Here is a 288358-nt window from a genome sequence, read left to right as displayed (position 1 = left end):
CTGTGGAGCGCTGTGGGGGACAAGCCCTTCACAGATGGACATGTGCTGACGTCAGACCCAGGCCCCATCTCTAAGCAAACATTCGGACGTGCTGTTGGGTCTAAATATATCCTTTTAAGAAAAGAGCTTAGGCCTTTCCTTGGCAAGTAGATGTTGGCCTATATTTTTAATCCATGTGGGGGTGTGTATAGATCACATTTAGGCAGTCATTTTCTCGCTTACAGTGAACCTGCTGGCAGGGAGACTCTGCCCAATGTAAATGCAGAATCTGCCGTGTCCCTTGGCCTGTTGCACACGGAGTTTTGAGCGTGCTCTCATACGGGCAATGGTGGCTGGGATCTCATGGCATGTGTGGGCACAAACTACGCCCTCTGAGATCGAATTTGTGGCTTTCAATCAATTTCTGCCTGCTAGTATCTCACTTACTCACAGAGTATGATGAAAGAGAATACAGATACTACCCACGGGATGAGATGAGGATGACTTTCCTGGAGGGAATGATAAATTGTACTATGTCCTACAAGATTCGTGAATGGGCTTAAAGATTTATTGACTGAATGTTGGATGTAGTCACACAGGTCCTCACACGGCAAACCTGGGAAGAAGAAATAGCTAGTCCTGGCTTTGTAGGTGGGAGAACTCAAGCTCGGTAAAGCTACACGCCTTGCTCAGTCATCCACAGCGTACTTGGCATAGCTGGGATTTAAACCCTGGATTCCAAATCTGCTAATCCCATTCTTACCACTCCTGGTCATCAATGAATGCACAGTCCCAGCCACATAGTGGTCCCAGATCTTTAGCCGGTAAGGAGAAACACAAGCCAAGGTCAGACATGGGGAAAGCAAGGGTCATTGGCTGGAGGAAACCAACTAAGGTAACTGGTAAATCCCCTTTCCTTAAGAAGAAATCAGCAGTCCCTTACACTGAGTCCTGTTTAGGTCCTCAAAATGTGCAAGGTGGCTGGCACAGAGGGCAGTGTGAGGACTTCTAGACAGTGGTGGTTCTCCAAAACAAGAGGGTTCTGGATCATCTGCCAGGCAGTCAAGTCAAGCTGAACACAAAAGAGAGCAGAAGTCAAGGAAAGCTCCGGGAAAGGGTATGTAAGAACAATATTAGAGGGTGGGCTTCCTAGTCGGGGCTGGGATGCACACCAGTGTACCTCCCCAAGGGAAGGCAAAGGAAGAACAAGTCTTCATTGAATTAAGCCCAGGGTCTGAATTTGAGCGTGCTGTCACTCAGGCAGCAGTGACTGGGCTCTCATGGAATATATGGGCCCAAATAGGTCACTTTGAGAATGACTTCATGAGTTTCAGTCCATCCCTGCTTGCAAGTAGCTCACCTGTTCACAGGGAATGATGAAGAGAGAATGTGTTCTTCCCAGGCCTATCCAAACTCCCCTGTGACCCGAAGAAGCAGCCAACAACAGGACCAGCTCCAGGCAACTGTTCCTGATGACACCCTAGAACATCTCAGCCACTGCTCCCTGCATTTCCCCCTGAATTCCCAACTCAGTTGGCTTCCTTGGACCCCTTTACTCCAGAGCCCAGTGGACTTGCCTCTTCTACTTCTTGGACCTTAGATTTCCCAACCTGATTTCTTGCTGCCCTCTAGCTCCTGACCTCTGCCTCCTGTTGTAATTGTCCTTTTTCAAGCTGGTATCATTTGGAAACAAAAATGGGAAAGAGGGAAATTATTCTTTCAGCCTGCTGAAAATATTACTAAAACTGCAGCCAGTGGGAATATCTGTGGTCCCGTGTCCACTGGGAAATTCACTGGAATTGTCTGCTGGGATTTGGTAGTTATTATGAGAGTTCTTCTAATAGGTTTAAATGTTTAAGAGGATGAAGTTAGGTATTAGAACTTACAATGCATGTTCTAACTTCAGGGACAAAGCAAAAGTGATGTGGTGGGTATATTCGTATAGTGAGTTTAATCAAATTTGATTTAATGAAGTTTGAGGCAAAAGAGCAAGGTGTTACACATTAATCAATTGGTTCAAAATGAGTTATTTCAATGTATGATTGCCTAGTGTTTTCCATTGTTCATTCTGACTCCTTGTGTTGAGACCTGCAGTAAGTCAATGGAGCCAGATATATCAAAGAAAGCTGAAGACATCCTTGTCAAGACTGGGATGGTCTTATTTACAGATACTCCTGGGCAAGAAGCCTGGCAGAGCTGCAGAAGTCAACAGACCCTCTTGAAGACATCCCAGAGAACCAAGGTACAGAATCTCCCTCCCCAAGAGATGCTGCTCTAGAAGGCTCTATAAGGAGGCCACGGTCAAGGAAACAATAAACAGAAGCAGTACAATGGGGGGACAGATATTGTCAGATGAGCCAATGGAGACGGACCTTGTGAACTCCAGGTGCATCCTGTCCAGGTCCCAGACTGTGAATGTTCCATCACAATAGCCATGTCAGTGCCAAACTCTGAAAGGCCATTCATAAGCCTACCTTGTCAATGCTGAGCTCTCACTGCTTTCTGGAATATAAGACCAGTCAGAGATTTATTAGTCCTGGGACTTTCTGCCTGTCGTGCTATCTTCAAGCACCCGCCCCTCTACAGAACCCAGCTGGCATGGGGCGCTGAGCCATGCTGTGTGTGAGACACCACTTGGACAGAAAGACGAAGAGACAGGATGTTACCTGCAGGAAACTCATAGTTTATTTTTCCAGAACTTTCTTTTATAGACTGTTCCACCCAGAATCATTTCACATTTCCCCCAGTAATACCGTGAGGATTTCAGTTGACTTTATAGTTAAGTCTACATTATTTTGGGCAGAAGGGCAACTGTACAATATGCAGCTGTTCTTTGTTCCACCTAGGAACAAGGCACCTGGCCACAACTTCTTAAGTTGTCTTTGATCTTTTGTAAAGTATGTCATGTTTCTTCATATAGGGTACACACATTTCTCTAAAGAGAGATTCTTCTAAGTAATATTCTGTTTTGTTCATTCTTTAATTCATTCAAGAGTATTATGCAAGGCACTAAGGCTAGTAGTGAGAAGACCTCCTCTATCCTACCTTCAGGATACAGTCTAGTAGAAAAGACACTTGAGCAATAATTGGTAATTCTACTGACTAAAGTAAGCATGGAGTGCTCTGAAAACACACTACAGGGGGTGCCTCATCAGTCTAGAGGATCTGGGAAGCCCTTCCTGAGGACATAATGTCTACAGTTACAGCTGGTCAATAGGTAGGAGGAGCCTGACTAAATCCCATAGAGAAGGAAGCTTGTTCCAAGTCAACACTTTTTTGTTTGCCTCTTGTATTTTTCTGACTGAATATTCCAAGTAATGCAGGAATGTTACTGATCTCTTCTTTTAACTGAGCTTTAAATGAAATTGTTTTGTTTTAATAGATTTTTAGTTCATTTCCTTGGGTTTTCCTGGCAAACGATTGTACTATATGCAAATCTAATCTTTTAAAGGCTACTTACAACTTTAATTTTTTCCACCTCTTGGGATAAGGAATTTTGAAAGTTGATTTTCTGCTGGATAATGTGGTATTTCCTTCTATTTGTCCTAAGTGTAGAAACCTCTCTTGTTACCCATTAGTTCTGGTACTCTCAAATGTGGTGAGCAGGCTCATGTTCGTCCTACTTCTACCTTTCATGAAATAAGCAATTCATTCACAGACCAAAAGCACCACTACAGGCAGTGAAACCCTCCCCCCTCTTTCATCAGGGGAATCCAAAAGAATATAATCCGAGCTGGTGCCGTCCCTCCTGGGTACCACAGAGAGAGCCATTTTATTGTCAGTGTGTGGCCCTTGTAATGTAATACAATAGCAGATTCAAGAAAAAAGCCAAATGCTTTTGAGTGCAATAATGGCAGGGCTAATGTTATGGAAAGGCCAAGAACAAAGCTTTCCTAATAGGAGCAATGCTTGTCCTTCACACAAGTGAAGATTGTGTAGTCTCCAAGCAAGTTAAATTTGGCCTGGGTGAGCTGTGCTTACCTCTCAGGAGCACTAGAGAGGAAGTAGGGAATTAGGATCAACACATCTCCGCTGTCACACACAGCTGGGATACTAGAAGCCCGTCTCTCCACTGGTGTGGCCAGCAAGACATAGGAATGGGTGAGAGCGAAACCTCTTGTTCTACAAGAAGTCACAGGCTCTTCCAGAGAAGTGAAGCTAGTGGACCAAAGGACTTGAAGAGGGGACTTCAAGTGCAAGGGGTTATCAAAGAGCAAGAGAGACTGGTTGGGAAGGAATATCACCGTAGACCTCCTTTTCCCAAGAGTTGGGTCTGGAAGGACTTATGTTGGACAAGGGTGTTGACCAAGTTGATGAGGGTTCCAACTACTGACCCTCACACTGTTTACTAATCTGAGAACTTCCTGACTCTTCAGGAGAGAACTTCTTTTACCTCCTTGGTATTTCTGCCTATCTGGTCTTGTGGGATGATGAGGCATGGTGGCTCCAAGATAGCATGGGCTTCACCTGCATTGTTCTTCCTGTGAAATGTGAAACAGATTCAATACCGGAATCAGAATAAGCCCAGAAAGCACCATTTGTTAGCTGGAGACACCCTTTACAATGGAAAACAAGGACATCTGTCCATACTGCAGTTACATGATTCATAAACATCTTAGAAAAAGTAAAAGCTAGATTACAGGAGGCCCACCTAGAGGACTGGCCTAGGCCAGCCATATGTCTGGTGGGAGAATTCCAGCACAAAATTCCATCGTTAGTGGAAGCCTGAGTCTCTGGCCTCTGGGGACTGAATGGGAAGCACACTCATACCTACCAACCAGCTTCCTCTGGAGAAGTTGTCAGCTCCCTATCCTGCTGACACTCTGTCCACAACAGAAAGGTTGGGAATGAACACTTATTATTCATCTCTTTGAATCCCCACAACAGGAATATTAAGGTAGGTGTTTATGAACGAGTTTTACAGATGAAGAAATAGGCGCAAAGACATTGTAGCAGGTACTATTGGTTGCCAACCCAACTCACCCATCATCCTCCTTTCGGAGAGGGTCCTGGTTTTGCTTAGGCATCCAGACTTTCTGTACAGCCAGATGCTCCAGGGATCCCATTATCAGCCTTGGAGGGAGGAGAAGGTAACTATAATTTCTCTGAGCTAATCATAATTATTCCATACCCTCAGCCAGTGATTGGTTCAGAGGTGGGCACATGACACATTCCTGGCCAATAGGATGTGACGCTGGGTCTACTGGAGAGCTTCCAGGAGCAGCTTTCTTTCTGATAAAAGAGACAGACCTGCTGCTACTCTACTTGTCGGGTCAGTGTGGGATTCTCAGAACTGAAGCTGCCATTTTACAATCCCAAATCTGGGTTAGGCACCAGGGCCAGTCCACTGAAGATGGCAAAGGGCAATACTGGAAAGAATCTGACCTCTTCATTTACATTGGTGAGCTGCTGAATTCAGTATCCCTGGAGTTACCTTAAACCAGAACTTCTTATTCTAGGATATTAAACATTTTCTGTAATTATGGAGTCATTTTGGGCTGGGATTTTTCTTGTTTGCAGTCAAAAGCTCCCTGCCAGGTATGGAAAGTAAGTGACTTTCTGAAGTCCCACAGCTAGTAAGCCAGAGGGCTCAGATCAAGTTCCGGGTACGGGAGATTACAAATAGCACACACTTTTTACGCTGTGAAGGTGAAGAATAATTTCATAGGATTCATTAGAATCCTTCCCCACACAAGGATCTTTCTGTTAGTCGGGGATCTGTCAGCTATCTACACTAAAAAAAGTCTCCATGAAAATGATTTTTTTTTTTTTAAACATACAAAACAAACCTCCTTCCCTCTCCTCACAGTGTTTTTCCTTTCGGAAGCATCACATTGCTTCTTATTCTGCCCATAGTGTCAAGATAACAGGATTTAATTACCGAATTTATACACCAGCAGCATGGCATAAATGCATTAGCCTAAACTAAAATGAATGCAGTTATGAAAAAAAAAGAAAGAAAGAAAAGAAAAGAAACACTGCATCAATACAGTGACAGCAGACCCAGAGACGACAGTTTTATTTACTTTATCTCCTGGCAGGAAGCAGTTAAGCCATTTCAAAGAGATTATTGGGTTTTAATGATCTAAGACATTAAAAGAAATTTCTTCCAGCAACATTGACACTGCACCTCAGGTAAAGGAGGCAATAAATTCAAGAAATAATGACCTGTTTTGGCAGCCCCTCTTGACTCATGCGTGATGGACCCCATGGCAGCCATTCTCCAGTTAGCGTGGGCCACTGTCTGGGAATGTCACTGAAGAATGTGGTTTAGTGTCCTCTCAGTAGGCCTGGGAGAGCTCTCTAGATGAAGACTTAGCAGCAGCTTTAGGCTCCACAGTGAAAACCACAACTGGTGCTGGGCCCTGCCTCCGGAAACCAGGAGGAGAAGGAGAAAAGGAGCATGGGTGGGTGGGAGAAAAGGTGAGAAGGAGGCAAGGAGAGAGGCCACCAAGCATGGCACCCCAAAATTCTATCAGCTCTCCAGCTCCCTCCCCTGTGTAGGGGGACGTCAAATTATATGGACTAAGTTCAGGTTCCAAGAACCAAAATCACCTTTGGCTCCCCTGGGCCTGACAAGCATCTAGAGAACAAGTAGGGAGTGGTTTCCAAACTGACCTGTCCTACAGCAATAGGGACCCCCACCCCCTCCCAGAGAATTCAGCAAAGCAGGCGGACTTTTCCCTTGTCTTATACTTTGGACTTTCAAACAAGGGTTTTGGGTTTTGTTTTGTTTTTCAAAGAGAAACAACCACAATTTTAGAAGTTTGGATACTGAGGCTCTAGGCCAACCTCGGCCATTCTAGGCAAGTCTATTCTGCAGAGACTAAGGACCATGAGAGGAAGTTAAACTCTGGAGGCACTTGAACAGAGAAAAAGAGCTGGAACAAGGTCTCCTTAATTCCCAGGCTGCTCCCAGATCCCTCCTCATGGGATATGGTTGGCACATGAAGGGGTGACTTTTGAACTTCTAATCTTCCCACCAGAAAATCCACTAGCCAGGAGCTATGCTCTATCTAGGGAAATAAGAATGTGAATAAGTAGCCTCCTCTTCCCAGGTGCTCTCTCTTGGATTTACAAAATAAAACTTCAGTCACTCACTGGATATTCCCATAGAGGCGAAATCTGCCCAGCCTCCTAGTACTCCACAGGCTCCTGAAGTTGTCAATGAAAACCCTATTCCAGAGCTGTTTTCTTGAAAATGTAAAGAACATAACAACTTTATTAGCCATTTCCTTAATGATAGCCCCCCACCCTAATCATGCTGGTGCATGGCTGGGTTTTATAGAGATTTCTGGACTTTTCTGCTGAGGTTAACAAGAATACAACATTTAGATGCAGTTTCCAATAAGGTCATGGTTACCAGAGGTTATTTCCAAGTTTCAGTGGGCCCTTGGCTCTTTGTCCTGGGGGAAACTCACAGACCACCTAGCCTAGAAAGACCTCCAGAAACTGTTTTTTCTGAGAAGTCAGGACCCCAGCATCTGGGCCGCTGAAAGTGCTCAGCCCACGATGGTCTTGAGAGGAGCATGTGTGAACAGGTTACATGATTATAATGTAGAGGGAGGAAGAGAAATCTGGGTTGGAGCTTGCAACTGAGAAGAACTTGGTGCCCTTGTCACAGAGATACCAAGTCGCCTGGGGGAAAGGGGACACTGAGGGAATCAGCAGAAAAGAGAGGCCAGATTAGGCATCCCTACGGATAAGGGACCCCCAAGGACAATTCAAGGCCTCAGATCTATAAGGGAAGCCAAAAGAAACAGAGACCATTGCTTGCTACATACCCCATTGCTTACAGTGCAAATATGGAGACAAGCAGATTCTATAAGGATTCATATGTTGTGTCATTCACCTCTAACAGAAGAAAAAGAAAAGAAAATCCAGTTGTGAGAAAAAGACTTCTGGGGAGCCAGCCCAGGAGCAGATGGGAGCTGGAGGCTGGAGCCAGTCAGCCAGTGTAGGGGAACCAGGCTCCCCAGTGAAAAAGCTGAGCCATTTGAGGCAAACTCTTCAGCATCTCTAAGCCTCGGTTGTCACAGCTGTGAAATGGGGATACCAATGGCATCTACCTCTTGGAGCAATTGTAAGGGCTAAGAGAGAGCAAGGTGCTAGAAAACTCCCAAGAGGGCTCTTTCCAACTAATCAGAGGCCCACAGAGACCACTCTCGGGGGCCACCATGCTCTGGGGCAACATCAAGTTCTAAGAAGCTTGGGAAGAAGAGGCGTAGGAAGAGAGCCAACCTGAAATTGCTCACAGGCTCTCAGACAGAAGAGGAATTACAGGCTGCGCTGCTCCAGAAAACAGACTTGAGTCCACTCATTGGACAGAGCCAGGAGGCAGCACAAGGAAGCCTTTCCTCATAATGAGAGCTGATCAAGAACAGAAGGTGCTGCCTGGAAAGGCTCTGAGCTCCATTCTCCCAAGTTCCTTTAATGTGGTTATAATGGGTGTGGCCTAAACAACCCTCAGAAGAACAGAACTGGTGAGATTTTGCCTCAGGAAGTGTTTGAGCAGAAGCTGGACGACCCAGTGGTGACGTGGGGCACCCTGCATGGTACTGTGACCAGGGGACCCATACCTTGGGGCCCAAAGATCTACAGCTAACCTGCGTGGAGCCCCATCTCCATGCCAAGCAAGCACTATGCCTGACTCCCATTTTCCAGAAGAGAACCTGAGGCACCTGGATAGTAAGTTACTTGTCCAAGTTGCACAGTTTCTAGAATACGGAGCCAGGATCTCAATCGAGGCACACAGTCAGTCTCAGAGCCTGTGGTGTTCCAACTGAGATGGGGGTGAGGGTGGGGGTCTCCCATCCCCCCACTCCATCTGCAAGCTGCCTGTTGCAGGGGCCACTGGTGAGGAGGAGGATGGAAGTAGAGAAACCTGGGCAGTGGGAGGGGCCAGGGCAGGCCGACCAGAGGTCAGTGTCAGCAGTTACTGACACTGACCTCTGGCCTGGCTTGGGACCCAGACCATAGATCCCTACACTACAGAGCAAAAAAAGACAGACCTTGCCTGGGGCTGGGAGGACCGGGGAATTTCCTCTAGCCACAAGGACTGGACTGTGGCTTTATATGTATATTGTTTCTGCGCGTAGGAGCTACCTGATCCCCCACACCTGCCAGCCCCCTTCTGTGTTCTCCTCCCCGGAGGCCCCTGGCAGAGGTATGGTGGCCCCCATGCTGGGGCTGCCCTTTTTCCACCCTGGTCCCCCACTTCTCCTCCCTGGCCACCTGGAGATCATGGTCATTAACAACCAGGGGGCAAGAAGAAACAGAGGAGCCAGAATGGAGATATAAAAACCCGAAGGACGATAACAATTAATATTTAACTTGAACATTGCCTGGAAGCAGAAAGTGTAGGTTATTCATGTGCAAATCACATGCAAATCATATGCAAACAGTCTCCACACCCGGGCCCCTATCATTATCCTGTAAACCTGCCTGGCCAGCTCCAAGGGGTAGCTTGAGCCCACTGTGCAACCCCCCAGTTCTGCTCCAGCTGCGTAGCTCCCTATGCCAGGGGTGGGGGGATCTCTAGGTGACAGTGGTTTCCCCCACCCCGCCCCGACTCCAGCTTGCCCAGGACCCCTCAGGTCAACCTCCCTTCCAACTCTGAAGTCCTGCTGCTCAGCTAGAGAGAACTCCCAGCCAGACACCTTAGCTGCTCTCACACTCCCCTGAAGTGCCTTCTTGGAGGTTGTCTGGGCCTCCGGGTGCCTCAGCTCCATCATCCATGTCCAGGCCCTCCCTGGCACTGTTGATGCCTGAACCAGCTTCTCTATGACACTGCCCATCCCCCAACCTCTTCCCTTCACTCTGGCTACCCTTCTCTGGCCCTGGTGGGATTAACTCCAGGATAGGGGGAGCCTGAGCAGGTCCCTTGTCCACCCTTCTCAGCCCCTCTCAGCTAGGAGATGGGCAAGACTGGGTCACTCTTGAGGCTATGAGATGGGGCTGGGCCCTGCCTGAGCTTCCATTGTTCTCTATGTGGCCAGAAAACAATTCAGCCTCCCCTCTGTCCCCAGGTCAGCCAGGGCCAGCCTACCCTGGAGCATCAGGGTCACCAGCCGGGTCAGGTAACCGAGGCCTTCAGGACCTGAGACCACAGGCTGGAGACAGACCTGTGAGGAGGTACCTTTCCCTTTTCCCTCACAGTTGGAAGCTCTGGAGCAGTAAGCAGCCCCTCAGGCCTGAGCTTACCATCGCCCATGGCTCTGAAAGGGCATCTCTCCAACTGCAGCAAAGATGGGCAAGGAGGGGAGTTTCAGGCAAAGGATGAGGGGGCTGAGCAGTTCCAGCCCGCCCCACCCCTGCAGGAGAACACTCCACAGGCACATTTGCTTCCACATCTGGCGGCTTCCCTCGCTCTGATGTCTCGGGTTCTAGGAGGGTCTGGTCTGTGGTGTATCCCCGAGGCCAGAATCATGACTGTCACCATGTTCAGAGCAGGATGTAAAAAGCAGATGATGGGGGAATGAGCTCCCAGACCATGTGCCCTGCTGCACCACCAAGAAAAGTTACCAAGTGGCCCCAAAAAGAAACTGATGGTCCACCTGGTGAGCTCCACAATGACTAGCCATTCCTGAGTGGGGCAGTGAGGGGATGGAGGCAGGAGTGATGTTAATGCATTGAAGGGTGGGTTTCTTAAAGAAAGCCCTCAGAGGATAGGGGCGCCTGGGTGGCTCAGTTGGCCTTGATTGACCAGCAGCTCTGAGAGGAAAAAAATAAGACGTTTAGCACCATCCAGGAAGCTCGAGCGAAAAGAATCCAGAGTGACATAATAACATTTAAAAGCAAGATACACATCCAAGTCCTTCAGGAACTGTGCCGGGCGCTGGAATGTCACTGGAAAAGGCAGTAGCCACCTTCTCTAAGATGCCGCTCCCCAGCCTCTGTCTCACTGTGTGTTTGCCTCACGCGCCTTTCTCTGCCCAGTACTAGAAGTCTCTGTTCTGGCTGGCTGGGGCTCTGACCTTTGTTCATTCCAAATTTCTGGGGAGAACTTCAGTCGGGTCAGGGCAATATCTTGGATATTGGGTTTGACAGCTGCAGCAGGGAGATCCCAAAAGGACCGTCGCCTTAAACCAAAAGGTGCATTTCTCTCATGAAAGGCTATGAGGTCATGGCTGCTCTTCCCTGCCCAATTGTAAGAGCTCAAGGCTCTTCCCATCTTGCTGCTCTGCCATTCCCAGGGTGACAACTTTGCCCACAGAATCCAAGAAGGCTCACCACCAGGCCCAGGACAGGACAGACGGAAGGCTTAGCACTGCACACGTCCCCTCCATTCCTAAGGCCAGGATTTGCCTGCGTAACTAAGCCTTGCTTTAAGGTTGCCTAGGAAATAGCTCCATGCTAGGTAGTCACGCAGCTCCCTGGGACAGTGGTAGAGAAGATTCTTTGAGATAAAGTATATAAAACACAGGGGTGTGTCAGGCATATAGTAAAGAAAAACGGGGAAGTATTTTTAGGTTTGAGGGTCCAGAAGTGAGAGCCCAGATCCTCTGTAAACTACTTAGTCCAGATGCTCAGGCATTCTTACTTCCCCTTTCCTGGCTCTTTGGCACCCCAGTTCTGGGGTGCATATTTAAGATTTCGGTAGGCTTTGGGTGGCCCCAGGAATCTGCATTTTCATGCCAGAAAATTCAGGACAGGCAGCTGAAGGACTGAACCTGGAGAAATTCCCTTTGTAGTCTTGCACAATGACCCACGACACAGTGCTCTCAGCTCCTCTGGCCACTTTTCGGGTGGCATTCCTGAGCCTGGGGGATAGATGGGGGTTTGGGGAAAGAGCCAAGCAATGACAAAGGCTTATGTGGGGCCTCCACAGCCCCAAAATGGCCTCTGCCTCAAATCTCCATGAGAAAACTAACACTGGGGCAGCGTCCGTGGTTGGGGCATCGTCTGTGGTTGTCCAGGAACCAGAATGTGCCGACGGATTGTGAGGCCAAGCTCAGGAAATGCAAAATGCTTCTTTGGGGAGCTGACAAATCCTTTGAGAGCCCAAGACACCTCAGACTTGAACTGAGTCCTCTTGGCTAACACCTCAGCTGTGACCTCTGGTGCCCTGGCTGGGGCGGGGCCTGGCCACAGCTGAGCCAAGCGCAGCCCTCCCTGAGGTCACGCCTTCTCGAACACCAGACACAAAGCAGGCTGTCAGTTCTCTACAATATAAAATGTATTGCATTTTTTTTTCTCTGATGACAGAAGAAATAAGCAATTATCATAAGAAGTGTTTTTGGAGATACAGAAAGGCACAAAAGAAAAATAACAGCTACCTGTAATCCTATCATCCAGAAATAACCATTAACATTTCAGAGTAACACACTACTAGTTTTTCCTATGCATACATTTGCATAAAATTGCATACATCAAATTCGGATTTTTTTTTTTTTTTTTTTTTTACTAACTCCCCTGCTCTGTAACCTTCTTGCTTCACTTAACCATATATAATAATTTCTCACATCATCAAATGTTCTCTGACCATCTCATTTTTAATAGCTCATCATATTCTAGCATATGGGTGCATGGCAATTTAATTTAGACATTTGGGGGTTTGGGTTGTTTTTTTGTTTGTTTGTTTTTTGGTTTGGGGGTGGTTTTTTTTTTTTTGCTATTATACATTTTATTGCATGTCAGGTATGTTTTTCTTAGGATTTATTATGAGAAACTAAATTTTTAGATCAATTTTTTTTTCCTTTTAAGTTGGAGATACATACCACCAAACTAGATATTCAAGCAACGCTTCAAGAAGGCATGATGAAGGCCAGGACCCACATCGGGCTTTGGGGTGTGGAAGAGGCAGAGCCAACTGAGGACTGTCTAACCCCAGCTCAATTTCTGACACCACAGAGGGGCATTTGGTCAAGCCTGGAATGTTCAGAGGATTCCCCCTCCTTTAGCTCCCATCAAAGAACCCCCTAAGAGTCCCTTAATGGTCTACAAGAAGATTTCTCTTCTATGATTACACTCAACCCATTTTAGGGATTCTGTGCAAATCTTGATCTGGCCTACAGCAATTATTTCTGAAAACCAGACTTCTGACAGAAGTACACTTAACTTTTTAAAAATAGCATTTTTTAGTGCATGCTATTATGATCGTTACTTACTCAAATGTGTTGATGGGGGAGTAGGTGGAAGGGTGATGCTTGCATTGGCATAGCAACCAGTGACTAACCGAGGCCCCTTCGCAGCCCATGATGGCTTCTTTGACTTACCCAGGGCTAGATTTGGAGGGTTTTTTCCCTCATATGTCATTGGCTTATGGTTGAGAAAAGGTTACTCATTCATGATCTAACCGTTTTCTATTCTATTTATATTTTCATCTTGTGCCACTTTTGGGGCTAATATAAGTGTAGCGAGTTTACTTCCCACCCTGTGAAGTAAGCTTTTCTTTGATCTATAGTTACCTCTTTCAGGTGGTACAACATGCTCCCTAACTATTATAATAACTAATATTTATTGACTCTTTACTATGGTACCAAGCGTATTACAAAATGTTTCTTTTAAACCTTAAAGAAACCCTATGATGTGGGGACTACTATTGTCATTCTTTCTTATACTGGTGAGAAGCCGAGTGGTCAGATGGCACACCGAAGGATATGGAGCTCACAAGGTCTTGAACCTGAAAAGGTGAACTCCAGAGGCTGAGGTTCCACCCTGGCCACCTAGGGTAGAGGGGGGTCTCCATCTGTTTTTGGGATCTGAGATTAGAAGAACCTGTCCATGGTCAATCACAAGCTTTTCTTTCATGTTATAGTCCTTGAAGTTATTCTTTCTCAGATTTTCTGGGCTATAAACACAGCAGTTTCTCCTTAAGTAAAAATTCATTCTTTTTTTTTCCTGGTCTAAACAAACTCTAGAAACAAACCAAGATTTTGCTCTCCTTTCTTTGGGTCAAACAATTAGTCCCGGAAGCTTGTAAACTCTCATTGTCTTCTTCCCTAGAAAATGTAAAAGCTAAGAGCTGGCTCATGAGGATTGTGAAGATGACAAGAGAGGACTTTGGCAAAAACCCCTCATGCAGCATGCAGTAGGTGCTCAATCATGCAGTAGGCACTCCGTAAGGCTGACTTCTCTCCATCCTTTGTTGGACCATGAGGGGTAGTCCGTCTCCACTGTTAAGCCTCTCAATTATAGCCATTTCCAACATCTCCGTGCTCCCCCTGAGCAGACCTGACACTCCTCATTTGAGGGCTCCCACTCAGGCCCCATTGGGACCCATGGTGGTTTGTGTCCTGGCCTGGTTCTCTGGTGAGTCACCTTGCCGGAGTTGCCAGGCAGACAGACGGGAGCCTGGGCTCTGGAAAGCAATGGAGGCAGGGCCTGAGTCAGCAAGAGCAACTCTATAACTCATGGGCAAGGCTCTATCAGTGGCTGGCTTGGATTTTAGGCATCAAAACAAAGAACATTAGTGACAAAGCCCTGGTGAAAGTCTCGCGGAAGACTATACAAACAAGGACAGGAAATGATTAGATGAGAACAGTTAAGAGTAATAGGAAGCTAAGAGTTCTAGAAGAAATACAAGCTGGATGTGTGCCCCATGCCACTCTATCAGAACTGGGGGCTACATGGAACAGGAAGGATATATACCCACATTTTGAAGTAGCTTCCTCTGGGTGTTTAGATTATGGGTTGGTTCTTATTTTTGTGTTTGCAATAAAATTTTCTGCAATAAACATTTTCTTATTTTGTAATCAGGAAAAAAAATAAGCATACTTGGTAAAGATTACCATCATTTTGCTGGGATGGTAAAGCTGGAGAGATCATTTTTTTCACTTGAGTTCGTAAATTAGGTTCTGTCAAGAATACTGGGCTATCTTTTTATTCAGCAGATTCACTGATCACTTGTCAGGCACTGTTCCTGGCCCAGTTCTGGACTCTGCGGTAGGAGGGACATGAACAAGTTGTGAAAGTTCAAGGGCAGTAGCGTCCCTGGAGAAGCAAAGAAGGTTTATCGATCTAGGTGGACCAGGTCAGTGTGACTCAGCGCAGCTTTCAGATGAGTCGTATCAACACAGCCAGTTAGAGAAGCAAATTCTTACATCCTACCCCACAAGGACTGAAGTAGAGTCTCTGGGGCAGGGCCTGGAAACTGGCGTGTTAAGCTCTTCAGATGATCCTGAAGCAAGCTAGAGTCTGAGAAGTACTGCCCTGGGTTACCATACAGTAAGAGTCCTCTACTACCTCAGACTCATAGTGACACAGATTGCTTTCTTACTCATAGTCCATGCCCACTGTGGGCTGGCTGTGCTCTCCTCCAGGACCCAGGCTGACCCACCCAGCCACCTCCATCTAGAACATTGCCACTCATCCTGGCAGAGGGCAATGAGAACATGGAAAACTGTGACCTGGCTCTTAAGGCTTCTGCTCAGCATTGTCATTGCTCATTTCATTGGCCAACATCCGCCATTGATAGAGTTGGGAAATACACATTTTTCTCAGAACAGGGCAATAGATGTCTTTAAATCATTTTATGTTAATTATCGAAGCACACGCATTATAAAAAATAATGCAAAGAGAGTCAGTGTACCCTTCATCCAATTTCCCCCAATGGTAACGTCTTGCACAATCATAGACCAATACCCCAACCAGGAAATTGCCATTGGTAGAATCTGTCAGACTTATTCTGATCTCACCAGTGTTATGCACACTCATTTGCATGTATGTCTGTGTTTAGAGCTAAGCAATTTATTTAACACACAGAAAACATTTTTGAAGACTAATCCAGTTAACCACACCAGGTAAAGGGCTGGGACGGATTAATGAGGGAGGTAAGGCTAGTCTCACCTCTTAAAAGGATTCGTATCTTTGAAAAATTAGTTTATGGAGAATAATATGACTAACTGGGAGAAAACAAGAGTTTTAAGATTTATCCTAAGGGGACTGTGAATGTAGTGGGCATTGTATATTTTATTTGGTCCACCATTTGGTCCAGCCTACTTCTGGGGACTGAACTCATATTTAGCTTTAGGAAACCATCACCACCCTATTTTCAGACCACGTGTGCTGGTGGGTCAACCCAGTTCTGAGTTTTGAAAATGGGCACCTGGTTCAGGCCTGGCCTTGTCACATGTTCTCTCCTCCTGGCTATAGTCTCTGGTTCAGAGACAGACACATGAACCAACTGGCCCCAGGGCTTTTCACTAAACCTGTTGATAAAGAGATAAGCTGGTTGTTATAAGCTCAGATCTTCTAGGGATGAGATAAAGAAAGTCTGGCTGAGAACCAAACCCAAAACTAAGAGATAGAGAAAGGAGACCAAATTTTGATGACACCTTGTGATTCCCTGGATCTAGCCATTCCTGAAGCTTCACTACTTTTGGACTCTCAAGATAAATGAGCTAAAGGAATCTTTTTTTTTAATTGTTGCTTAAACTGATTTGAGTTGGGTTTCCTGACACTTGTTCCTAAGTCTTCGAGTCCAGACTTACCTCAGTTCCCAGTGTTAGAACAACCAAAAAGAGGATTGGTAGTTCTCCTCTTCCTGAAGGTTTGCATAAAAATAAGTACTAGATAGAGAGGGACACATGCACATACATATATTTTTCCCCATCTACCTGTTCAGAAACTGCCTACCTAACAATGTTTTATTAAGCCCCAGAAAAGGGAATAAATTCTCTTCTTGCCCTCTTCTTTGTTTGGGGTTTTCCATATTCGAGGAAATGTCCAGTGCTTTAAAAAAAAAAAAAAAAAAAAAATTTGTGGAAACTCTTCATTGCTGAATGCTTATGTTGTAAGACTTGTTTTACCAGGTCAATTTTGAGCTTAGTAACTAGGAAAGCTGTAGAGAAAGCTGTAAAAAGAACACTATTTTCAGGGGTTCACAATATTATTTTGATCTCCAGGGGGTTCTAAGCCCTTCTCAGTGTCCACATGGTCATGCAGGCAAATGTCAGCAATTTGATGCATTTCCCTTCTTGAAAGAAAACCGTGAATAAACAAAATATTTTTAAAAACGGGGCAGGGCTTGGGGAGGGCACCTGGGTGGCTCAGATGGTTAAGCATCTGCCTTGGCTCCGGTCAATCTCCAGGTCCTAGGATCAAGCCCCAAGTTGGGCTCCCTGCTCAGTGGGGCGTCTGCTTCTCCCTCTCCCTGTGCCTCTCCCCTTGCTGGTGCTCTCTCTGTCTCTTTCTCAAACGAACAAATAAAACGTTGGGAAAAAAAGAAAACACGTGTGTGTGTGTGAGATCAATAAAACATGCAAATGAAGGCTGAAACATCAGAGCACAAAAATGTGGATATTTTCATTTCCCTAGATACAGACACATACAGCCACAAGATGTTTCTCTGGAAGTTCTGTCATGTGCCGTTTACAGAAAGTGGTAAGTTGTGCAGCCATTAGTCAAGGAGAGGGAAGCATTATCCCCCAGCCTGTGAAGAGCTCTCGGCACAGTTCAGAGTGGCCATAAAGTACCAGAAGGTGTGAGTACCAGCCACCCCCCAAATGCACAGATCTTCCAGGAAAACTACTTGAAAACTGTAAAAAGTGAGTTCTAAATTGTGAAATGACACTTTGTTCTTCTGCTTGCTCCAAAGAGCCATCATTTGGCTGCTATTGTGTTTTTGAAACTCACTGTAAGGAACATTTATGCCACCGGAAACTTAATTGTGGCCTGTTTTGAAGACCAGTCTTTTTGTGGAAAATTACAGTTGAGTTTTCTGAGCCCTGTTTTCCATGGTCCATCCCTTCCACTGGGCCTTCCTCCCCAAGTGAGCCACTGGAGCCAAGGCAGCTGGGCTGCCTCGGTCATAGTGAGAGTCCAGGCATCCAAGGACACCTGCACCCAGCTTGGCTCTGCCATTCATTCATATATATATATATATATATATATATATATATATATCTGTGTATAATCATGACCCATTGCATATCCTTTCTGAACCTTGGTTTTCTTATGTGTAAAAAATAATACTAATATCTATTTCATAGATTTGTGATTAAAAACAAGTCATAGATTCACGATCCCTTTGTAAACAAAAAAAGCACCCTAGACATACAGGATATGATTCTGCAGACTCTATAGTCCTTTTTAGAAGACACACACACACGCACACACACACACACACACACACACACACCATAAAAACCAGCCATATGTGGGAAGAATGTGATTTTCTGCAATGGAATAGGTTTAGTAAAAATACAATGGGTAAGCTTGAATTCTTTGGGGCTTAGCCACTGAAAACAATCAGAAGGGATCCAATTTGGAAGTAGAGTAAGGAGGCAAAAGATTTTAAGTCCCTCAAAATGCTGAAAAGGACAAGAAAGTTCCTGGACCTTGGTAGTGGGTAAGCATAGAATAAGAGCGAGCACATGAATTTTGGAGTGAAAACAAGCAGAGTTGGACTCAGTGCCTATGTGGCCTCATGCACATTTCCTCCCTTGGTGCCTCTGAGCCATCTTCTCATCTGTTACCCTGGAATTCAAATACATCCCAGAGAAAGCTAGCATGAGGATCAAACAAGATTACGAAGGGAAGGCTTGTAGCCCCATGCCTGGTGAGAAGTGAACGCCAAGAATGGTTATTATTTGAGCAAAGTTGGGATTCCAGGAGAGTTAAAGAAAAGTATTTTTTTTTTCTAAGGCAGGGCAGAAAATAGAGACATAAAAACTATTCAAGGTTTGTCAGCAGATTAGGCTCTCTCTTTTCTGCTTTCCAGGTACTGACGATTTTCTCTTTCATTGTCACCTCAACTGTGTGTTGCTCTGATTTTCTAAAAACCCTGGATCCCAACAGGGAAACCCTGTGGAAATGAAACACTTAATGATATTTCCAACTTTTGGAAAGATTTCAGTAAGGGCAGCCGTTCTCTAGGTGATGTTTTGCGTTAATCCAATGAATGAAGCGTCTATTTGCAACATTGAGATGGTTAGAGGAAAAGTTTGAACAGAGAGACAGGCAAGGGAAACTGGATGGATTCCCAGACCCAACCGAGTCAAGTCTTTCCAGTTCTGCTTCATCATGTTGTTTGAAATAAATTCCCAGAACATAAGATTCCGCCGTATTCAAAGAAAAGCTCCACAGCCCCATGTAGATGTTATTTGGGCTGATCAACTTCTTGAACATGGTCAAAGCTGTTTTCCTCACCATCAGTACAAATAATCAAGAGCTAACACGGGCTAAATGGGGGGATATTTTAGAAATACCATATGTAGCATTTCTGGTATTCTATCGTACCTCATCTTCGGATGGCCAACTACCACCTCACCTGCTTTCTTTCTCACTCCAAGTATGCGTTATAATTCATAGTTACATAGGAAAATAATGGATCTCCTCATCAGTTTGAAGGAGAGGTGAGGACTCTGCCTTATTCAACTCTGTGGGCACCCAGCGCAGTTGCTGAAATGGACAATGATCAGTACAAGCAGATACACGTAAGACATGTTGAGAGAATGGGTTTTGACTTCAACGAAAGTACTAACGAGTTAGAAAGAGTCATGCACAGGTAAGCCCATGGAGATGACTAGTGGGAGAATGCTCAGCCTCCATAAACAGTTACTGAGAGCCCACGACGTGCTGTGCACTGTGCTCAGGGCCGGGGTGGAGGGCAGGGAGGCAAAGACAAACATGGGACAGTTTCTGACTTCACAGGCTGCAGTCTGATTGGGAAAAGGCAGGTACGGGTCACAGTTCTTGGCTGCAGACGATAGGATCCACTCTAGCTAGTTTAAACTGAAAGGAGTTAATTAAGTTTACAGAACCATTGGGGAGAAACAGGTTCTAGGCTGGGCTTCCAGGACTCCACCAAAATAGTCTGCCAAGAGACAGGTGGGCATGGCCACACACAGGCATGTGTGGATGAGGTGGCCACTGTCCCCTCCGCTGGCTCCAGACATAACCACACCACAGAGGCCACTACCAAAGCCAGCAGTGGACACCAACGGCCCAAGCCCGGCTTCTTTTCCCATGAAACTTACATGTGCACCCATGGCCTGCCTGAGTGTATATAAATCCGCATCTGCGCTCCAGCACCAGAGGCTGGGAACGGTTAGCATTCTTGGATGGGAATTTGAGATTTATATCGTGGGGAACTATCGGGATATGCAGAAACTATTCAAAAGATTTCAGGCTGCTGGAAATGGCGATTGTTCGCTGCCAAGCTTAACTGAATAGCTACAGTATGAGGTTAGGGTGCTGGGACGGAAGCAGACCCAGAATGCTCCGGAAGTTAATCTCCGGGTTGGGCCCTTGCCTGAGTAGGATTTAGCCAGCCAAGGGAGTGCAGGGAGAAAATATTTCAGCGACATTCAGTATTCCAAAAACTATTCAAATTCATGTGAACCAACTGACTTTGTCTTCTGTACTGAAGAGACAAGACAGTTGTGAGCAAAAAGACCCCGTTTCTTGCCCTGATGGAACGAATAGTTCAGGGCAGCAGGAGAAAAGCTGCAAGCATTTTCTACAGGCAGATTGTCCCTGACTAGTACTTGGTATGGTGCTGGGCTTCAGGGAGATGCCCCAGGTGGTCTTTCTTCTGTCCTCAGCCATGGGCCTCTGAGTTGGCACAGAGCAACACCTTTCCCAAACAGACGATGGTGACCAGCGGCTAAAACCTGGTTCTCTTTCTATGGATTGAATTGAGAGCATGGGGGCTGGGGCAGGGTGGAAGGTGGGGGGTGTAGGTTGAGATAATTCATTCGCTGATGAATGGAACCAGAAGCAGAGAAGACTCACCTGCACCTCACACAGCAGAAGCTAAACAGGCCCAGGGCAAACCCAAGTTACATGGAAATAGAAGACACAGAATCTACGAGATACAGGAGTGGTGTCCTGGCCAGAGGAGGTAGGAGCTCGTTGGAAAGGCAGGAAGGAGAAGTCGAGGCAGATTGGGGCTGGGCCTCAGTAATGGCGGAAGATCAATAAGCTCTTTCCTAGGAAGACCCATTTCCAAGAGCTGTGCTCTTAGATCCTTCCATTTCCTGGACCCTGCTTCAATCTTTGTGAGGTGGGCTATGTGCCTGGCCCTCTGCTCCTGGGAAGTCCTGCCTTTTTCATCCCCACCTGCAGCCTCCCCCGGCCATCCTGTGAGCTAGCTTCCCAGCATGCCTGTTCCTTGCATCAGCAACCACAGTGGAAGTTGAAAGGTCTGGAACTGGGCCCAACCAACGTGGAAACACCAAAATATTTTTCTCCAAATGAACAAGAAAACCAGAGTCTAACAGTCATTGATAACCATTTAAATTTAGACGTAATTATATTTATACCTCTGTGCTTCATTTCTTACTAAAATGCTATATCATTTATTGACTTGAGGTGCTATGAAATATATGAAAATGTTATGAACATCAAGTAAAATAACATGTGCTGTGATCACCTCTTCCCACGCCAATATCCTCTGACCTCCTGGCTCCCTTCCTGGAGATGGAGTTGGAGAGTGTAAGGGGCCTGGGTCGCCAGTAAAGCAAAAAACAGGAATGCATGGCTTATTTTATCATTGTAAAGGAAACCTACTTGATATTCAAAGCAAGGCAGTCCTTCTTTCTTGGCCCAGCATGTAGTAAAATGCTAAACACCTATCTGGTACTCTTAAATGCACATTGATTGATAATGCTTAAAATCAAAGGACGTTCAAATAAAAGTTTTTGCTCCTGTATGAAGTTAGATTGGAGAAAGAAAGGCTCTAGGTTACCATCCTAAACAGGGCAGCCGTATCTCATTGCTGGAACTTTTCCCTTAGCAGAGGGAGTTTTATTGGTCGCCTGCACAGCGAGCCTCAGCTTCCACTGTTCCTGCTGAGGGAGGGGTGGGCAGCTCCAGGTGGGAGGCTGGGGATGTGGCTGGGCAACCAGGAGAGAAGAGACCTTTGTCCCGGAGGACCCAGAGTCCCAGAGACAGGCGAGAGCCACATCAAGTAGTGGACCAGCAGAAGTTGGAGATACAGATGTGGAAATACGACTAGAACTGGACCAACGTCCTTTTGGCATGTATGCATTCATTCATTCATTCAGCAAATATTTATTGAGAGTAAAGATACAAACCTAGAAGACACAGTCCCTGTTACAAGCCAGGAGTCCCACCCTCAGGGTGATCTAGATGTGATACTCGGGTGCTTAGGGGAAAAGTCCAGCCTCCAGAAACCGTCTGGGATGACTCCCCAGTGGGAGCTGGGTTCCCGTATGGGCTTCAATGCCATCCAGTGGGAGCCTGCTAGGTGACAGCAAACAACAGCAAAACACAGGTTCCAGGGATCCCAGCAGAAGGTCAATTAGGAAGTCTGCTATAGTCATTATAATTATTAGCCAAGCACTATCTTTTATTGGGTGCTTATTAAGTTCCAGACACAATGCTAAGCACTCTCCCTCCTTCTCTTCTTCAATCCTCACAACCTCCCTCTGAGGTGAGGATTTTCCAGGAGAGGCTACACTGGGCCATGTGCAGCTCAGCTCCGGTCACACAGCTGGGCAGGGCCAGGGCAGCTCAGCTCCTGTCCACAGCTGGGCAGGGCCAGGGCAGCTCAGCTCCTGTCCACAGCTGGGCAGGGCTAAGACAGGGATCCAGTCCACGATGGCTCTCACTGGCCGTTCTCACAGATCCCAGGGCTCTGCTCACATCTTGGTGCATGGGCATCTAGGAGCATAGTTGGTCCTGACCCCACTTGCTCCAGTGGAAATGACTGGAATTTGAATGGCTGTTTTCACACAGCTTAAGGACAAAGGCAGCTGTGACTGGGCTGAGATGGGAAGAAGGGGCTCGTTCTCCCATCTGGAGAAAGAGAGGTGAAGAGGTCTCGCTTCCTACCAATAGTCCGTGCAAGATGTTATGGACATTTGGGTGTTGAACTAAGTTCAGTGGATCGACACAAAACGGGGGTGGGGGGGGGGGGTGAGGCAGAAGCTAGAAGAACAAACGTCGTTCTAGATTCCCGGGATCCAGAGTTTGCCTTTCAGCAGTTACGTTCCTGAAATGCGAGGTGCAAACGTCAGAGAAGGCTGGGGAGAGGAGGGTGAACCTTGCCCGAAAGGAGCATGGTCAGGTGGTAGAAAATTAAAGAGCTCATGGTTAATCACACAAACGATCAACCCAGGCCAGCAGCAAAAAGGAACATAGGGATGGGTGGACGTCTTTGAGATGAGAGAAGTAAGTCTTGCAGAGATAGTTTTATGGACGCAGTTAGTTTTACCTTTAGTGATTTCCCATCTTCATTGAGACTTTATTCTTTTTCTCCTAGTATTCTGTTCCATGGGGACATTTTACTGAATGCCCACTATGAAGAAATAGGCTCATTTAAATAAAATTTAACATTAATGTGATAATCAATCTTTAAACTGGAAACGAGGGGGCCAATTTATCTTGGTCGATCATGTCACCATTTAGATGCTGATTTATTTCTGTGGCTTTTCATCCTCCTTCACTCAGAGTCCTCCCCACCACTCTTCGCTGTGATTTCTTACTCACTGCTCATGGCAGGCTCAGGGGGTTCTCCTTCCTTCTGGAGGAGGCATTAGGGGGATGACAGAGGGAACTGCCACTCAGAGCTTGCTGTCCTGAAGCTCCAAGGCCTTCAGCATCATTTGGACAGAATGCCATGGGAGTTCAGTCAAGGAAGCAAGGCTTTCCATGGGGGAGAACCAAGGTAGGCTTCATGGAGGGGGTGGCTAGTCCCTGAAAGGAGGCATTCTTTAGTGTGGAGGGGACATCTAAGGGCAAGGAAAGAAAATTTAAGGGTGGGAAGAGAGGGATGGGAGTGAGGGTGGGGAACTGGGAGAGAGGGGGATGGAGCAAGAGCAGGGGGAAGGCTGAGTTTGTGTTAGGAAGGTGAGCTCCTAAAGCTGCCACCCGCCCTCCACTGTATTCTGATTGTACACTTGGGTCCCTGCTGGTGTGAGCAAGGTCTTTCTCCCGAGCCTTCCTAAAACGAAGCTCCATCAGAATGGGCTTTGCTTGTAGCCCCTCATGGTCACCCCTCCACAGGTGTGGTCTAAACAATGGCCTTGTTGGTCTTGGGGGGGAAGGGAGTCCGTAACTTGATGTCTGTTCAGCTGATCCTGCCATCTGGGACCATGCTTCAGGAACCGCCATTCTAAAGTATTCTCAAGGGACACAAAGGACCAGTAAAGGGTCTGAGAAGAAACCACCTTTGTTTTTGTCAGGGTAACACCTTTATTGTCCTTTTTAAAGCCATCTTATCCAATTAGATGAGCCAACTGCTGTTCTAGAACCCCCTCCAAAGATCTTCTGGACTTTCCAGCGACTGAGTTCCACCCACTGTTGGCAGGACTCCTTGGGCCATGTGGGGTCAGGAAGTGGGGTGCCCTGGTCTACAGCAGTTCTTCATTGTCCACAATGCCTGGGGCTCCCCCATCTGTCCAGAGGGCATCCTCAGTAAACTCGCACTTAACTACCTCGGTGGCCAGGCAAGGAAAGCTAAGAAGCTACCAGAATACATGCTGCATCTGGGTTCCAAGCGTCAGGGAACTGGGCAGCAAATCAGGCCTCCTGAGGCCATCTAGAAACTTCCCTTCATGCTTCCGGCAGAGGGGGGACCCCTCACTGTCTGCTCCTGTTTGCCTCCCATTCTGCCAGCAACCGCTCAGCCTCGGGACTAACACAGCTGGGATCTTATTTCCCATTTATGATTGTTAAAGAACAGAAAGAAAGACTCTCTTTCACAATAACTTCCTCGAAGCTTAGGAAGCCAGGGCCATCTGACAGGTCATATTTGTACAAAAGAAAAATTTTTGAAGTGTGTGGTGAGGTAGTAATTTCCTTCATGCTCATCACAGGGAATGTCTAAAGCAGTAAGCTCGCTCTCTCTCTCCAATAAACTTCTGAGTCTGTGGCGCCCCATTTATTTGGAGCAACTGGGAAAAGGAGAGGTCTGGGGAGGACTTGGGAAGAAGATTCCTTCAGAAATCACGTTTTGAAAAGATTATGTATCTGTCCATGCCAAGGAAAACTACTAGATGGTGGAATATCATGTTAACAGTCATTCCTCTGGTGGTAGAAGCAGTTTGTATTTATTCTCTGTTTTTGTGTGGATTTTGCAGTTGGGAAAAACAAAAAGCACGCATTTTTAAAAATCAGTCTTAGGTCCCATTGCCTTCGGGGTATGGTGCGTGTACAGGACCCAAGAGCCACAGGCACAGGCTGATGAAAGAGAAAGTATAAAACACGAGAAGAGGTTTGCAGGCCAGCCAGAGAAGTCCAGGAAAGGTGGGGGTTGGCTCGTCCCTGTGGGATCTGTTCTGCAGGCTAAAGACGAAAAACAAACAAACAAAACCCATTTAATTTTATTCCCCAAACGAGAGAACCAGCATTTAATCTAAAGAAGCATTCTCAGGCGGTGACTGGGTGGTTCAGTTGGTTAAGCATCTGTCTTCACCTTGGGTCATGATCCCAGGGTCCTGGGATCCAGCCCCAGTTTGGGCTCCCTGCTTGGTGGGGAGACAGCTTCTCCCTCAGCCTGCTGATCCCCCTGATTGTACTCACACATGTGATCTCTCTCTCAAATAAATAAATAAAAATCTAAGAAAAAAAAAGCAGCAGCAGCAGCAGCAGCAGCATCCTCGGTTCTGGGTAGGCAAGGCAGCCCCATTCCAGGGCACGAAGCCCTCCCCTTCCTCCAGAACACCTCTGAGATGGGGTGAAGAGCCTCAACAACCAGTCTAACAACTTGGCTGAAGCAAGTCCTGGCTGGCATCTTCTCCGCCTTCCCCCCACTCCACTCCCCAACTGGAAAGGATCTGAGTTTCTTTTCCTTCTCCTCTTTCTCCTCCCATGTCTCCCTGGAAAGAGGAATTTACCTGATGCTGCTGGGTCTTGTAAAGCACCTCCCCACCCCCGCCTCTGCACCCTGCTCTTTTCTCTTAGGTGCTTTCCTTCCACATCCCAGGCTGGACTCCAGACCCCTGGGAGACCACGCACCTGCCTGCCTCCCTGACTCCCCCTCTCAGCCCACAGGGTGCCCCGCACCACCACTACCACCGGCCCTTCCTGAGCAAGTACTCTTCAACAGCTGTTTGCACATGTGACATGGGACATCTGCTCTTTTCCACGCTACTACCCTGGCCCAGAGGGCTGTGGTCTAGAAGATTAAGACAAAGATCAGCTTTCCCCAAACACGATTTTTTTTTTCTTTCTAACTATAGGTGAAAGAGACCCCAAACCCAACAGGCAAAGGTATGTAGTCAGCTAATAACCCAAAGTCAGGGCTGGACTCAGTTGAGAAACCACCATTGAATGGTGACATTCAATAATGTCACCAAGGACCAGTTTCTTTCTGGGGCAGCTATTTATCTCTCTCCCCATGGTTTTCCTTGTGAATGGCCTCTGAGTTGGTCACTGACGGGGATCATTGCCTTTTTTTTTAACCCTGTACAAAGTCTCTCGTTTCATGATCCCCCCAGGTGGGGGAGGGTACAGAGGCTTTCTTCTCTTTGCTCCAGGGAGCCAGTGGCACACCTGGGTTTATTTTCACTGTACAGCAGCACCAATTCCATCTTTACCATGCATCTTCTGGAGGAGAAGAGAGAAAATGTTTGGTAGTTTTTGTGCAAGCTCTAGAATCAGTGCTCTCCTTTGTCCAAGTTCTATCATGGGACCCTCCCTGACCCAGGGAATTCAAAGGGACGGTGCCTCAGTTGGCTAGAGCCAGGTCATGAGAAGTGGAAGAAGGAATTCACACAGAAAGAGAACCCAGGCAATAAATATGGGAGATCTTAAATAAAGTTACTCAGATCCTTCCCAGCTTCTAATATGCTAATGTACACTGTAAACCACCAAAAAAGAGGTGCGAAGAGGAAGGATATAATATATAGCATAGAGCACACTTTAGAAAATGCTAGAATAAATTGAAGGAATATTGGTGGCCTCTAAGTGGAGTGACTATGCATCCTAGTCTGTCTGGAATAGTCTCGGTTTATACCTTGGTTGTTCCAGCTTAACTACAATTAGCCTTCATGTCACTCTCAAAAAAGTCAGTTTGAATGACAAAGTATACAGTCACTTCCATTGACCTGGACTGAGGATTCCATGGTGCTCCATGTTGGATGTGAATCACTGACCCAGTCAGATCTTTTCTTCCAAGTTTGTAAATTTAAGACTTAGAAAAAGAGAGACATCAGAAAGAAATCAAAAAAGACCCTCAGATACAGTAACAACATAGACAGAGAAAGGCTAAGTCTTGAGTCTGGTGGGTCTCCAGAGTAGTAGCAGCATGGGAATGCTTCTCCAAGAATGGCAACAGTAGGAGGGGAGGGGCAAGCTTGAGGGAGATCTGACAAAGGAGGGTTTAGGATATTAAGACTGTCAGAACACCTATACTCCCTGCCACAGGCTTTTGCTGTATAAGAAAAAATATTTCAAAAAGTTTTGAAACTCATTTTCAAAAAACTGATTTAAAAACTGATTTGCTCTAGATGATGAGACTACAGCATGTTTTAATATCGTTTCTTTTTGTTGTCATATATTTTTAAAAACTTCTTCAGTGAACAAATATATATTCACAACAAGAAATAATAGTTATTAAAACACAAGAGGGGCGCCGCCTGGGTGGCTCAGTGGGTTGAGCCTCTGCCTTCAGCTCAGGTCATGATCTCAGGGTCCTGGGATTGATTCCCGCATCGGGCTCTCTGCTCAGCGGAGAGCCTGCTTCCCCCTCTCTCTCTGCCTGCCCCTCTGCCTACTTGTGAACTCGCTCTCTCTGTCAAATAAATTTAAAAAAAAAAAGAAAAACAAACAAAAAAAAAACAAGGAAGTAGAAATAAACCCTTACACTTATGGTCAGTTGGTCATCAACAAGCCTGGCAAGGTAATTCAATAGGAAAAAGATTAGTTCTTTCAACCAATGATGCTGAGACAACTAGATATTTACATACAAATGGATGAATTTCAATCCCTACCTCACATCATACAAAAAATGGCAGGAACTAAAACTATAAAACTCTTAGTAGAATACATAAGATTAAATCTTTATGACCTTGAGTTAAGCATGGTTTCTTAGATATAACACCAATAGCATGAGGTCAAAATAAATAAATGGATCTCATCGAAATGAAAAACTTTTACTCTTCAAAGTAGACCATTTAAAGAGTGGAAAAAAAAAAAAACCATAGAAGAACTACAGAATTGTAAAGGATATTTGTAAATTGTATATCTGATAAGTACCTATATCCAGAATACATCAAGAACTCTTATAACTCAACAATAAAAAAGCAAAAAAATCCAATTTTAAAAATGAAAAAGGATTTCATAGACATTTCTAAAAGGAAGATATACAAATAGCCAGTAAATACATGAAAAGGTGCTTAATATCTGGCATTATGGATATGTTAATTAGCTTGATTGTGGTGATTATTTCATATATATACACACATCAAAACATCAATCTGTATACCTTAAATATAAAGAACTTTTGTTTTTCAACTACACTACAATAAACCTGGGAAAATAAGAGAAAATGTGCTCAATATTACTAGTTATTACGGAAACGCATATCAATATCACAATTGGGACACCTGACTTCACACACACTAGGATGTCTACAGTTAAAAAAAAGACAAACAACAAGAAGTGCTGGCGAGGAGAAATTGGAACGTTAATACATTCTTGGTGGGATTAGAAAATGGTGTATCATTTGGAAAATAGTTTGGCAGTTCCTCAAAAAGTTAAACACAGAGTTACCATATGACCCAAAAATTCCACTCCTAGGTATCTACCCAAGAGAAAAAAATATGTCCACACAAAACTTGTACATTAATGCTCATAGTAACATTATTTATAATAATTCCAAAATGGGAACAACCTGAATGTTCATCAACTGATGAATGAATACACAAAATGTGGTATATCCATACAATGGGAAATTGTTTGGCCATAAAAAGGAATGGAGTACTGATACATAATACAACATGAGTGCATCTTGAAAACTTTTTATTAAGTGAAAGAAGCCAGTCACAAAAAATCATATAATGTGTCAGTTTGTGTATATGAAATGTTCAGAATAGTCAAATCCCTAGAGCCAGAAAATAGATTAATAGTTGCCCAAGAGTTGGGGTTGAAGGGAGTGACTGCTAACAGGTATGGGATTTCTTTTGGGAGTGATGAAAATGTTTTGGAATTAGATAGTGGTGATGGTTGTACCACTCTATGAGTACATTATATACAACGGACTAGCACATTTTATAAGTAGACTTTTTGGTATGTGAATTATATCACTATAAAGCTGTTATTAAAAAACAAACCAAAAGTCACTTTCCCTCCTGGGGCGCCTCGGTGGCTCAGTAAGTTAAGTGTCTGACTCTCTGACTCTTGATCTCAGCTCAGGTCTTGATCTGAGGGCCATGAGTTTGAACTCCTTACTGAGCTCCGTGTTTGGTGTGGGGCCTACTTAAAAACAACAAGGATCAAGTAAGTCAGTGGTAGGATTGTGGGAGGGAACCAAGGGCATTTCCAGAGGTCTGAGGTTGGAAGTGTGGGAAGAGCTGGAAATGAATGAAAATGAGTGGAGGTGAGAGGGTGGGGGTCCCCATCCTGCCTCATTTGGTCCGCTGGTCCACTGATCTGAATTCCTTTAACTGTCATAGTGTTCTGGGACATATTTTAAAATCAAAATATAATCAAGAGGGCAATTTTGTCTTGCTAATGTATTTGTTCCTATTTTTTAAAAATACACTTTATTTTTTTGGAGCCTAAAATCATGGAACTAGTACAGTGAGTTCCAACATAGCCCACACCCAGTTTCCTCTATTAGCAACATTTTATGTCAGTATCATATAGTACAGTATGGTACATTTGCCACACTCCATTCAGGTTTCCTTACCTAATGTCATATTTCAGTTCCAGAATCCCATCCAAGATACCATGTTTCGATTAGTCATCAAGTCTCCTGACGCTCCTCTGGGCTGGGACAGTTTCACTGACTTTTCTTGGTTTCCATGACCTTGATGGTTTTGAAGAGCACGGGTCTTCATTTTGAAGAATGGCCTTCTATGGAGACTTGTCTGGTAGCTTTCTCATAATTAGACTGTAGTTATAGGAATTTGGGGGAAGATCACAGAGGTTAAGTGGCATTTCTATCATATATCAAAGCAACATGTTATCAACATGATTTCCCACTGTTGATGTTGACCTTGATCACCAACAGGAAGAAGTAATATTTGCCAGGTTTCTCCACTTGTAGGGGTACTCCATCCCCCTCCTTTCCCATTGTCTTTGGAAGGAAATCCACACTGGGCACAACACACACTGTTACATTCCACCTCCTTGGGGTAGAGTATACATAAACACAAATTATTTGGAATTCTTCTGCACAGAAGATTTACCTCCTCTCCCCAATTTTCTGATTTATACAATCATTCTTTAATATCAATATATACTTAACAAATGTTTATTTTATACCTCCGGCTATATTTCATGCTATTTTTGTTGTTATTGTTGTTTAAATGGGTCCAACTTTGGCCATTGAGAGGTCTTTCATTTGGGTCTGCTCCCATAATCTTGGGTTTTTTTATTTGTTTTGTTTGGTTTTGTTTGGTTTTTGAGTCCTTCTTTACTTTCTACAGTAGGAGATCCCATATTTTTTTAATTACAAAAATATCTCATTAAAACAGAAAAGTAAAGAGAATAGAATAAACTTCATATACTCATGAGATTTAACAACTCAGATTTAACTCAGATTTAACTGATTTAACTAATTTAACTAATTTTACCTTATTTAAATGTAATCAATTTAGCTCAGATTTAACAACTGTTGCATTTTTTGACATATCTACCTCGTTTTTTGCTTTTGTTTTTGTTTTTATGTCTAACAGATACTTTACAAACATAGCCATAGTATCATTATCACACCCAATGAAATGAATGCCACTGCCTGCACATCACCTGTCACAAGCCATCACTCAATTCTCCCTACTCAAAAAGAGCCATTTTCACAGTTGGTTAGTTCAAATCAGGTTTCCATTGGATTTGGCTAATTGTTATCCTCATGGTGCCGTATCAGATATTCATCAATCATCAAAATATTTCTTATAAATAAGAGTTACACCTAGGAGCTTGATCATAGTGCCCCCAAAGTTAAGAATATCCAATAAGGCAGCCTACACCAGGGCTCGAACTTCCAATTTAGACAGCACTTATCTCCAGGGGAAGCAAGGCCCTTGGAGACCCACGTTTAGAAGGAGAAGGGGGGAGGTGAAGGCTGTGAAGAATTCACAGCCAGTGATGCCAAGTGCAAATACCAGGAGACATATAACCAGGCTCCTGTTTTATTAGGGTTGTGATTGTTTTTGCTAGTGCTCTGGTTACCAAGTTCCACAGATTTTTATGGACTGTCCTGGCTCTATTTTTCCCATAAGCCCTATTATTTTTTAGCATGCTATTGTAGAACTCAGACTTTTTAGCAATGTGTATGTGACGTTAGAGCAGAAATGAATGGAAAAGAATGATAGGAAGTCAGGACAGTCCTGGAAATCTCAGAACGGTTGATATCTGGATGTCTTGGGGCCCTGTTTCTAGCTCTGCAAGCTCCTACCCATCATCTTGAGGGGACTACTGGGTCAGATGGCTTCCTTGGTGTCCCCCAGGAGGGCTCCAGGCTGGAGACTTACCTTGAGTCCTTTGTGGTGCTGGGGAGGAGGGGGGGGCTTGCTTCTGTTCTTGGCCTCTGTTGATGCTCCTGGGGCTGCCCTGTTACTCCACAGGTCCCAGATCCTTCACAAAAGCAGCGAAACTGTTTCTTTACAGAGTATCAGAGATCAGCACCTGATGGCCCAGACAGCATACCAAACGCCCTCAACTGTCCCCATGGAAGGGCCTTCTGGAACTGGTCACCGATGAGGAGGAGGCCAACCACTGGCAGACCAAGCCCAGGAAATGCCTGTGCATGGCAGGTATTGCTGTTCCCAAGCAGACCTGGGACTGCTTGGGGAATTTTTTAATGATTCATTTACAGCACTGGCAGAAAGGACTTTATTAATTTTTTAATTTATTTTTTATTATTTTTTAATTTAATTCAATTTTTTTTCAGTGTTCCAAGATTCATTGTTTATACACCACAGCCAGTGCTCCATGCAATACGTGCCCTCCTTAATACCCATCACCAGGCTCACCCAACCCCCCACCCCACTCCCCTCCAAAACCCTCAGTTTGTTTCTCAGAGTCCACAGTCTCTCATGGTTTGTCTCCCCCTCCAATTTCCCCCAACTCATTTCTCCTCTCCATCTCTCAATGTCCTCTGTCTTATTCCTTATACTCCACCAGTAAATGAAACCATATGATAATTGACTTTCTTTGCTTCACTTATTTTACTCAGCATAATCTCCTCCAGTCCTGACTATGTTAATACAAAAGTTGGGTATTCATCCTTTCTGATGGAGGCATAATACTCCATTGTATATATGGACCATATCTTCTTTATCCATTCATCTGTTGAAGGGCATCTCAGCTCTTTCCACAGTTTGGTAACTGTGGCCATTGCTGCTATGAACATTGGGGTACAGATGGCCCTTCTTTTTTAAAAAATTTTCTCTATCTCCCTCTTGCATTCCTTCTCCCTCTCCCCACCAATGGCTCAACAAATGAGGGTCTAAAGTCTTGGTGCATGTATCTTAAAAGCCATTTAAAAAATTAAATTTAAAATGTACACCTTATAACACAAACAACGCACTACGATGTTCTCAGGAAGAAGGCACTGGGTGAAAGACAGATGTGAAATCAAACTTCCATTAGCTGACAGAGCTCGAGAAAGAAGAGATTTGTGTGATCTGGATTTAGGGGCCCAATCTCTCCCTCTTCCAAAGGCCAGTGAGGCCCCACCAGCAGCCTCCTTTGGAACAGGGATTTAATTAAACAGAGACTGGGTGTCAAGACTGCTCCCTCCACTCTGAGTGTCCCCAAGAAGTGTTCTGAGCTATCCTCTGGGCAGGGAAAACTGGGGATTGGGGTGTCAGGTTGCAACTGGGGTTTTGTCACTTGGTCAGTAGTTGCCCCATATTCCATGATGGGAAGGACTCTCTGGAGTGGTCTGTCCCTCGGGTTCCAGGCTGGCTATGGTTCCCACACTCAAAGTTCCAGGAAGTTTCCAAGGTTCTTTTTAAAGATTTTTATTTATTCATTTGACAGACAGAGATCACAAGTAGGCAGAGAGGTAGGCAGAGAGAGAGAGAGAGGAGGAAGCAGGCTCCCCGCCAAGCAGAGAGCCCAATGCGGGGCTCGATCCCAGGACCCTGGGATCATGACCTGAGCTGAAGGCAGAGGCTTTAACCCACTGAGCCACCCAGGTGCCCCAGTTTCCAAGGTTCTTGACACAAAGAAAATGGGGATAGAAGTGGAGAACCTCGCTGCTCACTGCCCAAAACTTATGGCCACGATCTCCCTTCTGTTCCTAACACGCTCTCTCCTTGGGACTCTTTTTTCTTTTCATTTCTCCCCTGTTCTCCCATATCTCCACTTCTTCCATTTTTTTAGGACATGCCACTCCCTCCCTCAGAAAGAACACCCCACGTTTCTTCTTGTGTCTTACACATTTCCCAGCTTCTAGAATGTTCTGGAGGGCAGAGAGGGAGGCCAGCTCTAGTTTCCCGAGGGGAGGCTAATCTCCAATCTCCACCACCATCTGTTTAGGTGACTTTGGGCAAATGGCAGACACGCACTTAGCTTCTGATTGCTCATTGGTAAAACAGAGATAAAATTCATCCACTTCACAGACTCACTAAAAATGGGCTCTCTGGGAGGTAGCTATTATTATTGTCATTATTTAGCTTCCGAAGCAGTGTTCCCAGCCCACTGAGCTACAATAGCAGCTTTGCTGCAAAGCCAGACCTCCCAGCTGCAGATATAGGAAAGGCTGGGTGTAACACACCTACTGAGCACCAGCCTCCCAGATAGCTGTTGGGTTTCTCCTCAGCACCCCCAGGAAGCCACCATGTTGCCTCTCCTCATCAAGGATCCATCTGACTTCTTGTTGCATCCACTGCTTTTCCCTTTGGGCCAGACCCAAGGGGGCCTTTGCCCAGAGAATTGGGGTTCCAGTCAACAGCCTTCCCACCGACCTTGATGGTGGTCTACCATTGTCCTCCAGATCCAGGGAGGGTCTCTGCCAAGCACTTTCCAAGTTGGCCCCAACTTCCAAATCACAATGTCTACAGAGGGATTGCCAGAGGGCACACGGTGTAGGGCATGTGGCAGTTCTAGAATTCAAAGATGCTTCCTCAGTATTTCTAGTTCAGCTGTCCATCAGTAAAGTGTGACAGGGTGGGGGAGGGAGGACTTGCATCCCATTTCTCCTCTTGGAGCTGCAGGATTAGTGCAACAATACACCTCATGGATTTATCTTGCTGTGGGAGCTCAATTCCTTTGTCTGTCTCCCTAAAGTTGGGCCTAGAAGCCAGGCCTGGTCAGGCAGCCCCCAGGGTATCAGAACCTGACAGAACCACATAACTTCAGGGCAGTCGGATTTGGGGGACAGGGAGCAGTGTTTTGTTGTTGTTGTTGTTGTTTTCCTCCAAATCAGTTTCTCTGTAAATGGTGTGCCCTCCTATCCGCTCAGCTCCCTGAAAGCTTCCATCACGTGTGGTGGCCCAGCGGCCATTTAATAAGGATAGCTTTTTTATTTATTGACTGACAAAATACTCTATTTACCAAACCATTCTGGGTTCCTCTAAAGAGAAAATGGAGGTAAACCCAAAAGGAAAATTAACACTTAAGTGCCGTCTTACAGACTTCTGCTTCATTTCATTGGAAATCGAGTGGGATAAAACCCAGCACTGGCAGCCTGCGTAAAGCAGCTGTATAATTTCCTTTCGTGCAAGGAACTAATTCTCAAGCATAAGACTTCTCACCTAAGAGAAGTCTAACGATGGTGGATGGCTAATTATGTCTTCCTTTATATCTTTGGCTTGAACTCTAATTTGCTTATAGTTTAATGAACATCAGTTCTTGCTGCGAAATATCTAAGTACCTGGGAGATTGAATCCTTAGGCAGTCAAACGTGCTCACTCTCAACACTCATCTCCAAACCTTCTGCATTCTGAACCAACTTCCAAAGGAGAGTGGCTCTTTAAAGGCTTGTGAATCCCTTTTTGAGCAGTAACTGTGCACTTAAATTAAAAGCCATGATGTGGCAGGAGACTCAGCTTGTGCTGAAAATAATAATAATAGTAATTTTTATAAAAAGGTTTTTCTGGTTTCAGTACTGGGCACGACTTGCCAGCTTCCATCATGGCCTGATGTGAAAGCTGCATGTTTTATGGCCGTTTGTTTCCCTGACTTTGGTTTCCCCAGTGGTTTCCCCAGAAAGTCTCTGACTTTCTTCAGGTGTTTTCTCTTCATCTCTGAGAATTTGGGAAATGAGCAACAGTGGAGACGAGGGAGGGGTTTCCAACCCTGGCCCTGCAGCTCATTTCCAAGGTACCCACCCACACTACCTTTTAACCCTTTACTCCCAGAACAGTGATGCTGAATTTAACTTGAATAGATAATCTCAACTGATAAAATTACAACTAATAAACCATCATGTGTTCTCTTTACTATGGCTTCTGCAACATCAGTATTTATAACAATGGACCATGCAGGTGAATGACCTGGAGGACAAAACAGATTTGTTTTGGCAAGTCTGGGATGGTACCTGGGAATCTGCATTTCAGAGAAGGCTGCCCACCAGGTTGGTCCAAGGACCACACTTTGAGCTGCTTTCCCTGGATTATCTGATTTTGCTCCCAATACAATCTATGAGGTAGATACCCTTTTCCAGATGAGGCCTTTGAAGGGCAAGGGTCGTAAATAACACACCTGAAGTCACCTGCTATAAGGAGCAGAGTCTGACTATGTAACCTCAACCCATGACTTCCTCTGCCCTGTCCAGCAGGTGCTCTTGTGATAAGTAGATACAAAATGAATTTAATACATGTATCTTAATCTAGGGAGTTCTGTGGTTAGTCTGGACGAAGCTAATGAGCCATCTCTTCATTTATCCATGTTGTCAGAGTTTGCATCCATCCAGGCATGGCTGTGTCACCATGAGGAGAGCCCATCTTCCGTGAGCACTGGTTGGGGGCCTCACCCAGGCAAGCCCAGAGCTCCTGACGAGACAATGGGAGAGTCAGCCTGACAGAGATCTCTGGCCACAGCCTATCACACTTCTAGGAGCCTCCACAGGAACCAATATTGTTTCCAACTCCTTGGAAGTGAGGGCAGGCAGAAGAGGTAACATTGACCCCTCACTTAAAGATGTCTAATGGCAAAATATACCTTTTGGTGTTGCCTCGCCAGTCTGTGAATTAACCCACTGTCCCCTAACACTATGCCCAAAGGGACCCAACAGGAGAAAACAACAGCATCTCATAGGTAAGTGTATGGACTCTGGAGCCAGACTGCCTGGGTTCGAATTCTGACTTATCTAGTTATTAGGGGTTTTGGCAATTCACATAAACTCTGTGCCTCAGTTTCCTCCCTTGTAAAAGATGACAAAAATGAAAACATCTGCCTTGTAGGCTTAGAGAGAAAATTACACGAATGGATTTGTGTGAGGTGCTTGCCATGGAATAATCCCCCAAAAGATAGAAACTACAATTTTTAACAGGCAGCTGAAACAGCCTTGCTGAGGGTATCCCTTAAAAATGTAGGTGACTTTTTTTTCTGTATTTAAGGCCAAGTAGCTGATTTGACTGTTCCTCCCAAAGGAGAATAATAAGAAAAGATCGGTCACTTGACACTCTCTGGTCCACATCATCTGGAAAGAACTGACAACAGAAATCGTCCAAAGCAGAGAGAGAGAATAAGGTATAGGTGGATGTCAGCACTTTAATGAATTATGCTTCTGTTTATACACCGAGTCTTGAGCTATTTAAATCCCTTCTTTGATTATAGCTGTGTGTATGGGAGGTGTTTGCTGGACCCAGTTCCTGTGGTATCAAAGCAGGACTGAAAAGCAAACATACTTGTGAAGTGGAAACACACTTTCATTTCCTAAGGGTCCCATCATCAAGGCAAAAGCTATTACTTGATCACATAATTAACCTAAGGAAGAGAAGTGTAAACAGCACAATTCATGAATTTGTTAATTGGTCTTCCTGCTACTGGTATTAGCCCAAGTTGATCTGTTGTTCTTCTCTGTTGATCATCGTAAATAGGAAGTTTTCCAATTTGGATTTCTCCTGGGTCAACAAGGGAAAAGAGGGAAGGAAGAGCTTTTTTAACAATTCAAGAATACGCTGTAGGTAAGTGTTTTTTTCTTAGGGGAGGACACAACTTGCTCTGTGGACTGATTAACCAGATTGCTGGTGACTGATGTGGGAGCCCCCCACCACCCCCACCAGGCAGCAGAGACATAAAACAACTAGTAATGCTTATCGGCAGTCACGCTCCCAGAACTGTGAAGCTCAGTCTAATTTAGTTCTAATTTATTTCCCCCATTGCATTGACTCCTTAGCTGAGGGGAAATGAACAGAAACCCTTGATGGGTGTAGGCTCAGGCCCTGCAAACAGAGGGGGCTGTGTGGTCAGGGCCAGGAAGGCCCTGGGAGACAAGGGCCAGAGTCCCTCTCCTAGGAGTCTTAAAGAACTCTACTCCCCAAAGCTGGAGAATTGCATTCTAAGAGAAGAGGAAACGTCCCAGCATTTCTCTCCTTCCAACATGGCACACCTGGGTGGGAATTCAGGCTGATTTCCGGAAGCAGCAAATCAATACTCAAGAGAGTCTTCTATTGGAGCCTTGGTTATGAAGCAGAATAGTTTAATTAAATTAGATCCTGAGCCTCTGATGGTTGCTTTAATTAAAAAAAAAAAGAAAAGAAAAGAAAACAAATGCCCTGAGGTGGGGTGATTCTAGGCCTGATCTGTTCACACCAACTTAAAACTTGAGAATACGTCTTATGAACAGTCACTGAGGACCAGCAAATGAAGAAACCATCCACTTCAACAGAGAGCTGATTCTGTTTGATAAAGATGGTTCAATAGCTCTCAAGAAACACTTGCTAACAGCCTCCCCCGTTGCTTCGAAACCTTCAGGAATCCCACTGAGTTAGAGTCTGGACTGCCAACCAAAGCCACAGTGGAATGAGTAGTCCACACTTCTGAACACCACAAACTGCCAAGGGCAGACGCAGAATGTCTGAGGTCTGGGGGCTTCCTGGCAACCTAGAAGGTGTTCGAAAGGATCAGGTAGCTGCAGTCGGTCTGTCGTTTCGACCTTAAGAGTCAGCCTGGACAACTGAGCTGATTGTGGCAAGCCCCCTCCAATCACCCAGTCCTCCTGAGCCTGTGGGCTCCCAGGCTCCCCCCGGTTCTAGAGCCTTTGAAGAGAGCCACCAGGGCACATGGTGATGTTGGTTCTAGGAAGGCTTGGAAGGTCAGGAGTAACCCACAGTGACAGCACATCCCGTCATGGCCACTCCAGGTACCAAGAGGCACTGCAAGCTTCCCAGGTATGACAAACCCTTTGGCATCCAGGGAATCACGCTCACACCCTCGGGATTCCATTTAGCAGGACCTCACGCAGCACAAAGAATGTTTTTCCGACTCATTGCTCCTATTCTTCCACTTGCCCTACTCTGGCCTTTTTGAGATTTTGGTCTAGAATTTCAAGGGAAATACTGTTTCCAAAAGAGCTATCCTGAACATCACTTTATAAAAACTTCAGTGATTTTCATTAGCTGAGAGGTATTTCTAAGTAAAGCAAATGCTTCAAGTATCTGGTGGGAGAAACTGGAAGTAAAACCCAGCACCAGTTAGAAAGCCATGCTGAAAAGGCAGGTTGGGGAGGGGATGGGGGCTCTATCCTCGGGGCTCCAGAGGGGCTCCTGCCCTTGTTCCTGCATACACAGGGCTACAACTCAGTCTGTCCATCTCCACATGCTCCCATCAGAACCTGAAGTCAAGAGCTCTGGATCCTGGTAGTTCCAGATCTTAGTGTAAATTGTCTTCACTCTGGGACTGAGGGATGGTGGTAAAAATAAAGTACCCTTTATTAAGAACTCATTAGCCAGAGATGGTGCTAAGCATATATGGCTCATCTATTCAGTCCTCCAATGGCCTAATGAGGAGGGATTGCTATCAGACGCTTTTACAGATGAAAAAAAAAAAAAAGCAAAAAACAAAGACAAGGAGAACCCAGTAAGTTGCCCCCACACAGCTATCATCTGTGCCTCCACTTAGCTGTGGAACCCTTCTAGAAGGAGTGCCCCTGAGCCCCTCTTGGTGCCATAAGACTCAGTAACTTCTGGTGACTAGCTAGACTGGAACCTTGTCAAGAAGGATGCTAACTGGCCTGGGCAAAGAGATGTCATTATTTCTGAAATCTCCCACACCGACTTTTTTATCTTGCTTTAAAAATAAAGTTTTAGCCCAGGAATGCAAAGAAGGAAAGCATATCAAATGCTGCATCCTCTCCTTTGCCCAGCTACAGAGGCAAACATTTGTTACTAACTAATTTGTCCATGTGTCTATCTTTCTATAAAATGTGCTTATCCTCTATTTTGATTTCTTTTTCATTTTAGACATTGATAACTTCTAATTATGGTAGATGAGGATTTAACTCTCTTTCCCTCCACCCCACTTCCCTCCCTTCCCCAGCCGCATACATTTTAGCAAAATCATTCATCAGTATTTATGTTTTTATGGCTAGATGAACATGGTTTACTGCAGGGCTAAATAGTACGCTATACTTATGTCTTTTCACATACTATTTTGAATTAATAATGGTTTCATTTTTATCTGTTGCATTGCTTTTAATATACTGAAACTTAAAAAAATATTTCTAACTTTATCATCAGATGTCCTGAATACTGAGGTGTTTTTTAAAATGATCTATCATGATAATGAGATGGTGTTTATCACTTTCTTTTATATTCCTGGGGAACTTTCTCATAAGGCTCTCCCCGCTCACAGCTCAACTAGTAGTTCCCGAATCCCAGTGCTTATTATCATCCTAGAAACCCTCTCCTGCACTGAAACCCTTATCTTCTGCCATGTTTTCCTCTTTCATGGCATTTTTCATTGTTTTGTTGGACCGTATTTTCTACAAGCTTCTTAAGACCAAGTTTGTGAGAGGTAATGTTTGCTATCCTTGTATGTCTGGAAATATCTTTATTCTGCCTCTCACTTGATCAATAATTTGGCTGGGTGTGCAATCCTAACTTGAGCATAATTTGCCTGTAGCATTTTGCAGAACTTGGTCTTCTAGCAGCAGATGTTGCTGCCGAGAAGTCTAAAATTGCAATTCTCATTTTTCTCCCCTGAGTTTTCTTTCCACAAGTTTTGAGGGGTTTTTTAGCCCAAGTGTTCCAAAATTTTGTAATGATGAATCATTATAGTTTTTTTTTTCACTCATTTATTCAAAGAACACTGAGCAGGTCCTTTCAATCCAGGAGTTTTCTGTCTTTCAATTCTGTTAATTTTTCCTGTATTTATTTTTGAATAATTTACTCTATGCTATTTTATTTGAAACTGCTATTATGTAGAAGTTACAGGTCCCAGACCAATCCTCTATTTTTTTTTTCTCTACGTTTTCTCTAATAATTTCCATCTCTTTTAACTTTTGTTTGATTTCCCCAATTTTTATTTTCCATTGAAGGTTTTTCTTTTACTTTTAAAATTTCCACATTTAGGTTTCTATGGAGCCTATTAAAAATTGTATCCCATTCCTGTATTATAAAAAATAATATTTTATCTTTCTGAGGTTGTCATTATAGTTCTTTTCCAAAGTTTATTCCACGGATTTTTTTTTTTTTTTTTTTTTTTTTGCTTATTCAACTTGGAGATCTTTCTCAGATACTTGGTGACTCTTGACTGTTCATATTAAGAAGTAGACACTGAAAAGTGGATAGAAAGCTCTCCATTTGTGGCTGCAGCTCATTGAGTGAGGCATCTCTCCTTTGATTGGGTGGGGAGCCAAATTTCACTGGAGCCAAGTTTCATTTGCCTCTCTGCCCAATGCCAGTAAATGGAGACTTTTTTTTTCTCAGGTTGTTCACTTCACTGGGGAGGAATCCTCTGGTAGATGCCACACTGTTGGCATTCTGGAAGAGGGTAGACTGTAGAGAGAACTGCAGACTGTAGTTTAATCTCCATAATCATTTCTGAGTCTTACCCCTGCTCCCTTCTATGGCTGAATACTTAGTTTGGATCACATCCCCTTCATAGTTCTTGTAAATGGCATGTGTGAGGGGAGTTTGGGGGGGCTCACAAGGTAGTCTGCTATATGCAAGAAGTTGAGGAAGGGAGGTAGGCTTCTGTGTGCTCTTACTTCAACCATCTTCCTAGTTCTTACCCCCACGTCATGCCCTTGCCTTCTGCAAAAAGAGGTATTCGTTCACTTCTCATTGTTATTGCCCTCTCCATGGACACTTTAGATGATAGTTTCTCTAATCTACTCATCTAAAGACAACTTCTTCACCTGCTTTACTTCATCTAAAGCTGTTGAAATCGTTTATCTACTTGATTCCCCTTGTTTTTCTTCTCTTTTGGGGTTATGCCTTTTTAATTTCCCTACTATTATCTAAGTAGGTCTTTGGAGACAAAACTGTAATTTGTCATTATAAACTGGATTGCATATTACTTTCTAACAGGGGAGATTGTTCTCAGGTTCCTGCCACATTTCGGAAGGTGGTTTGGGCATTGTGTCCTGAAAGTCTTATAGATCTCCTCTTCCGGATTAAGTTTGAAATGATAGCCTGAGACATGGTCACCAATACTATCATTGGTGGTAGCAACAGTACTAAAGATGGCTACCATTCATTGAGTAGGTAATCAGCAAACCAGCACTGTACCAGATGCTTCACGTTATTTCATGGGACATTTACAAGATACTTTCTCTTTTACAGATGATGAAATAGGTTGAGAAAGATTTTTATACTCTCCTAGTCACACAAATGCCTGAGATAAAATTTGACCACAACTGTCTTTCTCATTGCTGCTGCTGCTACCAGCTGATTAACACTTTCTGAGGATTTACTGTGTATTTGTCTAACTTCTGCAAGGCCCTGCTTCTCCTCATGGCTGTAATAAAATGCAAAGTGTACTCCTTATTAGCCTATTGTCTGAGACACAAGTGCATCAATGGTGACTTAAAAAGAAAAGAATTGAGGTGGTGGCACTTGGGTGGTTCAATTGGCTAAGCATCTGACTCCTGGTTTCAGCTCAAGTCATGATCTCAGGGTCTTGAGTTCAAGCTGGGTCTATGCTCAGTGCAGAGTATACTTGAGATTTTCTCTCTTCCTCTCCCTCTTCTCCTTGTCCCGCTCACATGCATGCCCGCTCTCTAAATGGATAAATAAAATATTTAAAAAAGAAAAAGTTTTTCTTACATAACTAAAATAGCCTCTTTTTTTTTTTTTTTTTTTTTTTTTTTTAGAAATAGCATATTTTCACCCCTGAATAATCTGGAAACCACCTTTTTTTTTTTTTTTTAATAATACATTATTTTACCCACCTTGCCTATATTCTCATTACTATGTGAACCTCTTACAGTAAGTCCTCTCTCTATAGGTAACTCACCCACTTTTGACTCTGCAATTGGAAAAAGTGAGAGGGGATTCAGTGCAGCCGAGCCCTGCCCAGAATTGTTACACACATGTTCTTCAAGCATCCATAGCTGAAATCCAGGACCTGGTCTCATTTATGGCTCTGTGGTAGCTCCCATGTTGACAGGTTCGGACTGAGGGCTATATCACTTTCTGCTATGACCCAAGAGACACTACACGTTCCCACGCTTGCAAGGCAGTTGTGAGTCTATAATGTCATTTAGTACTTAAGAGCCGGGGCTCTGGAGTCATAATGCCTAGGCCTGAATCCCCATTTTTCCAAGTTTTTCCCCCCTTAACTGTGTGGCCTTGAGCAAGTTCCTTGACATCTCTGGATCTATTTCTTCATCTGTAAAATGGGATTAATAATAATACATCATGAGACAGTTGAGATTAAATGAATAAGACATGATTTTAAAATACTTATTACCATAGGGATGTCTAGGGATGCTCAGTCCATTGAATCTCCAATTCTTGATCTTGACTCAGGTCTTGATCTTAGGGTCATGAGTTCAAGCCCTGCACTGGAGCCTACTTAAGTAAATAAATAAAAATAAAATGCTTATAACCATGCTGGGTTTTAGGAAGTGCACTTAAATGTACAATGGCAGCTAGCTACCACATTTCATTACTGGTAATAACCACAAACCTTTAGTGAATACTTACTACATACCAGGCACTCTGTTAAGTGCTTGACATACAACATCTCATGGAATCCCCATAACATATTAGCCCATTTACAGATGAGGGAATTGAAACTGTACAAAGGTACATTCTGAGTCCTTTCAGTTTCTGGTGTTCCCTTTCCCTGAAGAACCTTTGCTTCTGCTGCAACAGAAGCACTGCTCTTAAATAATTCTGGCAATTGCCTAAAGAGATCGCAGAAAGGAGGAATCTGCAGTATCATGGCTCCTGAAATTTGTTATAATCTTTATTATTCTAAACGCTCACTTTTGGATCTAATTACATGGGGTCTTTTCTTTATGAGGGTCCTTAAGTTTATAAGCTTTAGTTCCCCCAAACCCACATCTGTCTCTTACCAGAAGATGTGCATATGACTTTACTTTTAACCTCTATACTTTACTGTGTCCTTGCTGGATTTATTTAAGCTGGTCACACTTCACAGAGATAGAAAGCATTCTCAAATTGAAAGGCCTGTGGTAGCAGGAGATTATACTGTCTTGCTGATTGCATTTAGCAAGGCATAAGGGTTCGGTAAAGTCTTAATAGACTTCATCAATATAAGTTTAACATGTCTGGCAAGTAACCTACCTTTGATGGTGAGTAGTGGTTTGATGTCTATTTTATAAACCCTGAACCTCCTAGAAAAAGGGTAAATTGGTAATATATGTTTGTGGTCTATTATATTTGAACCTTTGATTTGCAAGTGTGATTTCAACATATTTTTTTCTTTTACAGACCATAACTGCTAAAGCAAAACAAAACCCAAAGATAACCAGCTTTCATAGGTTTCTACCACGATAGATTTTTCAAAGCAAGGAATGGAACGTCAAAATGTCCACTCAGTGGTTCCTTGTCCTTAAAAATCCTGGGGAGAATCAGATCATCTGAAATAGAAACTCTGCTATTTTTATACCCAATTGCAAATCGGGACGTTGCCAGGCTTTCGTCTCAGCAACGAGTCTTCCTAGGAACTGGATCTAGAATTTATTTATACTTTACACTTTAGGGAAAGGTACATTCTGAATCCTTTCAGTTTCTGGTGTTCCCTTTCCCTGAAGAACCTTTGAAATTACCTTTTATATTTTTTGGTCTCCTCTATCCAGAAAGAGAAGGTGGTGGAAGGACGAAGCTGGAGAGACCCTCACTTATTTGGGCACCACTAGTATTAACCAAATGGATAATGAAACACGTTGCCTTGTGAATGATGCCATGTTATTTCTGTTTGCAATTCAAATCAATGACTAGGCACTCCCAAGGAAAGGGGGCCGGGTGCGGCCACTTTGAATCTAACTCAAAATCCATCTCATGGGGCAGGAGAAAATGTCCATATGAAAAATTAGGCATCAACTTTTCAAATTACCATACAGTTGCTTAATGGAAGACTCCCGGAACATTGTGTGAACACACACAGATCCTCTTCAGCCACTGATCTATCCTGGAAAAAACTTGGGAACTCTCCTCTTGGCTACCAACACCTTCCCTTTATATGGCCTATTCTTTTTTTTATAGATGAAAAGGGAAAAGGCTTGTGGGAAGTGATGTTATTATGACTGAGAACATGTGGTCTATTCAGTGTTTCCAGTATATTCGTGTGTGTGTGTGTGTGTGTGTGTGTGTGTGTGTGTGAGAGAGAGAGAGAGAGAGAGAGAGAGATGAGAGATCTTCAAAATGCAGTAAGGCAGAGAACATGAAACCACCTGTGCCATAAGCATTTATTCAAATTAATTCATCAGCAACGCTAAACTCCTTTTACCATCAGTAGAATCGCTCTACAAACAGGAGGTTCTCCTAGAGCTGCTGAAGGCACAAGGCTGAATCCTTTAGTGGTTGATGAATCTGATGGACTATAGGTTATAATCCTGACCAATTTTTATCAGGGGCAGAGGACGGGTAATAGAAGGAAAATGAATAAAGCTGTGTCAGAGAGGATTCAGGAAAAGATGTCATGTGAACCACAAATGCCACACAGACCTGTTGGTACCTGGTTTAAAAGTCTGGAATGGGAGGAGTTACAGGGGGCAGGATGGGGTCAGGCAGGCTCCTTCCAGGTGTCTGCTCTCCTCTGCCTCTGTCTCACCAAGTGCAGTGAGCGTGTCAGGGACAAGCGTGCTAAAAGCAAGACACAGCCTGGGTCTGGGGAGGCTGCCCTTGATTTCCTGTTTCACTCGGGGAGGAGAAAAGCAATCGTTTTTGGTGTTTGATTGTAGCTTCCGATCAACTCAGATAAATAGAAGGAGACTTGAAAACAGACTAGCTCAAAAGACAGAAAAAGTGTCTTAAAAACAGTACATAAAATTGAACGTCAATTACTTTTTGAAATTAAACAAATAGGTGAGCTGGAACATTTACTTAACCATTTGGTATGCACTGGTTGTTGTTGATTGATGAAATAGCTGTGGTTACTGAGTATCAGGAAGGGAGTTTCAAAGCATCAAAATTATAAACAATTCCAATAATAATAATTTGAAAAAAGACAGTAAGTTGCCTTTGCTCAATTCAACGAGTATTTACTGAGCATCTGTTATGGGCCTTTATGGGTTACTTCTGTGTCCTAATTTTAGCTTTAGTTTCAGGCAGTGTTTCATCTTTAGGAACTTGTAACACCTAAATGTGGGAACTGCCGGTATTCTGGTGTGAAGATTTAAAACTTCAGTTACATAAGGTGATGAACTTCTCCACTGAGGAAGCCACAAAGCAGGGTTCCCTTCATGACCTTTTTTACCACACTGACAATAATTTAATTCCTATAGAACTAGCTTAACATATTCCCTTTCAGGAACAAATCCACTACAAGAAAAGATTATTCTTTTACTCATAAAATAGTATTTGGTGAACACCGAAGTGTGTACAAAATCACTAGGTGCCCCATACCAGTCTACCTCAAGGGTTTCTGTAGGCCTCAAGTGAGAAGTCTGGGACTCCACTTAAAAAAATGTAAATTGCGATACAGAGAGAAACGCTATTTTTATGACATACCTGAATGAATCATGAAGACATTCTTTGTTCCCAAATATAGAAAGTTACAGTTATCTGGGTCTCTTTTCCTAAAGTGTTAGTGGTAGCTACCATGTATTGAGCTTGAAGTGCCACCAGATGTCACATACTTTGTATCAATTCTTTTCATCCCTCCAATAACCTTAGCAGGTGGGTATTGTCTACATACTAAAAGATGGGGGAAGAGGAGGTCAAGAAATCTGGTGAAATTCCTGTAACTAGACAGTATTACAAAACTGGGATTTGAATTTCCACCTATTTGTCTGCAAATCCTGTAAGCCCAATTCTACTCTATAGTGTACATTTATTGCTGAAGATGATGTTCTCCTTTCATTGTAGTACAAGTAAGCCACATTTGTATTATGAAAAATCAAGCAGTTTCAAGATTACCGAATAGAATTACAACTTCTTGATCATTCGGGGTTGTTGACGTGAATAGTAGTAATGGCTCTGGGCTACGCCCTGGTTTATTCTAAAGCAGGCAGGGCCACTTGTCCCTCACTCAAGACCTAATGTAATTTCTGCCTGTTTAGCCATGTGGTTTTTCTGCCATTTCCTTTAACCTGTCACTTCTCCCTGATGGTCCTGTGCCTGTTAACGTGCTGGGGACTAATTAACCAAATGGGCAATGGTAGGGATCTGAGGCAGCAGTTCTAAGCTGTGAACATGACTCACTGGGCGAACTAGTTTAAATGCAGATTCTTGGGCCCCATTCCCTGATGTTCGGCTTTAGTAGCTCTGGGAACTTGAGGCCCAAGAATTGCTGCTCTAGGAGTAAAGAACACACGTTATGATTTTGAGAACTGTATTCTCTAAGCAGCATCTGTTGTTATTAAGTTTTCGATTTTCATCTATGGCCTGGGGACTAAATGTAGGGATTAAATAAACTGTTAAAAATACAGACAAGGTGAGTGGGAAACAGAACCTGCTATCTGAGAGGCTACATAATTTGAATAATTCAACTTCATCTTTTCACTCATATTATAAAATATTGGATTTATTGACTAAAACAGCAAAAGAAGAGCCTGAAAGTACCACCAGAAGGATTTATTTTTTTTCCAAAACTCTGCTCTTGGAAAATCTGTCAAAATTCTAGGTCTCTTTCTCCTTAAAGAGCACGGGTGTGAATACTGGCTCTCAGCGAGTGATCTGACTGCGGACAAATCACCTAACCAGTCTGAGCCAGTTCCGCTCTCACCTTTCAAGGAGAGAACAGTACCTACTTCCCAGGGAGGGTGGGCCTTCAGAGATACCTCGGGGAACATTCCTGGTAAGTACTCAATATGTGATCACATTTTTTAAAAATGAGCTTTTTTTAAAAATAGGAATTCTAGTTGTAACCATCACAAAAGTTTTGTGACTCTTTGAGGAACCCATATTTTGTATTTATACATCCAGTGTTATCCAGAGTAATGGACAGTGCAGTGTCCACCTTTATAGTCTAAGGCGATGAACCCAATTTACATTCTAGGCACATTATTCTAACTTTAGCTGTATGAAACAGGCCTGAAAGTATTGATATCTATGTCACACTACAGGGAATGCAAAGAAACTAAGACTTTGAAATCTTAAAGATTAGAGACAAACCCTAAATATTTATAATAAAGTATTATTTACTTCAGTGGAAGAAACAGGCATACTAACATGAAAAAACACATTTTATTGCACTTAAGTTATAAGAAAATAAAATTTCTAAGTGAATCAAACCATAGACACAATCCCTTTAAAGGTTGTTTTCCTCCATCATGTCAGGTTGTTACATAACTAAAATTAACCAACTTGAATCTGATTGTTTTAAATCAGACTATAAATAAAACAAACAAAAAAAAAATAAACAGGAGGAGGAAAAAAAGATCACCTAGGATACAGTGTTAAACCACTTTCACAGTTCAGCTTGAGTTGTGGCTCTTGGAGAATGAGGCAAACCATTTGACTTTTTCATTCATTTCGTTTGTTTGCATGTGACGCCTTTACTACAAAAACTGTATAGTTTCTGCTTTGTCAGTTTCTCAGAGCAATAAAACTGTAACAGTTGTTTTCCCAAATACTGTAAAACACTAAGACTGACCAGCAACTTTATTTGTTTTATATATTTTTAAAATATTTTGTCAGTTTTATTATGTACGTTCATCCATTCACCACAGCCCTCAAAAAGAAAAGTTTCTCCACAGAACAGGCAGCAACAGCTCTGTTCCAAGGAATGTGTTTTAATTTTTGCCCAGATAAAAGAAAATAAGCTTTGCACACACTCTCAATTCTTTACTTGCAGGCAAACTTCACTCTTTATTATCTGAAACTCTCCCATTCTCAGCCTCTTAGAGGCACAGATGGTTCAAGTTTCAGTGGCAAAAAGTCTTTTTTCTGTAACCAAACTAGAGCAAATTTGGAATTCAGTCTGGGACTAAAACGTCACAGCAGAAAAAAAATAAAAAAAAATAATTTGCTTTTTTCTTTCTTTCATTTAGCAGCATAAATAAGTTTGGCCACTGGGAGTACAGTACAGGGGTGGGACAACAATCCCATATTTGAAGACCTACTTCTAGCACCAGCATCAAGAATTAAATCCATCTCAGGACTCACGGAACCCAGGACAACTTGCCACCTTTGAGCAACATATGCGTTGAAGAGTATATGTGGAAGCGACAGTAAATAGATTAACAGAGGCTAATACTGTGATTGATTGACATTGGCAATGGTTGGCAAAAAAAAAAAAAAAAAAAAAAAAAAGCTTTTCATGATAACTGTACAAAAACAATTCACAGTAATTTTTTTTTTTTTTAGCTTTTCCACTCCAGAAAAATGACTTTTTGTTGCAGATGCTCTCTATTGAGAAAGTCAGCCAGTCCTCGTTTGGGTGTTATTGTAGCCCCTTCCTAGGTCTCAGTGGTAAAAGGACAGGCTAACAGAATCTGTAACGAAGCTTCAGCGTTAACGCTGCCCAGTGACCACTGGAGAAGAAAATAAAGAAATAATTGCACCTGGTTTGATTTAGAAAGTCTCATTTTGCAAAGCTGCCCTCAGTCAAAAGTGAAGCCTTTTATGTGATGAGACAGCAGACGCCTCTCTTGTCAGTTACGGTTTGTCATGTCTTCCTCTTTTCCTTCTTAGTCTGTAGATCTTTTCACTCTGTTGCCCCAAGCCAACATCCTGCACCACTGAGAACAAGGGATTTTTTTTTTCTTTTTCTTTTTTCTTTCTTTTTTTTTTCTTTTTTCTTCTGTTGTTTTGTTTTGTTTTGTTTTGTTTTCTGTTTTTTGTTTGTTTTTCAGGGGGAAGGGCAGGGAGTATATTGTCTACACATCTGGACAAATTTGTCTTTTCTGCTCTTCACTTCATGTCCACATCAAAGTCCAGCACCAGCAGCTTGGTTTCCTCAGTTCCATTCCGACTTCCAACTGCACACACCAGCTTTGTATTTGAGGCTCTGATCCGCCACACAACTCCCCCACTCCCCCCACTCTCCAATGTGACTAGGTTTCGAATAAATTCACCCGTTTTCAAGTCCCATAGTTTTACAGTTCCATCATCTGAGCTGGTAATTACAAAGTTCTTGTTGAACTGTAAACAGGTCACAGCACTCTGATGCTTGTTAGGACCTAGGCAAAACCAAAGGAATTAAATTACTGGTTAGAAATCATGGGTATGGGTAAGTTACACTGTAATTGTAGCCTACTACATTAGAACATACAATAAATGAAATATTTAAAATGCTGCATATTTAGAAACTGTGAGTATTTTAGGATCAGCGGGGTTGCAAAAAAATCTGGTAGCTATTTGTAACTGAAGCATTAACTTTCAAGAGTTCTGTCTTCCAGGAAGCTTGGTTAGCTACCAGGCACGCATTTTGTTTTCTGTCTGTGTAAATAAGAGCTTTCTTAGTGGTGATGGAGACAGATCAGTTTCACAGATTCTGCTGATGGATGAATGGGCAGGAAATCTACCACCCTCACCACTTGGAACTGACCACTCAAAGGCAAAGGCTGAATGACCACAATTCCAAAACTCTGAGGAACAGACACAACCAATGACTAAAAAGTTGCAGTGCAGGCCCACCAGATGGCCTCACTGAAAAAAAAAAAAAAAAACCACTTTTCAGGGCTATGACCAATAAAAAGAAGTTAATCATGATATAAAATGTTAACACTATTGTGCCTCATTTAGTATTAGTGGTTTTCACATGTTTCTTTCTTCATTTTACTGGGTGCTATTATTCCTTCCATCCTAGTTAGGCAGATGGTTAAAGGATCTAAGTTGAGGCCTAAGCAATTTTCTATCAGATTAGAGATGCTCCCCCGCGGCCCCCAACCCGCCCCAGATAGGGTAGTGCTTTAATTTAAAATTGGACTACAAATTAAAAAAAAAAAAAAAATCACTGAAAAAGAAAAAAAAAGAGTCTGTTGCTTTTATGATATAGCCTAGATCTTTCTTCACATTGTTCTTTAAGGTTAGGTAGAGTTAACTGTACATGTAGGAAGTATTAAAGTATTAAAAACATAATTTAAAACAATTTCTCAAGGGTAACCTAGTTCTGTCATGTCACAGTGAAAATGCTCAGAAACTTATCCAAAATAAGCATTTTTATTTTGTATGAGGTTAATTCTTTTTGTGACATAAAAGCTCCGTATTTCTCTTCTAACAATCCCATTTTTGATGAACATAACTAAAGCTGAGTAGCCAAGACTTACCTTGCAATGTTTGTAAACACTGTCCTGTTTTGATATCCCAGATTTTAACTGTAGAATCTGCATTCCCAGAGACAAGAATATTGTCTTTGAGTTCCATTCCACTTGTTAACGACTGGTGTCCTGTTAACGTGTGAATGCAATTCCCCGTCTCCACATCCCACACTCGGATTGATGTGTCAAGAGATCCACTGACCACATGGATGCCATCAAACTACAATAGACACAGCTTATTAGACTAGAAGTGCGATATTCTTGATATTATTTATTGACCTTAATCCTACAGGGAAGAAAAATAAAGCAGGGAAACAGATAATGCCAGGAACAAAATGGAGTAACAAGGTAAAGTACAGGTAATCAAGCAAACCTACAGTTTATGTTCTCAGAAGCTTCTATCAGAATTGTTAATTTTTTTAAAAAAGATTTATTTATGTATTTTCGAGAGGCATGGGAGGGACAGAGGGATAGGAGAGAGAGAATCTCCTCTGAGACTCCCCTCTGAGCATGGAGCCCAAGGCAGGGCTCGATTCTATGACCCTGAGATCAAGACTAGAGCAGAAATCAAGAGTCAGAAGCTCAACTGACTGAGCCATGCAGGTGCCCTGAGAATTGCTAATTTTTTTATGGCCAGTGGCTTCAAACTAGATGCAGGAACAATTAAAAGAAAACAAAACATGTAAAATGAGCATGTTACTTTCAGATCATCTGGCCACAGATGAACAGCTAAATATCATGGATCATTCAATAAGGATTACCATTGGAGTCTTACTTCCCAACAGAAAGTTGAAACTACTGACAGCCCATGATAAATGCTGTGTTTGTTAATAAACCTATGGCATGAAAAGACTAGAGATAACCCTCAGGATGTTTAGAAGTGAGCTCCATTAAAACTGTATGTAAAATAAAAATTTCACTTACAAGAACCAAATATTAATTAGGAAATGCACCAACAGGTAATTACATCTGGAATTACAAGAAGTGGCATTTTGATAACAAAAGCAAGCTATATAGCCTCTCTTCTCCAGGAGTCAATAAATATCAATTCCTAGAAGGTCTGGAATAATACTGCTACCTCTTCTCAATCTATTGGTTTACTTAAATGAGATTATATTCATTAAGGTACTGAATATATCACAAAACATAAAAACAACTTCAGTCAATTCCCTTTCCTCCAAATTCGTAACCTTTTCTAAGTTAATATACCTTTATTATATATTGATATTTTGTGACACAGACACAGTATTCCATGAATTAAGAAACAAATATTCCAAGAACAGAGAACTGTCAGCACTGTGACTATGTACTAATCTTGCTGATCACTAATAGGTAGTAACTAGTAAATAAATTACATAAGTAATAGAAAAATTGAAAATGCTGTCTTTCAGAAAATAAAACAAGACCCATTTTCTAAATTTGCTCTTAATCTATTTCAAAATACAATTCATTCCAAAATATCATGTTCAAATGTAAAAAATAAAAAATCAGTTTAGTCAAATTTACTTCCTATGACTACAGATCAGTAGCTCTTTGATGGTAAAGGAGCCTGATGCAGAAAGCTCCACTTCCACTTCGAATGGGAATGGGTCACAATACATGGTCCATCGACTTTCAGCTATCAAGGCAAAGGGGCAGCTTTTGGCCAAATTAATTCTCTGCTAAGAAGTTTATTAAAATCCAGGTTATTTTCCTATGAGACTATCTACCCACTAATTAATATAGTAAAACTTAGAGCTCCAAAGTTTCAGGTTCCAAGACTAATGTTTATATTTTAGAGGAAAAACAGATCACAGAAAAAAATGAAACAAATTATTTCAATAAGTTTATGCTTTTTCCAAGCCAATTTAAAAGCATATGTAAACAACAGGATAATGTGATTTGTCTTTTTGGGATTGTATTGAATCAGCAATTTGACAGTGATTATCTGAGTAAAACAATCTCATAATTCATCAGGAAAGCATCTAAGGGGTAGGAGAGATACGACCTCTTACCTGTAATGAATAGACTCTATTAGTATGCCCCTGCAACGTGTGTAGACAGGTCTCCGTCTCTGGATCCCACACCTTCACCATAAAATCATATGCTCCACTAACAACCCTCCTGCCATCATATTGAACACAGCGGACTGCTGCTACATGACCCATCAAAACATGTAAACACTGGCCTGTCTCGATATCCCAAACCCTAAGAGTGGCATCTCGAGAACCGCTAACAACTCTGTAGGGGGAAAACAAACGAAAAAAAAAGGATTAAAGTTTTTAACAGTATGAGAAAACGTGACATATAAAGTTACTGGTTACTGAACTTTTTCTTTTCTTAAGCAGGAACACCCGTTTTCAAAGAAATCCTATATAAAATTTTGATATATAAACATCCAAAAGTCAAGTCATCCTGGCTGGGATGGGAAGTTGGGAAGCCCAGAATTCCACCTGCTTGGTTCCCACATTTATAAGCGGCCGTGTAGCACCCGGGGTTCTATGGGACAGTTTGAAGACTGTTGTATTGCATCTGAAGCAGAAGCAATGGCAGCAACAGCAGCAGCTGCCGGCTCAAATACATACAAGAGATCTTGATTTTAGAAATAAAAAGCTAATGTGGGCAACATATCTAAAACGTTAATGGGAGAACTCTGGTGGGAGTATTTTGAAAAATTCTGTATTTCTTCTTTATTCTTTCTGCCATTTCCCAAAATTTTAGTGATAAACATACATCCTCTTTGTGACTAGGAAAAAAATTTAATAAATGTTATTCAACAAAATAAATCTGAAATTGGAATTTAAATAGGTAAAGATATGTGCTTTATACCATTATATACCATTATATGGCCTTATACCATTATAATTTTCGTAACAAACTAATTTTAGAATATCTTCAAACAAAGGCTGCTTATGCTTATAATTATAGTCAATAGGTTATGGAGGTATTAAGATATGCAAATTTTGGAGAAGATACACATGGGGAGGCAATAGAAATCCCTTAAAAATCTGGGCCAACATTATTAAAGCTATGCTCTTCTGAAGACTGGAGTGATACAAACATCGCAATCACCTTTGGATTACGAAGGAGAGCTGAAAACTCAGGTATCTGCATGTCATTCTTAAGAGATAAAGACAGGCCACAGTTTTTACATTTGGAAGAGTAGAAAAGAACATCGAGAGATTTAAGGCAGAATATAATGGAAGCTGAAATACAAGGTCTCTTAATATCAACTCCCCCAAATTTTAATAGTAAAGCACACTGTTTAAAGTAGATTCAAATTACAAATGAAAAGGTATTTTTATTCACATATTACAAATCTAGCGTGAAATCTACTTAATGTAATGGTTCTCACAAAGATGATGTTGTGGACAGAATTAAAGGTAAGGACTGTAGCAGATTCATGGTAAGGACTGCCAGAGAGATCTTTTTTGACAAATGAAGTCGAAATCACATTTGTTTAACAAGGTACTCTGAAGACATGCCAATAGAAGATCGAAAAGGCTTTAATAGAAGGGCTTTGTAGGAGGAGATCAAAGCAACAGCAAAGGCAATGAAAAGAAAAAAAGGCAAGCAGTCTGGGTTGGCTGCAACTATTTTGAAAACTGGATTGAGGATTTCTTCCTTGATCTGACAGACAACAGAAGGCTCTCAAAAGGCAGTGATCATAATTAGAAAAGGATTCTCTGTCAGTTGTGTAACAGGTGAGAAAACCAAGTGTGAAAGCTATGTCACTAGTTCAGGTGATCAGTAATGAGAGACTCAACAAAACCCCACAGACCTCAGCTTTTGTCTCGATATAAGGGGACAGGATGGAGTTGGGATAGGGTTGGGTGGGTAATTAAGACTCAGAAGCTTGAAGCCTGAATAATTGAATGGTCCCGCTAGCAGAGATATATATATTAAAGAGAGAGAGGGAGAGAAAGAGAGAGAGTGCGTGCGCGAGAGAGAAAGATTTTTTTTGGAGATGATGAGTCATCAAAGATACAGAACAAAATAGTGCCACCCAAGAGTAGAGAAGAGAGTTTCAAGCAGGAAGCCAACAATGCCATTAAATGAAGAAGGAAATTTAAAGATAATCCCCCAATTTTAAGGCAATACACTACTGCTTTGTTAGTATAGAAACATCTTAAGTCTAATAATTAAAGTCTAATTTAAGAGCGCACTATCACTATCTCTCTAATAAACACTGTATTATACAACACAAAAAAACCTCAAATTCAGAAGTAGAGGAAGAATTCCCAACCATCAAAGGATTTTCCCTTACCTTTTTTCATGAAGATGCATACAGCGGACAGTGGAAGTATGTCCATATAAGGTATGTATACATTCTCCGGTCTCTGCATTCCACACTTTTAGAGTCCGATCTGTAGATCCACTAATGATGATATTGTCTCTCATCTGTGATGACCATACTCCACCTGTGTGTCCCACTAATGTTCTCAGACACTGGAAAAACACTTAAGATGATTACTTTCGGGTAGAAAGAAAAACGATATACATAATATTTCAGTAGCTCATTAAAATCTGGGGTAAAGTTATTCACAGAATTTGTCTGGCACATCAGAAAACAATTTTTCACATCAATATAACATGATACCATCACTGTTGATCGCTTTGCTTATTCAGTAGCATTATATATTAAACACGGATACAACTGACAACAAGTATGTAGAAAGTAAAACACTTCTCATTAAAGGATGACAGCCCCAACCTGGTCTCTCTGACGAAATAATGCTAAAATTGCAATTTGGCTTCTTCCATAGGAATGGATTTAATGAAAGAATGCCAACCGTGTTAGGTGTGGCTACATACCACATTTCATCTGAATCTGCCCCAAGGCAATAGTTAGAGGAGCCAGGCAAGGTACTTCTAGACAAGTAAAGACAGATATTAAAACTCTGAAATAAGTCCAAAACTAATATTACACTACGGAAATATGAAGCTGCCTTAAAAAAATGTTAACATCTGACTTGGAATATTTAGAAGGTTCTTGCCCAAGAATCAGCATGCTGTAAGACATTTTAAAGACAGGTTTTCTCCCCTTCACATTTTCCTGTTTTTTTAGCTGGTCAATTACTTAATTTTTGAAAACATTCTCCAGTGGACAGATAAAAATAAGTATTCACCACAGAACCATTAGGATGTAATATTGCATGCAGTGAAACTGATTGCTTGGACTGCTTTTTTTCTTCAAACTCCTACTTAAATACTGTATCTGCTTTACTTTTCATCTCACCAGGCTTAAGATAGTCTAAATTAACATGATTATTTAACTTCTAAACTATAGGTAAGTTATCAACAAAGCAGTCTACAAAGAAAAACAATTACCCCTCAATCATAGTTTTGAAAAAGTTTAAAAAGGATAATATAACTGAGGTGGTTAGTAAAAGTATGAAAAATAAAGCCAAGAAAAAGATAAAGCACGTCTGTAAAAATCATACAATAATGAAGTCACAAAGATAGACAGACTATTTACAGGAAGAAACTAATGACATCCCTATCCTGAGGAACATTATCTTTGTTGCCAGGCAAAAAACTAAATTAGAAGCTCTGATATTTGTTATCGAAATAAGCTGAGGTCAAAAATGAACCCATGTTTTCCCTGGTTGATCTTTGCAAAGACATATACAAACAGTGAAGTGTAGAGAGAAGTAAGCTTACTTTGCCTGTGACTGCTGACCAGACTTTTAAAGTGTTGTCATCAGAACCACTAACTATTCGGTTACCACAAAACTGCAAGCATGTGATCACATGATCATCATGTCCTTTCAGAACCTACAAGATAAATGTACAGATTCGAAATCTTATTAAAAAATGTTCTTTAAAATACTAGTGAAAAGAAAAGCAATAAATAGGAAAGGCAATCTACAGTCTATTTCTAAAATTATAATTTATATAAAACACAAAGTATCATCCTTCCCGAATGATGAATCAAGTATTAAACATGTCATTTTTTCCAATTCTATGATTTATATGAGAGATATCAACTATTAAAATTGAGTGAGTCAAGACATCATAAAGATGGTTCAAACACAAATGTATAATAATTTATCTGTTCAAACAAAAAAAAATGCATCTCCGTTTTGCAATTTTCACACACAAAAACAGAAGCACCTACAACCTAGAAAGACAAGAGTAACAATAATTATCAACTTATTCAAATTAAAACACAAAAGGCCTGGGACTCCTGGATGGCTCAGTCAGTTAAGGGTCTGACTCTTGATTTCCGCTCAGGTAATGCTCTCAGGGTCATGTGATTGAGCCCCCAGTAGGGCTCCATGCTGGGTATGGACCCTCCTTGAGATTCTCTCTTTCTCCCTCTGCCCTTCTCCCCTCACCCACTTGTACCCGCTCACTCTCTCAAAAAACAACACTTGTCATAATCTATACATAGTTACACATTAACAGTATCTTCCCTAATTGCTTTTTTCCAGTTGTATAAATACATCTAAGAATTTCAAGCATTTTACCACTATTTATATACTTACAGTGAGACAGAAAATCAGTGATATGCTTAAATTTATAAAAATAAAACTCACAAGAAACACCCAAAACAAATAGGCACTCCTCAAAAAATCATGTTCTAACTGCATGGTCACAGGTAAACGTATATGACACAAAATTCAACAGGATATTCAGAAATTTTCATTTACCTACGGTAGAATGACAAGCACTTCAACTCATCTTTTATTCAAGTACAGTCCATTGTCAGACTGGAGAAGTTAGCAATAGAGAACTATCATCCATTACACGTTCAGTTATTTAAAAATACACTGTTTTCTTTCTACAGTATATAGATGTCAAGTTACACTGCTGGCCAAGAAGAGCATACTAGGTACCAAAACTGATCAGTGGTTGCTGCTATTGTTGTGCAAGAGTTCAGTTACCTTAGGAGATTTGAGTTCTCCTCGCCTCCAGTTAGTATCAATTCTGTGCTGCCTGATGTATGCACTTTTCCATGGACTGTGTATGAAACCTGGTTTTATTACTTTTCTTCTCTTGATGTGCAATGGTTCATCGATACCTAAAGTTTTAAAGAGTGAGAGTATAACTGCTGTCGCCAATAAAAATTACACATTTTATAATGTATCTAATTTCCTCCCATGCTCAAAACCACTTAAATACAGGATGCTCTCCAATTTCTAAGAGTTATTATAAAACAATAATATAAAGTTTGCATTCTCTACGGCATGTTTTCATACTGACTTTTTTATTTCTTTTTCTAAATAATCCTATGAAATGCTGGTGAGGATGTGCAGAAATTTGAGCCCTTATGCAAAGTTTGTGGGAATATAAAATCGTATAGCAGCTATGAAAAATAGTATGGTGGTTCATCAGAAAAATTAAACATAGAATTATCATATCATCCAGCAATTCTAATTCTGGATATACACCCTAAAGAATTAAAAGCAGAGACTTGAACAGATATCTGTAGACCCATGTTCAGAGCTGCAATCATTCATAAAGCCGAAAGGTAGAAGAAACCCAAGCGCCCATCAATGGATGAATGAAGAGGCAAAGTGTGTGTGTACAATGGAATATTTATTCAGAATTAAATAGAAGGGAATTCTGACACATGCCACCACATGGATAAACCTTCAAGACAAGTATGCAAAGTGAAATAAGCCAGTCACAAAAAAACAAATACCAAATGATTCCACTTTATATGAGGCATCTAGAGTAGTCAAACTCATAGAGACAGAAAACAGAATGGTGGTCTCCAGGTGCTGCAGGGAGGAGGACGAAGGAGTTACTATTAAATTGGGATGGACTTTCAGTCAATACAAATAAAAAAGTTCTGGAGATGGACTGTGTAACAACACAAAGGTACTTAATGCTACTGAACTGTACACTTAAAAATGGTTAGAAGAAATTCGGTCTTAGGCATATGTTAGCATGATATTTTTAAAGTCATCAAAATAATGATTCTATGAGAGAAGGTAAGGGAGGGATGATTAATCCCATTTCGTACAATATAGATTCTTGAGAAGAGCCTTCTCTTCACTAATTAGTCCAAGTTACGGACAGGGCAGAGGCAGGATTAGAAACCAACTGTCTTAGATCTTGACCTTTCACTCACTTGTAACTTCCTTGAAGGGGAGGATAACCTACAGAGTATCTGTCTCATGCTCTATGACTGTTTCTAAAAATTTCTGCTTATCAGAGATAAATCATATCTTTACATTTTTTTTCAAAAATATAATTTTTCTATATGCCTGCTGGAAAAAAAAGATTCTTTCTTTAGTTAATATGGATGATACCTTCTACTAAGAAAGGAGGTTTTTTTTCTTTTTTTTTCCCACAGTTTTCAAGAACATAAGCTCCATGATGGGAAGAAAATGGGAGTTCACTATTATATCCCCAGCATTTAAGAATGTCTAGCCCATAGGAGGTGTTCAATAAATATTTACGGAAGGAACGAATATAATATGGAATATTTGACTACTGTCAATATAATTTTAGGGTTTCCCTTATTCTATTCTATTCTATTCTATTTTGTGAGTGCGTGAGTGAAAAGTCACTCATTCCTGTGGATTCCAGTCAGTGAGTATGTCTCCCAAGGACAGCTGCAATTATAACCTTTATCTCAATTGTAAATATTGGAGAGGCAGGACACCTTTCTCATCCATAAAATCACTGGTAGAAATTGATAAATATCTTATTTTAAGCAAAAGTTTATATTTAGGTCTTTTGTCTTTTAATTGAGGTATAACTGATATACTATATTAATAGGTGTACAGCATAGTGATTCGATATTTATATACATTGCAAAATGGTCACCATAATGAATCTAGTTATCCTCTGTCAACTCACAAAGTTACTACAATATTATTGACTATATTTCCCATGCTTTCGTTTATCTCCATGACATACTTATTTCATAATTGGAAGTTGGTAGTTCTTAATCCCCTTACATCATTTTGCCACCCTCCCTCCTCCGCCCCAGCAACCCTTCCCTCGGGCAACCATCAATTTGCTTTCTGTATCTATGGGTCTGTGTTTTGTTTTTCAGGTTTCCCTTAAATCATCCTCATCTTGATCTTTTCATTGGTTATTAATTATACTAGAGACTGGGAAGCAAATCAGACCTATTTCCTATTAATTATTAGTGCTCATTAAAGGGGTTAGCTCTAAGATTTGGCTCATCTGAATGTGTAGAATAACCTGTGGATTTTATATAAGAAGGTGAATACAAATGAAGACTCATTCTTGATTCTTTGATAGGCTGCCAAAGTTCTTTTCTCAATTATCCACTACTTTAGTCTACATGCACATAAAACTTCTAATTTTTACTTTTTCTATTTGCTTTCTGAATCACTTTGCTTTTTCACAGTATAAAGATCTTCTCTCTGTGATTTTGAACCTTACCCTCTTCTTTGCATTTCTCTCTCCAGAGAAGGTTGTCTTCAGCCAAAATTCTCCAGTAGCGACACGTCTGAGCCGCTTGTAGCAGGTCTTTGGGTTCCAGGAATGAAAGCACATAAAGTGCCAGCTATGGAAAGGAAAAAGCAAAATATACCCATGTTTTAAATATATATGTGTGTGCGTGTATATATATATATTTAACATATAAATAATTAACTTATCTAGAACAATCTTCTATAGAATGAAGTACTTCTAGATAAACGTAATATAATTCTACATTCTATTTTCTTTAACTACAAAAGGGAGTACTTTCTAATAGTCAATCTTAAATATATACCAGACTTAAAAAACTTACTGTATTGGTTTTTATGAACTTCACTCCATCAGCTTCACCTCTTCAAGGAATACTTATTAAGCCTCTCTGTCTCTGCTTTTGCCTTTGTTCTGTGAGCCCCAACTCGAGAATTCTACCATTTATGTATATAGGTATACTTTACTAGTTGTTTAGGTTCTGTGCTTTTCTCTCCCCATGACCAAGTAAATTCACTCAAGACAGGACTTAAATTAAGAAATGAGATTTCGGGGCACCTAGGTGGCTCAATGGGTTAAAGCCTCTGTCTTCAGCTCGGGTCATGGTTTCAGCATCCTGGGATTGAGCCCCACATCGAGCTCTCTGCTCGGTGGGAAACCTGCTTCCTCCCTCTCTCTCTGCCTGCCTCTGCCTACTTGTGATCTTTGTCTGTCAAATAAATAGATAAAATCTTTAAAAGAAATGAGATTTCTAGATATTCTGTGTGATACGATTTCAGATCACTCCTGACAGATATAATTAATAGTTCTTTACCACAAAAAGTATTTATTATCACAATGATGAACTTTTCAAACATTTATACCCTTTACCAACAATTAATAAACTGCTCCACAGGCATATAAAAGTAATTAGGTTCTAATTACTTTACATTGTTTATGGGGATTTTCTTGATGGGCCAGATAGATTTTTGTAGGTTTGTACTAGCTCTTCAGTATATCACTGATTTTAAATTTTGTTTCCAATATTTCCAAACCATCAACTTTTTTTTTCAGTATGTATACTCTATTAAAGTAAATAAGGGCAGAAGAAAGAAGAAAGAAGGGAATAGTAGCTTCTGAGTATGCTTATCCAATTAGCCTCACTAATCACATAAAAATTTAAGTTATGATATTAGAATCAAAATGAACTAAACACAGCAATAAAGTTTAGTTTTCACAGAAATTAAATTAAAGTATTAAAACAAACTATCATTCAAATGGCTAAAGGCCGTATGGGGAGTAAAAGCACAGTTTGAATTGTTTTCTGATACTAAACAGTAATTACATGACATAAATTGTGCTTACCCAAGAACTTTGCATATAGAGAGTTCATCATTAATCACATATTTATTGAGTACATTTCATATAGAAAGTACTCCAACCAGTCAGTATTCAATTTAATACTACTACTACTATTGGACAGTAAAAATATTTCTGTGGAATGATCAGTTTTGGTCTATCAGAGAAGCCCATTTAGTCGGAGACATTTTAAATAAAAAGGCATAACTATATATTCAACAAGCTACGTATATGTGTGTATGTATACACATATACAAATACACAAACACATATATATCTCAACACTGTACTTCTTTAGAGGATACTCCATAAGTCACTTAATTTGGAAATTATTCAATCTATCAAAGCCCGGAAAAGTTTCCTCAGTGTCAGTATATCAGTAATGGGATAACACCATATTCTTTTTCTTCTACGTGAAATTGATATTTAACATAAAAATTATCAGGCACAAAGTTATACTGGTGGAAAAGATGCTATTTAGTGCCCAAGATATTTAATATGGTCACATGAAAAAGGCTCTTCTTTGCTTAGTTATCCAGCTGAAGTAGAAATCACGTAATTCACAGAAACAGTCACTGGATCTTAAAGGTTAGAAAACAAATCCAGAGCACCTTAGATTTCAAAGGTACACCCAAACCATCAGTTACAACATCCTTCAATACCAGTGACTGTGAGATCCCCTAGTCTAGGGTATGCCTGCTTTAAAGAGTAAAGAAACACTCAGGCGCTAAGAATGTTGAAGTGCTAACCCCACAGTAACTGGCACACTTTCCTTTAAAATAGCAAAGACCCTAATTCAACCATGAACTTCAACTTATTCTATTTAAATCTAATCAGTTCTATTCAAAACATCTAAGTATTTCAGAAAACACACACAGCAAAATAAAAAATATGAATAAGAAAATCAGAACCAGTAAAAATATAAATCAGAAAAGAAGGTTTAAACCAGGGGAAAGTAGAATACAAATATATTGGCAACAGCATCTTATATGGTTTTTTAATTAAACTGCCAAGCAAAAAGGGAATGGCAATCAGTTACACAATTCTTAGTGCTTATTATGGAAGAAGTATACCAAGTCCTCAAAGGAAGCAAGGTTTTGTCAAACAGGGTTCCTTACAGGGGCCAGAGAGTGGGCACTGTCCTGAGCTACATCCTTAGAAAACCAAAGCAGGGAATTACAGGTTTCTTACAGCCAACTAAAATGGTCTGGCTAATGCAGTTTTCTATTCATTTGTCCTAAAGGTAAAATCTAGAGAGTAATTCCTCCTAAGGACTTCCACAAGACAGAAGCTCTTAAGTTGAAAATCTGTTTTATAAAATTAACTTTTCTTTGGCCAAACTTGAAATTTCAGCGTGAGTCGCTCTTTTTTGTTCTTCTCTTATGTAACCTACATGAGAGACAACCATGTTATACTTGAAAGTTAGATAATACTTTCCCAGAACTGCTATATTTCCATGGGTTGAACTAAGTTGAAAGAGGGAGGGAAAAGAATAAAGAAAATGTTGGCTGATCCTATGTTAAGAATTTAAGTTTTACTCTAGGCCATTTACTATATCACTATGCTTTTCTTGGTATTCACTTACAAAATAAGGATAATGCTGTTTATCACAAGCCTCCCATGTGAGACTAGTGAGATTTTTTTCAAGGGTTTTGAGATTTAATAATGTGTTGGTAAAGAGCTCTGAGATCTGTTGAAAGGAATTATATGAAAATTATTTTAACTCCATTTCCTGACATGAAGGTAATGATGTTTTAAATAATAATAGTACATAGTCTCTAATAAGATAATAGTTTCCTTAAAGATTTAGACCTATACCATTATTTCGCCACATATAAAAAGAAGCATTTTTTTTTTCCCAAAATAGGAAATGCTTCCTACTAGTTGAAAAAAAGGAAAACACAGATGATCTGCAGAGTCAGAGCCCTTGCTCATTCTTCTATCTATGCTTCCTTCTATTTCCTCACGCAATCTTTAAAAGGAGAGTTAATCCAAGAAAATCTTTATTGCATTTACATCAGTTATCAATAATTTGTGCTTAATTCTTAGACTCTTAAAAATATTTCATATTCTCCTGACTTTGAATCATATTTTTGAGTGTTCTAAAGTTACTATGCAAATACAAATAAAGTAAAACAAAATAATCACCACTCATAGAGATAAGGGGACAAACGAGACTAAGCAGAAGTCTGTATATTAAAAAAATACTACCTTCTAAAATAAGGGGGACAGCCAAGGAAACCATGATGTATATACCATAATAATATCAGAGGTGATTAACTTGACTTTCAGTCAAATACTTATGAAAGTGCTACCTACTACGAATGTTCTTCTGGAAGCAAAGAGAGTTTGTATCATTTCCTAAGCCAATTCCATTCAAAGGGTTCAGTTTTAGAATGAGCCAGCAAAAATAAAAAAATTCTTTCTAGGACTATGCAACTTTTTTTTAACCATTTAAAAAAATCATTTCAAAGCAGTAGCATCTTAGTTTGTTTTTTCTTGGAGTAATGCTTAGTTTCATACATTAAATATGATAAAACTATTTACTCATATCCGATGTGAAATTATTTTTGAGACGATGTTTAATATCCATAGGATATTTAGAATGGATAAAAGAGTTGACTCTTTTCATATTTGAAGTTTCCAGATCATTTTCACTGATATATTACTGTTTAATATATTGTCTTCTTAGCTGATATGTAATTAGTGGCACATATATAATTTGTGAAAATATAAACCATGGTGACATTGATTATTTAATTTTACATTATTTGTTTGCAGACAGAAATGAAACTGTGACGCATATAACAGCAGTAAAAGAACTACATCTAAGCTATAAAAACAAATGAGCATAAATGATTCCAAAAGAAATGTTATAAGGATATAATCAATGCAGGAAATCTATGATTGTATGTATGTGTGTGAGAGAGAGAAAGATGGGGGCAAGAAGAGGAATGATCAGTAGAAAAAGATATACATGTGAAATTCCATATTTTTCAAAACAATTACACAATGTAAGTTAACAGAACTATAATTTATAGAATCACAAAATGTTAAGGACTATTTGGGACTTTGGATAAATAAACAACAAAATAAGAAAAAAAACACTGCTGTTTTAATAAAATCAGAATTTCTAAAAAAATCTACTACTATATATAATAAATGTACCATGACAAGGCTGGACTTTAAATAAGCTGGGGGAAAAAATCAAAATAAAAAAATAATCAAATTAATGGAACTCAATAGCTTATTCTTATGTATGACTTACTGCAGTGGTGGAAAGAAATCACCTAATAAGTCCATAAATATACTTGATCTGAAAATGATATTATTAAGTCATGGCAGCTTATCATTTACAACTCTCTTTAACACTAATTAAGAGTGTTAAGCCGACAATACTGAATACCATAATTAGCATGACCATGTTTAAAGATGGTTGTTATTGAGCTATATTTTCAAATAGCACCCAATGAAGAACATAATTGATAACCCTTACCTCTTTAGGAAGCAAGGAAATGAAGTCTCGTTGAAACTGGGGTTCTATCACTTGCATCATATGTTTTACTTGGGTTGGTTCACAACTATCAATAAGCTCATCTAAAGCAAGCAATTTCTCTGGTCCACTCCAGCTCTATGAAAAGGGAAGCAGAGATTTTTATTATTTGAATAGATATCTCAAATTACAAGCTCATAAAGGAAAACCACATTTACAAATAACATAAAAGGTGGCTACTTATAGCGAAATTTTCTCCATAGGTCATTGATGTGATAATCAATGTCTCATCAAATTTACTAGCTACCTTTATTTTTTTAATTTAAAAAAGCCATGGTTTTGACAAATATTTTTGCACTACATTATTTATTACAAATATTATATGTTCATGTACCATCAAGATATTGGCTGAGAAATCAAAGTTTTATCTGGAAACATCAATTTGGCTACTGAGTAAATAGGGTATTTTGAAAGATGATCTTCCTTTCTCTGTATTCTTTCTAGTGGGCACCATAAAATTTTTGATGGTGTTAATAAGGCACTCATCTAAGAGTTAAGAAACTGGCAGCATCATTTAGAAAAAAATTAATAACTGGATATACTGCATATCTGACAAGTGCCTTCCACAAAATAAAAGAGCTTTGATTTATTATGTGAAAATAATTTCAGATAAAAAGTAGCAAAAATATAAAACAGTAACTTAGTAATAAAATTAGAGTATGAACAAAAGGATCAGAAACAAAGCACTACATTATGGAAAAACAAAAACACATCATAATACTTTTAAAAATATGAGCTACTTTAAACTAGACTAGGAATATTTAAAACATCTTTTTTTTTTTTTTTTTTTTTTTTTTTGCCAGTGAGGATCATCTGCACAGAAGAGCCATGATTCTTAAGAGGAAAAATTAAAAAGCTATGTGAAAAATTTAAAATGTTAGAATTCCCCCCACACAATAATCATGTAAAACATTTACTTTATTCTTCTTTAAAAGTTGTATTTATTTTCCAGAAAGAGAGAGAGAGTACGCACAAGCAGGGGGAGCGGCAGGCAGAGGGAGAAGCAGACTCCCTGCTCAGCAGGGAGACCAATGTGGGGCTCAATCCCAGGACCCTGGAATCATGACCTGAGCTGAAGGCAGATGCTTAACTGACTGAGCCACCCAGGCGCCTCCACATAAAACATTTATATAGCCTTGTGATATTTAAGTGAAGGAACATCCTTGAGTAGGATGATTTAGGTACATTTGTGAATTATTATGCCCATTTTGGAAGCAGGTGAAGAGAGAATAGATGGGGTTTGGAGCTAGAAGGATCTGGATTTTAACATTCCATTTCTTGCTCAAATTAGGCACCTGGATCTTATAACATGTGAAACAGGTAACAACTGAAAACTGAGATATACTGAGGAGACGAGAAGCCTTATTTAGAATACTTTTTAAAGTATGTAAAAAATGTTTTACCCCCTTAATATCTACAATGAATTTCATTTCTTCTTTCCTATCATAAAGTGTAGATTATGTTAATACTATCAAACATTTCAGCCGTATTCCTCCCATAGTACTTACCACAAATATTACCTTATTTAATCAAAAAACCCTGGGAAACATTCGCATTTTACCCCCAAATATAAGGAAACCCAGGCTCTAAAAAATCATATTCTTTCATTTCTACATATACATGCACCTAGAACATTCACCCTTTTTAGTTAGGGTGAGGACTGACACACAGATACTCATATGCATGTATCTGCATACACATGACCCATTAAAAGCAGTTAAAGTTTGATGGTCTTGTTCAGTTTTCCTCACACAGCTTCAAATCCTGGTTCAAAATTTATCTCTTTGATAAAACTTACACTGATCTATCTCCACTCATCTCTGATCATTTAGTATTAATACTATAAACTCTGATTTACTGATTTACATTCCTCTCAGGACTGAAGGTGGGCTTTTATAACATGTTGTGCCTCTGCATCTATATAAGGATTCATGGACACTACTATACGGACATGCCAATGTGGGTGATGGACAACTTATGCTAACTAGATTAAAATGCAGCTTTAAGTAACTCTGTAGCATAATCATTTTTTAAAGATTTCATTTACTTATTTGAGACAGAGCAAGAGAGAGAAAAAGCAGGAGCGGGGTGGTCAGAAGGAGAAGCTGACTCCCAGCTGAGCAGGGAGCCTGATATGGGAGACTTGATCCGGGGACTCTGGGATCATGACCTGAGCTGAAGGCATATGCTTAACTGACTCAGCCATCCAGAAGCCCCTTATTGCAAACTTTTTAAACCCCTTTGCAAATATGAATGCCTGTCCTAGAAATAGTTTTTGGAAGTGTTTATGGTTAAATTTTGATATGAAAATAAGGATATCATAGGTAATCTTTTACAGTGAAAAGTGAAAATCTTTCGACATATTACTACTCTATATACTTTACATAGATTAATAACATTAATATCTACTATGAATATTTCTACTTTAAGGTAATATACATATTTGATGTTTCCTTTTTTCAATTAATGTATTGTTACTGTTTTCTTAAGAAAAAAAGGAATAGAAAAACATTATCAATATATGATATATAAGTGCGTCTTTCATCAAGGATTTTAGGAGATAGGGTGTAGAATGAAAAAAGACAGAACAGAAGACAAATAGCTGATTCCTACCTTAAACATTAAAAACTGTGTCAGAAATTTCTATATATTTAAGGAAAAGTCCATGACAAAAACTGTGCCTGCATAAATTATTTTTTTAAAGATTTTATTTATTTATTTGAGAGAGAGCGAGAGAGCACGCAACAAGCAGGTAAGTCACTGGGGGAGAAGGATAAACAGGCTCCCCGCTGATCAGGGAGCTTGATGTGGGGCTTGATTCTAGAACCCTGAAATCCCAACCTGAGCTGAAGGCAGATACTTAATTAACTAAGCCATCCAGGTACCCCAACAACGTTTTTGTTTTAAACACTATTTGGGGGCACATGAGTGACTCAGTCGGTTAAGAGGTTGCCTTCAGCTCAGGTCATGATCCCAGGGTCCTGGGATCAAAGCACCGCATGGGGCTCCCTGCTCAGCAGAGAGCCTGCTTCTCCCTCTCCCTAGGCCGGCTGCTCTGCCTACTTGTGTTCTCTACCTGTCAAGTAAATTAAAAAAAAAAAAAAAAAAACTTTAAAAAATAAAAATAAACACTAGTTGGGGTTTAACAAGTCAAATAAAAAGCATACCTTGATTTAAATTATATACACATTCAGCAGAGGGTACTTTGTGACATTTTATTGAAAAGTACATCACAGACAAGGATTAGCAACATAGGCTGTAAACTAGATGGTAAATGAGACTGTTTCCACAAGCACACATATTCAACAGTCTCATTGCTCATTAAAATCACATCTCTTGGATGGTTCAAACAAGGGTATGAGCCATACAGATACTTTGCTCTCTCTAGCCTGGATTTCTTCCTTAACTCCAGACCACTACATAAAATTGCTTACTCGATATGTATTCTAAGATATGTAATAGAAACAGCATTTCCACGATCCTTCTCTTCAAATATGTACATCCACAATCCTTCCTATTTCAGTAAAGTGTAACTCCATTCTATTAGTTGCTCAGGCCAAAATCACTGGAGTCATCCCTGACTCTCCCATTCTCACCACTGTTAGATGGTACTGGTCTATCAACAAATTTAAGTCTTTTTTTTTTTTTTTTAAGATTTTATTTAACAATTTAAAAGTCTTAAACTTCAAAATATATCAGAATCTGACCATTAACTACATTCGTCTAGTTTCTTTTATTTCTCACCTGGATTATTCCTATAACCTCTTACTCAATCTCTCAGCTTCCCACCTTTGCCCTCCTCATTCTGTTCTCCACAAAACAGTGATATTCTACTTAAAACCCTCTAGTGGCTTCCCACTTCAAAGCAAAAACCAAAATCTTTAGGTTGGCCTATACAAGGTTCTAATTTCCTACTCCTACCCCTCTTGTTTCCTCCCTTTAGCCATAAACACAACAAGCATTCTCTGCTTCAGAGCCTTTTCACGTGCTACTCCTGCAACATTCTTGCCCTTGATATCCACATGGCTTGCTTCCTTCCTTCCTTCTGAGACCTGTTCTAGACAACCTTTCTAAAATTGCAAACCAGTTCCAACACTCCCCTCCCCATTCCACTCCCCTTCTGACTATAAGTTCAGGGTTTGGGTCTGTCTTGTTTACTACTATGTCCCAAATCCAAAGTAGAACCTAGCACCTGACAGCAGCTCAGTAATGATTTGCTGAATAAATAAATGAATCCCCAAAGAATCAGGAAATACCACACCACCACAATCTCAAAATTCTCTCCAGAAAGTATTTCTAGTATTTATATTTGACAGTATTACTAGAACTTACTTGTTTAGTCTGGTTCCAAGACTGGTTCCAAATGTTGTATACATACATGATTTACCAGCAAAAAGTATATATTAACTTGAAAACCTAGCATTTAATGACTATATTAAAACAAGTAACAACAACCCACACAAACCTTTAATGAGGAATAGTGGAAAGAGCACTGAATTGGGGCTCAGAAAACCCAACTTCTGGAGAACATACTGCCACTTATTAGATTACAGTTTAACCTCTGTGGGCCTTAGTTTCTTTATCTGCAAAAGTGCTGCGTAATTCTGATAATGTTTTTATTTCTGTTCTAAAAAACAGTTGTCCTGGATAAAAGCATCTACCTTTGGTTTTTCATAGTAAAGTTATCTGAGAACATATTTAAGGGGATAGGAAAAACATTCCAAATTCAAAGAGGATCAAGAGAAACAAAGCTTGCTTTGTGGACAAAATTGCAAATGCAAACTTGAAAATTCTCCATGTAAGTGCTATTTTATTTCAGATAATTAGAAAATACAGGTAGGAGCAAAGAATATAAGGAGCACTGAACTGTAATCAGAAGCTTGGGTTTCACCAGTAAATTCACTATGCAACCATATGAAAGTCCCTTAATCTCAGAGACCCCACCTGTTTAATAAGGGGCTTGGTCAAGGCTTTGGCCACTCCCCAAATGCTGGTTGGGGAGTGTTAAAGATCAGAGTCCTATGACTCGCCATTAGAGAATCTGATTCAGAAGTCAAGGTGGGGCTGAGGACATTTTATGTTTTAAATAAACAACTCATCCAGTACTGATGCAAGTGATTAATAAACCAGTAGTGGTTACTACTTTGGACTATCCCTATAACCCATTCACACAAACATTTTATGACTTTGGGCAGTACTGTGCCTGAATTTCACATAGTCAAGAACTCAGTTCTTAAGACTTTTTAAAACTCTTCCTCATACAAGGTTTCTTGCTCATACTGCCTCAAATACAATTGCAAAGTAATACTAAATTCATTTTTTTTTTGCATTATCCTGTTTTAATATTTTGTTGACCAGCAAATAAAAAAGACCAAAATAAAATAAGCTAGAGAATATGTACAATTTCTAAGCGTTAACATGAAACTTAATTAAATCTTTCAAGAGAGTATTTTTATTTTACTTTTAATTTCAAAACACATGAGTATTTTTTCTACTTTATCATTTAAAAAATATTTTGGGTGCAAGTATTTTCAAAGTACTTTCACAGTTTTAATGCAATGCAAATTTGTTTTGATTAAAATAATGTTAATAATGTTAAGCTAGTAACATTTGTATGAAGCTGTTTTTAAAAGCCCCTTTTTATTTTTTTTTATTGTTTTTTTTTTTATAAAAGATTTTATTTATTTATTTGACAGAGAGAGAGATCACAAATAGGTAGAGAGACAGACAGAGAGAGAGATGAGGAGAAGCAGGCTCCCTGCTGAGCAGAGAGCCCTATGTGGGACTTGATCCCAGGCCCCTGGGATCATGACCTGAGCCGAAGGTAGAGGCTTAACCCACTGAGCCACCCAGGCGCCCCTAAAAGCCCCTTTTTAGACCTCAGAAAAACTAAGGCTTGCAAAATCTATTTCTTGACCAAGAGAGGAAACTAATATTTATTGAATCTCCACTATCCTTCCAAATGTAGCTTTAAGTACATTTATATGTTGTCTCCTGTTTGACAACTTTTTAGTGTAATACCTGTTTTACGGAGGATTAAAATAAGGCAAGAGTGGTTATATAATACCAACAAAATTCCCTAGTATTAGGAGGCAAAGCTAAAATTTTTACTAAGATCTTTTTCTTCTAAGTCATATGTGTTTCTCATAATAGGATACCTCTAAATATAAATTTCAACATAAGATAATGCTAATGTTATTGGTGCCTTTACTTACTCTAAAATTTTCAAGTAACAAACCCATATATTAACACCCAAATGCACAAGCAAACAAATGACTAATCTTCTGCCCTGAAATGAACAACCTGAACATCAATCTGGCTGCCAAAAAAGGCAGAATCAATGCCTACTAAATATTTCAACAGTACAAAATTTCTGTTTTTTTGTTTTGTTTTGAATTTCCACTTCTATATTGCAGCGGTATTTTGTTTCAACTTCCCATTATCCAAAATGGCGTATCATTTATTCTCATTCAATTTATAAATTGAGTACAGAGTACTTTGTCAGAATAGATGGAGCTAGACCAAAACAATGCTGTATCACTGCCTTAGGAGCAATAGCAGAACAGCAAGGGGACAAGTGCTCCCATTTTGCTTGTTATGCAATGGAAAAGTCCTCATTAAATACCCCCACAGCACTTCTGTAGAAATCATGCCAGTTTAATTATCCCTCAACATAGCACATAGGTCAACTCATGACTCCCTCACTTTACTATGAAATTATATCTCTCTACATGTTAGGCATGAAAGCATTGTAAGCTCTGAGGCAGGTGATTCAACTCTAGTTCCTTTGGTGCCAGCCCTGAAAATAAAGGGCAATGCCCAACAATGAGGCCCTGGGTCACAGATGGATATAGTACTCAAAGGATTAAGGTCCTGATATACCTGTCTAGTTGGCCTTTTGTTGTTAGTAGATTTCTTTGCTGCAGAATATTTACCTGAAAAAATACATATAGTACTACACCTGCAGGGATAATTCTACCTATTATTCCTATTAGCTAAGAACAAGTTGTCTTCACTGCATCTACTTGTCACATGAAAAGCAATCAAATGGGTTTTTAAAACAGAACAAAAGCTAATCTAATATTCTTTAGTTTAATGAATCTTAGTAATTCTAAGAAATAATTTTTTTTAAACAAAAACATTTCTGAAGATAGAATGTTTCTAAAAAACCTATGGTCTCTCAGACTTGAGACACAGAGTATGTGGGAACATGTGGACATTTCATCAAGAAAAGTATGAGTTAGGGGTGCCTGAATGGCTCAGTTGGTTAAGCATCTGCTTTCAGCTCAGGTCATGATCCAAGGTCCTGGGGTCAAGCCCTTCATCAGACTCCCTGCTTGATGGAAAGCCTGTTTCTTCTTCTCCCTCTGCCATTGCCACTTCTTGTGCTCTCTCTTGCTCTCAAATAAATAAATAAATAAATAAAATCTTTGGGGGGAAAAAAAAGAAAAGAAAGAAAAAGCATGAGCTAGCTAAATAGGCAAGCATTATACAAAGACCTTCCTAAAATATCCTCACTGCAAAATAAAGCACAAAGGGTCCTGGAATCAAGCCTTGAGTCTGAGTCTAGGTTCCCTGCTCAGCAAGGGGCCTGACTTTGACTCTCCCTCTGCCCCTCTCCTGCGCATGCTCTAAATAAAGTCTTTAAAAAATGCTATGAAATCAGCTTCTGCATTACTCTCAAGTGCTGTGCTGCTCTCACTGTATGCATGTGCAAGCATGACAACACACATCTACATTTCCATCTCCTTGGCTTAATCAAAGATGATAAAAATCTTTAAAGTATTTCTTTAAAAGTGTGAATGTCTGAGTCCTATTTTAACCTCTTACTGATGGATAAATTTCGTATCAAAAGGATATGGTAAAAACAAACAAACAAACAAACAAAACTTTAAATTGAGTGCATGCATAGAAAAAAATTAATTAAAAGTTTTTAAAAATCAGGAACCTAAGGCAAAGGAACTAGGAGGAGGAGAGGGAATTATCCTTGGGGAAAGGTAAGTTTAGTCATTTTGTAACTATGAAAACAGAAAAAAAATTCTTTGTAATTTTAGTTGTTCATAACATCACAATAAGAATAATACACAAACTTTCATTCCTCTAACCCACAGATTCTCAGTCTCACACTGGTGACATTTTGGGCCCAAGAACAGTTTGCTACAAGAGACTGTCCTTTACATTGCCCCTACCCACTAGATGCCGGCAGTGTCCTGCCCTCCACCCCATCAGTTGTAATAACCAGAAATGTTTCCACAGAGGAAAAAATCTGCCCCCTGTTGAGAACCACTGCTCTAACCTTTCAGTTACCAACTGAAAAAAAAGGTTACCTTAGTTTCTCTGAAATCACCTGAAGGGCAGAAAACAATTTTAAAAACCCATTTAAAAGCAACATTGATTCAAGTGAGTTTTCTAGCTATAGAAGAAAAAGATTAGGACATTTATTTAGTTTTTGCCCAGGAATTTAATATATAAGGATTTACACAATGGACACCTTAAAAATCTGAAATACCAAATAAAGTATCTTCTTTTTCCCTTATGCATTTTTATTCCCTTATACATTCATAAAATACCACCAATCAAGCAGCTGGAGGTAAAAAAATATACTCATTTTTACATTAGTGCCATCTAATATCAGAGATAGCTTCACTTTACATAATTTATATTATTTAGTATTTACAAAGAATAAGCAAATGCTTAATCTAGGTCAACAATTTTGCTAAATACTTGATTTATATGCATTATCTCATTGGAAGAAGAAACAAATTAATTTACTATCACTATCATGAGTTCTAAAATTCCTAACAGAGGTTTGGTTGTAACCAATCTTCCCGGTAAACTTTCATAGACTTTATATGCCAGTAAAATACAGTAATCAGAAGTTTAACACAATAAGCCACACACAAGCATGGCACAGATGAAAAGAAGCTGTATCAACTCTTGAACACTACTAGGGTAACAGTGATGGGTAAGTCACCACCTGTGACTACTAATTAGCAGAGTTCCTACATTACTCCTAAAAGTCTAATTTCCAAGCACTACATTTTATTTATTTTTAAAAACATTTATTTATTTGAGAAAGTGTGTCTGTGCACACATGAGTGATGGGAGGGGCCAAGGGAGAAGGAGACAGAATCCTCAAGCAGACTCCCTGCTGAGCATGGAGACTGACAAGGTGCCCAATCCCAGGCCCTGAGATCATGAGCTGAGCGGAAACCAAAGATTGGCTGCTTAACGAACTGAGCCACTTGGGCAACCCCCAAGCAATAAATTTTAGAAAACAAGTACATTCAGCAACCCCAGAAACCCAAACATAAAGGAGAAAAGGAAGGAAAGTCTTATTATCTAAAAAGCCGTAAAAAATGCAAATGCACACTAATACAAAACAAGCACTGGATTCTCTCAGTTGATAAACTTAAAAATTAAAATGAGCTCCCTTATTTTCAATAGCATTTTTTATTGACAAACACTTCACATAACATAAAACTCACCATTTAAAATGTACACTTAAATGATTTCCAGCGCACACCTATCTTGCTGGGCAACCATCATCACTAATGACTCCAGAATAGTTCCATCACCCCCAAAAGAGATCCTGTACTTAATAGCAGTGAGTCCCAATATCCCCTCACCAATCTCATTGCAACTACTAGTCTATGTTCTGTCTTTATGGATTTGCCTGTTCTGGATATTTCATGTAAATATAATAATGCAATATGTGGCCTTTCGTGTCTGGCTTCTTTCACTTAACATAATGCTTTCAAGGTTCATCCATAGTGTAGCATGTAACAGTTCCTTTTCATGGCTGATGAATAAATCCCTTATTTTTTGCAGCAATTAAGTGAAGCATTTCAAGTACTGTGTTTAGACATGTCACCTGAAACATTTTCAGCCATTCCTGGAGGCCTGTAGGTGGTTGGACAGATGTAATTCGGCGTCGTTGTTGCCCTTGGCCATTGGCTGCTCTCAGGTCTCCAAAAGTTGTTGGTGTTGCTGAACATGGTACAAGTCCAGTGGTACTACAAAAAAAAAAAAAAGAAAGAAAAAGAAAGAAAGAAAGAAAAAAAAAAACCCACAAGAGAGGAAACAAAGATAGGCATTTATTAACAATAATGGGCTTTAATTTAATAAGAATATGATCTGGCATATTTCGAACATCAATAAAATCATTACTTTTATTTGCTTATTCCCAGAGAGCAAGAATACACAAAATCTAGTCTGCTATTCTTAGAGTAGGTTTCCTGCCTCCTACGTAGCCACCTGTTATTATCCCAACCAAATGACAGAATCTCTATGGCAAAACTGCAACTTGTTGATACATATAAATACATAAAATACATATAAATAATAATGTATCCTTAGAAGATACAGTTCCCACCTCTCTTATGACCACTCCTTAGTGACTTAATTAAAGGAAAGTTTAAGTTTTCCTAATAAAAAGACCTATAAAGCTTATTAATGTTTTTAAAAATTCATACATAGAAGCAGTATACTTAAATACTTTGGACATTTCACTAGATATGTTCTAAATTATTTATAATATTTATTTCTCTCCAACTTCCCACTGTTGTTCATAAAGCTTAGCCTAGATGACATTTGACAGGAACAAGCCTTGATTAGACATAGATTTACTCAAAACAGTTAAATATTGAAAACTTACTATGTTATATGTAAAAATAAATAAAATGAGATGATCTAAATACTTTAATAATTTAAACTCTGAGACATTAAAGAAAAAAAACCCTGAAATTGAATTCTGCCACTAGTAAAATGAAAGAGTTAAGACTAGATGATCTATCTCTAAATCTGTCCAACTTTCCTAAAAATGACTAATAGCAGAACAAATATAGTTATAACCAAGTTATTAATATCTTAAGCTTTACTTTCTAATTTCAATAATATTTAAATCATTTAATCTTCAGGTAAATACGGAGTATCTCTATTTTAGAAACATTTGGAAAAAAAGTGTAGGAAGATTCATAATTACATTTGTAAAATAATCTTCAATATGAGCTATGATAATAAAGTGTTTTAAATCCAAAGAACATACAAATTGTATCCTAATAGCTCAGAATTTGGCCCTGATAAGTTACTAATGAAACAACTCCCCAATTCTTTACTATCCAACATATCTCATTATTTTGTTTAAAAAAATCTACCTTAGTAATCAGATTTTACAGAAAAATCTACAGATCTTTCCACATTTAAATTTTTTAACATTATCCATCTATGATAATCTCTAAAATACAACAATTAAATCTATCTTCCTGTCTATCAAATTTCAAAGGTAAGCTCATTTTCATCTCCAAAATGAAACACAATGTGATCATAACTTAAATTTTCTAATAAAAGTAGATGGAAAATCAGTTTCATTCTTATTATTAGAAAATCTGTCAAAAAAAATTTAAAAACACCAGACATACACTGACAAAGTCTCCAAAAAGACATTGAAACCAATATGCTATTTGGTTTGCTTTGATAGGATTATGTTAAAAGTGTTAAAAGGCTGAAAACAGAACTTGCACCTTTTTAGGTGCTTTCTCAATATACAAAATAAGCAACTAAAGGCAAAATTTTATTAAAATGTGTTCTCTAGTAAAAATTCAGTATTTATTTACAAGTGGCCTTAAAAACAACTGAAAATTTTAATACCTTTGTCCCGGTATCAGCCATATTAATAAAAGGCCAAAATGATACGGCTGACTGGAATCTACACATTAAAAATAGCACATTTTTAACATTAAACTCAACTTTCTCATCTAAGAAATACTTATCAAGACTAGAAGAAAAAAGCAAAAATGAAGTGAAGAGTTTCACTTGTCTCTCTTATCACTCCACACCCTCTGGTGGAGGTGCCCAAACACAATGAAACTGTCAAAAGGCAAAGGGCAAGTAAGAGAGAGGGGGACGGGACAAGCCAACATGGGGAAATCACACAGAAAGCATTTCTTGAATAAACAGGAGATAGTTTTATTTTTTTCTTTGTATCATGTCTGCATTTTTTGTATATAAAACTAATTATTATGATTTCTACATTTCACAGAAGAGCATTTGAAAAAAATCTGTCTACAATTGAATGAAATAAAAATATAAACTCTTTGGGGAAAAAAAGAGATGCAATCTCTAACAATGCCCAATCACAGAAACTTAAGTCTGAGGAGTGTTAATTTTTGCATCTTATATAATAATAAGCATAACTTTAAACCAAAATATTTAGGGGAAAAAATGTCACCATCACGAAGTTCTTATTGCTTCTAGCTCTAACTTTTATTAAGTAATTTGAAGTGACAATTATCCAAAGAAAAGCAAAAAAAGCTCTGAAGATACTTTTGTCATTTAAATTTTAAAATACCACATTCTGAATGACATCCAAAGCCATTTTTAATTGGCTGGGTAATAGATATTGTGCTTAAGTTAGCCTAATTAGCATGAGAGAGGGTAAAGTTTTATATTGATGCAAAATCCAAAAATGATGGAAGGTGCACAAAACAAGACTACAGTTGTATGTAGTTGTTATGGAAACTATTTTACTGTTGTGGAAATGTATGTGTTAAAAACATAAGATCTACCAAGCAAATAAAAGGGGATTTCTAACACAGTAAGATTTATTTAGTAACTGTGAGGTTTATTTCCCTGCTAATAAATGTAACTTCAACTTTGCATATATAAATATCTATCCTAGAATAGCTGTTGCTATAGTAACAAGATATATTTGCTCATATTCACATTTTAGAATTTACTTTTCAGAATTCCTTAAAATTTGTGATTTAAAAATTTTGTTCATAACAGAAATTCCGCTTGTGTCTTATTTCAAAGTATTAGTAAGAAAACACAGGCTATAGTGATAGTCATTCTTCTTACTTAAAATTATGTATTTCTCGATTTTTAGTGATCTCAAAATGTGTTGAGTCAACAGTACTAGTGACATTATAATTCTTTGAGAATAAACTGAAAGAAATGTTTTTGGAATCATCACCTCTTTAAAGAAACAAAAATCATGAGAGAATCAATTATTATACTTAATATTACCTTGTATATTCTGAGACTTTGCATGGTTTCTTTCCCAAAGAAAAAGAGCGGACCTCAGAACCATGGTCTAATTTTCTTTTCATCTATAAGGTAAAGCAAATGAGACAGATTTAAGAAAAAAATCACCTGTCCCAACTATCAAATCTTAACATTTGCACTGGCAATAGTGAAAAAAATTCTTAAATTTTCATATGCCTAAATTTTCATTATTTAGGCATAGTTAATGTATGTAGAAAATAAATACTTCATGGTTTCTTCTACTAGTTCTACTTTGTTTTACTCTTTAAAGATTAGAAAGGTGAATTTCCCCCTCTCCAATACTTTATCCAGAAGAATAGCATATGCTGATTTAAAAATTGATATTCATCATACATATTCCTTGAGAGTGATATGCCTTTCACATTTTCCAGTTTAAGAAACAACATGGGGGAAAATGTCATGTTAATACACATATTACAGAACCATATTTACCATGTCTCTCTTATTGATCATCATTTTCCTTTAAAAACATATTTTCAAGACAAAAGGGACAACAAAATTCAAAATTTCAAAACCTGAATGAAAGTAACAGTAATTGAATTTAAAACACACAGGTTATTACAAAAGTGTAAAGTGAACGATGTAAATAAAACGATCTTGAAAAGTAAGTATATAAGGCAAAAGCAATGAATATGGGTAATGAGGGGAGTAAAAAAGTAAATCTACAACAGGAGAGAAGTGTGGAGTTGGTATAATAAAGGTGGGAAAAAAGCCATCAATTGATATTTACAGAGAATATAACTTCACTGACAGATGCTCACTCAGGACAAAATATTCTAACTTGAAAAGCAACAAGAAGATTTTAAAAGAATGAGTTAAATATCTTCGTAAGGTATATCCAACATCTACAGCTTTTAAGTATTATGCTATGTATGTGTAATACTGTAAATACATTCAGAATTACATTTTGTCAACATCAAAATTGAAATATTTATTTTTTATATTTCACCATCTGTTAACTGAGGTCATCTAACTATAGATCTGTTATAAAACTAGAAAATAAGATCAGTTAAGATTCAACTTTTTCTACTTCAATAACCCCCTCAAGATTTGTGTCCTCTAATTAATTACTGTACCACTGAAAATTATGGGGGGGGGTAGACCCAATGCATGATAGACAGCTATCCTCATTTTTTAATAATAATGTGAAAACCCTTGCTTTGCAGCAGACTTCTTTTCTTACCTACTGCCTCACCTGGGAACATCATAACACAGCATGCTACATTATAAATACTAAAAATTACCAACGAGACTCAAAAAATTTTTGAACCATACTCTGGATAATAAAGACTATGTTTTTATCATCATGAAAAAGTCTTCCAAAATACAGGGACCATCTTATGGTATCAGGGGCTACAGTAAGGGTACAACAAGCTCATCCACAATTTTTACCTTAGTTCAAGAAATACCTACTGGAAAGAAATGGAATTGGTCTTACTTCAACCCTTCGGAAGTTTCTGTACTCATTACATTGTTTTAAAGTGATTTCTCTCAAAAACAATTATTTTCTTTCTCCAAATGGTTTTAGTAAAAAGGAAAAATAAATATATAAGCTTTATTATATAGATAGCCACGTGCTTCCATGTATATAAATTATAGACACGTACACATACACGCAAATGTATCTATCAGGAAGGTCAGTCAGTACAGATCACCTTAAAAATCTAGTTTTTTCCATAACTTCCACAGATTCTTATTTTCAAAATTAACACGAGAAACTTTGATATTCATTCTAATTAAGTTGTAATACTGGCTTTCAGAACTTCCCTGGGTATCTTGTAAATACACATTGGTGCAAATGGTATTTGCCACCAAAAGCAAACTTTATTTCCATCTTAGAAACCCTTCAATGAATAAAAATGCCCAAAAGACATATTAAGGGAACCATTTAGAAAGGACTTTTTATCTTCAGAATATATTACTAAATAAAGACTTTCTGTAGGACTACAGAAGTCTCTTAAATATTATATTGTTTACTGAAAATCCTGACTTTAGAACCAAAAATTAATTCTGCAATTTTTAAGGGGCATAGAAAGTAAATACGACCTTTTAAAATATAAGTTCTAAATATTCTAGTGATTCTAGACTTTAAAAGAGTCAGCTAAAGAAAAAAGAAAAGAAATATATATGTATATAAGGTATAGAAAAATTAAAGGCAGAAGATTCACTAAAAGCTAACTAAGGGTAGAGTATTTCCAGGTCAGCATTTAACGGAGCCACATTTCCAAAGTCTAAATATATTTTTAGTGAAAAATTTCCAGATAAAATATTCATTTTACTTTAAATTTAAAGCTGTTTACAGCTTACGTTGTCTTTGCATTATTTGCTTACATTCACGTTATAAAACAGAATACCAGCCATCCAGCCACCCACCAAAATTAGAGGATACTGCAGCCATCTCTGATGATACAGATTTTCCTTCTCAGGCAGGCACACACACACACAATCACACAACACAGAAAGAAAACAGATTACTTACTTTGTAAAAAATCATTTTTAGTGTGCCGTAGAAACCCATATTTTCTGTATTTTTCCCCTTCAGTGATTCTGTGCCCCCGTGTGTCCGGCTGCTTGGCAGTCTCTGACAATATAAACCTTTTTCAGGTAGGTATGTCACAGATTCTAATGTGGACATGCTCAGGCACGTCAGAAAGGGAAGATTAGGGAGCAGAACTGGCAACAAAACTCCACAGTAAAGGCAAATGCAGCTCAGTATCAAACAGCTTCTCGGGACACACATACATACATGCAGCTTGACTGAGAAGAACTCGAGGGAATAATGAGAGAGAACCGAGAAGATTATTGGAGGAGACTATGCCCTGTCAAAGCCTTGACTGAACAGATTCCTCCCTCAGCAGCAGAGGGATCAGATTACATCTTCCCTTGAACACAGAATGGTGCAGTCCAGGATTCAGCAATGCAGACTGCACATCAATTATATGGTGATCCGCTCCAGGGAACCCGTAAGCACACAACGCACTGAACAGAGGGAGGATGTGGGCAGCGAATGAGACCGCCCCCACACAACAACCCCCTTCCCCTTGCGAACTTTCAGGAGATTATTTTGTATTTTGGAAAACCTGCATTTCGGCAGAGTTTTAAATGGCAAGCCTTCTTTTTACAAATAAGTGCTTTCAGAAACATTCTGAAAATGGAATATATTTTCCATACAGTCTTCCCAACAGAAGCAAAGCAGGCTATTTCCACTAACTGTTATCCTATTGCAGTCCTGGCACAGACTGATCACATTTTTCAAGTAGCTTAGATGATAGAAAATGAGCAATCCCAAAGGGAGAAATTAAATAGTCTTTGGGGGGATTTACAATAAAGTAGACCAGTTTGGAGCACACAACATTTGCAGAAATTATGTAATAAGTTATATTTCAACTTGCGTATTTCTTATATTAACATTTAATGAAAATATTCCCTATGTTTTTCCATTTCACTCATTTAAAAACATATCAAAATTACCACACACTTCATCAATTCTTAGTAATCATGACAATTTATTTTTAGGACTATCAGGTTGGTATTAAGTGTATAAAGTTTGGCCAAAAGGTTCCATTTCTCCAAAGAAGCAAAAACTGGGCTCATTGGAGAGTCTTAACCTTATTTGTGAATTAAATCTTGAGTAAACAAGCAGCACTGGACTTCTACCTCCAAAATTATTTTGAGAGGAAGGTAGATTGCTATCCTTAAAAAGGCATTTTACATAATAATAAAAAAATACCAAAGTTTGCCTGAAGGCAACCTTTTTCTCAGAACAACTACTTCACAAATCTAGATATTTTATCTCGCAACTTGCTACACAACTAGCTTCAGAGGCAATTATAAGATTCCTTGGACTAGAAAGACCCATTATTAAGGGTCTAGTTAATTAACTCCTACCCTCCGCATTAGCATTCTTTATTACAAGTAAACTGTGTGCCTATAGTTATTTAAGTACTTAAAAAGTTTGCTCAGAAAAAAAGAAATACTATTTGGACTTACTACAGATTACTACTCTCTGCTATGGTTAACGAATGACTTTCATTAGGTAAATGATTTTAAATGCTGTATAAAGTAGTTATCATAATTTTAAAAATAAATATGTTTACCTTTATAACTAAGATATTAAGTCAGTGTAATGTCTTTTACTTTAAAACATAAATGAAATAAGATAATCTAAAATTTTATGAAAATATATACCTTGGATCTTCTGGAAATTACATTCTCTGTATAATCTTTCTAAAAAATCTGACTCTTAAATTCTTACCCTCAGAAACCGTATGTACATGTACCCAGCAAAAAGTTAGTTTTCTAAATAAACAATAAGCTTATTTCAAAGGAAAGTTCTTTTTAGAAAAAAAAAAAATCCAACTGTTAGGAATGGACCCATAAACCCTTTTGTTAGAAGATTCAGAAAACTCAAAGATTTAAAAAATAATAATAATGCAAAGTTTAAAAAAAAAAGTAATTTCCCATTCACCACCTGCCTCAATTCTGGGCTTTATCAAGAAACTAATTATAAAATGAACACCTGAAATTTTCTCTAAAATTTTGCAGTGGTAACTAGCTTATTAGAGGACAATGTAGATCTTGACTTCAATTGAAATCATGTCCTCTCTCTAAATGAAGTAACTTTTCCAAATTAAGTCCACTCAATTGAGGACAAAGACAAACTTTAATAAACCATGGTCACTCTAAAAATCTAGGATATTTAAAGAAGAAGATAACTTAATTTTGTATATTCAAAGGAATGTTCTTTTGGTTACAAAGTTCCTTTTATGGGATGAAGTTATGGGAAAACCTGATGCTCACAAATGTATATTTTTATGTAGGTATATATATTCATGTTTTATTTTTGAATAGGCAAAATATTTACATGATTCAAACTGGAAATGATAATCAAAAAGTATATACTGAAAAGACTTTCTACCACCTGACATCCCCATCTTCTGTGAGTCCCATTTGATAATAATCTCTATTAGTTTGTCCTTTAAGTGAGAATGTGTATGTTTATAAGTACTCATGAAGACTTTATTTTCCCAAATATTTCAACAACTCTCCCTACTATTTTGTTTACAATGTTAATTTGAACTGTGAAGAATTTGGCAAGCAAAACTAGTCAACCAAACTTCTAACCAGATTTCAAAAAACTGAATAAAAATAATTTTCAATATTCTCTGAAGTACTATTAACCAAAGTTGTGATCTATTAATTTCATCATAATCTATACATGAACAAAGCAAATGAAACCATTCTCCATTTCTATTTCTGAGAGTCTTGGCTAAAATACAGATGTTTAAAACTTTATTCAAAGATTTAAGTTTTTTAGTAGTACTAATGAAAAGGCCTTTCTGTATGTTAGCTATAGCTATCTCTTTTTTGTCCTTGGGGTACTCAGAAGCATTTCAAAATTGACATCAGTCCATAATCTATGTCAATAAGTTTCAGGGAAAAAAGTATTTTACGCTCTATGCTCGAATGTTAACTATAAGTTCAATGAAAAAAAAATCAGATAGTCAACTATTATAGTTAGACAATACCTGTGTTTGTCACTCAAATTTTTAGAATCACTATCTCAATGTATTAAGTATATTTTCAATATAATAAAGTACATTTTCATATAATTTTAGCTAAGCAATAAATTTCCCATCCTATAAGCCTTACTGGAATCTATTAGTAAGGGGAGTGACTGCTAATTCAGACCCAATGCTCACCTCTATCACAACTCCGTTCAACTAGATACATGAGAAGAATGGCAGTTACTTAAGAAACAAAGAAAGATATGAAGATATACTGCCCCAGAGTCTAGGACTCTGGGAAATAAGGCAGTAGAATGATTAACCTGTGAACTAGCATAAAAGAAATGGCCCCTCTGAAAAATTAGTTGGGATGACTAAGTTTTTAGAAGGGCATGTTGTAGTTATGGGCATAAACCAAAACTAATCTACATGTGAATAGTGAGAAAAATATAAATAGTAAAGCAGTCTTCACTGAATCATGTATCTTCAGAGATGTATCTTTATACATGGTGTCAACAGGGGAAGCAGTAATAATTTTCCCACCTTGACTCTGAATTCATTATTTCCATTTTAAATAATTATTTTATTATTATGCTTATCATACCTCATTGTTATTGATTTAATACATCTTTTTCCACTACCATCTACTCCAAGAAGATTCCCATCTTATTCTAAGCCACAGTAGAAAAATGATACATAATAAATAATGTTTTTGAATAACTGGACATATTAGCAAACAGTAGCAACCATATAAGCAAAAGTAGCAACCATGGCATCATTTATCTAAAGCATAAATATGTTATAGTTAGTACTAAAAAGTCTATCTATTGTATTAGAATTGATATTATAATATTATTGGTTCTTTTCATTATCTTGCTAACATTTTCTTTTAAGTAGGCTTCACACCCAGCACAGAGCCCAAGGTGGGGCTTGAACTCACAACCCGGAAATCAAGACCTGAGCTGAGATCAAGAGAAGGATGCTTAACTGACTGAACCACTCAGGTACCCTTATATTGCTAATATTTAAAGACTTACTTTCATTTTATAATAAAAGAATGTGTTTATAGTCTTATGTCAGTGATTTTATTATTATCACAACAACATTCTTTACTCTGATATTACACTAGAAAAACTACCTACCATAATTAGCTGTCTTGCCCCAGCATAGAATATAGATTAGAGACAGCTCAAAACTTCAACATCAAAGAAAGGAATGTCAAGCATGCTAAGGCTGGAAAAGCTTTTTAAAATCTCACTAACCCACTGTCATTAACTTTCTGGGATGTGAGTTCTTTTTATTTTATTTTTTTAAGATTTTATTTATTTATTTGAGAGAGAGAGAGAGAAAGCACAGAGGGAGAGTAAGAGGGAGAAGCAGACTCCCCACTGAGCAGGGAGCAATGCATTGGGACTTGGTCCCAGGACCCTGGGATCATGACCTGAGCTGAAGGCAGAGGCTCAACTGAATGAGCCACCCAGGCGCCCCTGGGATATGAGTTATTAAAAGGTTCACAACTGAAATTGAAAAGTTAATAGCCTATCCTATCACAGGTATTATGAATTAAAATAGCATGTATGCCCAGCATCTACATTTTCCCTAGGCAAGCAGGTGGCAGTATTGATCAATGAGCTATTTCCCACTCTTAACTCATTAATTAAGCATTTATTTAGCATCTAGGATTTGTCAGGCACAAGACAGTATATAATTAAGAAAAACTTTTTTTTTCATCCATTGAATTTATGACACAGAATAGGGTCATCTATACACATCTGACTTTTAGAACTCAAACTGAATTAGTTTCTTGAGAATATGTAAAATAAAACAAGGTGAGCCAGATTTAGTTTGAAATTACCATCCAGGTAAACAAATACAGAGATATTACTGCATTAGAAAAAAAATCACAAACTAAGCTAAAAAAAAAAAAAAAAAAATCAGACATTGCTAAAGAGGGGAAAAAATTACATTTTGCAAACAGCAATTACATATGCAAACTATAACTAAATCTTGGTTATTCAGTTCATGGAATAATTATCTGGGTCCATATGACTATGCTTCTGCTACATGTGAGAAATCTGAAGCAAAGACATGGTAGCGATTGAGGAAAAGGTGACAGAACCTGAAAGATTTAATTTAAAAATAATTAAGAAATAACCACCTATATCCCAATATCTGTAAAATCCTACTGAGGACAAATAAAAACATTACAGTAATAACCTTTCTCTCCCCAAGATACTTAAAATCCAGCTTGTAAGACAAGAAACTAATAGAAAACAGTATCTATCAAGTGCCAAATTGGATAGTTTAGGAGGTCAGAAAATAAAAAATAATTCCAACAGTCTGAAAATATCTCATATAAAATGCTTTTGTTTCTAAGCTTAAAAAACAGAAATTTGGTAGATGTTGAGGAGAAAAAAGGAAACCATCCCTTGTGGGCCAAAGATATATGTGGAACTACCACTGTCATTAGCTTGAAGAATTAACATCATCTGTAAGTCTTCTAGTAGTCAGTCTCACAAGGTTCATCAGAGCATAACCTATTTAGTAATATATCTCCATATACAAACATAAAATATTATAATTAAAATATTCTTTAACTTACTAGTAATGGTTTCTTCAAAAGTACTTTCTGCCATGACTCATTCTCCCATTTTAGGTATAATATGTGTCTTTCTGTACAAGAAGAACTTTACTGTGTGGGTGTAAAGACTGTTGACTTTTTATTTAGTTATAAACACTGACTAATAGGGGGTCCTTCTGTTTCAATAGGCACTTATACAAGATCATACACACAAGCAGCTTGTACTCAAGGGGGGACTGGTGCAGAAAGAAGAGATTTCTTAAATAAATACTCATTCAAACCTTATAATCTCTCCCAAACTTGATGAAAAAAAATAATAAAAAATGTAATTCAGGGCAGTAGGGTACATAATTCATTGACTTTCACCAAAATGTTGGAAAAGGACATCTGATGTTAAGAAAAAAAAAATGCATAACTTGCTTGGAAAATTAAACATCTTGTTTTACATTCAGCCCTTTCTCTTCATGACCTGCCCCTCTAGCCCCCAAACTCAAAGCCTCCTTTTAAGGAAAATTCTTCATTGTAAAAAATTTTCAAGTCATAGAAACTGTTCATCATGTCAGAACTAGGAAAAGGGCTACTGTAAAGTAGAAGGTATGTAAGATTCAAACACATGATATAAAGTATGGTACTTTATAGAATAAATATGCAAATATTAAGTATATGTGTATGTATGCCTAGAGAAAAGCCTATGTAAATACATAAATATATTCACAGTGGTCATCTAAGTGCCTTAATAAGAAGACCTTTTTCCTCTTTTTTCTTACCTGCCAATAAACAAATTTACTTGCATAACCTTTGAGCACCTACTCTGCTAATAACTGTTCTAGGCTCTAGGTATAAGATGGCAAACAATGCAGATGAGCTTTCTGCTCTCACATAGTTTACATTCTAGGAGAAGGGGAAGACAAATAATAAGTAGACAATACATGAGTAAGATAATTTCATATAATGCTTAATTTTAAGAGATAAATAAAACAGGGTGCTATGAAAGATGTAGGTACTAAGGGTAGTAGAGAAGTATGGCTAATTTTGAATGGCAACACCCAGGAAACAACTGTTAAGTCAAAATGAAAGAGTAGCAGCACCTAGGATCAGCAAGAATAAGGCCAGTCTGGCTAGGATGGTGTGCCGGGCACAAGATGATGTCAGACAGATAACCAAGGGCCAGATCATGTAGGAGGATCATGGTCAAGAGTTCGGATTTAACTCTAAGTGCAATGTGACCTCATTAGAGGATTTCTAGAATGAGAGTAAACACAAAAGAACTTCTCTATGTATTTTTGCCTATATTATTTTTTATACTTTCAAAAATGCATATAAAATTAAAGATAGCTCACAAAATAATTCTCACTGGCTGAAATTAGAAATACAGAGACAATATATAGCTGTATTTGAACTCTTTCAACTCTTTCATCCAGCAATTACTCTTCCGTTTCCTCATACTTACTCTCCAACTGAGCGCCTTTCCCTAAAGGTTCCTAAACTTAGGAAAGAGAATTGGAATAGCAAATAAGACTTAGTTTGCACCATGTGCCAAGCACTATACTAAATCTTTATAGCAGGTAACTCAATTCTATAAGAATGGAGGAGTATCTACTATATCATATCTCTATTTCCTTGCTCTTCTACTTTCTATGTTCTGATTTTATCTTTACATTTGATAATTTACTCTTTTTGAGAAAGACAGAGATGTTGGGCTCCGATCTCTGTAGATGGATCTACCAGCCTTCTTTTAGCAAATGTCTACAATGGTGAAAGACATGGTTACCTTTAGTTATTAGAGACAAAAGGATTTTACCCAAGGTATACTTTTTACTTCTCTGTGATCATAAAAAATTCCAGAAAATAATCACAGAATCTCAAAGTTGGAAAAAGCCTTCCAAAATCTTAGTACAGCCTCATGTACAACCCTACTTAGGTACACCCTTATTAGCATGTAGTCATCCAAGATATGCTTAATCTAAAATACATGTTTTTCTCAATTCGGTAATCTTTTATTGGTTTGCTTCCCAATTCTGATAATTATGTCCAATTATAAAATTTGACGAGCAGATACATAAAGTCCAGATTCAAACTTATTACGCTTTTTAAAATATAGCCTCTCTTCTCATCTCAGTCATTTTACAAAATCTCCAGAAGAATTTAAAATAAGAGGGGATAACTTTAACCAATCTTTTTAAAAACTCTAGCTATGAATCAAAGTCTGTGGACTAGGACTTATTTCACTTATTCAAAAACACTTAATAATTCCATATTGGTGGTAGGCCACTAAGAAACATAAATCACCCCAGGTTCTTACTCTGGAAAGTATGCATTATGGTGAGCTTTAATCAATTCTTTACTTACTTTAGAGTAGCTTGCCTACTCTTTAAGTATCTGTGTTTGATACAGCTGTCAAGTAAGGATGGAAGAACCCAGTAATCATGCCCCACTACATTTAAAAAGGAGGATTCTAAAGATTCATTTTAGAAACATCAATTTACATTTTAAAATAATTACTGTATATATAATTTAACAAACTGCATTCTTTGCTTTGAAAGAATCAAGAATTATCTGACTGGCATAATGCCTACATGATCCCCTACCTTTTTAGGAACTTCCAACAGACTATAAAGATTCAGTATATAAAAGCAGAGTACAAAAAAAAGGCTGCTCAAAATAGATGGGTCATAAATGTGGTTTGACATAATTTTGCCTGTCATGGAAATATTTTCAAAATAACTATTCACCTGAAAAGGTATACGATCTATAGTAGTTTTTTATTCACAGTGAACCGTAAGATCAATGGTCAGGAACACTTTGACATTTTGGCAAAACCACTATAATAGAAATATTTTATTTATAAGTTATGTTCTTTATTAAAAAGCTATTTCATATTTAAGAACGCATTTATCTGTAAACACTCAAGACTTCCAAATATTTAAAAATTAACTTTGAAAGTCTGCCACACATGATACATGATTCTAAAAAGTTCTTTCTGCAGGATGGATATCGTGAGCTTTCTTCCAGCTGTGTGAACTCCTGGTATATAATGATGGGACAATGACTACCAAACAAATGTGCACTGCAATTTAAAAACTTCTCTGTGCATACAGCTGGTCCACTGAGAACCGTTACAAGGTGATTTGAGAACACTCCTGAAAAACTGAATCTTCAATTCTTTTTAATTGAGTCAATACATGTTCAAACTCTTAAACATGAAAAAAAAATCCTATGAGGAATAGCTTAACTATACTAAAGCACATAAAGTCAAAGTTAGCAAAAAGATGTTGAACTACGGAATATTCTTAAAGTTGTAATATTCTGTTAGCTCTTGGGATAAAGACACACACACACACACACACACACACCCCTCTTCATTTTCAGCCTTTCCTTTAAAGTTATTCTATCAAGAGACAAATATTAAGAACATATTTTTCAAGAGATGTTAAATGAAGACATGGTAATCATCATGATCACAATGTAAAGAGATTAAAATTAAATGGTATTTTAAAGATATTTTTACTCAACTAGCTTTTGCAAAAAAAAAAAACAGATTTGTTAGACCAAGATGTAATTTACTCCCCACCAATTCATTTATTTCAAAGACTTTAACTTTGTGAAATGTATTACACTTGTTTTTCCACATAGGTAGTGTAGAAAAAGGAAATTACTGTTAGAAAAACTTATGGTGAGCCTCTAAACCCAAATTCCACTGCAATATTATTAGTTTCATCCAAATGAATCCTGCCCCATATAATGGTTTCCTGTTTTCTAAACAATGAAACAAGGTGGGAGAAAGAAAACTAAACAGTGATTCAAACATTTTATTTTGATAGATCTACATCTGCTACATTCAAGAAATATCTAGCCAGGGTTCTTGAAAGCCAGGCACTAAGCAAAAAGTAGCAAAACTGAGCAAGATGTCATCTCTGTCCTGGAAAAACTACTAATTTGGGTGGAAGGACAGTCAAATAGATTTTTTAAAAAGGACAAATCAATGTAATTGTTAAAGGAAATTGCTCAATTTATATGACAATGCATAGAGCTAGAAAGAGGAAGAGATATTCCAAGAAACACAGGTAATATTTTAAACCTAAAGAAAAAAGGGAAAATAAACAATACTACACTTAATTTGAGTGCTCCTTTACTGCCCACCATTAAAAATATAAACTATTCCAGCTTAAATAAGCAACTGTTTTAAAAAATAAAGTTTTCTTAAGAAAATGAAGCATACAGAGAAGAGAACTGACAGGCACTCTTCTAGATGCTTATATAAAATTCACTGAAGCTATCTAATGACTGCATGAAGTAGGTACAGTCTTTCAGATGAGGAAACAGGTGCCAAGAGCTCAAGTAACTTCCCCAAGGGCATACAACCATTATAGGGTGGCTGGGATTTGAAGACAGGCAAATCTTGGTCTCCAGTTTACAGAAAATGAGAACAGGGTTTTCTACCTACATAGCAGTAAGTATTGGTAGTTAATAAATCTCTAGGATGTTTCCCATGCAATTTCAGTATGCAGATGTATGATGTGTGCATGAAATCTATGTTAGAGTCATAGCAGACACAGAGAAAGAAGAGACAAACTAGATAGCTAATTGTGTACTCTGATACACTTTACTGCTAGGAATTTATCAAGAGCAGCTTGACAAAGAATTAATACACTACTGCCAGTGCCTCCTTGGTGAAGGCCTGCTCCCATTATCTTTGACATTATATTGAGTGTAGGTAGCCATTGGTAGGCAGAGCGAATGAAAATCTATCTGATGACAGGTACTTACAGAAATACATGCATTTTTGCTTCCTTTTCTAACCGTCCCCCCACAAGAACTGTTTTTACCTTCACTCCCTCATGCATTTTTCTTTATATCTCTAAAACATGAAATAATGAAAAAGAGTTGAGAACAGAATACAGCAAAGTATCTCATTGGAGCCTCCTTTTGAAAGAGATAGTAGGTCTTTCTCCCTTACCCAAGTTACCTGAACACTATAGAAAACTGGCAAAAGTTATGTATCCTAATGCTAAAGAAATGTTTTAAATGTTCTCATTGGTTATTACAACTCCAAAACATTTAACAGGGAATTATGACTCCCACTTGGTTTTGACTTTTTTAGTTTAGTAGACAGCCTAAAAATACGTGACTTGTTAACTAAGTAATAGTGTGGGGGGTATTTTTCGGGGTATATATACAACATATGCTTCAATATGTGGTTATGCTTTGGTCCTGCTTCTTAATTTCATCACACAGATCTTTTTGTAAGGACCAATCAATCTTTAAAAAATGTGAATTTGATCCATGTGTGGTTATCACTTCCTAGGTATAAACATCAGTTCCAATACATGCATATCTCTGTGATTCTATCCTATACTGTTTCAACTAATTATGTGTATTCTACCTGGGATACATAATTACAACAAATGTAGGTTTAAATGGTTATTTTAATTTCCTGCAAACACTCATTCAGTTGTATTTATTTGGATGCCTATCATATACAAGTTAAGGACAGTCTCAGCTTCATGGCTGTGATAGGAGCTTTTATAGTGTGGTAGGAGAGGAAGACAATGAAATAAAACAAAGTAGAGATAAAATTGGCAGGTAAATGCTGCAGTGTTAAGAAAATGCATTATGTTAAGGTTTTTACCTAGTCTGGGGGTTCAGAGAAGACTTCTCTGAAGGAATGACTAAAATGTGTTGTGGTGGGGGAAGGGTACCCCTACTATAGAATAGAGGTTCTATGGCAAGTACAGAATAAGGCTAGAGAAGTAGACAAGGGCTAGATTATGCAAGACCTCATAAAGGTCTTTACCACAGGAGTAAAGAAAAGCTTATGCTGGATGTTGGTCAGGGGAAGGAGGTAATCAGATATGCCACTTGAAAAATCTTTCTAAATGTAATATTAAAACCAGAATGGGAGAGTGGATGTGGCAGAGATTATGTGAGGAAGTTATTCCATGACACCAAGCAAGAGAGAATAGTTGCTTAGACTAGCTGGGTGAAACAAAGATGAATAGAAGTGAACATTTAAGAGATATTTAGGACATAAAATGAATAGCATTGGTGACAGATTGATTAGTTGTGAAGAATAAAGGAGGAGGAGTTATCAAGGATGAGACCCAAGTTTCTTATGCAACAGGATGGGACATGAGAGAGGATACTAGACAAGAGTCAGACACTAGACAAGTTTGCTTGTTTTTGTTTTCTGGGGTAGGGAGGATCACGAAGTCCATGATTGGTCATATTTGGTTTGGTCATATCCAGGTGAGGAAATCATGCTCCAGGTAGCTCTGGGAACTCAGAACAAAGGTCTAGACTGGAGATAAAAACATGGGAATCATCTGTGTATAGGCCTTCTCCAATTTCCTTCTCAGAGCTACCTTCTCCCCGTTCTAAAGCTGTTAATCACAGTACTTGAACCAATACCTTGTCAGAGTGTAGACACATTATTTGCCCATCTTCCCCATTAAACCCTAAGCTCCATGAAAGCAGTGACCACTTTCATTTTGGTTCTTTTACCTCAGCTGCTTATGTAGTCCTTACACTTATCAGGGTATCAATAAATAATATTTACATGAGATAATGAACAATGTAACACGCACCTTAATCAATATTGACAGATTTACAATAACTGGAAATTATTGATTTGAAATTATGTGATTTGAAAAACTCATAATTTTCATAAGGAAAGGTGATACAGGTGAACACATTTTATAAATTTATTATTTATTTAGTGCTATGTTATATATAATATTATTTGTAGTATCTTATATAGCTATATACACGTATTTCCCCTTCAGGCAAAAATAATAAAATTTTCTAGATATTTACCAATTACCAATGAATTATAAACCAAACTGGAAGAAAATACAGTTTGATATACAACAAAAATGCAATTATCTTTGTTATTAAAAGTCAACCTGGCTTAGGACTTCCTGTAGCTTTAAAAATGCCCAACAGAATACAAACTTTTACTATTCAAAGGGCCATACACGCTTTTAACATTAAATATGTACATCATTTCCCACAAATCTCAGTTAAAGTATTTTATTTATTCATTGGTATTAACTCAACAGATAGCATTTTTGACTTTTTTTTTTTTTAAAGATTTTATTTATTTATTTGACAGAGAGAAATCACAAGTAAGCAGAGAGGCAGGCAGAGAGAGGAGGAAGCAGGCTCCCCGCAGAGCAGAGAGCCCAATGCGGGGCTCGATCCCAGGACCCTGGGATCATGACCTGAGCTGAAGGCAGAGGCTTTAACCCACTGAGCCAACCAGGCACCCCACAACAGATAGCATTTTTGTATCTCCATTTTACTGATAAAAAATCTGAAGCATGAGGGGCGCCTGGGTATCTCAGCGGGTTAAAGCCTCTGCCTTCAACTCAGGTCATGATCTTAGGATCCTGGGACAGAGCCCCACGTTGGGCTCTCTGCTCAGCAGGGGCCCTGCTTCCTCTCTCTCTGCCTGCCTCTCTGCCCACTTGTGATCTCTGTCTGTCAAATAAATAAATAAAATCTTAAAAAAAAAAAAGAAATCTGAAGCATGAATGTTTGAGAGTTATCAAAAGCATAATATTTGCTTAAAAAAAAGGAAAAACAATCTTTGGCAGTACGTATTTTACTCTCTATGAACAAAGTAACAGGCTAAGTGCCATTTCCATTAAAATTAAATTGGATACTACATATTTTACATTTGATTGGCTATTTTTATTTTGCTTTAGCTGCTTTTTATCACAATCTCCCACTGAAACAGGATCTACCAAGAAACACTACAGTTAATGAAAAGGGTCAAAAGGAATAAGATCCCACTGAAATACTTTTTTAAGCTACTGATAATTATTTCATTACTACTTCATTTGGTTTTGTGAATATGAAAAGCATGTAATAATAATAAAGAGATTCATTCTGGGGCATACCATTCACTTCTAACTTTGAATGGAGATAGAACATAATTCATCTTAAACTTCAATGGAGTCAACAATACAAAAAGAGGCATTTCTAAATTTTCTTTTGTTTTCATCTTCTAAGAAATATTTTAACACTTATATATTAAATCTGAAAACGTATTACATTGCTCAAAGTTTATATACTTTTGTATATAATCACAGTATGGGAATTTTAAGTAAATATATTGAAGATATACAGTGTAAGATGATGACAGACACTAGCAAGCAGTTTCAATGCTCTTTAACATACATTAAAGAGAAAATATCCTAAAGTGAAAAAGGAAAAACTGATAAAAAAATATTTTTAGAAGAGGCTGTGGTTGGCCATTTATTACTTTTTTGTATTAGAGTTAATTAATATTCTAAAAAGGTCTACAAAACGCTGAACAACCTCTCAAGCTTTGAATTCATGGCACTGACCTTAAGGACTTTCTCAGAATGATTTTTAATGCATCCTGTTATTAGTAAAACCTGTTCAAATACATGCCCCATCTGCCAACACCCCATCTGCAAAAGAGCGTCTTATTCTTGTAGACAGTACAACTTCTGCTTGCTTCCTTCTCTTCTCTACATACCAGCTGTATGGTAATGAGTATGAGCAGCTGAAAATACTGCACGATAACAAAGCTAATATGAAAACGGCAGAACACCACTTCCCCTCAATGCAGCAGTTGCAGCATGAACACTGCAGATAAGCTACTATACAGAGGTCGGGTGGGTGAGAACTTCATTTGTGTGTATTGGGGGAATTGGGGGGGGGGGCAGGGAATACACATTTGTGTGTGTGCATGTTCGTCCACATGCGTATGTGTTAAATATGGGGTTTCCACATAATTAAAAAATAAAGAGAACTAAGAGCAGTACAGGGTACCAAAGGAAGATCTAAATTTCTAAGCACTTTTGTTAAGACTTGTGAATCAATTCTTTAAATGTTTTAAGTCTCAATTCTTATGTAGTAATGATATTCCAGGGACCATTATGACAAGGTAGTTTTCAAATATGTTAACAAGTATGTTCCATTTCCTAATTAACTTATTTTGGGGCCTCTAGGGAAAGAAATGGAGTCAGCGCTTAAGATCATAATGGAAACTATTTGCTAGACATTTTAGCAACCAACATGTGAATCAATAAATTCTATTTTTAGTTCTTATATAGCAATTTAAATTGTTTTAAAATAATGGGCATTTGAAGCCAACATATTTATTCTAAACATCTGAGAGACTCCAAACAAAATACTAAGATAGCACATGTTACCTTAATTTAGTAAGACATAATGGGGTTAACTTTTATACATATGATAGTCACACTGAATGAATCTACATAATGTAAGTAGAACCAAATCACATTAACTTTTTATGTGCAGTAGCTTTCCATTTAGAGATTAACAGTCACTCAGGAAACTATTTAAGAAAAATGTTCAAAATTGGTACTATACATTTTTGAAGAAACGAAAAATGAAAAAATATTTAAAACACTAACCATTAGTAAAAGAAATATGTATTATCATGTCAGGAGAATTGTTATTTTAATCAACATATCTTAAAAAAAAAGTCTTGTGAACTTCACAACAGTTTTTAAGTTCTTCTTGCAGAACCATACTTTCTATAGGTTATTTCATTTTATTCTTACAATAATCCTATGAAGTAGGTACTTCTATCTCCATTTTACAGATGAGGCTTAGTAAGTGGTGAAGCTAAGAATGTAATCCTAAGTCTAAATGATTCTATCATCTATGCTGTTAAGCACTTTGCTATTCTGCTATAAACTTCATAAGGATGAAGATTTAAGTCTGTGCCATTCACCACTGTACTCCAAATGCCTAAAGCCGTCCTGGACTCATAGAAGTTATAGACTGAATAAGTGGAAAAGAAAACTACTCAGTTGTTTCTGAGTGTAAATCAATTTTAATGGGAAAAAAACTATCCATTTTGTAATAACCCTAATCATTCTGATACTGAAAAAAAAATACCACTTAAAGAATCTTAAAATAAGATTTAGTAATCCAAGTTTTGTTCACTTGTCAGATTGAAAAATTAAGTCCTTATTTAAAAATTCTCATAGTTAAACATCCATTTTTGAAAAGGTTGGTACCGATAGAATGAGAGCAAAATTGCACTAATTTCAGTGCTCACTTTGGCAGCACATATACCAAAACTGGAATGATACAGAGAAAATTAGCATGGCTCCTGCACAAGGATGACACGCAAATTCGTGAAGCATTGCATACTTCTTTTTTTTAAAAAAAGAGCAAAATTGCACTAATTTTAGCATTTTGTCTATTTTTGCAAATCCACTTGCATGTCCTCATTTTTACTGTCTAACAATAAAAGTACATTTTTCTTATTAACTAGCTTAACATATTCCTTGACTTCGAATATAAATCAGGGCCATGAGTTTCCATAATATAAAAACTTTTGTATAATATATATAAGAACCTAAATTGAAAGAATTGTTCGAACTTAAACAGTCCCATTCATCCTTTTAAATGTAAGACATACAGCTAGCTACATTTTTGGAAAGAACAAACTTTTAACACCACTTACTGATTCAAAAATTCCACAAATTCAGACAAGATTTACAAAAACAGTATTATACTGCCCCTACATGTTCAAACTAGTAGCAACAATGACATTTTAAAATCCAAAGTGATAATGCAGAGATTTCTGTGGATTATTGAAAAGCTGTTTAAGCTTAAATTGCTCCCAAGTGAACTATATGAAATCACTCACACATAAAAATGTAATTAAATATAAGAATAACCCACAAGTTTCAATTTTCATTTTTAATACTAGAAAGGAGAAAAATTTAAGAGAAGTTCATCCAATATTACATTTTTTCTCTCAAAACTGATTTCTCTATTATTACATGTAAATATCACAGAATAACAATAAACAAATAGCTATCCATGTGATTTTAGAGTCAGTATTAATTTGATAATGTTTGAGAAATACTTGCTCCTACTTGCTTTTCCTCTAGACCTACATAAATGTCAATAAAGTTTATAAATATATGAATATTTATATAAAGACTACCAAAGTTACAAGAGAAAACTTGATTTACTATTTAAAAATATCTATATTCTCACAGTTTAGGAATAAAACACTATGCATGCAAATAAAAAGATGTGCTGCATCAAGAGGTAAATGGAATGTAAATTGCAGTAACTGAATTGTAACTCCTAACATTTAGAATGTTGTTGACTTTACCACAAATGCTAGTCCTTTTTGCCATTACTTCTATGGTGAAATTTCTGTCATATTAAAAAAATCTTGGGGTGCCTGGATAGCTCAGTTGGTTAAGCCACTGCCTTAGACTCAGGTCATGATCCTGGAGACCCAGGATCAAGTCCCACATTGGGCTCCCTTCTCAACAGGGAGTCTGCTTCTCCAGCTGACTTCTCTCCTCTCATGCTCTCTTTCTCATTCTCTCTCTGTCTCTCTCTCTCTCAAATAAATAAAATCTTAAAAAAAAAAATCTTAGGGGCACTGGGTGGCTTAGTCAAGTTAAGCATCTGCCTTCAGCTTGGGTCATGATCCCAGGGTCCTGGGATTGATCCCTGCATCTGGGCTTTCTGCTCAGTGGGGAGGCTGCTTCTCCCTCTCCTACTTCCACAACAGGCATTCCCTCTCTTGCTGGCTCTCTGTCAAATTAGTGAATAAAATCTTTAAATTATCCCTATCATTATTTATACCTACCATAAACATATCTACTAAAATATATATAAATATCTGCCATTATTTAACTGATTTTTATGTGAAACACACATTAATTTATGCAGCTTTCCACAAGTCAGAAATAGGGCCAAGAACTCTAATCTGACCCAGGAACAATCCAGAAAGAAATCACTAGGTGAGCCCGGTAGGATATTATTGAAGTTTTCTTCCAAGGATATGAAAAATGAAATAAAATAGAATCATATTTAATCTTTCAGAACCTCAAAATACTATTCTGTGTTAGATACTATCTAACAGTATTTGAAAACCAATAGATTATACATATCAATAAAGTTACCAAGCCAGAGAAAGTGTGCGTCGATGTATACATGCATATGTATGTAGGTACCCACATATACATTCAGAGAAACTATAAGACAAATTACCACCAGATGATTTAGAAAAGTGTACCACAGAATGAAGCAGTCTGGTGACACAATGTATACTGGAACAAACCAAACATGTTGTCCAATCATAGGCAGAATTCTCAGGGTCACTAAAATGTTAACTTATATAAAAGGTTGGACTTTTTCTGCTTTGTTCACTAATATATCTGAAGTGCCTGGCAATTAATGGATGCTTATCTGTTGAATACATTAATTAATCCATGTTCCTCTGATTTTGATGTGACTACAAAATGGGGACAATTAGATACATCTCTCAGAGACAGAAAAGCATCTGTAGCCTCCTTAAAGGAAGGAAGGTCTCTGCCTTATTCATCTCTGTTATAGTAGCAACACATACAGGGAGTATGCCTAATATATATTAGCAGAATAAAAACTAATTTAGTAGTATTAATTTTCCATGAAGTAAAAAAGTGACAGAGGTTCTCATTCCTCATTTAATGAATATGTCTGCTAACGAGAGTTACATTTCTCACTGAAGAAAAATAATATATAGGCTCTGAACTACCATATTATATGGAGCTTAGTAAAATTTAGGTATTCATTTATATAATGTATGTTTTAAAGGATTTAAATATGCATGCACTCAGAACTTAAGACTTTAACTATTTTGACATTTCAAAGAATATTCCATTCTTTTGTATGTGGGTGACAGCTGTAAAACTCAAAGGTCTGTGGAGTTAGTTCCACAATTTTAGAGAAAGCTGTGTTGCTGACTTCAGAACTTTTTGGTTTAGAAAAGTAATATGGTGCATATATTACTGAACACTTCCAGTATATTATACATTAATATTTTTGCAGGAAGTTCACGAGTATTCAAATAATAAAACTGATTATCTTAAGTTACTTAGAGTTAGGTTTGGCTAACTTTAAAAAAAATTCTTAGCTCTCAGGGCATGCTGGACATCTGGTCTGTGAACATGGGACAGTGGGCAGCAAGTTTATTTTTTAGCATATATATATATATTTTTTAAAGATTTATTTATTTGACAGAGAGAAATCACAAGTAGACAGAGAGGCAGCCAGAGAGAGAGAGAGAGGGAAGCAGGCTCCCCGCTGAGCAGAGAGCCCGATGCGGGACTCGATCCCAGGACCCTGAGATCATGACCTGAGCCGAAGGCAGAGGCCCAATCCACTGAGCCACCCAGGCACCCCTATTTTTTAGCATATTTTTCATCTGTCTCCCATACTACATCTTAATAGCCCTTGCCCTGTGATGTTAAAGTAACTAAATTATTTGAACAGATTGTTATCTATCAACAACAGGGATAAAAATTCAAGGCAGTTATTTCTACAATGTAGTTGTAGACTTACACATCACATTATAATTTGTTTTACATTCATACCTGACAATTGAGGTACACATAATAAGAGGACATCACTTGATGACAAAAACATCTAGAAAGCAATGTTGTCAGTAATAAGATACTAAAGCCATCATGAGCTGTGGGACCAAAGTAAGAATTATGTATTTTAAAACCAAGGATTACACAGCAAAAGTTACCCCTTACAACACATGGAAACTAAGGATCTGTTCACTCAACAACCTTACCAAGGTCAGTTTACCACAGTGTTTGTGATGCTAGAGCCAGATGCCTAACATAGAATCTCCGCTCTATCACTTATTAACTCTAGGGCACATTACTTACCTTCACTATGCCTCAGACTCCTCATTTGTAAAATAGGGATACTATAGTACAACACCCACTTTACAAGGTTATCTTAAGGGTTATATGAGTTCATATGTGGAAAGTATAGTGCTTCCCCTGCATCCCAAGTTAGACTCTATACTATTAACCCTATTTTACTGTCATCAAAACACTAACATTAGTGACTATTTTCTGTTTCCATAAAGTAAGCTCCATGAGGACATGGCCTCTACCTAGTTCACTGTTATAGCCATAGGTTCTAGAAAACTTTCCAGCTCTGTTCTGAGTGCTCAACACATATTTTCTGGCTGATAGTAATACTGATAAATGTCATGCAAGATATAAGCAATAATTTGCAGCAGTATAAGTGTGAAATGTGAAAAGAAGAGATGTAAGCACAAGCAATAATACAAGTTCCTTCTGCCCATCACTTTTCTCATCATCTGCTTACTAGCAAACACCATGTTTTAATTCAAAGTTACTGTGAAGCCTTTCCTGAATCATTTGCTTTGAGTATTTTGTACTCATAGTACTTTGTACACGGGTGCATTCAAGCAAAATTATACTTTTGTACTATAAAGCTTTAAGGTTTTTACCACTAGACTATCTAAGATGCATAAAGGATTGTAATTTTTCACTTTTGTATATCCACAGGTACAGGGGATGAAGAATCATCACTTTTATTTATAGCTAGTACCCTGCACAATACAGAGAACAAGACCACAAGAAAATTTATAATTTATATTCTGTTTACTCAAGTTTATGCATGACACATGAAACATTCTTAAGAAAAAAAGGCCTGAAAATTAGCAAGACAGGAAACAACATGTGCTGGAGAGGATGTGGAGAAAGGGGAACCCTCTTACACTGTTGGTGGGAATGCAAGTTGGTGCAGCCACTTTGGAAAACAGTGTGGAGATTCATTAAGAAATTAAAAATAGAGCTACCTTATGACCCTGCATTGCACTACTGGGTATTTACCCCAAAGATACAGATGTAGTAAAAAGAAGGGCCATCTGTACTCCAATGTTTATAGCAGCAATGGCCACGGTCGCCAAATTGTAGAAAGAACCAAGATGCCCTCCAATGGACGAATGGATAAGGAAGATGTGGTCCATATACACTATGGAGTATTAAGCCTCCATCAGAAAGGATGAATACCCAACTTTTGTAGCAACATGGATGGGACTGGAAGAGATTATGCTAAGTGAAATAAGTAAAGCAGAGAGAGTCAATTATCATATGGTTTCACTTATTTGTGGTGCATAACAAATAGCATGGAGGAAAGGGGAGATGGAGAGGAGAAGGGAGTTGAGGGAAATTGGAAGGGGAGGTGAACCATGAGAGACTATGGACTCTGAAAAACAATCTGAGGGTTTTGAAGGGGCGGGGGGTGGGAGGTTGGGGGAACCAGCTGGTGGGTATTAGAAAGGGCACGGATTGCATGGAGAACTGGGTGCGGTGCAAAAACAATGAATACTGTTACGCTGAAAAGAAATAAAAAATTAAAAAAATCTAGAAATAATTAATTAATTAATTAATTAATTTTTAAAAAGAAGAAGAAAAGGCCTGATAGGATTTAAAATAGAATGGTCTACTATGTGGTAACTAATTCTTTTATTGACTAAAAAAAAATTAGTGACAATAAACCATATCAGATCAATTGAAAATGCTTGAATTTTTCAAGTTCAAAATTTTCAAGTTGAAAAATTTCCCCAGTTCTAGTGCAATATGTGTGTAGGGAAAATAACCAAAGGAAGTCACATTTTAGTTTACTCAAAAAAAAAAAAAAAAAAAAATTTCCCTCCAAACTTGCTCATATCACCACCCTGTTCTTTCTTCTCTCCAAAGTATTGTAAATTTTCCCTTTATTTCAGCATTTTCTGACATTTTTTGGCTACTGTAGAATCTCAAAAGTGCCACAGAAATAACTTTACCCTACGTTTGTTTCTCCTTCGTTTTCAAAATTGGTAAGTAGTAATTACTTTAAAATAAAATGTCAAATTGTATCTGAGTTTATTTAAATTTAGAAAATAAAATATTCAAATCACAGCTGCACAGTCATTTAAAAACATTTAGTAAACAAAAACATGCCATATTCTTAACAGAACAAAAACTCCTTCAGAATCTTCCAAGTTTAACACATACTTCAACAAATTAGTCATAAGAATATTTATACTAACTTTCTCCTGCATATCACTAGGAGCATAAAAAGACATGAAGGATAATTTCTGAACTCTAAGAGTTTATAACCTAACTGGGGAGACAAGATAACTAAATGGAATAACATCACCGGACAGTACATATTTGCCTAAGGGCCAAAGGTAATGGCAACAATTACAGTATGTTCCACTGATGGATGAGGACAACAGTGGATGTAATCAGTGCCAGGAGAAAGGTTCCAACCAGAGAGGGAAGCTAGACTGTGAGGTCCTGGAAAGAATCTAGAAAGAAAGAGGCACAAAACAGACTGGTCTGGGGGAAAGATGGAGGATGCTGGCTTTTTAAAGGATTCCTATTTCTGTATGTTGGGGAAACATCCATCTATTTCTAATTGGCTAAGAATTCCACGAAATGGATATTGAGGGGCGCCTGGGTGGCTCTGTGGGTTATGCCTCTACCTTCGACTCAGGTCATGATCTCAGGGTCCTGGGATTGAGCTCCGCATCGGACTCTCTGCTCAGCGGGGAGTCTGCTTCCCTCTCTCTCTTTGCCTGCCTCTCTGCCTACTTGTGATCTCTGTCAAATAAATAAATAAAAATCTTTTAAAAAATAAAAATAAAAGGGCGCCTGGGTGGCTCAGTGGATTAAGCCACTGCCTTCGGCTCAGGTCATGATCTCAGTGTCCTGGGATCAAGCCCCGCATCGGGCTCTCTGCTCAGCAGGGAGCCTGCTTCCCCCTCTGTCTCTGCCTGCCTCTCTGCCTACTTGTGATCTCTCTCTCTGTCAAATAAAATAAATAAAATCTAAAAATAAAAAAATAAAAAAATAAAAATAAAAATAAATGGATATTGAGTTTCATGAATGACTTTCAGGAATTAAGACATTTTAAAAGAGCAGACTTGCAACAACTACTTTCAGTAAGAATAATGGCTGGACAAGATTTAAAAAAAAAAAAGGTAAACCTGGATTGGGGGTAAAGGCAAAACTATGCCAGAAATGTAAAACTAAGTAGTAGTGCTATAAGGAATAGGCAAATATTTCTGGCAGCTGCTCTTGTTAGTATGAGAAGTACTCTTGTCGTAATATTATTAATAGCAATATACTTTGGGAGGGGCTGTCATTTACACTATGCAAATATTACCCTAAAATTCAGAAATATAAAAGGATAAACTAAGGCAATGCAAAAACTGAAATAATCCTAAGACTTACAGAAAGATAGTGTAATTAATCATAAAACTATACATGTGGATCATCTGTCCAGATAAAAACACAGATTATAGTTTTAAAACTATAGGAGTAGAAAAAAATTGACTAGATCATTCACTTATATGAAGCTGTAAGTATAAGCCTATCTCATTATTTTTTCAAAAGGAAAAAAATTTCCTATGATAAAAAATCTAGACTAGAAATACAATGACATAGTATTAACTAAGCAAAATCCACAAAACTTTATCACATAGGGATAAATTTCCTTAGAATATGATTTCTTACTCTTTAAACAACAATAGAAATCCCTCATGCTGGTTTTTAATTGGTATTGCTTTCTGAAAAACAATTTAACAGTATTTCTCAAGAATCTAAAGAAGTTCATAATCCTTGACCAAATAATTCTACTTCTAGAAATCTGTGGATAGAGATGTTTAGGATTCATGTATAAAAAATTTTAAAGCAGTTCACTGTCTAAATCAATAATATGAGGAAAATTTTGGAAGAACAGACTATATATTTTTAAGCAACTACAATTATGGGAAACCATCAACAATATATTAACAATGAATTAAAGTACCAATATTCCTAAAAAATTATTTACTTAAAGTTGTTATTATGGTTATTTTTCAGCAGTGGAACTACTGGTAATTTAGTAAATTGTAAAGGAAAATATTTTTTCTAAATTTTACATATTGAGTATGTCTTATTTCTATGAAGAGAACTAAAAGATGTTAACTATTGGAAGAAAATTAAAATTCCCTGTCCATCATTGAATTTGGAGGATTTGGGAGATTATTAAATTCAGAAGGGTACTAATTTACAAGCTGGCTTTAGCAAAAGAGTTTATGATGGCCTACTTTGGAGGTACATACAAAATCTTCCCACAAATGGAACTTACTGTAGAGTAAGTAATTAGATACCTTGTTTTTTTAAAACAAAGGTAATACAACTATTTCACAAAACTGGCAGGCCTTTGCTGAAGAGGTACTAATAGACTGGTCAATAGTCTATGAAAGGAGCATAATAGATTAACATTACATACTACTTTAACTGAATATTATATATACAAAAAATAGCTAATTAGATTATGCCTGAATAAGGTTAAAGTTTTGAATATAAGTTTATCTAGTATCATTGATAATTCAACAATGAAGAAAAAACTTAAACTTAAGACAGCACTGAAGCTAAGAGAGGTAAAATGCTGTTTAAATTTTTGTCCTCACTGTCAAAAGTACTGGTTGAGCAAACTGATGAGAAGGACACTGCACTGCAGTCGGAGGATGCTTTATCTGTCCAGACAAGCTGCTCTCAGTTGTCTGCCAACCACAGACCCTGAAGTATGACAAAGATTCTCTTCTTGACCAAACTCTAGATAGGCTCTGTTGAGCTCCTTTTCAGCTAGGCCTTGTCCTTGGGCACGTTGTCAAAAGCAAGAATCCTACTCAGTTTAACCAGACTCCTCCCAATCTTGGTATCTGACCACCTTCCGTAACTGCTGGGTTCCTCATCTTCTATCATCTCCCACTTGATGTCTGACCACTTTGGTTACACTGGTTTAGCCAGAAGCCCCCCTCTCCACCGGTGTTTCCTCTTAGTAATTTTCTCCCCACTGATCCCTTCAAACTGTTCCTTGGCTATAAACTCTCACTTTTCTTTGCTGTATTTGGAGTTGAGCCCAATCTCGCTCCCCTACTACAAAGCCCCTTTGTAGTAGTTCCTATATCTATAACACCACAGTACCCGTGAATAAAGTCTATCTTGCCATTTGAACAAGTGTCAGGAATAATTTTTTAACAGGTATCATTACTCACTCAGCTTACAAAGACAACAGACAAACATGCATACTGTTCAAATATCTCTAGTTTTTTATTACTATAATTATTGTGTAATCTGCAGGGTAATTTCATAAGTGAAACATCTTAAAAGAGATTACACCAAAAACCCTGTATTTATAAATGTTTTATCATATCAAAGTTATTTGTAAGTTACTTGTTTTAATCTTTGAATCTATTTTCTCACAGAAACAAGGTCAACAATGATAGCCTCCCAGGCTTACCCTACAAAATACTAAGAGTAGTTGAAAAGTGTTAAGTTCACATAAAAACAAATGTATAAAGAGAACGGCTACTGCTATTAGCTGCAGCCTTCATGCACTCTGCAGCTAAATGCAGCTTTACTACTCACCAAGAAAACTGGGGAAGATTAGCTGGTCTGAGCCTCCGTTTTCTAGTCTACTGAATTGGAGAGAATACCTAATTTAAAGTACTTACCAAACATTTAAGTCATTTAAGCATTCAGTGGGTTAAAATATACAAAACAACTAAAACAGTGCCTATAATACATAGTGGGCTTTCCTAAAAAAGATAGCAATTATTAATAGCCTTATTATACTAATACTGTATATTAAGAAGAGAATAAGCAGTGTCTTAAAATTCTAGCAGTTAGCCACACAAAGATTCTTTTCTACAAAATTACAAAAGAATTAGAAGAGAAGATGATGGTTTTAAAGGAAATGTAAGACTTACGGCTTTAACTAACAATCTCATTCTGAAAATTTATCATGAGCTGAAATATATATAAGCAAAAAGATATATGCACAAGATTTACTGTAGTATCATTATAATCACACAAACCTAGACTTCACTCTTTTTTGAGTAAAGATTTATTAAAACACAGTCATGTCCATTCACCCATTCATTTAAGTATTATCTATAGCTGCTTTTGTGCTCCAGTGGCACAGAAGAGTAGTTCTGATAGCGACTATAGAGTCCACAAAGTCTAAAATATTTACTGGCCCTCTGAAGAAAGTTTGACTTAAGCTAACCTGGAATGATAAAAATACACAAGAGTGATATTCACATTTTCTCAAATGACACGAATATTCTACTTTAATTTCTACTTTTACTTTGAAGAAAAATTATTTTAAATGAGGTCTTTTGAATAGAATTTGATATGGAACATAATTCCTACAAAACTGTTTCCAACTATCAGAAATCCCAGTCATGTATTTCATTATTGCTTGAGCTCTTTTATCTCAGGAGAACAAGCCCTTGTCCCATATTGACCCCACCTCACCACCCTAATACCCCACCAGCAGTTCTCCACACTCTTCGCTTTGCTGCCAATGCTTATGCGGCACAATTGGTACACAGTTCAAGCCCAGGAATATATAGGAAACTCTCAAAACAATATTTTGTCTGTAAGTCAGCAAAGTCCAATAGCTTTAAAAGCCCTATATAAACCACTGCCATTTGCATGTCATCTGGAAATTTCTATCAGAATAATAATAATGAAGAGTAACTTTATGAGAATATTGTGAAAGTTTAAAAAGCTTCCAAACAAAATGAGTTACAAAATGAAATTTAAGCACTGAAGTACATTTTCTTAGTATTATTACTTGTAAGATGTTCTTTCTCTTATCACTAAAAAGAAAAAAAATGCTGCCAGATAAGCTACAAAATTCCATCAAAATGTATCTAAGGTACATTTTTTTTTCGTATTTTATGGTTTTTTTTGCTTTTTTTTTAAAGATTTTATTTATTTATTTGACAGAGAGAGATCACAGTAGGAGAGAGGAAGGGAAGAGATCACAGAGAGAGAGGAAGGGAAGCAGGCCCCCTGCTAAGCAGAGAGCCCGATGTGGGACTCGATCCCAGGACCCTGAGATCATGACCTGAGCTGAAGGCAGCGGCTTAACCCACTGAGCCACCCAGGCGCCCCTTTTTTTCGTATTTTAAATACTTCTTAGGTATGTTCAAAATGCGGAAAAATAATGTACCTTAGGATTTCAGAAACAGCGTGTTACCATAATTAGGCATTCCAATTTCAAAATAAATTAAAAATTTCCAGTGATTTTATAGATTAAATAAGCTTTTCCTAGAAAATTCCTCTTCTACTAAAAGACAATTCTTTTAGAATACTCAACTAGTACTCTCAAAAGCTCCTGATCCAATTACCTATAGGGCTTTTAAAAATATAGATAGATCCCTAAACCTTAATTCAGATCTCTTACATAAGACTATCCAAAAGAGTTGGTAACCCAGGATTCTATGTTTTTTAAGACTGATTGATTTGGAGTGTGAGAAACCAGGGGGGAGGAGCAGAAGGAGAGGGAGAAAGAGAATCCCAGAGTGTGGAGCCTGATAGGGACTCAATCCCACAACCCTGAGATCAGGATCTGAGCCCAAATCAAGAGTTGGACACTTAACCGACTAAGCTACCCAGGTTCCCCATGAGTCTACACTTTTAACAAGTTCCAAGTATAACTTAGTATCAAGAATGCCTAAGCAATTGTAAATAAATAATGAGGACCTTAATATTAAAAATATTTTCATTTACAGTAACTGAGTAACAGCTAGACTGCTATTTCTTTACTGTTGTTAATATTAAATCCAAAGTACCTCTGAGGAGAGACCAGAATAATTTATATAATATTAAATTTGACTACCAATACCAATATTACACTTAATAGTAGGTCAATAAATTTTCTGAAAATATTTCAAGAGATATAAATTGAGGTTGTGGTTATAGCAACTAAAAGATTGTTTCACAATTTTTTGAAGTTATTTTATTGTGCAAACACTAAATGGATTAACATCTATGAGGGATGGAGTGACAATAAAATATCATGTTTTTCAAATTTTAATAGGTCAAGACTGTTACAAGTGTTACTAAGAGGTCAATCTAGTGCACATTAGCTCACTGCCTAGAAGAAAAAAATGGCCTACAAAATACAGAAATCTACCTGCTTTATGTACTTTGGGTCAATGTAGAACAATCTGCTTGAAAACAAAATATGCCCAGTGTAAGAGATATACTAGATGTTACACACGAAATGACTAATTATATATCATACCAAAAGTCTTCCTTAAATCCTTGATAAAGAAAAATAATATTTTTAAAATGTTTATTATCAATTTACCAAAGTTAATAAATTAAATAACAAAGAATATGCAAGCCAATTAAAAACTATCTAAATTAACCAGTCATGAAAGGGGGGGATATAATTACATGATCCCTCTAGTATTTCTAGTACTCAGAGTCAATGAGTTATGCAATAGTAAGTTACTGGCAGGTAGGCAGTCCGAAACTGAATGTGTTTTTCAGTTATCTTCCCAAAAAACTTTCTCGTATGAATTTTATTTTCCAAATCTAGTTCTCTTCTGCTGTTACAAATGCAAGGCTATAAATTAACATAACATAGTAACCCAGAAAAGTCAAGCTGCATAGTGACCCTAGGAAGCCCTCAGGGAAAGCCTTGAAGTTCTCTATTAATTTTATAGAATCTGCTCCCGAACCTTTTAAGTTTCATGTACATGTTAGAAAATAATGGTAGAAAACATACATTGTGATATAATGAAATAATTTGCCATATATTGTATCTAAGAATTTATTAGAAATACTCAACAAAGAACAAGATTATCCTGATTGTTAATATCTTAATCCTTTCATTTAAAAAACCCACACTTCTTTTCCTCCATTTAAAAATTTACTTGGGTTGGTATTTTCTTTTATAGAAGTGTTAAAATAATAAATTAGTTTATTAATGACTTTAAAGCTATTAGAGGTCTCTGTGTAAATGCTTAAATCAGAACAGTGACCTCATTCAGAAGTTATAAAAGTGACAAAGCAAAAGAAGACAAAATAAACAGTTTTCTGACAACATAGTAAACAAGAAAAAAAGAGGATGATGGAGATATTTGTATTCCATGTTCAATGTTGAAACTGTATTATTTAAACTTCTCTCAAAATATTTTCAACATGGCTAACACTTGTTTCGAGTAGAAGTGGAAACTACTCCAAAGGAGCTAAGATAATTAGAAAACACATTTTTACGAAGGATAAGTCCCAGCAAATAAAAAAGATTGTTTTTACTAAGGAGAAAAAAAAACTTGTCAGGTGTTGTGTGTTGATCTTATTTAGTAGAATATTTCCCCTTCATTTTTTTTTTCTTCTTAAAAAAGGGAACTAAAACATTAATAGCACTGTTACATGTAAATACCCATTTAATCTCAGATTTTTGTGGGGATTTTTGGTTTACTGTGTTCAGGATCAAAAACATATTTTAGATCTAAAAATATATCACTCTAGTTAATTATTCAAACCAGCAATACCAAGTTAACTCAAAAAATACAATAAAACTGCTAATATTAACAGGGTCAGAACTTGTTGAGGGAAAGGAGAACGTTATCCTGAAAAACATCCAATAAATCATAACTTGATTATACGTTAGCACAAGTTCTACAAAATGTTTGTTAGTTCAGGATTGTCTATATATAAACTCTATCGTAACTGCCACACAATAGCATGCTATTTTTATTTTCTATAACAGCAAAAAGTAAAGTCCCTATTACATTAAGTTTGAATTAAAGAAACAGCAATTTAAAATAATACATCTCTAAGGGCCAGATAAATCTAGGGAACTTGGAGTACTCTTTATAAAGAGTTCATGTAATTCCCATGTATAAGAAGAATGCCACCAGCTTCTTGCCTTTCCCATAGAATAAAAACTACCAATTTGGGGTTGTAGTATTTGCCAACATATTTTAAAACACAGTTTTTACATTTACCATTTTTAAATAAATTTAAAGGATTCTAATATCATGAAAAATAAATGAGACAGGGAACAAAAGATGGACTGGATAACCTTGCCCTCCAGACTTCTCATCATACTATTATAACTACCACTTATTTAAGTTTTATCTGGCTACATAATGCACTGATAATTTTATTTATAAATATCAATTGAAAGCCCAAGCATTTCTTCACTAAAGGAAAAAGAAGTACTTCATTTAAATAAATATTCCTATTTTTCAAATGCAAGACTTACCCGTCTTCGACAAAAGGGGAGGCCTTGGGCAATGATGCTAATGCTAAATATCTTCATCACAGTTTGATGTGGCAGAGGCTCTTTTGCACTTTTAAGATCAACAGGAACCAAGCCATGGTTTAAAGTAGCTTTTCCTGGTTTTGACATTTTAAAACTCCTCTTGGTTGATGAATACTTTCTACATGTAATACAGGCACATTACTAAAAATTCTAACTACCAAATTAAAATATAATTTGCTAATTAAAAAACAAACCAAAAAAAAAAAAAAAAGGCTGAGAACCCAAGGCCTGCTGCTTTTGTCTTTCAACCTTCTCCTACCAAATGTCCTGACCTGTCTGAGGCTTGGTGAAGTGCAAACTATCCTAGAATAGCCAGGAATTATAAACTAGTGAAGTGAAAGCTCCTGCTCCTGCCAGTCAAACAGCTGGTGAACCTCCCATACAAAGTCAGTAATGTGAATACAGCCAAAGCAGGGCAATGCTGTAGGGTCTCTTTTAAACTTCTCCAACTACTAACCCAGGTATTCCCTAGAAAGTGAAAGTAAAGTTTTCTTTACAAAAATCATGTATTTTCTCCTAAATAAGGTCTTCCTTACCCAAATATCAGCATTAATATTTTAGAAATGTTTTGAAATGCGCTTCAAATTTAAGGACAGCATTTATGCATGCTCAAAAAATACAAACACATGTGTGTTCTTAGATCTATTCAGAATGAACACTGTATTTTCAACTGTTTGTCTTAAGCATGCTCTCTTTTCCTTTTTCATTCAACCATTCTTTATTTCATGCTAAGACGTTAAATCGACTCTATCTCTCTAAGGCTATTAATAGGCACTTCACATTAATCTTATAAGTAGACATTTTAGTTGTTTGCAAATGTCAGTTCAAATTCTCAAAAATGCAGTGTTTCTACTTAAAAGTATGTCATGTGATTAAAGATTTCTTTTTGAAAAACCCAAGTATTTATAAATGTAGCTTATGATGGGAAACATTTATAGTAAAATAATTACTAACCAGTTCATCACAAATCCTTACTGCCTAATTTCTCCAACATACCATTGTCAGAAATAACTTCCTAAAATGCATAGAGAGAATGTGGTGTACAATCCACTCCTCAAAAACTTTCCCTATATGTTCCCCAATGCCTAAGATACAATATGAAGATGACTCTCCTCAGAGAGGCTCCAAACTAATCTTTCCAGCATTAACTCAAATATTTTCCAAAATTAAGCACTTATGCCAATGTTAATTAATACTACACTTCATATTCAAACCCATGAACTAGACTGTCATGAAGATGGTAAGAAAAAAAGTTCAGTGTAAGAATTAACAGAGAATAGTTTTGATAGATGGTAAGTAATGGATGTGAACCATCTATTCACGATGTTTGGTTAACTAGCTGTTCTCTCCTTCCATTCTATTGTCCTCTTTCAAAAGCCAGTCATCTTACTTATCTCTCCCTCCAATAGCTTCTATTGATCTCTATAAGGAGAACTTAGAATTTGATATGAAGGGAATGAAAAACGAGAATCAGAGATGAGTGACTTCTTTCTTAACTTTGTAAAGATATGTCTTACTAAATATAAAGTAGGCTACTGGGGAAGCCAATCCATACACTAGAAATACTCCCAGTACCACCAAGATGATACATTCCTTTTATGCCATAATTTAAAATGTAGTTAGGGACACCTGGGTGGCTCAGTCAGTTAAGCTGCTGCTTTCGACTCGGGTCATGATCCCAGGGTCCTGGGATCGAGTCCCACAGCAGGGAGCCTGCTTCTCTCTCTGCCTCTGCCTGCCACTCTGCCTACTTGTGCGTGCGCGCATGATCTCTCTCTCTCTCTCTCTCTCTCTCTGACAAATAAATAAATAAATAAAATCTTTTTTAAAATAAAATAAAATGTAGTTAGAAATTCAAAATCAAGGGCACCTGGGTAGCTCAGTGGGTTAAGCCTCTGCCTTCAGCTCAGGTCATGATCTCAGGGTCCTGGGATCAAGTCCCGTGTGGGGTTCTCTGCTTGGCGGGAAGCCTGCCCTCTCCTCCTCTCTCTGCCTACCTTTCTGCCTACTTGTGATCTCTCTCTCTGTCAAATAAATAAATAAAGTCTTAAAAAAAAAAATTCAAAATCATTGGGGTGCCTAGGTGGCTCGATCAGTTAAGCATCCAACTCTTGATCTCAGCTTGTCTTAATCTCAGGGTCGTCGAGTTTAAGCCCTGTGAGTTCAAGCCACTTAGAAAAAAAAAAAGCAAAATCATTTTCAGAGGTGACATTTTTAATTACACCAAAGTAAACAACCAAATTTCCCCAAGGAAAATAAACAAATGACCAATAAGCATATATATGTCAAGATGCTCAATATCACTAATTAGGGAAGTATAAATCAAAACCAAAATGAACTAACAATGCAGACCCATTAGGATAGCTATTATTTAAAAATAAAACAAAAAAAGTAAAAATAAAACATTCTTTATTCTCAAAAAAATTCTCAGTGGTATCTTTGAAATCAGTTAATTAAATCTTCAAAATTCCTTTCTCTGAACCACAAAGAAGATATAAACTATGTGGTACTTCAATGCAGAAATATCAGAGGATTATACTATATTTCACAAGTTTAACATACTCATTCTGCACTGAAAAATAAATGCAACAGATCAACTCCAAACTTAACTTTCACTTAATCCAATAATAAGGATAACATACTGAAAATTATAATTTTATATCTTAAAGTCCTCAAAGAACTTTATAGTTACATGTATTTACATGCAGATAGTTTAAAGATGAGGAAGATATGAAGCTCACTAATCAATTTGGAGTCTGATCTTAAGGAGGGGGAAAAAAAGATTTGGGACTAAAAAAAAATAATTTGAACTGAGAAAATTAAAACTAAAATGAACCATGTTCTTTCTCCTGCTTATAAGAGGGCATAAAATATTATGAAGTAGAATTAATTTTTCATTTTCAAGAAATTATCATTGGAGTAAAACTAGGGCTATTTATTTGGAGATAACCAAGTTCTGGTAAACACATTGTGACATTCTAATTCAAGTCATTTTTTTAAATCAGTAAATAACTGCCCTCAACTGGATAATACAGAGCACTGCAACTCTAGCAAACCTAACGCTAAATCTGATTATGTGTCTGCAACACTATATTTCTATAAAGGACATTACTAGTGATTGAACAAGTACTGATTTCCAAAAGTGTGTACTACCAAGTTTCATCATTTTGAAGGATTTAAGTTAACAGTACTTCTAAAGCAATGTTCTCAATCAGCATGAAAACATTCAGAATACCAGAATTTCAAATACTAAAGAAAATCCCAGTCAATGAGGGAAATGAAATCATAGACAAAGCACAGAACCCTAATTGTTAACTTTAAAATGCACCTAGTTCCATGGGCTCAAGAAAGAATTAAGTCTCAGTATCAATCATATTTTTAAAAACATTTAAGATACTCTTATTAACCCTCTCTCCCAAGCTGCAACTCTGCAAAACAGACGAACGAACTCCTTTTAAGATGACACTGACAAATATTAATGAAGTGTAATATAAGTCGGTACGAGCATCAACGCTAGTACCAAACTGCCTTCATGCAAAGCATGGTTCTACTACTTATTTGTAGTATGACCTTAAATTAATGCCTTTACACCTCAATTTCATCTATAAAAAACCTTCTCATAGGCTTTTATGAGTATTAAATTAGTTAATGCAAGTGAAACACACAGATTAATGCTTCCCATCTAGTAAGTGTCCAGTAGTATTAGCTGCCCTTACTAATACTGCTGCTGCTGCTGCTGCTGCTACATTAAGATAAAAAAATCACATACAGCTTTGTAATAAGTATCAGTTTTACAAGTCACTAGAAAAGCAAGCAGAGATTCTAAAATCCATCTGAAATAACTTTAAAATATTTTAAAACATAATCATCTATAAGTTTTACAAAGGCTTCCATAATTCTGTCACAATTTTACCTAAAAATTAATTTGTAGTATCTTAACTGCAGTGTCTTTTAAGATTCCAGATGTCATTGACTATCTATCCAACAACTGAACATTAGGGAATTTGTGGTAAAGAGAAGATCTCTATAAGGCATTTTGTCCACCAACCACTTACTGATTTTCTTTCTTCTAAAAGTTTGTACTAGTCAAAGATGACTACAGATAAATGCTAATGCACCAAATACCCACAATTTAGTATTTCTAAACGTATTATAGTCCCACACTTTCCAATTCTCTAATGACAACAAAAAGATTTACAGCTTTATATTCTGGAAATCTACCTTTTCGTTCATTCATTATTACACAGAAGGCTAGTATTTAACTGTTCTTGGCCAAAGCCACAGCATACAAGCAGCATAAAGATTTTCCATTTTCATAAACTACTCCTGATTCAGCTGAAACAACTCACTTGAAGATAAATTTACCTACAAGCATGAATGATTTTATACCAAGAGTTTTCAAAGTCTCGTACCAATACTCCTGACAGGGAGAATATCAGCCTATGTCATTTTTTTTTTTTTTTTAAGATTTTATTTATTTATTTGACAGAGAGAGATCATAAGTAGACAGAGAGTTAGGCAGAGAGAGAAGGGGAAGCAGGCTCCCCGCTGAGCAGAGAGCCCGATGTGGGGCTCGATCCCAGGACACCGGGATCATGACCTGAGCCAAAGGCAGCGGCTTAATCCACTGAGCCACCCAGGCGCCCCATTTTAAACACAGTACTATTCACTACTTCTACGAATTTAAGCAAACAAGTGACTTAACTTATTCTTAGGTAGAAACAAAAAAAAATTCCAGATGTTTAAAATTAGACTACTACTAAAGCAAAATAAGTCAGATTCAATATTCTTTTGAGACAGGAATTCATTATTACAAAATATACTCATTTATTCAGGAATACAGAGTGAGAAAAATTATTCTGTTTCTCAGTCATTTTTTTTCATCTTTCCTAACACCTTAGATACCAGAATATTAAAGATCTTCTCAGCCTAAGCAATCCATGTACAAAGATAGAGCAATTTAAACAGAGGAAAACAATGGTAAATCAAGATATTAAGTTTCTTGGCTTAATGATAAATGGTGAAGCCTGTATTAGTTAAAACTGCAAAAACATATAATAAATCCAAACAAGATTGTTGGTCAACTGTAGAAACAAAAATATAATCAGATTTAGTAAGAAAGAAAAATATAAATATATGGCATTGCTTTTAAAATGTTATTATCTGGGGCGCCTGGGTGGCTCAGTGGGTTAATCCTCTGCCTTCAGCTCAGGTCATGATCTCGGGGTCCTGGGATCGAGCCCTGCATCAGGCTCTCTGCACAGCAGGGAACCTGCCTCCCTCTCTCTCTCTCTCTGCCTGCCTCTCTGCCTACTTGTGATCTCTCTCTCTGTTACATGAAGAAATAAAAAATTTAAAAAAAATAAAAATAAAATGTTATTATCCAAAAAAGGCATAGAGCAAACAAAAGAAACATTTTATTAAAATTAAAAACATTCAAGATGATTAAAAAATGATTCCTTAAAAAGTTCTATAAGGATTTTTGGGGGGATTTTTTGGTGTGTTTTTTTTTTTGTTGTTTTTTTTTAAGGGAGGGAAAGGGTAGTGGTACAGGGAAAGGGAGAGAGAGAATATTAAGCAAGCTCCATGCTGGGCTGACCTCACAACATGAGGTCAGCACCTGAGCCAAAATCAAGTCGGAAACTTAACCAACTGAGTCACCCAGATGCCCCTCTAAAAGACATTTAAATACTCAAAAGTGTGCACTAAGAAAGATTATAACTTCCAACTATAATGAACACGAGATATTATATTCATATATACAGTTAACAGGTCATAACATATTATTGTACAGAAAGTAGTCCCTTCCTTATCCACCATTTCAGTTAACCATGTTCAACTGAGAAGGCAGATGATCTGGACATACCGCCGGAAGGTCAAGAGTATTTAATGCTCCAACACAGTGCCTATGACATTCAACTCACTTCACCTCATCATGTAGGTGTTTTATCTTCTTACAACATCACAAGAAGGGTGGGTTCAGAACAATATTTAGAGAGAGAGACCATTTTCACATAACTTTGGTTATAGTATCTTGTTATAATTGTTCATATTTTATTACTATTGCTGGTAATTTCTTACTGTGCCTAATTTATAAATCAAACTGTATCATACGGATGCTTGTATAGGAAAAAACGTAGTATTTATAAGACTCAGTACTATCCAGGATTTCAGGCTTCCACCGGGGGGTCTTGGAAAAGAATGTAACTCCTCCACGGATAAAGGGAGACTGATAATTTTCTTTAGCTGGGCACCAAGGGGCAGCCCCTTAGTACTTAAGAGAAACTAGCCTGGGTTCTGAAATAGCACATACAGTTTATACAAGTGTTATAAAAATGTGACCTGGTAATTGGCATTTGTAAAATAAAAGCATTATGTATAAATATCAATGTATGTATTTTTGACACTGTCAAAGTAAAAATGCTACAATAGTGGGTTACATAAAGTACTGTAACTGCTTTGATTTATAGAGCCACTGTCTAACTGCTGGACATCTAGGTTCTTTCTGAATTCTGCTGGAATTTTCCAGTTATTTCTAAAAAAAAAAAAAGCTAAAAATAATGTTATAAAAACTAAGAGAAAATCCAACCAAACAAGTCCTTCAAAATGATGACAAAACTACCCCATGGTACACCAGAAATTTTATGATCCAAAAATCCCAACTACTTATTAGCTTATTTACGACTAAATTTGTTTACAACTGCATTATTCTTGACTAAACTGTTATCTCAATCAACTCTCAGCAAATTAACTGGAGTTCATACTCCAGGTAAATTTATCATCATACGAAAAATCCTGGGTGAATTTTAAGTACTAGGTTCAGCTCTACCACTAACCAGTGTCCCTAAATAAGTCTCTTGTCTCAGATTTCAGATTTCCAGAATGAGGAGACCAAACTAGATGACTGAGAATGAAGTCCCTTGCAGCTTTAAGAGTATATGTCAGCTCCAGTAGTACCAAGTATAGAGCCTTCTTGCAATAGTCTTGGACTGTCAATTTGGTGAGCCTTCCTTTATTACAGTTTGGTGAATAGTATAGCTACAGTTTTATAAAACATGTAAAAAGAAATTCACTACTTCATTTGTGTACACCTTTTAAAAACAGACATTTATCCCTTTGCTATAAATAAATATATATATACTACTGTTCTATAACAATAAGAAAATATTTTTCACTGGAAAAAAGTTTCAGGCAGAAATTATTTTTTTATATGATTCAAGAAAAATATCTCAGGATTTTTCTGATTCCATACTATACCATAATAATTTGTTTATATTTTTTTCTTTCCTACTTACCATAGTGGCCAAACAGTGACATCAGAATATACTGTATAATATAAATTTTATAAACTTTGGATTTTACTCCCATATTTGTGTCTTAGAGCTTTGTTATACTAAAATGATACTTCTCCTCATTCTTTCATTCAACATTTAAAGAATTATCTGAGATTTAAAAAAAAATTCAACTACTGGATTGAATTTTTTATTATTTCAGAAATGCCCAGTATGAAGTCCTTAATGACTTTAACATGCCTTGCCTCATGATTAAGTTTAACTCTTACAGTCTGTGTTGAGTTAACCCCAGCTGTTAAACTGGTCTTACACAGCTGCTCACCAAGAATTTAGTTGACGATTATTATAGTTATACCTTGAAGTCAACTATGACAAAAATTACCCAGTAATTACAGGTATTTCAGTCATGCAAAAACCTCATCATATGACAAAATAAGGATTTAAAGTAACTTCATTTTTCACAATCCTCAAAATAAAATTAGGTTTAAGAAAGGAGACAAAAACTTTCCTTATATTAGTTTTTTAAGGTCCATCATTTAAGTTACTTTTCTAAACAAGCTTAAGCATTAACGGGTCATCAACCTTTCAGTTAAAGTCAGTATTACTTATTAATTTATGTCTCCTACAAAAATTCTAAGTGTGAGCTAGGGAGTCATAAATAAGGACATAATACTAAGAAATCTTTTAACAATAATAATGATAATACTGTCATGCAGGTGGTTTTTCAATACAGTTTAAAACAAATTGAACTGAGCTACAATGCAGGAAGTTCACCAAATTAATGGTTTAAAACATTATAAGAACTTATCCTATGAAAAATAAAAGGCTGAACCTATGGAAATATACAGTATTTGACAATGCTGACAATTTAAAAAATAAAATGGGGGGAGATAATTATCTTTACTACGCTGTTGAGTTTTAACAGAATTATAAATAAAAAACAATTATTTTGAGTGAAATGAACATAGTTCCACAACTTCACTTATATAATTCTCAGTAACATGCTATGAGAACATGTGAGATTTATCAATATTCATTGAATATTCATAAATTACAATTTTCTGCAAATATTGATAAAGATTTCATTGGTATTCATTTATCAATATTTATTTCAGCATCAAATTTAAGCAAGGAATTATTAAGCACAGCAAATACTTTTAGAATTAAGCTATCAAAAAGACACATACAGATTTCATTCTTGCATGGGCTGACAGTTGATACCCCTGGCCTTTTACACTGTCAAAATTATACATTAAACAAAATACACCAGTAAACATCAACATTAATTTTACAGCAGAAGTTAAACAAGAAGCTAACTGGTTATTAAGAAAATAAGACTCAATACCTGAATTCTTGATTATGCCTGAAACAGAAAGATCTCAGGATGGAAGCAGGAAGTCCAGGGATGCTAAGAGACTATCAGAGACCAATAGGAGATGTAAAGCAAGTTTGCAGCTCTAGGGCTTAGAAAAAAACGATGTATTACTTCAGATTGGTGCAGTGATATGGGGGAAGGATTAAACACTGACAGAGTTCCTAGTAAATCATGCTTTATTTTACTTAAATATCATGAAAAGACTGGGAGGTATCAATATCCTACATTTTACAGACAAGGAAATTGAGGTTCAGAAGGGTTTTAAAAATTGCTCAAGGAAACAGAGCTGTGAGGCAGTGAAGTTAAGATTTTTACCCCAGGATGTCTAATTTCTAAATTCATGCTTTGTATTAGAACATCTATTCCATTCTATAAATTCTATTCTATAAGTTAAGCTTAACTTAGTGGTGTTACTTTGTTATCTCCTTTGGAGATTTACTTTTTATTATATGTGTTTCAGGTATGTAAGTTTGCCAGATAACTGAGTTCTAGATAACAGAAATACAGTATTCTGTAAGACACATATATTATATATGGAACCAATTTTAATGAGCCTGAATTTTATGAAGTCCAAGTAAAAAGAAAAAAAAGAGTTATTAGAGCAAAGATATTATGAGGTCATAATATCTGTGTTTTTCAAAAATAGTCATAACAGTATCCCTCATCTTTTTTTTTTTTTTTTAAGATTTTATTTATTTATTTGATAGAGATTACAAATAGTCAGAGAGGCAGGCAGGGAGAGAGGAGGAAACAGGCTCCCCGTTGAGCAGACAGCCTGATGTGGGCCTCGATCCCAGGACCCCGAGACCATGACCTGAGCCAAAGGTAGAGACTTTAACCCACTGAGCCACCCAGGCGCCCCAGTATCCCTCATCTTATATGCTCTTTTTACAATGTACTCTGATACTCCTTCCACTGACAAGTGGAATATGTTTCAAACAAAAAAGAACATTTAAGTTACTTCCTAGGATAGGCATAAAAAGGAGATTCAGCTTTCACCTTACCTACTGAAATATTCAAATGATAACCCCATTTTAAGTAGTCCAATTGCCCTGAGACCACCATGCTGTGAAGAAACTCAAACTAGCCCAAGTAGAAAGACCACATATGTAGAAATCCCGAGATTATATGAAGCAAAAAAGATTCTTGGCCAGCCCCCATCTGTTCTAAAGCCCTGTTTTTCACCTCTATAGCCATCATCTGACTGAAACCCTGAATTAGCAATGCCCTAATGAGTCCCTCCTAAATTCATAACCTACAATAACAATGAGAAATAATAAAATACTTATTTGTTATAATCTATGAACCTTTGGAGTGACTGTTTAGGTGGCAATAGATAACTGAAATATCTTACAAGACAAGGAGCTCTAAGAACGCTGGTTTACTTCTGTGATATGACAAATGGTCATCCTAAGTAGAGTGTAAACGTCAAAACTTAGTAGGAATGGAAAGGATAACAGGAGATCCAGGATGAAAATCTGGGTATTTGGGGTTGGCAAAGTTTTGAAGACAAATTCTCACCTTGATAATATCCATTTGAAATGAGGTATTAAACAAATCTCTGGCTGTTTAAATAATAAACTTAATAAACTGTTACATGTTATGCTGATGTGACTTTATATCCAAACTGTGACAAATGAAAACTTATTTTTGGATTTCCTACAATCATACTTGTCTTTCTAAGCAAAGTCAAATGACTAGAGATGCAGGCAGGGATAATGAAGATAAACAGGGCAGGTTAAAGTCCTGGAAAGCCCATTTAAAAGGCACAAATGATCATTGTTTAGTAAGTACAGAAGACAAGTAAAGCCAGATACAACACACTTCCAGAAGAAAAAAGTCAGTGTTTTATGGGAACTCTTCTCCAGATTTTCAAATATTGGCAACAAATTTAAATGTGTTTAAAAAAATACTATATAAGACACCAGTTTGCAATCTTCTGTTATGGAGTGAAAAAGCATAAAAATTAAATATAAGATTACTGATATCTAAGTGATACACAATAATGAGTCTCTCTTAAAATTTTAATCTTCATTTCTATACCAGTTAACAGAGTGAAAGAGTAGTAAGAAATACACCTGAAAACTGAAACTGTGAGTGATAAACATTACAGACATACCTTGGCATATTTAAAGTTTTCACTCATTAGACCATAAGACAGATGGTAGCATATTGGTAAAGTAAAAACAATCCATTCTTGAAAACCAAATTTATAAGGTTGATATTTAAAACCAACATCTGTAGCTAAACAAATGAATAACTCTTGGCACTTACTTCCCAAATTCCCAAGTACTTTCTTTATACTTCATTCCCCATTTCAATAACCACAAATTTTCACTTAAGACCAACCAAAAACAGAAAATTAAAGCATTTTCACTTTGGAAGTAAAGCAGCCTTTACAAGCAACAGTAAGTGGAGAAGCCACTTTTAATAAGAACATCAGCGAAGACCAAATGAACAGAATGACATGGTACATTTGAACCAAGCAAATCCTTTTATGAAAAAAAAAAAAACTTATACATTATTTTTAGCCCTGGTGATCTATGAAAACAATTAGCATTTTTCTATTTACATTTTACTTAATAAGAAATTAAAGTTTACATGCAAGATGCTACCCTGACGGTTCTTACTACTAGGAGGAATCAAGTTAGCATTCTATATCAGTTACAGCTAGTAGCGATACCAACATTTTACAAAATGTGTTCTCTAAAATGCATCCTAAGTAGAGATAATAAAAAGTCAACCTGACTTTACTTCCATTCATAATGACTACTTTCATTTATTTATAATCATCTCTTAACTGTGAGAAATTTAGGTATTCTTGTAGCATTAAAGCAGTAATTCTAGGATTGCTATAGAAGCACTAAAGAGAATCTTCCCTTGTATTTACTCCAGTTCTGGCTATTCAGTTCAAGGGCACGTATCATTATAGAACTAGCATTTCCATCTTTTCTGTATATTTTCACATGAGGTCTCAAAGCCCAACACTACCAAAATTTGCTTTAGGTTCTCTTTCAAATTCCTTCTAGGCTTAGCACTAACAACAATTAGAAGGAAAAAAAAAAAAAACTGTCAGAATTACTAAAGTGTTCCATGGTTGGCAGTGATGAAATTCACACCACCAAAGAGCTGGACTCTATGTTAAAGGTTACAGTGTTGTAGACAAAAATCAGTGTAATAGTTTTAACTAAGACAGTAGGTATCTTTGGAACTAAAGATATTTTGCATAGCATATTATATAGACCAGAATAGTTAGGTAAGCTAGTTTTAGTATAATCTTACAACATTATGATGATAAATCTTACAAGAAATAACAACTAATACTTATTAAGGACTGTGACTTTTCTAACTACTTTACAGATATTATCTCATTAAACCCTCTCAATAACACTATTGATGATACTAATACCATCCTTATGATCGAGAGAGGTTAACAGTTTGCCTGAGGTTAAGTTGCCATGAAGTAACAGCTAATATTTGAAAACTTCACAGTCTGATTACAGATATCACAATCTCTACTTACTTCATAATTATTTGCATTTGTTATAGTTACTGAGGGCACAGACTACTCAACCATTCATGAAGCCCCATGTGAGAAATTCCCTTTATTTAATATTAGGAAAAGGGTGTGTGTCTGTCTGTCTGACGGGTGTGTGTGTGTGTGTGTGTCTGTCTGACGTTTTCTCTTCCCGAGAGAGGATTCAGCATATCCTTTTAATTTTATCACAAGGAAAGAGAGAGACAAAGTAATAGATCAATGTTCTGCAAACTTTAATCTATATTAGAAACACGTGGAAGTTTATTACAAATGCACATCCCAACCCTGGTGATTCAGTTAAGTAGTTTTGAAATGTAACCCAGCAATTTGCATTGTTAATAAGCACTCCAGATGTTTCCAACACATCTAGTCTAGGGTTACCCTTTATATACAGGTATAGACCCCTATGAGTGGTCGACCTTATCCTATTAACAGCTTATGCCATCTCATCATAATTCAGTCCTTATCTTTTCTCCTGGCTTTGTCTTCATAGTCTACTCCAATATTTTCCCTGGTACCAATTTTCATGTGCATTTGATCATCTTATTCTGTTTCTCCTACATATAGACCAACTCAAATTCCTTGTGGAAGATAGGACACACATTTCTTTAAAAGGAAGCCAATTCATTTGGCAGTTTAACACCCAAAACCAGTATAGGTCACCAATTAAGGGCATTAATGTGCTATGTAAATGTTACACTTCTACTCCAAACAACTCCATGCCCTTCATGGATCTACACTGGATGCAAACTATTTGCATATACAATGAGTGATGATCAGCACACTCTTCTTCCTTGTATCATGTCTCATGAGAATGGTGGTTCACAGGTCAAACCAGCCTACAGAAATACTTCTGAAAAACTTGGGACACCAACATACAAAATATTGAAAAATTCCAGAATTCCAGTGACTTTTCAGGAATTGGAAAATATGGCAGTATCAGGATTGCAATTTCTGCAATAACCCCCTTTAGAGATGCTCTGGATCTTATGTTTAGTCAATTACATTCATTTAAATTACTTTTCTGACTCTTATTATCTCTCAAATTTGTGTCTCCTATAAACTGTGATATGGGGAAGTGAGCTTAAGAAAGTTTTCTGGTTGAAAATCATTTCAGTATGGTCAAGGAGTCACTGATGGAAACTAGTTTTAATACAGGTGAATGATAGTCTAGAAGTGTTTTTAGTATTCATACTAACCTGATTTTCCCAAACCCTCTGACTTTTGAGAAAATCAAAGTGATCTTTTACCTTTGTAAAATACCACATATGCTCAATTCTGTACTTGCCTCCTTCTGCATTCACCTTTTAGAAATGAAATACCCTTATGGTGGATGTAGGTATCTAGCATAGCAATGTTACATGCAACACCTTCCTCCCTTCCACTCCCATAAAGGTCAGTATTAAATTGTGGTATCTTAGAAGGAAAATGGCAATTCTTTCGATGCAATCATAATTGCTAAACTTGTAAGACAAGGTTTTCTCCAGATATATGTTAAAAAGACAATACTTTAATGTCTTCATCAATAGCATCTAATATTTCTCTTTCTCAAGGAAGAAGCAGTTCAGATGTCTCTCACCATAACCAGATACTATTTCTTTTTTTACTTGTTTTACACTCTTGACCATATAACATTTGCCAAGTAGATTATGCCATGAATAGCTAATTTCATTACCTGAACAAAAAGATCAGAATTCAATTTCAGTGTTTAATATGTAAGCTCATGTCAATCTGTCAAAATTCAGGAATAAACCTTTTCAGAAAACTAGACAGACACAAAAACAACAAACACAAAGAAAATATAATTTTATCACAGTTAAAGAATACCATTTACATAGCAATGATTTTTAAACTTAAAAGAAACTCATCACTATTAACAGGACTACATTCTCAGTAAAAGAGCTAAAGACCACAGTTCTATCACTTCATTATAGTACTAATTTGAGGCAATGCTTTAAGATATTAAAATTAGCAAATCTAAGGAAGACTCAGAAGATAAGGTTCTTTTAAGTCTTTAAATGTAGTACTGCCCTGTCTGTCATATGATCTTCTTATAGGTTCTTTTCTAAGTATAACAGCATGTTTCCCCTGAGTTCAACCTAATCACAAAAAGAACAGTAAAAATAGTAAAGAGAAAACATCCTTATTTTCTGCCCTGAAATATAACATAAAAATTATTAACAAATTCTCTCTAAAATGTATCAAGGGGAGACATAAAAATTTAACCAAGGTTCTACTTAAGACATTGAACTTCTTTATAAGGCACCTAAGATCAGTATGTTAATTATAATTGAATAAAAAAAAGAAGACAAAAAGATCAGTAGTAGTCTATAAGTTAAATGTAGCTCAAAGCCAGTGGTTTTGAAGCCTGAACAATGTTTTTCCTTTTAACTGAATATTAACACTTTTTTAAGAAGATGTACATACGTACATGCACACAAACATATCCCATAGTTCATAAGAGCCTAAACAATCTTATTGGCTCTTATTACGACTTTTTTCACACTCATTCATCCTATCTATCTGGACCCTGTAGATTATATTTTTCATTTCCTCACTCAAGCAACCAGAAGAAATTGAGGAATAACAATCATCTTCTAGCTCAGGATGCTGAGGTAGTTACACCATGCAAAATAACCTTCAATGCTCACACAATAGGAAATTTGAATAAGACAGCTTGGAAGAATCATGCTTTTCTCAGATATATGCTGAGGAAGCCACAAGCAGTTAACAATGACAAGGCTTTTGGTTTTTATTGCATTTATATGCAGATACTTGAGCAATTTCCTAAAAGCATTCTTGTATACTCAAAGCACAGTAAGTTTGTGCACATATATACATTTATCCCAACACTCACTCACTCTTCACTTTTCATTGTCATTGTTTTTTTACAACAGCAAAATGAAGAAAAGTGTTTAAGTATACTTACTAGTTGCTGGTTTAAAAACAAAGGTATCTCACATATCAATGCAGAGATAACCACACTAAATATTAGTTTCAAATTCTGAGCAAGAAACAGTAAACCAGAACACAAGTAGAAGAGAGACCAGCAATTACTAAATATATTTAAATATGTTAAAAGCACCTCTATCAATAACAATAAGGTACTATATGGCCCTCTAGTGTTCAATGAAGAAAGAGATGAATTCTTAATTAATTCTTATATAATGTCATAGTAAAAAATACTTTCTCTAATTTACTAAATATGCTAAACATACTCATGTACGATTTCTGCAAAAACCTAAATAAGTTCTATCTCTGGTGGCTTTACTTCTCTGTGCCTTCTTTTGAACTACTACCCATTTTCAGAGTATTTACTGAAAGAATTCTGAGATGCTTTTGAACGTTTTCTCATTTAAAAAAAAATTCCAACACTAAGAAGAAAAAATAAAAACCCTAGCATTTCTCAATTAAAACTTAAGAGTATTGAATTTATGGCAATTTTCAATGAAGAAACAAAAAAAATAGTGTCATGACTACAAATTTGGTATTTAAAGCACACCTATTTTATATTCTCTAACCATATTTCTTTTCCCTATGTTCTACTTCTATAATTCAACCTACCTGGCTTTTCTCTTTATTATAATTTATAGATAAGAGATTCATTATAGCAACCAAAGCAAAGTAATGGAGTGAAAACTGTGTTGCGCAGAGAGAGATCAAAGATGAGACTGAAATTTTAGGATAAGAGTCAAAGTAAAGAGTAGACTTATAAGCAGGAAAGAATCTTGTTAATAAGATTCTTAAGACTGTAATCACTGAGGTACCTGGGTGGCTCAGTCATTAAGCGTCTGCCTTCGGCTCAGGTCATGATTCCAGGGTCCTGGGATCAAGCCTGGCTCCCTGCTCTGCTGGAAGCCTGCTTTCCCCTCTCCTCCTCCCCCTGCTTGTGTTCCCTCTCTCCCAGTCTCTCTCTGTCAAATAAATAAATAAAATCTAAAAAAAAAAAAGGGATTGAAATCACTGATGAAAGGTTTTAAAATCATATTACTGTCTAAATTAAAGTTGGTGAAACTCTAATTTCAAAATGGGCCCACGTTTATTATAGATTCTTAAAACATTTTTAAGATTTATATTGTCCTATATACTGGAGTTTGTGGGAGGAAATAACAGGGGGTGACAAATGGTATATGAGCAAAATGACAAATGGTATATGAGCAAAAATGGTTTATGAGCAAAATTTAAACTCCTTGCTCTGTCATTCACTTCATGTAACATTAAGGAAATAATATTTCCAAGTTAAAACTTCACAAACTATAGGAAGATATTGTGAAGTTTCTATACTTGGCATCAAGATCAATCCTCTAACTGGCAAGAAAAGATTAAGTTGCCTATGGTGCAGAAACTCTGGAAATAACCCTCTAACGTTCCAATCAGCTACTGGTAAACCATTAAGAAAAAATATAAACAAAGAAAATGTGAATGAATTTGCTCAATATAAACCCACAAAGATACCTGCAATATATTCAAATAGTCACCTAGCAAGGCTCTCTATACTTATTTCTAAAAATTCTGCCACTATTAATGAGCACTAGGTATTACATGTAACTGATGAGTCACTAAATTCTACCCCTGAAACTATTACTATACTATCTATAAACTAACTTGAATTTAAATAAAATTTTGAAAGAAAAAGAATTCTGCCACTATTCAAAGTTATGACTCCCTATTTTCATTTCTTTACAGCTTCCCACAAAACTATCTAATGCCTACCTATCCCTTCAGTCTCAACCTAACCTTCATTTCCTCACTGAAGATATCACTGATTTAATTATTTGGATGTAGATACAAACACACTGAGAACTACAAACCTGGAGGGACAAAGAAAATGCTAGAAGAGATAATCTTAATACAAAATAATCTTGGTAAGGAGGAACCTTGTAAAGAAGGAGACAAATGAAAACTGGTGAGAACGGAGGCCCAATGGAAAACAGTAAACCAGAAAATCTAAAAGCAACAAATATAAAGTTTTATACTTAGGTTCAAAAACCTGTAAATATTCACAGTAAGTGAAACATGATTAAACCAAGGTTTGCAAAAATACATAAAGGTTTTGTTTTCTTTAAGTTCAGTTCAATTTTTTAAGCTTTTCTATATGCAAAGTACACAGTCCTGTAAGACAGAAGAGAAACTTAGGAATCATATCTATCAACAATCTAAATATATACAAATTTTAGAAAAAAAGCGGACTACAATTACCACAATATAAGAACAAGGAGTTAATGGAGATACAGATTTTGCTCAGAGTTCTGTGAAATATTCCTTTTTTTTTTTTTTTTAAGATTTTATTTATTTATTTTACAGAGATCACAAGTAGGCAGAGAGGTAGGTGGGGGGGGGGGCGGAGGGGAGCAAGCCCCCTGCTGAGTAGACAGCTGGATCCCAGGACCCTAAGATCATAACCTGCAAAGGCAGAGACTTAAGCCACTGAGCCACCCAGGCGCCCCATCTGTGAAATATTCTTAAAGCAGGTGAACTTTGAAATGGATCCTAAAGAGGACACACATTTGCAAGAGGCTATAGAGTGAAAAAGATATTTAAAAGATGAGGAAAATAAGGACTCTTAATGATAGGAAAAAACTGAGGGTTGCTGGAGGGGAGAGGGTTGGGGGATGGGGTAACTGGGTGATGGACATTAAGCAGGGCGCATGATGTAATGAGTATGGGTATTATATAAGACAGACGAATACTAAACTCTACCTCTGAAACTAATAATACACTATACATTCATCAACTGAATTTAAGTAAATATAAATAAATAAAAATAAAAAATGAAGAAAAAGCTTAAGCAAAGGTATCAAAGTAACCTAAATTCCTCTATGTCCAGAAATACAAAACAAACCTCTCTTGCCGAGGTACAGTAGGGTTGAAACAAGGAAGGAAATGAGAAAGTTTTTGAATTTTGTTTATATATCATACATATAATAATTGTCTAATAAAAGAAGGGCTTTTACCAAACTAGAAATTGAGGGAAAATTCCCCAACTGGAAAAACATCTACAAAAACCCAACAGCTAATACTACACTTAATGGTAAGAAACTTCCCTACTAAGATCAGGAATAAGGCAAGGTTGTTCTTTCTCACTACTACTTTTCAACATCATACGGAAGTCCTAATTACTGCAGTAAAACAACAGAAGGAAATAAAGTGTATGCAGATTATGAAGGAAGAAATAAAACTGCCATTTTTCATATATGACATAGCCATCTATGTTGAAAATCAAAAAGAATCAAGAAAGAAGCTCTTGGAACTAATAAGCAATTACAGTAAGAATGTAGGATACAGAGTTAATATACAAAAGTCAATCACTTTCCTATACAACAGCAATGAACCAGCAAATTTGAAATTAAAAATACTTTACCTTTTACATTAGAACCCCCCAAAATGAAATACTTTTAAACAAAATACGTTCAAAAGCTGTATGAGGGAAACTACAAAATTCTAATAAAAGATATCAAAGAGGAGCCAATTACATAAAGAGATAGTCCATGTTCTTGGATAGGAAGACTTAGTATTGTCCAGATGTCAGTTCTTCCCAATCTGTAGATCAGGTTGATCTGATCTACAGATTGAATATAATCCCAAACAAAATCCCAGCAAGTTATTTTGTGGATATTGACAAGATGATTCTAAAATTTATGCGGAGAGGACAATGACCCAGAAGGGCCAACTCAATATTAAAGGAGAAGAACAAAGTAAGAAGACTGACACCACCCAATTTCGAGATCACTAAAAGCTACAGTAAGCAAGACAGGGTGGTACTGGTAGGAGAACAGACAGATCAAAGGAACAAAATATCCTCATTTTCCTTTCCAAACTTGCTTTCTTAAGCATTTCTCCATGATAAGTAGATCTTGAAATCTGCAATAATGAACTTATCCACACGTAGGTTCACCTCTTATCATTTTGGAAGGAATCCCTCACTGATCACAAGGACAAAAATGCATGTCTTGACTGGAAAAAAAGAAACCCTATCAATAAATGAATAAGAAAAAATATATAAAGAACAACATTGGATAAATCTCTGCCTCGATTATCATCATGTCACCTAACATGGAGATAAGGACATTAGAAATGATCACATATGTTTGCATAGCTTTTTAAAATCTGCAAAGCATATCACTTTTATCACCTCATTTAAACTTCCATACAACACTTTGCAGTAAGAACAGCCACTCTATTCCTGTTTAATGGTGAAGAAACTGAGGATCAAGGAGGTTAGTGGATGAGCCCAAGAACTATGCCTAGTGAGAGAGAAAGAGCAGATAGACAGCTTTTCTTACCCCCTGTTCTTTTCAGCACATACTCTGCTTCATATCACCTACCCACACTATACACTAGGGTTGTGATTCAACAGAGAAGAGCTACCCAAAGAGGACTTCCGCAAGTTACCCCGGAAAAAATGTTACGGACACGAGAAACAAACAAACAAAGAAGGAACACAATAGCCCCAAAACTGACCTACATAAATAAACCCAACTAATCTTTGACACAAAAACAAAGGCAATACAATGGGGCAAGATCGTCTGTTCAACAAATGGTGCCATTACAACTGGACATACACATGTAAAACTTCATTGAAAATGGATCACAGACCTAAAAGTAAAACACAAACTAGAAAACTCCTAGAATATAATACAGAAGAAAATGCAGATGAGGCTTTGGCAGGTACAGTGAGAACTTTTTAGATACAACACCAAATAAATGCACAATCTATTAAAGAAATTACTGATAACCTGGACTTCATTCAAGTTAAAAACTTCCGTTCTGTGAAACATAATGTCAAGAGATGAGAACATTGACTGGGAGAAAATATTTGCAAGAAACAATATGATAGAGGCCTGCTAACCAAAATATATGAAGAACTCTTAAAATTCAACAATAAATAAATGATCAACCCAATTAAAAGATGGGCAAAAAAAAAGATCTAAACAGACACCTCAACAAAGATGGCAAAAGCATATGAAAAGATATTGATCATATGTCATTACAAAATTTCAAATTAAAACTACAATGAGACATCACTACACACCTATTAGAATGGCCACATCCAAAACACTGACAACAAAAGCTGGCAACAGGAGCTTTCACTTATTGGTGGTAATAACGAAAATGGTATAGCCACTCTGAAAGACAGTTCGGCAGTTTTTAACAAAATTATACATACTCTTACCATATGATCCAGCAATCATGCTTGCTGATATTTACCAAAGGAGCTGAAAACTTGCAGCTACACAAAAACCTGCACATAAATGCTGCAAGAACCAGGAATACAAAACAGTGTATACACTGACCATTGTTATGCAAAATATATATCCATGTGGTCAAGATAGGTAATATGTAAAAATTTATTCACTAATTATTTACTGACAAATTATTAGGTATTGGGGCATCTTATACATGATAAATATTATTAGGCAAGATAAGTAAGAAATCAAAGAGCTTGCATAGGAGGGAGGCAGCAAGTAATTTTAATACAGTGTGGTATGACTCATAATAAATATGCCATGGGAGCAGAAGTTAACTTTTGGTAGCATGAAAACAGATGTTAGAGTGGTGGCTTTATGAGTTATTTGATAGCCTACTTCCTCCCAAAATTACTGTTTCACTGACCTTTCAAATTTTACAAAACTGTAACCTGGATCCAGAATGAGATCTGGGTTCAAATTCTAGTTCCACTACTACTAATCAGCTGATTGACCATTGATGAATTACTTTATCTCTCTATTCACTTGTTTCTCATCTCTGATACAGGGATAAAAATTAGAACTTACACATCAGGACTGTTAAGATTAAATGAGCTTATGTATGGAAAGAATTTAGCACAGTGTCCTAGCACATAGTAAATAGTGTTTAATAAATGGTTTACTATTATTATTATTATCATTATCAATGCTATTTTCCACTGTATTGATGAGGTTCAGAATAAGAATAGCTGACAGTCTGGCTCTACAGCATGCCAGTAGTACCACACTAACTATGGGACAGGGCAGTTCAAGAGTTAACTTGTACAGAGAAGAGCAACAAGGATGGTGACCCTAGAAAACTCATTGAAGGGATTCAATCTGGAGAAAAGATGATGGATAAATATGATGGCAGTCTTCTTTTATAAGAAGGGCTGTCAACTGCTCTAGATAGAACAAGGACCAAAGAAAAGTAATAGATGTCAACATAAAGAACTGTCTAAAAACATTAATTCACACTGTATTTTTTTTTTTACATGATGACTTCATTTTTAAACCCAAGACTATTGGTAAAGCCACTGGCACAGGTTTGGACTTGGTGATCTCAAATGTTCCCTACAATTCAGATTCTATTTCAGGAGACTTAAAATTAGGATGGGAAACCTAAGCAGTTTATATACATTACTTAGTTTGAAGAAATAAGGGTTGGGAACAGAGGATGGAAGGGAAAACATTGGTGACTTCCTGGTAAAGCACTCTGGAAATATGTTTTAAAAGACTGAAAGTGCTCACACAAAGATTTTGAAATAGATGATTTTCATCTTTAATGGACAGCCAAAAGTGCTTTCAAGGCTACTCTAAGTGACTCTATAAAGAAGCTACATAGTAAATAAATGTCTTAAAAACAAGAAAAGATGCCATCATACTAATTGTTACTCTTATAACAGTGTGGGAAGTTGACCTTAGAAAACTGCCAGGGTGGCACCTGAGTTTTGGAGATATGAAGAACTGGTTACCCAAAGAACTCTTCTTAAAGAGTTCATTGTCTTTTCCACTATATTCAGTTGCATTTTCATAAAGAGATCACTATATAATGCCCTTCCTTTTGAGGGGCCCTTTCTAATCATCATTGACCCTTTCCAATCATCCATTGGAGCATCATCATTATGGAAGTTTTCCAAAAAGACTAAATAAAGTAAGAATTGGTTTCCAGGTGATACAGTTTTTTTCTTAAGAAATCACAGTAATATATGCTTGCTGTAGCAGGTTTAGGAAATTCTGAAAAGTATATAATATGTAATAGAAATAACTCAACCATATTCAGAGAGAATTCTTAACATTTGGTTTCTTTCTGGTCTTCTTCCATGTATATACAGGTTAATGTGTATTTCTTATAATCAGGATCATATTGTATACACAGTTTTGAGTCCTACATTTTTAGTAAACATTTTATTTTTAAGTATTTTCCTGCCGTGAAATTTTCCTCAAAAAGATGACTGTTAATGGTAATAGACTAATTTCTGCATCATTAGCAACATGGTTCTTAAATTGGGATTTTAACTTCTCAGGAGAGTCTTACTCTAGAATGGCTCCTTATATTATTAACATTCCTCTTTATATTGAATATTTGAATTTTAATCTAAACTTAATGGTATTCCTATTTATAACTTACAGTCTAGCCTGGGTCCATCTTACGAGGTGAAATGAGAGTTGTTCACATTAAAATTTGTGAATTGTAACTCTCAATCCAAGTCAGCACTGGAGACAAATACATCAAATTTCTACTGTTCAAAAAAAATAAAAGAAATAAATGTCAATTCAAGACAAAATCTACCCAGAAAGTCACAAGGCAATACCAATTGAACTGTACATTAAGCCAACAACTGATTTAATGACTTTTCTAATTTTAAGAAGCTATAAAAATAGAAATGCAATCTGACCTGGGTTTTGAAGGCTCTGGCTAGCTGGAGAGAAGTAGGGATCATTAAAAAACAAGTGGAGGCATGGAAATGAAATCAAGTAGAAAAACACCTAAGAGTATGAAAGACTTCAAATGTCCATGTACGGATTTGACTTCATTAGTGGGACATTGGCTACAAGATATTTACTTATTTCTATGGAGCTAAAAAATTTGTTTTTAAAAACTTCATCCAGTCATTCATACTACTTTATTCATTGTCAAGCACATGGTATTACAGCCTGGTACAAACAGAAACTTAAGCAAAGATCCTGTTAACTTTTTTTTTTTTTTTTTAAGATTTTATTTATTTATTTGACAGACAGAGATCACAAGTAGGCAGAGAGGCAGGCAGAGAGAGAGGGAGAAGCAGGCTCCCTGCTAAGCAGAGAGCCAGATCCCAGGGTTCTGGGATCATGACCTGAGCCAAAGGCAGAGGCTTTATCCCACTGAGCCACCCAGGCACCCCTGCTGTTAACATTTTTAAACATTTACTCTCCAATTTGGATCTTATAAGCAAGCACCTAGGGGTAAATAGAAGGAAGATCAAGTATTCTACTCTGTTAAACTCTTCCACAGACCAATAGGCTTAGATGATAAGAAAAAGTCAAACCCTTTTCCCACCAAATGACTACAGGATCAGGATATTAGCAGAGACTAGAAAATCCAGGGAGGAATATAAAAAAATGGTATGAAGAAAGAAATAGTAATTTTAACTTTCAGTGGATCACTGAGCCCAAGAGACAGCTGGAAATGGAGAGATGAGGCTTGGGGAAAGGATGAGAGCTTAAGACATAATTTTGGAATTATCTGCCAAAGTGAAAACAAAATCCAGTATACTCTTTTATCCTCTTCATACCATCTTCCCCATCAGCAACAAACACAATATTAACATAGATCAGGTCATCGTAATTATACACATATGAAACAATTTACATCAGGAACATTTTGAGGATAACTATTTATGGAGGCTTCAGAGAAATTTATCATCTGCATAAGGCAAAAACCAATGGAATGCTATTAAAATTTTTTTTAATTCTCCAATCTACAGGAAGACTGGTTTGTTTGTTTTGTTTTATTTTGTTTTTTGGTGTAGAATGAAAATCCATAATTAAAATAATCTTTAGTTACTTGGCAGTGCAGATACAGATTTAAACATGATTAACATTTAGACCTATTATGGTTTAAAATAATGTCAACAAATATTTTTAAAACTATACTAACAGGAATTAATTAGAAATTGATAAACTAAAATTCACTTTAGCACCCAATTATAAGATTCACAAAGCATTTAAATATACTGATGTTTTTAAAGAACAAAGTTCTGAGAAACTTAGCAAATTCTATTTAAAGGAAATGGTACATACCTATCAACTGGGAAGATCTGTGAAAGCATCCCCTTGGAAATTTACGGCATATTTTTAGTGTTAGTTTTAGTTTGATTAGAGATGGGCTCGACTTATTCAATACATCCCCAATCCACAAGTGTATTCTTTAAAGTATTTCTCTATTTCTATTTATTTCCACTAGAGGGTGATATGATGACTGAACTCTAAAGATCATTAAAAAATACACAGATTGTATCTGCTGTGAGGAATGAAGTGCATTCTGTGAGATTAGGAGTGGGAATGTTTAAAAATGTTAATAGCATCTTTGCTTAGGTTTCTGTTTGTACCAGGTTATAATGTCATGTGCTTGACAATGAGTATAGCTGTATGAATGATTGGATGAATTTTTTAAAAATGGATTTTTTTTAGCTCCACAGAAATAACTACCTTACATAGCACTTGTTCTCTGGATGTGTTTACACCTAACAGAATTTGAATTTAACGTCTTGGTCTTAACAAGAACAAGACAAGGTGAAGGACTGCTGAGGCAGCCGCCACTCACTAAAATTCTACCTACAACAGGGTAGAATTTAGAGCCTGTTAAATTTCAGATGTTAGCCACATTGTCCTACAAAGTTTCCCATGAGCTCTGGTTCAAAGGAGTGGTTGGAGGGTAGAGGACTAGAAACACAACTATTACTCTGATCCCTTGATCAGCGAGTGACCCTTGTGCCTAATTTCGCTATTATTTAGAACCCAGAAACAAGAAAAAGCCTCACACTTTTGTCTATTTTAATAGACATTTTTAATTTGACTCAAAAATGATTTAAAAAAAAAAAAAAAGCTGTTTAGTTGCCAGGGGAAATCGAACAATCAGGATGGGGAAAAAAAATGACTGATTTGAGGCTACGTGAGAAAGATGGAAGGAAACAAGAGAGGCATAGAAAAAGCAGAAATTGGTGCTCAAACATAGTTCTCTTCATGAAAATTTCAGAAGGCTACAAGACTTGGCCTAACAGTAATTTTATCTGCTTTTCATTTTAGCAGAAAATGAGTAGCCTCTCTGCATTAAACATAAAAGGATTTTTTTTAAGACACTTGACTTTTTTTTTTAAGATTTTATTTATTTATTTGACAGAGATTACAAGTAGGCAGAGAGGCAGGCAGAGACAGGGGTGGGGGGTGGGGGAGTAGACTCCCTGCTGAGCAGAGAGCCTGATGAGGGGCTTGATCCCAGGACCCGGAGATCATGACCTCCACAGAAGGCAGAGGCTTTAACCTATTGAGCCACCCAGGCGCCCCACATAAAAGGATTCTTAAGTATGTGCTAGGCATCTCTTTAGAAAACAAGATCTTTTTTAATATAAGGCTGTAGAGAGGGAATTAAGAATGAAAAGATGGGCATTCCTATCTGAGGAACCAAGTGGACTTTATAATTTGTAGGCAGACTAGTCAAATTTACAGAAATAGCCAGCACACAACTCCTGGTTAAAAAGCAAGTTTGATGTACTCTTGAAAAGGTGCTATCTGTTCTCCGATCTCAAATTTCACTGTCATTTCTTCTTATTACAATTTTCGCCTTGAGCCTTCATATCTTCAACAATCTTTGTTAGACACCACATGGAAAAGCACTTAACTGAGCCCTCCATATCCTTTCCAAAGGATAGGCTCTGATGATTTAAAATGTGACATAATATTAGAAAGCCATTATACTCCAGGGGCTAAAACCCAAATAGACATACAGTTCTCCTGAAAATCTTACATAGTAATGTTTACTAACTTCCTTCCCTATGGTAGAATTTGGAAAGAAAGCGCTGGGATTTGTTTTGTTTTGCTTTGTTTTGTTTGAAATTAGGCAGATCTGGATTAAAATCTCTGGTCACTTACAGTGTGATTTTTGGGTGAATCATTTGGCCTCTCTGTACCTTCTATTTACTTATCTATCATAGGGACTTGCAAACAGTATGGACTTAATAAATAAGCTTGACTTGACTTGACTGCCAGTACCCTTGACTTTTAACATTAAGATGGTCTGAAATTGCTAATGCATATTATTGCACAGCCTCCCATATAAACAAATCTTTGGTGACTAGAGGGGGATAAAAAGATTGTCCTAAGAATTTTGATAATTTCAATTGCTTTCAAAGAAAAGATCAATGCAAGAGAGAACCAAAAATGCTTTTTCTCATTAATATCATATTTGAGAAACAGCATGTTCAGGAATGACCAATAAATAAGTCTAACTGTCCAAAGGGAACGTTTAAGAAACTGCAAACAAAACAAATCAAAACAAAACTTGAAAGCTATTTTGGGTAAACTATGGCTAATCCCATATTAACATGAAAAAAAGGGGGAATATTTTTATTTATTTTTAAAGATTTTATTTATTTATTTGACAAACAGAGATCATGAGTAGGCTGAGAGGCAGGCAGAGAGAGAGGATGAAACAGGCTCCCTGCTGAGCAGAGAGCCTGATGTGGGGCTTGATCCCAGGACCCTGGGATCAGACCCGAGCCAAAGACAGAGGCTTTAACCCACTGAGCCACCCAGTCAACCTAAAAGGAGTATTTTTAAATGATTCTTATACCTCTACTACTCTCAAAAGTTACAGTTTAAGAAGACTTAAACTGTGGCCTAGGGTAATGTCTGTAGAAGTGTTTTATGTTTATAATGATAAAGAATTTAAAGCTGCTCCAAAATAAAGTCTTTGAAATAATGAGAGCTCTTCCTTATTTTCTATATTTAGAAGATTTATATAGATGAGTGACTGACATTTTCTTTATAAGCAATGAAGTAAGAAAAGACATCTTTAAAGTGTTGGTGAAAAAATAAAGTACTCTGGGAATAATCCTAAAGAAGAGCCCCAGGAAGAGAGAAAAGGGAAAATGGGCCAATTTTGACCTGAAATACTACTTTGTAGAAGGGCATTGTATTTGTGCAGGAAAATGACTTCAAGATAAACAATATATCAAGTTTCTGCACAAGAATACATACATACATACGTACATAAACACTTACGCACATACATACATCTCTTCCTCCTGTCACTAGTACTCAGTCTATGTCTTTGGCCTTGTATGTACAACACAAAAATTTGTACTCATGACTCAAGAGACACTAGAAAAAACTGATTTAAAATTGTTACTCTGTTTTTAAGGAGGTAACCAGATAGATATGTCTTAAATAAAAGACATATCTAAAAGTTCTGTTTACAGATTCACCTTGAAAAGGGAGGAAAAAATTATAAAGCATCTATCAAAACTGTATATTCATAGTTTTCCTACAGAACAATCTGATGACTTCTCCTTTTGGAAAAATATATGTTTTATCTAGCTGGCTTTCTTGTTTTTAATTATATAGAAGAACTCACTGATAGCTTTGCTTTGCTCAACAAGGCTTAGTTTTGATAAAACTTCTTTCTTAAAGAAGATAATGCAATAAAATGCTAAACCCCATTCCCGAACCTGAACCCTCAGAAAAAAGAGACACACAAATCCCATTTTTTGATGTAGTAACCTTGACGGAGAGAAATCAAGAGATCTGGGGGATAAAATTTGAGTGGACTGCATTATAAAAGGTCTTAGCCTTACAAAAAAAAAATTGGGCTGTAACTATTAGTGGTAGAGCCATCTGGCTGAGATTCAAAGCACTACTTCAACACCTTGAGACAGAGATGGCAGAATGAATATGAACCACTACAGAAGCTAACTTCTACTTAGATCAAACCAACTAAGTAAAATCTAAACTTGCAAAAAAGGCTAGGGAAACTAGGGATAAACATGTTTTAGAAAGAGTTTTAAGTTTCACAACCTTAAGCAAAAATGATACAGCAATTTAAATATTAAACCTAGCATCTGAGATTTTTTTATTCCAGGTCAGGTTACATAAAAGGAGATGATATTATATCTGTTTGTACATTATTATTGGGCTAAATCGATAATTTGCTGTAAATTTAAAAATAAGCAAATAAGAGTAAGAGGACAAACTACTATGGACATTATTTTAATATCTATAAAATAAGCTATAATTTGAATTAAAATGTTCCATTCCAAAGAACTGTTTAACTTGTAAGTCTACTCTACATGAATAGTCATGATTTTTATCTAATTTTAAAATGATAAAGAACCAAAAAGCATGCAACATAAAGATCTATAAGTGTAGAAGCCTGAGGGGGATGGAAAAAGGATAAAAGTTGAGCTACATACCTCATTCATTCTGAGTATAATTCTTTTTACTTTTTCTCCTCTTTAAATAGACCAGTAGATAATAGCAACACTGCCTAAAATATTGATTAAAATAAATTCTAACTCCAGCAAAAGTACATGATGTTTTATTGAATTTCCTGTAATTTCAATGGCACCAAAATACAAAGAAAATAAAATTTAATGTAGAGAAGTCAGCACTTTCTTGACTTAATTAGGATCTAGTCAACGAGACCAAGGTATATAAAGAAAACTCCTATTTCCAACCTTATCATTTTCTGGGGACCGTACGTGTAGATTCATATTCTTTACAATTTAAAATGTTTCAATTATGGAACATTTTAAACATACTTTAAAAACCACACAGAAAAATACCCATAAACCACCCCATCTCTGCAACACAGCTTCAATAACCAGCAGCTTATAGCCAATCTATACCCTCTTTCCTTTTCTCCCCTTCAGGATTATTTTGAAGTAAAGTCCAGGTACTACATCATTTCATTTTAACTATAATTTGATGGGGAAGGAGCGGCAGGAAGAATACAATAGAAAGACTGGTAAGTGAGAGAAACAATGGTGCTTCTTTTTCTCCACAATCCCTGTCTTTTATCATAACCATAATTTTAAGGGATTAACATTCAAGAATATTTTGAAGAAAGAAGTTCCCATGCCATCCCAAAGAAAAAGCACTGGCAATTCAAATTTACTGCAGTTGCCCAATCACTTCCTCCTCCCATCTCAGATTCAACTTCATTCAACTTCAACATTTCAGGACCTCCCGGACTATCTAGTAGCAAAGATAATACTGGGAAGCAGTCAGAGTATATTCCAGACCTTGTTCTCTGGTATATCCTCAAAGGACTACATCCAACAGAATTTTTTCTCAGCACTAGATCAATCACCAGTTGATATCTCTGGTTTAGATAGATTAATTACCCCCCCCTTTAAAACGGGCCTATGGCTAAGGGCCACCTAGGTGGCTCATTCAGTTAAGCACCCAACTCAGTCAGTTAAGCATCCAGCTCAGTCATCTAAGCATCAACTCTTGACTGAGCTCAGTTCATGATCTCAGGGTCGTGAGATTGAGCCCCGGTGTTGGGCTCTATGCTGGGCAAAGAACTTGCTTAAGATTCTCTTTCTTCCTTTCCTTCTACCCCTCCCCCCAACACCCAGCTGTGCATGCATGCACTCTCTCTCTCTAAAAACAAAAACAAAATACATATCTATGGCTAACTCCATGGGCTACCACTAGCTGAATGAGATAAAGAGGCACATACAACAGAAAGGCCTTCTAAGATAGGAAGGAAAATGAAAACTGCAAATAAGGGAAGTAGTGGCAGAAATTTGACAGTAACTTTTGCCTTGGAGTAATACCTGTGAATACAAAGTCCACCCCAACCTCCTGCATTTTGTAAATAAGAAAAGATTCTTCGCTACTTGATTACACAAATCATATTTCACTCCAAACCTCTCTACTACACAGAAACTACTAACCCATCACAGGGACAAAATTTATAATAAAATTCGGTATTAATGATTTTTCATAGTAATAAAATCAATTACCTCCCCTCTATCTGTAATAAGATTGTCCCATTATCAATATTTCTATTTCTAATACCTTCCATAAAACAAAACTTATTTCATTTTATTATTACACATCTTAATTTTGTGGTAATAACAAAGACTGTGAGGAAAGTTTCATTACAATTAACATGGATAGGTAAATGTTTTACAACGGCAGACTAAATATACTCACTTTTGTTGTCTTTGTATAGAACGGGGAGGAGAGTTGGTGAATAGGCAGGTCCACGATACTAGTGGAGTTTGTGACACTGTTACTATGTGTATGTTCATCTTCTCTGCTACTGTCATCAGATTGATCAAAATCATCACTCTCCTGGTCCATTTCCTCTTCTTCTTCCTCCTCCTCATCTTGTTCACCAGCATGTTCTTCATCTTCTTCTTGCTCTTCTTGGTTCCCTGAGGAGTCCTCATCTACCGAAATGAACCGATTATTGTTTTCTTCCAATTGTCCTTGCTGGGAATCATTTTGGTCTCCAGGTCTAGGTTCTACTCCAACAACTTCACCATTCCTTGCAGTGTGCTCCTCCTCTTGTTGTCTTAGCTGTTGCTGCTGCTGTTCCTCCTCAACCACACGATTCATCTGTTCCTCATCTCCCTGGCTTGAGGAAGGGTTACCTCTCAGAGAACCTCCAGTTCGTCGTCTTTTGCTGCCCACAGAGAGCAGTTCCTGATTCATTTCCAAAAGCCAGCTTGCTACTTCTTGGACCTTGGCTAGACTATCAGAAGATGCAAAGGATTTCACATTCTGTAGGGAAAAATGGGGGGGGGAGAAGAAAGGTTTGTACAGTCTACGTTATGTCTCACTTTAATGTTCTATGTCTATATTCCAAATTTCATTAAAGACTGTAAAAAGTATTTGATGCTATTGAGATATTAAGATGTTCTTTAGGAATCAGTAGAAAGTTTAAAATGTTAAAATTGAGACTTATAAAGACATATACAAAAATCACACAGTACACAGCTTTATTTTAATCTTTAAAAAATAATTTTAGAATTAAACTTTATAATTTAGTTGCTTTTACCAATAAAACATAATCTAACCATTAAAATGATTTTTAATTTTAGAACAGTTCATAAACTGTAACTTTCATAAAACTTCCAGAAAATTTTATGAAGTGTATCATTAAAAACTATTCAATTATCAATTAAGTTTTGGAAATACTGAGAGAAACCAAGATAAAGAGGCTTATTTACTGTAGGAATTTCCCAAACTTCTCTGATCATAGAACCCTGTCTTAAGACATGTTTTTCTGACAGGTACCAAGAATAATCATTATGATTTTCATTTTGCACAATGAATATAAATCAACTGGAGAACAAATAAACAAAAAAAAAATTTATTTTCATTTTTTTTTAAAGGAAAAAAGTTCATAAGTTCATACCCTCTGACCCAGTAACTCCACTTCTGGCAATCTATCCTAAGGAAGTAATCCTAAAACAGAAAAAAAAAAAAAAATATGCAAAGGATGCTCACTGCAGCTTTATCCAAAAAAGCAAAAAATAAAAATAAATGTAAGTAAAAATAATCAAAACCCAAATGTTCAAGACAAAGGAATCCATGAGATGGGCTATATATAGTGTAATTCCTAAACATGATGTACATTTTAAAAAATTGTGAGAACATGGATGTTTGTATTATGTTAAGGGCAAAATACAGGTAATTATAGGATCATAGCATTATTAAACTGCATAAAGACTAGAAGACCAGATTTCAAAATATAAACTACATTTAGTTTAGTATTTAGGTAGTAGTATTTTAAGTGCCTTAAACTTACTTTTTAACGATATTTCTCAAATGTTATGTATTAAACACATTTGCTCTTATGTTTTATAGACTCTAAAACTTGATTTGATATAGAATCTTTTCATAATGCTCATTCTTGAATTTCATCCTTTGCGGTCATCTATATGGACATGTTTGAGGCTACATAAAATAATGCCAACACACTGGCCAAGCTCCTATAGAATTCCTTTTAAAAAGATCTTTAAGGTTGGGGCGCCTGGGTGGCTCAGTGGGTTAAAGCTTCTGCTTTAAGCTCAGGTTATCATCCCAGCATCCTGGGATAGAGCCCCGCATTGGGAGGGAGCCTGCTTCCCCGTCTCTATCTGCCTGCCTCTCTGTCAAATAAATAAATATAAAATCTTTTAAAAATATATCTTTAAGGTTTATGAGATATAAGAAATATAATACCCATCTTCTATCATGCTCTAAGAATAACTACATTGTATTATATATCACAATGATCTTCAGGTAAAACAGCCTTATTTACTTTTCAAGCCCTTGCAACTAGAGGTGAATCCCCAGAAGGGCCATTCCAAGTTTTGAAATGGGGTCTGAAAGTTTGAAAGATAGTTTTAAAATAGCATTATTTCATTTTATTTTCTATCATCTACACTTTATAAGAAAAAAAGCTGTACTGTGGGGGGAAATTCTTTAATTCTAATTACAAGTTGAAGTACAGTACAGAAAGAAGAGTTCCAATGACTGAACTGTGAGACACTTCAACATTCTGAGTGAAAGAGTAACCAACAAAGATGACTAACAAGGAGAACTGGGAATGACTGACATCCTTGAGGCCCTGAAAGAAAGCATACCCAGGAAGAGAAATTATAAAATGACAATGGTTGTTGATAGTTCAAGCAGGATGAAGAGAAAGAACTGACCACTGGATTCAGTAACATGGAAGTCACTAGTAACAGGAGTTTTATTAGCTGAAATCTGATTAAAGTAGATTTAAGAACTAGGAAGAGAGAACAGAGATGATGTGTACAAACAAGTTAGTAGTTTGCTGCAAAAAAAGAACAAAAGGGAGTGATAATTGGTAAGGAAAACAGAGGCAAGAGAAAATGTTTTATTCTTTAAGACTAGAGAACTAGCAGTGTATCAGTATACTGAGAAGAATGATCCAATACAAAACAAAAGTTGATAATGTAATCAAGAAAAAGGGGAAATGGTGAAGTGATGTTTGTAAGTAATTAAATGGGGATGATGAGAATGAGTTCAAAAATTGGAAGGACTAGTTTCAGTTAAAAAAAAATGGACACTTCATTTATGATAAAAGATGGGAAAGAAGAGTGGCATTATAAGTACTTTACATTTATTTTCTTTTTACCATATTTCTCAATGTGTAAACAGTTGGAAACAGGTAAATTTTTATAAGTGGCAGGAGTCTTGGGAAATTCCCTACTCATTCCTTCAATTATTTTCCTTTTCTTTTTAAAGTAGGAAGCAATGTTGCCATTATCATCAGAGTGATCTTGGGAGAAGAGGTTGCTAGAAATCTGAAGAATGGGGTTTGAAATAGTTCTCTAGAGAGAGAGGAAGGAAATTTTCCGAGGTGCATGTTGATGATCAAATATAATCAATAAATCATGACGTAACATATATCAAATGTGGCTTTTAAAAGTCAAGTAGTTCCAATAACCAAACTATGGAAAGAACCTAGATGTCCATCAACAGATGAATGAATAAAGAAGATATGGTATGCGCGCGCGCACACACACACACACACACACACACAATGGCATACTATACAGCCATCAAAAGAAATGAAATCTTGCCATTTGCAATGACGTGGATGGAACTAGAGGGTATTACGCTGAGCAAAGTAAGTCAATCAGAGAAAGATAATTATCATATGATCTCCCTGATATGAGGAATTTGAGAGGCAAAGTGGGGGGTTTGGTGGGTAGGAAAGGAAAAAATGAAACAAGACGGGATCAGGAGGGAGAAAAACTATAAGACTCTTAATCTCACAAAACAAACAGGGTTGCTGGGGGGAGGTGGGTATGGACAGGGTGGTTGGGCTATGGACATTGGGGAGGGTGCGTGATATGGTGAGTGCTGTGACGTGTGTAAGCCTGACGATTCACAGACCTGTACCCCTGGGGCAAATAATACATGTTAATTTTTTTAATTAATTAAAAATTTTTAAAAATAAAAAAATCAAGTAGTTCTTCTTTACAATTCAGAGAAGCACAATAGCAAAATTTCTGTATGAGGTAGAAAGTGGTTTTTTTTTTTAAAAGCACATTAAATACATCTGTTGTTTTCTATAAAAAATAAAATAATAAACTGTAGAAAATAAAGGTCATCAAAATCTTACTGGCTCATATATGTAAAAGACAAACTACATATACATCACAGAAAAGCAGGCTAAAAATAACATACTGAAAAACACTTATCTATGCAAATGAATATATATAGTATCCCAGTGTATATCAAGATAAATCTACTATTCATAGGCTTCCTTCAAAGAATTAAAATCTTGCTTTAGTAACTGCATCTAAAGTCTAACTCTCCTAACACTAACAGGAACATTTTCCATTTGGATGATTATGCATAGAACAGCATGAAATCAGGGTCATTCATTGCCTGGAATAATCCAAACCCCAAGCAAATTGCCCTATGTGTGCCAACCAAAGAAGCATATTTTTAAGAGACTGAAACGGGTTAAATGACATATTAAGAGCAACTTACAAGATGAAAAAGATGAAAGAACAAAGGTCATAAAACTAATCATAAAGAGTATGTGCAAAGTAGGGAGGAGACTGTTGGTAAATAGTCTATCAACAAATAGAAAGTTTATGACTGGCCATTTCTAAGATAGTACTTGCACTGATCATCAGTGAACACTTCCATTACTAATTAGGAATAACAAAAAGTCAAATCACTATCATTGTGTAACTTTAGTGTTATATTGGGAGGAACAAAGAAGAAAGTGTCTTTAATTTAAGCCAATAAAGTCAACTAACTCATATTTACAACCATAGCATATTTACAACCATAGCATATAAACAGCTTTCAAAATAACACAGATTCTTACAGATAGACCTGATCAGAAATGGTAAACCCAAGTAGAAGAATCAGATTTAAAGCACAGCCAATATAAAATATATAATGACAAAGCTAAAAGTCAGGTTCTAGGAATCCCAGAATATTTGAAGAGGCTGAAAATATCTGACAGACTTACATAAAAATTTGTCCAAGCAGAAAATATATTGGATTGGATCTCTCTGACCCATTTTGGGAATGGAAAATGGAAAAGAAAATTTCATATTCTGTTGGCATTCATAAACCCAAATTTAAACAAACAAAAAAAACCCCAGCATTTTTAGGAAATTAGTTTTTTTCTAACAATGATCTATTAAGTAAGCTAATGACCTAATTAAAATAATAAACATTTATTCAATAAGTAATAGGAAATCAGAATCAACTAAACACTCTTATAAGGGAGGGAACCTTTTATTTTTTCATTAATCTATAATGTATTATTTGTTTCAGGGGTACAGGTCTGTGATCCATCAGTCTTACACAATTCACAGCACTCACCATAGCAATACCCTCCTCAATGTCCATCACCCAGCGACCCCATCCCTCCTACCCTGCTCCACTCCAGCAACCCTCAGTTTGTTTCCTGAGATTAAGAGTCTGTTATGGTTTGTCTCCCTCTCTGGTTTTGTCTTGTAAGGGGTGGGGGAACCTTTTTAAAAAGAGTTTAAAAAGCCCCACATTTTTAAGAAAATTGATCTAAAACTTGAAACTGTTATACAGGAGAAGTTAATAAAATATTAACCCCCAAAATGCACACTTTTTAAAAAGATTTTATTAATTTATTTGAGAGAGAGAAAGCATGTGCAAATGTGTGTAAGAAGGGTGAGGTGCAGATTATGACTTCTTTTCCAAAACCAGAATCTGTACAATGCTCAAAGATAATTACTATAAAACAAATACTGACTGAATGCTCAATATGATCAGGCACATTTTAATTTTCTGGAGGATAACGTTTAGAAATGTTTCTTTACAAGTTAATCAATGACTTTTAACCCGACCAGAACCCATGGTAAAATCAGATTTTACATTATAAATAACTCTGGATGTATGTATTTAAACAAACCTAAAACAATGATTTAGAGAGAGGGAATTATAAAATATTTCAGATACCTGAAGTCTCTATAAATCACCACCCTTAACTAAATATGGTCCATTCTCATTATTTGTAGTAATTATATTCTATAAAGTTATCACAAATACTGAACCACTGCCCCTAGGGGAAACACAGGGTTAACTTCCTGAAAGCCTTGGTCACAACATTTTGGCCATCTCATCGATATACAGTCTTTTCATGTGTATGCTTCTATTTAAAGACATAAACTTAATACATATTGTGGATTCATTAACACTGAACTCAGCCTACGGCACTGAACAAATCTTATCTAACAACTCTATGCTCTCCATAAGGCATATTATGACACTAGATAGCACCTTGCCACTATGCTTGGGAGCCATTTTCAAAAGCCAAATATTTCACTAAATAGACCATGAAAGGACACTTGTTTTAGTATGAGAGCTGGACCAGGAAGGCAGGGTGTCACTTTGTTTGACCTCAGATGAGAATGTGCATGCCAAGTGATTTTTTGCCACTCTGTGCATGCTCGTGTCTACAAATGACTGTGAAAGCATCACAAATATTGACTTTTGGTGTCACAAACTGTAGTGAGTAGGCAAATTCGTAAACACAAAATCTACAAACAATGAGGGTGGATGTACCTACTTTATCTAAATCTTCTAGAAAGAACACTATTTGCAATGCAAGATTCACAGAGTATTTTGAGATATTAGCAAAGAAGCCACAGCATTACCTATTGGCTGCTCTTGGAAATATAACCAAAGATAAAAGGATCAAAGAAATTGAAAGTTCTAATAGACATTCACCACTAAATTTTTCAAATAAATCATAAGTTCAGATAGCCCATATAGAAAAGGGGAGAGAAAGGCATCACTTTTCCCTTTGTAAGTGGCCAGAACAGGGTTCTTCTGGCAGCATCATTCATTATTGTGACAGTTCTGAATCTACGGATGCCTAGAAAAGATGCCTACAGTCACCACCATCCTAGGATGAAGAAGTATTATAATAATTTTGCTCTTCAAAAAAATTCAGAAATAAGGTTACTGTAATAGAAAAGAATTACTCCAGGGTTTCACCAAGTCCTAGAAAATATTGGGTAACATTTAGTCATTATACCTTGTTGATTTAGTGACACCTCAGACCTAATTTCTGTGCTTTTTAAAAACTAGTTTCTCAGAAACTTTTTAACTAATTTCTCAGGAAACTTGGATTAATCAACACCATCTGAACTTATTTTAGGATGTTTAAAGAAATCCGTATGAGCAAGTACATGTTTAAAAAAATGAGCTCTGAAAGCCTATCTCAGAGTGAACTAGAGCTATTTCCATGGCAAACACTAACCTTGAAATGACCTTGAAATCTAAGTAACTGGGGAAACACTACTAGTTACACTAATAAAACAAGGGGAAACTTAAGCAACCATCTAAAGCCTCCAAAGGACTGTGCATTTTTTAGACAGTTTTAGAATTATATGGCAGGATACAATCCATCAGACATGAGCAACAAAGTCATTTACGCTTTAAGATGTAGATGGCAGGAACATAAACCAAACTGCACTGATCACTGGGAAAGAAAACTCAAAGCTTAGAATCCCCTTCTGCAAGCAGTTTAGAATCTTCCCTGAATGATAAAGAAAGCTCCCTAATCACCAGGAGCCCCCTTGTGGCCCCACCACTTACTAACACTCTAAGTTCATATTACTAACTTTATATATTCCAAGTTCTTTATTAATTATTATAGTCAAACTGATTAATAGTATCTGGAATAAACAATAAAGTAAGTCACATCATGACAAAGTGATAACTCAGTGACTCAAAATCCCCCAAGGGTTTTCCATTTCACTCATAATGAAAGTCAATTTTCATGGCTGCCTTTTGGTCTCTGTATAATAATCTACTCATACTCCCACCACTCTGAGTTTATATTCTATTCTCACTTTTTCACTTTGTTTCTCTCTAATGCTGTTCTTTCTTGATGAAGAAAATATGCTGCTATCTCAGAGCCTTTGCACTGGCCATTCCCTCCGCCTGATGCTTTCCTCATACTAAGAACTATTCACATAGTTCTTCCCATTACTTTCTTCAGGACTCAGTTCAAATGTCCCCCAGGCAGTGGCACTTTCCCTAATCATCTTATTTAAAATAATAACTCCCTTGCATCATAGTCCCTTTCCCCCTTGCCCTGTTTTACTCTTCTTCAAGCAATGTATAAAAGCACTAGACTAGTGTCTGCAATACAGTCAATGCCTATCTATGCACTCATCTATTCATTTGTTATCTGTATTACCTTCTCTCTAGAATGTAAGCGCCCTAAGGAAAAAGACTTCCCTTTTTCACCACCACTATCTTCAGCACCTACTCAGAGCCAAAAATGCTCAGCTTATTCTTCAAAACACTATTTAGTGAGTAAATATTTATTAAATCTTTTTAAAGCCAACTAGATACTTTCTTTACCAAAGAACTTCAAGCCACGTCACAAACAGAGTGTCAATAACTTTATCCCTATTTTTAAAAGTTGTACTGAACACATTCTGTGTAGTATTTTTAAAACTGGGTATAAATATAGCCTTAATACTTATCACTTTTCTCCTTTTATCAAAGTTCTTGTTACTTTAACACAAGCTATGAAAAAACAAGTATGTGACTAAAAAGATTGATACTTCAAAAGCACATAGCTTGTTGAATAATTCTACTTCCAAATTGCTTATACTGTGGTTAACTGGGAAACCATAAATGTAACTTAAGGTGAAAATCTTCCAAGGACTACAAAATTGGCTGAATAGGTCCTTAATAATGGAGATTAGCAAAAGCAACACAAAATGAGTATGGGGAGCATGATGCAAGTATTCATGTAAGCAGCAAATGTTCATTATAGTTTTGAACATTTTAAATCCACACGGAACCTCAATCATATATATCTTTATTATAAATGATACAGAACACTATTTCTCAGTTCACATCACAATACCTATTTTTTTTAAGTTTCTTTAACTGATTATTTTTGTTTGAGCTAAATTTAATTCTTCATTCCTATTTAACTCTACTGCCTCTGCAATCTGTGTTTACTCCATTAAAACTAAATTTTAAACAGGCTGCTAGGGGAATCCGGGAGGCTCAGTTGGTTAAGCGTCTGCCTTCAGCTCAAGTCTTTTCCCAGGGCTCTGGAGTGGAGTCCCGCATCAGGCTTCCCTGCTCAGCCAGGAGTCTGCTTCTCCCTCTTCCTCTGCCTCTGCCCTCCCGTGCCATGCTCCACCCCCCACCACCTCCTGCTCCTGCTGGCTCTCACTCTCTCCTAAATAAATAAATAACCTTGCGGGGGAGGGGGACAACTGGTTGCTAAATCCCACTGGATCTTTTACCATTTCTGTAGCTTTCTACATTATTGAGCATGCACTCCATCTTCTTTACAACTCTCTTGTCCCTCAGTTTCCCTTGGGATCATCCTTTTCTTGGTATCACTCCTTAGGTGGCACTGTTGTTCTCTGTTGCTAGCTCCTTCCTGCTCTGCAGCTTCTCTCAAACCTAGGGTTTTAACTATCACATAGAAACTACTGACAACCAATCCTATTATCTCCAGCCAAACTCCTCTATTAAGCCTACTAGTTTTACTATATTGTCTCACAATCACTCCAAATCCATTATCTTAAAATCTAAACTCCTGTTTTTGTTTTCTTTCTCTCTCTCTCTCTCTCTCTCACACACACTCACACACACACACACACACACACACACACACACACGGCCCAAATTAGTTCTTAGATGTTCCTACTATTTTCTCTATCTCAGTGAATGGAGCCATATTCTAGCCAACTGCCTACTTAAGAAAACTGGTGGCTCTTCCTCTTCCTTCTACTATCCCTTCCCTCAACAATTTAGTCCTAAAGCCATTTGGTGGAGCCAAGCAAGTAAGGTTTATGTGTAGGATGAAGGACAGCAGTACAACAGAGGGGATCAATTTAAGCAGAGTGAGGAGGGTCCCCTTGTATGTGGGGGATGGTAGGAGAAAAGAAAGTGCACCAACACAGTGTAAAAGCCTGAATAAGAAGGGTGAGGAGTGATCTAATAGTGGAAAAGCCCAGCCAGTCAAAGGCAGAGCAAAATGAGAACATCCGTTTGGGTGAGAGTAGCAAACATGAGCAGGGTTAAGAAAGGTATCCACATGAAAGGATGGTGTCAAAGCCCAGATGGGTTAAGGAGAGTACAGTGGCCACAATGATGCCCTGCTCAGATATCCCTTCAACAGAACCTGCTCCATTATCTTGGAATTCACTGCAACGTTTACACCTGGCCATAATGTGTCTATGCTTCTCCCAGCAAATGACTGTGCATGGTGGGAATGCTCCAACAGCCAATTCTGCTACCTGCCCATCATACTTTGTCTTGATATCCATTTCTCTGCAGACCTGCATTAAACCAGAAGGTATCTATGTACTAGTGTCAAAAACTCTTAAGACAAAATAAGTAAGTGTGGAAGATACTACAAAATGGCTAACTTCATTAAACAAAGATTATTTCACTCCAGAATGCTGAAGAACATTTTCTACTACATAAAGAAATCCAGTGGCTCAGCAGAGGAAAAATTCTCAACAGGGTATCTTAGCTAAAAGAGGTCCTTTTAAGACAACAGAAGGCTAGATTTCATTGAATACTTTGAAGATGAAGAATAGATGCAGAAACTAGCCAATGTAGCACTAACTCCTCATTCTCGTAAGACATGAAGATAAGCTTTGACTTCAAGGAACAAGATTCTTGGATTTAAAAGGAAAATGCACTTTTGGAAAACACCACATTACAAAAAGGAGATTGTGAAATGTTTCCACTGCTGCTTGGGCTTAACTAAAAAAGGATATCATCAAGTCTCAAGTCTCACTGGAAACCACCTGGAGAAGCTACAGAACAAAAGTGAGCTGATTTTCTTCCCTTTCAACACAAATGATCGCTGGGCAGAACTCTTTTTCTGAATCTTCTGATTATGAGAATTTGCCATGAGAAAAAGGAAGAGCTGCAGTCTTAAACAAGATGAGTTTTACTGATCTGCCCCAGACATGTTCTGGGTTTCTGTGGAGAAAAGAATATCCTGCTATTCATAAGAAACCAATGAACATTATACTTCAGTTTTCATTATGCATTCAAACAACCTTTTTCTTACTCAATGAACATCAAGAGTAAGCTAAGAAACAGTCTCATTTCAGCTGAAAAAGAAATCTGTAGGTGTTGGTTTATTTCCCATTTGACCCTGAATTGGTATTTGTGGAGCATAAAACAAGCACAAGAAGAAAATATAATTATTACATTAAAGAGGTAAATCCACACTAAAGAAGTCAAAATAACTTTTTAGATTCAAAAATCACACTTTTATGCATAGATGAGCCTTGTGAAGGAAATACTTTTCTAGGGCCTACATTTGAGCATGATCATATCACCAAGTAAGGAAATGTTTTCTCTAAGTCTTGTATAAAAGAGTGTCTAGGCAATATTTTTATTCATATTGCTTTGGTTTATGGTTTTAGTAGCTTTACTATTCAATAGTCAAAAAGAATTTCATGTTGTAAATAATATTAAAATCAGTTTATGTTTATTTAAATTAAATCTGCTGAGCCTACATTAAGAAAAATTAAGTCCCATTTTGGTTTAAGCTGGTTATGTGAAATTTACTACATTTCCTTAATGAGTTTGCAAGATTTATGCGAAGATAAACGACGTTTATCCCAAGGAAAGTAAGCTAAGCTTAATTATCAGGGGGTTGTATTTTCCCCCCAAGAAAAGCTGGCCAAAATGTCATTTTTTGCTGTAAATATGAAGGAATAACTATTTCTACATATACTCTACACCATATCTAATTTGGATCTCATATAGAAATTTATGATAAGGCTTACTTGAATAAAGTAAAACAGATAAAGTAGTAATGTAAAAGAAAAAAAATTAGAATCTCCTCTAACACTAACTGTGTTAGCACATGTCTACTTTTCTCATGTTTGACCCTGAATTGATATTTGTGGAGCATAAAACAAGCACACGAAGTAAATATAAATTTTGCATTGAAGAGGTAAATTCACAGTAAAGAAGTAAAAATAATTTTGAGAATACTTTGTGGGAAGAAGGAACCACACAAAAAGAGGGGACTAATGAACTTGCCAGTATAAACAGATCCACAGAAAAAAAAAGAACATTGTTTACTCAAAAGAGCACTGAAAAGTACCAATAAATAATTATATCTACAACTTACTGATCAAGCTGTTATACTGTGAGCTGGAGCTATAGTCATCTTTATGTGATTTCTAAGTTAAGATTATTTTAAGTGTATACTCAATGTAAAAAGATTAAGAAAGGCTGACGTGAACATCAGTAATGGGACAAACTGATAATATGTTTACCTAATAAGAAGTAATGAGAGTAACAGAGCCTCACTTTTTTGAAATTCTTGCCAACGATGCATAACCTGAATCCATTAATTAGGAAACACTAGACAAACCCAAATTAAGGGTCCTTGTTCAAAATGACTGTCCTACAATCTTTAAAAGTGTTAAAGGAATGAAAGTAAAGATCAAAGCATTGTTCCAGATACAGGATAACTAAATGTAGTCCATGATTTTGAACAGAATCTTTCTATTATATGAGATAGTTATCTGAAAAACCAATGAAACTCAAATGGAGTCTGAGGAATAGAAAATCTAAAATATTGATGCCAATATCCTGATTTTAATGGTTATATTGTGATTATGTTGAAGAATGTCCTTGTTTATAAGAAAAGCATACTCAAGAGTTTAGGGGTGATAGTGAATCCTGTTGGCAACTTTATCAAATGGTTCTGGGGCTAAGTAAGCTCTTAATACTATAGTTGAGACTATTATGAAAGTTAAAAGGGGGGAGGGATCTCAACATCAATCTGGTTCCCATTATCTGCTACAAACTACCTTTGCCTTGTCCTAACACTTTTGTCACCCACTCACATCATCACTAAGTCCTAAGTATACCTCTGCAGTAGATCTACAATGGATTCCACTTCTCTAGGGCTGTTTAATAAGCAGATACTATATGCCTCTTGCCCAAACTATATGAATAGCATCCTTAATAATCTTCCCATCTTTTGTGCATCATGCCTCTAACCTACCCTCTATACTGCGGCCAGAACGTGAAATGTCATCACCTCAGTGGCAGTTTCCAAACTTTTTACGTGCTGAAGCCTTTGTTCACATGAAGGCAAGATATTAAACAGGTAAAGAAAGAACTTGTGAGGAACAACTGGAGAAGGAGAGAGAATGGTGTTCACAGAAAGAATGAGTAACCCCTGAGTGAATCCGAAAATTTCTGAAACTATTATTCTATAAAATAAAATCTGAACTCCTAAGTATGGTATACAAGATGTTCTTAGTCTGATCCTGTCTCCAAACATCTTCAATACAAACTGGTTTGTCTTAAACTGTGCATCACCCAACAATATAGATCTACTTGTATTCTCCTTATACACTATATGTTCTCCTACGTCTGTATCTTTGTAATGACGTCTTCCTTCTCTCTGACGCATTTCTTTGCCCACATTTTACTAACCCTTCTTCTTCCATTCTTCTCTGCCATAGAACCTGCTGAAATTGGCAAGCATAGGCCTTGAATACAAGGACCTCCTCCTTCTACTTGTAAAAAGAAAATAGTGGTAGAATATTCCAGAAAAAGTTGGGAACACAGACTTGTAATAAAAGAAATGTCATAACTAACAGGTTGATAAAGGGATAAAGCTTAATCAAAGAGGACTGATATATTTTGAGTTGTCTTTTTTAATATATTATAAAAAGTAGAAGGCTAGAGAAGTGAACATGTTTGCTATTTCAAGTATCTCACTTTCCAATTCCATGAAGAAAACAGGAACTACTTTTGCTTTTTCTTTTCTAGTGATATTAACTGACACCAAATATCAAGTATATATTGCAGTGCTAATCTTTAAAATGCAGTGATACACCAATGATCATGCACAGACTATATAGACTTTTCCTCACATTTAGGAAGAGATAATCAACTGCACATATAACTTTATTACAATCCATATAATTTATTACTTCCTGTAATTTCTAAAACTGTTAACCAACAATGAACAAATATAAACAAAATCCATAGGATAATTTTTCCATTTCCCAGAGTATATTCAAAAGCTTCTCATATGTTGTAAAATAAAAAGCATGGGGAATACAGATTTTAAAATATGAAAATATAAGTGTCCATCTTACACTGTTACCCGATACTTCTATTTGTGGTAGTTCAAGACTGAAATCTACTTCTGAAAAACACACCCATCACTAAACAAACAGATGCATCCTACAGGGTTTTTAGGTAGAGAGGTGTTAGCATCAGGACTGGGAGCACGAGGGGTGTCAGGTTTACATATAAATGCTTAAATCTGTGTGATAAAAGTCAACAATCACAGAAGTCATTCATGTACTAACTAGTTTTGTATCTTCAAATATTAAATGAAAAAATGGGTGAGACACAAATAGTTGACTAAAAATATATATAAAAGGATTGATAAACATATGAAAAGGTACTCTGTAAAACTAGCCATCAAGTAAATGCAAATTAAAACCACATGCAATACAACTTCCCATCTGTAAGAACTGCTAAACTAAAAGAGACCAACCACCACCAAATGTTAAAATTGGAAACTAAAACTCTCAAACATCACTAGTGGTATTGTAAAATGTTACTACCACTGTAGAAAACCATTTGGCAGTTACTAATAAAAACACACACCCTCTGGAGCTAGCACACATTCGCCTACGTACTCCTACCCAACAGAAATGTCCACAAATAGGCTGGTACAAGAATGCTTGTAACAGCTTTATTCAGAATAGCCAAAACTGAACTCAACTCAAATATTCATCAACAGAAGAATGTATTAATAAATTGAAATATATTCATACAATGGGATGGGTACACAAAAATGAGAATGCGCTTCTGATACATGAACTAAAATGGACATAAAAAACAGTGCATTGAGTGAAGAAGCTAGGGAAAAAAACAAAGGCAACATTAAAGATTCCATTTATATGTTTAAGAATACAAAAAACTATCTACAGTAATAGTAATCAGAATAGCTGTTGCCTAAGTTTGGATTAAATGGAATGGAGCATGAGGAAATTTGGGGAGTGACAAAAATTATTCTACATCTTGACTGAGGTGTTGTTACATAGGTATACATATTGTGAAAACTCATATATGGATTGCACTTAATATAAAAAGCACTTCAATTAAAAATGTATATATTAATTGAGGAAAAGGCAAAAATTTTTCTGCCTTCTTTGACTCTCCCATTGTGAGCCTGTTAAATGCTGAAAAAGGCTTTGGACTTCTTTGCTCTGAGCCCATTAGTTGGGTCTTCTCTACACTAATACCAGATACGATTACATCAGAGAGCGAGGATAAAAGCCCAGAATACTGATTTTTCCACATCAACAGGCAAGGTGGCAGTTCTGCCAGTGCCCACAACTCCTGGCATTGAAGAGTCAGTACATCATTCACTGTGAAGCCCTCTATAGTAGGTAGAGGGAACTTTGAAGAATGTGCAAGAGCTAAAACAGCAATTGTACTAGAAGGAAAACCAATCTTGAAGTCATAACCCTAAGGACCCAATGACCACAGGACAAAGAGAAGAAAAATCTGCTCAATTTCAGAAATAACTCAGCACTCCTACAATGAGCAAACACTGATTCAACAACTCCTTTTAGGTGTGGCCTCTATTCTGCCTCACTATAATTTTACAATAAGGGTTTGAACTTCAGAAAAAGCTCACCACTGTAACATAGAAAATTTATTGTCCACAGAAAACTAATGAGTCTGTTTTTTTAATAGAGTTACCATCTTAGCATAGTTTTAGCACGGCAATTAATGTGGACCACAAAGGAAAAGAATGTCTTCTTGTTATCTGCTTTTTATTTAGGAATTCTATTTTGATTTGCTACTGCTTGATGCCCCTTTGCCTGGGTTTTTGAGGGGTTTTAGTAGGTATGTCAGAACCCAGGTAACTGCTGCCTGGATTCCTTTTCTTGCTCACTGAGGAAAAACAATTACCTCATTTAAGTGATTATGTCAGAGAATCATTATTCACAGACAGATTCTAAGAAACATTGTTCCATCCTCATCTTTAAATTCTTGTCAGGAAGGTTGAGTAGGTATATCGGGGGCAAACACTGCCTGACCATTCTGCACACAAAATGCGTATTTGAACTAGAAAACAAAAATATTTAAACTCTGAAATGAGCGAAGTACTGGCGATAAAATGCTGACCAAAAAAGACATAAACTCTGAATCCAAAAAAAAAAAGTGTAAAGGCTATAAAATTAGTTTTTAAAAAATTATGAAAAAAAATCTACCCAAGGTAGACCTTTGTAAGACATATGAACAAGAAAGATTTCTAAAAGTTGTGTAATTACAGTGAAACCAAATAAAATAAACTTTGTTCTAACCTGACTCCATCACTGCCCACCAACGTCCTTATCTGTCAATAACTGAAAAAGCAAAAAAAAAAAAAGTAAAAGCCATCACCACCACCAAGAAAATAAAAAAATCTAAAACATCTAAAAAATTAACTCAAATAACAAGAAACATTTATAATCCATTTAAAACTATTCTTTTTTCCTTCCTTTTTAGTAAAGACTGAGAGCTACTATTTTCTAAATGGTAAGAACTATTATTTTCTTACAAAGATCTTCTCTATTTATGTAGAAATAAAGCAATACTGCCATAATGATTAAATTAGTAAACTAGATCCCTTACATAACAATCTATAATTTTCAAACAAGAAATTTTTAAAATTTTTCAGGTTATAGAATAGAATTTCTGGACAAACCTAACAAGGCAGTGGTTGTAAAACACTCTCAAACTTCCAAACACCTTCAATCTCAGTACAATGCTATGTTGTACACTCAATCTAAAACTAAGAGAAAGCATTGTGGGTTGGTCACAACTCAAATTCCTTATTACAATAAGGACTGCCTAAGGATTTTACCACTAAACTCAGCCATTCAAAGAACTAGGAAGACTCTCTCTCTAGGTCACTGCTCTCCAAAGCTAGTGATTTTCAGATTTGTTAGGAAGAATATTTCTTAGAACTTCCAGATTCTTAAAGGATTCCTCCACTCTGAAGTTATTCTTTCCACCTAGACAAAATCAGATCACTTAACTCAAAAGAATAATAATAATTGAAAGCCATAAAAACATGGCTCTACAGTTTTGTCTACTGCAGCAATTCACCTACTCCAGATAGAGAAACAAAAATATTAGGAAGAAATCCTGTAAGTTAAGAAGTCTGTTTTATATTCAGGTTAGTAAAGATGTTTCCACTGCATTCCTGTAATCAGCAAACATTTACAGAGAGCCCACTACGAACTAACACTATGTTAGGTACAGCTTATTCACCTAATCGAGAACCCTGAGATCATTATTCCCATTTTACAAAATAGGAAACAAGCTAAGATTAAGGTCCCTTGCCCAAGATTTACAGTTAGTAAGATTTAGCAAACATGTTTAAAACTGTGAACGAATGCCTGAACCAAGGCTTATATTCATTCCACTAGGCAAACCTGTCTTCCAACAAGGCATAATTAAGGATCTTACAGCAGTAAGAGAAACAAAAGGCACACATGAAGTAGTAGGACACCATTACAACGATCTCTTTGATATAAAAGCAACTTCTTAAGACAGAAGCTACCCTTCTTCCTCAGATGCCTAAACATCACCTTCCTTCCAGTCAGGGCCATGGACCATGGGTCCAGGCCCTTTCAAAAAAAAAAAAAAGGAAAAAAGTCTTTTAGACTGCACCCAGCAAAATAAAATAAATCATATGAGATTTTTTTCCTAGGCCCCTTTCAGGAAAAAGAAGGTACCCCATATCACCCCCACACCCAAAACTCATGCACACAATCTAATTGCTTTTGCCCATTAGTTACAAAGTGCTCTTTAAAGCTATATTTGAATCTGTAAGTGTAGCTCTATAGTTACCTATGAATACGAGTATTTTGACAGTTTAAATTGATAAGGTTTTAAGCAAAACAATGAAATCAAATTCTAGACTATAACCCGAAGTCACTATCCAACTTTGTAATCTCATTTCCTTATCAATTCTCAACACAACTGTAAAATAAATATTATCTATTACTGAATCTTACCTTGTGCCAGTCCTTGCTAAATGTTTTACATATGAAACCTGATTTCATTGGGGAAAAAAAAAAATTATGATGTAGAGTCTATTTTTTAAAAGATTTTATTTATAGATTTTATTTATTTATTTATTTGTCAGAGAGAGAGAGAGAGCATACACACAAGCATGTAGAGAGGCAGGCAGAGGCAGAGAGAGAAGTAGGCTCCTTGCTGAGCAAGGAGCCCAAGGCGGGACTCAAACCCAGGACCACAGGATCATGACCTGAGCCGAAGGCTGCAGCTTAACCAACTGAAACACCCAGGCATCCCTAGATCCTATTTTAAAGATGAAGAAATGAGGTTCAGAAACCATGCTACACTATCTCTCAAGCACTACCCATCTGATATATAATTTCTCTGAACACTCAGAATCATACTCCTAAGGCACTGGAAATCACATAGTCCTGTGATCAAAACAACACAGTTTTTCATTTGCAGTAAATGTAAGGAATAATGTTAGAATCAACAAAGAACATTAAGAAATAGATCATTTCAGCACAAAGTCAAAGCCAACTTGATAACAAAACAGCTGCATAAATTTGAGTAAAATCCAGTCAGTTAACATAACAACCTAGGTTTAATAGTTAGACTATACAAATTCTAAATCTACTACTACCTAGCTATGTAATCTTGAGCAAATTTACTTAAAGCCTTTAAATCTCACTTACCTCATCTGCAAAAGGGGATTTTAAATGGTACCCCAATTTTACAGGATTATGTAAGGATTACAGAGATAATGCATATTAAATGTTTAAAGATATGTCTGACATCTCTAAGTGAGTACTTAATGTATGATTCTTATTAGCTATTAAACAACTTTGTTATCAATTTTAAGAAGGTTTAAATAGGCTAACTTCATCATGAGTTAAGTATAACAAAAGAAAGGAGATCAGCAATCATTAAAGATACTCAAATTCAAATCTTTACTCAATTTAAGTTAGAGTGCTCACAGGTTAAACTATCTTTCAAACCAAAACATACCAAAGGCTGGTTACATGAAGAAGGATGCATTTCCACCTCTTTTTTGGTGCCAAGAAAACCATTCTCTAACTTCTCAAAGGACAGGCACAGGGTCAGTAGTATTTAAAGTGTGGCAGGCGGACCCCTGAGAGTTGCTGAGACTTTCAGATCTTTAAGGTCAAATCTACTTTCATCAATACCAAGAGGATACTGGTTTTTTAACTCATTCACTTCCAAATGTATTTAACTTTTTGACTATGTAACTTGTGATGATGCCATTATTTCAATGGCTGATACAACTATGTTTATGCTTTTAAAATTTCTCAGTTTTAATTTCTTTTTTTAAAAATACTAGATTTTTTTTAAAGCTTTTATTTGAGAGAGAGAGAGAGAGAACGCACAAGCAGGGAGAAGGAGCGAGGAAGGGAGAAGCAGACACCCCTTTAAGCAGGGAGCCCAATACAAAGCTCCGTCCCAGAACTCTGTGATCATGACATGAGCAGAAGGCAGACACTTAATCAACTGAGCCACTCAGGTGCCCCTCAGTTTTAATTTCTAATGCCATAAATATAAATAAATAGAATCTATATAACAAAAACTATTTGAGGTCTTTGATAATTTTCAACAGTGTAAAGGGGTGCTAAGACCAAAATCTGAAAACTGCTGTTCTAAGTGGTCAGAAAAGTTATGAGCCATGAAAAAACAAACAGATTCAACCAGAAAGCTTCAGAGGCATTCTTTTCTAATCTCCTTATTTTGGAGCTTCAGGAACTGATTCTAGAAATTTAGGTACCCTGCCCAACATCTAAGGAAGGGAAGAGCTGAATTAGAAGGGAGATCTTAAGACTCCCAGATTCTCTTTAATAAGTCATAAGCATGGCATATGAAAAACGTGCCTCAAAGGGTACTGTAAATATTCATTAACACTGGTCAAGTGCTTATATTAGCACCTGATACCCAGTAGATACTCAATAAATACTAGTAGTACTGATGACAGAGGATCAAACCTCTGCTTAAATTACCTTTAGAGATTGGCAGCCTACACCACCTAGACAACATGCTGCACTTCTTGATCAATTTAATATTTGCTTCTTCCCTTACTGAAGTTGAAATTCTCCCTCCTTGAAGTTCTACCCAGTATGGCCTCTCTGGCTGCTACACAAATGAAATTTAATCCTAATGCTATGTAGCTTATTTCTCAAGCATAGACACCCTGATATCATTAAAACATTCCTGATAATGGCATGACTTGAACTCCCTCACCATCCTAAGAGCTCCAGCTGACAACTACTCCCAAAGTGTAACACTCAAGACTGAATAGTCTTCCACATGTGGTCTCAGCATACTTTGGATCTCTGGTTTTCCTTCCTCTGGATACTGTTGGTCTATAAAGTAAACGGTCTTTCTAATTTTACAGAGCTCCCTGTTCTACTGTATACAGTGCTTAAAAAGAAAAAATGCAGCTTGCATTCTGAGATGTCTTCACTCTATTCTCCCCAACTTTCATTCAGCACCCCTCTTTCCTTTGTCCCTAATTCCATGCAATTTTGATACCATTCCCACAGTTTCTCCTTTGGTGTAAAGAGACCCTCCTTTGAAAAAGCCCTGGTAGGTCAGTTTTGAGAGTTCACAGGGATTAAACTACCCTTGCCTTTATAGTCCTTACTGAGGGCCCTGCACTCATTTATTGTTGGGAGTAAGCAAAAGACCTATTAGTTTCACCGGTTACCTGGCCAGCTGACTTTTCCAGTTAACTATTTGAGGGATCGCCTGTTACCAAGTTTGACCCCCCATTGTTTCACTTTTGCTGTTTCCTACTAAATAACATTGATTGATATATTCAGGTCTTGGGTTTATTGGTGTTTTGCCCTTACCCAGTTGTATTTTAGGGCTCAGGGAATACAATGTCATGGGTAAATGCTGCCCACAGGTTCTTTGTTCTGGTACTTTATCCACTTATACATAAATTCAGAAAGACACAAACACTGGATTGCTGTCTTCTTCCCAGATTTTTCTGTTTTAAGTTAACTTAAAGTTTCAAGCTAACATTTTAAGCAGCTATCTCATAAAACAGTAAGTAATATTAAAAAGTTTTAAATAATAAAATAATGTTACTATTACATAGACATGATGTTTGATAAAGGAAACTACAATTCTTTGTGAATACGAAGATAATTTTTAAACTTTTTGAATGTCAAATGCTGAAAATCTAAGTCTACTGTTAACAGCAAATTAAACAATAAAAATGGAAGCGCTTTCCAAAGAGAAAATTTCTGTTAATTATGCAGGTATTATTATTCTTTGGCCCTGGTAACCCACCATGAAGGTGAGATTCTTCCCTCTGGTATGAAAGGGAGTAATTACTTAAAGGGCCTGCTGGTTGTCCATACTGTTACATTAAAAGCAAATACAGATCATCCTAGGAATATATTACTATCACAATTTTTCCCCCCTAAAAAGGTTTCTGCTTTTCCCTCTTTCTTGAAAGATTGCTTCACTGGGTATGGATATATGACTGACAGTTTTCTTTCAGCAAACTGAAGATATTACTCCACTGCCTCCTGGCTTCCACTATTGCTATCAAAATTCAACCAAATGCCAAACTGCTGTTCCTTTTTAATGAAACTGTCTTTCCTCTGTAGTTGTTTTTAAAATATTTTCTTTACCCTGACTGTTCTATGTATTCTACACTATGATGCATCTACATGTGAGTTCATTTTTATTTCTCCTGTTTAAGATCCATTAAGTTTCCTGAATGAGCTTCAATGGTTCTAGAAAATTCATAGCTATTATCTTTTGAAATATTTATTCTCCATTCTTTCTATCATCTCTTTTTGAAATTCCAATTAAATGTGCTAGACTTTTACATTCTTTTTTCCACATCTCAACCTTTCTTTTTTTAATTCATCTACTTGCCTCTCAAGCTGCATTCTTCCCTGGAACTTTATCTACAGAATTCTCTGAGCCTCAGGTTAAATTTACATTGCTCCAGAGAAAACTCAGGTTTTTTAGCTAGTTGCTCAGAAACATTACCACCTCTGATTACCAATTCAAGTTCATTGCTTGAGGATTTCAGAGCTACACAGAGCTCTCTATGTGATAAGCTACTTACGTTTACAAATTCAGGAGATGGGGGAGGATCCTGCCTCTCCTTTATCCAAAACTAAAATGGAGACTGAAAGGTCCTTCACTGTACATTTTTGTGTGGTATTTTCTGTTCATCCTTATAGAACCTTTGAGGCTCCCACTTTATATGGAGGTCTAATATTAGATGCCCATCTTATGGGGCCTTCGTTCTAATCTGCCTCCTTGCCCAGCACTTAAGGCAGCCCTTAAATTAGAAGTCCAAGGTCTCCGCCTTCCGAAAAACTCCCAGGGCAAAAACTGGCTTTAGCCTACTCTTAGCTCCCAGGGTCTCTTGTTTTAGCCATTGTGGATTTATTTCTTGTCATGTAAGAACTATGTTGAATCAGTAAATTTATCTACCGATCTATATCTCTACTTTATCTGGCATTTTGGTTGCTTCATTTGAGACAGTTTTCACAATACCTATTTGGTGGTATTCCACATACTGCCAGGAATAGAAGTCATAATCAATCCCTAGCAGGGAGACCTTATATGATTTTACAAAGAATATAATATTTAAAGTGAGTACTAAAGTACTATTAGATGGAACTCGGGTGGAGAAGGAAAAACATATTACAAAAGTAGCTAAATAAACAAATAAAGATGTGTGAGATGTTTGGTTTTGCTGGGCTTAAAACCGAACTGCAGGGTACAGAATTACTAGAAATGAAAGTGATGGACTAGAGAGACTCAAGACACATGGGATCCAACTCCTGAGACTCTGTACACCATGATAAGGAAGATAAACTTGAGACTGGCAGTCACCGAAGGGCTATAAGCAGAGAGCTAACACTGTCATATCTATGCAACAGAAAGATTATTCTGACAGAAATGAAAGAGAGCAAGACAAAGTAGAGCCTTGCTATTCAAAATCTGGTCTTCCACCAGCAGAGTACTGTCATCACCTGTGAGCTTGTTAGAAATGTAAAATCTCATGCCCCACTCCAGATCTACCTAATTAGAATCTACATTTTTAACAAGAATCCTAGCGATACATCTGTAAAGTCAACTGATGTCAAAACAATGATCTACAAAGCAAGTGAACATTAGCTTTATTTTAAATCTCAAGAAAAAAATCTTCATTATTCTGAAGTGATGTGACATTCATTTGATGTTCAATGTTGCTTTATTTGCCTAATAACAAGCTATTAATATCAAAGATCCTTAACAGGTTTATTGTTGGGTTTATATTTGAGGTTTTGACACTACTGACTTATGATATATAGTGATCAGTTATTTAGTTGTGACATAAATTTGAAACCATTAATATGTGGCTGTCTAAGAAGAAAACATTTAGTGAACAGCAGCAGGCTATTCAGAATCATATAAAATAATAAAAAGTCTAGCTTTTTATTTTCCCACTCATTGTTACACATGCAGTAACTCTCTATAGGAGGATTATTATTAAAAAAAAGTAGAGGGGGTGGGGAGAACCCTTCTGTTTAGTGATCGAAATAAAAAGGTCCAAGAATCTGATGCTTTTAATTAAAAAATTATCATAAGAAATGGAGAGAGTGCTAAGCTATAAAGTTATTCTGCATTTTAGATATTCTAGCTATATTCCTATTTAATGTAAAGTGCATAATATATTTGAACCACTTTATTAAATTTAATAAATATTATACTAGTTCAAAGTTTAGAAGAATGCTTTTTTTAAAAAAGTCTTACTCTCAAAGTAAGCTGCATCAAAATCACGAGTGCAGGGCGGGGGGTGTGGGGTGGGGGGAGGGACTTAAATGCAGAAACTTGAGACCTCATCTAGATCCACTGAATCCCAGTCTGCATTTTTAATAAGCAGCTTCCCAGGAATTCTGTGGGCATACAAGTTGTTTTTTCCCAAATCCAAGAACCATAATTATTCATTTACTGACCCTTTTATTTGAATGTATGACTTATACTAAGAACTGCCAGTACCGATCAAAAAATAGAACCTTCTGATAAACCCCCTCTAGTGACTCTAGAAGCTAGCCCTCTATTTTAGAAATTAGAATATACAATGGAGAAAGGACACTCTCTTCACTTAAATGGTGCTGGGAAAACTGAATAGCCAAATGGGAAAGAATCAAACTAGAACCCTGTCTTACACAATACACAAAAATCATTCAAATGGATTAAAGACTTAAATGTAAATCTGAAACCATAAAATTCCTAGAAGAAAATACACAGAATAAGCTCTCTGACATAGATCTTGACAATTTTTTTGGACTTGACAACAAAAGCAAAGGCAACAAAATAAAAAATAAACAAGTGGGGCAGCATCAGACTGAAAAGCTTCTGCACAGCAAAGGAAATCATCAACAAAGGAAAAGGCAACATATGAAATGAGAGAAAATATTTGCAAATTACATATATCTGATAAGGACTTATAATATATAAAATATATAAAGAAGTCATATAACACAATAGCAAAAAAATTTGATCAGAATATGGGAAGGGTAACAGAACTTCAAAAGAAGACAAATGGCCAACAGGTACATGAAAAGGTGCTCTACATCATAGCCATCAGGGCAATGCAAATCACAACCACAATGAGATATCGCCTCACACCTGTTAGAATGGCTATCATCAAAGACAAGTGACATCGACTGTTTAGGAGGATGGGAAAAAAGGAACCATCATGCACTATTGGTAGAAATGCAAACTGGCACGGCCACTACGGAAAACAGTATGGAGGTTCCTCAAAATACTAAAAATGGAATTACTATATGACTTCACAATACCACCTGTGGGTATATAACCAAAGGAAATGAAAACAGGGTATCAAAAAGATATGTGCACTCCCATATTCACAGCAGCATTATTCATAATAGCCAAAATATAAAAACAAATTAGTGTCCATCAATGGATGAACACACACTTGTATGTGCAGGCACACATACGTGCGAGGACACACACATGTTCTCTCTCTCAGACATACAAAGGAAGAGAAGTATGTAGGGTTATGGATGTGTTAATTATCTTTCACAATGTATACATATGTAAAATCACCTTTCACAATGTATGCATATATATATATAAAATCACAATGTATACTTTAAATATCCTACAATTTCATATGTTGATTATAGTTTAATAAAGCTGAAATAAAAGAACATTCTGATACCCCAGAACCCCCTCTAGTGACTACTTTCAGAAACTAGCTCTTGACCCACAATAGTAACACCATAACTTTTAACATCATGGATCAATTTTGCCTACTTCTGAACTCTATACAAAAGAAATAATGAGTTTATACTCTATTTGGAGGTCTGTCTGCTCAGCATTGTGTCTTTAATTTGTTTACATTATTTACCTCTAATTGACTCATTTTCACTCTCCCTCCTGTAATAGTTTTTAAAATACGAAAAGTAAAAAATACCATTTATATGCTCTACTTCTGGTGGGCATTTGTATACCATCACAACTGTATGTAAACCATAATGCTATTATACATTAGTTAGAAAAATCAGGGCACCTGGGTGGCTCAGTTGGTTAAACGTCTGCTTTTGGCTCAGGTCATGATCCTGGGGTCCTAGGATCAAGGCCCATGTCATAGGGCTCCCTGCACAGTGGGGAGTTTGCTTCTCCCTCTCCCTCTGACTTCCTCCCCACTAGGCTTCAATCTCTCTCAAATAAATAAATAAAATCTTAAAAAAAAAAAAAAAAAAAGAAGGTGAAGGAAGGCAGGCCAGCCAGCAAGAAGGAAGGTCTGTACCTCTGTACCCTTGATATATTTGACAAGTTTTTGTTTTTCCAATCTAAAATTTCAAAAATTACCATTGCTTAATTACCACTGACAATTTATAGGGTTTCACCTTTCAAATACAGTTCAAATAGTTCAATTAGAGTATGCTGGAGTATCAGAGCACTACTCCTTTTCCTAAATGAACTACAGCACTAAGAAATCAAATGACAAGGGGAAGCATTTCTTTATAAAATCATTTGTTAGTAAATGAAAAAGAAATGAGAGAATCAGAACTACATCATTTTGCAACTGTTAGTAAGTGAATGGATGAAAGCACCTAATATCAAAAGCTGCTAACATTGCAAAAGGAGGGAAGCTAGATGCTCGGTGACTTCTAATGAAAATAACATACTACCCACTAAACTGAGGGGTCAAACCAAGTCTAATAAAGCCTCTAGATCCTGCTGCCTGCTTGAGGAAATAAAAAGGACAGATGAATGCGTTGATCAACTGCACTATATGTATATAATCAGTCAAATCTAGACTACGAAAAACAAGTCAAACAAATTTAAAGAGAAAGAAAGTATGGAAAATAAATCTGTAGATTAAAAAGAGCTTAAAAGATTGCAACAACATGGATGGAACTAGAGCGTATCATGCTTAGCGAAATAAGTCAAGCAGAGAAAGACAACTATCATATGATCTCCCTGATATGAGGAAGTGGTGATGCAACATGGAGGCTTAAGTGGGTAGAAGAATAAATGAAACAAGATGGGATTGGGAGGGAGACAAACCATAAGTGACTCTTAATCTCACAAAACAAACTGAGGGTTGCCGGGGGGAGGGGGTTGGGGAGAAGGGGGTGGGATTACGGACATTGGGGAGGGTATGTGATTTGGTGAGTGCTGTGAAGTGTGTAAACCTGGTGATTCACAGACCTGGGGATAAAAATATATGTATATAAAAAATATATGTTTATAAAAAATAAAAAAAAATAAAAAAAAAAAAAAAAAAAAAAGAACTTAGCAAACTCAACACCCAAAGAACAAATAATCCAATCAAGAAATGGGCAGAGGACATGAACAGACATTTCTGCAAAGAAGACATCCAGATGGCCAACAGACACATGAAAAAGTGCTCCATATCACTCGGCATCAGGGAAATACAAATCAAAACCACAATGAGATATCACCTCACACCAGTCAGAATGGCTAAAATCAACAAGTCAGGAAATGACAGATGCTGGCGAGGATGCGGAGAAAGGGGAACCCTCCTACACTGTTGGTGGGAATGCAAGCTGGTGCAGCCACTCTGGAAAACAGCATGGAGGTTCCTCAAAATGTTGAAAATAGAACTGCCCTATGACCCAGCAATTGCACTATTGGGTATTTACCCTAAAGATACAAATGTAGTGATCCAAAGGGGCACATGCACCCGAATGTTTATAGCAGCAATGTCCACAATAGCCAAACTATGGAAAGAACCTAGATGTCCATCAACAGATGAATGGATCAAGAAGATGTGGTATATATACACAATGGAATACTATGCAGCCATCAAAAGAAATGAAATCTTGCCATTTGCAACAACATGGATGGAACTAGAGCGTATCATGCTTAGCGAAATAAGTCAAGCAGAGAAAGACAACTATCATATGATCTCCCTGATATGAGGAAGTGGTGATGCAACATGGAGGCTTAAGTGGGTAGAAGAAGAATAAATGAAACAAGATGGGATTGGGAGGGAGACAAACCATAAGTGACTCTTAATCTCACAAAACAAACTGAGGGTTGCCGGGGGGAGGGGGTTTGGGAGAAGGGGTTGGGATTATGGACATTGGGGAGGGCATGTGATTTGGTGAGTGCTGTGAAGTGTGTAAACCTGGTGATTCACAGACCTGTACCCCTGGGGATAAAAATATATGTTTATAAAAAAAAAAAAAAAAAAAAAAAAAAAAAAAAAAAAAAAAAAAGAGCTTAAAAGAAACAGCAACTGTTTTTAAAATGGTCAAGACTAAACAACAGTATCCAGGGAGACATAATTGGGTGAGAGAATTACAAACACAAGGAAATGATTACTGTTAAGAGTAGTTTAGAGGAAAGGAGTTCCTTTAAGAAGAAATATTATTGCTTTAGGGTACACACGGAAGCATCTGGCATAGTTGGCAAATTTCTACGCATTGAAAGCTGTGTGGTAGTTACAAGAATGTATTATCTTAATACACCAAGGTTTATGTTTATTTTATAGAGTTTTCTATACCTGTATTTGACAATCTTAAAAAGCTGAGATTATAGATAAAATCTGCTAATCCAGTAAGAACTCCCCTATAGTATCATCAGGAATGGGCTGGTGTCACCTGGATTATTTCCAACAGTCATTTTCATTCCAAATTGTCACAGTCAGTAGGATCTCAAAATAAAGCAGAAGGAGAATTTGAAGAAGTATCTTAAATGACTGTCTTGATGATTCTAATAGAAACTATTCAGAAGAATATTCAGACTCACTGGTCCTGCTGCCACATAATAGCTTCCAAATTTCACAAACTCAACAAATTTGGGACTGCAACACATAGTTTGAACCCAATTAATTTACCTTAAGAAACCTCTTCACTCCACTATTCCACAAGCAGCATGCTAAACAGTAATTCACTTGTGCAGTTGAGAAACAAGCCACAACTCACTTGGTTTTTCTGGATTTCTTCTAATGTCAAAGAGGCCATAAAAACTCAAACTATAAGGTGCCAATATATCACTTTTTTTTTTTTAATTTATTTGACAGAGAGAGATCACATGTAGGCAGAGAGAGGGGGGAAGCAGGCTCCCCACTGAGCAGAGAGCCCGATGTGGGGCTCGATCCCAGGACCCTGAGACCAGACCCGGGCAGAAGGCAGAGGCCTAACCCACTGAGCCACCCAGGTACCCCCAGTATATCACTTTTACTATATAAATATAAGACTTTAATTTCTCTTTAAAAATTAAGTATGTGTTGTGAAAAAATACAAAGCCATAATCACCTTATTTCTTTAAAAGTCACCTCAATTTCAATGAGAAATCTGAAGAAATTTTTGGTGTCTCATTTTACAGTTACAAAGTCCAATCACATTTTTCCAAAATTTGAAACTCCTGATTACATTAAAACATAGTTAAATAGACACTCTTTTGAGTATATGCTCTACTTCTTTCTCCTATCATTCTAAACAAAATTTAATCAAGAAATTACAAGGAACTACCAGCCATATGCTAGGCAATGAAGCAGATGCACCACATGTATAAAAGCAATAATCACACCCTTAAGAAAGCTTGAAATTCAGTTGATACAAGTTAGTACTTTGTATTATCAAAAATTTACTTGATTTTGTGTTATGCTCTGGATACATGACAGAAGTTCCACGAAGGAAGTCTTATGTAACCAGAAACAAAATACAGCTCTGCACATGAAAGACGTTCAATAAATACTAAGGGAAGGAACAAACAAATGAACAAAGACAACTGGTGCAGAATTTAAGTAGGGTCCTCAACAACTAGCAACACAAAATTTGCTCCCTACCAAAAGAAGAGTCCTAAATCTGAACCCTCACCTACAATATTTCATACATTCTAACAGGCACACATTTTCTTCATATTTTAGCTTCTCAGAAATTGATGGCATGTCATCACTTAAATAGCAGTTTTTTCTTTTCTAGTAGTTAAAATAATTATGTACCCCAAGTTTCTCAGATTTGATCAAACGTATCTACTAAACAGAAATATGTCTTAGTATATAAAGTGATTCCAAAAGTAATCACTTAATACATGCAAATTTAGATACCTAATCTCAAGTTTTATAAGTAACTGTTCAAAAACTTAATGAAAGCCAGACACCTTGCAATGTCAAATCTTGAGTTCTGATTCTTAAAATTTCAAAACATAAAAGAACACAATTACAACCCAATACAAACTCATACAACACATCTTCCATAAAATCCCATGCACAGTCTCCAACATTACTATAAAACTTAGTGTGAGGTAAAAAACAGAAGGTAATATAAATAAATCTCAGATACAGAAATATTGAAGATAGTCCTCCTTTCTTACACAAAGAGATAGGAAGCTAGCAAAAAGAAAGTAATCTGTTGCTGTATTTCTATCTGTAAATAGGAGGATAATATAATAACCACTGAAAAATTAAAAGTTTTACTGAAAAACAAATAGAAAGGGATTAATTTTGTATTAACCAAGTTAATTTCATATTTCTTTATAAACTACGCCAAAGAAAAACTAATATGGTCAACATACTGCAGTAGTACAGAACAGGTAACCTGGTATATTTTATCTTGACTGGAGGAGATGCCATTTTTTAAATAAAATAAACAGTGAATTTGCCAAAGCCTACATACTATCACTTAGCTGGGGAAATGTTTTATCATCTGCTAGAAAAGTGCAAATGGGCACAAATTAAACTGCTGACACAACCTTAAGCAAAGCACCCTTCGCTCAAAAGCAGCATGACTCTAATTAAGAGCAAAAACTTACAACAATGAGTAAAGAGCTTCCCTACCAGTGTTTTATCATCACTATATCAATATCTAAATAGAAAAGATTATGAACAGGTGAAACATATTAATCAATTAAGGGAAGAATAAATCTTAAATAAACCTTTAAAGGAGAATCTGCATATGTGTGTGCGCCCATGAGTATCTTCACAGCTCTATTTCTGAACCTATAAATGGGTTTTGTTTTACTTTTGCTTTTCTCCATATAAAACTAAGGTTGGAATTACGGTATTCAGTGAATCTGACTTTTGCTACATACAGAGATAACCTTGGGCAAGTCACTTAATCTTGCAGTCTCAAGTCTCATTACTAATAAAGGAAATAATATTTGCTAAGTATCAACTATGTGCCAATCACTGCACTAGATGTTTTACATACATCTCTTAATCTTCAAAAGAATCCTACCAGATAATTAGTATTAGTCTCACATAACCAAAACTCAGTCCCCTAAATTTGATTCAATCACAAGTCTGCTTCACTCCAAAGTTCCCTTCCTTTACTACACGGTAATAATAATGCCTAAGTTAATACCTAAGCTATTCGGAATGGAGCATAATTCTAACAAAAAGATGACATCATCTACATGGCCTATTTTAAAACAAAAAGCTATACAAATGTAAGGGACAAATAGTACTCTAATGATAAAGCTATTCTATCACATCTCTCCCCTCCCCATAGCACAAGGAAAAAATACAAATGTATTTAAGTATAAATTCAATACAGGAAGTATTAATGACAAATCAATGGGGCAAGAGACTACAGTCTACTTTTCTACAAAACACATTTCTGTAGCAGAAATTCGTTCATTGGTTCATCATTAAGAGATGAGGTCAGTATAATGTGAAAGTCACATTTGTCCACAAAGAATTTTCTCTAACACAATAATGTTTTAAAGTCATTAGGGATGAGCCTTCTCACAGAGAGAGCTTTAGCAATATATGATGACCTTAAGAAAAAAACAAAAACAAAACTAAACAAACAAACAAACAAAACAAAAAACTAAACTCCTGTAGAAGAGGGCCAGTAGAGGCTGGTTAATGGCTTCAAGAACTGCAAGGCTTTCCACAATGCTCAACTATCTGATGGAGCTAGGAGTACAGATAACAGAAGCCATGAAAGTATTTCCCCATTTTTTTTTCCCTCGGAGGGGGGGAGAAGACAGTAAAGAGAACTAAATAAGAATGTCTGACATCCTGGGTCAGAATTTTTAATTTTGACCATTTAATCTTAAGTGGAACTGGACCTATATCTCATGGACCTATATCTCAAAGGAGAAGGCATAAATTCTAGGACTCAGAATTAAATAACCGATGTCAGGTAAATCTTCAACTGTATTATTATTTTTATCAGAATTGTCACCAGTTTTGTTAGTACACAGATTATAAAAGTTGCATAGGTTTCTGAGAGGCTTGTCCCTATTTTTAGGGTCTAATTTTGCACAAGCTTAGTTCCCCCCACCTCCCAGAGGTACATACATGGCTTTGTAACAGAACTGCCTGTATTATGGATACATAAAAAATCCCAATTTCACCACTTGCTTTATTTAGATGAAGCCTAACTTCTTCTATTTGCTGTTATGGGTTAAAATCAATCTGCACTGATAGGTTACACTTTATTGCTACTAAAGAATTTAAGAATTACATTGTCAGATCAAAATATTGCCCATTTTTTTTCTGCTTTAAGTCACACTAATAAAGAGTTGGAGTTAAGTATCTGAAATGAATACAAATTAGTAATAACATAAAATACAGATTATATTAACAAAGGTAGAAGACCTCAAAAATTATGCTAAGTTAAATTAAAATTCTAGTACATACTATGCATAATATTTTGAGTCCACTTTTTCAGTTTTATAATGTCACAAAAAGGATGGCATTCATTACAATAATAATATGTTTTTCCCTTAGGAGTGATCTTTTTAGTTTACAGCACGGTACACACACTTGAATTATTATCTTTATGAAATTTTTAAGTATTAAAGAAAAAACATTATTTACACACTTTGTTGATCAAAGAGAATACATTTCTTTACTAAGACAAACAACAACAAAAACTGACTTTAGCACTTAAATATCTGTCTGCAACATGTGTCTAAAACATTTCTAACAATTTAAGAATGCCAAATCCTAACCAAAATTTAATCCAGGTAATAAAAGTTATTAACAGTTATTAAAAATTAAAATTAAAAAATTTATTTTTTACCTTAAGTTTTGTTTGATATTAAGAATATTTTTAAAATTTTAATTCCAGTGTAGTTAACATATAGTGCTACAGTAGTTTCAAATATACAATAAAATGATTCAACAATTCCATACATGCTCCGTGCTCACAAAATAAGCATACTCTTAATCCCCTTCACCTATTTTACCCATCCTCCCACCTACCTCCAGTTTGTTCTCTATAGTTAAAAGAGTCTGGTTTTCCTCTGTCCCTTTTATTTTGTTCATTTGTTTCTTTCTTAAATTCTACATATGAACGAAATCACATAATATTTGTCTTTCTTGCAAAGGGCAAGACCACATTCTTTATTACAATGAGTAATATTCCGTTATATAAATATACCATCTCCTTTATCCATTCATCTATCAATGGACACTTGGTACATTAGGAATTTCAATATATATTTTATGATGCTCTGAAACAGACACATCCTGAAGTATCAAATCACTTAAGTCAGAAATAGGAGAACATGTTGAAAAACAGGAGAAAGGGGTGCCTGGGTGGCTAAGTGGGTTTAAGCCTCTGCCTTCGGCTCAGGTCAAGATCCCAGGGTCCTGGGATCAAGCACTCCATCAGGCTCTCTGCTCAGCAGGGAGCCTGCTTCCCTTTCTCTCTCTCTGCCTACTTGTGATCTCTGTCAAATAAATAAATAAAATCTTAAAAAGAAAAAAAAGAAAAGAAAAACAGGAGGAAAAGGTGTAAGAGTTAGTGAAAAGGGGAAGAAAATGGTATCTTGAACAGAACAAGTACACCAATCTGGCAAACCAATGCAATCTAACCATCCCCCCACCACCCTAAATCACACCCTATCTACTTTTACTAAATGTCAGTTGGACCTTGACCATTCATACCACCTTCTAGTCTTTCTGCCATTTCGTATCTATTGCTATAACACTCTGAATCAAATTCAGGCTCAGGGATTATCAAAAGGTCAATAACTGCTCTGAGTTTAGATGATTTGCTTCAAAAACTTTCACTATGGAACATGTTCCTCTATGTAAAATTTTTAAGATATAAGTAGCAAAATCATCTTTCCTACTGAAAGAAATAAAATAAAAATACCAATCAAGAACATTTTCCACTGTGATCAAAAAGAGGTACCAAAACTAAGCTGTCCTACATAAAATAAAATGTTTACTAAACAACTAGAATTTATACTGATAAATGAATATTTTACTATCCCTATTGAGAGGACTGAAGTTTTCAGACCTGTGCTCTGGTCTATTTTCAACATCTTATGCCCAAAGGTTTTGTTCCCTTGCCCCTTTCTTCCCTTCTGTTTCTGAAGAAAAAGAAAAAAGAAAAAAAAAAGTGATCCCTATCATTTTCAGGACAAATACAACCAGTCCTTCTGATTTTGTCTATTCCTACACTTCCTCCAGAAACTTGCTCATCCCCTTCCAGCTCAAAGGTTTAATTTCTTTAATCTCATCTTTGCTTCCCCTTCCATGAACAATCACAAGTATATGGATTAGTTTTTGGATGCAAAACAATGTACATAAGTGAAGTCTTATAAATAGGAAGGGAGGCACTTCAACTATATAGATTTAAAAAATAATAAAATTCCGTTTTCTTTTTTTTAAAGATTTTATTTATTTATTTGACAGAGAGAGATCACAAGTAGGCAGAGAGGCAGGCAGAAAGAAAGGAAGGGAAGCAGGCTCCCTGGGATCATGACCTGACCGAAGGCAGAGGCTTTAACCCACTTAGCCACCCAGGCCCCCCTAAAATTCAGTTTTCTTTTCAATTCACTCTTCAATAGCTCCAGTCATAGAATGAAAATAAAGGAGGAAACAAAAGTCAGTATCATAAAATATGTAATGAGCAAAAGTAAGTGGCAGTGATTTCTCACCTTTATCTCTCAATAACCAAGGATTTCTTGAATATGCCAAATTGTATATAAAAATTATCCCAGATATTATTCTAAGAAATGAATTTTAAACAGCACTCTTGGGGCACTTGGTTGGCTCAGTCACCTGAGCATCGGACTCTTGATTTCGGCTCAGGTCATAGTCTTGGGGTCGTGAGGTTGAGCCCTGTATAAGGCTCCAATGCTCAGCAGGGAATGTGCTTGAGATTCTCTACCTTTGTCCCTCCCACCCCCAACCCTGTGGATGCACGCACTCTCTCTCTCTCAAATAAATAAACAAATCTTTTCTAAAAAGGCACTCTTTATAAGATGAACTGCTATGGCTTTCAACAACCAGTCAATTCCAAAATTTAGGAATTAATTTCCTTCCTATATAGAGACATAGAACATGATGCAAACCTTATGCTTACTTACGTTTAGTTTTTCATTTAGAAATTAAACTAATCTGTGCTCGCTTTGGCAGTACATATACTAAAATTAGAAATTAAGCTAATCTGTGTCTCTCTTTTTATTGAAAAAGAGAAAGAGTATACACATGCACAGGCGGGGCAGAGGGAGAAGGAGAGAGAATCTTAAGCAGGCTCATCTCCCAGCGCAGAGCTCACCACAGAGTTCCATTTCATGACCCTGAGCCAAAATAAACAGTCCTACACTTAAACTACCGAGCCACCCAGGCACCCCCTAAACTAATCTTTTTCTTAAACATTATCTTCAAAGGTTAACACTGTGATTTTAAATCTCAGGGTAAAGAATAACATTTTCTTCCTACATAGTGTAATCTCAATCAGAATTCTGAAACTTTTCCTCCAAAGTTTGTGATTTTATATGGTTACATCTTAAACATACTGATTAAAAAAACTGTAAATTAAGAAACTTATAAATGTGGAAGCATGAAAGAAACAGAAAGGATATACTTGTAACTCTTAACTTTTGTATCACTTTCTTCTTTCAGCTTGAAATAACTTCTGTTATTTTCTTGATTATTTTCACAAAATCTAAGTCATGTCCAGTCTTATCCCTAGACAATTTATATATAAATTATAACTGTTACAGTATACTAGTCTAATAGCATCTTGAACCAATGACAATGCTGCATTATAGACTACTTTCCACAACCCCTATAGGGGCCAGACCATAATTACTCATGTCAATTTGTACACACACTGTAGTTCCGATTTAAAGAGACAGGACACAGTTTACTATAAAGCCCAGAGTAATGATTTTACCTGGCAACGAACATGGAGACAAGTTCTAGGAAATCTAGGAATAAAATCTATGGCCTTTTTGACCCAATTTACTTTTACAACCTGTTTTTCCTTTGATGCATTCCCCTTCCAATTTCTACTTTCCTTTTCTGGGATCTTCCACTGCCTAATTCATATATGCAATTTAGTAATATGAAACTCTCCTTCTCTCAGGCCTTACCCTTTCTTTGCTAAAATGCTACTACTTTTAGGTTTCTGACTTCTCCTTTCTCATTCTACATACTCTCCTCAAGCTACTATATGTACTCTCATTGCTTCAACTGCTACCTACAAGTGATGGTTCTCAAATTTCAATGTGATTAAAGAACACTTAAGGGGCAAAAGTGCTTATTAATATTAATATGCACATTCCCAGGACCTATGATAAGAATAAAATCTATGGATCCTTCTAAACTCACTTCTTCTAAGGTAGGTTACCAAGTACCTCTTACCACTACTCTCAAACAGAATTAACAACTTTATGCTCCAACAGCTTTTATTTCCTACCTATGTTCTGAGCTACCTTATTAAATTCTTTTGTTGTCTGCCTTTCCCATCAGAACTATAAACTTCCAGAAGGCAATTTTGGGTTTTTCCTTCTTAGGATTTCCAGTGATCTGTACGAGAAACTAGCTATTAGCAGGCTATTTGTAAATGCCAGAAATCACACATGTACTATCCAGATTAGAGGATAAAAGTTACTGAATAATGAAACAATAAATAAATTGAGTAACAAAAATAATACTTACCCATTACCTATTTTGCTCTACTCTTTTACAGTATGAATTACAAAGGATTATACTACAGTTTTCCTTGTTTTCCATTTATGAACACATATATACATTTCATAAGGACCTGGATAATACCAAAGAACAGGGTTTTGAAGAATGAATTACCACAGTAAAAACTCAGATCTGCCTGCCACTTAATAAGATCTCAGGTAAGCTTATAATGGTCTCAATTCTAAAAGGTAATGAGCAGGTTTCAGGTAACAATTATAAGAGGTAACAAAGATAAACCATTCAATATTTGTCATCTGATAATCAAAACATGGTAGATATTATTCTTATTAAGCCATAATCTTAAAAGCAAACCATTGGGGCACATGTGTGGTGGAGTCAGTTAAGCACCTGACTCTTGGTTTCGGCTCAGGTCATGATCTCAGGGTAGTGAGATCCAGCCCTGCAATGAGCTCCACGCTCAGTGTGCAGTCTGCTTGGAAGACTCTCTCTCCCCCTTCTTCCCTCAAATAAATAAATAAATAAATCTCTTTTTTTTTTTTTCCCTTTTTTTTTTTTTTAAAAAAAAGGCAAACCATTAAAGCAAATGAGAGTGGAGAATATCTCCCTTTCAGATAAATACAAAATCTTTTTAAAACTAAAGATTACTAACTTTAAAAAAATCTACTCAGTTGTATCAATTAATTAAAATCACATTAATTTGTAATTAGCTTAATTTAAAAATTTGGTGATTTTAATTAATTTAACTTTTTAAACCAAAAACCAAAACAGAGCATTTTCTTTTTCTTAAAGTGGCTACTCAACCAACTCCTGCATATAGATAGTGGTTTTTAAGCTCACTGACAAGAAAAACTTGCAAAATTGATATTTTTTCTTCCTTTAAAAACAGTATACTTTTCCACTGCAGATTTAAATCCAATAAAAATTAGGTACAGGTACATATATGCACATTTGCATAAAAATACTCAAGAGCAAATGAAAGACATAAGAGAATCAGTATAGTTGAGGTCCTTACGCTTGCTTAAAAGAAATTTACAGAAATTTTACTTGATGCTTTCCACAGAAGGTTAGCAATCATTTCCAATAACTGGTTTTGTTAGCAACTTATTTTACTCTATTATAAAGGTCAACACTAGGACTTAGTTCAAAATTTGAAAAATATAGTCCTATAAAGCAGAAATACTTTATCTATAATCTCACCATCCAGAGATAATCACTTCATAAATTTGTTGTATTTCCCTCTGGTTTCCCTCTCAATAATGTGTAACAAATACATATTTTCAAAAACTAATAAACTACAGAAAAATGCTGATACTCAACTACTCACTGACCTACAAAAATGGCAATTTCATATACTTCAACTTCATACCATATGCACTATGTGTACAGATATATAAATACAACTCTGTATTCTTTTCAATCTTTACAATATCACAAACATTCTTCTACATCTTCAATATTCTTCCCAACATGATATTTTGGGACTGCATGGTGGCTCAAACAAATTGATATATTTACCCGTTTCCCTGATATCTGAAACTGAATTATTATTTCTTGTGTTTCACCTCTACAAATAAATGATGGTGGTATAAACATTCTTGTGCCTAAATCTTTCTATAAACCTCTGATTTATATCCTTAGAATAAATTCCTAGAGGTAGGTTTACTAAGTCAAAAATTATGAACATTTTAAATACTACTTAAATATGTTCCTAAAATGCTACCATGAAAAAAATAAGCATTAGCAATTTACATTTCAACATTAGTATATGAGATTGCTAATACCATTTCAAAACTTTTTTTTAACAGTGTGAGAGATGACTTCACAAATCATCTATGGTTTATAAATTAATTCTTAGAGAAAGGAAAGCAGGCAGGCAACATATAAAGGAAAGGTAAAAACGGGAGCACATTTCAGTTATCAGTGGTTCTCAGAATTTGGTTTGCCTAAGAATCATCCAAGAGGCTTGTTTAAAAATGAGTATCACCGGATCCTGTTCCCAGTGATTTGGTCAAGAGGTTCTGATGTAGGTTTGTACTTTTAACTACTACAAATGACACAGATGCAAAGTGATCTCTGAACTATACTTTGAGAAACATTCCTGCAAACAAAGTACAAATGCTATATATGAATAATTACCACAACAATCAACTCTAAATAGCTAAGAGATGAATATATCAGTTATTTCTTATTCAAGATACAAATAATGGGTGATCACATAAAGTCTTCAGACCAAAAGTTGGCTTCACCTCTGCAGTCACTGCTTAATTAAAAGTGCAAATACTTTAAAAATATATTAAAGTATTTCACCACAATTAAAAAACATATATATCTTACGCTCAGTTTCTTCTACAGTAAAACATATATACTATATGTGTGTGTGTGTATACTTATTACATATATATTTTGAAGACTTATTTATTTGAGAGAGAGAGAGCAAGCAGAAAGAGAGAGAGACAAGCAGACTCCCTACAGAGCAGGGCTTGATCCCAGGACCCTGAAATCATGACCTGAGCTGAAATCAACAGTCAGACACTTAAATGACTGAGGCACCGATATATATTTTTAAGTACAAGTTTTAACATTGGTTCTGTTATTTCCTAGCTGTGTGATTTAAAGTAAATTATATAACCTCTCTGAGCCTCAGTTTCTTCACTTATAAAAATGACAATAAGAGGGGTACCTGGGTGGCTCAGTTGGCTAAGTGTCTGCCTTCAGCTCAGGTCATGATCCTGGGGTTGTGGGACTGAACCCTGTGTTGAGCCCTACTCAGCTCTCCCTCTGCCACTACACCTGCTTATGCTCTCTCACTCTATCAAATAAATAAATAAAATCTCTTTAAAAATGACAGTAAGTAAGTACTATGCAGCCATCAAAAGAAATGAAATCTTGCCATTTGCAACGACATGGATGGAACTAGAGGGTATTATGCTTAGCAAAATAAGTCAATCAGAGAAAGACAACTATCATATGCTCTCCCTAATATGAGGAAGTAGAGTTAAAATGGGGGGGGGGCAGGGTTTGAGAGGTAGGAAAAGAATAAATGGAACAAGATGGGATCGGGAGGGAAACAAACCATAAGAGACTCTTAATGTCACAAAACAAACTGAGGGGGGCCGGGGCGGGGGTAGGGAGCTGGTGGTGGGGTTATGGACATTGGGGAGGGTATGTGCTATGGTGAGTGCTGTTAAGTGTGTAAACCTGGCGACTCACAGACCTGTACCCCTGGGCTAATAATACATTATATGTTTATAAAAAAATTTTTTAAAGTTTTTAAAAATGACAGTAAGAATACTTATCTCATAAATGACATAATTAACACAGAAGTACATATGGTTCAAATTCAAGAGTTCGATAAATGTCTGTTATAATTATTATGGTATGACCATCAGTCTGAAAGCACCTGATTCAACCAATCCACCAACCACTTTGCTTAGCCAAAAAAGATAACTATATACAGCTTATCTGACAGGCCAGATGTAGAAAGAGAACTACTAACAAAAAAACCTACTTTTAAAAAAATTAATAAATGAAATACACTAAGAACTGAAATAAACCCTTTAACAACATTGCTAGAGAGCACAGGAAAAATTGGCAGTGCTAGAATTTAATACCAAATTTGTTCTTTTAAACATTTAGAGAATACTAGATATGAAAAAGATAAAACCATTTTCTTAGCAAAAATATGCAACGTTCCCACCCCCCAAAAAAAGGACATGGAAAGTGAATGGAAACATTTCATTATCACCTAGAACCTGATTCTTTCAGAAATTTCAGCCTTCTTCTTAACTCCCAACTCCGATGGCTTCGAGGTCACGTATTATAATACCTCACACTAGTATGAATAAATTGATTTCTTTTTAATCGACATTTTAGGAGTATGTTTAAGGAACTTAAGTAAAAATGTTCATATATAAACTTATCAAGGTCATCAAGTAGATTAGTGGCAAAACTTAATTAAATCCAGACTTTTTAATGCTTGATTCAGGGCCCTTAAGAAAGGCAGTTATATTAAGGCTTGAACTTTATGAAGTCTACTGCAAAACCATCACAGTATCTTCTACCTCTTATAACCAATCTTTTTAGAAAAGTGGTCAACATTTCTGATACTTGCTTTCCTCCTATTCACTTAACATACTGAAAAAAGCTTTCACATACACCATTCCAGTGATACTTATATCAATGATTAATTTGTTGTTAATCTACCATTTAACATTTCAATATATATAAAATTTAGACATATCCTTTACCAAATCTTAAATGATATGAAAATCCTTATGTTCATATTACCAGTGTTCATGGAAGGTTGTTTTTCTTTTCTTTGCTGGGGGGCTGGGGGGACGGCTGGTGTAACAAACTTTTTACTTATTACCTATTGAATAAAAGATTATAAATGCTAGTGTTTGAGTTATATTACAGTCTTCTTCCATAGTTAATGCTTTAAGTATCTGAATTCAGAATAAAGTACAGAATGATTGTGGTAATATCTACACCTTTCAAGAAATACTAAGGGTAAGTATTTAAGTACATGAGAAGGAAAAGCTCTCTCCACATGATGGTTTGAAAATCATATATAATGCCAACTTTATGCTCAATTCCTTCTATAGCAAGCTATTAACATTACTTAATCAGGTGTGACTGAAAGAAAAAGTAACTCTACCATGGCAAGAACATAAACATGGTTAAAGATCATAAATTAGAGAAGAATAGAGAACTCAGTGTTTTTATATGTCATGTTCTGTACAAAACACTTTATGTACTAGATAGAAGAAGTAGAGGAGTTGGTGAAAAAGAGAGAGAGGGGAGATCATTTTCTTTCCTATGCAAAACCCCAAGCCAAACTTTAAAGGAGGCAAAGCCTTGGGTACCTGAGTCTCACTGGTCTTGCCACAACAGCAGTTCCATTCTGCTTTAAGCTTTAGTCCTATATTTCTATATTTTTAATGAAGTATTTGTTTACAAGGTATAGAAAAAAGATGAAAACAATTACTAAAATGCAATCATTGAAAATTCATAATCTTGGATGTTAAGTTTTTCATTTGCTATATTCTTAAACATTACTTTAAAATGCTAACTATATCTTTTCATCAATATCCTTTAAAATTGACTCAACTCAGACTTCTGAAAGTGTTGTTACCCCTATGTAACCACTGAAAGAGAAGACCAAAATGGATACATAACAACTCTAACACAACTCACTAGTATAAGAATTTACCATAATACAACCATTGTAGTTACAGCTACAGTTTGAAACTGAGAAAACTTACAAACATTAAGCATATTATTTCATTCAGATAACATAAAAGCTATATTTTAGAGATGCTCTCAAGATCAATACCAGAGTATGTTGATATATATGGCAATGCTGAGGTAGGCACAGGGAGCACAGAGTTTACATTTCCTTATACTCAAGACTACTAATACCAATAAACTTTTTATGAACTGATGAATAAAATAACATATAATCTCTAAAATAGCAAGGGAGGGCCACTCAAATTAACTATTAAATTACTGAGGTTGCCCAAAACTTAAAGCAAAGAAAATCTTCTAAAACTTACTATTCTAATTTAAAAAATAAGCACTGCTGCTTTAAGTGGCCAGCAGCCTCACATCAACTCCAGGCTGCAATCACAACATCCATTAGAGTGCTCCACAGCTCAGAGCAAGCAAGCAAGTGGTTGTCAGTGCAGCTAGTAAATCACCTGATCCTATTACAAAATCAATTACTGCAGTGCATTTCCACTGCTACACAATCTGATGATGACAAAATGATATTGGATAGCTACTGCAAGGTCAAGAAAACTGCTAAGAACATCTTTAATTGGTCTTTTATTTTTAATCATTTGGTCCTAGTTATAAGCCATCCACTTAATTGTATATTTTTATTTGAAATAAATCTATGTAGTTACCTTTGGTTGCCTGGGACATTCGATGGATAATCTCTGCAACTGGTCTGAGGTATGGCTACAAGAGAACAGCTCGGAGCAGCAGGTCGAACGGCTCAACCTCTTCATTAAAGAAAAAATAATGCTGCAGCCACAGCCACACATTGACTTGTTCGTTAGATGAGAACTTAACTTAAAAAATCAGAACTGGTAATGTCCCATATATACTCAAAATTGGCTAACTGCCTCATTCTGCAGCTCTCTGGCTGAAAGAAACACTGTTAAAAAAGAAGAAAACATCAGCTTTTCTCCAGAAGATACCAGACACAAACTCCTCGCCAAGAAAAAGTCGATACTAAAAACAGAAGTCTCCCAGCTACTCTTTAGAAATAAGGTAAGATGCTTTAATATTTCAAACTGTTTTATATTAAAGCCCAAGTACTTAACAAAGGAGCAAACTTGAGATATTGTACCCCAAAATTATACTAACCACTCTTGCTGTCCTCCATCAGTTTAGATCTGTTTGCCTACTCCTTCAGCTCAGCCTATCCAACCTGTTCCCTCTGTAAATGCACACCATTTCAACAACCAACTGGAATGAGCCCCACCCCTCCCTGTCCCCACACACACTGTTCAAGAACCGCTCAATATCTGGAAAAGAACGGCTGCTGCATTGCTTTGAGAAACAACAGGGAGCAAATTACTGGACGGATTCTTTAAGTTACCAATCAGAACTGCTGACCTTTTATGACTCCTCGATTCAAGAAGCCTGCCAAACACTCACAGTAAGAATAATCTACTGATTTTATTTCTATGCTATAGCTTTACAGAATTATTTTCTTATTATTCAATCTAAAATACAAAAACATAGGCATATGTATTTTTTAAAACAAAATTTAGGCCATAACTGATTAAAAAAAAAATCTTTGAGTATTGCTGGGAGAGGGAAGGACGGTGGTTGATATGCGAAGTAAAAAATTCCCTCTCAATACTGTACTTAAACTTGAAAAATAATGGAACCGGGAAAAAAATTCTACAGCAAAAATAGGGGTGTAGGTAATGATGGAATAAATTAGCAAGATAACCCAAGGAGACCCCTGCTATCATAAATGTTCAAAGAGTTTTAATAAGAAAAGGGCATCTGGTTACAGACAGGTATGGACAATATGGGGGTGGAGGGAAATCTGTCAAAAACCTGATTGTTTCAAGACTCGGTCTCCTCTCACCGGGTTATTGCATCTCATTAAATAAATGCAAAAACCACAAACTACCCTGATAATATAAGCAGTTGTATTAACTATGTCTGTCGGCCATACTACACCATCTTTTATACTTAAGCATTCTCTTTTGCCAATAATGTGTAAAGGTATTTATTTATACCATGTAATTATAATCCACATTATAATTTCCAGGACAAAAAAGGGTCACATTGATACAAATACTTTACAGTCTTCCCAAATCATCATACTTCAAATAACGTAACTTAATGAACATTCACAAATCAATGATTACCAGTCTCTCTTAGCGCTTTTGAGGATGACAGTCTAAAAACTAAATGTAATAAGAAACACCCTGAATGAAAATGTATATTTTTTAAACTTCCTCTTTCCTGTGGCATTGAAAGGTTCCGTATTTGTGTATGCCTCATGCTCAATTTCCTTCTTGATTTAAAGCTAAAAAGAGCCCGTAGCCAGTATTGCATTGCCTCTTCCTTCACCTTGCACTGCCCTTTGATATTCATGTTATACTTAAATCAATTTCCAAAATGTCTAAAAACAGGCATGCATTTCACACTGAATTTTTTTAAAAATCTTTTGTAGATAAAGATTATGGAAACAAACAAGCAAAGTAATGCAGTAACCTTTTACTCGCCTGCTGGAGGTACTACTGTCTGCTGCATAGAATTTTAAATCCTCATCTGCAGATGCAATTGAGCTGATATTGCCAAGAACTCTGCTTTTCCTGTGGTGCTGTTATACAGCTATTCATCAAAAGAACACATTATATGAAAAATGTGAAGTACTATCAGTTTAAGTTTCTTATATGATTTAACAGAAGAACTTCTAAAATCTAGCTAAAGCTCTGCTCTATCACATTTTCAGATGCATGTCAGACACGTTGGGGGAAAAGGTCTTATTTCTGCTGATGTACTCCTCCCTAGCAAATGTGTGAGACTGGGAAGCTAAGAGAAGTACAAAAAAAATTAAAACATCAACCTAACATAAAAACAATGTACCAAGCATTAAAACAGCATACAGTTTATATTGTCAACAAATGTATAATATGCCCAAAATAACTTGAGATTTTTATCAGCTTTATAACTCACAAAAGCCCATAAGTAAATCATCATGGCTAAGATTACAGACAAGCATCAATAAAAATCCCTACCAAATGTATACTATTAATGAAAGTAGGGTATTTTACTCGGTAGTCAGCATTAATGTTATTTTTTCTTAAAAAACATGAAATAAAAAAGCCAAAAGTAAAGCTCACTTGTGAAGTAACTTGAGGTGTAATGTTTCATCCCCCACCAATACCCTCCGAATCTCATATTATTACTTATAACTAAAATAGAATGTAAACAATAAGGGCTGTTTTCATTATCTATTATTTTTCCTTCCATGTCAGCTGATTTCATGTACTATTGATTCCTAGGTTGCATACAGATGGAGGAAGAAAGCAAATCAACAAAGATATATAAAGTTTCAAAAACTATCAGAAAGAGAAACATAAGAGTACTGAGATAAAAACAGCATCTTTCATTGTCTAGCTATAGATATGTATAATAGGCGGTAGAAATAGTAATATAGTAATATTTGCTCACTAATGACAATTAAGCATCATGATGGTTTTTAACAAACTAACGGAATTTTAAAGTGTGCTTTCCCCTTTAATGGCAAGTAGCTCTAAATATCAAAAGCTTTAATAAGCTTTAATAAGGTGACTGTTCTAATAACATGGTAGTCCGAAAGATATGAACTCCACAAATACAGCCCTGCAGGTCAGGGGATCATTTCTTATATACATTTCATATATACATATATATGTATATATATATATATATATATATATATATATATATATATACATATATATGTATATATGAAAGCACAAGCTAACTTCAATAGTTCCCTTAAAGTAAAATGTCATCAAACAGAAACTTATCAAATTGACAATATTAAATTATTTAAAACTACTCCTTCATTTACTACACTGTACTGCCACATATAGCATCCCAGTGAAAAGTGTTTCCAGCAGTTCTTAAAATGTTAGGGGTCCCTGAGTCCTTTACATGGAGTCTGTGGGATTAAAATTATTTTCATAATACTAAGATAATATTTGTATTTTTCAATCTCAATCTCTCATGAGTTTACAATGAAGTTTTCCTCAGACCACATGGCCGGTAGTACCATAAGACTGAATGCAGAAGCAAATATGAGAATCCAACTGTCTTCCATTAAGCTAGACTTTATTTAAAGTAATGTAAAATGGTATCAGCTTTTCCATTAATTTTTTGTTTCAAAAAATATGGCTATTTCCCCAAAAATAGGTTAACTGTATGAACATGTAATTAAGCTGTTATTTTTTAAGTGAATTTAATAAATGGTTTCAAAACTTCTCAGTTTTACTTTCTAACAGGGTAAATGCTGAAAGATATGTAACCCAAATAAATCAAAGCTCTTTGAGAACTTCAATAATTTTTAAGAGTGTAAATAGGTACCAAGACCAGAAAAAAAGTGAGACTGACTAGTTTTTGCTTTTATTTTACCTTAAATCAAGACTTGCAGTTTTTCATTATAAAAATGACTTTAGTAATTTTAAAAGCAGTGTTTCTAAAAACATTCATTTTAGGAAATCAAATATAAAATGTTTTGAATTTTTTTTTAAATAGTTTATTTATTTATTTGACAGCAGAGATCACAAGTAGGCAGAGAGAGAGGAAGGGAAGCAGGCTCCCCACTGAGCAGAGAGCCCTATGTGAGGCTGGATCCCAGGGTCCTGGGATCATGACCTGAGCTGAAGGCAGATGCTTTAACCTGCTGAGCCACCAAGGTGCCCCAGAATGTTTTGAATTTTTACTAATGTCACTTTTAATACTTCACTTTCAGTCAACTTAATTATCAGATTTAATTATTACTCGCTATATTTCACAGTACTATTAAAACCTTTTTAAGTAGTGGATAACTGATGATGATGTCTATGCAATAAGATACTAAAATCTAGCTTTACTAGCTAGATTAGTATATAGTAATATATAGATTAGTATTAGTATTAGATTAGTATATACTAAACGTATATACACTGAAAAAGAAATAAAATCAGTTGTTAGGAAAATGGAATGTGAGATTTTTTATTTTTTACTATAAAAAGAAACTGTTAAGAAATTCCTAAAATTCATCATGCCTGTACAAAACCACTAGTTGTAAGCAATTTTTTTTTCCTGAGAAGAAATATCTAAACTTGAAATAAAATACATCTCAAGAAGGGGCTGCCATTCAGTAATAAAAAGATGATCATGGGGAAAGCCTCTCAAGACTATATGAAAGACAATTAGAGAAATTACACTACAATAACTAATTATTTTAGAATAATTCCTATTGCTGAGAACAGTTGAATATTTGCTACAGGAAGGCTTTACAGTCAAACAGGCTTCTCACGCCCCCCCCCCCAACAAATTTTTGTGTGCTAGCCCACATTTCCCCCTATAAATCCCACCGGGCTAATTTTGAAAGAAGTTCTTGGCCAAACCCCATGTCCTTATTTGCCTTCAAGAGCGCTCGTTCCCATTCACACAATCATTCAACTACATACTAAGCACCTACTATGTGCTAGGCAGTTATAGGTTAATGAAAATGAAGCAATGCATAAAAGAGATAAAAAGCCTTTTGGTCTTCTTGATAATACCACACCAGATAGTAATTACTGTAAAGAAGTGGGACTGGGGGGGGGGATGAAATGTTCAAGAAAAGACTCATTCTCATATTAGAAATACAAGTTTCTTGAAGATTTAAGAATATTTTCAAAATGTTGGGAGAGGAATAATGGCAACAGAAATATGTGGTCAGTGGACACAAAAACTTAAAGTTTTAATGAAAAATTTCAATTATATATAAAAATAAAGAGAAAAGCATAATGACTTCCTATATATTTACTCATAACCCATATTCAACAATTATGCAAGATATTACCAATATTGCTTCCTTTGTTTTTTCTTTTTTCAGGTATTTTAAAGTAAATCCTGGACATAATGTCACTCCCTCTCCCACCTATCGACATCATTTATATTTAAATAATTTATCCATTGCTTTATAGAACCGCAAAATCACTAAATCATACTCATCGAATTAAGTTTCCAGTCAACATTTAAATGTCCAATATCATCTCAAAGATGGCTTTTCTAGGTAATTTGACTTAAAAAGAATCCAGGGGCATCTGGGTGGCTCACTCTTTTAAGTATCTGCCTTTGGCTTAGGTCATAATCCCAGGGTCCTGGGGATGGAGCCTAAGTGTTAGGCACCCTACTCAGCAGGGAGTCTGTTTCTCCCTCTCACTCTGCCCCTACCCCAGCTCTTTCTTTCCCTCTCTTTCTCTCTCTCTCTCATTCGAATACAAAGAATTTTAAAAATGAAATAAAAGAATCCAAACAAGAACCATTCTATGTATGTGGCTTTTATGTTTCTTACATCTCTTTTACTTGATAGTAACTCCCCATGTCCCTCTTTTTCATGCTACTGACGTGGAGAAACCACCTTAGCTGTCCTATATTCTGAAACTGTCTGTATGTTTCTTCACTCTGTCACTTACTTTGTAACCCATTCTCTCTCATTTCCCACCAATAACTTCTCACAATGCCTATTCCAAATTCCAATCCCAACAGAGATACAGGTAGTCCTTCAAACTCCCGAGAATCAAACAGCAATTTAAGTCTGGTAATTTTTGAACACTTGTTGAAATTAATTTGAAAAATTTAATAAGGTGCAATAGCTCTGAAAAAACAGAAGAGGGAACTACACAATTAGGAATTCTATACTTCAATAGCACTAAATTTTAACTTTAATCCCTGATTTTCAAATTTACAATATTTAAAAATATAGTAATGATAACCATTTTATATATCCTCCTCCCAATAAACAAACAAAAAGTCCTAGAACCAAAGAAAAAGATGTCGAAAAACAGGGTAAAAACTGAATGCCTAGATATGGTTAAGTTCTAGCACACTAATAAATAAACATTAGCCAAAGCTACCCATTCAATTATTCTAAGAAACAATGCACTGCCACTTTCTAAATAATTTTCTTAAATAAAAAGCATCTAAATAAAACCAACATATGTGGTTTTTTTGTTTTGTTTTGTTTTGTTTTGTTTTGTTTTTGAAAGACAGAGATCACAAGTAGGCAGAAAGAAGGCAGAGAGAGAGGAAGGGAAGCAGAGCAGGGAGCCTGATGCAGGGCTTGATCCCAGAACCCTGGGATCATGACCTGAGCCGAAGGCAGAGGTCACTGAGCCACCCAGGCACCCCAACATATCTGTTCTTAATAACCATTTACAAAATAAGTACAATATATATAAGTACAAAATATATTTTCAAAGTTTTTTCAAAGGAAAATCCAGAAGTAAAGATTTTACAGCAAATTACTTTTACATATCCATTTATTCAAAGGAAAACTTCAAAAAGACTTTTGTAATCATGGTATCTTAAGAATAAGTATATATAGTCTATGATGTCTCCTGGTCAGAAGGTAAAGGAAAAGGTTAATAGTACGCAGTTTCCAATGGATTTCTCTACCACTCTAGTCACCCTCAACCAAGAGAGAGAGAAAGCTCAAGAAACTTTTATAATCTGATGTTTAAAATAAACTTTCTAAGAAGGTGATACAATGGTCAAAAATAAACTTCACGGGGCGCCTGGGCAGCTCAGTGGCTTAAGCCTCTGCCTCTGGCTCAGGTCATGATCCCAGGGTCCTGGGATCAAGCCCCACATCAGGCTCTTGCTCAGCAAGGAGCCTGCTTCCCCCTCTCTCTCTGCCTGCTGCTCTGCCTACTTGTGATCTCTCTGTCAGATAAATAAAATCTTTAAAAAAATAAACTTCACTAGTGAAAAGGCACATTTACTTTCACCTTCTAAAAGAGTACCTAATAAATTACTGACTCATCTTTTGACATTTTAACTCTCAAAAGGTAAAAGAAATCTATCAACTTAGTCAACTAAAAAGAATGATCCAGATATGTATTATCCAACATCACAGAGACACTTTTAGGAAATCAACACATCTGGGCCCTAGATCAGACAATTCTCAGTAGGCAATACCATCTTAAGCACATCATCATCTCATGAACATCCATTTGCTCATTAAAAATGGCTGCATAATAATCTCATGATGACTTGCTTCCATAGTCCCATCTCTTTGCAAACCAGCTCCATTAAGAATGAACTTAACTTATAACTGAAGAAAACCACTCACCATGTAAAAAATGGGAGAGGGAGAAGGGGAGGGAAGGAAGAAGGAAAGGAAAGGAAAGGAAATGGAATGGAAGGGAAAGGAAGGGAAGGGTAGGGTAAGGAAAAGGAAAGGAGGGATGGAGGCAGGAAGCGGGGGTGTAATTAGGGAACCACCTAGCTATGTTCAGTTTGCTATGTCATCTTCTGTGTATCACAAAAAAGGTTCAGCATGTGTTGGGAGATAGATAAGCAATTCAATCTTGCCCATTTTGTAGCTTAGCTTGAAAGCAAAACCAATACAGCCTTAACATAGCTAGAAAGCCACAATTAAAATATTCCCCAACTGGTGTGATCTAACTTACAGAAATTAAGGTCTAGTTACTTCCTCTCTGCATATTTACTCCATGGTGCAGTGAAATGGTCCCAAAAGAGAAGTGAGGAATTCTGTCTAGAAAAGTGGTATTCTCCCTAAATCACTATCAAAATGGAAAGCCAGTTCAGATTACAACATAACTTCCCTAGGTAAAAGGGCAATCTACCACTAATGCTGTTAAGAAAAACAGTCAAGCAAGAGGGACACTTTAGAATCATATTTTCAAAACCACTAGCACTTCTACCTTTTCCAATTAAGCTGACTCTATAGTACAACAAAAAGCCCATTTTTACACTAGCTTCTGCCTAATAAGCAAGATAGTGTCATTACTTCATCTCTTTAAAGCAAGTAGGGCACTACAGCATCCCAGCAAATTAACTGCAAGAGAAGCCAAATCATGCAAAGAGCAAACACAACAGTCATTCCCAAGATTGTTTTTATAGATAGCAGTTTAGTCAGTCAACTCTGCTGATCAATGAGGAGTTACATCAAAAATAGACTGCCCTTACAGTCATAAAGCAGTGCTTCCAAACCAGATGGAGGGGCAGGGTTTTAAAAAGTATAGTCAATACTACAATAAATACACCAATATTCTTCGTACCACAAACTATAGAAAGTAATGCTTTATATATACATGCCTAATAATGCCTCCTGTTTGCGGATAATAATAGGTATTGGTGGGGAAAGATAGAATCTTCTTCCCTATTTATAAAATGGAGGGTAATAATGGTTTCAAAAGGCATTACGGAATGTGAGAAAGAAGAAAATTGGAGGAAAATGGCCAAGGATGCTGACCTATTTCTAAAAAGTCAGGTATGAGTTAAACTATAAACTCTCTCTAATTACATGACTTTAAAATAACAGATTCAACCTGGAAACCCTAAATTATCCCAAAATAAAACTATGGTCATAATATGCTACCTTTTAAAAAGAAAGTATACATCATTAGAATAGTTTTATCAAAAAACATTTTAAATTATTTCACTCTCTAGAACATACTCTATGAAATTTATATTGTATCATAAGGCTTTTAATCACTTTGGAGCTAGAATCGCTATTTTCTATAACAAATGGATTCAGAGGGGCGCCTGGATGGCTCAGTGGGTTAAAGCCTCTGCCTTCAGCTCAGGTCATGGTCTCAGCGTCCTGGGATCGAGCCACACACCGGGCTCCTTGCTCAGCAGGAAGCTGCTTCTCCCTCTCCCACTCCCTCTGCTGTGTTCCCTCTCTTGCTGTGTCTCTCCCTGTCAAATAAATAAAATCTTTAAAAAAAAAAAAATGGATTCAGAGAAGTCAGAAACCCTCAGGAGCAATATCTGAAGATGTACTATACATAAATATATATTATTATATAAATAAATAAGTACTACACTTACTCTTTGAGTTAAAGAAGTAACCAATCATCCATGGAAAATAACAATACTAAACAAATAGAAAATGTGTACTTTATACTATTAACAGTTTAAGAGAGAGATCTTCAACAATTTTCCCCTAACTGAACCCTTTCCAAAAGAAATCTTATTTTAATATTTAAAACGTATGAACCATGTTATTAGTGTAAAATTTTTATGAGTTACAGAGTTCACGAGTTATACTTATTTACATAAAGAAAATTAATAAAGCAAAATAAGGCTATCTAATAAATATAAGAACATGTCATCATTGAGTTTTTATCAGTTTCAGCAACTTATTTCTATATTTTTTGGTTACACTATATCAAGAAAATCCTGATGCATGAAGGTAAGTAGTGGAATGAGAAGTTTCTAAAAAATGTATTGGAACTTTTCTATCCAAAGCTAAATCACTAATAATTTCCAACAACTGTTATCTTATTATAAACGTATAAAACCAAAAACACTCCAAACTTAAAATGAGTACTAATATCATGTGTAATACAATACGCTCAAGATGAAACATATTTACTGATTAACTACACAAATGACCATTAACATTACTGACACCATGCTTGGTATTTTCACCACCATATACCGCAAAGATTCATGGCAAAACTACCAGAACTGACAATGTGTTGATTTATGGCAATACTACACAAATAACTGATTTGATTTTATTGACCACACCCAGTCACTTATCTTAAAAAGTCTTTCACTCATAGCATTATACTTTTTTTGCTTGTTGATTCATCTCCTCATTCAGCATCACACTTTTTTTTCCTACTAAAACTTCCTCCTTCATTAAAAGAGGTATCAGTTTCTAAATACTAGGATGCATATTTGTAACTGAGCTTTGTATTGTGTTGTGAAAGCCTTCTGGTGTGGTTTGCTCTTACAGCAATGTCACAAATCCATTGACAGATGTTCCAAAGTTCTTTGGGAAATGTGGGTTCAAAACTCTGCACTCTTACATCGACCATTATGAGAGCTAGGATTTACCTAATGTAAAAATGAGAATACCACATCAAGGGAGAAATGAAACCCAACCTTTTCATAGGTATAATAATAGTACTGTGCTTATACATGAAAAAAAAATTATTCTTATACCATTCATGCTTAGTATTTAGCAGTTCAGTGGCAGGAAGTAAAAATGTTAGTTTTTCAATGTGTAACTGAAAGAAATTTATGTTGTGTATATAAATGTAGATATGAATATAAAGAGAAATACAGATATATAAGGTGAAAAAGTGGCAAAATAGTAACAAAATGTCAAAAGTGGTGAGTCTAAGTGAAGAGTACACAAGTGTTCGTTGTACTATTTTCTCAACTGTAGATTTTAAAATTTTTAAACAAAAAAGGAGAAAATAAAAAATAAACATCAAATGTTTTTAAAAACTAGTTTATAAAATTTGTATAATTTTGCTGCCACAGAATAGTTTGGAAACCAGTAATATAAAGTTAAGGATATCAAAATTTTTCATTTCTATATCGAAACAATACAGGAACATATACAATATAAAAAAAATTTTAGCTGGTAACAAACTAGGAAAATATTTCTGAAATAGACATACTCAAAGGATTAAAATAACAGCCAGATGTTTTTGAAAAAAATTTCAAGAGAAAAAAAGGTAATATATAAACAATTCATAGAAATGATTGCTTTCAAAAACTTACAAAAAGGGGCACCTGGGTGGCTCAGTGGGTTAAAGCCTCTGCCTTCGGCTCAGGTCATGATCCCAGGGTCCTGGAATCGAGCCCCACATTGGGCTCTCTGCTCCGCGGAGAGCTGCTTCCTCCTCTCTCTTCCTGCCTGCCTCTCTCCCTACTTGTGATCTGTCTGTCAAATAAATAAATAAAATCTTAAAAAAAAAAAAAAAAAAGCTTACAAAAAGATGTTCAGCCTCACCAATAATAAAGGAAATGTAAATCAAATCAATGAGAATACATTTTTCAGTTAAAAGGTGATCAAAAACAACATCAAGTATTAATGAAGGGGGTAGTGAAATGAATATACTTATCAACTGATGATGAATGTAACGCCTAGAGGACAATTTCACAGAATTTAGTCCATTTTTTTTTAAATGCTTATACCCTATTACGCAGCAATTATACATTCTGTTAGCCACCCTAACACTGAAGGAGGTGTAACAAAGTTGTCTGTCACAACCTTGCTTCTGACACCAAGGACTTCAAAATTAATCTAGCGATAAGAGAATTGTTAAACATTAAACCATACTACAACCTTAAAATGGAACACTAAGTTAAAATAAATCAGATCTTGGGCCCTAATACGTAAGTATTACTGTGGCAGTGACACCAAATTTCCTAACCAAAATTCCACAGTTAACAGCATTGTAGCTGCGGGCTTGTGGCTTCCTTGCAATTATATGTAACTAAATTTTCACCAAAGGAAAATGACTTTTAAAAAAGTAATGAGAACCCTTCTGTGCTGGGTATTTTAAGAGGGCAAGTATGCAGATTATTTCTCCTTCTTGATATAGCTAGAACTTGAGAATAAAGCACAACAGGATGATGGACCTAAAAGATGAAAAAAGCCTGGGTGTCCAAATGAGCACATCAAAGAGTTTCACTAACAGTCTGAAAATGTAACAAATTCTCCAAGGTAACCCATTACAACTAGAACTAAAATCTAAATTCCTCAAATTCCTATCCAGGTCATATATAATTTGGTCCTTGCCTTTCTTTTCAAACTCATCTCCAACCCCTGGTTCACAACTTCACTGCCTCCTTTTAATGAGCGTACCAGACTTTTTCCCACAATAGGGCCTTTAAATTTCCAGGAATCCTACTTGAATTGCTCTTTCCACAAACACTCATAAGGTTTTCTCCACGCCTTTAATCAGATCTTTGTTCAAGTGCCACCTCTTCAGAAAGACAGTTCCTCTAAACCATTCCCCACCAATCCCATTAGAGATCCCACTTGTATCCATACTCAACCCCCTTAACAGGGGCAAATCTAGGTTTTGGGGGCCTAAAGTTTCTAAAAATTGGAGGATATAAAAGGATGAATACAAATTAGAAACGAAAGTGAATACATATTTAAAATGAAAAAAAATCCACAGAATACTTAAATACCATGAATATCACACAATCCAGAAAAATAACATTTATTTTAATTAAATGTCTGAAACAAATTTCCTATATGTTTGGTTGAGTACTCTCTGCCTGGCTTTTCATATGACAAGATTTTATAAGATTCGCTATACAGAGACCAGGAGGATAATTTAGTCTTTACTCGAGCATAGTTGTTCAAAATTTGTAGAAAATGTGAACTTCACAACCTATTATCAGAAATGTCATGTAAAATTTCTAAAGAGTTGACAAATGTGAAGAATCTCTATCAAGCTTCTTTCATATAGAAACTTAAGAGTTCAAGTTTTCTTGTGCAATAACTAACCCTCTATCTTAAATTTAAGTTATTTATTAACCAATCATCAGTGCTATTGTTGGTGTGTTATGAGATTCTGTTATGTTTCACTGGTCAGAGAATTTGGTTTCAAATAAGTAAGTCACTCAGATATCTTTCCAGAATTTTTATATGATTCATTCTTTTTCACTAATTGGATTATCAAAAAACCAAGAGCCTATTCATTATTTCTATTTATAATTTATTTTCCCCCTTAAATGAATTATTGCTTTTGTGTACCAGAACAATTTTATGTCACAATTCACTTCACAACATCAAAATAATTTCTAATTATTCATGGCACTTCTTTAATCATTTTTGTTTCATATTCCACTGGTTTTTATCTGAATTCTCTTAATTAATAAATGTAACACAGTATGTCCTTAATATACATCCAAATCAGAAGTCTATCATTTCTTACTTGTTTTACTGAAGTATTCCAATAAGTAGATGAAATTACATATTTTAATTTTACCAAATACAGTATTTCCATTAAAATAGGAAAAATATTTAGTGCATGTTCAATTATATACATTATACCATCAGTTATTTTCTACACAGGAGCACTGACATTTTCGAATGAGTGGGATGAAAGCTGAATCTTACAGTTTTAAATATCTGAAAGTGTTTCCACAAACTTGGTTCCGACCTCATTTCAAACCTAGTTTCTCCTACTCTACTTGCAGTGGCCTCGTACTTCTATTAATGGCCCTTATAGGAGACATTCACAGTATAATACTCCCTGTAGCCTTACCCATTTCATGATACCTAGAGATACCAGCCATTACTAGAACACATAACTACAGTGGAAGGCTACCAATGATTTAACTATACATGGTAATGATAGATTTCTATCTAAATATACACCCCTAGACCCAAATTAAGTGAAATATATTCCCAATTCAGCTTATTTTAGCCAGAACCAAACAAATTACCTGCTAATTATACTTACAAGACCTTCAAATCTGTGTTAAAACATCTTTTCAGACATTTACCTGGCAATATTCCATAAATGAATAAGAGAAAAAGTAGCAAAATCAAAAGAATTAACCACTATTACCAAATAGAATTGTTTTCCAGGAATTCAAATCTTAACATACCATTAAGAGAAAGGTGGCGGGGGCGGGGGGGGGGGGGGGCATTACCTACAAATTTTGGGAAGTGTAAAAGAACATTAGAAATGGATCTCTAATAAAGTACAGAGAGTATAATGAGAATATACCTAAATTCACAATAAGAAGAGTATGTAACAGAAGTATGATCTGAACCTGCCCAACATCAAAATTTAAGCTCCAATCATCCTGGTTATCTCAAAAACTGAACAGTGACCTAGACTGGCTTTCCTATTACTAAAGGTCTTAAAAGAATGATCCAATGCAGAGAAGACTTAAATAAGTGATATATTTAAAGATTTAAACTTTTTAAAAAACAGGCTATCCAATTTCATAGTAAGCAATAACAGGTCTTTTTTTAAACTTACTTTGCTGCTGAGATCACAAATTAAATAACCATTTTTTAAATATCCTAAATATTTTTCAAATTTGTCTACTGTTAGACTATGATTTAAGTTAAAACTATTATAGACCAAAATTATATACCACAGCTAAGGACAAAAATTGTTTTTATTATATATAAGGTTGTATTGAGGTAGCAGTAAATTTATATGAGGATAAGATGGCTTCCACCGGACCTTAAATTACACAAAAGCAAGTTTTCCCTGGCAATACTATCCTACAACATAGGGCTACAAACACACATGCTATTGTAAGAATCCCATAGTACACAACTACAAGAAACTATAGTTTCCTTTAGCATCCAAACAAAAATAATGAAATAAGAAAGAAAAAGACGTTCAAAACCTAGGTGACATATGTGTGAACAAAAGACTATTATATTAATTTATATATACATTTTTTAATCACTGTAAAAGAGGATGTATCTCTCCTCATTAATATAACTAACCCAAGAAAACTAAATGAAGAATAAAACTATTAGAGAAAAAAATGTAATCTAATAACCAGATTACATAAAAGAAATATGGGTTAACTATCTAAGCAGCAATTACTATAAGCAAACCAAAAAATCTTCAGGAAGAATAAAAAAGATTTGAACATTATTATCCAACACAACTCAATGGGCAACATTCACAAAATCCCATAATCTTAATTGCAGAATAAACACTGTCCATAAACATGTCTTCATAAGTTCTGAAGAACTGATATGACAGCTTATCTTATGACTACAACAAAGTTTAAATTAGAAATCACTAATAAAAGATAGAGAGACACAGACCTGTATCCCTGGGGCAAATAATATATTATATGTTAATAAAAATAATTTTTTTTTAGAGATTCCATTTATTTATTTGACAGAGAGAGATGGCAAGTAGGCAGAGTCAGGCAGAGAGAGAAGGGGAAGCAGGCTCCCCGCTGAGCAGAGAGCCTGATGCGGGGCTAGATCCCAGGACACTGGGATCATGACCTGAGCCAAAGGCAGCGGCTTAATCCACTGAGCCACCCAGGCGCCCCAATAAAAATAATTTTTAAAAAAAGATACAGAGAAAACCCATAATATCTGGGCATTATGCAACAGACTTTTTTTTTTTTTTTTAAGATTTTACTTATTCATCCGAGAGAGAGAGAGAGAGAGAGAGAGAGAAGAGAGAGAGAATGAGCAGAGGAAGGGGGGTGGAGCCAGAGGGAGAAACAGACTTCCTGCTCAGCAGGGATTGATGCAGGGTTTGATCCCAGCTGGGACTATGACCTGAGCCAAAGGCTTAACTTAACCAACTGAGACCCCCGGGTGCCCCAACACACTTTTAAATAACCCACTGGTCAAAGAAGAAATCTAAGAAAAATAAGAATATAAGGATATATTTTTAAACTGAATGATATGAAAATGTAACATCTCAACATTCCTGAGATACAGCTAAAGAGGTACAAAATCGGAAATCTATGGCTTTAGCCACTTATCCTAGAAGACAAGAGTGAAATATAAGCTTCTCAATTTAAGAAGCTAAAAGGAAGAGATATTAAATCAAAAGTTAGAAGGAAATAAAAAATGAGAATCAATTAAACAGAAAACAAATGAGAGAGAAAATAATTATCTCCAAGAGTTGGTTCTTTGCAAATATAAAGAAATGAATAAGGACCCAGCAAAAAGAAGAAAATAAATTGTTAGCATCAAAAATCACAGAGTTAATATCACCACCAATCCTACAGGCATTAAAAAATAGTAAGAGCATCTTATGAACAACTTTGTGCCAAGAAATTCAACAAAATAAATGAAACAGAAAAGTATTGTGAAAAATGCAAAATAACAATACTACTAAAGGAAAACATTGAATTAGCAAATCCAAAACCTTCCTTCAAGAAAACTTTCACTAGTGAAATCTACCAAATATTTAAGAAAACCATATGCTAAGTTTTATATAAACTTTATGTCTGGCATACAAACATAGGTCAGTATTATACAAAACAGAGGAAAAGAGGACACTTTCAGCTTTGACAAAATTTTAGCAAATCAAATCCAGTGATATATAAAAACAATGTGTCCTAGTATGGTACTGGCACAAAAACAGACACGTAGATCAATGGAACAGTATAGAGAGCCCAGAAATTAGACCCTCAACTCTATGGTCAACTAATCTTCGACAAAGCAGGAAAGAATGTCCAATGGTGCTGGGAAAATTGGACAGCCACATGCAGAAAAATGAAATTGGACCATTTCCTTACACCACACATGAAAATAGATTCAAAATGGATGAAGGACCTCAATGTGAGAAAAGAATCCATCAAAATCCTTGAGGAGAACACAGGCAGCAACCTCTTCAACCTCAGCCGCATCAACTTCTTACTAGGAACAATGCCAAAGGCAAGGGAAGCAAGGGCAAAAATGAACTATTGGGACTTCATCAAGATCAAAAGCTTTTGGACAGCAAAAGAAAGAGTTAACAAAACCAAAAGACAACTGGCAGAATGGGAGAAGGTATTTACAAACGACATTACCAGATAAAGGGCTAGTATCCAAAATCTATAAAGCGCTTAGCAAACTCAACACCCAAAGAACAAATAATACAATCAAGAAATGGGCAGAGGACATGAACAGACATTTCTGCAAAGAAGACATCCAGATGGCCAACAGACAGATGAAAAAGTGCTCCACATCACTGGGCATCAGAGAGATACAAAATCAAAACCACAATGAGATACCACCTCAGCCCAGTCAGAATGGCTAAAATTAACAAGTCAGAAAATGACAGATGCTGGAGAGGATGCGCAGAAAGGGAAACCCTCCTACACTGTTGGTGGGAATGCAAGCTGGTGCAACCACTCTGGAAAACAGCATGGAGGTTCCTCAAAAAGTTGAAGATAGAGCTACCTAATGACCCAGCAATTGCACTACTGGGTATTTACCCTAAAGATACAAACATAGTGATCTGAAGGGGCACGTGCACCAGAGTGTTTATAGCAGCAATGTCCACAATAGCCAAACTATGGAAAGAACCTCGATGTCCATCAATACATGAATGGATAAAGAAGATGTGGTTTATATAGACAATGGAATACTATGCAGCCATCAAAAGAAATGAAATCTTGCCATTTGCGACAACGTGGATGGAACTAGAGGGTATTATGCTTAGCGAAATAAGTCAATCGGAGAAAAACAACTATCATGTGCTCTCCCTGATATGAGGAAGTGGAGATGCAATGGGGAGGGGGGTTAAGGGGGTAGGAAAAGAATAAATGAAATAAGATCAGATTGGGAGGGAGACAAACCAAAATGACTCTTAATGTCACGAAACAAACTGAGGGTGGCCGGGGGAGGGGTATAGGGAGAGGTGATGGGGTTATGGACATTGGGGAGGGTATGTGCTATGGTGAGTGCTGTGAAGTGTGTAAACCTGGCGATTCACAGACCTGTACCCCTGGGGCTAATAATACATTATATGTTTATAAAAAAATTTAAAAATTTTTTAAAAAGTGTCCTAACAAAGCAGAGTTTACCTAAGAATGTAGAATTAACATGAAAAACACTCAGCATAATTCAGAGTGATAGCTTAAAAGAACTAAGTATTCATGGCAATAAATGTAGGGCAGCCAGTGAAAAAATCAAATACCATTAACGATTATGAACAGACAAACAAAACCACTCAGTAAAGAACTTCCTCAACCAGATGAGGGTATCTATGAAAGTCCTATGGCTAGTAACAGATTTAAGAGTGAAATATTGTCTCCCTAAGTTTGGAAACATGGCAAAAATGTCTGTTCTCATTATTTATACTCCTAATTATACTGCAGAAATTTAATATAAAAAGAGAAAGAGAAACAAAAAGATCAAAAAGAGGTAAAACTGTTTCTTTTCATATGATTGTTTAAGTAGAAAATCCTAAGAAATCTAACCCCAAAAGGTACTATAAACAGGAAATAACAAGCATTGGTGAGGATATAAAGAAACTGAAACCCCTGTAAACTAGTGGTAGTAAAACACATGGTGAAGCCACTCTGGAGAACAGTCTGGCAGTTTCTCAAAAAGCTAAGCATAGAATTCTACCACAAGATCCACTAATTCCATTTCTACATACATACCCAGAAGAATGGAAAAGAGGACTTGGATACATGTACACCAATGTTCATTGCAGCATTATTCACAAAAGTCAAAAAGGGGAAACAACCATTAAAACATTTCCCCCAAAAGAGGGAAACAACCACTTAAACATTTTGTTTAAATAAACAAAATGTGGACTATCATCCAGCCATAAAAAGAAATTAAATTCTGATACATGCTACAACACAGTTGAACTTTGAAAGCTTTATGCCAAGTGAAAAGCCAGACACGAAAGGACAAATACTGGATGATTCCTCTTATATGAAATGTCTAGAACAGACCAAGTCATATAGGCAGAAAGGAGATTAGATATTACCAGGGCCTGGGAGGGGCAAATGAGGAATTATTGCTTAATTAGTATAGAGTTTAGTATTTATCAATTTAAAAAAAATAAAAACTGCCTATATATTACCAAAAATAATGAAAAGATAACCTAAATAAAAGATAAACCATATTCATGAGCCTGAATATTAAATATTAATGTCAATTTGTCATAATGTCTTATTATGACATACTATCCTGAATATTATATAATAGGTCAATTCTCAAAATCATGAGAAGACACCAAAGAAGACTCTCAAATTGCCAACACACAAAAAGATTCTCCATATTAACATCAGAGAAATATAAATTAAGTCAGAAATACCCCAACTTTGGGCTATTATTTTCATACACATTTTAAACTGAACAATACATAGTTTTTGCTTTAATCATAGGTAATTTTTTAATTAATAAAAGTGTGTACAGTTTTTATAACTACCTACATATTCACCTTTTTTTATGTTGACTCCTTACTATAGATGGCCCTTGTAATCTGGTGCCATTTCCCTCAAACTAATGAACTTCCTTTAGAACTGCTTGCAATGCCAGTGGACTAGTGAAAAATTCCATCAGTTTTTACCTGTTTGATGGTTCTCTTGCTTCTAGAATTTCCCTCAGTATACTCCAGTATATATAGCTTAGCTAGCCCTAATTTCTATCCTCTGCCACTGAACTGCAAGAGGCTGGGATGCACCCAAAGCCAAGAAAGCTACATAGTGCAGTTGCAGGCTTATCTGGCTTCTGCCTCATTTTGGTCATTTTCTGCTGCTTTCAAACAGTTGGAAGTTTTTCTTTCAATATTTTACCCAGATTTTGTAACTGTTATCTGAAGGATGATTCACTCAACTATTTCACTGGTATTACTGCATCATAACCAGATGTCAGAATCTCAAAATTCTATCAATGTTTAGTGAAAAACTTCTCACATCCTTGATTTTCTTTCCTACCTCAAAATTAGAACCTTCATCTCATCCTGTAAGAATCTGAAGTACTCCTACCTTCTTCTAGTCCTTTTTCCCTTAACTCACATAGTACACAGACAGTAATTTCTCATCCATCATACTGCTTTTATCATTAGAAACAATGTTTTCTGTGAAAACCAGGAAACGTGTAATCAGAAGCCTAATTTTAATTTTCAACTCCAACACAATCTGTGAAACCATAAGCAAATCACAATCTCTGTGATCCCTATTTCTACCATCTACAAATGAGAATATCATCTACCTCATTAGTTAAGCTTAGGGTAAAAATAATTAAATATATATATATATAATCATTAATGTTAACAAGTGTAGACAAGAATTGGTCAAAGGGAGCACCTGGGTGGCTCAGTGGGTTAAATCCTCTGCCTTCGGCTCAGGTCATGATCTCAGGGTCCTGGGATCGAGCCCCGCATTGGGCTCTCTGCTCATCAGGGAGCCTGCTTCCTCCTCTCTCTCTGCCTCACTCTCTGCCTACTTGTGATTTCTATCTGTCAAATAAATAAATAAAATATTTTTTTTAAAAAAAGAAAAGAAAAAGAACTTGTCGAAGATGTTATAGGCTCTGTGACATGAGAATAGGTGAATGGTTAAAATCATTATATTAAAAAAGAAACAGACTGAGACACTCGGATAATGAGCTCATTCACTAATTCAGAAAGCATTTACTAAGTTCTAACCATATATCAAACATTTTCAAGGCAAATTTTTCAGTATGAAAAATAATAATTTTGGGGTGCTGAGGACATAATAATTGAGGCAAAACAGGTAATGGCCTTTGTGAGTCATTACAAATCTGTGATAATTTATATAATAAAAACAGAGACCATCTCCTAGCAAAGATATGTAATACAGAGAAGCAAGGAGCAACGCTTCAACTCAGTTTATACTTAAAAGGTATATAAAAGAAAAAAGCAGTGACAAAAAACATATTAATAATGTCGTCAGAGACATCACAGAAAAACCATTAAGTACAGTATTACAGAAGACAAAGGAGAAGAGAATGTTAAAAAGAAGCAAAATACCAAATGTTGAAAAGGAGTAGAATAGATTACAGATTTAGCAACTGGAACTGCCTTAACTTGTGGATAATATGAAGCACTTTTTGAAAGATTTTATTTATTTACTTGAGAGAGAGACACAGAGAGAGAGCAATAGAGAGCAAAAGCAGGGAGGAAAGGGAGAAACAGGCTCCCCACCGAGCGGGGAACCTGATGATACAGGGCTGGATCCCAGGACCGTGGGATCAGGACCTGAGCCAAAGGCAGACGCTTAATCTACTGAGCCACCCACGTGCTCGAACATGAAGCATTTTATTTTAACATCAGCCTAACTAATGTCTATCTACCTGGTAAGGTAAGAAAAGAAGATTACTTTTACTTGAGGAAACAGAATGCTAGTAGAAACAACAGTCAAACTGCAGAAGGTAGTTGAAAAAGAACTGATAAACTGTTCTGACACCTACTGACACCTAGAGTTAATATGAATCAAATAAGCTCAGTGATAATGGGAAGGACAGGAAAAAGTGTAAGTGACTATAAGACAGAGAACCTAGCATGGAACAAAGTAAAGAGAGAAACAAAAAACAGCAAGGTTCAAGTGAAAGAAAGAAGGGATAAAACTAAGAATATAGATGTTTGCCTTTGAAATAAATGAAAACATCGTGTTCTTTGAATAAAGACACACTGAGGAAAGAAAGTATAAAATATGAAATGAAAAAAAAAAATGAGGAAAACAGAAATACGACTTGTCTTTTGAGGACAGTGGAAAGGTTCCAAATAACTAATACATAAAATGAAACAGAAGATCAAAATGAGAAAAGGATTACCAGAAAGCACTGAGGCTAAAGCTAGGGGAAAAGTATTGATTTATACTAGAAAGCTACAAACACAGTAATAGGGTAGAACTCTAGCAAATCAAGGTAACAGGGAACAAAACAAAAGAAATGAATGGCTGTAATTATTTCAGTTAACAGACTGGGAAATTTGTGAAGAAAGGTCAGGAGAATGGAAACCTTGTATTCATAAAAATAAAATTGAAATGACGATTAGATTAAAGGTGAGTTACTCTGGATCAATTTTTTCATTTAAAAAGAGGTAAATTCCAAAGGAAAAGCCTTTTAGGAAAACTTCCTTGTATAATGTTACTACATAAATTGTACTGGGAGAAAAGGTAGTCAAATACTACTATGTAATGGTTTTCAGAAATTTGTACAAAAATAACCTGCCATTTAGAATAATCCAAGTCCATTTCAGCTTTCTTCAGTAGTATTAGTAAGTAGTGAAAGACGCTTCTGATAAAGAGTAATTTAATTCTTCTATCCATACAACCCTACCCAAGGTGTATTATGAATTATATCAGTAGAATAGCAAACTCTAAGACATGGGCTGATAATCTGCTACCGATAACATGAAGCAGCCCCCACTGACTTTAGTGACAAATTAGTGGTTTAACTAAAGGGTAATCCTTACTCTTGTAAGAGAAAGGGGTCTCTACTAATATTAAATCTCCAATTCAAATATAAATACTGAGAGAATATATATCCATTTATGTTAGTAAACATATAGCATAAGAGAAGGAAAATATACTGCACAAAAACCATTTTACCTTAATTCAGCCATAATTATGTTATCAAAATCATCTTAATTACCACATTCAACATATACAATAGAAGGAAGTAACTCTCAAATAAATCTTTTCATTTTTTATTACAACAGAAAATATAACACCATCATGAATGAGATATGTCAGGTTTTATTTCCTTTTCCATTGCAAAATGTCCATGGATGGTATAACAAAAACCATAAAAATATCAACATGAAGGATATTACCCATCCAATGGACAGTTGATTGTTAACAAATGGTTTAAAATGATTTAAAAACAAATATAAAGATGAATATCAATAACCTTAGCTCTATAAAATTTAATAAAAATACACTTTAGATTATCTGAAGTTAATACAAAAGTATTAGATAATATGAATAATAAAAACTAAAGTAAATTTCCCTAATAAAAATATGTTTATTGTAGCATATTACAATCCCTTGTCCTTACACAGAAAACCAAGGCTACTAAGAGTGGTGATATTCCATTGTTAAATGACTTTTCTCTATAAACCTACATTAGACAAGACTATAGAACAATTCATTCTGAAATATGCCTTCAATTGATAAAAGCTGCACAATGATAAAAAAAATAAGGAACTAAAAATGTCCCATAAAAATCAAGAAGACAGGGGTACCTAGGTGGCTCAGTGGATTAAAGCCTCTGCCTTCAGCTCGGGTCATGATCCCAGGGTACTGGGAGCCTGCTTCCCCCTCTCCCTCTGCCTGCCTCTCTGCCTACTTGTGATCTCTGTCAAATAAATAAATAAAATTTTTTTAAAAAATCAAGAAGACACATATATAAGTAAAACAGAGAGGAAAAATATACATATTTCACATGTAAGTTTACACATACATCAAAATATTACTGCCTGCAAAGACTAAAATCAGTAAGATTCTCAAAATCTATTCTCTCTTCACAGAAAAGATAAAAAGAACTCTGATAATACTGTTAACCTAAAAGGCAATGGTTTATTAAGCTTTGACACCAAATACACATTAAGTGCCATGATAAACTAAAGTATTACCCAAGCCAAAAAACTAAACATGAATTCACAAGACTAATATCAATGAATATATCACACACAGCTAACATTTTCACGGTAACCCATGTAATCAAAACAAAACATTTTGCTTTAAAAAACTAGATAAGGAATTGAAGCACAAAGAAAAGATAATTGCTTCCTTTGGGCTTTGGCTGTCAAACATAAGAAATGCCAATACTTCAGTCCTGCGATAATTAAAATTTTGTCACAGATTTACACTAATTTAAAAATACAGGGTGCCTGGGTGGCTCAGTGGGTTAAGCCGCTGCCTTCGGCTCAGGTCATGATCTCAGGGTCCTGGGATCGAGTCCCGCATCGGGCTCTCGGCTCAGCAGGGAACCTGCTTCCCTCTCTCTCTCTCTGCCTGCCTCTCCATCTACTTGTGATTTCTCTCTGTCAAATAAAAAAAAAAAAAATACATTTGCGGGGTGCCCCGATGGCTCAGTAGGTTAAGCGTCTGCCTTCAGCTCAGGTCATGATCCCGGAGTCCTGGGATGGAGGTCCACATCTGGCTCCCTGCTCAACAGAGAGTCTGCTTCTCCCTCTGCCCTTTACTCTGCTCATGCTCTCTCTCTCTCTCTCGCTCTCTCTCTCTCTCTCTCTCTCTCTCATTCTCTCCCTCTCAAATAAATAACTAAAATCTTCTTTAAAAATACATTTGCAATATGACATAAAAACACAAGCAACAACGACAACAACAAATATATAGATGACTAAACATCAAAGTTAAGAACTTTTTTGCTTCAAAAGACATCAGAAATAAAGTGAATAGACAATCCACATAATGGGAGGAAGTAGTTACAAATCATGTATCTCATAAGGAAACAGTCTTCAGAATATATAAAAAATGCTTACAATTCAACAATAAAAAGATAACAAAATTAAAAAATGGGCAAAAGATTTGAACAAATACTTCTCCAAAGAACATACATAAATGTCAATAAGCACATGAAGTAATGTTCACCTTTAGTCATTATAGAAATGAAAATCAAAACCACAATGAAATACCACTTTACACGCATTAGGATAACTAAAACACAAAAAAAGCCTAACAATAACAAGAGTGTGCCAAGATGTGGATAAGCTGGAACCCTCATCTCCTGTTGGTGGGATTATAAAATAGTGCACTCACTCTGACAGTTCCTCAGAGTTAAACAGAGAGGTATCACATTACCCTGCAATCCCACACCTATAAGCACGTATCTAATAGATAAACATACATCCACACAAAAACTTAAGAAAAATGTTCACTGCAGAAGCATTCCTAATAGCCAAAAAAATAGATACAACCCATCAACTGATGAATGGATACACAAAGTGTGGTATATAATGAAATGTTTTTCCATAAAAATGAATGATACAGGCTACAACATGGGTGAACCTTGTTACGTGAAAGCAGTCAGACACAAAAGGACAAACAATACATGCTTCCGTATATATGAAATGCCCAGAATAGGCAAATCCACAGAAACCCAAAATATATTGGTGGCTGCCTGGAGGCAAGGCAGGGGGTGGGGAAGATCAGGGAATTTTGTTTAAAGGGAAATTTGTTTAAAGGGAATTAGGGAGTGACTGCTAGTGGATAAAAGAGTGGATGGAAGTATCCTGAAATTAGATGGTAGTGACAGTTGTACATCTCTGAATATACTAAAAACCATTAAATTGTACACTTCAGGATGAATTTTCTGGTATGTAAAGTGCATTCCAATAAAGCAAATTCTTTTTAGTAAAATTGAAATATATGATATAAGCATGTACAATGCAAAGATGACTGCTTCCTTCAAACTAATTCAAATATATGCATCAATGGGAGAAAAATTATGTAAAAAAATTAATATATCTCCAGAAATCAGTTACCATGTTTTAAGATAGTAAAATTTGAGATTTTTTTCACATCATTTGCTTCTTAAAATGTTACATTTACTATAGATATGCAATAAGCTAAATAGTTATAATTGTTCAATATTTAAACATCAACTGTGATTATTACAAAACTTTAGAAACACCATTTGGTTAAATATTTATTTTTTCAAACGCATCAAAAAGCATAATAAAAGAAATCAATGTTCATTATTAAATATTTCTTCATGTATGTATGAAACTTCCATTAGCTAATCAAATAAATATATTCATCCTTAATATTTCACTAACTACATTAAAACAATTAAAAAACTATGTCACTTGATAAACCAATGTTTCACATTGCTGAAGTATATTTAATAATTTTTCAATCTATCCTATTAACTATTAATCTGTACAGTCACCACAGTCTAAAATACAATGTAGCTAAAGTAAAACAAATTCTAGGATCAACTGTCTACTTTCCAATCAAAATTTAAAAGTAAAAGCTTTATCTAATGAAAGCATAAGTTTATGAAATTCTTCATATTATGTTATTAAAAAGAAAACGGAGGAACACAGATAGAAAGTTATCTTGGGGCCTTACCAGAGTACTGGTCTTCATGTTGACTTACTGTGGTGAACAGGACCTAATGTAAGGAGGAGTCAAGTAATGGATGGCTAAAGAAATATCTACTACTATTAACAGTTAATAGAAAACTGCTACAAAAATCTTACATGAGGATAATTCTGTTTCATTTACCAAAGTATTAGCATTCCTGCCCACTAAAACTACTACATTCTTTTTAAGTCTTTTAATACTTAGATTGCACACAGAAAGAATTTTCTAAATACAATGAATACAAGGGATCAGAATAAGTTTGAAGAAATCCCAGTACCAGGTAAAAATTAAAAGAAATATGAATTATATTTATAATTTACACAGGCTCTTGTAAAGGACATTAAAGTAACATACATGCAAACTTAAATAACATGTAAACTATTTAACACTGAGAGTATGTACTTACCTAATACTTAGATAGCCCTTTGAAAATCCCCCTGCTGGTTGAGACTACCTAAATAAGAAAAAAACAAAAAAAGAAGAAGAAGAAGAGGAGGAAGAAGAAGAAGAAATCGTTTTCCCACTTCAGAAGTTACCCCTACTTTGTAAAATATACCTAAGAATCCAACTTATATGAGAATAACTTTTTCTACACTTAAAAACAAATCACATGCTGAAACCTTGGCACATGATAAATACAAAACATTTTTTCTTAATCTTACAAATAATTTAAATTTCATATGTAATACATAGAAAAGCTAATGAAGTATCAAGATATTAGTAGAGTTGACTAGACTACAAAGAATGAGCTCTATAACAAATCACATTTTAAAAATTAGAGACCATGACAACAGCAAACTACAATGTCTCTGAAAAGCACTCGTATGTTAAATTCTTCCTAACTATTAACATAAAATGTCATATACTACATTCTAGTATCTGTAGTTACCACCTTGTAAGTAGCACCTAAACAATCTAACTACAAAGTTAAAGTACTAGTCACTGAAGTACAAAAATTCTTTATGAAGTATTCATTCTATTATTTTTTAAAGATTTCATTTATTTATTGGTCAGAGAGAGAGAGCACACTCGTGAGCACAATGGAGGGAGAGGCAGGCAGAGGGAAAAGCAGGCTCCCTTGCCGAGCAAGAAGCCCAATGTGGGACTTGATGCCAGAATCCTGGGATGACCTGAACCAAAGGCAGATGTTTAACCAACTGAGCCATCCAGGCTCCCCTCATTCTATTTTTTTTAATTAACGTAAGAAGCATTCTAAAATCAACCTAAGGTTAGTAGAAAAAAATTATTTTATCCATAATAAAAGCAAATATATAAACTAATTTTATTATTTACAAAACTTATTTGTAAATAATTTTATAATAAATATAGTATATACCCTTTCAGTCAAGTGTCAAGTCAAAATAGCCTTCAAAACAAAGTTCAAAAATGCAAGAAAAAAAAGCACTAAATATTATAGAGCTATTATTGCTTGCCAGGCACATTGCTCAGGACTTGAAAAAACTTAAAACACACTTTTCTTTAATAACCTCATTTACTCCCCATTTTACAGATTTAAAAAAAACAAGCCTTGTAGAAATTAACTTGCCTTCTCAGAGATAGAGTAGCCGCCTTTGCACAAACCAATGTCTTTAAGGCATGGTACTATGACTCTTCAAAAACTAAACAAAACTGGAGCACCTACCTGGCTCAGTCGGTAGAGAATGCAACTCTTGATCTCAGAGTTGCAAGTTCAAGCCCCACATTAAGTGTGGAGCCTACTTTGGGGCAGGGGGGCGGAGAACAAGACATAGTATTTACATAAAACTAGGAGCACCTGGAAGGCTCAGTCAGTTAAGTTTCTGCCTTCAGCGCAGGTCATGATCCCAGGGTCCTGAAACCAAGCCTTGCATCAGCTCCATGCCTGATGGGGAGTCTGCGTGTCCCTTTTCCTCTGCCCCTCATCCACTGCTCGTGCTCACATTCTTGCTTTCTCTCTCAAATAAATAAAACATTTAAAATATATTTAGATATATAATATAAACTTAGACTGCCTCTTTTAGAGTCAGGGAAAGTGTTTTTAAACTCCTTTTTAAAAAATTACCAGAATACAAATCATGTATCTTACTAACAGGAAATCGTATCATATCAGAATTTACAATACCACATATAAAAATAAAATAGAAATGTTTTCTTATATGAGTGAGCCATACCAATAGACTTTCCATCACTACTACTATTAAAATCCAGGAACTTTATCCATCCATAGGCCTTGGAAAAAGGAAGAAGAAAAAGTATATTAGAGACCTAAAAATGAAGGTTGAAACAATAAAGCTTGTTCTATGAGATGACAGGAAAATATCATAACTTTGAGATAGGAAAAGATTTCTTTCTTTCTCTCTTTCTTTTTTGTTAAGATTTTATTTATTCACTTGACAGAGATCACAAGTAGGCAGAGAGGCAGGCAGAGAGAGAGGGGGAAGCAGGCTTCCCGCTGAGCAGAGAGTCTGATGCGAGGCTCATTCCAGGATCCTGAGATCATCACCTGAGCCGAAGGCAGAGGCTTAACCCACTGAGCTACCCAGGCGCTCCAGGAAAAGATTTCTTAAACAGGACATGAAGATCAACACAAGAAATGGGACTTCAATAAAAATTTGAAAGTTATATGTTTTAAAAAGTGAAAATGCAAGCTATAGAGCAGGAGAAAATATTTGCAATGCACATATCTAACAAAGGATTCAGGAACAAAATATTATTTTAGAAAAATAAACTTAAGTCATCAAGAACAAGACAAACCAATTTTTAAAATAGGCTAAAGACCAAACAAAACTTCACACACACAAAAAAAAAACCTTTAAAACCCAATAAGCATATTGAAAAGGTTGTCAATATTGTAATATTGTAATACAGATAACACAATAAGAAACTATTGCCAATCTTAGTATATATGCTGCTGAAGCGAGCACGAAACTATTACCAATCAAAAAGAGTAATATTTATCTACAAACCAGACAATACCAAGTGTGAGTGAGAAGTACAGCCACTGGTATTCTCATGCACTGCCAGGAGAAATGTAAATTAATATGACCAATATGGAAAACGAGTTGGAAGTATCTACCAAAGGTGAAAACTACCAACAGCCAATGACTAAGTAATACCACACCTGGGTACACAGTGTGTACATAATGCACAAAAAGCTATACAGAGTTTGTCACAGCAGCTTTAGCTAAAGAGCCCAAAACTCTATATAACCCAAACCATACACTGCCAAAGGGGGTAAATAAATGTACTATATACATATTCATGAAATTTTGAACCTCAGTAAAAATAAGAAAACTAATGTCATACAAAAAACAAGATACAGCTCACAAACAATGCTGTGTGAAACAAACCACATGTGGGGGTATGTATATATATATATATATTTTTTTAATTTAACAAATTCAAAAATAAGACAAACTAATCTCTGATCACAAAGTCAGAAAAGTAGTTAACTTTGGGGTAAAGGGGTTATTTGATTGGGACAAGACACAGAGAAGCTGATATCTTGATCTATGATACAGCTACAAAGGTATGTTCATTTTGTAAAAGTTTATCAATATAGAAAAGTTAATCTACACTTTTCTGTATGTAAATTATACTTCAATTATTTTAAAAGCTTATTCTTATTTTTTTAAGAATTACTTATTTATTTTAGAGATATAGAGTGCACACACATGAGCAGGGAAGGGGCAGAGGGAGAGAGAGAATCTTAAGCAGTCCAATGCAGGCTCAATCTCACAACCCTAAATCATGACCTGAGCCGAAACCAAGAGTGAGACACATAACCAACTGAGCCACCCAAGTGCCCCATAAAAGTTTATTTTTTAAAAAAATAGATGAAAAATGACTTCACAGTAACGTAACTTCAGGTCATCATCCTAATGGTAAGTACTAATTTAAAAATGTGAATTTCTTAACAGTATACTTGAATTTATTTGTACTGACTGTGTAAGGATAAATATGTCCAGTCATTTTGTATTAACAAGTTTTGAGAATAGTTTCAATGTAAACATAAATTTTACCAGCAAGGAATTCCTTATAATTTTCTATTAATACTAGAGAAAATTTTACATAAAATCTTACTAATGTCTGTTCTACAGGGGTTCAAGTTAGGTTTACAAATGTGTAATTTTGTACATATATTAAAAGTATTAATAGCTAACTCAGAAATTGATGTTCAAAAGCAATCCAATGATCAAGCCAAGCATTCATGAAAACTTTAAGGCAAACTACTATGTGGCCCTGTTGCTTTGAAAACCTTAAGACTTTTAACAAAGGAGGCAAGAATATATGGTGAGGAAAGACAGTCTCTTCATTAAATGGTGGTGAGAAAACTGGACAGCTACATGCAAAAGAATAAAACTGGACCACTTTCATTTATTCTTCTCTGTAAACCTGGTGATTCACAGACCTGTACCCCTGGGGATAAAAATATATGTTTATAAAAAATAAAAAATTAAAAAAAAAAAACTGGACCACTTTCTTATACCATACAAAAAAATAAATTCAAAATGGATTAAAGAACTAAGTGTAAGATCTGAAACCATAAAATTCCTAAAAGAAAACATTGGCAGTAAACTTTTTAGACATTGGCCTAAGCAATATTTTTTTGAATATGTCTCCCCAGGCAGGGGAAACAAAAGCAAAATGAACAATTAGAACTGTATCAAACTAAAAAGCTTTTGCAGTGAAAGAAATCATAAACAAAATGGAAAGGTAACCTAATGAATGGAAGAGATATTTGCAAATGACATAAGAGATAAAAGGTTAATACCCAAAATATACAAAGAACTCATATAACTAAACACCAAAAAACAAATAATCCAATTTTTTAAATGATCAGAAGGGGTGCCTGGGTGACTCAGTGGGTTAAGCATCCAACTCTTGATTTCAGCTCAGGTCATGACCTCAGTGTTCTGAGATCAAGCCCCATATAGAGCTCACGTACTGGGTGTGGAGCCTGCTTAAAATCCTTCCTCTCTCTCCCTTTGTCCCTCCCACATCTAAAAAAAAAGAAAACAACAACAACAACAACAGTAACAACAACTGGGCAGAAGACCGAAATAGACATTTTTCCAAAGAAGACATACAGATGGCCAACAAATACATGAAAAGGTGTTCAGTACCATTCATCCTCAGGGAAATGCAAATCAAAATGGCAATGAGATTATCACCTCACACCGATGAGAATGGCAAGCAAATATCAAAAAGATAAGAAAAAACAAGTGTTCACAAGGACTTAGAGAAAAGGGAACCCTGGTGCACTGTTGGTGGAAATGTAAACTGATGGAACCACTATGGAAAACATTGTGAAGATTCCTCAAAAAGCTAAAAATACAACTAACATATGATCTAGCAATTCCACCTCTGAATATATACTCAACAAATACAAAAACACAAATTCAAAAAAAGATCCATACACCCTTATGTTTATTGCAGCATTATGTACAATGGTCAAGACATGGAAGCAATCTAAGTGTCCATGGAAGGATGAATGGATAAAGATGTCATGTAGACACACACACACACTCACACACACACGAATATTACTCAACCATAAAAAAGAATAAAATATTGCTATTTGCAACATGAGTGGATCTAGAAGGTATTATGCTCTCTGAAATAAGTCAGACAGAGAAAGACATATACCATATGATCCCCCTTTTATATGGAATCTAAAAAACAAAACAAACGAAACAACAAAACACAAAGAGACTCCTAAGTACAGAGAACAAACTGGTGGTTGCCAGGGAGTATGGGATGGGGAGTGTGACACAGATAAAGTGGATTAAGTACAAACTTCCAGTTATAAAATAAGTCAAAGAGATGGAAAGAACAGCAGAGGGAATACAGTCAGTAAGACTGTAATAGGTTTTGTATGGTAAAAGATGGTAACCACATTTATCATGGCAAACATCTCATAAGGTATAATTGTCAAACTGTGATCTTGTACACCTAAAACTAATAGAGTATGTAAGCTATAATTCCATTAAAAATAAAATATTGGGGGGACAGCAGCTGGCTCAGTTGGTAGACCATGCAACTCTTGATATTGGGGTTGTAAGATCAAGCCCCATGTTGGACATAGAGCTTACTTAAAGAAAATAAATTAATTAAAATAAAAAATAAAATATAGAGTTACTTTTAGATTTTTTAATAAATAACTTCTAAAATTTTTAAAGCCAATAACATTTTGAAGAAAAGCCTTGCAAATAAATATTTCTACACAGCTAAAAATTTTTAGGTTGAAATTTATAATGGTACCTTTCTTATTCAAAATATTAACAGTCCTATCTCTCATCCATTTCTCCACTGTATTTACCTAATTAATTTAATCTAACCAACTTCTATTCCTCTCTTTAAATATCTTTATTTGACCAAATTTGAACTTTCATCTTGATGGAAACCCACTTTATCAGTCACGACAACCTATTTGTTTTGAGCAGCTGCATTTTTGTTGTTGTTGTGTGAGTCTTTAAGACAATGTTCAGAAGAATAGAATGGTACAGGCTCCAAAAGTTCAGTTCCTTGAACAATTCCCAGAGGCAGAGCTTCCTTTGGACAAAAAACTTTAGACGACTCCTCAAAACCCTACAATAACCTTCCTCAGTCTTGCATTATTATATTCCCTAAGAGCCTGGTCTAGTAGACTCCTCCGAGCCTCCAATCAATCAGAAAGTATCATCAGGTTTCTACTAGAAGGTAGCTGGCCAGGCAGGTTCTGAGACATAAGGTGCACAAGGAATCTTTTCACAAAACTGATTTTTTTTTTTACATCAGTCTAACCATTTACCCAGCCCCAAGCAAGACACCTGCTTCTTCTAATCCAGATACTTAGCTTTCTAAATGGTATTCACCAGGTCAGTCACCAAGAATAATGTAAAACTAACCATTCCCACTTTGAGAAAATTTTCATATGAACAAAACTGTTAATTTGAGAGGAACCTTAGAACTAAAAAAGGCGGGGGAAAGGTTCCTCTTTCTCTTTCTCTTCCTAAGAGAGAAAGATCAACTTAGTTATTATAAGGGAGCTCTCTCCAGAAGTCACACATCTCAACAAAACAAGATAAATACTAGGAGAAAGACAAGAATCACAGATACAATTCACCTCAAAACTGAGAACCAACAGATCCCATCCAACATCTAAAGAACTTGCAGAACTAGAAATGGGTTTATTAGAAAAATTACCTAACTTCATGATTTCTGGTAACACAAAAGATTCCAGAAAGGATAAGAATGTAAATAGAACAGTCTCTCCCTAAAATAAAAGATGCAGGATGAATTTAGTAACTATACACTATTCACTTAGCAATAAATTTAAAAAAGAATGCTCATGTACTATAACGATGTAAATATTCATATTTGAAAATCTAGCATCTTTAAATAGTGCTAATGATATATTTCCCTAGGATACTGTTATTTTTTATTTTTTTCTATTTTAATTTTTTTGGTGGAAAAGCTGGAGCTACCCTAGTTACAAATGTTTAAAAAGCAGTGCCACAGCTAGTCAAGAGTTATAAGCAGTTAGACATCAGATCTTGAACTCCCTAGAACAAAGCATTATAAATCATTTCTCCAATTTCCCCACACCCATTCAATTGGGCCTAATTACACTATTTCACAAATCAACCCAGTGCAAATCAATAGTCTACCTCTACCTTATAGAGAAGTGAATCCTAGATAGCCTTTAAATGTCTTCAAAAAACTTCACACCATCACATTTTTTACAAAAGATGTAAATTTGTACTTTAAAAGTCTCATGTTGCATTTCTATTTCCTAAACAAAGAAGGCACAGCATTCAGTATTTATCCTCTCAAGCATCTTGCCTGATTGCTTCAAAACTGCAAAGCAGCACCTATACAATACCTCAAAGAGTTTGACAGGAATCTCTCAACATTCTGATGATACTATCATAATCTAAAAAGTAAATTCCTGGTACCTTTGAGATATCTGATTTGCCCCAACCATTACAACATTACAAAATGTAAGTTTTGATATAACTTATCTGCATTTTTATAATCCTTTTCACTACACAGATATACCTTTATAAAGTTAAGCTCCAACTATTTTCTTCAACATTCCCACAAACCTTAAAAGTATTTCTAAATTCCTCACAGTTTCTGTAAATTCCCAACTTTTACAATGTAATTCTTATGATGCTTGTGCTTCAAAATAAAATAAATATACAACATATCAAAATTAGTATGATACAGTGTGGTGCTTAGAAGGAAATTTATAGCATTAAATGCCTATATTAGAAATGAAAAAGAAGAAAAGTTTTAAATTAATAAGATTCCACCTTAAGAAAATGGACAAAGAAGAGCAAGATAAATTCAAAGTAAGCAGTAGGAAGGTAATGATAAAGAGCAGAAATCAATGGATAGCAATGGAATTAAAAACAGAAAAAGAAAAATAAATGGATATAAAAGCTGGTTCTTTTAAAAGTCCAATAAAACTAATAAATCTCAATCTAGATTAATCAAGGGAAAAAAAGGAGAAAGATAATACAAATTATCAACATGAGGATCTCATTATAGACTTGAGACATAGAAAGAATAATTACAGAATAGGGGCGCCTGGGTGGCTCAGTGGGTTAAGCCTCTGCCTTCAGCTCAGGTCATGATCTCAGGGTGCTGGCATCCAGACCCACATCAGGCTCTCTGCTCAGCAGGGAGCCTGCTTCCTCCTCTCTCTCTGCCTGCCTCTCTGCCCATTTGTGATCTCTGTCAAATAAATAAATAAAATCTTTAAAAAAAAAAGAAGAAGAAGAAGAATTCCAGGATACTTACAATAATTAAGGAATACAAATTAATGTCTACAAATTCAGCAACTAAGATGAAATGGATCATTTCATCCTGAAAGAGAAAATCTGCCACAACTCAATAAAGAAAAAGTATCCTGAATTTTCTGGTATATATATTAAATAAATTTGTAGTTAAAATTCTGCCAAAAATGCTCTGATGGTTTCATAACAAATACATAACAAAACATGTAGGAAAAATAATGTCAGTTAAACACAATTTGCTCTAGAAAACAGGAGGCAATACTTTCCAACTCAAAATACCAAAGCAAGACAAAGATAGTGTAAGAAAACAACAGAAACATCTTTCATGAAGGATAGAGAAATCCTCAAAAAATAGCAGAAACAACATCCTTCATGAGGATACAAAAATCTTCAACAAAATAAGTAAATTCAACCTCGTAATACAAAAATTAATAAAAGCTCATGAGCAAGTAGGGTTTATGTCAAGACTACAAAGCTGGTTCAATATTTGAAAATCAAACAAGGAATTAGATTACATTAATGAAGTAAGAAAGAAAACACAAATGATCATTTTAATCACTAAAAAAGAGGCACTAGACAAATCCAGCATCCGTTTCTCATTAAAGAACAAAAATAAAGCAAAGTAGGAATAAAAGGGAATTTCCTTCAACTATGAAAGACCTTCTAAATAAACGTACAGCTAATTCTATATTTAACAATAAACACCTAATAAAAGACCAGGAACAAGGCAAAGAGGTTTGTTCTAGTCAGCATCCTTACTGGAAGTCCTAGCAAGTGCAGTCAGGAAAAAAGTAAGACTAAAGGCATACAAACCAGAAATTAAGAAATGAAAAACGGTCTTTATTTGTATGCATGACTATCTACATAGAAAATGCAGACAAAGGCTACAGAAAAACTCTTACAACTAATAAAAGATTTTGACAACTCATGGGATATGGGTACCTGACTGGATACAGAAGACTCCCAAGGTCGTAAATAATTCTGTGTTACAGATCACAGCAAGAAATATATCCTCTGTTTGAACCACTTGGTTCAAGTGGCGGCTTACAGATCTTCCTATCTGTAAAGTCACATTTTCCCCTTTGTGACAGTAAGTGATACATGGGGTAATAACTTGGTATTAGGTCTATATCCTATTTCCAGCAGTCCTTCCCCAAAGGTTTTGGCACTCACTGTTTTATCTGTCCTAAATTGTTTCACTGGGGTTTTCAGTATAATTTTCTAGTTCTAACACTGCTTCAAAATGTGTTAACTTCTTTCTTCCCTAAATAAGGCTTCCCTTTTCCCTTATCCCTCTTCTTACCACTCTCACCTCATAAATTATTTTTTCAATTTAAGGTTTTATATTTATATTTATATTTTATATTTACAAGCATTCTTTGTTAAAACTTTGCTACTAGTTATAAATATTTTCTACTATACTGGTCTGATCTTGTTATAGTATCTTTTCTTAGAGAAGTCTACTCCATTTTAATGGACTCAAATCTGTTTCCTTTTCAAATACGTGGTTTTCATCACATTCCAATACATTTTTTATTAAAAAAATTTGTGCTTTGTGTGTGTGTACAATTTTCTTATTTTTCATTTACTTGGAGTCTTTCTGGCTCTTCCTGCATCACTTTCAATGTTTTAATTACTACAGCTTTATAGTACAGCAAGCAATATCATAAAAGACCTGTCAGATTTTAAGTTTTCAAACTTCTATTGGATATTATCATTCATATATTCTATATATTTGAGAATCAAGTTGTCGAATTTCCCCCCACTCTTCAAAAAGAAAAAGTAAGTTGTGATTTTGATGGAACTGCATTAGTCTGATGGATAAAACTTTGAAAAAGTCTGTATTTTTCAACTCTGGGCTATTCATTCTGAAAAACAGTGGGTCTCTTCATTTATTTGACCCTAGAATAAAATGTTATTTCCTTCATATAAATCCTCTTTCTTATTAAATTTATTCTCACATTCCCACATATTTTATAGTTTACAGTTTTGTGAATGGGTTCCAACATGTATTCCACATAAATTTCTAAAACAAATATGGAGTAGTTTTTCTTAAAATAATAAATATCAAGTACGTGAAACGAAAAAAATCAAGATTCCCATTAAAGAAAAAATAAGAACCATCTTTAAAGAACCATCTTTAAAAGAGAAATAAAACAAGGATGCCCTCCTTTTTGCAGTTCAAATGCAAAGTGCCATTTACAGAATATGGCAAAGAGCACCCTTTTTTGTTATTACTTATCTATACATATGGCAGAGGACAAATAAAAATACTGGCAACACTGTAAAAGCACCACAAAAAGGAAGTCAACTGCAATATAATTTACTTGTGATGCACTATTCATATAAAATAAATCCACTCATAACAGTTAATTTGTTTAATTATTAAATGCTCTGATACAAATTTCCTCATGATACAAGATTTATGCAAAGAAAAATGTAAGTCCCAACTGAATATAAAGAAAGACAATGCAAATGTAGTTAACAAAATTAAACAATAGTGACAACAAAACACCAAAAAGATTGAAACGAAGACCCAAGATCAAAATTCTACAGATATTAGAGAAAAGATAAAGAGGTATACCATCAAGAAGCCTCTAGGTATTAAACTACCAACCCATAAAGAGGCCTTATACGTGATAAGCAGATTCTGTCAAATTAATTTCCTAGGTAGGTATCCTGGACACCAAAAAGGTATCTAAAGTCACGTGAAGAATCAAGCATAAATACCTTAAAACAATACTTCTCACAACATTCCAGTTTAGTGTCCCTACCAAAATACCACCAAAGGTAAAAGTAATCAACATATAATTCTCTCATCTCACCTTATTCTCAGTTCCATCTAAAACATGACAATCAGAGTATAGACTATAGATACAGATACAGATGGAGATAGAGAGAGAGAGAGAGTCATCAACATGAAAGCCAAAACATTTGGAATGCCTGTCTTACATTAAAAATTAACACACATTTTGCATTCAACTTTGTATTATTTGTGAATTCGTTCTACTATAAAAATAATCTTCTGATTACCTAATAGTTAAATTGCTTAACACTTTTTTTTTCAGGATTCAGAAGTGTTTTTTTATTGTTGAAGTACAGCTAACACAGAGTGTTATATTAGCTTCAGTTGTACAACATAGTGATCTAACAATTCCATACATTACTCAGTTCTCATCATGATAAGTACAGTTAGCTCAATGTTTCTCTTCTCCAACTCTTTAAGTCTGCTTGATAAAGTGTTTACCCTGTGGGTATACCACGCTCCCTACACACAGGCCAGACCAGACTAGACCACTAAACACTAAAGAAGTATACCTAAAAAAGCAAGACCTTACAAAATCAAGAACAAGGCAATATAAACAAAATAGACAGTAATATATACCCAACTGACAAATACTTTTGTTTGAGCAGCCAAATATTAAATTTCCTACTTAAATCAGGTATAAAGGTAGGAACACACAAATTCTTTTTGAAATTAAGGAAACAATTAAGAGCAAGGTTAGAAATAAAATCAAATGATACTAAGTCATAAATATTGTTTCTTTAATGTTAATTTCATAATGACAGAAAATAGAAGTTCATAATGGCATGAAGTATATACATACAAACATATATAGATGCGTTTTATATATATGTAGTTCTTTTAACAAAATCTGTCAAAATAATAGCTTTTAAACTAGGAACTAAAAGTAGTGTTTGGCCTTACTTTAAATATAAATATTAAATATGACCACAATGGACATTTGTGGTAACTATTAAACAATTATGTAATTTCAATTCATAACTGAATGAATTATAGCAATGATCTTTTAAACCTATCATTTAATTCATCTTTAATGGCGATTTTACAAGAGTTTTGAACATCAAGACCCCTATCTTCTATTTTAAGAATAATCCTTCAAATGAGTAAAATTTGGAAACAAAGATTTTATCTGGTGCCAAAACCTGATTCTAACAAATTACTTAGCGCTAAGGAGAAATAATATACACTAATATACATAATCTTGGCATAAGTTTATGTATTTAAGAAAATATAAAGCAAATTCTAAACTTTCCAACTGAATGAACCCTATTAGGTGACTGGAAAGTTTTCCAAATGTAAATACTTGAAAATATGGCCAGAAAAAACAAAACTTGACTGGACATCCCTGTACTGAAAAACTTCTGAATGAAACAGAGACTCCCATACCTCCCATCTTCAATTATTTCCATGTGGAAAATATTCAATTAACATTCAGGTCTTGCCTATCACTTTTAAAAAGAAACAGCAAATAAGCATTTATTACAGCAAACAAATGTCGTTATCTTAAAAAGATATGCTTTATAATACAGCACATCCAACTACATAAAATTTTGTTACGTATATAAAAAGGAACGATCACGTGTCATGTATTCATGATTGAAATATGTAGTGTAGTAATAAAAATTATATGCCAAGAAACTATGAAGTAGATATGAATTAAAATATTTTTGTAGACAGGAGAATCAATTATGCAGGTCACTTGAAATCTTTTGTCTATCTTGCAAATTCTAGTTAGTATGTTTCTTAGCCATTTAAAATACATGTAACAAACAAAATGACCAAGCAATTCTACATCTTGCATATATCAAGGATCATTACTTTTTTAAAAAAAATCTCTGTATTAGAAAAAAATCTTTATATTAGTACCAGTGGTTTTTTGTTATTGTTGTTGTTTTTAAGATTTTATCTATTTATTTGACAGAGAGAGAGCACAAGCAGGGGAAGTGGCAGGGAGAGGGAGCCAGGTGCAGGACTTGATCCCAGAACCCTGGGATCATGACCTAAGCTGAAGGCAGTTGCTAAATCAACTAAGCCACCCAGGTGCCCTAGTACCAGTTTTATTTATCACTCCAGCTCTAGCACATGAGAGGAGTACATATAGTAGGCACTCAATATTTATGGAATAAAATTGTTTAACTTTTCTAAGTTTTAGTTTCTTCAAAGTAAAACAGAGTAATACCATGTTACAATTGCTTAAGATCAAATAAGGTAATACATGCACAAAGTAGGTGATAAAATGTTAGGTTAATCCCTTGTTTTAGGAAATATAAATGATTGTTGCTACTGCTTTAGTTCACGGCTAAAAACAAGACCAAATAATTCTCTCAAGTTTATATGGGACTTACATTAGCAGAAAATTTTAGTATAAAAGAAAAGCTTACCAACCAGTTATGAAGATTTACTATATAGCTACATTGGTGAAAACTACAGTATTAGGTCAAAGAGGCCAATGTAACAGAACACAGAGACCAATTCAAATCTGTGTATACACAGAAATTTGATACATAACAAATTTATGTTTTGTATAAACATAGTACTTTATGTTTAAAATAAGTGAGAAAAATTATTATTTAATGAATGATTTGGGGACAATTAATCATCCACTTAAAAAGTAAGGTAAAATTAACCTAGTTCAGATAAAACTTTCAAGGTGTTATGTTTTACCAATACATAAAAATCAAAACTAAAACTTTCAAAAGACAATATAGGATAACATTACATTCAAAGTGAATCAACATTGTATCATTTTTATTAAGAAATCCAAGGAAGCAGGGCACCTGGATGGCTCAGTTGGTTGGGGGTTTGACTCTTAATTTTGGCTCAGGTTCTAAACTCAGCACGGTGAGATCCCGCCCAGCAAAGGGCTCCAACCTCAGGAGGGAGTGTGCTTGGGATTCTTTCCCACTCCCTCTACTACTCCCTGCACTTGTGCTCTCACACTCTCCCTCTCACTAACAAATCTTATAAAGAAAAAAAAAGAGAACAGAAAGAAATCCAAGGAAGCAAAGTGTAAACCAAGGATTTCATATCCAGTCAGGTGTCCTTTTTTATCAAGGCTATTATAGAAACAGATTTAAACATGCAAGAACTCAGGAATATTATGCATAGCCCATTATAAGCAATCTACAGAAGAATGAATTTCATCCCATCAAAAAAAGACAGAGGAAACTTAGGCAAAAACTTTACTAAACAATGGGGTAAATATTGAATACATTTAATTTTAGATGTATTATGATAAAAACAGAGAGGGAGGCAAATCATAAGAGATTCTTCACTATAGAGAACTGAGGGTTGCTGAAGGGGCAGTGGGTAGGGGGATGAGCTAAATAAGTGATGGGTATTAAGGAAGGCACTTGTGATTAGCACTGAGTTCTACAGTAAGATAAATCACTAAATTCTACTCCCAAAACCAATACTACACTATATATTAACTAACTGGGACTTAAATAAAAATTTGGAAGAAAAAAATTTAAATATATTACTAACACAAAGGTATGGACAAGGACAGAAGAATGATATTTAAATATTATACTCTCTCACTAAATTATAATAAAATATTTAAAATGTGAAATAAAGGGTGATTTAAAAAAAAAAAAAAAAACAGAAGAATCACAGGTCTTAAACAGGTAATATGTGAATGTCCAAGGATATTCATTGAATACAGACAAACCAACTACTAGCAATCTAAGTCCATTGCATAAACTTAGCCATTACAACAAAAATACCAATCTTACTTAATTAAGAAAATAATTATCAAAGAATAGAGAAACAGCCCAAGTGTTAGAGGAATAAAACAGCAGTAAATACAACACATCAATTAGAAAAACACACATCATATCAAGATAATGTAAGTTTAACTATCTATTAAAAGGAAAAACCCCAAATTGCTTATTTAACTGAAAAGAAAAAAGTATTTATAAAAACAACAAAAAAGATAAAAATATTTAGGAACAAACTTAAATGTATAAAATCTCTATAAAGAAAACTTTAAAAACACTTCTGAACCATATAAAAGTATACTTGAACAGACAGCTGCTATTCTCTTGCAAAGGTGACTTATTATCATAAAGATGTTGATTTCCCCAAGTTAATGAGTAATAACATTATTCAAATAAAAACACTAGCAAATGTTTTCCTAGAACTCCATAAGTTAATGCTCAAATTCATTCATAAAGAATAAGCACATATAATTTTATTTGTATAAAAAATGAATACATACAAACATAAATGCATGCACACACAAAACAGATTTATTTTTATAAAAGGAAATACAATGAGGACAAACCAGAAACTAATGAAACTGATAAGCTACAAAATCTGCAAAAACGTCAACAAATGACTGAGAAGGAAGACCTCCGAGAATGCCTTTAAAATGGTTAAATAAAATCAACAATGGAGCTAAAACTGAATACAAACAAACCAAAAAAATGAACCAAGTTCTTACCAAGATGACATGAAAAACACAATTAGAATAACTTACGAGTATAGCACTCTGACTATACCTTCACTGGAATATATTTTATGAACAAAAAACTGCATAGAAAACTTAAGCTTTACTTACTGGGTTTATAGTTGGCAGCAGTATTGGTATGGCAATTTCAATATTATGTCGTGTATATATCGTAGGACAGAACAAATGAATAAATGTACATTGATGTTATTGTTAAGATCCTCACAGTGGGAGAAGAGATATCCAAATATGAAACAAGAGAAAAACCCTACGGTAGTAGATTGGAATCACAAATATTAGTGGTTTTTTAAACCGCACTTGCTCTGTCTAATGAAAAGAGACCCTAAAAACTATTATACACGGTAATACAGAACATACCCAGTGCCCACAATGCAGCCTGTAAATGGCCACTAAGAGGAACGAGGGTCCAAGGAGAAATAGCCATTTCCAGGTTTATGGTAGAAAAAGCATAAAGGTAAGAATGGAACATTCTATTGTGCCAGAAGGAAACTCAGTGCTCTAAAAATGATGGGACATATCACAGAAACACAAAAACAAGCCGTTCCCACAGCTAAATTTTAACAATTTGAACCTTCAAAAGAAATATAACAAATAATGAATTTTAGTTCACTGAATAAAAAGGAGAATCCATAAGCCCACAGTGATAATGTTTAAAGGAGAGTAGAAACTTCCTTACAGAAGAATGCCAGTAATAAATGTGGGAAGAAAAGAGCTAAAAAATCATCATCTTGCAAGCATCAATGCAATCAATGATTCAAGCAAAAGTCAACTATGAATGTTAAAATCATTGGGCGAAAGGTTGTTGAGAAGCAATGTTTATTCAGCCTCCAGGCAGGGATTAATTACCAAAAAGAAAAAGCTATCTTTACAAAGGAGAAATCTGGCAGCACTAGCTAAATCAAATAATCCAGTTTAACATCACAAATAATGGAACAAACTAATAATACAGTAGTTAAAATAAACTTTAAATACATACATACATCAACGTGGATAATTTTGATATGAACACAGTGAAAAAAGCAAGGTGTTAAACAATATTTACTTTAAAACTAAATCCATACTATTAATATTTTACACAAATGCATGCATAAACAATGCATAACTTCAGAGTCGTAATTGCCTCTTACGAGAAAGACTAAAAGAGTAAGATTAATTTACTTTAACTATACTTTTATTTTAAAAATTCTGAAACAATTATAGCAAAATGTGAATATCTGTCAATTTTGGCAGTTTGAATACATGAGCATTTTAAATTCCTTCTTTAATTTTTTATATTTTTAAATATCTCATAATTTGGAAATTTAACATTGTAAATGAACTGCTCTTATACAAATCTCAGTTCTACACAGCTATACAATACTTAGTTCTGCAATTCCTGGTGTTTAAAACTATTGTTTTGAAGAACTTTGATTTAGAAGACACCCCCCCTTTCTACTTTTAATCTCTGATGTAAATTAATCGAAGGAAATCAGCACTCTCAAATGATCCTAATAAGCAAAATGCATTTCGTTTACTTAAATAAAAGATAACTTGGAAGGTATGCCATCTATGTGGTATTATACCTTCTATAAAATTTAATACCACCTGTATCTCATATGGCACTTAATATGTATCATCATTCGGAGAACTGAAATGTTTATCCATTCTAATAATTCAGTTTTTTCAATCATTTGACCTACCTCTACAAAAAACATCCCATTAAAGTTATTATTTTAAATACCAATCAATTAAGTCTATTTTCAAAAATCTACTGTTGTAAAATAGGTGCAGAAAAAATTTTTTAAACTCAAAATTTTTAAGTGACTAAGTTAGTTCTTCATCACATTCCTTATAATGCTCTAATCTGCTTGTAAAAACTTTCTATTTTCTGCTCAAGAGAAGGTCAATGGCTTTCACTTCACTACTCTAACATAATCATGAATTGAAATAAGATCTCTTAGCTCTTTGGACCGACAAAGCTACCAGTATGCCTATGCCAATAAAGCAATTCGTTCATTAATGCTGCTAATAAAGCAACCTTTTGTTAGTCTATGCAACATCAGAAACCTCAGAGACTCTTTGCAATTTTTCCCTTTTTTTGCCATATTAACTTAAAAGTTCTCTTATATGCCATTTACTTTAACAACTAAAACGTAATCTAGAAATCTGACTTTCCACTCAAGGTAACTTAATGACTTAACATATGAGTTCCAGCTTCAGAAAACTATTCCTGGAGGAAACTACTTATATTTAATTATTCTCTTCCATTTTCCTACAGAGCCAATCTTGTAGAAATCTGTGCCATCCTCTAATACTAACACCTTAAGGAACAACCCCTGTAATATTCTCAAAATGAAAAATAAAAATGTTCATTTACCCAATAAGCATTAATTGATCAAGTACATTAAACAACACATGAAAGATACCACAAAGATTAATATACGATCTATGTCCTCAAGGAACTGAATTTAAGGATTAAACAAGCATCTAGAAAAATTACTGTAGGCAGCTTATAATAAAATTAACTTAAATGTAACAGCATGAAGGATATAATTAATTGAGCTTAGACAAAATTTAAAAATCTTAAATAAGGAGACTTTTGAGGCAAAATAAAGGAAAGTATATTTAGGCTTAAGTGAACAACTTATATACAAAAACAGGTACATAAAACACACAGTAAATGTGGAAATTTTTAATTAACTTAGTAAGGCTAGAATGTATGATGCATCTAAGGAATAAGCCGGAAATGTTCTTTTTTATTGACATATAATGTATTACTGGTTTCGGGGTACACGTCTGTGATTCATCAGTGTTATATAATACCCAGTGTTCATTACATCACATAATTTCCTTAATGTCCATCACCCAGTTCCCCCCCATCCCTCCACTCCCACTCCTCCAGCAACACTGTTTGTTTCCTATGATTAAGAGTCTCTTAAGTTAATCTTCCTCTCTGGTTCCATCTTGTTTTATTTTTTCCTCTCTTCCCCTATGATCCTCTGTTTTGTTTCTTAAATTCCACATATCACTGAGATGTGATAATTGTCTTTCTCTGATTGACTTATTTCACTTAGCATTAATACCCTCTAGTTCCAAGTAGGAAATGTTCTTGAAGGACTTTTGGATTTGGACTTTTTTCCATGCAATGGACAGACATTAAAGGGTTATAAGAGAAGGCAGATGGTATTCAGATCTTTTTCTTTTTTTCTTCTTTTTTTTTTTTTTAATAGGTCACTGCTGAGGTATCCTGAATGCCCAAAAGCTTTATGTATTATGAAGTTCCTGAAAATACAAGCTTTGGGGCATTAGGTGCCTCAGGAGTACATGAATACTAGATTTTCAAATGTGATTCATGGTTGGTACAATTATATATCTATTATGAAACTCCTAATTAACTTTTAGCATTGTCTAAGTAATTGCTAATCCAAGAGAAATATCAATTAAGTAAAATATTGATTCCAGTAATAGGCATTTTAAACCACTTCAAAATATTAGAAAAACATCAGTTTTCATGAATCGTAAAGTCATACAGATGATAAACTTTAAGAGTTTCAGATAAAATCAAGAGACTACAATTAGCATTTGTAGAATAAATTATAAAACTTATCTCACTATAATCCTTACATCCACTGTACTCTCTGCCTTACATCCTTACTTTCTCTGAAGCACTATCTCTTATCCCTACTATCCTCCTCTCAGAAGCTACCTTGGGAACTCAATGTCCTTAAGTGAGCCTGGGCTACAGTGAATCAATCCAACTGGATTCAGCCACACTAAGAGAGTCATATTGATGGTTTAACTTAGGACTCAAAAATTAACCAGAACCTCTCCAAGGCTGACGTTCTAGGCTAAGAAATTCTGGGGTGCTGGGCTAGCTCAGTCAGCAGAGCACGGAACTCTTGATATCAGATCGTGAGTTAAGCCCTACACTGGGCAGAGAGATTATGCTAATAAATAAATAAATAAATAAAATCTTATTTTAAAAAATTCAGACTGGCTCTTTACACAAGTTTCACGCCATCTGAAAAGAGCCGGTCTGCACTGAAAAACATGAAAGGAAATAAAAATTTATTATACGATTCTGTTTATTTTGTGTATGTTTAAAATTTTTTATGCAAAAAGGTTTTTTTTAATCAGAAAGTTATGAAAACACATAAATAGCATCAACGTTCTCACCAGTGGCTTAATAAATTAAACTGTACCAATATATTTCTTTTCTCTTGTGAACCATACCCTAATTCCACACATTCTTCCCCCACCAAACACTATTCTGAATCCCTCTTTACTTTAAAACATTCTCCAAATATCAATCTAAAGGGCACTTCCTTGGGGGAAAAGTCTGTCTCAAAACACTACTAGGCTAAGTGCCCCTGCTATATGCTTTCATGGCTTTTATCATAATTGTGATTTATCTGTTTATTTCGTATCAATCTCTCCAGCCGACTTATAGCTTCCATAAATTCAAGAAAATCCCTGTTAAATCATCAGCTGACAACTAAGCTGAGTGGAGAATTTAGTAGTCTCACATGATGAAGAATTTAGATTTGATAAAATTAGTTGAGAACAATCACTTAAAAAATAATAACACTAAAAACAAATCTTGGAAGGGGAAAGAATCTGTATCATGAAATTTAAATTGTCCACATTATGTAATTTAAAAGGTCCAGTTTCCAGCAAAAAATTACAAGACTTGAAAGAAACTGACTTGAAATTTCAAGTCTTAAAAAAGACTTGAAAGTATAGTTCATACACAGGGGGGAAACGCAATCAATAAAAACCATCTTTGAAGAAGCCCAGACAATGGACTTACCAGACTTTAAATCAGCTATTTTACTATGTTCAAAAAACAAAAAGAAACGATAACAAAGAACTAAAGGTATGATAATGGCATCTCACCAAGGAGAGAAGATCAATAAAAAGATCAAAAAAAAAAAAAAAAAAACAAATTCTAAAATTGAAAAACACAGTAGCTGAAATGAAAAACTCACTAGAGGGGTTCCATAGCAGAACTGAGAAGGTAAAGAAATAATCAGCAAGTTTTAAGACAGCTCATCTAAGATTAACCAGTATGATGAACAGAAAGGAGAAAAGGAAAATGAAAGGTCTCAGAGAACCTCTGGGATACCCATGTCTCTCCTCGTGATGTAATAGTTATAAAATACTCTACCCAAAAGCAACAGAATACACATCCTCCTCAAGTGCTACTAAAACATTCTCCAGGAAGAACCAAATGTTAGGCCACCAAACAACTCTCAAAAAATTCAGAGAGACTGATATCATATGAAGTATATTCTCCAATCACAAGAGAATAAAGATAAAAATTGCAGGGGCAATTTTTATTGCTGTACAATGCATGCTACAATACAAATGAACCTTGAAACCATTATGCCATCTGAAATAAGCCAGTCATAAGAGGACAAATACTATATGATTCCTCTTTTACGTGGTACCCTGAATGTCACAGTCATAGAAACAAGAGAGGTTACCAGGGACCATGGGGAGAGGGCGAAGAAGAAGTATTGTTTAATGGGCACAGTTTGTTTGGGATGATGAAAGAGTTCTAGAAATGGATAGTGGTAACAGCTGCACAATACTATGAATATTCTTAATTCCACTGAATTGTACCACTTTAAAATGGTGAAAATGGTAAATTTCATAATATGTGCATTTTATGACAATTTAAAAAAATAATAACCTTAGAGAAAAAAGCATTATTTATTAGGCTCCAGAGAACCCAAATAGTAATAAATATCTAATATTTACTATGTATCACGCACTGTACACACTACTCAATAATAATAATAATAATAATAATCTCCACAACACTGTCAAATACTATTATTATCTCTGTTTTAATGATGAGGAAACTGAGGCACAAATAGTTAAGTCACTTGGTCAAAGTCACGCAGCAAGGAGATAGTGAAACCAGGCCTCACACCCTGGTAATCTGACTCTTCAGAGTTCACACTCAAACCATACAATATGCTGCCTCCCAAGAAGCAGCAAGAGTTTAAAAAAAAAAAAAATCAGAGCAGAAATTTAGCTGTTTTGTTAAACTACTGAAGTACTTCATGGAAATACAGAAGAGCAAAAAGCAAAACACAATCCCTCCCCTTCGATACTTTAAACGTACATTTGCATTAAAGATAACATTTTTTTAAAAAGATAATGTGTTTAATTGTATAACTATTCCCAAAACATTTTAATCAAACTTTGTTATTCATTATTTCATACCAGTGAAGCATATCAAAGTCTAAAATATACACTACAATATAAAAAATTTTTTAAAAACAAGCCCTTCAAGATCATCATCCCTGATAAACACCAAACTAATAGGCAAAGGAGAAAGCACATTAAAGAGGTATTTAGAATAATTTTTGTAAATAGGAAAGAAGTCTTACTTACTGACATGCTTCCAAGTCAGAAAATACAACATAATAAAGCTCAAGAGTATTTGGGGAACAAAGTGGCAGGCCTTTTGGACATGGTTCCAAATCTAAGTACACAGTATTATTGCTCCTTTTTTTTAATCAGTGCCGATAAAATGAGAAAGAATTACCACCTATCAAGCATTTGCTCACATTCCTAACTTTTTTTAACATACTAATCCAACAATCAAGGTAAGGAAAAATAGAACAACTCTTCAATTTTCATGTTATCTTTAATTTAAAAAAGAAAAAACTATACCAACAAAATCATTCAGAAAATTTCTTATGCTAGGCACCAGGACAACAAGAATAGAAATACCCTGCCCTCTGAAAACTTAAGTCTACTAGAGAGATTGATATGAAGTAATCAAACAAATAAATCACAATTATGATAAAACCCATGAAAGCATATAGCAGGGGCACTTAACGTGGTGAGTGTTTTGAATCAGGAAAGACTCCTCCCCTCCACTCCTCTGCCTTACCCGAAGGAAGTGACCTTTAGATTGATATTTGGAGAATGTTTTAAAGTGAAGAGGGATTTGGGACAGTGGTCCATGAGGGGAAGGGGACATGTAATCAGGGCATGGTTCACAAGAGAAAAGAATTATACTGGTACAGTTTTATTTATTAAGCCAGTGGTAAGAATATAGGTGCTTTTTATTTATTAAGCCAGTGGTAAGAATATAGGTGCTTGCATGTCTTCATAACTTTTGGATTTCCAAAACAAAACAAAAAATTCTTTTCATGTGGAAAATTTTAAACATACACAAAATAAACAAAATAGTATAATAAACTCCTATGTATCCATTACCCAACTTCAGCAACCATCAGCATCATGCATGCCATTCTTGTTTCATCTCTACCCTCCACTCCCTGGCACCCAACTTAATCGTTACTTTTATATTTTTAGGTAAAATTTATATAGACTGAAATAGATATTTATCTATACAACTCCGACAAATAAACTTGTGTAACCCACACCTCTATTTGATACTGAACATTTGCATCACTTCAGGAAACACTTATATGTCCCTTACCAGTTGAGTACTAATACTCCCCACAATCAAAACAACACAACTGTTGTTCAATATTTTAAATTTTTTCACCATAGATTAGCTGTGCTTGCTTTAGAACTTCATGTAAATGGAATCACACTGTAGTGTATCCAGCATCTTTCTCTGTTTTTGTGAGATTCCTCCATGTTATTTTGCATTTATTCTTTCCATCTTATTACTGAGTAGTACTCTACTGTATGAATACACCAAAACTGTTCAATCCATTATCCATCCTAGCGACTGACATTTGCATTGTTCCCAGCTGTTATAAATTATAAATTATTATAATTATTACAAGTAAATCTACTATAAATATTCTTGAAAAAGGCTTTTTATAGACATATGTTTTCATTTATCTTGGGAAAATACCCAGAAGAATTGTTGGATGCAAAAGGTAGATGTATGCTTAAACTTATATAAAAATGCCAAATGGTTTCCCAAAGTGGTTCTACCAGTATATAAACACACCAGCAACTTATGGGAGTCCGAGAGTCTTAGCGGAAAATTTGCTATTGCAGTCTTTTTAATTTTAGCCCTTATAGTTGGTTTTAATAGTTGTATTATGGTTTCAATTTGCATTTTCCTAATAACTAATATCCATAGCTTTGATACATATTAAAAATTGGTGGTTTTTAAAGATGAGGAGCACAAGAGCTAAGGTTCTGATGGAAATGATATAGCATATTTGGACCAAGAGGCCCCTGTGGCTATATAGCAAGGAGTAAAAAAGAATGTACATGAAATAAGGCTAAATAAGTAGACTGGGGTCAAATCACATGGAGGGAGATTATCCTAAATTCAGATGTAGACTCATTAGACTCCTCTGGGACAGCTAAGTAGAGTTATGAAATAGGACTGCAACTTAGGTAAGTAAAGGCTAAAGGAACAGATAAGAAATTCTCTCCATAAGTGGAAATCAAAGTGGTGAGACTGCCTGGTGAGGAAAAAAAGAGAAAGCACCCTAGGACCAATACTCAAGAACTTAAGAGTTTAAATAACCAAAAAGAAGAGAAGCCTATAAAAGAGGCTGAAGAATAATATACCAAAAGGGTTTGAAGGAGTTTTCAACAATGCTAAAAGCTGCTAAGAGGTTGCTCAAAGTTGAATTGTGTTCCCCTAAAGTTCCAGTGTTGAAGCTCTAACCTCTAGCACACCTCAGAACATGACTGCAGTTGAGAACAGAGCCTACTGTAGGGGTGATTATGTTATTATCTAAGTCCTAACGCAATCTGACTGGTGTCCTTATAAGAGGAAATGTGAACACAGATACCAAGGATGTACATCCATAGAGGAAAGGTGGTAGATACAGCAAGAAGATAGTTATCTGCAAGCCAAGGAGAGATGCCTCAGAAGAAACCAAACCTGCAGACACCGTGACTTCTAGCCTGTAGAACTGTGAGAAAATATACTTTTGTTGCTTAAGCCTGTGGTATTTCATTATGACAGCCTTAGGAAACTAATACAGAGGTCAAATAAAAGCAAGTCTAAAAATACCCACATAATTTATTGAAACAGAGGTCACTGGTACCATTAGCAAATACTGTTTGGTGGAGTGAATAAATTGAGATGAGACAAAGGTGAGAAATGGAAACAAACATAAATAATGATTTCAAGCATTTGGATAGGAAAGAGAACAAAAGATCAGTAATATAGTGCTTATAAAGCCGTATTGTTTCATTTGGGGTTTTTAGTGACAAATGATATGTTTAAATATTGATGAGAAGAACCTAGTGTAAAGAAAGAAACTGAATATACAAAAGAAAGAAGAGATAGTCAAGAGTGTAGGATACCCCAGAGGGAGAGAAGGCAAGAGAGAGAGCCTTAGTTTATCTGCTTTTTATTAAGCAGTATTGCCCCTACTTTAATATTAAGGAAGAAGGGGCGCCTGGGTGGCTCAGTGGGTGGCTCAGGTCATGATCCCAGGGTCCTGGGATCGAGCCCCTCATCCAGCTCTCTGCTCAGCGGGGAGCCTGTTTCCCCCTCTCTCTCTGCCTGCCTCTCTGCCTACTTGTGATCTCTGTCTGTCAAATAAATAAATAAAATCTTTAAAAAATATATATATTAAGGAGGAAGAAAAAAATGGTATCAATAATGGGCAACTGAGGGTTATCATGTAGTACTCATATTTCATTGGAAAGTAATAGAAAAAGCTTTCTCTACGAAGAGAAGGGTCATGTTGGAGGTCTGAGAAGAGTGATTAACTGAAACAGTTAAGGTGGAGATGAAGAAGCCCGCTGCCAAAGAGGAAGGCAATAGATTTCCAAATAGCAGCAGGGTCCACTAGATGACCATGAATTTATAATGTAAAAAGAGTATGTTCCTTAAGGTGATTTTCTACTGCAGCATTCATGTGGTACAGAAATGGAGGAAGCAGGTCATTGGATTAACTCAGCACTGGGATTTTGTCAGACAGCTGGGACAAATATATATAAGGAAGAGGAATCTAGGATATGGACAAGAAGTAGACAACAAACCCTCAGTTAACAAGAAATGTGAAAAATGGAGAAGGCTGATAACTGGAAGAATGAGAAGCCAAAAGACTGGAAGTATAAATGAGTTGGTAGTATAGTTAAAATGGCTAATCAACAATTATATGATTAATCAAACAACTCTGAAGGACACAAGGTACTTATTAATAATTTGTTAGGTGAAACAATTAAACTAATAATTCCCATGGGAGTGAGTAACAGGATAGAATGGAGGACAAAGTCACTGGATTTGGAGAAGGCAGGGAAATGAGACTCAGTATGTTGGTACTTCATCCATGTGGAAGATGAAATCATCCAAGATCACTGTAGGACCTAAAACATACAAGATTATGAGCAATGTGTCATTATCTTATAAGAATCTACTAAGAAAGCAGTAGATAGCAGCTAAAAGGAAACTGACACTGTTGTAAATACTCCATATGTACGAATTTGTATGTATGAATTTAATGTAAATACTGATACTATTGTAAATACTTTCTATGTATGAATTTAATGCTCACAAATAATGAGGTAAGAAATGATACTATTACTACTACTACTAATGAGAAACAAATGCAAACAAATTTTAAGAGACTTAACCAAGTTTACTCTTTTAAACCACTATGCTACAGAATGCTGAAAGATACAAAAAACCAGCATGAGTGGGGTACTCCAAATGGAGTGAAATTTCAATTAAGGAAATTTATACAGTACAGGCTATATACTTCTAGTTCCAACAATATATCAGATAACCTGAAAAGCCTTCCCACAGAAAGTTCACCCAGAGGGATAAATCAAAATCATGCTTTAAGTGAACTTTTTAGCTACCACAAAAGAAAAATCTTTAAATTCCAGTAACACAGAAAAAAACTAATTAAGATTAAAAGTTCACACCGTTTCTGCCCTAGGATGGATTACTAGTCCTAAGCTATACCTTTGCATTTAACTCATATAAACCTTTTGGACCTTGGTGAGAAACTTTAGAACTGAGATCCCTCTTCCTTCTCCACATAGTAATAGGCATATAAAGCCAAAATCCAGGAAGCGCTGTATTTTATAGTAAAGGAGCCAGACAGAGCTCAGTAAGACAAGAACAGTAAAGAGGCTTAGGCTGGGAAGGTAGCAAAAACAATCATTATTCCCTTATTATATGATGAACTACATAGGGTATCCAAGACAATCCACTGTTAGAATGAGAGTTCAGCAAGGTTGCTGAACAATATACAAATACAATATACAAACAGCAATCTATTTCCCATACTAATTGGTTACTGATGGTGAAAGAATGTATAAAAATTTATCATTCACAATAACAAAAACCATAAAGAATCTAAGAAAAATTCTAATAAAAGACCTATGAAAATAATAAAACTGTATTGAAAAACATTAAAGAATATTTAAATATATACCATAGTCAACCAATAAGACAATTATCCCCACTATAGCTTGTAAACTCAATGAAATTCCAAACACAATCCCAACATGATTTAGCATTTGTTTTTGTTGGATTTTCTTTGAGATGGGGAAAAAATTTGACAAGCTGACCTAAAATTCAGTAAGAGAAGATTTAACCTTATCAGACTTCAAGACATATCAAAACTATTATAATTAACACAGTATGAAAATGACATGAAAGCAAGCAAATCACGTAAGACTACGGTACAGAATGGACTCTAGAAATAAACCCATTTAATAAATTTAAAATTTTAAAACAAAATCAAAACAACCCACAGATAGAACAAGTGTTGATGGACTTGTAGAGAAAAAGGAACCTTTGTGCATTACTAGTGTGGCCACTGTGGAAAACAGTATGGAGTTTCAAAAAGTTAAAAATAGAACTGTCCTACGACCCAGTAATCGTGCTATTGGGTATTTACCCAAAAAATTCAAAAACACTAATTTAAAAGGATACATACACCCCTATGTTTATATAGCAGCATTATTTACAACAACCAAATTATGGAAGCCGTCCCAGGGTCAATAAAAAAGAATAAAATCTTGCCATTTACAATGACATGGATGGAGCTAGAGTATAATGCTAAGTGAAATAAAGGAAGAAAAATATCCTATGATTTCACTCGTAAGTGGAATTTAAGAAAGAAAACAAATAAGCAAGGCGGGGGGCGGGGGGCGTGCCAGGTAAAGGCTCTTAATTACTGAACACAAACCAATGGTTATCAGAGGAGAGATGTGTGGGGAGATGGGTGAAATGGGAGATGACAATCAGAAGAGTGAACTTGTCATGATAGGCACTGGTGATGTACAGAATTGCTGAACCCCTATACTGTATACCTGAAACTAACAGAACTCTGTATGTTAATTATACTGGAATTGAAATTTTAAAAATAAATATAAATTTAAAAACCCTACAGAAAAGATATTTGCAATGCTAATACCAAAACATTAATATACTGATTATAAAAAGAATTGCCATAAATCAATGTAAAAGTCAATACCTGACAGGAAAAAAAAATTAGCAAAGGACACAGAGAAAAGATTCCTATAATAGGAGACCAGAATGAACCAGACCCATGCAAATATGGTCAACTTTACTAGAAACCAAAGTAATGGAAAGAGTTTATCTTTCAGAGAGGCAAGAATCAATGGCTAGATTAAACAAAATCTTCATTTAAAAAAATGAGGAAGCATGCTAGTGGGCACAAAACAGTACCTCTTCTTTGGACTTGACTCCACATACTTCATAAAATGTAGTAGCACCTACACCTTGTGATCTTGCAATTCTACTCTTGTGTGTCTGTGCTAGATAAAGTTACACTTTCACTAGGCACTTATTTACAAAGCTAACCATTTGCCAAAGGTAGGACCTCATCATCTCTTAGTATAAAACTGAGTTTTATTCAACATAGAATACCAAACAGCAGTTAGAAAGAATGAACTAAACCTACACATGTCAGTAAGAATACATCTAGAAAACAATATTGTATGAAAAATTTTCAAGTCATCTTTTATGTAAATATTTTATATGTACCAAAGAACAGAGGCATGATGCACAAGAACTTCAGGATGAGTACCTCTGAAGGAGGGAGGAAAGGCTCGGGGGCATAGAATTTTAAAAGAAGAGAAACGGCAAGGAAGCAAAATGTTATCTGACCTTCAGGCTGCGTGCATAGAATTTACTGCATTACTTTCTATAAGTTTTTTCTTGTTATTCAAAATATTTCATAATTTACACAAATTTTTCAAAGAAATTGAAAAAGTAAGGTTGCTGATTATGAACAGCAATTCTAGAGGGTACAATAAAAGTAACTAGAAAGTAAGGGTGAAATAGAAGGCTTTCATCAAGGTAAAAAATTATAAAACATTATGAAGATGGTAATTCAGAAGATGGTGCACCTGCTGATTAAAACAGGGATGAGGGGCGCCTGGGTGGCTCAGTGGGTTAAGCCGCTGCCTTCGGCTCAGGTCATGATCTCAGGGTCCTGGGATCGAGTCCCACATCGGGCTCTCTGCTCAGCAGGGAGCCTGCTTCCTCCTCTCTCTCTCCTGCCTCTCTGCCTACTTGTGATCTCTCTGTGTCAAATAAATAAATAAAATCTTTAAAAAAAAAAAACAAACAGGGATGAGAAGCAAGTCTCAGACTTCTTGAGAAAAAGAGAAATTGGGCCTCCTGGCCAGACTATTTTTGTCTCTGTAGGACCAAGATAAAGGAAATCCAATTAGTTTGTTAGCTCACTTGGGTTGGCATCATTATGATCCTCATCCCCTCTGCTATAACTATACATTATGAAAGTGACTATACTGAACTTTGAATCTAATTATTTCAAGGCATTCTGCTACATAATGTAAAAAACTGAAAAACCTAGATTACCAGTTTTTAGGATGCACACTATTTAGTGTGAGAGCTAAGATGTGTACAGAAAGAAACATTTCTAAAAACCTAGCACTAACACCTAAACAAATGCTACTAGAACTCAGAGGAAGAAAAGAATCCATCAGGTTGCTGGGATGTACAAGAAAGGCTCCATCACAGGAGTGGAACTAAAGCTGAGTACTAAAGGACAGGAAGCAATTCAAATGGTATAAAAATTAGCATTCTAGGTAGAAAAAAAAAGTGGCAAAGAAATGTAGACTCCTAAGGACACAAAAATAAAGTGTAAATGCCTGGCAACTTTGGGGATTTTGATTAGAAAAATAAAATACTCTGGAGCACCTAGATGGCTCAGTTGGTTGAGCATCTGAATCATGATTTCAGCTTAGGTCATGATCTCGGGTCGGGGTCCATCTCCATGGGCTGGAGCCCTGTGGCAGGCTCCACACTCAGTGGGGAGGGAGACTGCTTCTCTCCCTCTCCTTCTGTCCCTCTCCAACTCTTGCACACACACACTCTCTCTCTAAATCCTCTCTCAAATAAATACATCTTTTTAAAAAAGGAAAGAAAAAAATATTCTGACAATAAACAATCTTTAAATTAGATCAATCGGGGTTCTTAGTTGCAAACTATAGAAGCTATTTCAGGAACAGTCAACAGAAAAATAATTAATTAAAATATATTACATGACTCAAAGAATTCCCCCTAAAAAGCCCCAAAACCAGCTGGCTGGTATGCAGCCAGGAAAAATACCTAAGTCTCCCCACCAAACTGTTCTCACCCTTTGAGACCTGGTACCATGAAAGCAGAATCTCAGACAGTAAGGCTCACTAGGATGTCCACCACTGATACCTATAAAAGTTTGATGTCTCAGCACCTAACATCCATATTAGGAAGCAATTCCAAGCAAGAGCTATTACCTTGCAATTCTCTTATGAATCCATGTCTTCCACAGTTGCTTCTGATCAATAGAATCTAGGTCACATGCCTGTTCCTAGCTGCAAGGGATGCTAGAAAATTGAGTTCTGCCTTCTATTGGGCTCCTAATATAAAAATTTCTTTAACATTAAGAAGTTATTTGAAATGAGACCAAATACAGACCAATACAGAATAAAACTCTTTCTGGTCCTTGGGCGCCAGGGTGGCTCAGTTGGTTAAGTGTCTGTCTTTGGATCAGGTCACAATCCCAGGGTCCTGGGATGGAGTCCCACATCGGCCTCCCTCCTCAATGGGGAGTCTGCTTCTCCCTCTACCCTGACCCACCCCATTCATTCCCTTGCTCTTTTTCACAAAAAAATAAAATAAAATCTTAAAAAAAGAAAAAACAAAAAACAAAACACTGTTTCTGTTCCTCCACAGGAGATAAAAACCAGTGTCTTATCAGTTGTTGCACTGCTCCAATATCAAAATCTCTAGGTGATGTCTCCTTCCCTTCTGGTTTCTTCTATAACCTATGGACTAAACTGCAAAGGGGAGTAAGAATGAAAAAACAAGTGAAAATATTTTTTTAAATGCATAAAGAAAGAAGGAAAACTTACCAGGTTCTACAGACCTAATAGAAGTCTAGGAACTGTGTGAAGAATTACAACTTACTCTTAGGATAGTTCAAGTCAAACCTTCACTTGTAAATCCTAAAATTTTTGGTAAGTAAGACCTTAATGGGCCACCCATCTATTTTAGACCTGGGGCCCCCATCATCCTTTAGCTACAGACAAAAAGAAGCAATCAAGTCAGTGCATCTCTGATGTTCATGCCTGTCATGCAAACTAATGGAAATGGTGTGGGTCTATGAAAGTTAGAGCCAGACAAGAATCCCACCACTTGAAATTAGAAAGACATTTCAATGGCACTAGCTACACCTACCTACAGACAACAGCAATTGTACTGTTCTTCATAAATGCTGGCATGTCCTCAGAGTACCTCTCATTATCCCAGGGAATAAAGTATTTTCTGGACCTCTCAGTGGATAATGGTGAAGAAGAAATAAGGGAGATGGGTGAATGGTCACAATGAAAAATCCACTCTATCAGTCCTATTAAAATTAAGTTCTTTAATCTTCTGACTTCTTCCTCTATATTACACCATAAATTTGTAGGTATTCAACTTCATTTAGTATAGGCCAATGCTGAGACCAATGAAAGGATTACAATCAATTACAACATCTTCTAGTTGCTTGAGCTAGAATCCTAAATACAGAATCTCTGGTAGTTGCAGCACCGTGCTAATAAACTGAGCCAAATGGAAAAGCTAATATAATGAGTCAAAAGCAAATGTTTCCCTCTCACCATAAGAACCCATTTCTACACACAGTATTGAAGTTCTTCTTCATGTTAGCAAAAATCTTTTCTTATAATGTTAATATATAATTTTTTTCTTCCCATTTTGACTATGCAAAGGTACAACAATCTGACTCCAGTTACAGATCTGAAAACAATGAAACTTGTAGAAGGAGTATAAGGAAACTGACTTCCCCTTAAATGATAAGTTAGATTCTTTGAGGTCCTCAAGGAAGACACGGAAAGATGGCTTCTGCCAGCGAGACAGACTTCATGAAAATTGGAGACTTAAAGTACTATGTGTCCATAATCCCCCATATAAAGAAAATTTATTTAAAATTATTAGCAGCCATAAATTTGTCCTATGTCCAATTAAGGGGGAAGATGGTATTTACTATTGCTAATCCACCTCAGAAATGTTCCTTAAATTAACAATATAAGATTTTTCTAACTGGCTGTTCTGTTATGCATTTAGTATTAATTGTTACAACTTCTACACACTAAGATGAGGCAGCATTATGGTACTCAAATTCAAGAGCAATTGAATTTCTGCCTCTAGAGGGCAGCATTTCTCATAGGATAGCGGTTTGACTTTAAAAAGTAATTTCATTGTCCAAAAAGTTTCTAAAAAATGCAGGATAAACAGGATTTAGCAAGTTTCTTTCTTGTAAGATATCTCAGAATCTCTATTATATTTCTGTGTATTGTAAATTTTCAATAGGTCAGCATTATGGTATATGGTGTTTCTCTGAACTTATTAATTACAGAACCCTTTATTCAAGGGCCATCTCTACTGACTACTACAGAAAGCACTTTGGAAACAATCTTGTAGACAAATTTTCTCAAGACAAGTTTCACTTCCTTCTTTATTCATAAACTAACTCTTTTGATTTTTAAAATAGGTCTCTAAATGTCTCCCTATTTTCACAGATCATGACTGAGAATGGAATAAAGACTGGCAACAGCATTTTTATGAATATCAAAATCATTAGCTTACTGCTTGGCTTGCTCAAACAACAATAGAAAAAAAAAAAAATACGGTACTATTATGAGTTGAGCTATGGCCCCTTCTAGCTTTAAAAACCACAAAGGAGGGGTGCCTGGGTGACTTAGTTGGTTAAACGGCTGTGTTCTGTTCAGGTCCTGATTTCAGGGTCCTGGGATCAAGCCCCCTAAAAGGCTCCCTGCCCAGCAGGGAGTGCACTTCTCCCTCTTCCTCTATCGCTCCCCGCCACATTGTACTCTCTTACCTTCTCTCACACTTTCTCTCAAATAAATGAATAAATACTTAAAATTTTAAAAAACCACAAAGGAGTTTTAATACACTTAAAAAAACACTTTACTTATCCAAACTCAGAATATTAAATATTTGAACTCCATTAATAATCTTCCCACAATCCATGTCAACTGAAATTGGGTTTCCTAACTAAAGATCTGTTGTAAACCTGATGAGAACTCTATAAATCTCTATAGATGAAATATTTTTATCCTTTTGTGAGAGAACATTCAAACAAAACTACTTTTTTTAATTTTGGTATTTCACCAAAATGATGAAATTATTTTCAGGATACAGACAGTTTTCCACTCTTCAAGTATTCTATCAAAAGGGGAGTGAGTGAGCCATGGTTTCGAAGAAAGTTATGTGTATCCAAATACTTTATTTTAAACTCTAAGTCCAGTAAGAGTTAACACTATTCTATTTAGTCTCAGCTGTACAATATAATGATTCAACAATTCTATATACCAGGGGTACCTGGGTGGTTCAGTGGGTTAAAGCCTCTGCCTTTGGCTCAGGTCATGATCCCGGGGTCCTGGGATCGAGCCCCGCATCGGGCTCTCTGCTCAGCAGGGCATCTGCTTCCTTCTCTCTCTCTGCCTGCCTCTCAGCCTAGTTGTGATCTCTGTCTCTCAAATAAATAAACAAATTGTTAAAAAAAAAGATTCTATATACCACTCAGTGAGTGCTCATCAAGGTAAATACACTCTGGAATCCCCTTCACTTATTTCACCCACCTTCCAAATACTCTTTTGAATACTAAATATACTTTTATCCATAAGCAATGTTTGAAATGTTTTCTTTTTAATGTATCTTGAACTATGAGGCATGCCACAAGGAAACTGCAAGTCCTTCAAAAAACTTTAACCCAGTCTCAAACCACCAAAATACTTCAAGCAAGTATATGACCACTCTCAAAGTTTTCATTTCCAGACCTGAAACTAAAATATAAAACCAAAGGTTTAATTTCCAATATATTGGCCATTAGTTGCATGTAACTAATGAACTAATGAACACAAGAAATGTGACTAGTGTTACCAGGAGATTAAGTTTTTATTAATTATAATTAATTTTATCTAAATTTAAAAGTTAAAGCAGTATAAAATGTCCTTCTACTAAAGTAAATGTTATTGTTTGGATAGTACAACATTTCACTGTAACCACTGCACCGTGTATTATACTGAGCACTATAATGAGTCAGTTCTAGTATCACATATAAAAATAAAATTGATCTAGACAGTATCAATTAACTATTAAACTGGTATGATTAAAAAAAGCTCAAAAGTTTTTCCTACATATATTATATAATAATACTATAATGCATTTATATGAATTTTTTTTTGCAAATAACACAAGTTGCAGTGATCCCTATGTAAACCGTAATTGGTAACTAAGTGGAGATACGTTTTCATTTTTACCTTAATTTTTTAATTTTAATGTATTTTGAATATAGTTATTTTAACTTTAAAAGCAAATGAATAAAAGGAAGAACAGGGTATGGATAAAATGTTTAAGTTAAAACTAAGGCACACAGAATTAAGTGAAGATATATAAGTCAGTACTACCACTGAAACAGTAAAGTGAGACTAGAAGAAGGTTCTCCACAAAGTTTACTATGAATAACAATTACAATCAGCTATGGCAGGGCAAAATAAAAAGGCTGTTTCTGATGTTAAAAAAAAAAATAAAACTTTTTCAAATAAAAAAGTGGACAATATTAGGATTGTGAATTTTATAAAAAGTTCCCTCTCTACATAAGAGAAGCAACAAAATTTGTCGCCTGATGCCAGAATTAAATTCTAACAAAGGTTTTTTAATGATTTTTTTTAAGATTTTATTTATTCATTTGACAGAGAGAGATCACAAATTGATAGAGAGAGATCACAAATAGGCAGAGAGAGAAAGGGAGGGAAGCAGGTTCCCTGCTGAGCAGAGAGCCCGATGCGGGGCTCGATCCCAGGACCCTGAGATCATGACCTGAGCTGAAGGCAGAGGCTTTAACCCACTGAGCCACCCAGGCGCCTCTTAAGTGATTTTTTAATAGATGATTCTAGCCAGATAGAAAACAGTCCATTACTCTGCCCAACCACAAAAAGGCTTGAATTCTTGCACCAAAAAAAGGAAACCATATTTAGATGGAGAGATGGTAAATAAATTATTTTAATTATAGAAATTCTGTTTGAAAATTATGAGGAATACTAAGGAGGAGGATATTTTGCAAAGAATGGAAGTGTTGAGGTTTTTTTAGGTTTTATTTATTTATTTGTCAGAGATAGAAAAAGCACAAGCAGGGGGAGCAGCAGGTAGGAGAAGCAGGCTCCCCAATGAGCAAAGAGCTTTATTTATTCATTTGACAGAGAGAGATCACAAAGCTCTTTGCTCATTGGTTGAGGACAGGAAGAATTTCACAAAGATTTACCAAACTGTTAACTCTCAATAAGAAAGGACTGCTTTTCAACATTCAATAGTCAAAGACAAAAATGGCAATATTCTTTACAAAAACACAATTGTATCTCACTATGTATAAACAAGCTTAATCTGAAGAATCAAAGAAAGGAAATGTTTATGACCTAGCTACACCTATAACTAAATCTAACCTACCTAAACTAAACGTTTATGACCTAGATGTGAAAATTTACATTAAAATTGAAAGTTTTCATAATATAAATCAATAATAAAGATGTTATACTTTTCCCAAATATGAATCAATATATGGGAGATTTTAATTACAATGTATACAAACTAGCTGCAAAAATGACAAGAAATAGTTGAAGAACATTTTGTTGATGCTGATTAAATTTAGACTTGCTTTTCAACTCATACAATACCTTTTGGAATTTTAAGTTAATAGTACTAAGTTTAGGGAAGCTTGGGTGGGATCATGACCTGAGCCTGGGGCAGCAGCTTAACCCACTGAGCCACCCAGGCATCCCTGGAGAATGGTTTTGACACAGAAGCCAAGAGAGAAAATAGCTTGTGCTTGCTAATAGTACTGAGTTTAACTCAAAAACAGATGAATTTCCTTCATCTGAGTAGTAGAGTTTTGAAGCATACACACTTTTGCTTCAATATCTAATGAATTCTACTTAAAAAAAAAAAATGTATGAATAAATTTTATCAATATGGATGCAAATATTAAAAGAAAAATTGTTTTTTGGTACTTAATTCAGACATTGAAAAATATTAAGTATATGTGAAACAATTTAAGTGTGTGAACCTACTTTTTCAACCATAAATTCTATGAAATCTAAATGAAGATCAAATATTTCTGAAAAAAATTTAGTGACCAAATTGAGATATAAAATACCTATCAGGTTTTGAATAATTTGTACAAAAAAAAAAAAAATGTGATATTTCCCAATGTATTTAAATTGATTATATATTAAGATGTTATGTTAGATATATCAGATTTTAAGTAAAACTAATTTAGCCTTTTTTTTACTTTTCTTAATGAAGCTACCAGAAACTTTCAAATTATGTATGTGACTCAAATTATATTCCTATTACACAGTGCCATTCTTGGCAAGATTAGCTAAAGATAACAGTCTTGCAAGAAAAGAATATTCTTTTTTTTTTTTTTTTTTTTAAATAATGGAAAGCTATTTTTTTTCTTTTGGGAGGGCAGGGGAAAGGAAGAGAGAACCTTAAGCAGGCTCCAACCCACACACCCATCCCATGTGGAGCTCACATGAGGCTAGATCTCAGAACCCCCACAGATAACAAACTGAGCAGAAATCAAGAGTCAGATGCTTAACCCCCGAGCCACCCCAGATACCCCGAAAAGAATATTCTTCAGAATATCACTCTCGGGGGCGCCTGCGTGGCTCAGTGGTTTGGGCTGCTGCCTTCGGCTCGGGTCATGATCTCAGGGTCCAGGGATCGAGCCCCGCATCTGGCTCTCTGCTCCGCAGGAAGCCTGCTTCTCTCTCTCTCTCTCTCTCTCTGCCTGCCTCTCTGCCTACTTGTGATCTCTGTCTGTCAAATAAATAAATAAATAAATAAGAATATCACTCTCGGGCGCCTGGGTGGCTCAGTGGGTTAAGCCACTGCCTTCGGCTCAGGTCATGATCTCAGGATCCTGGGATCAATTCCCTCATCGGGCTTTCTGCTCAGCAGGGAGCCTGCTTCTCTCTCTCTCTCTCTCTCTCTCTCTCTCTCTGCCTGCCTCTCCATCTGCTTGTGATATCTCTCTGTCAAATAAATAAATAAAATCTTTAAAAAAAAAATCACTCTCAACTACCTAAAACTTCACTCTGGAAGTTCCCATTATAGTATCCCCTCACCTTATATGCAGAACACACAGAAAACAAGTCTCAGCATCAGAATATAAATCTGCCCAAGGAAAATTTAGTGATACACTATGTTTTACAGCATTTACAGATGGATAGGTAATATATAGAAGATAAGAAACAGGAGGTAATCTTCACTGCTACAGTAGCCTAAATAGTCTTTTATAAAAACTAAAACAAGAAAGACCCAGTCTCTAGGAAACTTGTTATAGAATATAACAGCAGCAAATTATATAAAGATAAGGAGAGCAGTAAACTTGGGTGCTTATTAAGAGTAAAGACACAAAACTATACAAAAGCAAAAAATGGAATACTATCATATCTAAACATTCCAATTTTGCTGCCAACAGGGATAGGCATGCAGAATATCCATCACATGATACTACATTTATTTTTTTAGAATTTACAACGTAATATTTTAATCAGTTACTGATAATTTTAGTTTTCTAAGAAGATAAAGTAATGCAGTTAAGTTGCCCAGAGAATTTTTATTTTTGAAGTAAAAAATCAACATGAGAAATTTATATTCTGAACACTGTAAAACATAAGAATATATATACACCAGTGGACATAATTTAGAATCCAGACATTAAACCAGATCTATGGCCAACTGATTTTCAAGAATACCAAGCCCATTCAGCAGAAAAAGAAAGGCTGGGTCTCCTTGGCAAATAGTGCTGGGACAACTGGATTTCCACAAGCAGAAGAATGAAGTTGACCCCTGCCTCATAACAGAAGTTAGGTCAAAATGGATCAGTGATCTAAATATAAAAGTTAAAATCACAAAACACACAAAAATATCAGGATAAATGTTAATGATCTTGGACTGCCATGGTCATGGCAATGGAGTCTTAGATAGGACAGCAAGGTGTAAGTAATAAAAGAAAAAATAGGTAAGTTGGACTTCAAATTTAAAAATTTTGTGCATCAAAATATACTATCAACAAAGTAAAAAGGCACCTATCATACGAGTGAAAATATCTGTAAACCACATACTCTATAAGGGACTGCTATCCAGAACAAGATGACAGAAAGAAAACAACCTAATTAAAAAATAGGCAAAGGACATGAACGGACATTTCCCCAAGGAATATATACAAAGGCCAATAAGCATATGAAAAAGTATCCTACATCACTAGTCATTAGGGAAAGGAAAATCAAAACCACAATTAGATACCACTTCACACTTATTGGAAAGGCTATTATCTTTAAATATTTAAGTAAAAGATTTTTTAAATAAAAACAATGAGCACTGGAAGGATGTAGAGAAACTGGAACCCTCATACATTGTTGGTTGGAATGTATAATTGTCCAGCAACGATGTAAAACATTTTGACAGATCCTCAAAAAGCTAAACATAAAATTACCATATGACCCTGCAATTCCATCCCTAGGTATAAAACAAAGAGTTGAAAAAAGAGACTCAAACAGATACTGATACACCAGTGTTCACTGCAGCCTTGTTCACAATAGTTAAAAGGTGAAAGTAACTCAGGTAGCCATCAACAAATTAATGGATAAAGTATAGTATATACATACAATGGACTATTATTCACCCACAAACAGGAATGAAGTTCTGAGACATACTACAACATAGGTGGACCCTGAAAACATGTTAAGTGAAATAAGTCAGAAACAAAAGGACAAATATTATAGGACTTCACTTATAGGAAATATGTATAATGAAGAAATTCATAGAGATAGAAAGTAAGTTAGAGGTTATCAGCAGCTGGGGGGATGAGAGCATGGAGGATTATCACTTAATGGGTACAGAGTTCTGCTGGGGAATGGAAAAGTTTGAGAAATACATAATGGTGATGGTCATACAATACTGTGAATATAATTAATTCAGGGAATTGTATATACTTAATATATGGCTACCAGAAGTTGTTTTGACAAATGGCCTAATACATCAACTTTTTTCAAATTCAAAATCAACTAACACTAATTAAAGATATAAGATACTATAAAATACTTCAGATTTTTCACAGAGCTTCATTTACAAACATATTTCTTTAAAATATCTCAATATCCCTAGAGCTAGGTAAAGAGGTAATATAACATAGCAAATAAAGTGGCACTCTTATTCCCTCCCTCCCCCAACAATATGAAATGAATATAACAATGTTTCCCAACTAAGTGCATCAGGATCACCTGGAAGGCTTGTTAAAACAGTCAGCTTCCTCTGGGTGAGTCCTGAGAAGTTTGTATTTCTAACCAGTTCCAAGGTAAGACGTACACTACTGCTAAGCGGGCACCACACTTTAAGAACCACTGGTAAATATAACTTACAGACAAATTCAAGATTTGGATTTGGTCATTCTTTGGAACAGTTAGTATGAATGAATTCTGTGGCACTAAAAAAATATAGTCTAAGAACATGGGGTTACAATGCCACAGTTAAAGCTCAAATATGTGGGAACTTCCGGCTTGTAAGTAACGCTTCACAATTTTTCCCTTCTCCAACCTCCTAGAGACTGTGAATTTGAAGTTGAAGCCTGTGACAGGGATCTAATGTATACTGTTGTATTCATTAAGAGCAAATACATGCTTTAAAAACTAAATGAGCAGAGAAGACTGAAATCTTTTGTACATGCCGTTAAGTCTAATCAGACATTTTCTCTGGATACACAGCCAACCCACCTCCCACATGGAAGTGAGCCAACAGGTACTTAAGAAAAAGTCAAAATTTGGGGCGCCTGGGTGGCTCAGTGGGTTAAGCCGCTGCCTTCGGCTCAGGTCATGATCTCAGGGTCCTGGGATCGAGCCCCGCATCGGGCTCTCTGCTCAGCAGGGAGCCTGCTTCCCTCTCTCTCTCTCTCTGCCTGCCTCTCTGTCTACTTGTGATCTCTGTCTGTCAAATAAATAAATAAAATCTTTAAAAAAAAAAAAAAGAAAAGAAAAAGAAAAAGTCAAAATTTTTCTTAAGGAAAAATTCCGAAGGGACGCCTAGATGGCTCAGTCGGTTGTCTGCCTTCAGCTCAGTTCAAGAACCTAAGGTCGTAGGATCAAGAGTCCTGAATAGGGCTCCTTGCTCAGCAGGGAACCTACTTCTCCCTCTGCCCACAGGTACCCCTGCTTGCATGATCTGACAAATGGATGAAAAAAATCTTTAAAAAAAAAAAAAAGGAAAGGAAAAAAAAAGTTCTGAAACCACTAAATAAATTAATAAATAAGTGATATAAACATTTCTGTGACATAAGCATTGTAAGGAAGCTCTTAGAAAAAGTTTTTTGTCACTATCAAATATCCAACAAAACTAAAGAAAATTTTCAATCCTGTTTCTATGAATTTGGTACAATGTATGAAGAAATCCTCTGGTTTTAATTAGACAAAATGAGTCTCCTGAGAACTAAACAGTCTGCTACAAAGAGAATTACTGAATATAAACTAATTTCTGTACAGCAGGGTTATGGTCCCAAATCATTGAAAGTGATGATTTTAAGCCAGAAAGATTTTTAGAAGGTGGTGAGATACAAGTATTATGGGAAAAAAGCATAGAGAAACCCCAATCTCAAATAAAGAAATATTCCTTGGTGAAATCACTAATTCCAGGGCTAGGGCAAGAAAAGTACAAGATGAGCCTGAAATATCTATGGTGCTAGAAAATGAGTCAGTCCTCAAAAATGATGGAAGAGGAGCCTCCTTGAAAAGGTTCCCAAAGTCCAAATCTGAGATAATTAGATGGTGACAGATTAAATCCACAGAATAAGAATCAATGAGTCCCTTTGATGTAAGTAGAATAAAAATCTGCAAGTCTATTCTGATATAAATAAAGTGAATACATACATAAGAAGGGAAAGCCTTTCTCTAAAGGAGAATTCTAACCAATAAATGTAGAAGGAATGATGAAGACAGCAAATGACCATTTTGGCAAACACCATAATAATAATAATGTCAGGTAACAATCATCAGTGAAAGTAAAATTAGAGAGCAGGAGTATGTTAAGCAATAAGATAACCACTTGGTCACAACATATCTTCCAATAGGATACTTATTAATTACAAAGGAAAAGTACAACTACAGCAGACAAACCCAACTAATATCACCTTAACCAAGTAAAGAAAGTTAGTATCACTGGTAAGAGTACATGCAAATCAGTATCATATGCCTCTTATTAAGATTCATGGTATCCTTATATAGTATCATTATAGTATCCTTGTATAGTATAGTAGCCTTAACCAAAAATTCCTAACATTAATTGAATCATGAGGAAACCACACAAATCAAAATTTCGGACATTCTACAAAATTAGTGACTAGTATTCTTCAAAGCATAACAGTCATGAAAGACAAAGAAAGATTAAAAAATTGTTTCAGATTAAAGAAAACTTAAGAGGCCATGATAACTAAAATACAATATGTGATCCTGTACTGGCTCCTACAGCAGAGTAAGAACATTCCTGAGATAATTGGTGATATCAAAATAAAATCTGGAGGCCAGAAAATAGTATCATATCAATGTTAATTTCCTGATTTTGATAACTACATGATCACTGTGTAAGAGGTTAACATTTGGGGAACCTGTATGAAGAGTATATGGGAATGCTTTGTATTATTTTTACATCTATTTTCTGAGTTTGGTGAGGGGAAACAGTAAAATTACCAACTAAATAAAATAAAGCTGATAAGTCCAAATACAGTCCTGTTATTATATCATATCAAATTATAATGCATCTGTGAGGAAACTAATGCTTTGACCCAAACTTTCACAGGGATAATAAACAAAATGACCTGTTCTAGAGTAGGTATTTAATTTAAGTAACTTGAATTACCATTTTTCCCTGCTGATAAAGAGTTAAGTGAGGAGAAGCCAATAAAAATCACAAATAATCTGCCAACATTTTTTACAATATAGCTTTCAATTGGGCATACTATACCCCTAAAAAGTGTTGGAAGTTGCTTTTTGAATCAGTAGTTATTCACAATTGTGACATGATGACATCACAATGGAGGACGGGACCAGGAAAGCAAAGGATGACCTTCACCAACGGATTGCCTTATCCAAAATACCAATAGCACCAGGATGATGAAGAATGTGATAGTGGTCAACAAAGGAAGAGTTCCATTTTGTTACTGCTATAAAATGTCAGCCTATGAGGGCCAGAGCTACAGAACCTCCTGTTCAGGAAGGTTAAAAGGCCTGTTTTAAGCTACACACCTATTTAGGCAATAATACTATTAGCTGTAATTTCAACTGAGGTCTCCTGCACTCCCTGAAGTATGAGAGGAGGAAAAAAAAAAAGGTAAAGCAGAAAACTTTACAAAACAGAGCTGTAAAACCATTCTCCACGCTCATGAAATGGGTAGCATATACACAAAGATGTTCACGGCAGCATTTTTCCTAATACTTACAAAACAACCAGGAACACCTTAAACATCCAGTAGTTAAATTACAACATAACTCACCATTTTGCTGGATGAGCTGTAATAAGTTTTACAGCCCTCTTGTTAATAGACACTAAATTATTTCAAAAAAAAAAAAAAAAGGCATAAATTGGGGCACTTGGGTGGCCTGGTTGAGCATCGACTCTCTGTTTCAGTTCAGGTCATATTCTCCTGGGTAGTGGGATAAAGCACACGTGGGGCTTCAAGCTCAGTGGGGAGACTGCTTGAGATTCTCTCCATCTGTCCCTCCCCCTGCACACACATACACTCTCTCTCTAAAATAAAAAAATTAATTTTTTTTAAAAAATAAATAAAAATGAGTATAAGCCTTTCTGAATTTCTATCAAAACAAAGAACTTTCATCTCTTAAGGACTCACCTTTCAGGTACTAAATTCCCAAAAGTAAAACTGCCAATTCAAAGAACATACACACTTTATTTTCATAGATATTGTCAAAATGCTCTTCCAAAAAGCTGCATAATAGGCCCCAAAATACCTCCATATTTAAAGTGAGGCAGGTAGAAAACAATTTACCATACTATTGGATAGCAAAAGAAAGCTGGGGTGGCAATCGTTATATCAGACATATTAGATTTTAAACTAAATACTGTAATAAGAGACGAGGAAGGACACTGTATCATAATTAAAGGGTCTATCCAACAAGAAGAGCTAACAGTTGTAAATATTTATGCCCCTAGCATGGGAATAGCCAGTTATATAAGCCAATTAATAAGAAAATTAAGGAAACACATCGATAATAATACAATAGTAGCAGGGGACTATAATACCTCACTCACTGCAATGGACAGATCATCTAAGCAGAAGATCAACACGGAAACAGGGCTTTGCATGACACAATGGACAAGATGGACTTCACAGATATATTCAGAGAATTCCATCCTAAAGCAACAGACTACATATTCTTCTCGAGTGTGCAGGGAACGTTCTCCAGAATAGATCACATACTGGGTCACAAATCTGGTTTCAACTGGTATGAAAAGACTGGGATCGTTCCCTGAGGATTTTTGGACCATGGAAACTTGAACTCAATCACAAGAGGAAATCTGGAAAGAATTCAAATGCATAGAGGCTAAAGAGCATCTTAGTAAAGAATGAACAGGTCGGGGCGCCTGGGTGGCTCAGTGGGTTAAAGCCTCTGCCTTCAGCTCAGGTCGTGATCCCAGGGTCCTGGGATCAAGCCCTGCATTGGGCTCTCTGCTCAGCAGGGAGCCTGCTTCCTCCTCTCTCTCTGCCTGCCTCTCTGCCTACGTGTGATCTCTGTCTGTCAAATAAATAAATAAAATCTTTAAAAAAAAAAAAGAAGAAGAAGAAGAAGAAGAAGAAGAATGAACAGGTAAACCAGGAAATTAAAGAAGAATTTCTAAGAATTCATGGAAAGAAAGAAAAATGAAAACAAAACTATTCAAAACCTTTGGGACTCAGCAAAGGCGGTCCTAAGAGGGAAGTACATAGCAATGCAAGACTTTCTCAAGAAACAAGAAAGGTCTCAAATATACAACCTAACCTTATACCTAAAGGAACTGGAGAAAGACAGCAAATAAAGCCTAATCCCAGGAGAAGAGAAATAATAAAGATTAGAGCAGAAATCAATGAAATGGAAACCAAAAGAACAACAGAAAGACCAATGAAACTAGGAGCTGGTTCTTTGAAAGAATTAATAAGATTGGTAAACCCCTGGCCAGACTTATCAAAAAGAAAAGAGAAAGGACCCAAATAAATAAAATGACTAGAAGAGGAGAGGTCACAACCAATACCAAAGAAATACAAACAATTATAAGAACATACTATAAGCAATTAAGTGCCAACAAATTATGCAATCTGGAAGAAATGGATGCATCCTAGAGAGGTATAAACTACCCAAACTGAAATAGGAAGAAATAGAACACTTCAACAGACTAATAACCAGCAAGGAAACTGAAGCAGTAATTAAAAGTCTCCCAAAAAACAAGAGTCCAGGGCCAGAGAGCTCTCCAGGGGAATTCTACCAAACATTTAAAAAAGAATTAATACCTAGTCTTCTGAAGCTGTTTCAAAAAATAGAAATGGAAAGAAAATCTCCAAACTCTTTCTATGAACCCAGCATTACCCTGATCCCCAAACCAAAGATCCCACCAAAAAAGAAAATTACAGACGAATATCGCTGATGAACATGATGCAAAAATTCTCACCAAAATACCAGCCAATAGGATCCAACAGTACATCTAACGAACTATTCATCATGACCAAGTGGAATTTATTCCTGGGCTAAAAGGTTGGTTCAACATCTGCAAATCAATCAATGTGATATACAACATAAATAAAAGAAAGGGCAAGAACCATATGATCCTCTCAATAGATGCAGAAAAAGCATGTGACAAAATACAGCATCCTTTCTGGGTTAAAACTCTTCACAGTGTAGGGATAGAGGGAACATACCTCAATATCATAAAAGCCATAGGCGAAAAGCCCACAGAAAATATCATTCTCAATGGGCAAAAACTGAGAGCTTTTTTTCACAGATCAGGAACATAGCAGGGATGTCCACTAAAACCACTGCTGTTCAATACAATATTAGAAGTCCTATCCTCACCAATCAGACAAGTAAAAGAAATAAAAGGCATCGGAATCAGCAAAGAAGTAAAACTCTCACTCTTTGCAGATGACATGATACTCTTTTGAAAACCTAAAAGATTCCACCCCAAAATTGCTAGAACTCATACAGGAACTCAGCAAATTGGCAGGATATGAAATCAATGCACAGAAATCAGTTGCATTTCTATACATTAACTCTGAGACAGAAGAAAGAGAAATTAAAGAGTCTATCTCATTTACGATTGCACCAAAACCACTGGATACCTAGGAATAAATCAAACCAATTAGGCAAAGAATCTGTATCCAGAAAACTATAGAACACTCATGAAAGAAACTGAGGAAGGCACAAAGAAATGGAAAAACGTTCCATGCTCGAAAAAATATTGTTAAAATGTCTATACTACCTAAAGCAATCTATACATTCAATGCTATCCCTATCAAAATACCATCAGCTTTTTTCACAGAGCTGGACAAATAATCCTAAAATTTGTATGGAACCAGAAAAGACCCCAAATAGCCAAAGGAATGTTGAGAAAGAAAAAAAAGTGTAGTGATCTGAAGGGACAGGTGCACCTGAATGTTTATAGCAGCAATGTCCACAACAGCCAAACTATGGAAAGAACCTAGATGTCCATCAACAGATGAATGGATAAAAAGATGTGGTATATATACACAACAGAATACTATGCAGCCATCAAAAGAAATGAAATCTTGCCATTTGCAACAACATGGATGGAACTAGAGCATATCATGCTTAGTGAAATAAGTCAAGTGGAGAAAGACAACTATCATATGATCTCTCTGATATGAGGAAGTGGTGATGCAACATGGGGGCTTAAGTGGGTAGGAGAAGAATCAATGAAACAAGATGGGATTGGGAGGGAGACAAACCATAAGTGACTCTTAATCTCACAAAAGATACTGAAGGTTGCTGGGGGGAAGGGGGCTGGGAGAAGGGGGGTGGGGTTATGGACATTGGGGAGGGTATGTGCTTTGTGAGTGCTGTGAAGTGTGTAAACCTGGCGATTCACAGACCTGTACCCCTGGGGATAAAAATATATGTTTATAAAAAATAAAAAATTAAAAAAAAAAAAAAAAAGAAATGGGCAGACAACATGAAGAGACATTTCTCCAAAGGAGACATCCAGATGGCCAACAGACCCATGAAAAAATGCTCAACATCACTTAGCATCAGGGTAATACAAATCAAAACCACAATGAGATACCACCTCACACCAGTCAGAATGCTAAAATTAACAAGTCAGGAAACGACAGATGTTGGCAAGGATGAGGAGAAAGGGGAACCCTCTTATACTGTTTGTGGGAATACAAGCTGGAAGAGCTATTCTGGAAAACAGTATGGAGGTTCCTCAAAAATTGAAAATGGAGCTACCCTATGACCCAGCAATCACACTACTGGGCATTTACCCCAAAGAAACAAATGTAGTGATCCAAAGGGGCACTTGTACTCCAATGTTTATAGCAGCAATGTCCATAATAGCCAAACTATGGAAACTATGGAACCATGTCCATCGAAAGATGAATGGATAAAGAAGATGTGGTATATATATGCAATGGACTACTACTGAGCCATCAAAAAAAATGAAATCTTACCATTTGCAACAACATGGATGAATTAGAGGGTATTATGGTAAGCAAAATAAGTAAGTCAAAGAAAGACAATTATCATACGATCTCAATCATATGTGGAATTTAAGAAACAAAACACGATCATAGGGGAAGAGAGGAAAAAATAAAATAAGATAAAATCAGAGAGAGAGACAAATCCTAAGAGACTGTATAGGAAACAAACAGAGGGTTGCTAGAGGGAAAGGGGGTAGGAGGATGAGATAACTAGGTGCTTGACATTAAGGAAGGCACATGATGTAATGAGAAGTGGGTATTAAATAAGATTGATGAATCACTGGTCTCTAATGCTGAAATCAATAATACATTATATGTTAATTAATTAAATTTTTTAAAAAAATTTTTTAAATGGCCACATAAATTTATATTCCTAATGAGGGGTAAGGAGTGTGAAAGAGTACTACAGATCTCTCCAGCCATAGGTCAAGCCCTTCTTAAGAGTAGAACTATTCTTCCTGCGACTAAAGAAATATTGGAAAATCTAGGAGATTGGCCAAGATGATGTCTAAGGGGCAATTAAGGAAACTTCAAAAAACAATGACTGTGGAAAAATAAAATGAAATGTTCATAACTGTACTCACTGAGTTCAATCCGTTTAATAAAAAGGCTAACCTTACAGAGTCCTTTTATAGCATCCTTTGTTTTAATCTTTAAATTATCTTTTGTATAAAAAATAAAGCAATGAACAGTTCATTTATTTTCCAAATGATTAGAAAGTTGTTGCAACAAAACACAAACCATCCATCTTTTTCCCACCAATGTGAAATACTGCCTCTGGTAAATACCTACATATATTGGGATCTCTAAGTACTTTATTCAAATCACGCTGGTGTGTTTTTATTTACTGTCATTTTGTGATACTTTTTAATATCAGAAATGGTTCTTTTGAAAATTGTAAAGCAGACTTAGAGTCTTCTTAAAGTACTGATCTAGAAAATAAATCCTAGAATTCTATTATTTCTCTCCAAAAAAGAAGTTAGCATGACTTCTTTCTCCTTTTGCTCATCAAATGCAATACAAATATAACAGGAAGGACATGAGCTTATTTAAAATCAGAAACACCTGGATTACTATCCTGATCTCTGCATTGGTTGCATGACCATAACCAATTACTTAAAATTTTGATCCTACATTTTTTCATCTATAAACAAAGTTCAAAAAAATCCAGTTTCCAGGGCACCCGGGTGGCTCAGTCGTTGAGCATCTGCCTTCGGCTCAGCTCATGAGCCCAGGGTCCTGGGATTAAGTCCCACATCAGGCTCCCTGCTCAGCGGGAAGCCTGCTTCTCCCTTTCCCCCTCCCACTCCTCCTGCTTGTGTTCCCTCTCTCAGTGTCTCTGTCAAATAAATAAATAAAATCTTTAAAAAAAAAAAAATTTCCTTTTTCCCATTTATATTCCTTTATCTCTTGTCTATGCTTAAAAGTACTGGTAACAAAATTTCAAGTTGGTATAACTTTTGACCCAGTAATTTCACTTTGGAGAAATTATTTTGCAGGAAAAAAAAATGATGAAGTTTTTAATGTACTATTATGAAAAGATCTCTAAGACATACTGTGAAATAAAAAAAGAAAGTGGGAGACGTGTGTGGGTGGCTCAGTCAGTTAAGCATCCCTTAGGGTGACTGAGATGGAGCTGGGCTGAGTGCTAGGTGTGTAGCCTGCTTAAGATTCTCTCTCTCCCTTTCCCATCCTCTGAATGAAAGAAAGAAGAGAGAGAAAGAGAGAGAATGCTTCCTCCCCACTCCTGATGTTTCCTCCCAGGTGGAATGACATCTCACTATGTTCAGTAAAATGCAAAAGAATACCACTATGTATATTTGTGTGTGTGCGTGTATGTGTGCGCATGTATACACGCACATCCATAAAGAAATTCTGGAAATATTTAAGTATATGTAAAAAATATTTCATTTTTACTATTTCAGAAATGTCAAAAGGAGAAAAAAAACGAAATCTATCTTGATAAGGAAAAGAAAAAAAACAAAAACAAAAACTGAGGCCCCAGACAAAACAAGCTGCTAATATTGTTAACCAGAAAACAACTAATTTGAATGAGTTCCATGTATCAAGAGCTGATTCAAATGAGGTGTTTTCATATTATAGAAAATGAATATATCTCTGTTTGACATTATGGACAAATCCAGGGAAAAAAATTTCTTACTATTATGTTTCTTTCTATTCTAGTACTTGCTTCCCTAAAATTCCCCATACTCTCTCTCTATATATAAGTATACTTATATTTGGATATATGTTTATAAATTTTTAATATATAATATATAAAATATAATGTATTAAATTAGCATGTTATAAATATACATATTTATAAATATATAGTTATATATAATATACTCCTTGGTTTGTTAACATGAATTTTCATTCTTAAAAATTTAAGTAATTTTTATCTTTTTTTTAGATTTCACTTAGATTTAAGTATTTAAAGTAATTTTAATTTTTTAGATTTTTATTGTTTTTAAGATTTTATTTATTTATTTGAGAGGAAGAGAACAACAGCACAAGCGGTGGGGTGGCAGAGGGAGAGAAAGAAGCAGACTCCCCACTGAGCAGGGAGCCTGACATGGGGCTTGATCTCAGGACTCTAAGACCATCATAATGAGCTAAAGGCAGATGCTTAACTAACTGAACCCCCTAGGTGGCCAAAAATTTAAGTAATTTTTAAATGAATTCAATAGATCTATCAATACTGTCTACATAATCTATCACTCATATGTAATACATATTTAGAAATAGTAAAGAATACCACAATGGAAAAGAAGAATGTAAAGGAAACTAGCTTGAGGCCACACTTTGTAAGACTTTCAAATATTTTATGTTATATAAGCAACAGGGAGCCATAAACAGAATGAGGGATCAAGTGAAGAAAGTAATGTTCTTTCGTCCTCAAAAGATCTCAAAAGCTGGGTGATTTACTCATAAGAGCCAAAAACTGGAAACACAAATGTCCATCGACTGATGAATGGATAAACAAAATGTATTATAGCTCCATACAATGGAATACTATTCAGCCATTAAAAAAACAATGAAGTACTGATACATGTTACAACACAGAAGAACCTTAAAAACATTATGCTAAATGAAAGAAGGCCATAAACTGTATGATATTTCCAAAACAGACAAATCCATAGAGACAGAAAGTAGATTCCAGGTTGCCAGGGAACTGAGGGAAGGGGAAATGGAAAGTTATTGCTAATGGGCATAGGGTTTCTTTTTGGGGTGATGAAAATGCTACAGAATTAGATAGTCAAGCGGATACAAAGCTTTGTGAATACATTAAAACCCACTAAATCATATACCTTCTTAAAAAGGGTAAATTTTTTGGTATATGAATTATATTTCAACAACAAAAAAAGCTGGGGGTATGTGTAAAAGACTGAAGGCAGGGGAAAAAAAAGTGACTATACTGGTTTAGGAATGAGTACATTAAAGCCTTAAGGTTTATATTGTTAACCCCAATCCAGGGAACACCATTCAGATTACTGCGTTCCAGAGAGCACTACTCACAGAGACCCTGTAATAGGATATAGCGTGGGAAATAGAATAAATAAATTTAAGCAAACAGGCAAAGGACTGTCAATAATACTTAATAACTCTCTTAATATGAAAAGGAAAGAATTAAGATGCAAGAGGAATACATTCTCTCTCTGATTTAAAATGAAACATTCACAAAGAGGAAATTAAATAAATGTTTAACATTTGTAATCCTTAGGTTGAGGAAGGGCAATTTGTAGTCTCATATCCAGACTTTTCCAAATTTTCAACAATGACATTATTTGTATAACGAGGAAAATGTGTAAAAATGTTTTTACCTTTATAAAAACTTTCATATCTCAACCATAGAAACCATCCTGAAACATTAAAGCCCTAACTTATTAAACACTACTAAAGCCAATTTCTTGTGGAGTCCACACGCTATTGCCTCAAATAGAAAAAACAAAAGAGAACAAAAACCATCTGCATTGTCCCATATGGTAGCCATTAGTTAGTGAGCACTTGAAATATGGATAAGTCCTTATTAAGATGTGCTGTAAGTATAAAATAGAACATACATCAGATCTCAGAGTTAGTGTAAAATAAGAATCTAGAATACCTCATTAAGAAGTTTTCATATTGATTACATATTGAAATAATAGTATGTTGGATATATTATGCTAAATAAAACATTATTAAAATTAATGTCACTGGTTTCTTTTTAGTTTTTAATGTAGCTACTAGATAATTTAAAGTTAGAAAAAAATTTAAAGACAAATTTAGATATCCAGCTTGCATTATATTTCCATTAAACAATGCTGTGTTAGATGATTGCTAAATGAGCTTCTAAGAGCTTCATCTGAGTTCTCACTCAGTTCCCTCTTTCTTCGCTCCAGGAATGAGACTTTTCCCAGGTGCTTCCTGCACTGGAAAACACTTCACACACTAAGCAACATGAAACTAGCAATAACCGTAAGAAGTGACTATGAGAAAAATCTTCTACATTTCCTAAAATTCAAACTGTACTATGAACCTTAACAAAAAAGAATTGAAACAAGTACACTTTGAGATTCTCTTGGGGTGTTAGAACTATCTTAATAAGTGAAAAGCCTCAGATAGTAACAATGTGAAATTTTTAGGAGCTTGAAATTTCTAGTTGAAAATTACTTTTGTTTTTGGCCTAAGTAGAAAGTGGATGGGGAACCAATGCAAGAACATATGCGGTTTAGGAGAGCCCACCCTGAGTAGGGTGAGAAAAAAATATGTAGACAGTAGAGGTTGATAACATACAAACACTGTGAAGAAAACCTCAAAGAGGATCATTTTACCCCCCACAGTGAAAGAATAAACCTGAGATCTAATAAACAGGAATTTCTCCAAGAATAAGATCTGAAGAAAACACAAAAATTAAGAATATTCTGCCTCCATATCCTTTTTTTTTTTTCCCTCTCATTATTTAAGGTAACAGAAAATGCTAACTAATCTGTACTAACCAAATTCGTATCAGTGACTGCCTGGGCCTAAAGGACTGACTGCCAGGATCACAAGGAATCTCCTGAGAGTGATGAAAATGTCCTGATTGTGGTAGTGGTTTCATAGGTATTCACACTTATCAGAACTCATCAAATCACATACTTTAAATGGATGCAGTTTACTATATAAATTATATCTCAATATATAAATAATAAATATAACAATTATATATAATAAATTATATCTCAATATATAAATAATAAAAAACAATAAAGCTAATTAAAAATAAACAGGAAACAAAAAAAAGCAATCCATTTGTCTTATGGCAGTCAAAATATAGCTGGAGTGTGTGAATTTAGTCATGGCAGTTTATATCACCGTGAGATTTATTGAGTTATATGTACTTTTGGTACACACATGTCAAGTTTACTTCTCAATTTTAAGTGTCCTCTAAAAGATTACACTAGGGGGTACCTGGCTGGCTCAGTCAGAAGAGCAGTACTCTTAATCTCAGGGTCACGGGTTTGAGCCTCATGCTGGGTGTAGAGATTACTCAAATAAATAAATAAACTTTAAAAAGAAAAGATTACACTATGCTTCATCATTGAAACAAAAAAATTATGCTTGCAAAAAACCACAGCAACACAGCAGTGGGGAATAAATCTGATACTCATGAAGCAAATATTTGTGCTTAGAAGAATAACCACAATTTCAGGTTTTTTTTCAGAAGGCAACATCCTAGTACAAATAACACATTGTATCATACTTTAATACATCATCTTTCTTCCTTAGTGATACAGAAAATAATGACTTATCTTATAATTGATCATGTAGTAAATAGAATTCTAAGACGGGCCCAAGATTCTAACACCTTGGTACATACACATCTTCAACCAAACATTAATCTGGGTGCTGCTATGAAGGGATATTACATACATAATTAAAACCCCCAATCAGTTGACTTAAATTAGGGTGATTCTTGGTGAGGCCCAACATAAAGATATCAGTTCTTAAAAGAAGGCAGAGAAATTCCAAGGGAGAGAGATTCTCCCATTGTCTTTTTCAATAACCATGTTGTGAACTGCCCACAAAGAGAACCACATGGCAAAAACCTAAGGGTAGCCTGTAGGATCCTTGAGGAGAATGGCCCCTCACACAGCCAGCAAGAAAAAGGAATGCCATGGCTACAAACACAAGGAATTGAATTCTACCAACCACCAGTGTGCCTGGAAGAGGACTCTGAACCTCAGATGAAACTGCAGCCCTGGCTGACACTTTGATTTCAGCCTGGAGAACCCTGAGGACAGGACCCAGCTAAGCCATACCCAGATTTCTGGACTACAGAAACTGTGAGACTAGCTGCTAAAATTGAGGAAATCTGCAATGCAGCAATGGAATGATTCCTTTGATTTGAGGAAATTTGATTTTGATTTGATTTGATTCCTTTGATTTGAGGAAATATGGCTTCTATTATTTCTCCTAAAGCCTGTTAATCTTTATTCTCTCATCAAAACAATTTCTAATACTTCACATTATTATGAGTGATAAGATTCAATTTCACAAGTCAGCAGGATACTACCACTCTCAAAACTTTACAGGTAAAAAGAAAAAAACTTTACAATGCCTAAGAATTTACTTCCTCTATTAACTGGGCATGAATATACTACAATAAACTTAACCCATTTGTTTCTGCCTTTCAAAATCAACGACATACAAAAATAAACAAACCAACCCCAGTTCTTATCCATTTCTAACAGAATGAAAGTAAAATTGAACGTGTGGTGAGAAAAGTGAATTTTGAGATCCAGCATGGCCATATAGGTTTGAGCAATAATCTAGTTTCTAAGAACCTCAGGGAACTCAACTATTTTTTAAAAAGGGAATAAAAAATCTGAAGTCTAATGGATGTAAGAAAATATACATACATATGTAAACGGTAATAATGCATACTTTGCCAGCCTTATAGAATATCTAATTAAATGCCACTGAAAAGAGCCTGTACTTCTATAGACCTTATTATGTGCTTGGCACTGTTCTGTAACTACTATGTAAAAAAAAAAATTACAGATGATACAGTATAGTACAGAATAGTGATCAAGGTCCCAGGCTCTAGAACCAGACTGCATGAATACAATCCCAGTTCCACTACTAATTAAAGGTGAGGTCCTGAGCATGTGTAACTTCTCCGCACCAAATTTTCAACTCTAAAGTAGGGACATTAACAACACTTACCTTAGAGAGCTATGGTGAAAACTGAGTAAGTTAATACAAAGGATGAAGAAGAGTGCCTGGCACACATTAAGCACTCAAATGTTGATATCAGTATTAATTTTATAATAATGCCATATTAACATTCATTTCTAAGAAAGGCAACCTGTGGTTAAAAAAACACTAATGAGCTTAAGCATTAGAATCCTAAAATCTTGACAAGATTATCTAATTCCCTGCGCCCCAACTCCTAAATTAAAAAATTATCTCAACTTTATTTAGGCATTTTTAATCTTTAATAGAATACCATTCAACATATTCCTCTTAGTGTTTGCAAGTAACTTTTGATAAAATTTTATGAAAACAAAGAATTAAAATTCTGGAAAGGGCAAAATACAAATGTATATAACTAAAGTTACAAATACAGTATTTAAAATCAAGAGGAAAGAGAAATATTTTAGGAAACATTTTAGATTTTAAAGTATGGAAACTTTAAATCTCCTGTGAACAAATAAACATAATACATTCTCAATGTATTTATTAAATATAAAACACCTATAAATAAACTAATTGGGTAAAAAAATAACCCTGTATAAAGTATGAAAAAGCAGGAAAAAAATTTTTTAAATGACAAACAATAACAGTTTAAGAACTCCCAAAGGGAAACATGCAATAGATACTCATTGATTAAGCTGCTTATACCTTACTAATAAGTGTTGATTCTCAAATTTTCTTCTATACCTTCCAAGCATGCCATATTATAGGTTTTCAAATCCTAAATAAGAGATTTCTGTGGCTCCTTCTCAATAAGAATGTCTTGCAAAACACTGCAAAACACATTTTATTTTTTTTTTTTTTAAAGATTTTATTTATTTATTTGACAGAGATCACAAGTAGGCAGAGAGGCAGGCAGAGAGAGAGAGAGGGAAGCAGGCTCCCTGCTGAGCAGAGAGCCCGATGCGGGGCTCAATCCCAGGACCCTGAGATCATGACCCGAGCCGAAGGCAGCGGCTTAACCCACTGAGCCACCCAGGCGCCCCATGCAAAACACATTTTAAACACAGAAAAGACTATAAAAATCACTTTGCTCCATGATCTTTTTGACAGATTTGCCTAGACTGATTTCTTCAACTGCTGAAGATGTATGTGGGTCCTGATGGTCGTAGCAAGAGTAAGACTAAATTAATGAAAAATGCAGGTTAGTGCAAGTCAATTCAAATTACAGGCTTAAACTTCACAATTATTTTGTAGAAGGCCATAAACCTGAGAATTGCTTCTCCAGGAGTCTGTTAATTGTCTTTCTTCTGACAAACACATATAGGATGAAATCCTATTACTTTCTTCTCCTATCTCAGTACACCTGATGACTTCCCATTTTCAATACAAAACTCCTCCACTGAAATTTAAGAGGCAGCATGCATGCATGGTGATTAAAATAGACCACAGAGACCGATGGATCTGGATTTATATCCCAGATCTGAGTTCAAATTCCTAGCTATATGTTCTTGGAAAGCCCTCTGAATCTATTTCTTCTGTCGTAAGACAGACTTATTTATACCTATTTCACAGGGACAGCTATGAGGAATAAACTAACACAAAAATCCTTAGCATAGTCCCCAATATACAGTAAACATTCAGTAAGTGGCAATAAGGATGATCAATACAGTAATTATCAAATTACTTATTCATCAAATTATCAAATCTCTATCTTACCCTCTAGAGTCACACCCCTCTCTCTTCTAGCTAACTCTTTATAAATCAATGGAGGCAGCTCTGAGGTAAAAACCCATCATCATCAAAATAAAAAGAGATCTAGTAGGCAACTTCCTCCCTCCCAATTACCTTTTTTCTCTCTCATGCCTCAGTCATTATCCATACTCGACAGAAAATACATAATCACTCTGTCTGGGACCAAATGTACACAGGAGAACAGAGGTCTTTTACTTAAAGATAGCTCATCTATGATTTAGCATTAATACTACACATTCACCTTTTCAGGAGTTCAGTACTAGAATGGGTCAACAGGTGAAAAAGAAATCGACTAAAAGCCTCTTTCAGAAAGTATTTGTTGTTATCAAAAGTTTCATTACTAAGTCAGGAAAAGAAAAGTCAACTTAATGCAGATGTACCAAGTATCCAAGCTGTTTTACTTTTAGGATGTTTAGGGGGAAATAAAGGGATGGTGCTAGATCTGAACAGTAGTCTGAATCCAGACTAGAAAGGCTCCCCCTAGAGTAGTGTCAATTCAGGCAGGAATATAAAGGACAGTAGCAAAGAAATCAATTTAGAAGCATGTAATTTTAGACAGAAAAAAAAAAAAAAGAGAGAGAGCAAGAGAGAGAAAGAAGTCCTAAGTTAAACAGCCCTCAACTTAGTAAGTAATAAAACGAGAGAAAAATTAGATGACCCAAGGTTTCTCCCAACAGACCATTCTATTAACCTTGATACTTGCTTTTTCCATTAGTGTATATTTGATTCTATGACTATTTACACAATATGGCACTTACATCTCATAAGCTCCTATTCTGTTTTTTTTTTTTTAAAGACTTATCCATTTCTTTGAGAGACAGAATACATGTGTACACCTGAGCAGTGGTGGGAGGCAGAAGGGGAGAGAAAAAGAATCTCAAGCAGACTCCCAGCTGAGCACAGAGCCCCACAAGGGGCTTGATCTCTCCACCCTGAGATCACAACCTGAGCTAAAACCAAGAGTCAGATGCTTAATCAACTAAGCCACCAAGACACCCATAAGCCCCTACTCTTGATATACTTGTATATGAATAGCTTGCCATTTAAAAAAAAACAAATCAGTAAAATCCACCTGGAAATCTTTCCTACTGTCTAAATAATAAATGGAAGCAATTTTAGATTACTTTTAAAGTAAATGCCCTATAATCTTTAAAAAAAATGAAATCTATTAATTTTCCTTTATATCTATGTTTTAAAATGAATGTTAAATGAGGTCCATGTCCGTGCCTTATCTTTATCAGTAATCAGTATCTATACAGAATCTAACGGCAAAGTGAGTATCTTATATGAAGAAAATATCCAAACAAGAAACAGAGGACTTTTTATAAAGCAGGGTTTCCCAACCTTAGCACAACTGATATTTTGGACCAAATAATCCTTTCTTGTGGGGTGCTGTGCTGTACTTGTACTGTTTATACTTGGCCTCTACCTAGCAGCTACTAGTAGCACACATACCAACCTCTCCCTAGCTACAACCATCAAAAACACCTCCAGATATTACTGCCAATGCTCCCTGGGACCATTGTTATGCACCAGGCACTGTTCTGTGCTTCCCATTTATTATCTCATTTAATCTAACAACATAGTATCCATGAGTTGGTTATCATTTTCCCCATCTTACAAATAAAGAAACTGAAGCCAACAGAATTAAACAACTTGCCAAAAGTCACATGACCAGTAAGTGTAGTAGTCTGTATTTGAACCCACATGATGGTGGCTTGAGTCCCTGCTCCTAATCACTGTTATGCCATCTCATATTAACGTCTCAGTCTTTATCACCTGATATTTGAAAAGTAATCTCTTGAATTTCATCTGGAAGTAAAAACTAAAATTATCCACACAAGTGGAAGTTAAATTAAAATACTCCCAACCTCAATTCAGAATAACTTAAATATTTTTTTTTAAACACTGACTATTTGCCAAGCATCAAGCTTAGGAACTAGAGTGGTTAAAAGAAAAAGAAACTATCATTTACTAAGGATTTAGCTCAGGACGTTTTTCGCACATTATCTCTCTAAATTTCTCACAACTTCCCTGTGAGGTAAGTAGTATCTTTTTTCAAGTGAGGCTCTTAAGGTTCAGAATAGAGAAGTGGTCCCTAACCTAAAAAGGCTTACGATCTAATTGAACAGACAAGAAAAATATTTTTTTTAAAAAGACAGAGAATAAACTCATTAAATATCTCAGTTAGCAATACACAGAGGGTAGGAAATACAAAACAGATGAAGGAAAAGTATACCGTTAGATTAGTCACAGAATATTTTTCTTTAAAAAGGTTCCTAATATCCCTTCTCCTAAGAAGTGACATGGATGAGCAAAATGTAATGAATGAGCTGGGGAGGAGCATCTCTTCTGTAAACAATGTGAAACCGAAATTTGGGGACTGAAAGGTAAGTCTGTGACAGCCAATTTAAGTACCAAGTCAAGGAAATGAAGAGTGTAAGAGTGCCTTGCAATTAAGATTAAGCCATAGCTGAAAACAATGAGAACACTTCCATGCTTTTAGGGTCCTCCTGCCACCAAACACTCTCAAGTACAGGAGGAGAAACAAACAAAACAAGATCTAATAGAGAAGACTGATTGGACTGGTTAACACTGGTTTAGATATATGAAGTCAAACACCGATTTTCATAAGATAAGTGATAGGTCATCTGTTTTGCTTTGTGTATTTTGTTTCCTCAAACAGAATATGTTTCAAGAGGGCAGCATTTTCATGTTTTGTTCACTCAGATCAATGCCTGAAACAGCAGGTATTCAGTAAATAGCTGATAGTGACCTATCCAGAAGATCACAAATATCTCTGACATTCTAAAACCCAGCAACCTCACAGAAACAGCAATAACTTAATATAATATCAATACTTATTACTGCAACAACTAACGTTACTGGGCACTAACTCTGAGCCAGACCTCATGATGCATTAATTTGCATAATCCTCTTGACAGGTACTACTCATATTCCCAGTTTTACAAGAACATACACAGACCAGATAACTTGCCCAAGTTCACAAAGTAACACCACTGGAACCTGGATCTATCATCTCCAAAGCTTGCTTCTCAACTACTATGTCACATATACAGAATTACAAGCATCCCTCTTAGGCGAAGCTAGGGAAATGTGGCCAAAGAAGGAAAAACAAAATTAAACAAAATAAAAAAGAAACCCCAGTGTAGTTGAAAACCCTTTGTCTGTCCCTTCTCCAAGCAGGTACTACAGATATTTTCCCACCCTAGGATACATTGATTATCCCAGACAGATTAAAACTTCAATAGCTTAAAGAATCCAGATGTTGAAAAGCTAGGGACTAATCTAATCAACATTTCAAAGGATGGTAGATAACATGTGGTAACACCCCACATCCACAACCCAAAGAAATAACAGGGTGTGACCTCTGACTAAGACTGACCTCAAAACTTCCGGTGCCATTCTCCCTGGTATCTGCCCTTCCCTCCCTCCTTAGCTCTCTCTCCCACCCTCTGTACATCCCAATTCTCCTACTAAATGCCTGGCCTTTAAAAATGATCTGAAGTTTTGGGGAGACAAAGCACGAGAGATTGTGAACTCAGAAAAAACTGAGGGTTTTTTTAGAGGGGGAGATGTGTGAGCCTGGTGGTGGGTATTAAGGAGGGCACATATTGCATGGAGCACTGGGTGTAGTGCATAAACACTGAATCCTGGAACACTGGAAAAACAAAATTAAATTTTTTAAAAACCTGAAGTTTCCTGTTTCCTGCCTTAAATTTCTAATCTAATAAATTAAAATTTTTATATTTCTCTAATGAAAAGAAATCTGCCTGTTATACTCAATAGAAAAAGGCTCCTCACCACTCATTACAATAGCAGTCCAAAGTTGACAGTCTCAAATTCACAGGGCTGTCAATTCAGAGACCACCAATCATGCAAAAGAAAACTGATAATCCACACATCTATTTATATAGCCTTCTGGTATTACATGCAAAATAAATGGACAGGAATAAATTAAAGTCACTAGAGAGACTATGTTCTTCTCCCATCTACCCAGTAGCCTAGTCATTATCATAAAATCCTTCTTTGAAAAATCTCTGAAACGGAAAGAAGCATAATTCCAACTGCTACCAACAAAGAACAATATTTTAAATGACTTATATTTTAAATGAGCATAGTATTATATTAACCACATAACTTACAGATTTATTAATAAGCCAATCTAACTTCCGCATTTACACCAAAATCTAAAGCAAACTTGCCTTAAAAGAAGTTACAGAAAGAGGACAAGAGACAAAATGATCATTACTAAGAAATATATCTCAATATGTTTTCTGCCTTTCGATTTTTTTCATATACTTATCTTATACAATTCTATTAAGTAAATAGACTATGAAGACATACCCAAATTTCTCTTAAAATAGAAATACTTTCCAAATATAAAAACGATCAAGAAGCATTTGGGTCTTATACTGGCCAAAAGAACACTGATTATGCCAAGCTGAAGGAAAAGTTATTTCTGAAAATTGATTTGTACTTAATAAAAACAAAGCATGAAAACAGAGTATCAAACACATATACTAATCATTTTAAGAAAGGGAGAAAACTAAAATTTAGTTAAAACTGGACCACATAAAATTCCTTTGATCAATTTGAGATGTAATGATAAAGGAATGCCTGAGTGGCTCAGTCACTAAGCATCTGCCTTTGGCTCAGGTCATGATCCCAGGTCCTGGAATAAAGTCCCGCATTGCGCTCTTTGCTCAATGGGGAGCCTGCTTCTCCACTTCCTTCTATTGCTCCCCCTGCTTGTACTCATTCTCTCTCTCTCCCTCTCTCTCTCTCTCTGACAAATAAATGAATAAAATCTTTAAAAATAAAAGAAAAGAAAAATGAAATATAATGAAACAGATAAAACTTGTTAAACTTCTTCATAATTTTTTAAAGCTTTTTGTTCCTACGCGCTGAAGAGATGGACAGTTAAGTGACTTGGTGACTGAATTACAACCTGATATTTCTAAATAAACAATTTAAACCACAGTCACTTTCAGAGATAATCAATGAATTATCCAAAAAAAGAGTCCTTTCTAAGTATTTCTGAGTTCTTTAGAGATGATTTCAAAATCTAGTATGTTTAAATTGGTCCTTCTTTCCTATAAATAATAAGCACAGCAGTCCATCATTTCTCCAGTTTTTAAGATTTTTTTAATAAAACATTAATGAATCATACACTAGTTCAGATACTTTTGAAAACACTGCAGAATTACTTCAGTATAATTTGTCAAACTCAAGAGCTGAATTTAAATGCTGGACAATATAAGGCCTGACTTTAGCCCTCTGTCTATAACATACCTTAAAAGATCTTTAAATTAATACTATCAGGAATGGGTCATATTACTTCATGTCAGCCACCCAAAAAAAGTCTGAGAAGATACAACATTCTTCCAAAAACAAACCAGCAATTTGCCTTCAGAATTCAGAAGTGGCACTAACATATATTAATGAGTTCACTCAAGATGCTGTAGGAGGAAAAAGCCAGAAAACATAGTATCTTATCCAATGGTGATCCTCTCCACTAAAAACATTTTGTACTCTATCTTTCAATATTTCCTAAACCCAAGAGCACTCATGCAGAAAGGAGCACCTAACACAATACACTAAGTAAATGTACACACAGACACACACACAGTACATGCTACCTCCTTCCAAAAACCTCATAGCTGTAAAAAAAAAAAGGGGGGGGGCAACACAGCATAGCAACAGAAACTGCACAATAATCTGATTGATCCACTTAGGTGATGGAGAAAGAGCAAAAGATACACAAGCAATAAGGTATCTTGTGTACTTCTGTTATTTTTCAACTACATGCATTGTAGAATAATGCAACATATACAGGCTCTCAGATTTTCTTGTACTAGCTAACCGCTTTACAGAAATCAACAGTTAAACTCAAAAATTTTGAAGGATTATTTCAGAGAAATTGTTACATATTAGTCATTCAAAATCCAGATCAAATACAGATGTTCCCTCAAATATTTCACAATTCTGAAGGTGGAATAGGAGGAAATTTTAAATATACTTGTGTATAGTAGTACAATTTTTAGAAAATATATATCCTACGGTTTCCAGGAAATGTCCTATACATCTAGAAAATAAGCTCTACACATACTATGAAAGGTATCATGAGAAAGTGACAATGAGGTCTAAAGAGAAGGTAACAAAAGTCTAAAAGTACATTAAGACATAAGACAGACTGGTTTTATATTTAGTGGAAAAAGTCTGCAAGTAGAAAGGTTTAACCCCCTTGGGGTACCTGGGTGGCTCAGTGGGTTAAAGCCTCTGCCTTCAGCTCAGGTCATGGTCCCAGGGTCCTGGGATCGAGCCCCACATTGGGCTCTCTGCTCAGCAGGGAACCTGCTTCCTCCTCTCTCTCTCTCTCTCTTTGCCTACCTGTGATCTCTATCTGTCAAATAAATAAATAAATAAAAATCTTAAAAAAAAAAAAATAAAGAAAGAAAGAAAGAAAGGTTTAATCCCAAAAACTCATTATTTACCCAAAACATGCTACCAAGTTGGACAAAGGCAGCTTTCAGCCAAGTTGTATGGTAAAAGAAATTTTGTTTAGCACTCTTTACTTCTTAACTCTCTTCTTCTGCAAGGGCATGCTTTCAGGAATTCAGAGCAGTTGGCCCACCTATTTCCTGATCAAAACCTGCTCTTAGAGGGGTACTTGGGTGGCTCAGTCAGTTAAGTGTCCAATTCTTGATTTCAGCTCAGGTCATGATCTCAGGGCCATGAGATGGAGCCCAGTGCTGAGCTGTGAACTCAGGAGGGAGTCTGCTCCTCACCCTCTGTCCTTTCCCCTGCATACAGGTGCATACTCTCTCCCTGTCTCTCTCAAATAAATAAATCTTCAAAGAAAAAAAAAAAATGTGCTCTTAGAAAAACATCATATAATTTATTTATCTTAGAGACAGCTGTATAAAAACCATTTCTGCGGAAAAGAAACAACTGTACAAGCTATTATCCAAAAAAAATAAGAAATAACAAGTGCTGGCAAGGACTGAAGGGAAGGGAACTCCCAGGCACTGTTAATGGGAATGTAAAATGGTACAACCAGTGTGGAAAACAGTGTGGAAGTTCCTCAAAAAATTAAAAACAGAACTATCATATGAGCCAGCAATTCCACTTACAGGTATATATCTGAAGAAAATGAAAATACTATTACATAAACATATATACCACTCCTATGTTCATCATAACATTACTTACAATATCCAAGATTTGGAAACAATCTAAATGTCCATCAACAGATGAATAAAGAAGATGTGGTATATATACACACAATGGAACATTAGCCATAAAAATGAATTAAATCTTGCCATTTGCAACACAGATGCACCTAGAGGGTATTATGCTAAGTAAAATAAGTCAGACAGAGATAGACAAATACCATATGATTTCACTTACATATGGAAACTAAAAAACAAAACAAATGAACAAACAAAACAAAACAGAAACAGACTCATAGATACAAAGAATAAACTGATGGTTGTCAGAAAGGGGGTACAGGGTAGGAGACTGAGGAGACAGATAAAATAGATGGTGATGGGAATAGGGAGATACAATCTTTAAATCACAAAATATTTAAAATGTGGGGTATAATGTACAGCACAGGAAATATACTCGATAATACGGTAACAACTTCGTACATGGTGACAAGATGTTACACTTACTATGGTGACCATTTTGTAATGTTTATAAATCTCTAATTACTATGTGGTACACCTGAAACTAATACAATATTGTATGTCAATTATTCTTCAATAAAAATATTCTTTAAAAAAGAGTTTATTATTTAAAAGCAACTTTACTTACCTGTTTGTAATGACAATTCAGCTAAGTTTTATTTAAAAAAAAAAAAAAAGGAAAAAATAATACACCACTCTTTTCCCTGACCCTCTAAAAGTGTCACTAATACAGAATATTTCTATTTGGAATATTTTCAGATATGAGATTAACACCTTGTATCTTTTAAATCACCACCTATCCTTAAGCTTAGGACAATGATAAAATTACCTGAAAAGACAAAAACTTAAAAATGTTTAGAAGAACAAGAATACTTCCCTAATTAGTAGGAAAGCAACATTATAATGACCTTCTAAAAAGTACACTAAAACTGTCAGATTATGTATAGACTTTTTTAAAGAGAAAGGAAGTACCATTACATGTGTAGAAATACTATGAAAAATAAAAACAGGTTTGAAATTAACTAAAAAGTTATCATTATTGCAAGGGTCACCTCCTCCCCTGCCATAAATAGGGGAATCACGAAATTAAAAAAAAAATTATGAAGCCAAGGTAAAAATACACCATCATTAGGTGCCTGGGTGGCTCAGTTAGTTAAGCATCTGACTTCGGCTCAGGTCACAGTCTCAGGGTCCTGGGATTGCTCCCTATTTTGGGCTCTCTACTCAGTGGGGAGTCTGCTTGTCCTGCTGCCCCCGGTCCCAGCTTGTGTGCACAAGCTCTCTCTCTCTCTCTCAAATAAATAAATAAAATCTTTAAAAAAGAAAAATACACCACCATAAAATGCAGGTATCTTTTGACATATGAAACAAATGTTTTGATATTAGCTATAATGTAAAATTGCACAGTGAATTATTCTTTCTAAACAAAACACTTAAGATAGATTCACCTAAGAAATTAAACCACACTACATTTACCATTAAGAATATGCAAGATTTTTGGATATTCTTAACAGCAAAGATTTTTTAAAGTACACACTTAAGTTACCTAGAGGATCTGTTAAGATAGAATACTTAACAAAACAAAAATTGTGCATCCAATAATTCTACACACTGAACCGACCACTGTAACAGTAACATTTTAAGTAACAGAAGTAACAAATCTTAATGTTCTTATAATTTGGCTACTATTTTCACCTGATTCAAACCAACCATAAACACTTTTAATTTTACATCTAAAGTAAATGCTTTACAATTATTTACAATTTGTTTGCAGAACCATTCAAAATTACACCCTTAAGTTTCTTCAAAGATACTTTCCAGCTATGATATGTAGCCAGACATCACTTTATGCAAATTATTTGTCTTTGAATAAAAAATGCAAATAGTTCCTACTTTTTAGCTGCTATAGACAGCACTGCCCCTTATTCCTCAAGTTCCCATAGTATTCATTACTCTGCAGGCAAAAGTATTTTGAACTACAGACTTTACACAGAATCACTTTAAGACAGCACCCAAAGAGCATATCTCAGAAAACGGAGAACATCTAAAATAGCTAGTCCAAGTTTTGTAATGCAATGAAGCTCACACTCATACTGAATGTTAGTCTACTTGGCTGCTTTCTACACTAGCGTTCCATAAACTACGTAGTTTATATATAGTCGACCCTTGAATAACAAGGGTTTGAACTGCACTTACACATGAGTTTTTTTGAATAAATACAATACAGTATTGTCAATGTATTTTCTTTTCCTTACAATTTTCTTTTTTTTTTTTAAGATTTTTATTTCTTTATTTGATAGACAGAGAGAGATCACAAGTAGGCAGGGAGGCAGGCAGAGAGACAGTGGGAAGCAGGCTCCCCGCTGAGCAGAGAGCCCAAAGGCAGGGCTCGATCCCAGGACCCTGAGATCATGACCTGAGCTGAAGGCAGAGGCTTAAACCACTGAGCCACCCAGGCGCCCCTCCTTACAATTTTCTTAATAAGATCTTTTCTCTAGCTTATTTTATTTTAAGAATGTGGTATATAAATATAAATAACCTATAAAATATATATTAGACTATGTTATCAGTAAAGCTCCCAAAGTAGGCTATCAATAGTTCAGTTTTGGATGAGTTAAAAATCATACCAATTTTCAACTATACAAGGGGTTGGTACCCCCAACCTCTCCATTGTTTGAGGGTCAACTGTACAAGGTTTTACTGGAACATAGTCACGCTCATTTGCTTACATACTGTCTATGGCTACTTTCACTCCACAAGAGCAGAACTCAATTGTTTCCCCAGACATAGTCCACAAAATCTAAAGTACTTACTAACTGGCCCTCTACAAAAAAAAATTGACCACTTTTTTACTCCTCTACCCAATGAGATATCATAGGCAACACATGACATCTCCAAGAACCCTCTCTAAAATACACGAATTGAGCTTCTGTCAGCCTAGGTGTAGGCTTTTGGGTCTTCTGATGCTAAAACACAAATGCACTCCCAAGGCCCTTCAATCATCCCGTATCAATCCTGAAGTTGCCAAGGCAAAGCACAAAAAGTTATCACACCCTCCTACCAGAGTCATACCCTTCCCACTACCTTCATTAGTAAATCATGTCAACCCTAAAAGACTGCCTTTAAGTCCGTCTAAACATGGTTTCACCTGCATAAAATATGTTGTGGAAAGAAGAGGATGGAGAAGGCACCCATATGGCATATATTCCAGTCCCATACCCTTAACCTAGAATCACCTGAGATCCATCTCCCTATCTAAACATCCCTTTCCCAGAGAGTTCTGCCATTTGAATTAAATTCTTAAGAAGGGACCAAAGAAGCTACCAGGAAGGTGGTGAACTGAATGAACTAATGAACACAAAAAGTATGGATATGTATATATTCCCTATCTTACAATCCTTAATTTTGTTAGAGTCAACACTAAAAGCAAGCCCCACTAGCTGCAGGTTTCGCCACACACACAAAAAAATCTTCCATGTCTCATGCTTCAAAGACAGCTGATTCTTCTTAAATGCCAAGTTGTTTTTTATTTGTTTTTTAATAAAAAGGTTAAAAAAAATAGCATTTTCAGCACTGCTGTGCCAACACAGGGATATCCCCTCCATTGTATGGGACACAAAGACACACATCAACTGCAACCAGGGGAAGCAGCCTTCTCTGCCAGCTATTTTTAGCCCTACTTCGTCAGATTAAAGACCAAACTTAGGATAATAATCCTGTGCAAACTTTAAAAACATGAATTTTTATGAAAACAAATCTATCCTTTTATGTATAAGTTCCTTAACAGTGAAATCCTATATATCCTTCTGACTTTAAATCAAGGGACCTATATACTCTACAAAAAGCTTGTTAGCTCCTTCAAAAATATAGATGCACATGTCCTAAGAACTGGTAGCCATGTTAAAGATTGTTCCTCCCTTTGAACTTCAAATCTTACCCACTTTTAGAACATTTTTTAGGGAGAGTCTCATTCATTTTCTGTTCTGACCGTATCATTGCTAACTTTAACAGACTCCCTTCCCTCAAAGTAAAAAGACACACTTTTCAGCTCCATTACTCTGCAAGAAACCTTAACACTGTGAAACTGACTCCTAACTCTACATTTTCAGCATATCACTCATTAGCTTAACTATTTTTCTGTCTTCAAATTGCATCAGCACCAACTTTTTACCCTAAAATTTAATGTCAAAAACAAAGTCCACTGCCCCGTTTCTGAATTATTTTAAGAAACCACTAGTACCAATCTAAACTACTGGGAGCATCTTTCTCACCCCTCCCGTTGTATAGCTCTTCGAAGGCCATGGTATGAAAATGTTGGTTCCCTAAAAAAACAAAATCCTTCTCCAGGTAAAAATGCTTCCCGACCTAGAATACAATTTCTCCTTAATCATCTAAAAGTACCTTCTCAGCAACATTGTTCTCAGTTGATTCTCTGGGCTGCACGCATGTAACTGCACAAACACAAACTGACTTCAAGCCTCCTCAACAACTTTCATCCATATCATTCATTCATCATATCATACAAGCTAACATCCCAATTACATTTGTCCCTCACACCCCCCAATTCCAAAAGTCTTAAACACTTTAGCTCCACCAGCACCTTTCTTCCCAAAAGAAACCTTATTTCCCAGATTTGGTTCAGACACTCCAATTAGTTTTGTATAGTCCAACACCAACACTTCTATAGATACATATACACTTATATATATCAGGCACCAAACACAGTAGTGTGAGAGAGTGTCATACACACAGTAATATGACATATAGTGTCTTATACACCCCTTTCCTACAATTTTGTGCAATTTATGTTTCGTTGCCTATGCCATAAGTAAAAGCATCTCAAAGGCATCTCAAATACTTTGCTGTTTCTTTGCTACCCAAAATGCAATAAAACATTACCATGCTTTTTAATCAACCTATAGTCAAAGTAATAAAAATAAGTCTTAAAGTTAGTAAGCAACTTTGATAAGAGTACAAATCTACCCTCAAATTATAGTTTGCTGGTTTGTCTTCCTTTTCTCCCTGCAAAATAGCCTATGCCAGAGTAGATTTCTCTTTCTCTCATCTTTGTAAAACATGGGATACATAACTTCCTCAAGTTCTCAAAAGAAGGGAACAGATCCAGAGACATTTGCTTTTGATTTGACATCTAACATTACACCTACTAATCAGTATTTCCATGTCATTATCCATTTAAAATAGAACTTAAGTCTCCTTACAAAAGTGTAACAAGCACAAATATATAAAGAGAAACAAAACAGCTGGAGAAGTTCCAGGAGAGGCAAAATGATCAAGGGATCAAAGTAATCATTCTAAGACTGACAGAAAGAGTCAGGGAAGACAATGGTAAAGAAGAATAATCAAAATACATAAAAACAAGGAAAGATGAACTCGAGCTTGTCATAGCATTTCTCAAAACAAAACCTCTGGATGTGTTTTGGAACTTTACAGAGACAGATTTGGGACAAATAAATGAAATGTTAAATAATTCAGGGGCTAACAAACTTGTAGAACTCACTATCTCAAAAGAGAAAAAGTACACATGAAAACACTATTGGAAAGTTTTAAATAAATTTAATTGAGATCCTGAATGGAGAAGTTAGCACAGACAACCCCAGGCTTACTAAACTCATTACCACAAAGCAGTGGCTTCAGAGGGAGTGAGCCCACACTGTTGCCTGGAGGAGCCACAATTCTCAGTACTATAGTACTGCCTATGTTCTGTTAAATAAAATTCTACCTTATGCTTAACCCTTAAGGTCTGTATAAATATATGAAATAGTAATTACTTTCTTGCACCTCAATTTGACACTGTTGAGAGGATACCTAAAATGCTTATCAAAGATTTTATAAACTTCACCTTAAAATAATGGAAAAGAAAGGAAAACTTTCATCTTTCAAAGAATTAAATATCAAAAAGTTTCTCCTCATTTGATAGTGAAGTAAAGATAACTCAAACAAACAAAGTGTCAAGTCATTCTGCCAAATAAAAAAGTGCTAGCAATTAGGACATACGCTACTTAAATTTAAAAAAAAAAATTGTATAGGGAAAAAAATGCAAAAACTTTTATAAAGTGTTTAAGGTACTAGATGCTTTTCCCCAAGTAAGTCGTGATTCAACTCAGAATCTTCTGAGTAACTGAAATCTGTTATAGCTTCCTGACACCTAGAAATTGGACCCAGGAAATGAGAAGGTAAAAAACTCCTGTACCATCTCTCAAGGAAGAACTGCAAAACCAGACAGGAATTTCAGTTTCGGGGGTTCACAGGGTAAAAGGTTCCCTCTTGAGAACCCTAATAAGAGCTGCCCCGAAACAAAAACCACAGTACTGTTTCACACCGGGTGTACCAGGAAAAGGTGTATTACAGAGATGTCCTTTGTGTGCACATATGATTTGGCTTCCTCAATTTCCTTTGCCAATTACCGGCCAGAAAGGTGCAAGTGTTCACTCTGGATAAAGACAGAGCTCCTTTAAGAGAAACCTGTAAGCTTGCATATTATCCGTACAAGGAGCTAAAATAGCATAAAACACAAGACTACCTGATACCTCTTCCTCGCTGTAAAAATAAAGATGCACCCTCTGGTCTATACACTCCCAACACTCCTGCAAAACATCAGCAAAACTCCGAGGGGACGAACCGGACAGTATCCTCCCACTTTCTACCCCCTCGATTCCCTTTCCCCGGCCACTCACACTTTAGGGAAGAGCCGTGGCGCTGAGAAAGTGGGCCGGTTCCCTTCCTCCTTCGCTCTGAGGCGGCAGCTGCGGAAGGCTCCGGCGCGTTACTGAGGAAGAAGCGGTGCTTGTGTCTCTAAGCCAGGCGGTCACCCCGGGTCTCTTCCGCGCCGCCGGAGCAAAGGAGGCGGCAGCGGCCCCGCTTACCTCCTCTTTTCCTCTTCCTGGATCTCTTCAGGCTGTGTCTTCTGCCCGCCCTGAGCCACTTCTCCCGGGACAGTCACGTCTGGAAGGCTCCAGATTTTGCTCTTACAAAGTTTTCCTCTGGGCTGAGGCTGCAGCCGGCCCCCCGGGTCCCCCCCGGCCCCGCCGCCCTCGGGGCTGGGGCGGGGGAGGGGGCTCTAAGAACTCCTCCCGGAGTCCTGCCGAGGGGCCGGGGGGCCGGCGACTGGCCAAGAGAGAAGACCCCCCCCCCCCGCGAGGGGGCTCAGGAGAGGAGGAAGGTAAGGAAAGGACGGCGGTGCCTGTCCTGCTCTCCACGCCGCCCGGGCCGCCGCTTCACATCTGGGTCCCCGCCCCCCCGGCCGGGGGGTGGTTGCTGAGCTTGGGTCCCCCGCTCATACACTCTGGGGCAAGATGCTACGGCCCCGGGCGGGTGGAAGAGGCAGCGGCGTGGTGGGGGACCCGGCCGGCTCCGCTCGGCGCCGCCCCCGCTCCCGGCTCCCGCATGTGTCGCTGCGGCTGGGACCCCCTCCCTACACGTTGGGGGTCCCTCGCCCCGCGCCCCGGGACGAGACAGAAGCTCCGGCCCTTCCTCAGCGTCTTCTCACCGCAGAGCAGCTGACTAGTCCCGGCCCGAGGTAGCCGCCTCCCTGCCCCCCAGCCGCCGGCTCCGGCTCGGGCTCCGGCTCGGGCTCCGGCGTGTACAGCCGCCGCTGCCGGCCGGGAAGGTGAGGGGGGGAGAAAAGAGGTGGCCGCGGCTCCCGCTGGTCCAGGTCAGGACGAAGGTCTCGGCGCTGGCCAGTGCACGGGGGCCGGGTCTCTCGGATGCTCCCTCGCTCTCACGCTCTCCGCTGCGGTGGCGGTAGCGCCCGGAGCTCAGCTCGCTGTCTCGCTCGCTCTGTGCGGGGCTCTCGCCTCACTCCAGAGAGGGGCGGGAGGAAAGCGGCGCAGACGGATGACGCAAGTCACCTAGCAACCGCTCCCCTCACCCCCTCCCTTTTCTATCCGCCAGGACGTTTCCTCCGCTGGCCTTTTTTTTTTTCCCCTTTCTAACCACCCCGCCCTGGGTGACTCTGGCGCGCTCTGATGACGATCAAAGGGAAGAGGAAGTCGGGGCCCCGCGAGCGGGTGGGTGCGCCTCGGGCCGCGGGACTAGCTGCCGCTGCCGCCGCCTCTACGGCCGCGTCAGAATTGAAGAGAGGAAGGGGAGGAGCCGAGTGGAGCCTAAGCTGCCGCCTGATCTTAGCCCTGACCCCACGGCGGCGGGCAGAGCTTGCTCTGTAGCGGTTTCCTTCAGGGCAGGTGGTGGCTGCTCCTTTGGGAGCATGGAGGAAGGCCCAGGCCGCGCGGCCGTCCTCGGGCGCGCACCACCTGAAGGTGAGGCATTTAGCCCCAAATGGGCCTTCGAAAACCCAGGCTGAGCGAGAACTTGCCCTACAGCCTGATCCGCTGCACCTGCTCCAGGGAGCGAGCGCCCCACCCTTCCCATGGTGTGGGGCGAGACCTAGCACCCGATAACGTGTGGTCGGGCCGAGCAAGTGTTTGACGAATGAATGAATGCCTCCCTCCGAGGCACTCGCGGAGTTCAGAGGAGTTGACGGAAGTGCAAGCGTTTTGTAAGCTATGTGGAATTGTAAAGATGAGAGTGGTAATACATCCCTTCTTCCCCCTCCCACCTCTACGATAGGAAATGGGGGTGCAGTTTGCGTACGGAGGCACAACCTGAGTGTGTAAAGTGAGGGCGAAGTGCCGAGACGAAGGAAGGGAGCCATACTCCCGGAGACTGTGGGAAGAATTTTTACTTTTTCAGGAGAAGATGTTAGTGGTGTCTCAATTTTAGAAACCATTCTGGCTTGTATGAAGCTTTGGAGAGCTGATCTTGGTTGATAGTAAGTATCCATAACCATCACCAGGAAATATTGGCCTGTGTTGCAGGTCTGACTTAAAGGCTCTTTCCTTTCTAAAATAAATATTACTATTATGCAGCCTTTCCTACAGATTTATCCTGGAAAGTAAATTAAAGTGAAAACTCATGAAGTTGAAGGTGTAGTTCTCTAGGAAAAAAAAATTTGAGATGAAAGTCTCAGAATCTGTCTTGGTAAATACTGTGAGACTGAAATGAAAGCAGCAATGATGAAAGCAAGCAGATTCCAGAGTTCTTTTGCTGGACCCTGGCACACCCTACCTGCTCTGGAAGCACCATTAATGGATATTACAAGTCTTTCCACTTAAGAGAATAAGGAGCAAGCTTTTATAGTCAGACTTTCGAAGCTCAGGGTTTCTACCAGCACCATATGCAAACAGTAGACCAAGGAAACTTCATTTTTATTAAAATGCTGCAGAAAAATTGATGGGAGTGGGAAGTGGATGTTGCAGAAGCAAGAAGAGACTCACAAAGCAGCACTTTCCCAAGTGTTCTTGATGAGAAGTTCCAAGAGCCAGGTTAACTATCCTGTTTAAGCTACTGTGGGTAGCTTAAACTGTGGGCATGATCGATGCCCTACCATGTCCTTCATGTCCTACCATGTCCTTCCAAAAATGACTCACATTGAATCTGCCCTCCAAGTCGTAGCCCCACGTGGCTACAAAATAAATCTCTACCTGGTTTTGCCCCCTCCCTAATTTCCTGGTAGAAATTGAATGAGTAAAATGCCCAGATTTAGGAGATTTTGTGAAGCTGAACACTTCAGGTTTTAAGTCCTCTGGGGTTTGGATAAAAAGAATGCAAAAATCCTGTGGTGTGGGGCAAAACTTAGCACCCAATTGTGGTCGGGCTGAGCAAATGTTTAATGAATGAATAAACTTCTGCAGCCCAGCAGAGTACACCTCCAGAAAAGTGTGTACTGTACCACATGGAGTTTTTCAGTAGCCTGATCTGTTTTGTCAGTGGCTCCACCTTAGAACCTTAGTACTGAAAGACAGAAAAGCACTCTCAGGAGATCTCTCATGCACCTACTTATGAAGTAATAGCAGCACTAAAACTGGGCAAAATCCACCCACCTCACCATCCAGTACTGGAAGAAACTGGAGGAAACAGCTGGAATTGGCATCTAGAGAAGAGGAAGTTCATACATTTCCAACTTGGTCTGTGTCTCCTTAGTTATTTTACTTATTAATCCAGAGGGGGGAAAAAACAGCTAGATTGTACAAAATTCCAACAAATCTGAAATTTCAGGTGACAGTTCTTTCTCTGCTTTATCAGTTTGTTTGTGATAAAGATCTGCATACTATGTTAAAATATAACAAAGGGATATTTGTGGAGGGTTCTTTTCTCCTGCACTTGAAAGCGTGCTCTTATGAGAAGCTATTTTATCAGTGTATTATCATCCCACATCAATGGTTTTTACTGTCAGGGATTTCATAAGCTAAATTATCTGGTAAAATTTCTAGAAATGCCATCTAAAAAGTCTTCAATTACTTTTGCATTTTTATTGTGAGATATACATTAAATGCATACAGCAGTTATTTGGTTTAATAAGTTGTTATAAAAGAAACCTGCTTGTGACCAACTGGTCAACAAATGGAACATTGCCAGCATTCTAGAAGCCCCCCTAGTGACCTTCCTGAGCACAACTCTTTCCCTCTCTTTTAGAGGTAGCCATTATTCTAACTTTTGTGATAATCATTTCCTCGCTTTTCTCTATTGTTTTTTTTTTCATAAGCATGCACCCCTAAACAATATGTTGTTTCGTTTTGCCCTTTCTGTTGAACTTTATTAAATGGAACAACATAATGTGTGATCTGTTTGCTTGCTGCTTTTGCACAACGTCAAAATCCATATTTTGTTCAGGTCGTTCATATAGTCGTAATCTGTTCATTTTTAATTGCAGTATTCCATTATAGCAGTATGCTATAATTTATTTTGCCATTTTATTGTTGATGGACATCTGGATTGCTTCCAGTTTGGGACTGTTAAAAGTGCTTCTGTGAATATTCTTCATATGTGTATTCCTTCACATTTATATCAGTTTCTGTATGTTATATACCCGAGAGCTGTTTCTAGAGTGTTATACTCACGCCAGCCATGTATGTGAGTCCCATTACCCCGCCCCCACCCTCAATCCCACTCAGTATTGTCAATCCTTTTGCCAGTCTGGTGGATGTATAGTTAGTTGTACGTCATTATGGTTTTAACTTGTTATCTCTGATTGCTGATGTTATTGAGTCCTTTCCACATATCAACTAGCCATTGAATTCCCTCTTGTGAAGTGACTACTACCTTTTTCATGCCCAGTATCTGAGATGCCAGATTTCCCAAGATGATTTTATAGTCCACATTTGAACAATTTATTTCAGGTAAGGTAATGCTACCAAATGAGTTATATTTGGGACAAGTTCTTTCCAAAATATAGCTTACTTAATTATCTTCTATGAATTGGCTTATATAAACTTCTTAAAAATAGACTCAGGGCACCTGGTTGGCTCAGTTGGTTAAGCATCTGCCTTCAGCTCAGGCAGGTCATGATCCCAGAGTCCTGGGGCTGAGTCTCCTTTACCCTCTGCCATGCCACCTGCTTGTGCTCTCTCCCTCTTTCTCTCTCAAATAAATAAATAAAATCATAAAAAAATATATGTGTGACAAGACTATTTTTTATTTTACTTTTTGCCTTCCAAAATAATCCCATGCTTTCAACTTTCATTGCTGGAATTTCTCATGGTTGTTTTGGGTTTTGTTGTGATTTAGTCAAGTATGTAAAAGAGATTTTTATTCTCTTGAATCTATGTAACTGATTCCTGTTCTTTGTCACTTTGTATGTTATAGGCAACTATGTAACAAATTATTTCCCTAGCACAGATTTCTTTTTCATTTTCCAGTTCCATTCATTTTATAAAAGTCACAGTGACTTTTTCTTTATTTACGAAGTCCCTGCTAAAATAAGGGTTTTTGGGGGGTTGTTTTTTAATTTCACTCAATAATATCAAATACCATTCATGTCTCTACCTGGCAATTTCCCCAAAGTATTCTCTTTGGTTCTTTGTCATTTTCATATCTTCCAGTTCTTTGTGTAGAATCAGTGATGTTTTCTGATTTGTCATCTTAAGATGAAACCCAGAGAAATTATTTTACATAGGATCAAAAAAGCAAGTAAATAGGATGCCTAGACTCCACCCCAAGTCTTCCAATAGTATGCCTGCCATTATATCACACTGACTCAGTCTTCTGGAGTAGTAAATAAGTTCATTCCAGTGATCTATAGAATATTGTTCACTTCCACATGGCAAACCTCTTCTATCATTGAATAAGATTGTTTCACTAAATAAGATTGTTTCATTTTTAAACCTGACAGCTTTAGGATCAGATTAAGGGTGATATAAATAAAAATAAATACAATTTTTTAAGATTATTAGAAATAATTTCTAAAAAGGAATTATACAGATACTTGTTTTAGTATCTTTTTTAAGATTTTCTTTATTTGAAAGACAACAAACAGTGGGAAGGGGAGAGAGAGAGAGAGAGAAGGAAGTAGATGCCCTGCTGAGCAGGAAGCCAGATGCCGGCAGGGCTCCATGCTCCACCCTAGGACCCAGAGATCCCGACCTGAGCCGAAAGCAAATGCTTAATCGACTGAACTATCCAGGGGCCCCTGGATATGTGGTTTAAAAAATAAGGTTTTTCCACTTTTTCCTTCACTAAACCCGCATCACCTCTCCAGAGAACCACTGTGCTTCCTTAATATCTGGGGGAATCATTACACAAAGGAAAGCAATGGTTAATAGTGTCAAATAATTAAGGAAACACCCTTGGATTTGGTGATCGGCTCCCTAATAATTTCACAATGCTGTTAAAAATGTTGAATGTCAGAACATAATGACATTTGTATATCCAAGAACAAATCAACCTAGAAAACCTACCAGCTGCTTGATGAGATCATCTCTGTGTTTGCCTTTACCATAAACTGGACTTGCAAAAAGATTGACTGTAAAAATGAATTACAGTGACCACTAGTTTTAATGGAAAATAAATAAAATAAATCACTTATAATCTTTCTTAGTTTAACCTGAGTTTCAGAAAAACCCTTCCTTTGGTTTTGTCATTAATAATCACAAAGTATTTTACCTAATAAAATCCTACCAAGGTAGGATTGGTTGTAACTTAATCCTGGAGAGTAAAGGCTTTTAAATGTTCTGGCTTGAAATTCAAGGTTGAGTTACTAAATTAACAGTAGAGAGTTGCCAAAGGTACCAGACAATTTCCAAAATGCAGTGATACATAGAAAGTGTGAATGTGTTAGAATATCTATCATAAGCATAGACTTTTCACATTTACTTCACAATTCAGGGAACAAAAATGTAATTATCACCTACTATTTCCTAGCACTTAACGAAGTGCCGAACATATAATGGTGAAACAGATCTAGCTTCACAGAGCTTACAGTCTACTCCTTAGAATGAGCTGGGTTTGAAACTTGACTCCAGTCACTCCATCTAAAACTATTTGTTCTATATTACCATCTGATAATCTCTAAGTAAATGGGTGACTGCTTTTATTCTCTTCGTAAGCAAATAATCAGTCTTATCAGAATTTCACAGAAACACTGAAAAGTAATATAATGCGTGTTTATTTACCTAGATTTGGTCATTGTTAACATTTTGCTACATTTGCTTTAAGCACTTTTTCCTGAACCATTCGAAACTAAGTTGCAGGCATAATGTGACTTAGAGTACTCAGCAGAAATCAACCTCAATCTTTAACCTAAGAAAAGTAACAAAAATCTGTATCTAAATATATAATTCATATATATATATATTTTTTAAAGATTTTATTTATTTATTTGACCGACAGAGATCATTAAGTTGGCAGAGGCAGGCAGAGAGGAGGATGCAGGCTCCCCACTGAGCAGAGAGCCTGATGCGGGGCTTGATCCCAGGACCCTGAGATCATGACCTGAGCTGAAGTCAGAGGCTTAACCTACTGAGCCACCCAGGTGTCCTATAATTCATATTTAGATTTCTCTAATTGTCCCAAATAGTTTTTCCAACACTATTTAAGGTGAAGGTGTACAAATGTGATGATTTGAAGGACATCCTTATAGTGCAAGGATTACCCAAATAAGGCTAGTTAACACAGCCATCACCTCACATAGTTATCATTGTGTGACAACATTTAAATATTTCAGATCTCTCTTAGCAAATTTCAAGTATATTTTTCATAGATTGTGCCCTCCCGCAACCTGGAGCCAATCAAGTTTCACACATTGCATTCTACAGTCATATTTAAATGTAAATATGTTTAGAGAAACTAAAAACTGGACTCTCCAATAATATTTGGAAATAATTGTTTTTACATTATGTCATTTCTTTCTATAACAATGTTATATTTTAAGTCTAAGAGCATTGTGTATTTTTAGTGGAGGATGGTTTCCCTTCATTTCCCCTATTTTCTGAAAATAACCTATACATTTTCTTTTATATTACTTCCTTCCACCTTTGCCCCACCATGCTTTTCCTGGAAAGCTCTGATTTTTCTCCTGCCCAAAATCCTTATTACCACTTTTCCGTCTCCTTGAATTTGTCTTAACTTTCTAGAAACCCTTTCCAGAGCATCTAACTGCACAGTTCTATCTTCTCTTATTCTCCACCCGCCTTTCAGGCTACCATAACTTTTTAGCTCTCCCAGAAACTGCACATGATTTCCTTTACCAAACCCTTTCACTAGGAATCCTTTACATCAGAACCTAGCTGATTCTAAAGAAGGGGCATAATATTTGTCATGAACTTAGAAATGTGGTTATTCAATCTTCACAAAACTCTGCAAAATAGGTGTGAGATGCCCACATTCCTTATTCCTCTCCCTGACCACATAGGAAGACTGTCTCCCAGCTCCCCTTGCTATTAGGCTAGGACCATGTGATTGGTCTGGCCAGGAGATGTGGGCAAAAGTAAAGTGGGCCATTTCCAGGCCTGATTCTAAAGTCTCCTGAGAGACAATCGGCTCATGACTTCTCCCTTGTCTACAATGCTTAAAAGCAAAGGATGTTAAGATACTGGATTACATGTATCACAGGACTTTGGATTCTTTAGCTGCTGAGTAGACGAGTTCTAGCTCAATCAGACAGTGAACTGAGCAGAATGTAAAGTTGTATTAAGTTTCTGAGTTTAATACCAAGTTAGCATTTAGAAACTTAAAGAATAGCAAGTCCTTGTGTTAATATTCTAGTCTAATGAGGTTGGGTTATATAAGCTTTTACAACTTAAGAATGCAACCTCCCGGGTGCCTGGGTGGCTCAGCAGGTTAAGCCTCTGCCTTCTGCTCAGGTCATGATCTCAGGGTCCTGGGATGGAGCCCCGTCCCGCATCAGGCTCTCTGCTCAGCGGGGAGCCTGCTTCCCCCTCTCTCTCTCTGCCTGCTTCTCTGCCTACTTGTGATCTCTGTCTGTCAAATAAATAAATAAAATCTTTTAAAAAAAAAAAAAAAAGAATGCAACCTCCCTTTGTTAAACTGTTTACAGAAACCTGAGTTCTGAGTTCCAATCCCAACTATAAGAGAACTTTCAGAGAAAAAAAAAAAAAAAAAAAACAGAAACTCTAGGGATTGTTGCTTCTGTGAAAGAAGTACCACACATTAGAACACCAGTACCCTTCAGGTATTTGTTTAACCCTGCCTTTTCAACAAATGGGCTGCCATTCAAAGATGAAGAAATCCTCAGGTTCTCCAGCCTTTTATTCCAGGGTTGACATTTCTTTTAATAACCAAATAAAATGTCATGACCTACCATCTTATATGTTATGAAAAGTTCCGAGCCAGCTCTCTGTACTGTGGCTGGCTGTTGAAATTATTTCAGTGCTGCGCCCAGCGCTGGACACTACTGTTTAAGTTCATCAACATGAGATTGTTCTATGTAGTGGACTTTTAGGCTGAAGGGTAATAAGTGGTTATCATAGTATGAGAACCAACTTGTAGTACAGGAAACAACTTCAAAAGCAATGTCAGATATAACTTTCCCTGAAACTGTTGGCCAAATGCAACCTGAAGGATTTCTTTCACTGATTATGTCTTCCCTTGGGTCTCTCCTAACTCCTATATTATATAAGGGTACAAATCCCATTCATGAGGCCTACACTCTCATGACTTCATCTGCTCCTAATTACCCCCCAAAGGCCTCACCTCTTAGAACCATCACATGACTGCGCAGCAATGAGGTGTGAGGACGGTGAGGGGTGAATATATCAATGTGTGATCATTCAGTCCATAACACCCTTAGAGCTGTTTTTCTTAAAAAGACCATCCAGGTTATCCAGAAATGAAATGCCACTCTCTAAACCCCAGAAATAGCTATGATTTGTTTTTCTTTGAAATAGCAATTTTCCTTAATATTTTGCATACAAATATCAGTAATATGTAGAATTCTCTTTTTGCTTCTTGTAGCTTAAAAATTCTAGCAATTTAATTTCAAGAGCATTTTTAAATAAATGAATTTGTGATCTCCAGATGGTTGGCTTTTAGTCTCTTACATCATCATTGCAAAAGACATCATATTAGTGGCATTTTAAGCTCTTTTTTTAGATCAATGTCTCAGAATGATTAAATTTTCATTTCCCTATTAAAACCCAAAATAACCACTTTTATTTATTTTCAAGCCATCTGAAACTTACAGAAAAGTGGTAAGCACAGTCTAGAGAACTTTTTTGTCTCGAGCCATTTGGGAATAAATTGCCAACTGGATGTCCCATCGTGCCCAAATAATTAAGCGGATATATACAGGACATTCTCTAATCACAGTGCAGCCTTCAGAATCAGGATGTTAACAGTGATAATTCCTGCCACCTGATCCTGGGATCCCTCCCCCCCCAATTAAATTTCACCATTTGTCCCAGTGATAACCTTGATAGCAAAACAGAGGATACACTTCACAATGTGTGTTGTGTTCCATTGTCACATCTCTTTAATCTCCTTAAGTCTGAAATGTTTCCTCAGTCTTTCTCTGGCTTTCACAACTTTGATACTTT

At 36.3% G+C, this 288358-nt stretch overlaps 1 protein-coding gene, 1 non-coding gene and 1 pseudogene across 6 annotated transcripts; 2 read left to right on the top strand and 1 right to left on the bottom strand.

The window, feature by feature from the left end:
* Positions 1-47755: 47755 nt before the first annotated feature.
* FBXW7 (F-box and WD repeat domain containing 7) lies at positions 47756-278533 on the bottom strand. Of its 5 annotated transcripts, XM_059175436.1 has the most exons (14): positions 278396-278528; positions 278207-278298; positions 141514-141563; positions 140304-140876; positions 78087-78169; positions 74935-75076; positions 65004-65138; positions 60143-60266; positions 57661-57797; positions 56435-56548; positions 55038-55219; positions 52786-53011; positions 50801-51011; positions 47756-49711 (listed from the first exon to the last, which is right to left on the bottom strand). In XM_059175436.1, the coding sequence occupies exons 4-14, from the start codon at positions 140805-140807 to the stop codon at positions 49443-49445; spliced, it is 2127 nt and encodes a 708-aa protein (XP_059031419.1). In that variant the 5' UTR covers positions 140808-140876; positions 141514-141563; positions 278207-278298; positions 278396-278528; the 3' UTR covers positions 47756-49442. The 5 variants fall into 5 exon arrangements, with proteins under 5 accessions (XP_059031419.1, XP_059031415.1, XP_059031430.1 ...); XM_059175432.1 differs by lacking the exon at positions 141514-141563; XM_059175447.1 differs by lacking the exons at positions 141514-141563; positions 278207-278298 and having other exon boundaries at positions 278396-278533.
* LOC131822864 (U6 spliceosomal RNA) lies at positions 96269-96375 on the top strand. The gene has a single exon (XR_009350349.1). It is a non-coding gene; the product is annotated as a U6 spliceosomal RNA (small nuclear RNA).
* A 291-nt stretch (positions 278534-278824) lies between the features above and the next one.
* On the top strand, positions 278825-282997 carry LOC131825942 (uncharacterized; annotated as a pseudogene).
* The last annotated feature ends 5361 nt before the right edge of the window (positions 282998-288358 follow it).

Source organism: Mustela lutreola, chromosome 1, assembly GCF_030435805.1.
Source record: "Mustela lutreola isolate mMusLut2 chromosome 1, mMusLut2.pri, whole genome shotgun sequence".
Taxonomy (NCBI): domain Eukaryota; kingdom Metazoa; phylum Chordata; class Mammalia; order Carnivora; family Mustelidae; genus Mustela; species Mustela lutreola.
Note: the sequence above shows the minus strand (reverse complement) of the source record. Positions and strands in the feature narration are given on the sequence as shown.

What these genes read in the sequence shown, in the direction of transcription:
- FBXW7 (XM_059175447.1), bottom strand. Translation starts at nt 140,807, where the DNA reads ATGAATCAGGAACTGCTCTCTGTGGGCAGCAAAAGACGACGAACTGGA. An exon ending in TTTCCTTGCTTCCTAAAGAG is followed by an intron (nt 60,267 to 65,003) that starts GTAAGGGTTATC and finishes TCCTTTCCATAG; the next exon opens with CTGGCACTTTATGTGCTTTC. An exon ending in GAGAACTCAAATCTCCTAAG is followed by an intron (nt 56,549 to 57,660) that starts GTAACTGAACTC and finishes TTTATCTTGTAG; the next exon opens with GTTCTGAAAGGACATGATGA.